Here is a 288,358-nt window from a genome sequence, read left to right as displayed (position 1 = left end):
GATGTAGGTGAGCGGATTGTTATCAGTCCACACCGTGAATGTTTGACCTCTTAACCAATGACTGAACTTCTCACATATACTCCATTTCAAAGCCAAAAATTCAAGCCTGTGAATGGGGTATTTCTTTTGAGAGTTACTCAGCGTCTTGCTGGCAAATGCAATGGGGCGAGCTTTCTCTTCTCCAGCTGGAACTTGAGACAAGACAGCTCCGAGTCCATCCAGTGAAGCATCAATAGACAAAATCAGAGGCTGTGAGAAATCTGGGTGTGCAAGAACAACACAATTCAACAGCTTTTCTTTGAGACTTAAAAAGGCTGTTTCTGTCATGATGTCAGTTCTTTTGGGTTTATTTCTGTATTTTCATTCTATGTTTAGGGGTTTATTCTGTGTTTCTATGTTTATTCTGGTCCTTAGTGTCATTTACCCTCTGTTGATTAGTAATCTCGTTCACCTGTTCCCCTGGTTATTTAAGTCCGCGTGCACCATTGTGTGGCGCTGAGTTGTCGTCGGAATGTTGTCTGATCGTTGTCTGATCGTTGTCTGATTGTACTTGTGTTTAAGAGAGTTGAAGAAATGTACCTCTGAGTTTAGTTTAGTTTTATGAGGAAAACTCCGCTCCAGGAAAGTAATCTGCTGAGTGTGGACCAAGCAAGCTGAACCTTCGAGTTTGACCTCAGATACCTGTGTGTAAGATGAAAAATAAACGCAAAACAACACGCCGTCGCCTGCCTGAGCATTTGTTCCAAGCGGTTTCAACCACCCACCTGACAGTTTCACACTCCTCTGTCCAGTCAGATGGTCTCAGTTTTCTGTAAGAACCAGCAGTTGTTGTTTTGGTTTTGCCCTTCCTCTTCTGTCCAGCAGTTAGAGCAAACAGGGGCTTGGCCACAGACGAACAACTCAGAATGAAATGTTGGTAATAAAACACCATACCAAGGAAGGACTTTATCCTCTTGACTGAAGGAGTGCATCCATCATCCTCCATCAGATCAGCCTTTGTCATCCTTGTAATGACTTCAACTTTTCCAGGGTCGACAGACACTCCATGGCCATCTATGATGTGTCCCAGAAATTTCACTGATGATCTCATAAAGTGACATTTTTTGGGACTCAACTTGAGATTGTGCCGGCGAAGGCATTGGAACACAACCTCCAACCTCTCCAGAGACTCTTTGTCACTCAACGCAAAAATAAGGAGATCGTCCAGATAGCACAACAAACTGCTAAAATTCAGATCTCCAAATATGCTGAGCATCATCCTCATAAAAGAGGCAGGGCTGTTCCACAGGCCTTGGGACATTCTATTAAATTTGTACAACCCCATTGGAGTTGTGAATGCTGTGTATTTCTTGTCCTCCTCCGCCATAGGAATGTTGTAAAATCCTGACGTCAACTCCATAGTGCTGAAGTAAGTGTTGCCTCCAAGAGCGGCTAAGCAGTCGGACTGGTGTGGAAGTGGTTGTGCGTCTTTGAATGTCCTTGCATTTAACCACCTGAAGTCTGTGTATATCCTCAGACTGCCATCCTTCTTCCAGACCATCACAAGAGGAGAAGCATATTCACTCACAGATTTCTTTATTATCTCCTGTTCCTCCATGTCAGATAAAACCTGGCGCAGCTTTTGAGAATGAGCTGGTGGGATTTGCCGTATGGAAGGCGGAATGGTCTATCATCACCAAGCCGGATGCGATGTACAAAGCCTTCTACCTTGCCACAATCTAAAGCATGCTTAGAGAAAACATCATTATATTTCTCAAGCAGCTTGACCAACTTTGTTTTCCCTGCATCATCAGTGTGGCATGAATCAATATCAAGGTCACCAAGCCCAACCTGTTGCAATCACAGTTTCAGATCTGTGAGTCCCTCTTTGACATGTCCCTTCCCTGAAGCAGCAGTTTCAACCTGGCTGATGCCTTGAAAAACTTCAAAATCTTCAACCGCCAGGCAAGGGGACACATCTGCCAACTTGCTGTTTCATTTCAGTGTGATGGACTTGTCTGACAGGTTAGCAACTTTTAAAGGGACCCACCTATCTCCCCATAAAGGAGTGATAATGCAGCAACCATGATGTTACGCGGCATCGACTTAGATGAGGTTGGTTCGGTGATTACAGTACTCCCTGGAGACATGGGGGTGTTATGTGGCAGCTTACCCCACACAAGGTGTTCAGTCCTTGCCAGTAGGGTGACAGATTGTTGTAGTTTGGCTGTGCCAATCTTCTCTGGGAGTTCTTCACCTCTCCACCGAGAAGTACTTGCCATCATATCGAGAAACTGCTCACATTCTGGGAAAAGACTGGACACTAGACGCCAATAATCATTGGTTATTTTCAGCTGATGCATGAGAAATCTTATGACATTTGTGCCAATGATTAAATCGTCCGTTAGGCCTGGTACTACTAACACAGGAACAACACAAGTCTCGCCATACAGTTTAATTTTCACCTCATACATGCAGCGAGGTTTGCTGAGTGTCCCTCCACAACCAATGAGAACAATTTCTTGAGAGAGGGGAACAGGTTCAGAAAGTGAGTTCTGACTCAGCATCATTTGTTCCACCTTCTCACTCAGTGGAACCTGAGTCAAGCATCCCCTGTAGCTGAAACTTGTTATTCAGAGTCACAGGTGTATAAAACAGTTCATCAAATGGCTCAACTTGTTATGTGTTTTGAGCTATCACCCTAGCACCAACTGGTGCTGCTGCACATGCCTTTTCATATTGCTGTTCAATGTCATTATTATTGAGGGTTTTTTCTTTTGAGCCCACACCACCCTTCATCCCATGCAGGCCAGCTAGTTTAAATGCTGGGGGTCTTGTGACTGAAGACCATGTTCACTTCTGATGGATAAGCGGTTGGGACAGTCTCGCTTAATATGATTTGGTTCAAAGCATGCTAAACACATTCGTTTCTGTTTGCAGTGTGAGATGGTAGAAGGATCCCGAGACTGACAAACCCTGCATGCTTTGTGATGCACTTGGCTGGGTGAGTTCTGTCTGCCTGCAATCTGACTGTTTTGTGAGAGTGTACATTCAAAGAGACTGATTAAAGTTTTCATGCAGCTGTCATTACAATGTGGCAAGGCTGCCGCACCAGTTTCTTAAGTGACAGGGTGGTGGTGATAATTGTTCAGGAACAGGAGCTTGAGCATGAACTGTAGCTAGTTTAGGATATCTTGACCTAGAAATTGCCTGCTGTCTGGCTTCAATTTGGTAACGATCAATGTGCTCCTGAATTTCACTGGCCGTCCATTTGTCTGGTGCTTTGAACTTCAAAATGGCAGCAAGTGCCGGGTCTGGGCAATGTTTCACAAACATCATAGTTGCTTCCTGGCAAGGGTTATCTACATGCCATCCTAATCTCTTCAAGCCCTCTTCTGCAGCATCAACTGCCTTGTTCAAGCGTACCCAGTAATCTAGAGGTGTTTCTCTTGCTAGTGGCACAGTGTTATAAAAGTCGGCCATAGGCATACATGAATAGGGCACATCACTGAAATGTTGTCTGAGGATGCTGTAGACAACGTCTGGTTTTTCCTGAGGCTTTAGTGAAGGGATGCTTCGCAGTGTTATCCTCACAATATCCTTAGCTTTTCCCATCAACTTAGAGAGGATCTCAGAGTACTGTTCATTAGTGGGTGTGCCTCGTTTTCTGAAGTAGATTTTCATTAACTCTTCCCACTCGCCAACAGTGTTTTTGTCAGATCCATCTCCCCTGAAGGTGGGGGGTTCTTTGACGTCTGGCTGTAGTACTAGCTTTGCCCCAGTCAAGTTGAGGTAAGTAGGTTCACTCTGTGATTGGCCCACACTGCCCTGAAATTGCAGACCCTGAACACCTCCTTCCCCACATTCACCCTTAAGATGGTTCATTATGGACTGTCCAAGTTGCTGTGCAATGCTTGTTATAAGGTCACTTAATGGTGGGTCAGCACTAACTGCATTGTCCAGGACTGCACCATCATGCACATTACTAGAAGATACATTCTCAACTACATGTGTAGGACAAAAGGTTGGAGAGTCTGCAACATTAGTGTTTCGAACTGGGGTAAAAGGCAAAGCCTCAATCATTCTCCCTCTCCTCACAGAGAAGTTAACACCACTCAACGAACATTTGTCCTCATCTGCCTTATTTTTAACATAAGTCATTTTCAGTTGTTTTTTTTAAAAAAACAGTTCTTTACATAGAAACAAATATATAAAATATATATTATTTTGTTGCTGGACAAAACGCTATTCCACGTTCAACTCTGTAATACTATTCAGTCTGTATAGATGTGTTAATGTGACAAGCAACCTCAGGTGACCAGCTGACGTTGATCCACTCTTTACGAACCACGATGAACTTGTCCGAAGCAGAGTGGATCCGGGTCACGGCACCACTGCAGCCGTGATCTGACTCATCTGTTGCATGTACTCTGCGTTGTGTGTGTGGGTAAAAAAAAGAAACCAGCATTCGAGGACCCTCGGTGTTTTGCAGCGGGAAGGCAGGTTTATACTGTTCAAAACAAAAATGCATTCAGCACAGCAGTTCCCGGGCTCCGGCCTCCCTACACAGACCTTAACAAACCAAAAGAACAAAGATAACCACGTTTGCATGGTAAACTCAATAAATGTCCTTAATGTAGGAATTAAATACCCAATAGTGTGCTGCGCTACACGTAAAACAATTTAACAACAAAATATAGCAAGTTGTGAGCTTAGTGAACATTTCGAATATTTTAACACATAAACAGAAGACAACTTTATACGCTTACCTCTCCCCAGCGCAGCTCGGCGCGAACCGAGGAGAGCAGCATATGGTGGCCGACCGGTGCAAATGCGCAGCAACAGAGAAAACATGCAAACAAAAAAAAGACACGCGCACAAATGAAATGCAGAAAACATAAAAAGAGACGCAAACAAAAAAGTACAACCACAAATTAAATTCAGCAAACAAAAGAAGAGATGCAAACAAATAGTGCTGAAAACCGGAAGTGCTCCAGACCACTAGAGGGAGTCGAACAAAAAACAGCTGTGCACAAATTTAGGGTCTGCATCCCTTAAAACGGGTGTTCAGAAAAGCAGCAATGGCGGCAAAATTATTTTTGCTGTATTACGCTTAAAATTACACAAAATGATTTTTTACAATGTTTTTTGGTGAGAATGTAGATATATAGATCTCAAATATCTGCTTGGTTCATCAATAAATCACTTAATTCCAATATTGCTCCGACATTTTCGGAGATGTCTGCTCCCACTGCATTAACAGCAGCTCCCCTCGCCAGCTGTCATATACACTGCTCAAAAAAATAAAGGGAACACTCAAATAACACATCCTAGATCTGAATGAATGAAATATTCTCATTGAACACTTTGTTCTGTACAAAGTTGAATGTGCTGACAACAAAATCACACAAAAATCATCAATGGAAATCAAATTTATTAACCAATGGAGGCCTGGATTTGGAGCCACACACAAAATTAAAGTGAAAAAACACTACAGGCTGATCCAACTTTAATGTAATGTCCTTAAAACAAGTCAAAATGAGGCTCAATATTGTGTGTGGCCTCCACGTGCCTGTATGACCTCCCTACAACTCCTGGACATGCTCCTGATGAGGTGGCGGATGGTCTCCTGAGGGATCTCCTCCCAGACCTGGACTAAAGCATCCGCCGACTCCTGGACAGTCTGTGGTGCAACGTGACGTTGGTGGATGGAGCGAGACATGATGTCCCAGATGTGTTCAATCGGATTCAGGTCTGGGGAACGGGCGGGCCGGTCCATAGCTTCAATGCCTTCATCTTGCAGGAGCTGCTGACACACTCCAGCCACATGAGGTCTAGCATTGTCCTGCATTAGGAGGAACCCAGGGCCAACCACACCAGCATATGGTCTCACAAGGGGTCTGAGGATCTCATCTCGGTACCTAATGGCAGTCAGGCTACCTCTGGTGAGCACATGGAGGGCTGTGCGGCCCTCCAAAGAAATGCCACCCCACACCATTACTGACCCACTGCCAAACCGGTCATGCTGAAGGATGTTGCAGGCAGCAGACCGCTCTCCATGGCGTCTCCAGACTCTGTCACGTCTGTCACATGTGCTCAGTGTGAACCTGCTTTCATCTGTGAAGAGCACAAGGTGCCAGTGGCGAATTTGCCAATCTTGGTGTTCTCTGGCAAATGCCAAGCGTCCTGCACGGTGTTGGGCTGTGAGCACAACCCCCATCTGTGTACGTCGGGCCCTCATACCATCCTCATGGAGTCGGTTTCTAACCGTTTGTGCAGACACATGCACATTTGTGGCCTGCTGGAGGTCATTTTGCAGGGCTCTGGCAGTGCTCCTCCTGTTCCTTCTTGCACAAAGGCGGAGGCAGCGGTCCTGCTGCTGGGTTGTTGCCCTCTATGGCCTCCTCCACGTCTCCTGGTGTACTGGCCTGTCTCCTGGTAGCACCTCCAGCCTCTGGACACTACGCTGACAGACACAGCAAACCTTCTTGCCACAGCTCGCATTGATGTGCCATCCTGGATGACCTGCACTACCTGAGCCACTTGTGTGGGTTGTAGAGTCCGTCTCATGCTACCACGAGTGTGAAAGCACCACCAACATTCAAAACTGACCAAAACATCAGCCAGACAGCATAGGTACCGAGAAGTGGTCTGTGGTCCCCACCTGCAGAACCACTCCTTTATTTAGTGTCTTGCTAATTGCCAATAATTTCCATCTGTTGTCTATTCCATTTGCACAACAGCAGGAGAAACTGATTGTCAATCAGTGTTGCTTCCTAAGTGGACAGTTTGATTTCACAGAAGTTTGATTTACTTGGAGTTATATTGTGTTGTTTAAGTGTTCCCTTTATTTTTTTGAGGAGTGTATATATATATATATATATAAAAAAAATAAAAAATTCCCTTCTCTCCCTCCGCGGGTGGTCTGTTTCATCCTCTGAGCTCGGGTCCTCTACCAGAGGCCTGGGAGCTTGACGGTTCTCCTCCAGTATCTTGGCTGTGCCTAGAACTGCACATTTCTGGACTGAGATGTCTGATGTTGTTCCTGGGATCTGTTTGAGCCACTGCTCCAGTTTGGGGGTGACTGCCCCGAGGGCCCCGATGACCACAGGCACCACTGTGGTCTTCACCTTCCAGGTCTTTTCCAGTTCCTCCCTGAGGCCCTGGTATTTCTCCAATTTCTCATGCTCCTTTTTCCTGATGTTGTAATCACTTGGTATTGCTACATCCACCACAACGGCTTTCCTCTGTTCTTTATCCACCACCACAATGTCCGGTTGGTTCGCCATCACCATCTTGTCTGTCTGGATCTGGAAGTTCCACAGGATCTTAGCTCGGTCATTCTCCACCACTTTTGGGGGTGTTCCCCACTTTGATCTCGGGGCTTCCAGTCGATATTCTGCACAGATGTTCCTGTACACTATGCCCGCCACTTGGTTATGTCGTTCCATGTACGCTTTTCCTAATATGAAAAGAAAATGTATAAAACTTTATATAAGTCCATGTGATGACATAAATAAATAGATTTATATCAGGCGCGATACCAGCCTCCTTTATACACAGCAAATTCAAAAGTGTTAAATGTTTTAGTGTTAGTAGACTTTGTGCAAAAGCAGAGTTAATTTTACTCTAATAGAGTCACATTCTGTTCATGTAACTCTGGGGTGTATATTATTAGTAGTTAAAATCCAGTGTTAAAACAAAGTGTTTCCGTATCAAATCTAGAGCTGTTAAAATAGAATCAATAACTCTTTACTTCTGAACTCTGAACTCCACCAGCGGCTCTAACACTGAAGGAGTTAATTCACTGACTCCGCCCAGAATCACAGATTCCCACCAAAGCGACAGAAGCCAAGTCATTTCAGGACTATTTACTTTCCACATGTCTGAGTTATTTACTGCACTTGGTAAGTCATTTTTTTCTGAGATGGTTTATAACTATTATTTTGAGTTGAGCTCAACCTGTATGCCTATATGTTCGCCACACGGCTCGGTGTTAGCATATTTAGCTTAGCATGCCGAATGTTAGCAGAGTATAAATGTTGGATAAAATCAAGCCGGTGAACATTTAATCAAATTATTGGTTAACTTGAACAGATCCGTAATAATCTGGAGTATGTTTTTTTATGATGTTGAACGTTTACATGAATATTGGTCAGATTTATCAACCTTTCTGATCGATTTTTTTTCCTTTAAAAAATTGTTAAGAGCATTATTCCCGTTGTTGTGTCTTCTTATATACGTTTTGCAGCATGTTTTAATCCTTTTATTGCCTTTTTGTATATATTAGAACCAGTCTGGTTGAGGATGAATCACCAGTCGTCAGCCTAACCTCTCCCTCCTGATCCCTCCATGGATTCTTGGAAGATTCAAGCTCCAAAAATGATTATAAGTGTTAATATCTCTGAAACGCTACATTTCTGTAATGGAGGCTTGTTGGTAGAGTTGTAGTAATAATATATTCCTTCGTTCCATTCCTCATTGTTATGTTTTTTGTTCGTTATGATCCAGAGACTGACACTGACTGTCCTACTCAGAGACTGAAGACTGTCTGATGCAGTAGAGGAGCATGTTGGTGTCTCTGACCAAACGTCATGAACAGAACAACAACCTGAAGACAATCTGTTAGTGAGTGGACATCTCTCTGGTGGAGTCAGAGAGGAACTGTCTCTTATCAACAGAAACAGAAACTGGATAAGAAATGATGGATCTGAATATCAAGTTGGTCTGTTATGTACTGTACATATCTGGTAATCTACCTGTTAAAAGAAAATGTACTCTATCATATTACATGAACTGCATGCATTGATACAGGCTTTACTTTCTCCACCTTGTACTTTGAACAATTTCATGCATATTGTATTGAAGAGAAATGTATTATGAATACTGAAGTTTGTATTGCACTGCTGATGTCAGACCTTTTAATAAGCAATATGTTAATGAAAGCGACATGTGAAACATGAACATTATTCCACATTGTAATATGTTTTGTAATTATGGTGCATGTTTTGAAATAAATGTATTTGAGAAAATCATTGCCTTTTTATTAAATGTTTATTTTCCCAAAAAAATTTAAAAGTTCAAAATAATAAAATACCTATTTAATATTAATTACAAATAACTCTTATAAAGTAAAAAAAATACTCTGTGAGAGTTAATATTAAGATCTAACACTGAATTAGTGATAGTGTTAAATGATTAACTCCAGCAGATTTGATATCTGACACTTTATAAGAGTTAAGGTACCAACTCTCCAAAAAGAGTTAAATTAACACTTTCTGGTGTGGACCCATATAGACACTTTAAAAGTGTTGAAATCAAATCTGACAGAGTTAATCTGGGCCTCCTGGATTTGCTGTGTACTTGTACTCATAACAACAAGCTGAAATTCTTCTCCTGGATGTTTCAGTTATGCTGCGCTGTGGTGCAACTCAAAGGCTAAAGCACATTTCATACTTGGTGGTTGTAAAACACCAATAAGTTATTTACTGATCCGCCGCAAAAAGAAAGAAAAAAACGAAGAGGGGCCAACAATGTTCGTAGTTTGGAGCAGAGGTTGGGTTGGAGTTTTTTTCATTGTCTGTCAAAGAAAACAATCATTTTATTTCCAATTTGTAGTCATCCAACGAAAGATTTAGTATTTCTCTGCGACAACGTTTTTGAAATCAAGTAACATTTCACGAAATGACGTGATTAGAAGACACAGAACTCTGATCGTTTCCTGATACCGCATCACTTCCCTCAGCGGGAGAAAAACCAGCAGAAGCGGATCAGCTGCTGGACGCTCCAAAGCCTCTGGTCCGTTAAAGCGTTCAGATCAGAGATGATTCTCTGACTGATATTGTTCTTAGTATGATTAATAATGAGCTCCACGATGTTCTCTGTGCGTAAAGTTGAAACTGTCTGCGCACCAAGTGGTCAGCTGTGCTTGATCACAGTCTGGACAGAAACCAGCAAACTGCTCTCTGTTCTTATCAAGACGAGGCTGAGGAGGGAATCTGACATATTAACTCGGTTAAGTTTTTAGTGGTTTTGTTTTTAAAACACCATTAACGTAAGCAGTGTAACTATATATTGTATATTTGACATTTGTCATCTCATGTGTGATTAATTGGAGTAACGGTGGAGCATTTATGCACATTTATTGCCCAGCGCACTGCGATTGTTTCCGTCTAACGAATCTGCACTTTAATTTTTTTCCTTCCTCAACAGTCAGCTGCTACTCCTCTATTTAAACTACAATAAGTAGATCAACACAACTTGATCACACATTCTCTTTAGTTTTTCTCTGTGTGCTCCAAACTCACTAAATGTAAACTCATGAGAAGCCCGAACCACCATCAGGCAAATAATTCTGGTCCGACCAGAACTACTTTTACCTGTCAAGTTACCTGCCAAAAGATACTAACATGGAATATTTAGCCGCATTTTTATGCGGTTTAGTTAATATTCAAATAATTGAACCCAGATCCCATCACACATAAGCAGATAAATGCATTTAACTTTTTCCCCGTAGTGGAACAAACCACTGACTGTGGCTCCAATTAACTTATAACAGATGAAATTAAGCAACTCCACTTAAATTACCAGCACTTCACCTGCTGGTCTGAATGCACAGCTTCACAAATTCTTCCTGGTCGCATCTGCAGAGAAACCTGCGCTGGTCCCTCGACAGTTGGATCTGTCTGAACCAAACCAAACAACTGAACGCTGCGAGATTTTTTTCCCTTTTTTAAAAAAAAAAATGAAATAAGCACAACATGCCTGCACCCATCGCTCTGCTTCTGGGTGCAGGAGGGTAACGTCTTCACCTCCATTTAACTGCAGGGCTAGTTAAGTTTAATTCTTCGCAGCGGCGGAGCCGCGTCCACATTGTTTGTGCAGTGCACTGTGCATGGATGTAATTAACTTCTGCACCTTTATTTATTTCCTCAAAATAAACTGCTGGCTCCTCTGTTTAGACCAGTGGTTTCCAAACTATTTCTGGGCACCCCCTCTGGCTTACAAATAGCTGTCTGGTTGGGGGGTGGATTCTTAGAGACTCCCTGTTCTACTCAGCCCCGGCTCCAGATGAATAAGGGGGGGTCGGAGGGGTAAACTTTTTTGGGGGCAAGATAAATCGTAGCTGAACATAGACAACAACACCAGTAGCCTACAAGCTACTTAAGTTTAAGGGGCTGTATTGATATTAGCTAGTCATCTTTTAGCTAACTTTACCTTCATCCAACAGCTTTACTAATCTCAGTCAGTTAGTTTGGGGGAAAAACTGTGAGAAGTTCTTTGCCTTTTGCTGGTTTGCTACCATGATTCTAACACACCTGAATAGCTCCACACAGCAGCAGCAGGTCTTCTTCACTGCCACACAGCTGTAAACCCAGCGTCGTAGCGCTCATGTTGCGTTTAAAGGCGGCTTGGAAAAACATGTTAACAACGGATTAAACAGTTTTAACTGCTGATTAAAGTGACAGAGGACACAGATATGGGAAGTGTGGAAGCCCCTACTGTATCAAACTGACTGAGGAATAACAGAGAGTTGGCCATTCTAAGGTAAAAACAATCAGTTTGGTTATTATAAAAAAATAAAAAATAAAAAAATTCCCTTCTCACCCTCCGCGGGTGGTCTATTTCATCCTCTGAGCTCGGGTCCTCTACCAGGGGCCTGGGAGCTTGACGGTTCTCCTCCAGTATCTTGGCTGTGCCTAGAACTGTACATTTCTGGACTGAGATGTCTGATGTTGTTCCTGGGATCTGTTTGAGCCACTGCTCCAGTTTGGGGGTGACTGCCCCGAGGGCCCCGATGACCACAGGCACCACTGTGGTCTTCACCTTCCAGGTCTTTTCCAGTTCCTCCCTGAGGCCCTGGTATTTCTCCAATTTCTCATGCTCCTTTTTCCTGATGTTGTAGTCACTTGGTATTGCTACATCCACCACAACGGCTTTCCTCTGTTCTTTATCCACCACCACAATGTCCGGTTGGTTCGCCATTACCATCTTGTCTGTCTGGATCTGGAAGTTCCACAGGATCTTAGCTCAGTCATTCTCCACCACTTTTGGGGGTGTTCCCCACTTTGATCTCGGGGCTTCCAGTCGATATTCTGCACAGATGTTCCTGTACACTATGCCCGCCACTTGGTTATATCGTTCCATGTACGGTTTCCCTGCCAGCATCTTGCACCCTGCTATTATGTGCTGGACTGTCTCAGGGGCCTCCTTGCACAACCTACACCTTGGGTCTTTTCTGGTGTGGTAGATCTGAGCCTCTATTGCTCTGGTATTTAGGGCCTGTTCCTGGGCGGCCAGGATGAGAGCCTCTGTGCTGTCCTTGAGTCCAGCTTTCTCCAGCCATTGGTAGGTTTTCCTGACATCAGCCACTTCAGTTATTTGTCTGTGGTACATCCCATGTAGGGGCTTGTCCTCCCATGACGGTACTTCCAGCACCTTGTCTTCTGTTCCCCATTGCCTGAGACATTCGCTGAGCACATCGTCCGTTGAGGCTTTATCCTTGATGTATTTATGGATCTTGGATGTTTCATCCTGGACAGTGGCTCTCACACTCACTAGTCCTCTGCCTCCTTCCTTACGGCTCGTGTACAGTCTCAGGGTGCTGGATTTGGGGTGGAACCCTCCATGCATGGTTAGTAGCTTCCTAGTCTTAACATCCGTGGCCTTCATCTCTTCCATTGGCCAGCTAATTATTCCGGCAGGGTATCTGATTACTGGTAAGGCATAGCTGTTTATTGCACGGATCTTGTTCTTGCCATTGAGCTGGCTTCTCAGGACTTGCCTTATTCGTTGGAGGTATTTGGCTGTGGCTCCTTTCCTTGTGACCTCATCAAGGTTGCCATTTGCTTGTGGTATTCCCAGGTACTTGTAGCTGTGCTCTATGTCTGCTATTGTTCCTTCTGGGAGTGAGACCCCTTCTGTGTGGGCAACCTTCCCTCTATTTGTAACCATCCGACCACACTTCTCTAGTCCGAATGACATCCCAATGTCAGTGCTGTAGATCCTGGTGGTGTGGATCAGTGAGTCGATGTCTCGCTCGCTCTTGGTCATGTCATCCATGTAGAGGAGGTGACTGATCGTGTCCCCATTCTTGAGTCGGTATCCGTAGCCAGTCTTGTTGATGATTTGGCTGAGAGGGTTCAGGCCTATGCAGAACAGCAGTGGGGACAGAACATCTCCTTGGTATATGCCACATTTGATGGACACTTGTGCAAGTGGTTTGCAGTTGGCTTCAAGGGTGGTTTTCCACAGCCCCATCGAGTTTGCAATGAAGACTCTTAGAGTCCTATTGATGTTGTACATCTCTAAGCATTCAATGATCCAAGTGTGTGGCATTGAGTCATAGGCTTTCTTGTAATCAATCCAAGCGGTACACAGGTTGGTGTGTCGGGTTTTGCAGTCTCGGGCGACTGTGTGGTCTACAAGGAGTTGGTGTTTGGCTCCTCTGCTATTTATGTCTATGCCCTTCTGTGCCTTGCTCAGGTATTTATCCATGTGCCCGCTTATCTTAGCTGCTATGATGCCTGACATGAGCTTCCATGTTGTAGAGAGACAGGTTATTGGCCGATGGTTGGATGGGACTGAACCCTTCGAGGGTTCCTTCTGTATCAGGATTGTGCGCCCTTCAGTTAACCATTCAGGGTGAGTCTGCACTGCCCTCCAGGGTGAGGAGGGCAGTGAGTTTCTTAAGCCAGTAGGCATGGATCATGTCAGGTCCTGGTGCTGTCCAGTTTTTCATACCCGAGACTCTGTCTTGGACATCTGCCACAGTGATGGTTACCGGGGCTTGTTCCAGGAGGTTGCTGTGGTCCTCTCGTAGAGAGGTTAGCAACTGTGCATTGCTGTTGTGGGACGCCTCCCTTTCCCATATGCCTTTCCAGTATTGTTCAGTCTCCAGCCTGGGTGTTATTACCCTGCCATTGAGAGTACACTTTAGCGAAGAGCCGGTTAATCCTCCTGGCTTCAGGTATGGGCATCTTGCTGTATTTCTTGGGTACTGATCTTTTCATTGCACCCCTTTCATTGCGCTTCCCTCCTTTTCCATGGTGGGTATTGGGTCTCATGGTTGCTCTTATAACCAAGCCATCACTCAGGTCAGTTGCTGCCTCGTTCAGCTCAGATGTTCATTACTGGGGCTACATACCCAGTCTCTGGGCGGGGAGTTGTAGTTGACTACAACTCCCTTCTGACCTGGCATCCTGGCTCCTTCCCCTTGCCGTAGCACTTATGTCGTACCTCGTCAATCTCAAGTTGTGACAGCAGTTGCCGTTTGTTGACTGGGGATGTCGAGCTAACCATTCCTCCCACAGTCTTTGCATGTAGCCCCTCTGAATAGGATTACTTGAGTAGTAGCATTCCAACAGATCCATGTATTCAGCTCTCGCAAATTTCCGTCTTGTTCCAGTAGCCCATTTTTCATCAGGGTGCTCTGGTTCCCCAGCACCTGACGCAGTTTGGCCGGGCGACGTCTGAGCCGGCATGTTGTGCTTATTTGTGTCTCTCATGGTATGAGGTAGGCTATATAGCTCCACACTGACAGCTCAATGTCACCGTTGTAATTTTTTGCCCCAGCCCCCAGCCTGGCCTCGAGCCCGGGTCTTCCGGGTGGAAGACTGGTGACTTACCTATTGAGCTATACAGTCAGCTTATATATATATATATATATATATATATATATATATATATATATATATATATATATATATATATATATATATATATATATATATATATATATATATATATATATATATATATAAAAAATTTTAAATGCGCACACACATTTTAAATTTTGCCCCTCAGAGGTTGTCCGGGTCCCCCCTTACTTTAAAAGTCTAGCTCTGCCACTGCAGACTGGCACCCGCCAAGGACCCTACATGGATGTCTTCTTAAATTGTAAACCCTGACTACATAATGTTGAAATAAAATTGACAGTGGTGGGAAGTAACAAAGTACAAGTACTTCGTTACTGTATTTAAGTAAAATTTTCGTGTATCTGTACTTTACTCAAGTAGATTTAATAATGGATACTTTCTACTTTTACTCCACTACATTTTACAGTATCTGTACTTTCTACTTCACTACATTTCTACAAAAGTGTAGTGTTACTCGTTACATCCAAGTCTCATTGCTCTTTTTTTTCAGTTAAAATGTGAAGTTCAGGGACATAGACGCTGTAAAATCCAAGCAGTAACGTGACTTAGTGTCTGTTGTCACCCATCGGCTCCACCTTTACTCTCACGCGGAGCTCCAGACATGCGCAGTGGTTTCCTCTGAGCGGGAGAAGATGTCCGTCTAATTGTCAGTAATATAATAGCTGCATAAATCATACGATATGGTGACATGTAAAATCAGCAGCGTTTCGCTTTCACAGATGGTGGGACTTGTCCAACTTTTAGCGTCAATTGAAGGAAAGCTTAAAGAAAGGTAAGATCTGTGGACGTGATGCTAGCAAAGCTAGCTGTATTGACTGAAACACATGTTGCATCTGTGATGAAAAAAAGTTGTCACTCATGCGCTGAATTATTGTGTGGAGGTGTTGACTGAGGGGTCGCATTTATGGGACAACACTGTGACCAAAGTGCAATATAGTGATATGACATTCAGGAACGATCCGATTCTTCCGGACAAATCTTTACTAAGGTTGATAGGACTGAAGCCTCACTGAGAGCCGTTCTGTGTTCTTGTAATGCTCTGCGTGGACTGCAGAAGCTATTATTATTTTATTTCATTAAAAAATATATATATATAAAATTGGCCAATAAATAACACAAGAACATAAGAACGCAGAGCATGCTCATTGTAATTTGTTTTTGTCACCTGTCATGGTGGCAGATGTTGCAGCAGGAGGGAGGATGAGAACAGTCACCTCCTTCTGCTTGGTTACTTCTTGTTACGCCTTGGACAGTGTTCATAGTTTAGCGTTGTTTACCGTTAATTGCTATGTTTAATGGTGCAGACAATTGTGGTTTCTGACATGGGGAGTATGGGCAACCGCCCAGCGCGTTATTTTTTTTTAGGGATGACAACCCTGCTTGTAACAACCTGGGTTGTTATTCTTCTGTACCTAATTAATTTATTATTGACTTTTGCTCAGTTAAATTTCTTACGTAAACATTGCGAATGGTAATTTTATTATAACTGATTATGTTGTTTTTCAGGTCTCATGTCTTTTGTTCCTCCTATAATTGATGGAGATATATAGAAATTATTTATAATGTATAAAGGTATTGTTTGTCATTTATTTAGCTCTACATACGTAAGAAAATGAAGAAAAAAAAGTTGTTTTATAAGATCATTTATCTTTTACGGTGCCAGTAATGCCGAAAGTAATAGTAAATAATAAATACTTTGTGGTTTTCTGATTTAGTAATGTAATTAGATTAGTTGTGTTACCACCCCCACGCCACTAGAGGCAGTAGCAGGCCCGAAAAGATGCGACTAAGGAGCAGATTTAGAAGTATATCAAAAGCTACAGAATTTGCTAAAAACTGTGAGCTGTGCTGAAGTAAATAAAAGAGAGAAGTTCAAATACATTGTGAGAGTGAAACTCCGTCCTAAAGGTGAAAATATATCACAGATTTCGAAAGAAAATACAAGCGGAAATAGCGCCCCCTTCACTTCCCGAGTGCAATGGTCCCATTTCCAAATAAGGTATGAGACTGACAGTGGTCCGTCCCGCCTCTTCCTGTTTGCTGCAGCGAGGTGGGCTTGTTGTTCTGCGCTGCTGTGGGTAAGTCAGAGAAAAGTTCGCTGCTGCGATATATGTTTTCTCAACGGATGTTGTTGTTTATGTTGAGGTCTTTACCATATGTTATTTATTGTTGTTTGTTAGTGTGTTATTTTGCAGTTTTGACCATCATTGTGGGTTTTTATAACCAGTGTTATTATCATTTTCTTTTTTAAATTTTGGCGCGAACAACCGGTGCTAATCCAGCACACTCCGGTTGAACATTGTTTTTATTTTCACATTTAGGCTGGAGTGCAGGGAGAGAGAGTTGAAGAGGAGGTTGATTTGTTTTTACTCTTCTCCCCCAGGTATGTGTTTTTATTTTAAGTTATACTTTTTATCTCTGTTTATTTAACTCTGTCCCACTGTATTGTGTTATTGTGGCCACCAGGTGGCGTTTTTCTCCTCCTCTTTTTAGTTTATTTTTTTTGTTGTTGTTGACTTTTGTTGAATCTGAGAAAAAAATGTTAGTACTCAGCCTTGTTCTGCGCTGCTGTGGGCTGGAGTCAGGGAGAGAGAGTTGAAGAGGAGGTTCATTTGTTTTTACTCTTCTCCCCCAGAATAAAAGATTTCATTGAAACCTGGCTGAATGACTTCTAGAGACTCATTGATACCACCCGTTACACTGATTATAGCAGGTCCACTGTTAACAAAATATTGGCTTTTTCTTCCATATGATTTACCAAAAGTTCACCAGTGTTATTTTGGTAGCTGTTTACATTATACCCTCATTAAACCCTGTTGCTGATAGTGCATGTGATTCCAGCAGTTACACTGGTGCTAAGAAACAGTTCTTTTGTGGCGATATCTGTTAATTTACCAATGTTTCACTGGTTTGTAAGCTTCTCCACCTGAGAAAACAAAACATTTGATTTGTTTTACACATATATCAAGGATTCATTAGTGTAAATGACATCACAACCTTGTTCTTCTCTGCTCAGAATATAAACCCCTCGTTCAGAGACTATCTGTAAAGAAAAAGGACTTTTAGGAAATTGTCACAGGAAGAAAAAAAAAGCCCTACAGGGTTTCTTTTGAGTTTACAGATTGGACTACTCTCTGCAAGCCACATGGAGATGACATCAGTTCCATGACAGAGTGTGAGACCTCCTGCATAAACTCCTGTGTGAACAGCACCATCCCCACCAGAACAGTGAGATGCTTCCTGAATAACAAACCCTGGATCACCGGTGAACTAAAGAAACTATTAAACATGAAAAAAAGAGCCTGTAGGGAATGAGATACAGAAGCAGCTCAAAGTCAAGATTAGAGACAGCAAGGAGAAGAACAGGAAGAAGCTTGAGAGCAAGCTTTTATAATAATAAAAATGTATAATAATACATTTTTATTATTATAAAACACAGCAAACTAATGGAGGAAGAGGGGCTCACTGGGTTAACTTAGGGAATCTCATCTGTCCGTATATCAATCAACTACAAGCCTCTTTGTTCTGTCACAATTGTCGATTTATAAAATTTTTATTATGCTCCAAACTTTGCGAGGACTGACCACCCCGCTCACCCGCTTCCTCACACACAGAGCCAGCAGCCAGTCACCTTCCCATTCATACTTGATGACGTCACGCCCACATCGACACGCCCACCACCAGGTGTCAAAGCCGCTGCTCCTGTCATATCATTAATTACTTATTTCAGTGTTTCCCAACCCTGTTCCTCGAGGCACTGCCCTGCATGTTTTAGGTGTTACATTGCTTTAGCACAGGTGATTTCAATTGACAAGTGTTTGCTAAACTGCAATCAGCTGAATCAGGCATATTAAAGCAGAGAAATATCTAAACATGCAGGGCGGTGTGCCTCGAGGACCAGGGTTGGGAAACACTGACTTATTACATTCATATGGCTCTTACAGAGCCTCAGTGAAAACGTGTTTATTATTACACTGCTCAAAAAAATAAAGGGAACACTTAAACAACACAATATAACTCCAAGTAAATCAAACTTCTGTGAAATCAAACTGTCCACTTAGGAAGCAACACTGATTGACCACAGGGACCCTCGTCGGGTCAATCAGTGTTGCTCCTAAGTGGACAGTTTGATTTCACAGAAGTTTGATTTACTTGGAGTTATATTGTGTTGTTTAAGTGTTCCCTTTATTTTTTTGAGCAGTATATTAACTCTGGTGCAAAAAACTGACTGAAAATTGATTTATTTACTGCATGTTTATGTCTATTAAGGTTAAGATGGAACGGTGCTGAAAGCAGCCATTTAAACCATCCAGATGAACAACAGAGATACAATCAGATGACTGATTACACCACAATAATAACTCAATAGTCCATGGAAAAACCTTACATAAGCTTGTATTAAAGCAGAAAGTACGGCGGCCACCGTAAGAAAGGCTTTACAGTATTCAATTAGGCCGCATGAACTGATCAGTAGATTATTGCGAGGGAACGCAACAGAAAAAAAAAATCCCCATGTCCCCTGGAGGGCTCTGTAACTATCTACAAAAACTCTTTGAATAATTTGAATTAATGCACTACAACTATTTTCCTTTGTCCTTTTTAAAGCATTTTTGTATCTAATTTTAATGGACTAGTCAAAACTAAAAACTAGATATCTTGAAATTACTTTATGACTAGTAATAATTTAATTATACAGTCAGTACTTTACTGTAAATATCTTGAATTGACGACTCCACACAACTCAGTGGTAAATCTGATGACATTTCCAGTAGTCAGAATGTAATCCGAGATATCTCAAATAGGTATTTTGTCTGGTCAAAATATAATGAAATATTTTAATTTACTAATACGTCTAGTCATAAACCATTTTCCGATATCTGGAATGTAATTGCGGTGAAACCGATTTTATATTAAAACTGCCTGCCAAAGTAGCTAGACAAGTACTCACAATATGGCGGCATCGTTGACGTACTGTTATAATATCCTCATACTTCTCGTCCCCACTTGTAGTCTCTGGTTGGCTAAGAAACAACCAATGGGAGGCTGACAGGACTGAAGCGTTGGAGTGTGGGCAGGCGCCTAGCTGACAGGAGTGTACAAAGTGTAGTAGAATGTTTGGGAAACTTTACAGTACGCTAATTTTTATTCTCTTTTTCTGCCATGAGCCCAGTGACGCTCAAAGGAAGAAAGAGGTAAGAAGTCGTTAATAACATACAGAGAAGAAAGTTCCAAAATTTAGAGTCATGCTTGGCAACTTTTAAAAGACAACCGCCGTTTGTCTTTTTCTTGTTTTGACAGCTAGCTAACGCGTTTCAACATGTGAGTTTAGTTATTTCTCATTTAAACAAACCGCAGTCGTGGTTGTTAACTTCTGGGTTGGACTCTGTGAGAACTTAAACGGCGGTTCCAAGATAATTCTTTACACTGACTGAGCCGACGAAAGGAGGGTTAATGCTTTTATTACAAAATAGTTAGCTTATGTTTGTGTGTGTGTGACGTGCAGACTTTGCTATCAGATAAGGTGACTCAGATGATGGACTGGACCTCGAAGCGTTCAGTCATCAGAATGAATGGAGAGAAATTCCGTCGCTTTGTCAAGGCTCCTCCAAGAAACTACTCCGTGTTCATCATGTTCACAGCACTACAACCGCAGAGGCAATGTGGCGTTTGCAAGTAAGGTTATTATTTATGATGAATTATTACCACCTTCTACTGCTATAGTTATCTACATTGATATAACTGTCATAGTTAAATTGTTTTTAATTTCTTTGTCCCCAGTCGGGAATTAAATAAACGTACACTGCTTACCGTTCATATCACCAGGAATTAAGAGAAATTACATGCTATTTTGAAGGAGAAAAGTGTTAAATAGTCAACATAAAGTTTTTTTCAAAGTAAAGCTAATCCTTAAATACAACGGCAGTTTTTTTCTATCTTGTACGGGTTAAATCATAATTTAGCCTTTAACCAACATTCAGTCTGAAATGGGGGTGATTGGACTGAGTAAGGTGGGGTTAAAATATTTCTAGTAGGCAGTCAAAATTGGACTAAATTTACTTATTTCTATTTTTTGCACATCTAGCTCATGATACAATAGATAGAATTGAACAGCTAGACAACGTCACCACATTCAGTGAACATTTGCAGGCATTGTTTACCAAACATCAGAATTAAACACTCAGTGAACAATTGCAAACAATGTTCACTGAAATAACTCATATTAATATTGGTAGAAGTAATGATAAAAAGAAAAACATACTTTGTTCTACAATACATGCAAGTACAAAAGAGACCTTAACAGTAAAAACTTCATTAGAATAAAGTAAGAACATCAATTTTAATGTAGTGGGTTTTGCAATAAGACATCAACAATAAAACAATTGAAGGGGGAGTCAAAAAGCCTTTTTAAACAGACATTTGAAACACCAGAAATGTTTCAAATGTTCACAACTTCTCCTTGTGTTCACTGATTGGCCCTATAGAAAATCTACTGGAGAAAGTCCAAACGAAGGGGAGAATGTCCAGACTGCTGTAATTTAAGCGAGATTTTATTTGAGTGGAATTTCACAGCAAGGCAATGGTCAGGTTAAGTAATGGTGCTACTTCAGAACAAACCATGAGTTCGGTATGGGCTTTTTATGGCAAAACAGAGAATGACTTTCAGAGGAACAGAAATTATGTTCAAAGAGTGAGAGAAGCCCAGAGCTCCACTTTGGCTTGAGTAGAGACAATGCAGACACCTGATGTAGATGTGAAGTGACTGGAATCTGGTGGTTTAAAAAGCCTGAACAGTCCTGTGATTTTTAACCAACTAAACTTATGTTTAGAACTTTTGTTCTGGTTAAATAGTCAGCTGCATTAAGTTTTAGTGACATTTTGGGGTAGACTGATATTTAGAAATATGCAGTCTATAGAGCCTGTTTTTATGCTTTTTCAGATAATTTCAACTACTTGTGTGTGTTCGGTGCTTTGCAGAGCTATTTTGAACCTCTATTTGAGGTTATGATAAGGAAAGTTAGTAGTTGACTAGGTTAATGTGTTTGCTATGCAAGTGTTACTTTTAGATTTGTTTGTTCTTTATAAGTTCCTTAGAGGGGTTGCGCCTTACTTTGCAGGTTTACCTGCAAGCATTTTGTTTGAAGGGGTGGAATTAGAATGAGTGCATAAAACTGAGATGCAGGTGGACCGGGCAAGCTTATCATTCTACTTGCGCAGTTAGAGCTAGAGGTATGGATATATTATTCAAAAAGGTACACCCTTTACCCAGTGGTGCAAAAAGTGGGTATGCAGGGTATGCAACGCATAGGGGCGCAGCACCAGAGTGGGCGCCAAAACCCCGTCTGGAGGGGGCGGCGTGCTGATGATGTTTTCCCATACACTTCAGCGTGCCTTATGCTCCTTCACCTCGCGCACATAACGACGTAAATGTAGCGAGTTTTACCTTTCACGTATCGTCGCCTCAGGGGATGGGGGGACGCCAATCTCTGTTTTCGCATCCACCTGAATAATGTGTAGTTGCGCCACTACCTTTACCCATAAATATAGATGTATATATCCAATACAGAAGCCATATATCCGACATTAGTTGGGGAATTGTATTCTGTACTCATTAGCTTGATTGTTGCCCCAAAATAGACTCTACTCTTTTTTACAACATATCTTGGCCCAAACCCAGACATTTCACAAACCAGCCTAATCACAGCAAGGGACCTGAACCTTGTATTAGATATATACTTGGACAGCTCATCCTCATGTAGAGCACTGTCTTCTAATGCCAACCTTTTCCTGTATGGAGAGCCATTTCAGCCAAAATTAAATAAATAAATAAATGGATGAAATAAATAAAAAAAGAAGAAAATGAGTGAAATAAATAAAAAATTTGTTAAATAAATTATTTAGCTTTTTCATTAACCCAATTTTTCTTTTATTTATTTTTCATATCTATTTCTCAATTAGCCTTTTTTCATTTACACATTTTTCATTAATCTATTTTTCATTTAACCATTTTTTAATTTAGCTTTTTTATTAACCCAATTTTTCATATCAATTTCTCATTTTCATTTATCTATTTTTCATAGATAAATTAAAAATTTATCCTCATCCTCGTGTTCCTCGTGGAATTTGCGGCCGTATGTCTTGGACACTCGGGTGAAGAGAGGTGCGGAGTTGTCCACTGACCACTACTTGGTGATGTGGTGGGGGAGGAAGCCGGTCAGACCTGGCAGGCCCAAACGTGTAGTGAGGGTCTGCTGGGAACGTTTGGCGGAGTCCCCTGTGAGACGGAGCTTCAACTCTCATCTCCGGCAGAACTTCAAACACGTTCTGGGGGAGGTGGGGGACATTGAGTCTGAGTGGACCATGTTCCGTACCTCTTTTGCCGAGGCGGCCTATCGGAGCTGCGGCCGCAAGGTTGTTGGTGCCTGTCGCGGCGGCAACCCTCGAACCCGTTGGTGGACACCTTCGGTGAGGGATGCTGTCAAGCTGAAGAAGGAGTCCTACCGGGCCTTTTTGGCCTGTGGGACTCCAGAAGCAGCTGATGGGTACCGGCGGGCGAAACGGCATGCGGCTCGGGTTGTCGCTAAGGCAAAAACTCGGGTGTGGGAGGAGTTTGGAGAGGCCATGGAGACAGACTTCCGTACGGCTTCGAGGCGATTCTGGTCCACCATCCGGCGTCTCAGGTGGGGGAAGCAGTGCAGCACCAACACTGTTTATAGTGGGGATGGTGTTCTGCTGACCTCAACTCGGGACGTTGTGGGTCGGTGGGCGGAATACTTCGAAGACCTTCTCAATCCCACCAACATGCCTTCTATTGAGGAAGCTGAGCCTGGGGACTCTGGGTTGGGCTCTCCAATCTCTGGGGACGAGTTCGCCGAGGTGGTCAAAAAGCTCCTCGGTGGCAGGGCCCCGGGGGTGGATGAGATCCGCCCGGAGTTCCTTAAGGCTCTGGATGTTGCAGGGTTGTGTTGCCTTACATGACTCTGCAATATCGCATGGACATCGGGGGCAGTTCCCCTGGATTGGCAGACTGAGGTGGTGGTTCCCCTGTTTAAAAAGGGGGACCGGAGGGTGTGCTCCAATTACAGGGGGATCACACTCTTAAGCCTCCCTGGTAAGGTCTATTTAGGGGTCCTGGAGAGGAGGGTCCATCGGATAGTCAAACCTCGGATTCAGGAAGAGCAGTGTGGTTTTCGTCCTGGTCGTGGAACACTGGACCAGCTCTACACCCTCAGCAGGGTCCTGGAGGGTGCATGGGAGTTCGCCCAACCAGTCTACATGTGCTTTGTGGACTTGGAGAAGGCGTTCGACTGTGTTTTTTCATTTATTTCTTTTTCAGATTATTAATTTCTCAATTTCTTTCATCTATCTATTTTGCATTTGTCCATTTTTCATTTATCCCTTTATCTATTTACCCATTTTTCATTAATCTGTTTTTTAATTCAACCATTTTTCAATTTCCTTTTTCCATTAACCCGATTTTCTATTCCCCAGTTTCATTAATCAATTTCTCATATAAAGAAAAATGGGTAAATAAAAAAGGAATATATGAGAAATTGTTTACTGAAACTGGGAAATAAAAAATCAGGTTAATAAAAAAGCTAAATTAAAAAATGGTTAAATGAAAAATAGATAAATGAAAAAAGGCAAATTGAGATTTGATATGAAAAATAAATAAATGAAAAATTGGATTAATGAAAAAGCAAAATCATTTATTTAACACATTTTTTATTTATTTCACTCATTTTCTTCATTTTTTGATTTCTTCTACTCATTTTTATTTGTTTCTTTATTTAATTTTGGCTGAAATGGCTCTTCATATTCCTGAGGGAATATCTGAAAAAATTATAATTTGTTCGGTAGCTGGAGGATTTTTAACCGACAGCGGTGAGCCTATTCATTTCACTGAAATGTTTACAATGTGTCCACATGAATTGATTATTTAATGGTGGATGCGAAATTATTGCGTTGTACCAGTGAAGTAAAATATCACGATATAGCCACTTCAGACCATGCCATTCTTTCTTTATCTTTACAATTAGGTCATTAGAATCAAGATGAAACAACATGGAAAGTAGATCGATAACTGTTGAAAAGCCAGAATTATGTAAATTTATCAAAGAACAGATTTCTTTTTTATAAAATGAGCGATCGTCCTGAAACATCTCCATCAATACTGTGGGAAACTTTGAAAGCTTATTTGAGGGGAACTATTATATCTTTTCAATCAGCAAGGAAGAAAAGGAATCAAGCAGAGTTGGTGGACTCGGAGCAACAAATTAGATGTGTGGATAAGAATATGCTACATACCCCTGCACAGAAACTCATAAAATATTATCTCTTATATATCTCTCTTATTATACCTTAGCGATATATTTTTATTGCTAAGATACAAATATAATCAATTACTGTCAAATCACATTACCAGGACACACATTTTTACACAACAGAAATATTTGGAATTTGGGGAAGAGCGAAATTAAGTATTGGCAAGGCAATTAAGAAAAATGGAAAGTAACCGTACAATTAACAAGGTGAAATCAGAAAATGGGGAAATTTTAACTTCACAAGAAGACAGCAATCATATATGTAAATAGTTCTATGAATCATTGTATTCTTCCAGAGCTGTAAAAGATGACTCAATCAATTTATTTGTATAGCTAATTTTGGCAACAAAGCAGTTCAAATTTCTTTACATCATAAAAATACATTCACATAGAACACACAGTCATAAACTAAAACATTACATTTTGCCAAGTGCTGTCATTACAGATCAAAATGTTATTTAGTGCCATGGTTCAAAATCATCTCTAAACAGGTGGGTTTTTTAGTCTAGATTTAGAGGTGGTGAAAGCTATAATGCTCATCATGTAGATGTTTTTAAATTACTATTCACTATACCTTAAAGAGACATTTACCTTTGGTTACAATGCAATCAGTGCACAATTATGGAGAAAAGTAAATAAATAAATAAAAAATTTAGACCTAAAACCATTATTTGAATACTGATCTTTGGACACAGTGCACAATTTTTTTATGGACAGAATAAGACTAGGCAAAGGATCCCTTTGGATTGCTTAAGTGCCATATGGAAGTTTTTTTTTAAAGCTAAATAAATGTACAAGTAGATCCAACCACATTGAAATAACATGGGCTAGCTTGTTATTTGAGTCAGCGATGGCATTGTCATCATAGACTACTTGAAATGGCACAATTCACTACTCACCCAGGCAGAAACAAGTCGACAACCATTTAATGCTTCTTTTGATCCTAACCCAACCTGAAATAAAATAATTGTATGCTTGCAGGCTTTTGAAAGCTTTCATCTGGCTCATCGTATAATATAATATCTGCAGCACCAGATAGTTATGTCGATCGCCTCGACGCTGAGTAAATCCTCAAGATTATATGACGAGTCTTATTTTACAGAGACAATATGGATCATATCCTAAGTATACGCATACTTTTTTTCAAAATGCCTCTTCTGGGTCACCTCTTTTAGGGCATTAGTGAACTCGCTGTGATCCATTTTTCTCTGTTTTGAACCGGAGAAATCCACTTCCTGACCCCCATCTGAATTTCCCGCGTCATCCGAGTCACATGTCTGCAACCCAGCATAAAAAGTATCTGAAAGATGTTCAGAGAACATTAGAAATGCACACTTTGTTTTAATAAAACAAACGGAGATTTGGTGAAAAATAATAAATGGCCACAAAGGTTTAATAGATATAAAAACTGATTAAATACATTTGCTGGAAAAACATTTTTTTCAAAGTGGGTGAACATTTGGCTTTCTGGGGACATACACTAAACATTGTCTGAACATATGCTTGCTACCTGGGACATGGTTTCCTGGTTCAGTCAGTGGGGTGGATCACTATTTGCAGAACTTGACGTGTTGGGGAATTAATTTGGGCTTTTTATTCATGTTTGTTGGAGTAGAGGCATATAAAAAAATCCCACACAGTGGCCTTTGAGGATATATTAATGCCACTCTGTCTGAAAAAACTGGTTATAAGAGATTGCTTAAGGTTAAGTAAATCCTAGTTTTTTTTGTGGAGTTTTTGTGAATATTTTTTTCTTCAGATTGAGTTTTTTCATTAAATCATATTGATTCTTTTGACTTGTCCAACCAAAAAATTGTCTTCTCTGTTTTTTCTCCTGCAATATTGAATTGTGACACATACTACTTTAATTTGAATGCAACTTTCCATTTTTTTTTCAGACAAGCTGATGAGGAGTTTCATGTGCTAGCTAACTCCTGGCACTATTCCTCTGCCTTTACTAACAGAATCTTCTTTGCATCAGTGGATTTTGATGAAGGATCTGATGTCTTTCAGATGGTGAGTGTCATATTGTGGAGGTGATAGTGGTGAGGAGAGAACGCAGGTACACCCAGGATGTGATGAAAATAATGAATTTAATGATGAGGCTCACAGTCCAGAACAGGCGGCACAGCCAAGAATATAGCACGCAGCTAATACCGGTAGCACTGATACACAGAAGACTGACAACTAGAGCTGACGCTGACATAGGACTTCCCAGTTCTACTGTGAAGGCTAACTAACATAGACCAGGACGTAAGACGTACGTTTGACAATAGACAAGGACCCGACAAAGAACACAGACAACAGGTGGGACTAAATTCACACAGGGGTAATCAAGGGAACGAGACACACCTGGGAAACAATCAACGGGGAAGCCGCAGAGACAGAGACTCACAGGAAGGAAACTGAACACAAAAAACTCAAAAAATAAACACACAGAAACACGATCATGACAGTACCCCCTCCTCAACGACGGCTACCAGACGCCCAAAAGAAAACAGTCCCAATAAACCAAAAACAAACCACCAGGGTGGGCGGAGGGGCGACGGAAGGAGGGCCAGAGTCAGAACAAAAAAACTACCCAACAGAGTGGGCGGAGAACCAGGAGGCGAACCCCTCGTGGGGTTCCGGTGGTCATCGCCGGCGCAGGAAGCTGAATCCCGCAGGCGGGTCCGGCAGTCTCCGCCGGCGCAGGAAGCTGAATCCCGCAGGCGGGTACGGCTCGTAAAAATGCATCAACACATCGAATCTAATATGGCATAAAAACAATGCTATACCTGACGGAGTTTTGCTACGTCGTCACTGCAGTAAAAAAGACATATTAAAGGATCAGATAGCAGGTGAAGCAGCGCACAGCTACAAACACTCACCTGGATTAGCATGACGGTCAGAAAGCTAAACAAATAACCCGCAAAATTATTTAAATCTTCGAGCTGCGATGTAAGACGCTGGTTCTGTTCTCGCTGTTTAACCGCTGCTACGCGCTACAGGTAGTAATATTTCACAGACGGAGCGCCGCTTCTGCTCCACCTGGTAGTGACTCTCACACCAAACCTCTGTTTAAAGCTGCAGCATCTAACCTAAAAAATTACATTTTACATACGTATTAAAACTTTCGCTGTCCTAACATGAGACAGATAATCTCTAAAAAAATAATTCATCTCCTCCCTGTTCTGCATAATTACTCTGCTCAGTCAGAAACAGCCACTCAGAGCTAGCAGTAATCAACTAGCCGCCATGCTAACAGGAAGTTTTCATTCAGTAACTCAGGATTGTTTATTGTAATGGAACCTGTATTTGCCTTTGAATGTTAAGTTTTATACTTGAATTTTTTGGCAATGTTGAGAGGTTTTATTTTGGCCCTTTGCATTAATTAGCCTCTTCAGAGCCTTCATATGTTATCAGTCTGTTAAAGATAGTATTATTGATTGTAGTACAATTTGCACAATGCCTGTTTTGTTTAGTTTTCTTCTTGGAAAAAGTTATTAAAAACAAGTTTTTGATAACTTTTTTGATAATTAAGGTGAATTCATGGTTCCTTTTTCCACATAATGTAATCGGTAGTGTTTATGATTAAAAAAAAATAATAATGATTGTGATCCGTATCGGTGATCGGCCCTCATGGGTGATCGGTATTGGCAGGAAAAAACCTGATCGGCACATCTCTACAAAAAACTAAAAAAATAAACGCACAGAAACACGATCATGACAGTGAGATAATAATTCATAAACTGGAGTTGATGTATTTGTAATATTTTTCCCATATTTTACCAAGCGGCAGACGCTACTGAACAAAGAAGACTTAATACAATAAATACTTGAATTTTGTACCCCTAGTATATTACATACAAATACTTGTCAATCTAACGCAGTGGTTCTTAACCTTTTTTGAGGTACGGAACCCCCCAGTTGCATATGCGCATTCACCGAACCTTTCTTATTCCAACCTACCTTTACACAAGTGTGTCTTTACCTCCGCGACAGAGGCTCCGTCGAACCCCTGAGACCGACTCACCGAACCCCTGGGGTTCGATCGAACCCAGGTTAAGAACCACTGATCTAACGTAATTTTTCTTTTAACCTTTTTTACTTGTAAATGTGACTAGGGCTGGACCAAGATTTTATGTGAATATAATTTAGGGGGCCCTTTTTCTGCTAAGAACATCACTACCATTAACAGCAGTTCAATACAGATTTGGTGCAATGTGAGAGATTTAAGTGTATTCTGTTTTGGCGAAGCTTTAAAGCAATCAGTGATAATTGGCTATTTGCTCAGATGGATTTGTATACAAACACGACGATTAAACTCATCAGATTGTAGCTATTGTAACAAAGCAATCAAACTATGAAGAGTATTCTTTGCACTTTTACAAAGAAAACTTGTATATTTCTTTAAATCTTAAATTTAAAAGTTAAGCTATTTAAAATCTTTTAATTTATCTTTGTGGAAAACCATTAAATCATATTTAATAGCATTGTCTTTCTCAGTAAACAAGTATTTATATTCTAGATCTATGGTCTGTGTTAAAATTCAAGCATTTGAGGGCTGCTGAGTTCACTCTGAGTGTGACCAGCATTACATAGCTTGTTTTAAGACAAATCCAGTTGCTGATTACTTAAGTAGGATTAACTGAAGAGCAAAGAAAAAATTGTTAGATTTTTGTGTTTGCTGTTTTAAAGACTTTGTAGTTGTGTGCTTAAGCATTGTCAGCATTGTCTTCCAATAATATGTAATTACACAGTCATATTATTACAATTCCTGACAACTTTTAAACGTATTTACACAAAAATATGATTGGTCTATTGGGACTCCCCTAGACCTCCTACCATTGGGCTTAATAAGTTTTCTGGGAGAACCTTGGATGCTGATTTTAAACAGCAGTAAATTTAAGTTAAACTTGTATAAACCCTCACATACACATGCCAAATTTTTTCTGTTTTTCTGCAGCTTAATATGAACTCTGCTCCAACCTTCCTCCACTTCCCACCCAAAGGGAAACCTCGCCAATCAGACACCTATGAGCTGCAGGTCAGAGGGTTTTCTGCTGACCAGTTGGCTAGATGGGTGGCAGACAGGACAGATGTTCAAGTAAGCATTTGGGTCTAGTAATTGCAAATCTGAAGTGAAGTTACTGATTGCAGTGCTTTTGTTATTGAAAAAAATCTAAAGTACAGCCAAATATTGAATACAAGGGTAATATGACTTGTAATTGAAAAAATAATTTGTCATGTTTTTCTGTCTTAGATCCGTGTCATTCGTCCACCCAACTACGCAGGACCTCTCTTGTTGGGCTTTCTCCTGGCTGTGATTGGTGGATTGGCATATCTACGAAGGAATAATTTGGAATTTCTTTTTAACAAGAATGTTTGGGCCTTTTCTGCACTGGTAACAATCACACACCTATACATGTTAGGCCTTTGCATCGGAAGCGCTACAATCCAAAATTGTACCCAACGTGAAACTTTCGGATTTCACTGGAATCTAAAGTGGCGTGACCAAACTGCTCCACAGCAAATCCAGTATTACACACGCAGATATTTTTACACACGCACAGATATTTTGAGACCATTTTCACTCCATAAAAACCTATGTTTAGAATTGCCCTAAATTAATATTGAGACATAAATGTAATTCTGTATTCCAGCTTTTCATTACATTACGTTTTATGTCACTGCAATGTGAGGATATTTATTTTTGTTTCATGCTCTTACAGTGTAAAGTACTTGCAATGTTTCGCTGAAATTTCCTATGCAAACCCAGTTCATGAGGTAAAATTAGTATGCAACATAGGTTTGTTACATAAAATCAAAAGGAATTTGGTGCAGTTTGTCCTTGAAATGTGATGAGATGTGAGTAATTTAAAAATAAAAATAGTCCCAAATGAGATGAGATGAGTCACATCTCATCTGGGACTATTTTTATTTTTTTTATTATTTTATTTTTTTTTTATTACTTCAGTGCTTTGCCTTGATAATGACTTCTGGCCAAATGTGGAACCATATCAGAGGACCACCGTATGCACACAAGAACCCCAACACTGGACAAGTGGTGAGAATAAAAAAACCCCTAAAAAATAACGAAACATATTGTTTAGTAACTGCTCTAAAAATAAGATTAAGAGTGGCATAGTATATTCTTGTACTGGTTAATTGCATTCTTGTTGAATTTTAGTTGCAATGAGATCTTTGTTATGCATTTCACCATTGGCTTGAATGCGTATTCTCCACCCCTATCTTTGGCCTTTGGCATTAGCATCCGTCACACTAGATGGCATAAATACGAGGAAAAAAATAATTCTATCAACATTGTTGATGAAAGCAAGTTCCGCTGCAGGTGAAGTTACAATAATAGAATGACAATTCACAGATTGCTTTATTTGGGTTCAAAGCCCACGGAGTGAGCTGCAAAGTCAACGCAAGGGATGTTGTTTGGCTGCTCCAGCGGAGCAGGGAATCTGCAGATTTTTCATTATTTGTTATTCTGCTTATAATTCTCTTCTAAAACATATTGAGCAAAAGAACCAGAAAATGCTGGAAAAATCTAACATGGTAGTTTAATAGAAAAACACTAGTGCTACTCAGACAAAGAAAATCGTATCCCTCAGTACCTAAGGGGTGCGATTTGGAAGGGCATTGTGTTTTAGCTAGTTACTTCTAAAGAATGACTCTAACATTCAACAACTTTATGATAAATCACTCCTTGGATCAGAGGTCTCGCTAGACTTTTTTGTTATCCGTCATCTTGACCGACAACATTTTTTTTAAAAAATCGATCATGTACTATTTTTACCAGTCAGGGCTTAAAGAGCTCTGGCTGGGGGCCGGATTTCCTGCTTTTGACCAAACGGTCCACCTCAACCAAACTGCAGTCTCCGGGCTTAAAGAGCGCCATCTGGGGGCCAGACTTATGGCTTTTCAAGCAAAGCGAGCATTGGACCAAACGGCCCGCCTCAACTAAACTGTAGATAATAGACAAAGATGTCTGCCAATCAGAATTCTAGCTCCCGTGTTCTTGGCCAATGACTGTAAAACGGTTTGTAGAAAAGAAGCGCATGTGTTCGGTTCGGCGGTTAAATAAAAAGCGATATGAAAGAAGATGGAGGTGGTCTCACCCGGTAAAGAAACACGTTTACTTGAGAAAGGAATTAAAGTAGCCAGCAGCTAACCAAACCTCCCTGCCACATCCGTTAATAGCTGATCCTCTTGGAATTGGGGTGAATTGTTTTAGAAACCTGTAAAGAATAGACTTCAAGAATTTTGTTTACTTTCTTGGTCAAAGCAACCAATAAAACCTCTGATAATTTTGTTGAGCACATCCTTTAACACAGTGCAGAACTGTTAAAGGTGACAATCTCAATAATCAAATTTCTTCAACTTCCAGTAAGATTTTCATTACTTTAATTGGAAGAGCTCATCAAGTACAGCACAGTAAGAAATTCAACAAATCAGAAAAACGTTGATAGGTTGCAAAAGTCATCCAACCATGTTTAACTTTCCCAAAAACTGTGGCTCAGTGAACTTTTTGAATGTAATGCATTCAAAAAGAGAGAGATGGGGAGAGAGAAGTTCATATCATACGGGTTGTTCCATTCTTTACGTGGAAAACATGGTAAAAATCCAATTTTCCCCAATGTGGGCAGATGTAGCCCCAAAAATCTAATTAAAAAATTCTTCAACTTGTTCTTGACAAAACCTGTGAAATTCTTGGATCCAACAAAAAGAAAAAAAACCTAGCATGAAGCAGCAGTCTTGAGAGAACTGTTGCAACAGTTTCTATGCAACTGTTGCAACGGTATGCTACAGAAATGTAAACAATGGAAGGAGGAAAGAGATGTGCATTTTGTTGCTGGAAAAACGGGAACTATTTGGAGTTTCGCCAAGTCCGATTATTATAAGCAGCTTGTTTTTTTTCTAAAGTCGCTTGCAAATGTTATGAGTCGTAGGTTGCGCTTTTTTGAGCTTGTTTTTGAATGTGAAGTTATTTATTTGAGCTTGGAAATAAGCAGGGACACATAATAAATCTCAGAATTTTTCTGACATCCGGTTAGTTTTAGTCAGGCCTTCCAGGCGCATCATTTCCTGGATGATCCGTCCCGCTGTGTCTTTGTTAATGTCAAGGTAATATATTTGCTGTGAATGACGTCGAGCTTCGCATTGCGCTCCAGAAAACTGCAAACATTGAGACTAATATGAAGACGAATGAACGTGTCCGTAATGCCAATATAGTCATTAATATTAAGGTAATATTAATATTAAGGTGTGCAGAGGGCCATCTGAGTTGTGGAGCCGCAGTAGGAGCTCTGTGTGCTGCACTCTGACAACAAACGCAGGGCCGTAACAACACCTGGAGGCTGGGCTAGTTTTGGATGTAACGAGTAGCGTTGCATCCAAATTTTGGAGGTTGTCATCCAAAATTTTGCGACGCATTAAATTGAATTGAATGAGCAATTTTTTGTAAATCTATGTTGTATATAAAGCATAGTGTGAAAAGTAAGATGTTTTGTTCTCGCAGCTATGTCTCAAGCAAAAAAACAAAACAAAAAAAACCTAAAGATGTTTTCGGATAAGATGAATTTATACATGAACTAAAACTTTTAACTATGTTTTCAGAGTTACATCCATGGGAGCACCCAAGCGCAGTTTGTGGCAGAGACGCACATTGTTCTACTCTTCAGTATCCTTTTTTCCCATCTTAACATTTTTGGCTTGCACTGATTGCAAGGTTGATAATATTTTATTTGCCGTTTTCCTTTCTAAAACTGTTTGATCTTCATTCAACAGTGAAATATATTTAGAATAGCAATTAGTTATTAGACAAACAAGGATTTTTTTTTTTTTTTACAAACTTCTACTCTTCCAGCTTTGTTATATCCCACAAAATTGCAAAATATGGTAATCTATGCTCTGGTCAGGAATTTATTAAAGACTGTTTGGTAGACGGGGAGTCTGTAAGTGTGTTGCCGTGCACGAACCCCGCTCCAAACACCCCCACGCACCCTTTCTCTACTTCTTCTGAGAGCGTGCGATGTGCTGCCAGCTCTCCGTCTAACGCAGGGGCCCCCAAACTTTTTCCTGTGAGGGCCACATAACTTTTTCCTTCTCTGCTGGGGGCCGAGTCAGTTTGTAACAGAAAAAGTGAGACGATTGCAGAAGTGCCTAAATGTAAAAATGTATTCTTTTCCAGAAAGCAAAATCAAATAAACCTCTCTGGGTCCTTCGCAGAACAAAAGTCAGGAAATAAATAATAACACTATTAATGAAATAAATAATAACCAAATAAACCTCTCTGGGTTCTTCACAGAAAAAATCCAGGAAATATTATAGTCCGTATTTTCCTTATGAGCTGCATCGCACACCAAAGTTTTTTTTTTTAACCAGTAAACATACACATATAAGCCGCAGATAACTCTTCCGCTCCAGGTTTTCCACAGCGATGCAGCAGCAGCAGAGGGGGGCAGACACCCAACATCTGAGTCATAACAGGTCAACTGAATATCACATTTATTACGTTGAAAAAGAAAAGTTGCCAAGTTTAGATTTAACTGAACTGATTAGTTTCCGAACTGTAACAGTAAAAGTGCTGATCCTTCGTGTTGCTACTAGCATGTGCTAAAAGAAAATGGGCACCTTCTTCTTCTTTAGATTTCAACAGCAGCTTGCATCCATTATTGTTGCACTACTGCCATCTACTGGATCCTAATATCTACACCTCAAATTCTCATAATGATCCCAGTATTATTTTTAAATAGCATTTCCCCTCAATGCTATTTAACTGATCAACATTCTCAAATTTCAATTCCCTATTAAAACCTAATTCCGTTTTAATGGGCGCTTCTTTCTTTTATTTCCAATTTTGACTTCCAATGATTCACTTTGTAATGGTCTCGCTATGGCATCTTGTACCAAAACTAACCATCAGCCAAACTCCTTTCACACGAGTCAGGATTAATTGGTTCTTCCTTTATTTCCATGTAGAATGGAGTGAAACTGTCAAAACACAAACAACTCAGGATGAGCTCAGAGCAGCTTACAGAAGTGTTTTACATTCAGATGCATACATTATAAGTACAACTGATACAACAGCTACCTCAGAATGCTATGAGCGGCAATGCTATGTAACGACCTGAGAAATCTTGGCAGCCTGCTAGTTGGCAATGACGTAGCACATAATCAAATCGCCCGCAGGTATTTCCAAAACTAATTCAATAAACAAGTTACTTATTTTATCATATGTTAACATAAAGGCTCATTTTGAAGTATAAGCTGCTACTTACAGGCATTACTTCGAAGAACTCGACCGGAATGCGGCGTTCATAACAGACGTGTGTTCATCTGCTCTACCGCTACCAACTGTACTGATTACATAACATAAAAGTCGAGCAGTTCCCTAAAAGTCCAACAGATGGCAGCAATGCGCCATGCAAAACAAACACCCACAGTTTACAGGACACACTTTCTGCTAAAGAGCCCCCTGGTGGTTGAAGAAAAATCTACATATAAACCGGAAATTACAATATATGAAAAAAAATCTGAATGCTTTCTGGTATTGTTCAGGGGGCCGGACCAAATGTGGAGGCGGGCCGGATCCGGCCCGCGGGCCGTAGTTTGGGGGCCACTGGTCTAACGGGTAATTTGAGTTCCCGTTAGAACTCAGCGGGAACTGAAGCGAATACAGTTCTGGACTGAGTTCGCTTCAGTCCTGAACTGAAGCGAACTGTTTAAGCTGATCTATCAAGGAAGATTTGCCTGGTTCCTAACAGCCTTCATCTGTGCTTCCCCCTGTGATTTAGCCAAGCTTTGCAGCCTCACAGCCAGTTTCACAGAGCATACCTGTTGACGGCCACTGTCCCTCTTTGTTGAAACATGCTCTTGTTTCTGAACAAGGTCAGTTTAGTGACTCATGGAAGTCTCAAGGGGGTTGTTTTTAATATAGTTTAAAGCAACCTATTAAAACTTTTAATTTTCTAGAACCATGCATTGTAGCTATTAGGGAAGAAATGGTTTCTCAGCCTGGTTTTCTTGCCTTTCATGGTCCTCACCCTCCTGCTTGAGGGAAGGGGCTGGAACAAACTATATGCAGGATGGGTGGAGTCCTTCACAATGCGGATCCCTTTACTCCTGCGTCATGATGGGTAGCAGTCCATGGTGGAGGGAAGGCTACTCCCCACAGTCCTCTGAGCAGCCTTATCCGCCCTCTGCAGCCACTGACTTAATCAGATTTACACATAAAGACACCCTGCATGTTGTTGTTTATGTACTGAAATTTTGCTCATGCGTACAACGCTGGAGGGCAAAAAGAACTGTTCTTGTACATGTCATCCACAGCCGCGTTAATTCAATGAAACTTGGAAATATAGGTATTAATTTCATGGTATTCTCCACAACAAAAGGGAAAAAAGAAGTTCAACTCAAAACCGCTTTTTTTCTCGCCGTTTCAGTCGGCCATGCTACAGACTCGTTGCCATAGCAATTGACAACAATGCCACTATATGTTCTATGTTTTAGGGTTCAACACCAAAAAACAATCAAATATTTTTGCACAAAGAATAGAACATTCTGTTCGTTGCAGTAGTATGTTTTTATGTTTAATGTTTTATTAATAAATAATTGCTGCGGTAGAATAGCTGCCGCTGCTATTAGCTAATCTATCAGTAGTTTGTGGGTCATTTCTTTATTGAATTATTTACACATATAAACTGTAGCTCACAACACAATTTCATTAAAAAACTTAAAAGTTATTGCCGTCTTACCTTTACTTATAGATGAAATCCATTGCCTCTCATTGTGCACAAACATATCCGTTCATCCAAAGCCAAGTCTATCCTCGACATGTCTTTTCTGCTATATCACTTTGTTTGAGAATCATCAAACTGTCTCGAAGAAAACCTTTCAGCTTTGGTGTTGGTCTTCCTTTAGTTATCATCTCCTGCTTCAATTGAAAATCCACTTTAGAAAACTGTTCAAGTGTAGAAATACAGTCATCCATGTTGACGTCGGACAGAGGAGAAAACGATAAATATATTGCTGTACTTTACTTATTTACTGTGTGGCTAGCTCACTCTGCAGATATGGAATCACAAGACCAATGTCTGGGATCATGAGCGCCCCCAGCGGTGAGGCAAGAGAACTGCCTGCCTCACCTCGAATCTGTTCTCTGCCGTTTCTTATCGCTCCTCAGCACACGAAACACTTTACACACACAGTTGGTGACAAAAAACACTGTACATTATATAAATAAAATACATTATGAAAAATCAGTTCATATATTAAATGCTTTTTAACCATTTTATTGGCGACTTACAGACAGGACCAACATGCTCCCATAGAATAGCAGCCAGTGCAGTTAGCGAGAGGTTGCGCAATCCCAGGTGAGGCTCAGCTCACTGCTGCCTCACCGGCTTCACTTCTGAGTATTTGAATGGGAAAATAATAATAATAATAATAATACATTTTATTTCAAAGGCGCCTTTCTGGCACTCAAGGACACCGTACAATAGTAAAAAAAAACTGTGACAGAAACAAATAAAATGTAACAAGTAAAAGTAGATAAAAATAAATAAAACAAAACAATGTATCTATATAAAGACTATGTAAAATCAGGCAAACCAATTGTGTCATGTGGAAAAGGCAGATCTAAAAAGGTGTGTTTTGAGTTCGGTTTTAAAATTTGATAATGACTTTATGTTTCTAAGGTATGGTGGTAATGAGTTCCATAGTTGGGGAGCAGAGCGACTGAAAGCTCTGCTCCCCATGGTGGTGAAACGGGCAGAGGGGACAGTGAAATGGATTGAGGAGTCAGTGAAATGCGAAAATTCAGCGATTTTTGAAGAAAAAATAAGCTAAATTGGTTAAGCTAAATGGAAAATAAATACTTTGTAGTACAAACTACAGGGTGAAAATAGCAATATAAATTATTTTTATCATTATATATTATTTTTCAATGATGACAGCCAATCTCTTATATATAAGTGTGTGTGTGTACTCTAAAAATACACATTTTAGAGAATACTTTTAAAAAGTTCAATGCCGTGTTAGTGTCTAAGTCTGATGTCATGACACAAGCTTCATCAGGGTCAGATCCTGTACCAACCAGGGTGCTGCGGTGGCGCAGGGGTAGACCACTATCCACATGAGGAGACCTTAGTCCTTAACGTGGCCATCGCAGGTTCAATTCTAGCCTGATGATTTTAGCTGCATGTCTTCCCCCTATTATTTATTAAGTTAAACCAACTTAATAAGTTGGATACACTTAATTGAATTATTTGTTACCAATTGAAGCAATTCCGTTAAGTTGGTTCAACTGTTTCTTTTTTCTGTGTATAGAATCTTAGAAAAACTCAACATGTTAAAATGTACATTTTAAATTATTTAAATTCAAGTTGTATTTTAAGTGCAATGTGGGTGATAATGAGCTGGTTGGTAATCTAAAAACCGCAGTATAGATGTTTTCCTCCAAAGGGGGCAGTTGGAATCACAAAATAAAGGCCTAAAAGCACATAGGACATGACATCCTGTATATTCCTGCATATTCAGCAAATTTAGAAAATACTTTCAAACCTTTCTCCAGCTTTGTAAGATGATGAGTTCTGTGCAAACCTAAATCAAGCTTGTTTTAGCCTTGACCTCACTGTAAGATGGAGCAGTTACTGCCGGGATAATTCTGCTATGTGAGGCTGCCACTTCGGACATTGACACTGGAAAGAGGAAGAGTATGTACATGCCATTAATTTAATCATCTTTGCAACACACAGTATAGTTCAGTTTGTAAAGGTTTCATAGTCTTCATGTATAACAATATTTTTAATATGCTCTGAGTTGGTTTCAACTCAAAGCAGTTCTGTCTTATAGACAGTACTCAAATTCAATGAAAAAATATGGTGCTGTATTGGGGCCAAAATTGAGACTATTGTGCACCCAGAGTTTGCTACGTCCTTATTACTGGAAGCTATATCCTTTGCAATTGCCTGGAACCTCTAACTCTGTGGTCAGTGCTGGCAAATGAGCAGGTAGCTACCCACTTGCGTTACCTTTGGAGAGGTTAGTGACTGGCATGCCTGGGCAGGTTACCACTGAACTGCCTACACCAGTGGTCCCCAAACTTTTTCCTGTGAGGGCCACATAACTTCTCCCCTTCTCTGGTGGGGGCCGGAGTCAGTTTGTAACAGAAAAGGTGTGACGATTGCACCTAAATGTAAAAATTTGTTTTCCAGAAAGCACAATAAAAAAAAAATCCAGGAAATAACGCTACTTATGAAATAAATACCGTATTTTCTGGACTATAAGCCACACAGGGCAATAAGTCGCCACCCCAAAGTAAAAAAAAACTGTAAACATACACATATAAGCCGCACCGGATTATAAGCCACAGATATCTCTGCCGCTCCAGGTGTGCTACTAGCATGTGCTAAATGAAAATAGGTACTTTCTTTGTCGTCCTCTTCTTCTGCTGCTGCTTCTTTAGATTTCAACAGCAGCTTGCATCCATTATTGTTGCACTACTGCCATCTACTGGATCCTAATATCTGTGCCTCAAATTCTCATAATGATCCCAGAATTATTTATAAAACACGAAAACTCTTCTTTTTCCCCTCAATGCTATTTAACTGATCAACAACATTCTCAGATTTCAATTCCCTATTAAAATCTAATTCCGTTTTAATGGGCGCTTTCTTCTTTTATTTCCAATTTTGACTTCCAATGATTCACTTCCTGCTAAAGAGCCCCCTAGTTGTTGAAGAAAAATCCACATATAAGCTGCACCGGACTATAAGCCGCATTGCTCAAAGTTTAGGAAAAAAGTAGCAGCTTATAGTCCGGAAAATACGGTATATGAAAAAAAATCTAAATGCTCTCTGGTATTGTTCAGGGGGCCGGACCAAATGTGGAGGCGGGCCGGATCCGACCCGCAGGCCGTAGTTTGGGGTCCACTGGCCTACACATTCTGCTGTCCATTTGAACAAATAGGATGGCATTTGCATTGGAAAGGCTAACTACTACATACTACACTGTATGTAAGATTCAGAATTGTTGAATGGATGAATTTCCACAATTATCTATGAATATTATACAAAAAGTGGAGAATAGTCTTTTTTTGTCTATTTGAGATGTAATATTTTAACAGCTCAATAGCTGTTGGTTTAAATAGGATGCAAGCTATTAACAGGCCAACCGCTTGTAATGCCTGTTTATTTGTACAGATAGATATAGATAGAAACTTTATTAATCCTTTTGGGATTTACCCTCAGGGAAATTGTAGTTCAGTCTCCCACACAGCACCAATACATCAAATCCTTAAACAATTTTGTTTTCTAACATTAACATTTAGCCTGATTCTATAGTTCCTCTGTTTCTATTGTACTCCTGTTAGCCCTCCTTCCAGCCTCCAGTGAGGAGTTGAAGAGTTTTATTGCACGAGGGACAAAGGAGTTCCTTAGTCTGTTGGTCCAGCACTTTGGAAGAAGCAGTCTCCCACTGAATCTGCTTTCCTGGCTGCTGATGACAGTGTGCAGAGGGTGGCTGGTGTTGTCCATAATAGCCTCGAGTTTCTGTAATGTTCTCTCTGCCACTGCTGCCAGAGAGTCCAGCCTTGTGCCAACCACTGAGCCAGCCCTCCTGATTTGCTTCTCCAGCTTGGAAAGGTCTGTCTTAGAGATGCTGAAACCCCAGCACACCACAGGGTATATAACAGGACGCTGGCGACAACAGACTGGTAAAACAACCCCAGCAGCTTCCACAGATGTTAAAGGATCTCAGCCTCCTCAGGTTGTACATCCTGGTCTGAGCCTTTTTATAAAGCTGCTTGGTGTTGCTTGTCCAGTCCAACTTGTTGGTCCAGCCACAAGCCAAGATATTTATAGGTCTGCACGACTTAAACCTTCTTCCCTCCTATCCGAACTGGTCGTGGACTGCCTCTGACCCTCCTGAAGTCAATGACCAGTTCCTTTGTCTTGGAAGTGTTTTGATGTAGGCCGTTTCTATGACACCAGACAACAAAGTCCCTCACCAGGCTCCTGTACTCCTCTTCGTTGTCTTTGATGCACTTCATGATGGCATCATGGCATGATGGCAGTGTCATCAGCGTACTTCTGAATATGACACGTTTCAGTTATAGCAGAAGTCTGAGGTGTACAGACAATAGAGGGAATAGGCAGTCCATTGGGTGGCCAGCTTGAACATGCTAGTTACTAGCCTCTCCAGTGCTAGCACAAATAAGTAGTTTCCTTTATTATTTGCCAATGCCGGTCACTCAGTTAACAGTACTGTCAAAAAAGCATAAACGTGGCATCTGAATCTGTACACAGTTAATTCCTAAAAGTTCCTCATCCCATATCCTGTAGTTATTTTTTGTTTTTCAATTCGGTAACACTTTATTTGAAGGGGGGTGAATAAGACTGTCATGACACTTTCATAAACATGACATAACACATGTCATGAACATGAATAAGCCTTCATAAATATTTATGACTGTTGTCATAAAGCTTCATTCGGTAAAATATGACACTTTTAATACAAAGTTGACATTATTCAAAATGTCTTTGTTATGACAACTTGGCATTAACCAATAAATCATTACTGTTTAAACTTTACCTTTAATAACAGTTACCTAATTTTTTAAAGTGCAATCAGTAATACTTTTATAACAAATTTATAATAGTAATGGTTTCTTGGTTAATGTCAAGTTGTCATAACAAAGACCTTTTGAATAATGTCAACTTTGTATTAAAAGTGTCATAATTTACAGAATGACACTTTATGACAACAGTCATAAATATTCATGAAGGTTTATTCATGTTCATGTGAGTGTCATGCCAGTCTTATTCACCCCCCTTCAAATAAAGTGTTACCTTCAATTCATTGTCTGTTGTTTTGCCTTTGTTTGCCTTGCTTGATCGTTTCTAGTGTGTGTCCTTTTTTTTAATGTTTATCTTTAGATTTAGCTTGACATCAAGACTGCAGTCAAGTGAGCAAACACACGGTCAAGTTAGCTGACGTTGGTGCTCTCTCACACATGTATGTGTGAAGTTTAGCTTCACACATACATGGTGCATTATGGTAATTCAGCAGTAGTTGTGCCCTTGCGTTTATCCCAGGCAACCTTACACTCACAGTAATGATTCATGGCAAAGTTAGGTTTTATGCATTTACATCAGTTTGATTTTATTCAAAAACTCATATTGTATACATATTCTTTTAAATTAATTATCTACATAATCTAATCAATTCTAGAATGTATTGAATATAATTAGTTAATGTATACTAATAAAGTTTAAATAATTAAAGTTCTGGTTTTAAACTTTATATGAATGGTTTCATTGAAGTATATATTCGTATATTTGGATTTGTGTTTGTCTGAATTTTTAGGATTTTCTTTCTCCAAAATAGGTTCGCACCAATTTTCTGACCAAACTTCTCTCAGTGCAGACCAAAAGAGGGAAGTGGTTGATTTTTTTGACCTTTCCAGAGGTAGATAAGATCAGGGGATAAAATCAGCTTCACATGTAAGTATCGGCCGATCGCAGATCTCCCAAAATTAAGAAAATTGTCGCCCATAAATCATACAACCTTGTTCCCAAATCCTGAAAGGTGACAAGAAACCATTATGTTATGTACTAATTATGTTAACCGTTGCACAAAAGACTCTGCTTTATCTGCACTCAACTTGAGCCTGGAATATCTTGAGGAGAAATATGCCAATGTGCAAATTTTGTTTCTGAACTTCAGCTCAGGTTTCTACACAATCATCTCCTAGCAAACTATCTCCCCTTGGTTTCAACCTTTCCCCCCCACCTCCACGTGCTTACTGGGTGCTGAATTTCCTCAGACAGGTCCCCTCTGGTGGACTGGTGTGATGCAAACAATCTAATCCTGGATTTATACAGAGCAAAAGAAATTAAGTTCAGGAAGAATCAGCCAAGTCACACCTCCCTACTCATCAATTATGTCGCAGTAGAGCTGATTAGCAGCATTAACTTCTTTTGGATAGAGATCACAAACAATTTGACCTGGTCCCTCCATTACTGGTGAGAAGAGTGCAGCAGTGTTTGCACTTTTACATTGGATAACAAGAGCAAACCTCCCCCCTTCCATCTTCACCACTGGACTAGAGAGCATACTGACCAGCTGACATGCTGGATTTTAATTTCTTGACCCACATGCAAGTTCATACACAAAACTGGATGATTTGTTCATTGATGAGTTTATTAGAAGTTCTTTCAATGATATTTATCAGAATGTACTTTGGAAATCGGGAAGGGCAGGTCAGCTCAGGTTCTGTTAGGAGAAGGAAAAGGATAGAAGGGACCGGGGTTGAGAGATCTTGACAGGATTATTAAGGGATAGGCTTACTGTCTCTCAAATGGAGGTAGGTGCTGATGGGAGTTTAGATTCTGACCAACAAGTGGGACCATCGAGCGGTGAGTGACTGCTCCGCTTCTTAAAAGTCCAACAGCCGATTACTGGAATCAGAACTCTCCCCCGAAGATCCTCTATAGGAAAGAATACTCAACACCAACCCAAATCCTAACACCAGCAGGATCTCTATCTGGTTTGGGCCAATATCAATTCTGACTGGCAATGTATATGATCACATAATGATCACATCGCTTAAATTGCATTTTCAAATATTTTATTGGACACTTAGAAAGACAAGCAATTATATGTAAGGTAAGATAAATTATTTTTACACTAATGTTAGCACTCATACCAGCTTAGAGCTGACATTGTCATTTCACATTTTACTTTACTATTTTTTAAGTAGTCCAAGCGCAACAGGTGATGTAGATTCCCAAGACTGGCACCTACTGTTAACCTGGGCTGTGAACATTTCTCCACTCTCTCTGGCCACAAATCATGTTTTTAATGGGGTTGCTGTAGATTGCTGCGAATGGTTGACCTACGTTGTAGAAATATAGTATGACACATTAACATACAACTCCAGTATGAATTTTGGTTTACAGAAGCTAAATAAAGTATTTACAGGTAGATCCAAGCACATAGAAATAAAATAGGTTAGCTTGTCGTTTTCATTAGCGATAGCATTGCTATCATAGACTGATTACTTAAAATAGCACAACTCACTGCTCACCTTCTGAGAGCGCACTTAGTTAGGTTGGGTTAACCATTTTGGTCAACCTAAATGGTTGACCCAACCTGAAAAAAATAATTGTATGCTTCAAAGCTTTTGAAAGCTTTCATCTGGCTGGTCATATAATTTGAGGTCTGTAGCACCAGATAGTTAGTTATGTCGATCATCTTGATGCTGGGTAAATCCTCAAGATTATATGACAAGTTGTTTTTACCGAGACAATGTGGACCATACCCATATGTTTTCAAGAAACTTCATCTGTCCCAGCCCATTTAGGACATTAGTCTACTTGCTGTGGTCCATTTTGCTTTGCTTTGAACCGGACAAATCCACTTCCTGACCCTCATCTGAATTTTGTGCATCATCCGGGTCATTTTTCTGCAACCCAGCAATAGCTTCCTAATGAGAACCAACCGCTTTGATATCTTGCAGTCCGGTTCAATGTTGCCAGGTGTACAATAATTATCATATTTTTATGATCATTTTGCCCTCTGTACAATGTATAATCAATAATCCCAAACAGACCAAATATAAGATAATTTGACCATTCTGTGAATGTGTGGTTGTAATTGATTATCAGCTTGTCGCAACCGTCTGTTATGAACAAGGAGTCTTGAAGTCATGAAGTGCCATTCGGTAAATGTTGCTCTAAAAGTTGATTTGAAAGTCCATTAAAAGTCTAACTTGGCATTAAATTGTCATTATTTACAAAATCATGCAAAGTGGGCACTTTTAATACAACTTTTAAAGCAGCTTTGCATTAAAAGTGTCATTATTTACCAAATTACACTTCATGACAACAGTTATAGACCCTAAGGTTAAATCATAAGACTCCTCTTATTGAATATCTATATGCTACCAGTTGCTCATGTTAAAACAGGAAGTAAGATTAGCAAACAAAATGAGCATAATCTAGATGATTATTGTACTCTGCGCCTGGATCTACAAAACTGTACAGTAATATTATGAAATATTCTGGTTTTTGTATATATAAACATTGAACATCATGTTATTAAAGTTTGTTGTGACCTTAAGATTTGGTAAAAATAATAAGTTCCTGAAAATGAGACAAAAGCATATCTTGGAGAACCAAGATGAATATGAAATACTTTGACATGGTATTTTTCCATTAATCTACAGTACAATTGTTTTTATTATTATATATTTATTCTAGTAATAGTATAGGTGATCTTTTAACATAATTCAAAGAGAGTTGTTACTTATCACAAATAGGGAAATACATTTCTGAAAATGACACACACATTGAAGATGAGCATTATGAGGTACTTTGAATCTATTTCTAAGTAGATCTGTCTTTATTGTAAATGTATCTGAGCAAATTCAAAATCAAAAATACTTTTATTGATCCACAAGGGAAATTAAATTTTGTAACTCATTAATTCAAAGGATAGACCTCTTATATTACAGCACATCTGAAGATTCTGCTTTCCTCAGACAGTTTGATGAAGAGTATGGTCAGGGTTGTCTATAATTTTCTTTATTTTATGAAAAATCCTTCTTTGCACTCCAACGTGCTGCTACCCTGAGCAGCCAATTCTAGAATGTATATAGAATAAGTATGTCATAAATATATGTATTTGATGGTTATGCTTATGCTTCAAATTTTTTTTTCACCTTCATGGGCATGCCTACTGGTTTATTATCGTAATACTCCATGAATGTGTGAAGGTAATCTTTAATACGGGGCTAACGTCTGCAAACATGGCCATATATTTAGAAGCGTTGACTCACTTGACAGCAGTACATTAAGGGAACTATAGATTAGTTCAGGACTTTTTAAGTTATTAGTTATTGAAGAGTCTGTCCATCAAATGTGCAAGAGTATGAAATTATTTGTATTTCAGTTATGTGCGTGGCAGGTATATGTCTCGTGATGCTGTGCTTCAGCTGGCTGCTGTCCATTTTCAGAGCAAAGTACCATGGATACCCATACAGGTAGACATCCCTGCAACAAGGCAATTGAATGGGTGAAGCATTTCTAAATATGGTAAAAATCATTTTTGTCTCTGTTGCAGCTTCCTGATGGGTTAAAGATCCCAGTTGTCCTCTGGATATACCTGAATGTGAAACTGAAGACAGGAATATCTAATGTGTCAAATAGTTTATTGCTGGATTTTGTAAAAATGTCACATGTATAAATTGCTATGGCTAATTGCATTATCATTGAGTTATAGCAAAAAGCAAAATTAGCAGCTAAGCTGGGTCCTTTGATCTTGAAACAAATGTGTATATCACAACTTTAACAATATTTAAACAAGATAAAATTACTAAAGAAACATGCCTTGCACTAATAACCTCCCTATACACAATTTAAGTTTAGACATTATTGGTTTTTGGTATTGGTTTGGATTCGAAGACGTAACCGGTAATGAAATGTCGGTTCCCACAGTTCCCACAACATTTTCTGTTTTGTTAATTTTGACATTGATTGAATTTGACATTTTAAACATGACATTTTAGAAACAATAAATATTTTCCCCTTTTATCTTGATGTTGAATTTATTTTTGTACATTTATACATCATACATTTCCTAAATAGAATTTTCTTAGATTTGTGGAACTGTAATGAAGACTGAAGCTGGTTTGTTTATGGATTAACAATCACTCCAGGGTGTCTGGTTAGGACAGCTGGTATATACATACACTCCTGATCAAAATCTTCAGACCAGTCAAAAAATTACAAGAATTTGCATTTTGCTCTATTGGATCTTAAGAAGGTCAAGTAGATCTTCACAATGTTAAAGTAAAAAATCAGTGCAAAGACAAAAACTTTTGAGCAGGGAATTTTCTGAAAACTGCATTTACACTCAAACATGATTTTGTCAGCTGATCAAAAGTTTAAGACCATAGTCTTTAAAAGCCAAAATCTGTGCAAAAATCTGGATTCCATCTCATTTTCTGTCAAGTCTTTACACTGTCAAGACCTCCTGATGGCAAAAGCAAAAAAGCTCACTGACTTTGAACGTGGTAGGATTGTTGAGCTGCATAAGCAAAGCCTCTCACAACGTGCCATTGCTGCTGAGGTTGGACGCAGTAAGACAGTCATTTTGCATTTTTTAAATGATCCTGAGGGTGATGGAGCAAAAAAGTCAAGTGGTAGACCCAAAAATATTTTACCAGCTCTGAGCCGCAGGATCCGATTGGCTGTCCGTCAAGACACGGGATGATCCTCTACCCAAATGAAGGCCATTACTGGTGCTGACCGCAACCCAATAACCATCAGACGGCATCTGGAGAGAGAGAAGGGCTTCAGAAACAAAAAACGTCTTCAAAGGCCACGTCTTCTTCAACGCCACATGTTATTCCAAGAGAATAACATCACTCTTTTGGACCATCCTGCATGTTCCCCGGATCTAAACCCAATTGAGAACATTTGACGATGGATGGCAAGGGAAGTTTAAAAATGGCCCTTCGTGAAGCCATCTTCAACATTTGGAGCAACGTTCCCACTAGCCTCCTGGAAACACTGGCATCAACCCTAAACGATTGTTTGAAGTCATCAACAAGATGGTGGAGCTACTCATTACTGAGTCCCTTTTTTTGACACTTTGAGTTTTGTTTTGTGGGGTTTTCGGATTTTTTTGAGCTATGGTCTTAAACTTTGATCAGCTGAAAAAATCATGTTTGAGTATAAACGCAGTTTTCAATGAATTCCCCACTCAAAAGTTTTTGTCTCTTACGCTGATGTCTTCTTTTAACATTGTGAAGCTCTACTTAGAACCTTCTTACGATCCAATAGTGCAAAATGCAAATTCTTGCAGTTTTTTAACTGGTCTTAAGATTTTGATCAGGAGTGTATGTCTAAGTGAGTTAGTGAAATGAGAGAACATCCAAGTCCAGAGTTGAACTTTACTTGTCTTTAATAAAATCTTGAGATTCCTCCACACACACAAATAAGGGTATGTGCGGTGGTATGGGTGTGCAGTTTTCTATAAGATAAACAAATACAAATTATAAGTACTTGCCTGTAAATACTTTCACAAATAACACCTAATTGTCCACAAAGGGAATAAGCGTGCTTTAAGATTATTATAAACTAGAAGCTGGTTAATATCTGACTATGAGAATGTAAATAATAATTACACATAAATATTAATCAACACTTCTGATAATAGTGGCACACAATAAAACATGCAAGAGAAACAAAGTACCTCAATTGGAAATGATAAACACGGATAACACCTGAAACCGAGCCCAATAACAACGCTCAACGACAACCTTTCATCTCTTCACAATATGAGTAAACATTACCAAACGACCACAATATAACACAAACAAATGCATTTAAGAAACCGAACTAAAACAACAGTATTACTTACATTCAATGGACAAACACAGTTGAAGGTAGTGATGGGTAGATGAGGCGTCATGAGGCGTTCGACTCATAGTAAAACTGTATTGATACTGTGTCATTGAATACTGACACCTGCTGGACATTAAAAATCCCTACAGGCAACGTAGTGATTTGATGATCTAGTCCACATGTGTCAAACTCGAGGCCCGTGGGCCACATGTGGCCCCCCCAGCGTTTTATAGGCCCATGATTGACTTAAAATAGGTTTTGAGCATTAATTGACTACAAACTACATCTCCCATAATGCATTCCGATTGTTACCAGCCAACATTATGGCTTGTCGCCACTAGAGAGCAGCAGAGTCACCTCAAGCTGCTTATTGATTTTACCAGCGATTAAAACGGACATCGACAAGCTAACATCAAAATGTCCAAGAAAAGAAACATCGATTTACAAGTAAGACTGAATGAAGATGTGTGAGTTGGTGTCAGGTGGCGCTAGACTTCTTTTGTTATCCGTCATCTTGACCGACAACATAAAAAAATCGTTCATGTACTATTTTATCCGTGAAATTACAATCATATTAACATCATAAATCTGCGCTAATTCATCAGTCAGTTGGATCTGTCTGATCCAAACAGATCAATTGAACTCTGTGATTGTTTTACCCTGTGTGCGCTTTTACCAGAATTCATTTTTTTTTTTTTTTTTGCGTCGTTTGGCTTCTCCGAAACGGACAGATGTTACGTCTGCAGCTCCTCCAGAGCGCCGCTCTCCTGGGTAACGTGCACTAAGGCTCCATTTGTTAAATCCGCTGGATGAGTTACTTCCAGCGGTTTTTAATTCTAGCATCGTCCGCAGTGGTTGAGCAGCGGACTGCGCATGTTACAGTCTAATTAACTTTTGCGTCGTCATTTATTTCCTCAAGATAAACTGCCGACTCCTCAAATGGATTAACACAACGTTGCATTCTCTTTAGTTTTCTCTGGTCTGTAATGGAGACTTGAATTTAACGCGCCATTTCAACCAAAGATTTTGAATGTGCTTCCTAACCAGACGCTCCAAAGTGTTATTTAACAATATGAGGTTTTGTTTATTTTTAACATTGTATTTTCATACATTCATGCTAGAGCTGCCCAAGTCTAGTTTTCCAGAGCTACCATCTGCAACTTTAGATGTGTTCCTTCTCTAACACACCTGGATCATTGACTCATTATAAGCCTCTGCAGAACTGAGTTGCTGCTGATGAGGGAAGTCAACCTTTTGTCTGGTGTGTTTTAGCAGGGATGCATCTAAAAGTTACAGTCTGGAGGACTGAACCTGGGAACTCCTGATTTGTACCGTCAATGTGGCCCGTTGAGGGTCAATATGCTGAAGTGGCCCTCGGTGAAATTGAGTTTGACGCCCCTGATCTAGTCTATACAATAAGATTTGTCATTGTATTTTATTGTATATTATATATTGTATTATGTCATATCTTCAGTTAAATTTTAAATATATTTGATATTCTTAGATACAGTCAATAAATAAAGTGAACATGTACCATAAAGTGAAAATTTAAGTGAACGTGCTTGGAATAAGAATGCTTATGGATGTTTTTTTTTATATTTTTTTTATGTTTTCCACAAATGAATTAAAAGAAACACAGTTTTTCCAACATTTTGACATTTAGTCTGTTACACTTTTTGGATATAATTTCTCCTGCTGTAGAAAAAAATGAAGTAAACAATACATTTATATGAAATAATTTATAAAAAGCAACTGAGTCATTTATAGAATGGCTGCATATCTGAGTTTATCTTGGTGAATCTGGGACTTTATTCTCATGCCTCATAATGCCTCAGCATCGAAAAGGTGGATTTATTTCAATAAGACAGTTTAGTTAAACATGTGCAACACTTAACCTGCAGAACATAATATGAAAGCAAACTAAAAGTTAATTTCAGCTGAATTTGGATTCAGATGGATCAAGTAGAAACTGAAAAGAACCGGATGAAACAACAACGAAATGAAAACAAATACTTTATTTTCCGATGTCAGATCAAAATGGTCCCACACTGCAGAAACGTTTCGATTGCCTTGAGGCTGCTCCTTAGTTGATGCTGTAATGTAAAAGATCAAGAATTAATTTTGCAAATGCATTTGACAAATTGACTTCCTTCTAAAAACAGTTTGGCGCCTCAGTGTCATTTTTAAACAGTTCCTGTATCGGTCACGTGACTTGCTGAAAGCAAGTCACGTGACCGACACGGGGTTTGGTCTGTGGGCTTGACACCTGAGAACCCCAGAGGAGCTGGCCCAAGTGGCTGGGGAGAGCGGAGTCTGGGCCTCCTTATTTAGGCTGCTACCCCCACAACTCAACTCTGGATAATTGGAAGAAGATGGATGGATGGCCAAATAGAAAAAGATATAGGGGCACAAATTCTCATAACTTAAGTTGAGGTCAAGTTGTAGGTGTTAAAGAGCTGTATTCCATGCTTGCTTTTCATTAATTTTAAGACTCTCAGGTGGTTGTCCATTTTAAGGCTTTTAAAGACTGGAAAGACATGTTTTCCATTTCCCCATTTACAGGAGTGGATGAAGAATTTGGCAAGGATCAGCAGGTTAAGTATAAGGTCAATTATTCTGTCTCTGAGGGTGGTTCCAAATATTATTGTAAGGATTTAGTTTTGTGTTTTATAGTTAATTTAGTTCCTGGGTCGTCTTGTCTGCCCGATTGCTCCCAGTTGTTCCCTGTCGTACGTTGGTTGTGTTGGTTGGTGTTGTGCCATTCCAGTGCTATCGGTGTCTGAGTTCCTGGTCTCATTGCTCACCTGTGCTGCCTGGACTTCTATACACTTTCATTATCATTAAAACCATAATTTTTCACCTCAACCTGGGTCCAGTTGCGACCATCCTCACCAACAACTACCACAATTTATAACAATTATATCCTCTCTTTTTAAGGGATGAAGTAGGAAAAAGGTTTTGTTGAATCCTGAACGTTTTCCCAAAATGTTCAAGTGTGTACACAATAGAAAAAGATATGGTCTGTTTCAATATCGTCACAAAAGGTACAGTTGTTAGTGTCAAAGTTAAATCTTTGTCATAATAGTTCCCTGGATGGAAAAATGGTATTGAGAATTTTAAAATTTACTCCTTTAGCTTTAGAACTTCAGAGATATTTAAGATAAGGAGTTCTCACCTTACTAACCTCTGAAAAGAAAACATATTTAAGTTTCTATGTGGTCGAGCTGGAACTGTAAAATCAGTTAAATGCAGTGTTTCCCAACCCTGGTCCTCAAGGCTCACTGTCCTGCGTGTTTTAGGTATTTTCTTGCTTCAGAGCAGCTGATTTCAATCAATGACTGATTAACAGGCGTTTGCTGAACTGCAATCAGTGGAGTCAGGAACATTAAAGCAGGGAAATCCCTAAAACATGTAGGACAGTGATCCTTGAGGACCAGGGTCGGGAAACACTGCATTAGAGTTACTTCTGTCCAAAAGATTAACTTCATACAGTTAAAGTGCAAGTAATTGAAGGTTAGCTGATTGAATACTTAAATTTTGAACCAGATATTGTCATGATCCGTGTTTCTGTGTTTATTTTGAGATTTTCTGTGTTTAGTCCCGTTTCCCTGTGAGTCTCTGTCCTGTCCTCCCTGTTGATTGATCCCAGCTGTGTCTCGTTCCTGTGATTACCCTCCCAGTGGATTTAGTCTCACCTGTTGTCTGTGTTCCTCGTTGGATCCTTGTCTATTGTCTATGTTGTTTGTATCTGGTCAGTCAGGTTGGCAGAACTGTCAAGTCCTGAGTCGACTAGCTCGCGTTACGCTGAACTGTTGCTACCGGTACTGAGCTCTAGCCTCCCGCTCTGCCAGTCTTTTGATTCGTGTAAGAGCAGAATTCTTTATTAAATCATTTCATCTATAACCTGGGTCCCTGCGTCACTCCTCACCACCACCACACCCCATCCTGACAGATATTTGACTGTAATAGGGATAGAGTTCAATACTGTGTTAAACTGAATAAGTAAGTGGTCCAGATTATACTATAAGCAAAATTCTTCATAGGACAACAACCAATCTCCATTGTCATTAGGAAGTGTCTTATGGACCAAATACCTTTTTCCATCCAGTGATCAGAATACAGACTTATTTTTGTGTAGCACATATCTATTATTCCAGACAGGAGTTTGGTGAGGAGAAAATTGTGGGTTTACATAAATTTCCAACATAACAAATCCTGCTTGTGAAAGGAAGTTGGCTTAACAGGGAGTCTGTCAAACCCAAAGTCACATCTAAGAACAAAATCTATGTATCCAGTTTTTTTAACAAACCTTTGGCAAGACAATTCCATTCATTAAAAAGGATTTCAACTAGTTTACCTTTAAGACCACATTTAAACATTCAAACTCAATGGCTTGTAAACCACCATCTCTAAACTTAACATTGTTAGCTTTCTTTAAGTAGTGGACTCAAATTTTCCAGATTAAATTAACTGATTTATAGCATTAATGTATTTGTTGGGTACAGCCATGGAATATGCTGGGTGGCAGATGATGTAGTACTGATGTCATGCAACGCAGATGTGGGTCAGGAAGTAAATGCAGCCCATTTACTTCTGTTGATCCAGCTTCAAAATGCCTAAAGTCTGTTGTGTACGGTTGCTCCAACTGTTCTAATAGAACGATAAACGTTTTTTGTGTTACAAAGATAATTGGTTACAAGGGAGTTGATTTAAAAAAACATATTGATAAAAGATGAGAGGTGGATCAACAATCTATGGCTAAAAATAGAAAGTGCGGAAACTAACAATGCCAGTTTGCAGCGACCACTTTCTAACACAATCGCATCTTTTAAATTGTATTTTCAAATATTTTATTGGACACTTACTTAGAAAGACAAGCATTCATGTGTAAGGTAAGGTATGTAGGTTACGCTCTAGCTTGGTTGTCCCCAGAAAAGGTTTGAATGCTAATTTTGTTAGCAGCTAGCTTAGTGCTGACATTGGCATTTTACTTTACTATTTTTTAGGTTGTCTAAGCACATCAGGTGCTGTAAATTCCCAAGACTGGGCCCCTACTGTTAACCTGGGCTGTAGTACATGGGCAGAAATCACGGGGGGATCTGTAGGGGTCCAGACCCCTCCCCAATCTTGGAAAAGTAGAATTGTCCCTCCCTAAAGAAATCATAACAGAAACCTTTGTATCTAAACAATATCAATATGAAAAGACAATAGAAAACAAATGACAAAATCAATCTGCCATACATCTAAGGAAAAATAATAAAAATGAATTTTTAGGTCCACTTCTACCATTGTTAGAACAACGGTTCAGTCCAAGGTGTAGGAAGAGCAACAGCAGCGCTGAACGACAGTCTCCGTTAGAGCCGCTGAGGTGAGGAGCTAGCTGTTAGCTGTTAGCTGTGGCTCTGCAGCACAAATAACAAAACCCTCCATTAAGTAAAGGCAACAGACATGTTACACATTTTATTGACTTTCACTGCTCAATAGAGTGAAACACATTAACAATAAAAATCAGACTGCAGTTCATTATTTCATTACTTTGAATTATAATAAACTGCCACGTTATGTCTTGGAAATCAAAATGAGCAAAACTGGCTGCATTGCTTTCATAGACTTAGTACTTTTTTCTGTCGAAGGTAGCCAATAATTCTATTATATTTAGCTCTCCAACTCTTACTTTAATAAGAGTTTGAAATGGGAAATGGATTACCTGTGGCTTGAGTTGGCAATAGCATTGTTATTATAGACTAATTACCATATTTTCTGACCTATAGAGCGCCCATCACTAAGCCGCACCCACAAAGTTGTTTTTTTTCCTTATTGCTTAGTTTATTCATCTTCCTCCTGCGTATTGAAACCACTGACGTCATCTTCAGTGTCGGAGTTGAACAGATTCGTCACATACCTTTTCTGTCTCTATTGCCCCTTTTCCACCAGCTCTACTTCAGCAGCCCGGCTCGGCCCAGCTCAACTCGGCTCTACTTCAGAGTGACGGCGTTTCCACCGGCTGGCTGGCCCTGCTCCGAAGTAGGGACCTAAAATGCAGGGCCAGCCTTGAAAAAAAGCCGGTGGAAACGCTCAGAAAGCAAGTGGAGTAGAGCCGGGGCGAGCTGAGCCGGTGGAAAAGGGGCTTAAGTTAGTGCTGCTCTCAGTGTCGCAGAACATTTTCAAGTTCAAACCACCTGCTTTTATGTCTTCCGAAGGCCTTTCTGGTCTTTTGGCATTCAGTGAGTTCTTCCCACTGCCGTCTCCAACGCCAAACCATGGATTCGTTTATGCCAAGCTTACGTGCAACGACTGACCTGTTAAGACAGAGAAGTTTGCATCTGAAATTTTGATGATAAAAGCGACTAAAGTCAGAATATGACAACGATGGATTTAGAAAGTAGTGACTAGAATAGTGTGGATTGGAGTGAAGAGGAAGAGCTTGGTGGTCAGAATGAAGAGAAGGTGGGGAAAGGTCGTAAGAAGCAGTGAGCTACTGAAAGAGGAAAAAAAGAGAAGTGGGGAAATACAGAAGGAACTGAAGGCATTGAGGAAACAGCAGAAGAATCAAAAATCCATCCATCCATTTTCTTTACACCCTTTTCCCTAGCGGGGTTAGCTGGTGCCCATCTCCAGCTACCGTTCTGGGTGAGAGGCGGGGTCACCCTGGACAGGTCGCCAGTCTGTCGCAGGGCAACACAGAGACACACAACCATGCACACACACACTCACACCTAGGGGCAATTTGGAGAGACCAGTTAACCTGACAGTCATGTTTTTGGACTGTGGGAGGAAACCAGAGTACCTGGAGAAAACCCACCATGCACAGGGAGAACATGCAAACTCCATGCAGAAAGACCGAGGCCGGGAATCGAACCCAGAACCTTCTTGCTGCAAGGCAACAGCTCTACCAACTGCACCACTGTGCAGCCCGAATCAAAAATCCAAATATGAATATAATAGTAAGATTTGATGAAGGAAAAGGGGTAAAGAAAATTGAGTCACTTAAGTTAACAAAAGCACTTAAAACTCATGGAGAAATTAAACATACCAAGATATTGATTCGGGCTGCACAGTGGGACAGTTGGTAGAGCTTTTGCCTTGCAGCAAGAAGGTCCTGGGTTCGATTCCCAGCCTGGGGTCTTTCTGCATGGAGTTTGCATGTTCTCCCTCTGTGCCTGGTGGGTTCTCTCCAGGTACTCTGGCTTCCTCTCACCTAACATGACTGTTGGGTTAATGGTCTCTCTAAATTCTCCTTAGGTGTATGTGTGTGTGTGTGTGTGTGCATGGTTGTTTGTCCTGTTACTACCACCCTGGTGATAGTAACCTTTTCAGCATGTCAATGTTCTTAGACCTTCTAATGAGCCATCATTGAATCCAGGTGCATTAAACCAGTTAGGGAACATGTGGGTCAGAAGGTTAAATCTGAATGTCATAAACCAGTGAGATGTTTGCAAAAATGTGTAAAGAAAAAAGGAGATGTGCCCAATGCTCAGAAGATCATGAATATGGAAAATGTGGAGTTGGAGTAAAACCAAAGTGTTGTAGTTGTGGAGGAGAGCAGTGTTGCTTTTTGGGGATCTGAAGTGATGAAACAGAAAACAAAAGTTATACAGAGGCATGTAAAATGGTTGAAAAAGAGAAACAAAATGGCAAATCTTTGACATGAGAAAAACATGTAATCCAAAAGGTTATGGAAATGGTTGAAAGGAAAATGGAAGAAAAATGAAAATTGTGACTTATTGCACTTTCTGGACTTCAGAGTCTCATGTTGGTGCTCAATTTTCAAACCCACAAACAAGAACACAACCAGAAGAGACGGATAAATGTACAATGATGATTTATTGAAGTCAGGAAAGGGAATGAATACTGGAACGGAGGACCGGGTCGTCTTACCGCCAACAGGAGACAAGATTAGAAACGGCAAGGTGAATGTTTTCCAGGAACAAGGCAGGAAATGCTTACTTGGTAGGAAGGTGAGGAAGACTTGAGTAGAGCGTAGTGTGACCAGCAGGTGGAGATATTTCTAAAAAAGTAACAAGACACACCAGAACACAGATTTAACAGTGTACAATACTTTATTAAACAATTATCTAAAAGTTCTTTTTAAATCCGAGGCATCGGGCTCACTACTTGGTCACCGGAACCAAAGAAAAAGGGAACACACAAGAAGGGACAGACAAGATGAGGTTGTTCCAAGAAAACAAGCAAACCATGCAAATGCAACAAAATAAAGCAAGAAAACAAAAGAACATGCAACACAAAAGAAACACAGCACTCAACAGAAACAAATGAATACTTCAACAAACGGTAAAAGAAAATACTTCAAATGATGGAACAAGTTGTCGTCGTCTCTCCAAGTGCCCTTCTATGGGGGCCAGAGGAGTAATGCCCCGCCCACCAGCCTGCCCAATCCACAACAGGCTCAGCGGAGAGCGGCCAGAACAAACAGTGATAAGACAAAGCAGCAGAGCGTCCAAAGCACTGCAGCTCCCAACACTCAGTTGCCTGAAACAGAAAACCCATTAATGCTAAGTACAAAATAAAATAATCCAGAACTAAATGGCAGGTAGCTTACCCAGGGATGGAGACACAGCCTACACCAGGAGGGAGCAGATCAGCAGACGAGGGCTAGACAGAAGCCACACACCACCACAACCTCCAGCCGCGGCCGGCAACGCCAGCAGAGCCGCACTGCGGAAACGCACGACAGGTGTAGCACCCAAAAACCAACCACAATCCCAGCCCCGGATAGCAGAAAAATGGCACTTACAACATCAGACGAGCTCATCAAACACCGCCAACATGTAGCCGCCAATTGTGCAGACAGTGGAGGAAACAAGGGCACACACACACCTCGCAGCGACTTACCCAGCTTTAAAGGCATCTGCCCCGCCCACCAATCAGTGGCGCGCCTCTCGCCACACCCGACGCAAAGCGTGGGGGAGGGTGAAACACCATCCCACCACACTTACCTCGGTAACTAATCGTTCCAGAGAAAGGCCCTCTGTGCTCTGCTCTACCTCCTCGTTGTTCCTGTGTGTTCAGTCCTTCCCGGGTTCTGAGTGAGTCTGTTTCCCCGCTGCTGTGGATCACCTACCTCCTGTGTCCTCCCTCGACGCTGTCGGTGTTACCGGCCAGACGCCACTCCTCGTGTGTTCACCTACTCCGTTCGTCGATCCTTCTCCGGTGGATTCCCCTTCGGGGCGTTCCGGGTCTGGAGACCCAAGCCCAAACCCAACCGGAGAAAAGAATACTACTGAAGCAAAGTCAAGCCGCTCCTGCAACCGTTCACAACCTGTCCGCTCTCCAAGAATCATACAAACCTACTGTGGTGGGATGGTGTTTCACCCTCCCCCACGCTTTGCGTCGGGTGTGGCGAGAGGCGCGCCACTGATTGGTGGGCGGGGCAGATGCCTTTAAAGCTGGGTAAGTCGCTGCGAGGTGTGTGTGTGCCCTTGTTTCCTCCACTGTCTGCACAATTGGCGGCTACATGTTGGCGGTGTTTGATGAGCTCGTCTGATGTTGTAAGTGCCATTTTTCTGCTATCCGGGGCTGGGATTGTGGTTGGTTTTTGGGTGCTACACCTGTCGTGCGTTTCCGCAGTGCGGCTCTGCTGGCGTTGCCGGCCGCGGCTGGAGGTTGTGGTGGTGTGTGGCTTCTGTCTAGCCCTCGTCTGCTGATCTGCTCCCTCCTGGTGTAGGCTGTGTCTCCATCCCTGGGTAAGCTACCTGCCATTTAGTTCTGGATTATTTTATTTTGTACTTAGCATTAATGGGTTTTCTGTTTCAGGCAACTGAGTGTTGGGAGCTGCAGTGCTTTGGACGCTCTGCTGCTTTGTTTTATCACTGTTTGTTCTGGCCGCTCTCCGCTGAGCCTGTTGTGGATTGGGCAGGCTGGTGGGCGGGGCATTACTCCTCTGGCCCCCATAGAAGGGCACTTGGAGAGACGACGACAACTTGTTCCATCATTTGAAGTATTTTCTTTTACCGTTTGTTGAAGTATTCATTTGTTTCTGTTGAGTGCTGTGTTTCTTTTGTGTTGCATGTTCTTTTGTTTTCTTGCTTTATTTTGTTGCATTTGCATGGTTTGCTTGTTTTCTTGGAACAACCTCATCTTGTCTGTCCCTTCTTGTGTGTTCCCTTTTTCTTTGGTTCCGGTGACCAAGTAGTGAGCCCGATGCCTCGGATTTTAAAAGAAGTGTTTTAAAAAGAACTTTTAGATAATTGTTTAATAAAGTATTGTACACTGTTAAATCTGTGTTCTGGTGTGTCTTGTTACTTTTTTAGAAATATCTCCACCTGCTGGTCACATTTGGCGTTGTTGGCAGGATTCACCATTGAACACAGATTTTTTTTGGGGGGTTTTGTATGTGTGTGTTTCAGGTTTTAAATTTTTGTGGTTTTATTCATGTGTGGTAAGACAAAGCAGCAGTAGCTACCCAAAGGAAAACTTACCTGTGGTTTCAAGATTTATTTTTTTTTCTTTTTGGTAGTCTTCCCCTGCAGGCATGGAGGTGACACGGCGGCCGGTGGATGGAGTGGGTCAGCAGGAGGCGGCGGCTGGGGGTTTGCCGGGCGCCTCTGCTTCCCCGGCTGTGGCCGGTGGTGTCATGCCTGCTGGCGCTGTGGTTGCTGAGCGGTTGGTGGCTATGCCCAGGGACCGACGGAGCCCCGTGTTCGGTGGTAGGACTGGCGCTGGGATCAGTGAGTGGATTGATGAGGCCCAATTGTGTGTTCGGGCCCGCCAATTGTCAGTGGTAGACGAGGCTTTCTTTCTCTTCGATCACTTAGAGGGGGAAGCCAGAGAGGAAATAAGGTACCACACTAGTACAGGGAGGAATGACGAAGCTAATGTTGTTCAAGGGAAAACTAGTACTCACTGAGCTGTTGGGTTACAGCTCAGGTGGGGAAATAGCAGGCTTGCAACTAGCAGCCGCGTCAAAATTGTTGGCATCTCGCAGAGTCTGAGGTTATTATGGGCGGTATCTCTGTGATTTGTCTGGTAGACACTGGGTCCATAGTGTCGACAATCAACGAGAGCTGTTTCTAGGGATATTTTGCATTACTGGGCCGTGATTGCCTTCAGTAATGCCAATGGTTGCGGCTCGGGGCAGCCAATGGTCTTTTCCCCCCATATGTTGGCGAGAGGTGTCAATTTCTGTGGGTGTTCAAGGGAAAATTAGCACTCACTGAGCTGTTGGGTTACAGCTCAGGTGGGGAAATGGCAGGCTCGCAACTGGTAGCCGCGTCAAAATTGTTGGCATCTCGCAGAGTCTGAGGTTATTATGGGCGGTATCTCTGTGATTTGTCTGGTAGACACTGGGTCTATAGTGTCGACAATCAACGAGAGCTGTTTTTTAGGGATATTCTGCATTACTGGGCCGTGATTGCCTTCAGTAATGTCAATGGTTGCGGCTCGGGGCAGTCTTTCCCTCCCATATGTCGGCTAGAGGTGTCAATTTTTGTGACAGTGTTTCCACATTGTGAGATCCTGGTGGTTGAAGGATCCCACCAATGGGGGTTTCTCTGTTCCTGGCATTTGGCGTATGCGCTGAATTATGTTCATTTTAACAGTCTGCCGTCTATAGTCCTTGGGGTTGAAGTGTGCAGGTTCATCGTCGGGGCGACGATGCAACACCAGGGGGTAGAATGTGGTGGGATGGTGTTTCACCCTCCCCCACGCTTTGCGTCGGGTGTGGCGAGAGGCGCGCCACTGATTGGTGGGCGGGGCAGATGCCTTTAAAGCTGGGTAAGTCGCTGCGAGGTGTGTGTGTGCCCTTGTTTCCTCCACTGTCTGCACAATTGGCGGCTACATGTTGGCGGTGTTTGATGAGCTCGTCTGATGTTGTAAGTGCCATTTTTCTGCTATCCGGGGCTGGGATTGTGGTTGGTTTTTGGGTGCTACACCTGTCGTGCGTTTCCGCAGTGCGGCTCTGCTGGCGTTGCCGGCCGCGGCTGGAGGTTGTGGTGGTGTGTGGCTTCTGCCTAGTCTTCGCCTGCTGATCTGCTCCCTCCTGGTGTAGGCTGTGTCTCCATCCCTGGGTAAGCTACCTGCCATTTAGTTCTGGATTATTTTATTTTGTACTTAGCATTAATGGGTTTTCTGTTTCAGGCAACTGAGTGTTGGGAGTTGCAGTGCTTTGGACGCTTTGCTGCTTTGTCTTATCACTGTTTGTTCTGGCCGCTCTTCGCTGAGCCTGTTGTGGATTGGGCAGGCTGGTGGGCGGGGCATTACTCCTCTGGCCCCCATAGAAGGGCACTTGGAGAGACGACGACAACTTGTTCCATCCTTGAAGCATTTTCTTTTAGTTTGTTGAAGTATTCTTTTGTTTCGTTTGAGTGCTGTGTTATTTCTTTTGCGTGCATGTTCTTGTTTTCTTTTACTTTGTTGCATTTGCATGGTTTGCTTGTTTTCTTGGAACAACCTCATCTTGTCTGTCCCTTCTTGTGTGTTCCCTTTTTCTTTGGTTCCGGCGACCAAGTAGTGAGCCCGATGCCTTGGATTTTAAAAGAAGTGTTTTAAAAAGAACTTTTAGATAATTGTTTAATAAAGTATTGTACACTGTTAAATCTGTGTTCTGGTGTGTCTTGTTACTACTTTTTTAGAGACATCTCCACCTGCTGGTCACATAAGCAAACACTCAGGCGATGAGAAGAAGAGGAGCTGCTGCTTATATCCACAATCCACGCCCTCCAAACGAGCTGCAGGTGTGAGCACGGGTTGAACCCAGCAGCTTCCCAGGGGCTCTGCATGTTGGTGACATCTGGTGGACGCCATGAGGAATGACGGTTCCAACAACAATAAAAACTCAAACCCAGAAACAAAGAAAACAAACTAACAAAATAAAAGAGGGAAAAACACAGACCCTGACACAGAGAACATGGGTATATTGCAGAAAGATATGGTATTCTATATAAAATAACTGAAAGGAAATGAGATTTGGAGTATGTAGCAACTGAAATATGGGTAGAAGAGAAGGTAATATTGATTATAAATTTTTGCAACCATTGAAATAAGTAAACCTGAGGAGAGATATGAAAGGAAATATTATTTGGCGTGGAGGTTTTAATGCACACCGTTCATTATGGGGGTGTGAAAAAGTCGATTATAATGATATAATGAGCTTTAGAAGATTTTTTTAGATAATCTTACATGTTTCAATAATGGATGAATTATCCCTTCTCTACTGGACAAGAATTGATATTAATTCTGGTAAGGAATAAGTATAAAGTTTTTCAGCTCCATCATGTGATTGGCAGGTTAAAAATAAGTCTTGGTAGTGATCGTTACATTATGACCAGTAATATAAGGATGTCCTGAAATGTTTAGGAAGAAAGTGGATATTTGGGAAAGCAAATTGGGAAAAATGTAATAACTTAAATGAACATACGGTTTTAAAAGTTCAAAATGATTTGAGTATTGAAAGAATGAGTCAAGAGAGAGAGGGAGAACTAAGTTTTAAGGAAGGAGAGTAATATTGATGATTTGATGAATTATCTCTTCTCTATTGGAGAACAAAAAGAGCTTTGGGTAGAACTAGGAATCATGCTTCAGGTAAAGATGAAATGTGTTATATTATGTTGAGACATGTAAATGATGAAGTGTTAAATACATTATTAATCTCTTATTACATAAGATTAATAATGGAAATGGAATTGTCAAGTTTTTCAGATTTGGTTTGCTGTTCTATTCCCCACTTGAAAGGGATCCTTTCCACTGTGAAGTTTGAACTAGATTTCACTTTAATTTAATTGACTCATCTTTATTTTTTGTATGATGGTCCACATAGCACATAGTCCATAGGTGAAAAACATCAAAAGAAACAGAAACACATATATTACATTCTGAAATTAACAACATAAATACATTGTGAATAATCGGATTTCTACCCCTTTAAACCAGTTATTTCAAGAGTATAATAAATCAATATTTTATAGTAAAATTCAACAGCAATAAATAAATTAGCATTTTTATCAACATTTTGTTAAATATTTTCACAAACATTCTGACCAACATTTCCCTTTTTTCTTTCTACTTTAAGCAATAAACACCAAGTGTATTTTTCATCTTTTTTTTTTCTTTTTAACTTACTAGTAGTAGAGACAACTTTGCTTTTGACTCTACTAATCGAACTGTTGTTTGTTTGCAGCAGTTCCACCGTAGATGGAACAGATAGAGAACAGCACCACATGAGTTTTCACTGCCATCTGAAAAGGTGATTGCAATGGGTTCAGTAGTGACATCTGGAGGAGTAAGGGCTCTTGGAAATGCAATTTTACTTAGCTGTACGTACTCTTCAAATAGATCAACCGAGCTCATCAGGTAAGGCAAGGTCCCATGTGTCTTTGACAATGTTACCCTGTGGTTTTGCTTCCTGGAATGCTCTTCGGACCAAAATGGCCCCTTTTTGCTTTGCTGGTGTTGTCAGGCCGATTGGGTCATATAAACCAGCTATTTGATTCAACAGCTCACGCCGTGTCAATGGACCTTACCAAGCTCCGCCCAGAAAAGCCCCTCGAAAGTCCCACGTGACTTCATGTCTCACATTAACCTTCTCGCAGAGCTTAGGCTCTATGGCATTTTTCATTTCGACTGACTGCAGAGTATATCTGAGTCGATTAGTTTAGCAGTTTAGCATTTCTGCCGGATTTTCACAAAATATCAGCCACGACAATGGACAAGGGAACCAACAAGTTCATGTCATCTTTTTTGAACGACATCAAGGTGTTTTAGCCACGCGATGCCTTTAACATTGTGCGAGTTGCAGCTAAATGCTACCAGTCGATGAGGAAAACAGCAGATCCTCAGACCCTCAGCATAAATATATCTGTGGACAAGATCACTGATGGCTGTTGTTCGTGCAAGGCTGGGTGAGTCGGGCATTCATGGCTTTGAGGGTTCGAATGTGTCTAGGACTTATACACGGTACTCGGTGCTAGTGTGGCTAACACGATTACAGTTTAGTAAAAAGCCTTTTCAGGTGAAATAAAATCTTTAATGTATGTCAGATACGGTACACATTGCATATTGATCTGTTCAGCTAACGTAAGGCTGTAACAGACAGGCTTCAGGATGTAGAAGTTGTATCGGTACTGCCATTATGCTGTACTTGGCTAAAAGGTTTTCATAATGGATGTGTTTATTATTGACTATTTTTTTCATTCACTAAACACAAAGAAAGCAAAGCAATAATACTTACACCAGCAGACACTTTGTTCTTATTGATCCTACGACGGTTGAGCTGCAAATGCTGTCGTGCACAAGCTTTGATCCAAGCAAGGCTTTCCGTTTCAGATTTTGGAAATCTGTGAATTTTAGTTCCACAAACACGATCAGGATACCTGACATCACCTGTACAGATACCCCACTGACGGTGGAGAACCATTCTTTATCGAGTCCTGACGCAAAAACTTTCTGTCGGTCTGCTAGTCCACAATGTACATTAGCATGAGTTTGTGAGCTGGTAACCCACGTGATAGCTGCGCTGTGACGTAAAATGGGCATTAGCCAATGAAAGGCGGACCCTGTGGTAAGGTCCATGGTTCTGGTGTTTTTAGCCGTACCTCTTCTAGCAGCAAATCTTGGCCCAGTCTCATTTTTTCTTTCTCTTGGAGAAGTTGATTCTCACCATGACGTGCAACTTGTCTTCATTTGCGATGTAACCAAGGCCAAGAGCCTTATTGTTTTCCTCCTTCAGTTGATTCAGCAGAACAATCATCTGTGGTGATGTCTCTAGTTTCTCTTCTTTATTTTGGCCAGAGAAGACCCACGGCTTCAGCTCAAAGCCTCCTGCTTTTAGAATCAACTCTTCATTCTTTGTGATGAGCTTAAGTCTTTTGCGGGAGTTGTGGGATGTTAATATGTCGTCAACATAGCTGTGCTCATGTAATACTTATGTAACAGGAATTAATATGAATTCCATTTCCATTATTAATCTTATATAATAAGATTTGGAAATGGAAAGAAGCCCCATTGTTATCCCAATAAAGAAACCTGGGAAGTATCATAGTAATCCTGAAAACAACAGACCGATTGCTTTAACATCTAATATATGTAAACTGATGGAAAGGATGGTGAATGACAAATTAATGCAATATTTGGAGTCACGAAATATAATTGCTCCTTATCAGAGAGGCTTTCATAGAGGGAGAGGAGCAATGGATCCTATTTTATGTTTAGAAGATGATGTTAAGAAAACTCGGATTAATAAGGAAACTGTTGTTGCTGTGTTTCTTATTTGTTTCGAACAGACAAAAGTAAAATCAAAGAATTTAAAGTTAAAACATTATCATGCCCAAGTGACATGCAATTTTATATTACCTGTTCAAAAAGGAGCAGGTAGAAGATACAATGCCTTATAATGTCCTGCCCTTTTCATACTCATCAACTTATAATCAGTTAAATGTCGAAACACCAAAACAACAAATTATTTCCACCTTACATGATATTTAAATCTCACATCTTTATATGCACAATTATTTAAACACATTTTATATCATCAATAGCATTTATGGACTTTAAAACATTCATCTTATAGATCATATTTTTCCAATAAGCTCCTTTTTAAACAGTTTTTTAAGCTGGCTTGTACTTTTTTTTAACTCATCATTCAATCCATTTCAAACATCTACTCCACACACAGATAAACACAAACTCTTCTTGGTTGTTCTAATACATTGTTTTTTAAAATGTCCTTGTCACAAAACGTTTTTGTTTATTGGGTGGAAGTTGATGATTTCTTACCTTAAACATGTACAGTTTTAAATGTTACAAGGTCCCAGAATTTCAGTATATTTGATTTAAAAAATAACAGGTTTGTGTTTCCAATATCCCACTTAGTATTCAGATTTATTTTTTTTGTATGACGTATAATGGCTGTAAATTTGTTTTGTATGTATTCCCCCAAACTGGAGGAAACTAATAAGTAAAATAATATTTTGTAGTGACTCATTATCTGCATTGTTGAATATTGAAAAGGGACGTACAAAAAAAATCATCAAAATATTTTATACGAGATTATGGCTGTTCATCATAGGATATGTGAAGAAAATAAAAATATAATATTATTCTGGACTCCTGCTCATGTAGGTATTATGGGGAATGGAAGAGCAGGTAGGCTGGCTAAGGAGGCAATTAAAACAGAAGATATTGATATGGCAATAAAGTTATCTAAATATGAAGGCAAAAGTATAGTTTGGAGAGAAAGCAAGAAGATGTGGAAAATTAGGTGGGTTAATGAAATAAATGGAAGACATTTATATAGGATACAAAATACAGTTGATGTAGTAAGGATCAGAGGAATAAACAGGAGGGAGGAGATAATTATCATTAAACAGAATAAGAACCGGGGATAGTTTCCTAAATGGAACTCTGTTTAAGATGGGAAACATCTTACTGGTTTATGTAGTTGGTGTGATGCTGAAGAAACAATAGATCATGTTTTTATTAGTTGTAGGAAATATGCAAGCCAAAGAAGATTATTAAAAACGGAATTAGGTTTTAATAGGGAATTGAAATTTGAGAATGTGGTTGATCAGTTAAATAGTACTGAGGGGAAAAAGAAGAGTTTTCGGGTTTTTTAATACCGGGCTTATTTAAGTATTGGGATCCAACAGATGGAAGTAGTGCAACAATAATAGATGCAAGCTGCCGTTAAAATCTAAAGAACAAGAAGAAGTGCTTGGGGTCCATGCTTGGGCCCACAGACATGAAAACGGGGCCAGCCTTGATGACGTTTCACAATTTGCCTCGCTCTGAGAAGAACGCTCTCCACGTTCTACGTTTGCAAGGCGTCATCTCAGGTGATTGTTCTTATTGTGGGGAACCAGGAGTGGAACGGGTTGATTTTTTTTTTAACGATTTAACATGTCTTCAGTTTAATAACCCCATTTGAGCATAAAATGAATTTGTTATGGTTCTGCTCTCTGATTAATGTCGAGACCATCCTTGAGGCATGCCCAGGCCAGGCTCCAGCTTAGAGCAGTTTTCCAGCACCTCTGACGGCTCCTGCTGCTTCACCTGGATTTCATTGCTGTTAAGCTCACAGATGGTGAACATTTCCTCTTTTATCAGCTGACACATCTCTGTCACCTTCTCTGTTAGCTGCTTCTGAAAGCTGCCCATCATTTCCTGGTCTCTGGTTTGCTCATGGTTTATTTTTTCCACCATTTTTTGAGCTCTTTTGCTGATGTCATCAATGTACGAGCTGCTACACTTTTCTTGAATCTCAGTCATGCTCACACTTGATGACTTGTTTCTTGACAAATCACAATCTGTATCTTCCACCATCAGCGAGTCTTCATGTCCTTTTTTAGGAGTGGATAGGGAGCTGGATGTAAGGTCATCAAAGAAGAAATCCATTTTGGTCTCTCTGACCATAAGGCAGTGTCACCCGGAGGTTATGCGATTGTATTTTTTTTAGGGTAACTTTATTGGGAGTCACATGTGTTGATTAATTGTAAGAATAAGAGTGTGTGTGTGTGTTTGTGTGTGTGAGAGAGGGTGTGTGTATCAGTATATCTATGATATAGCTATATTAAGGTTTTGAAGATATAAGAAAGTGAATTTCTGAATTACATGTCCGTCCAGTTGATGGCGGTAATGCACCTAGTTTGTAAACTGCCAGAAAAACGCTATAGAAGAAGACGAAGAAGAAGAAGAAGAAGAAGAAGAAGAAGAAGAAGAAGAAGAAGACGAAGACGTTCCAGCTTTTTGGTAGCGTATGGTAGCAACATCCAGTGTGTCCTCGGAAGGCCTGACGGGATCACTGCGGTTCTCTGTCATGATTGACTGGATCTCTGGCGGCTTTCTGTCAGGGCATTTGGTTGAATTGTGTTCGACGTCCGGAGGCCTTTTTGTTTTGCTTAATGCGTTTGAGGCCTTTGTTTGCTAACTGAGTTTTAAGTACCGTTTGCATTTCTGGGCTGCCAACACAAGAACATTTTAGCGACACCTGAGAAAACAAACAGGGTCAAGAACTCGGACAAATGAACATTTTCTACAGAGCTTATCGTCTCATTGGAGGATGTGTGTTTGAAGCCTGATCAAATTAAATCTGAATGTTGGATCTCCTCTCCGATTTCCTCCACCTACAAAATGTGGTTAAAACTTTTCTTTTTACTCCTGTATTTCATGATGTTGTTTTTGCTTGCTAGATTTTTTGAGACTGTGGTTTGGTATGAGACCGGCATGTTCGCCACGCAGCTCGTAGACCCCGTTACTCTGAGTTACAATAAGTTGAAAACCATCTTGGAGTGCAGAGGACTGGGATTCACCGGCCTGGCTGGGAAAAAGGACGTGAGCGAACTGGTGGAAAAATCAGGTAAAATCACTGGGAATGTATGGGTGGAAGGTGTTTTCCAAAAATATTTATATTGTTATACTTAATTGTTTTTTGTGTAATTTGTTAAATAGTACTTAGTAACTGAACGATTATTGTTAGAAATAATTACATTTCTGTATTATAAAATTAAACTATTATTCTTTATTTCCGGAGTTTTTAAAGTCATTTAAAAGCTACTTGAAGTTAGTTTAAATATTCTAACTCCACAGAGAAGACACATTTCATAAAGTTAAAAATGTCCTCCTCTTTAAGTGAATAGACCAGGGTTGTTCAACTCCAGGCCTTAAATGATGAAATCATAAAAATGTGTATATTGCAGTAACATGACACCTTTTAGGACTTTCAAAGATGCTTTACAAAAAACAGCTGAAAATTGAGGAGGAGTCTATGGTGGATAGACCAGTTTACACAGGTAAATAATCTGAAGGTAGGTAGGGAGTCAAAGTTACTCTCACCCCACCTTCCAGAGAGGTGGGGTGGCAAAGAAAAGGCTCCATCCCCCAGAACCTGCTTGGTTCTGATGGGGGTTGGAGCCACAGGAACAAAGATAACAAGTAGGAGAGTGACGGTGAAAGAGATCAATGAGATATGATGGGGCGAGGTTACTGAGGTATATCCAAAGCTTAGTTTAGCTTTGGATATACTGCAGATGTGTGGAGGGAAGTCCAGGATGCCATTGCTGTAGTTTTGAAGTTACAAAGGGGTAGATAATTATTTGAGCTGTGGAATCAGAGACAAAGAAGGACAGACACGGGTAACGTTGTGTATGTGGAAGATTGATGCCCTGGTGATGGCATTGATATGGTTTTGGAAAGAGGGAGGAGATGGCAATGGCGCCAAAGTTTTCACTATGGGGGAGACTGGCTGTGTGGCCATAGATGAGGGAAATGGTCTGGCTGAGGATAGGAGTTAATTGGGACCAGTAAAGAGTAGTTTTGTTACTGTTGAGTTTTAGAAAGTTGATGTCCATCCCGAGTTTGATATCATAATTAATAATAGTAATAATTAGAGATGTGCCGATCAGATTTTTTCCTTCCGATTCCGATCACCCGTGAGGGCCGATCATGGCCGATCACGTAATTATTTTTTTTTAATCATAAGCACTACCGGTTACATTATGTGGAAAAAGGAACCATGAATTCACCTTAATTTAGACCAAAACTAAACAAAACAGGCATTGTGCAAATTGTACTACAATCAATAATACTATCTTTAACAGACTGATAACATATGGAGGCTCTGAAGAGGCTAAATAATGCAAAGAGCCAAAATAAAACCTCAACATTGCCAAAAAATTCAAGTATAAAACTTAACATTCAAAGGGAAATACGAGATCCATTACAATAAACAATCCTGAGTTACTGAATGAAAACTTCCTGTTAGCATGGCGGCTAGCTGATTACTGCTAGCTCTGAGTGGCTGTTTCTGACTGAGCGGAGTAATTATGCAGAACAGGGAGGAGGCAGAGGAGATTATTTTTTAGAGATTATCTGTCTCATGTTAGGACAGCGAAAGTTTTAATACGTATGTAAAATGTATTTTTTTTAGGTTAGATGCTGCAGCTTCAAACAGAGGTTCGGTGTGAGAGTCACTACCAGGTGGAGCAGAAGCGGCGCTCCGTCTGTGAAATATTACTACCTGTAGCGTAGCAGCGGTTCAACAGCGAGAGCAGAACCAGCGTCTTACATTGCAGCTCCAAGACTTAAATTACTTAGCGGGTTATTTGTTTAGCTTTCTGACCGTCATGCTAATCCTGGTGAGTGTTTGTAGCTGTGCGCTGCTTTACCTGCTATCTGATCCTCCATGTCTTTTTTACTGCAGTGAGCCTCGATGTAGCCAAACTCCGTCAGGTATAGCATTGTTTTTATGTCGTATTAGCTTCGTTGTGTTGATGCATTTTGACCTGCTTCAATTTTCTGCAGCAACACGCAAACGTCCCCATTCACTCAGTGCGTTATAGTTATAGTTCCACATCGCTTAGGATTTGTTGCTGCGCGTTGGCAGAGTGAAGGAAAGAGGAGACCAGCTGCACAGGCAGGCTGAGAAATGAGATGCAGGTGATCGGTTTGTGTGATCAGCGATCACAGTCTCTTTTTGACCGGGTTTTAAAGTCCCTCCTCTGGCTCCCTGTAGCTCAGAGAATAGACTTTAAATACTGTTAGTTTATAAATCACTGAACGGTTTAGCACCACAATACATTAAAGATCTGTTATTACTGTACCAACCGTCTAGACCCCTCAGATCTTCTGGTTCTGGTTCTGCTCTGCATCCCCAGAACCAGAACCAAACGAGGAGAAGCAGCATTCAGTTTCTATGCACCACAGACTTGGAACAAACTACCAGAAAACTGTAAAACAGCTGAAACACTGAGTGCCTTTAAATCTCAACTTAAAACCCACCTGTTTAGAGTTGCTTATGGCTAAATTAGGTTAGAGTGCAGGTTTTGATGTCTTCCACGTTTTTATGTCTTTAATGTTTTAAATGTTTAATTTCTTTTCTACGTTTTAATGATGTAAAGCCCCCCGGAAAACGTCCCAGTTAAACGACGTTTAACTGAAGTCCTAAAAGGGGTGCAGGTTTTAATGTTTTTATCTTTTAAAAAAAATCTATTTCTCTTTCTCACTGTTTATTCAATGTCACATGCTGTTTTTATTTTAATTATGTAAAGCATTTGAAATGCCTTGGTGCTGAAATGTGCTATACAAATAAAATTTTATTGATTGATCATCGATCATACACTTTTTCACAGAAATCGGCAGATTATGATCGGTGGCCGATCGATCGGCACACCTCTAGTAATAATAATTTAATAACTTTTATTTAACCAGGTTTGTCCCATGAGAACAAAATATATTTTACAAGAAAGACCTGGCTAAGACGGGCAGCATTCAGAGAGGGAAAAGGTCAGAATTGTAACAATAAATATAGTAAAACATAAAAAAGGAATAAAGAAAAGTAATAATTTCACTAGACACTATAATTAACAATACTTCAGTAAATATAAATAGAACAGTAAAAAACTCTAAAATGGGGTTTTAGCCTTGATTTTAAAATAACTTTGGTTTTCCAGCAAATAGATCCACAATGATCTGTTCATGTCATTGAGGGAAAATCCTAAGTGTTGGGTTTTATTAGATCTTAGTGCTGCCTTTGACCTGCACAGTGGCGCAGTTGGTAGAGCTGTTGCCTTGCAGCAAGAAGGTCCTGGGTTCGATTCCCGGCCTGGGAGTTTGTATGTGCATGGTGGGTTTTCTCCAGGTACTCTGGTTTCCTCCCACAGTCCAAAAACATGACTGTCAGGTTAATTGGTCTAGGTGTGAGTGTGTGTGCATGGATGTGTGTTGCCCTGCGACAGACTGGCGACCTGTCCAGGTGACCCCGCCTTTCTCCTGGAACGTTAGCTGAAGATGGACACCAGTAACCCTCCTGATACCACTAAAGGACAAGGGTGTAAGAAGATGGATGGATGGATGGATGGATGGATGCTGCCTTTGATATTTCTGATTCAGCTTTGGACTGGCTAACCTCTCACAGGACATTCTGCATTAAGATGTACAGGTTTTCCTCTGACTCCGCCCCCTTAACATGTGGGGTGCCACACGTCCACTTTTGTATTCTTTTTATATTATGCCACTTGCTGGCATTATTCAATCGTTTTTAGATATCTCCTATCACAGACCTCATCAACTGGACAGGTTGGCCATCCTCGTCCAATGTTTGTCCCGTATCAGTGACTGGCCCTCCAGTAACACTCTGGTTTTAAGCACCAGTAAGACAGAAACTATGATTATTGCTCCCAGTCACTTGTGCCAAAATCTAAGCCAGACAACTGCCTCCTCCTGCCTGTTAGTAAAATCAAAGGTAACAAATCTAGGTCACATTTGATTCATCATTAGGCTCCGACTCTCACATTAAGGCTGTTTCCCGTTCTTGTTTCTTTCATTTGAGAAACATTTCTAAAATTAGACAAATGCTCTCCAGAGATCACCTGGAGAAAATCATTCATGCTTTTGTGTCATCTTGTCTGGACTACAGTGATGCCCTTTTTAACCGCCTGGATAAATCCTCAATTTCACGTTTGCAGTCAGTACAGAACTGGACTTATCTCCAAATCTAGTAGATTCTGTCATATCGCGCCTGTTCCATATTCATTACTCTGGTTCCCAAATAATTTTAGAATTTGTTGTAAAGTTCTTGTGCTGGTGTACCCAGCATTACATGGCCAGACTCCTGATTATCTTTGTCAGCTTTTAACTAAACATTCTGCTGCACATGGTCTTTGTTCTCAGTCTGAATCTTGTGGTTGTCCCACCAACATGGTTAAAAACTAAAGTGGACCGGGTGTTTATGTGTGTGTGTTTATGTTGGTTTTATGTTTTGTATGGTTTTAAGGTTGATTTCTATTGTACAGCGCTTTGTGATTTTATGTTTGTGAAAAGTACTTTATAAATAAACTGTCAGCTGGTCCTGGACCAGCTGCAGACCTATGAAGACAATACAGTAATCAGTTCGACCAAAAATAAATCCATGGATGAATTTTTTAAGTATCCTTTTTAAAAAGGCTCTGATAGTGGCTTTCAGGTCCTCTGAATTATTTTTTATTCTGCGCACAGGAGAATTAACGCAAGGGGAGCTGTACTCAGCCATCAAGAAAGCAAGAGAGCAGACAGAGGCTGGAAATTCCAGCACTACTACGGCCTTCAGTGGGGAGATGCACTTCTATGAACTGGTGGAGGACACTAAAGATGGAATTTGGCTGGTTCAGGTAAAACTGGAAATTTGTATGTAGCTATGGATAGAAAATGCAGAACATTATTACTGTCCTTTTAGCTTGGAAAAGCGGAACAATTTAGTTTTTTTAAAAATAGCAAAGGGCCCATAGACCAACATTGGTTTCAGCAAATCACGTGACCGATACAGGAACTGTTTCGAAATGACACTGGATGCCAAACTGTGTTTATAAGGAAGCGAATCTGTCAAAAGCATTTGCCAAACAAATTCTTGATCTTTTACATTGTCATCTATGGAGCAGCTTCAAATGAAATGTTTCCTCTGTGGGACCATTTTGATCTTATATTGGAAAATACATTTGTTTTCATTTTTGTCATTTCATCTGGTTCTCATCAGTTTCTATTTAATCTATCTGAACCCAAATTCAGCTGAAACTGACTTTTAGTTTACTTTCATATTATGTTCTGCAGGTTAAGTGTCGCATATGTTTAACTAAACTGTCTTATTTAAATAAATCCACCTTTTCGATGCTGAGGCATTATGAGGCATGAGAATAAAGTCCCAGATTCACCAAGATAAACTCAGATATGCAGCCATTCTATAAATGACTCAGTTGCTTTTTATAAATTGTTTCATATACAGTGAACCCTCGCTGTAACGCGGTTCATCTTTCACGGTTTCGCTGCTTCGCAGATTTTTTTGTGCAGTTTTTTCCCACAGTGTTCTTCGTCCTGATTGACCATATGATTGGTAAAAACAGTCTCCGCGCTTCTTCTCTACCTGAGTGCCAATAACGTTACGGTGTTGAATACAGATTGGTCACTCAGGAGATGGAAACTGAAACTTTGAATGTCTGCTGGAAAACAAAAACTGTGTCCAGAGGCAGCAGAACCCGACCGGAGGCTCGTTGATGAGATGACATGACTCCGGATCACATTAATGCCCGATTGATGCTCACGCACATCCACTGACCTGAAAACAGGTTTTGTTCTTTGGTTTCAATGTATTTAATTATGCTGTGTAATAACTGTAAAAAATAAAGGTAACTACTTCACGGATTTCGCCTCACGGGTTATTTTCGGAACGCAACCCTTAAGGTTCGCTGTAAATGTAGAGTTTACTTTATTTTTTTCTACAGCAGAAGTTTTGTCAAAAAAGCATAACAGGCTTAATTTTAAAAGGTTGTAAAAACTTTTTTTAAATAAAAATGTGTGAGAAAAAACAGTCCAAGCATCCTCATTCCAAACACATTCACTTAAATTTTCACTTTATGGTTCATGTTCACATTCTTTATTGACTGTATATCAAATATATTTTAAATGTAACTGAAGATATGACATAATACAACATATAATATTCAATAAAATACAAAGACTTAAATCTTATTGTACAGACTTGGTCATCAAATCACTACGTTGCCTGTAGGAATTTTTAATGTCCAGCAGGTGTCAGTATTGAGTGACACAGTATCAATACAGTGTTGCTATGAGCCGAAACGTCTCATGACGCCTCATCTACCCATCACTACAGTGGTCTGATACTCCTCCCATTTCAATATGATCGCTTGCTCAGTGCTCCTTGAGAGCTTGGGAAATCTTTTTGTATCCAAATCCGACTTTAAACTTCTCCACAACAGTATCTTGGACCAGTATCATGATGCTCTCTGCACTTTAAACACAACTCTGAGACCATCACAGAGCAGGTGCATTTATAGGGGACTTGATTACACACAGGTGGATTCTACTTATCATCATCAGTCATTTAGGACAACATTGGATCATTCACTAACTTCTGGAGTCAGTTTGCTGCACTGAAAGTAAAGGGGCCCAATAATATTGCACGCCCCACTTTGCAGTTTTATTTGTTAAAAAAGTTTAAAATATCCAATTAACTTTGTTCCTCCTCACGGTTGTGTCCCACTTGTTGATTCTTCACAAAATAATATATAAATAAAACACATCTTATATATATATAAAATGTTTATTCAAAGTTTGGTTTACTGTACTTACCATAAAAGTGGAGAAAAATATGTATTCAAACTAGTATTACTTTAAATACATAAGGACACTGTTTGTTTTTTCCCCACAAAACAACTGTCTGTCTGTACATATGTTAATTTTCACCTGCAGGTTGTAGCCCAGGACCAGGAAGCTGTGCTCAGTCAAACGAACTGGGGGAAAATGGTGCTGAAGCTGTCTCAGTTTGGAATCAGAACTGGAATCTTCAACTGCTCCACTGACTTTAGGTAGGAATTGGCTAGTTCATCCCAAAATGTGCTTTTTAAACTAACTAGTACAGAACCTAGTTATATGGATTGCTGCACTGTTAAAGTGGTTATAGCTTTGAAGTGTTTTTGAAAAGTTTCTTGTCATGGAAATGATGCAAAGCAACTAAAATGAGTCGGCGCAGTAGGATTTATTGGATGTATAGAATAAATAAATGGTATTTGGCCTGTACTCCTGGTCCACTGGATTTATCAAGTCCAGAGGACCCCAAAGCATGTCACACTGCATTCAGTCCTTCATGCACAGTTTGACAGAGGTGACTGTCATGCACTGGTGGATGAAATGTCTTGCCCAAGGACACAATGACAGAGGTGGTCAAACCAACAACCCACTGATTGCGGGTCAAACTTCTACCACCATAGGAGTATGGTGGTAATAGGCCATTCAACCCTATATACCAGTGTTTCTCCACCCTGGTCCTCACCGCCCTCCTGTCCTGCATGTTTTAGGTGTTTCCCTTCTGCCACACACCTGAACTGTATCTCTGGGTGGTTAACAGGCTTCTGCAGTACTTGATGGTCATGCAATCATTTGAATCAGCTGCTCTGGAAAAGAGGCTCATCTAGAACATGCAGAGCAGGAGGGCGGTGAGGACCAGGGTGGAGAAACACTGATGTATAGCGTAGGGTTGAATGGCCTATGGAGGCATATAGAAAATAGCCATCAACTGATCTGAGTTCTTATCATTATGTTTGGGCCAGCAATGAATTTATATAAGACAAAATGAAATATCTGGGTTTATTTGAGTCCAGAACTACAACCTCGAGGTTCTCCTTTGGTGAGTGCTGCAGATGTCAGGGGAATATTGAACACAGCTGCTGCCCACAACAACGAGGAACAGACAATATAAAAGGAAAATCTCACTACCTGAACTGTGACCAAAGCAGCGTTGACCAATTTTATGATAAGACTATGTACATAACCTAAAGTAGAAGAGGGGTGAGGAACACATTACAAAATGTTCCACTATATGCCAGTGCATGACAGCCTGACCTCTGACAGGTTACCCCAGGTCAGCTGTGGCTACCGTCCAGTAGCTTGCTACCATCAGCATGAATGACTGAATGTTGTGTGAAGGTGTTGAGGGTTTTTTATTCAGGGTACACTTCAGATTTGTAGTTTCTTATTGTAATTTTTAGAGCATAAATAAATGTTTTTCTAGTCCTTCTATCTCAGAATATTTCCTTCTTAACTTAAGTAGAACAAATGATGTTTCTTGGTCCAGTATTTCTTTTAGTTGTGCTCTACACAGGGGCAGACATCCTTTAATTTCCTCGTATGTCCCTTCTGAAGCTTATGTTCATTTTTTTTCATTATGTTGGTTTTTAGCTGTTGTGCAAATGATTATCCATCCCCCCTGCATGTGGCCTTAAAAGCTTACCATATTATTGGATTGATCATATTTAAATAAAAATATTTTTACATTTTTCCCTTTATTAAATTAATAACTATGTTATCACCCAAGACTGAATGATTAAACCTCCATTGTTTGATGTAATTTTCTTAAAAAAGGAGGAAAAAGCAGTGGGCATGATGTACAATAAAAATGATAGATTTAGGAATTTGGGGCTGCACAGTGGCGCAGTTGGTAGAGCTGTTGCCTTGCAGCAAGAAGGTCCTGGGTTCGATTCCCGGCCCCGGTCTTTCTGCATGGAGTCTCCATGTTCTCCCTGTGCATGGTGGGTTTTCTCCAGGTACTCTGGTTTCCTCCCACAGTCCAAAAACATGACTGTCAGGTTAATTGGCCTCTCCAAATTGCCCCTAGGTGTGAGAGTGTGTGTGCATGGTTGTGTGTCCTGTGTGTCTCTGTTGCCCTGCGACAGACTGGTGACCTGTCCAGGGTGACCCCGCCTCTCGCCCGGAACGTTAGCTGGAGAGGCACCAGCACCTCCTGACCCCACTGAGGGACAAGGGTGTTAGAAAATGGATGGATGGATGGAATTTACCACATTTTGATCTGGAAATCAAGCTCCAGCAGATCAGAGCTGTGTGATCATGGGTGAAGATCACAGGCTTTAAAAGGTTTAGATAGATGTGAGTCTGGACTGAACACATTCTTCAATAGGCTCAGCTCTGGAACAAACTGAGCTTCCTCTCCTGCCTCAAGCCACACAGATATCCCAGCCTTCTTTGACTCTTTTTCTTTTCTGTCATACCTCAAATATTTTATGTTCCACCTCAGTCGTGGAATCTTTTATAAATTTATCTTCAACCAAATAAGGTTGCTACTCCCTTTGCCCACCAATTATACTTGATTATCTCCAGAAGTCAGGTGAAGAGGTTATACTATGTATGTGTGTAAATATGTATGTAGGTATCTGTCTGTACATATGTATAGCATCTTGCTGATTGCATGTACAGATGGATGGATGGACCTTCTTGTAGCATTGTAATACAGCTGCCATCCAGAAGAGGGCGTCACTGGCCATCCTTAAGCAGAGCCAGTTGATGAGACAAATAATCTTAATGGAGGCATACCAGAACAGGGTCCAGAGTCCAGTATGTGATGCAAAGTGCACTTTATGCAGTTCTATTTTGAAATATAAATACTTAACAAGGTCCTTAAATTTCACCTTAATACTTGTGATCTGAGCAGAAATAACAGAAATTACTGCTAAGCTATATAGATGAGTGTAATTCCTGGAAAGCAGAGGGCATTATGCAAAAAAACTTGTAACATGATTGAAAAAGACGAGGTATGAATAAACAATGTGGATGGTGAGGGCTTTCACAAATGAATGCATTTCCTGGAGCCAAGTCCTCTGAAACAACCAGCTGCCCGTATAGAGGGGCACTACAACAAGAAGGTAGCTGAACTGATAGCATGACTAACAGCACAAAGTTGGTGCAGCTACTATCACTCTCAACACTGATTGTAGACTGACCTGACCTGACAGCAGCGCCTAAAATCTTTAACCTAAATGTTATGGTGTCTTTAAATTATAGTTTTACATTTCTTTGTTCACGAGGGAACATGGAGGAAGGTGTTTTACTTTTTAATTCTTTGTACCTTTTTGTATTCAGCAACCTAATAGATTACTATTATATAGTTATATGTTATAAATATTTAAGTTCAATAATATTTTTCATGTTTATTCAGTAAGTATTCAATACAGCTGACACTTTTTTAATTTAAGGTTATGGCACAAGAGGTGCCACAGTCACATTTAAAGCAAGGCAAAGAAAAAACAAAGCAGCTGTGCAACAGATGGACTTCATCTTCACTTTCTGCACCTTCACACAGTAACACTTGGGAGTCGGCCTGCTTACTTTGAAGGAAAATGCTGTTGCTTCCAAAACTTGATCCTGAAACACAGCCTGTTTAAGTTCCCCTATGGCAGAAGACTACGGTTCATCCGGACCAGAACTTCCCGCCACCAGAACAGTTTCTTTCCCTTAGCTATTAGACTGTTGAACAGTCTGGCAGAACACAGTCACTTTATCAACCTGCTACTCAGCACATGCATACATATTTTTGTTTCTAATATTCATATTTTATTTTATTATTTATTTTTTACATCAAAACAATTTTCTAGCCTGTGAACTTGTTTACTGGCAGTGGCAATAAAAGTGATTCTGATTATGTTCATCTCCAAAAAGCATTCACTGTCAGGAAAATGGATCTCTGTAAAAATGTATTTGACATCTTTGTTGTCTTCTTTCCACTAGGTCATGTATCAAACGTGGTTGGCAACGCTCAATGGTCATCATGTCTGCTCCTCAAACTTCAGCTTCAAAGGGTCAAGTGATGCTAAAAGAATATGTTGGACAGAACATTGAAACTGAACACATCTTTCGGTGGATGACCTCCCACCTGGCTCGTCGAATCAAAACTGTACATCAGTCTGCACAACTGCTTGAGGAGTGGCACTCCGATCCAGCTCATCCAATCAAGATGTTTCTGTTCACCCATCTGTCCCAACCTCCTGCCTTCTTCTCCTCACTGTCTGTTAAGTTCACTGGCAGAATTGAGTTTATTTTAGTGGATGTACGTCACTGGGACAACCGGAGCACCCTCTTAAATATCGGTGTGACACAGACCCCTTCTTACATACTTAAGATGCCAGAGGGTATCTATCACTATGGTAACAGGTAACAGTAAGCATGGACAAAATTTACTATATTTTGTTAAAGAGACAACTGTAAATTGTCTTTTGTCTTTCATGCTACTTTTTTTATGCTTCTTCCTTTAATGTTGGAACTATACTAATTTTAAACTTTTTTCTCTTCTTTCTTCCTGAAGCACTGGGGAGTTTCTGTCTCTTGCTGCCATGGATACATTCCTGCGTTCGGTCCAGCCTGAAGTCAATGACCTGTTTGTCCTCAGCCTGGTACTCATAAATTTGCTGGCCTGGATGGACTTCTTCATTACACAGGTCACTTATTATGTTTTAATCAGACACTTTGGGGCAAAGAGCAAATCCTGAAGTTGTGTGGTTCTTTTTTTAAGCTGGTTTAAAAATGTTTATTTTACCAGGCTATGTTGTAAACAAGAACCAGTTCTTATTCACAGCATAATCCAGTTAAAATGTTCTCTACAAGTGCTAAAACACAAAAATTTAATCCAATGTATTGATGTAGCCCAGATCATAGCAGGTGTCGTCTCAAGGCACTTCACAAAAAAAGATAGTTTCAATTCAATTACACATATTCTATTGATGCACGTGGCCTGTGTTTGTGCGGGTTTTGTACGACACACACGATGCGTGATGGAGATGTGGTCGTGGTCTTGTGTAATGTGGATGGCCCACTAAGACAGTCTTTTTTTTTTACAAACTACGCTGAATATTGAAGACATGAAAGCAAAGCCTACCTGTGATCCATGGGAAGAAGAGGATGGGGATTCCCAGGTTCAGGTGTCTAAGATGGCTAGATTTTCGATTAGATTTAACTGTTTAACCTTCCTGAAGTCTTAATGTGACGCTCAGGAAGAACATAGTAGATGTCATGGTTGTCCAAACGGGTGACCCATCAGCTCTTCAGTATGTGAAAACTCAAAAAAGCTCATAAACCGGCCAGAACCGCACACACGGTAAAGAGCTCAGGCGTGATCCAAACGACCGCTCTTAGAACTATGGAAGGGTTCAAACTCATCGTTCATTTTTAGCTTACAGAAGAAGAGTCAAGCAGTAAACTGACCAATAACATTTAGGCTCAGGATGGACATGTGCCCACCCCCACAGACTCACACAGATGTGGGCTAAAAGATTTTTTAACGCAAAAGATCTATTTTTCCTCAACAATTTTGTTGCTAGTAAAGAGGGTTAGATAATAAAAACATATTTTCTTTTTTTAGAGAAAAATCCCAAGGTATGCACAGTACATACAGTCATGGCCAAAAGTTTTGAGAATGATTCAAATGTTAATATTTACAAAGTCTACTGCTTCAGTTTTTATAATGGCAATTTTAATAAACTCCAGAATGTTATAAAGAGTGATCAGCTTAACGGCAATTAATTTCTAGGCAAATATTGACTTTGCAAATGAACTTTATCCCCCAAAACACATTTCAACTTCATTGCAGCCTTAAAAGGACCAGCTGACATGGTTTCAGTGATTGCTCCATTAACACATGTGTGGGTGTTGATGAGGACGGCTGGAGATCAATCTGTCATGATTAAGTAAGAATGACACCACTGGACACTTTAAAAAGAGGCTGGTGCTTGGCTTCATTGTTTCTCTTCTGTGAACCATGGTTATCTCTAAAGAAACATCATCATTGCACTGCACAAAAATGGCCTAACAGGGAAGAGCAGCTAGAAAGATTCACCTCAGTCAACAATCTATCACATCATCAAGAACTTCAAGGAGAGAGGCTCCATTGTTGCCCAAAAGGCTCCAAGGCGCCCAACAAAGACCAGCAAGCGCCAGGACCGTCTCTTAAAAGTGTTTCAGTTGCGGGATCAGGCTACCAGCAGTGCAGAGCTTGCTCAGGAATGGCAGCAGGCAGGTGTGAGTGCATCTACACGCACTGTGAGGCGGAGACTCTTGGAGCAAGGCCTGGTCTCAAGGAGGGCAGCAAAGAAGCCACTTCTCTCCAGGAAAAACATCAGGGACAGACTGATACTCTGCAAAAGGTACAGGGAGTGGACTGCTGAGGACTGGGGTAAAGTCATTTTCTCTGATGGATCCTCTTTCCGATTGTTTGGGACATCTAAAAAACAGCTTGTTGGGAGAAGACGAGGTGAGCGCTACCACCAGTCTGGTCTCATGCCAGCTGTAAAACATCCTGAAACCATTCATGTTGCTTCTCAGCCCAGGGAGTCGGCTCTCTCACAGTCTGGCCTAAAAACGCAGCCATGAATAAAGAATGGTACCAGAATGTCCTCAGAGAGCAACTTCTCCCAACTGTCCCAGAGCAGTTTGGTGATGAACAAAGCCTTTTCCAGCATGATGGAGCACCTGGCCATAAAGCAAAGGTGATAACCAACTGGCTCAGGGAACAAAACAGAGATTTTGGGTCCATGGCCTGGAAACTCCCCAGATCTTAATCCCATTGAAAACTTGTGGTCAATCATCAAGAGACGGGTGGACAAACAAAAACCTAGGAATTCTGACAAAATGCAAGCATTGATTGTGCAAGAATGGACTGGTATCAGTCAGGATTTGGTCCAGAAGTTGATTGACAGCATGCCAGGGAGAATTGCAGAGGTCCTGAAGAAGAGGGGTCAACACTGCAAATATTGACTTGCTGCATTAACTCATTCTAACTGTCAATAAAAGCTTTTATTAGTCATAATATGTTTGCAATTGCATTTCTGTATGTGATGAAAACATCTGACATGCACACATGAAAACCAGAGGGCAGCAGATCATGTGAAAATATAATATTTGTCATTCTCAAAACTTTTGGCCATGACTGTACAGCTGGATGCGCTATGGTCTGATCACATAATAATGCAGGGTTTCCCCCAGAAAACTTGCTAAGCTCGGTGATGGGGGCGCCGAGGCGGTCCACCGTGTTTTTGTATTAAAAGATGTTAAGCAGGCAGGAAAAGAAAAAATATTACTGGGTAACTATATGTTATGAGAAAACATCGCCAGTAAAACCTGTCTAAACCCACAGCTAGTCTTAAAAACAACAAATCAAAAAATACAATTAAAATGAATATCAGTTATTTGCTGTTTAATCCAAATTATGCCAGCTCCTCCATCAGGCCCCAGGCCTCCAGGGGCCCATAAATGCTAATGTTTAAACACAGACCACAGATATATAAATGTAACATTTGTTTATTTAGATCAGTGTTTCCCAACCCTGGTCCTCAAGACACACTGACCTGTATGTTCTACATGTTCCTCTGCTTCAACACACCCCATTCAGATGATTGCAATTCAGCAAAACCCTGTTAATCAGACATAAATTGAAATAATGTGTGCTACCACACTGATGTATACTGATAATTAGCACAATATTTACTGCTCATGAATTTAACATCCAACTGTCCACATCCAGTATACAAGTAGGCTGCTTACATTTTTTCGTAGTTTTAGATACTGAAATGTCTCCCCACAAGCAACAGTCAAAAGCAACATGCAGCTACACATAAAGCAATCCAGACTTCTAAGAACTTATGTAGTTGCATTTTATTCAAGCTGCAGTACATAACTTTAATAAAATATGTTTTCTCCATATTTGTTAAAGCTGTCACGATGTCATAGCAGTTTATGAGACAGATAATCTGGAAACAATCAATCTCCTCCACCTCCTTCCTGAATTACTATTACTGGTTAAAGTAATGCACCGTTCTGACCAAAACAACCAATCAGAACCAGGAGGAGGGTCTTAGTGCTGTCAATCATCCTCATTCACTCACTGCTAAATGTGCTAATGGGGGAGAAACAACTCATCATTACAAGAAACTGTTTATCTGCCATCATTGGTAGCTATGCTAACTAGACTGAGCATTCACAGTTTGAATCTGCACAGCTCTGTGCTATGCTAGCTGCAGCATAGAACAAAAGAAGGGGGAGGAAGGATGAGCAGCACCACATGAGATGGTGATTAACAGCACTAAAACTCTCCTGCCACTGACTGGTTGTTTCTAGCACTGGGAGAAAGTAGAGGAAATAGATTTTTCACAGATTACCTCTCATACCATAATGTCACAACATAATGACAGTTCAATCCGGAGAGACTCAGACGGAGAAAGAAAAGCGATTAAAAGAGTTTGACAAAATGAACATAAAAATAAACACAGTCATTTGGCATTCAGGTCCCGGCCGGGGACATCGAGCTGGACTTCGATAAGCTTGATGAACATTCCTGATGCAGCATAGGAATGTAGACCCCCGGGTCCTGTACTGGTGGAGGCGGTCAAAGGAAGATGAGGCCTGAGAGCCGGGAGCAGAAGGTGGAGATGGGGCGGAGGTGGGTTGATCGCAGCTGGTGAGCAGAGGAGGCCATGGGTGAAGGTACTTTTGAACTGGAGCCCGGACAATGATTGGCTGGAGCGAGGCTTGGACCGGCGCTGATAGGTCCAGGTTGCGGAGAGGGAGGCGCTGATTGGAGAGTCAGGTGCGACTAGAGAGTCTTCCAGACAGAACTTTTGTCAAGACTCCATTTTTAAAAATAGGTGAAAAAAATATTTATATAAAAGTGACATACTGCAGCTTTAACTTCACTCGGGAGTGGACGGGTCAGGAGGGACGTGGGTTAGAGCTGCTGCTGACTGACTCATCTGTTAAGTGGTAAAAAGTACAAGGGACAAGTTGAATATATGAATATGTTGATAATTTTTTTCCTTAATTCATTAAATGCTAATGAAAAGGAGGCAAACAGTAATTTGTAGCTAAGCTAATTATGCTAAATGGTTGGTAATCTCACACAGTCTACCCACCTCTCTTGGAGAAAAACTGGGTTATAAATTAACACTCTTGCCTTTTTCTCTCTTTCTCTCTCTCTTTTTTTAAAAATCTGATTTTATACTTAGCAGCATAGTAACTGCCACAATCGTTCGTGTCTTCCACTGACGTCACTCTCAGGCGCTTCAAGCAGGAACGAACGCAGATGGGGGGGGGGAGGTGTTCAGGGCATATAACATATGGATGGGTTTTTTTTTATCTGGGAGTGGGAATATTAAATTTTTACTGCTAAAAACAATTTTTGAAAATAATAATAAATTAACAATATAATTAATTTTGTAATTGACAGGGCTGCAATTTGTAATTTTTTATTTCTATGAACAAAAAATAAATAAATTGTGGAGGGCCCCTAAAATTGTCATCATTTTTCCCCCCTATACCGTGCCCCTTGTCACACATATCCACCTTTTTCACGCCAGATACCTGAATGACCCATTTAAAATTTTTTCACCCCCTCAGTACCTGAAAAAAAAAACTATCTTTGCCACTTCTATATGAGGTACTAATTTGGATACATATCCAGTTTTTTTCAAAATGTCTATATTTTTGTTCAGTGTAAAAGCTGTACAAAATACAAATGCCTCAAAGTACAAAGTTTTATGAATCTTTGGGTTATGCAATATATAGAGAAACTCTTTCAGTAATTACTGACCTTCATATCGACATTGATAACATCGTGGTATGGCCATTTGATGATAGCGGTCAGGTTCAGGAATTTGATTTTGACCAAGTTGGCTTCTCGTAGGCGGTTAAGGACAGTCTGACGTGTGATGCGTCTGTTGTGCAGACCAATAGTCTCATCAGCTGTGAGTGTCGCTGCTCTGAGCCGATCCCGCAGATGGATGAGCTGGATGTGGTGAGCTCGTGCTGGAGTGGTCACACGTCACAGTAGTGCCAGTCTGTTGGAAACAAACTCTTAAATGGCCTATTGTCCAACAATAAACATTGAGCCGTGCAACTACTGCTCTGGTGGACATCCCTGCATTCAACATGCCAATGCCACGCTCCCACATAACTTGCAACAGCTGAGGCTTTATGACTTGTGACAAAATTTGACATTTTGGAGTGGCCTTTTATAGTCCCCAGTGTGTCCAGCGTTTGCTCATTTTCTCTGATCACCCAGTGGACATGCCCCACCCACTGACTAAAAAACAACTCGATGAGTAATGCTCACTAACAGCAAGTTGGATTAAAAATTATACACAAATCAAGAGAAATATTACTTTTGTACAATAAAATGTCAGCAAATGCTCATTTATAGTTAACTCCACATGGCAGGAATATTTGACATGGGCATTAATATTTTTGTTCAGTAAATGTCTGTGATGTGAGATATGCATCATAATTCTGAACTAAAAGCCAGACACAGTAAATCCAGACATAAACAATGGGTGAAATGTATTATTGTGAAATTATGAAAGTTGTCTTTGTCACTTCAGCGCATCACATACCAATCCCACCACTTCTGGCTCTGGCTACATATCCAAAAAGGCTTCTTTACAGAATTTGTAGTCAACGCTCCACAAAAGACTATTGCTATTAGTTTTGCTTTCTATTTATTAACTTCCTTTGTATTATGATCTTGTGACAATCCTGTCGGCTCCCATTGCTGAATAAACTTTAAAATCAAACCATAAACGGCTCTATCTATTATTACTTCTGTAAACAGGGCCCTGCTGTGTGACATAGATGTTCTTGTGCTCATGCGGGTCACTTTGAAGATATAAAACATTCACTGTCAGTCAGGTTTAATTAGTAGTATGAACAACCAGACAAAAAGACAAAAATGATTTCGGTAAAAAAAAAAAAAAAAATTGTATCAAGACTTTTTGTGAACGTAACTTTAATCTTAGAATTTTCCTGATTTGCTCTTTTTAGGATAATCTTAAAACTCAAAAATTAATTCATCATTAATGTCTGCATGATAAATCAAGAGTGAAGCAGTGGCTCCCAACCAAGAGAGTCTGTTTTATGGTCTCAGATGCCACTAGACAGGAACCAACCAACAGGAGCCCCATTGTATGTGGAACATCATTAGGTCATATTGATCTGTGTATTTTGTGAGAATTGGCAGGTTTGGCATAAACCTTTTGTTGTATCTTGCCAGCACATGGATCTACTCACCTCTGTTTTGGTCTTGGGCTGTGGGAAGGATTCAATAGCTGTTCCTCTGTATGTACAGTTTGTCAACCTGAGGCAGCACCTGCCCACAGCCCAGGTGATGTACAGATACTCTACATTCTTGTGCACTGCAGTGCATCGCCACACTTGGCCTCCCCTGTTATTACTGTAGATAAATAATAATGATAAATATTAAGATATGCAACAGTATACATAAAATCCATCAGGTATTAGAAGGCATTTGGTGTGAAGATGTCTCAAGTGGGTGTCTGGGGGCTACATTAGAGAGAGAGTAAGACGTTCTTTCAACTGGGAGGTCTGCTGCTCCTTCACTTTGAGAGGAGCCCGTTCAGGTGACTTAGGCCACCTGAACGGGCTCGAGGACGCCACCTGGATGCCTGATTGTTGAGATGATCCAAATAAACACGCTCGACTTGGCTGGGATGGGTCTGCTTTAGGAGTCTCCTGGAGTAGCTGACCCAAGTTGCTCCTCCACAAAAGTTTGGGCCTCTCTGCTTAGGCCATTGCCTTCGGGTTGTGAAAAAAACCCCAACAAAAAACGTTTGAAGCTTGCTGTAAAAATGAAAATGATTTAATACTTAAAGTGGAACTAAACCCAATGTAAAAGCATAACCTTGCTTGATGAGTATGGCCAAGTGTGGGAATAAGTGGAAGTGGTTAAAGGGGGTGGTCAGGACGAGGACAACACATGGTTTCCAACTTGGCGACTCAGTCAATGCACACAAATCCAACTCCTGACTGAACTTACGTGTTTGAGTCAGATGGTTTTACACCAGAATGCAGGGGTGACATCGACCAAGCTGTACAGTTTATAATCAACACAAAAATTCAACTGCAGCAGCCATCCTTTAACCCAAAGAGGGCAGGATTAAAACAGTTTTAGGCCAAATAATGCAAAATAAACAAGCTTACATGGAAATGTCACAATTTGCTCAGTAACAAGAGATGGCACCCTTAAGACCAAATTTATATAGCTTATCTGCACAAAGTTTATATGGGGCTTACCTATATTTTAAAGAAATATTACTCTACGTAGTGAGTTCACGTCAAGCTATTGTTCTTTATACAAAGGTCACCTTGTTTTGCTGAAACTATATTCATATATTCATAAAATGGAATGTTACCTTTTTTTCTTCCTGCCATTAATTTTTATTTGTTTTTCTTATTTATTTTCATTCACAGGGAGCAACAGTCAAGCGATTTGTTGTTCTGATCAGAACACTTGGAACCTACAACTCCATATTGCTGGTGTCTTGGCTTCCTGTTTTGGTAGGAAACCATCTGAATCATATTTTTACAGCTGTCTTCTATTCAATATTATGTTAATCAATTAATGGGTTGAAACACTAAACTAAAAAATAAGTAAGTAAATATACTGGCTTGCAAAAGTATTCATACCCCTTGAACTTTTCCATATTTTGTCATTACAACCACAAACATCAATATATTATATTGGAATTTAACGTGAAAGACCAACATAGAGAAATATAGAATTGTGAAGTAGAAAGAAAATTATGCTTAATTCAATACAAAGTGTGGTGTACAAAAAGTTTCACACCACTTGGACTACTATCCTTTGTGGAACCACTTTTTCCTGCAATTACAGTTGCAAGTATTTTATGGTACCAGCTTTACACATCAAGACTGAAGTTTTCTTTGCCAAACAGCTCAAGCTCAGTAAGATTAGATGGAGAGAGTTTGTGAACAGCAGTTTTCAGAGCTTGCCACAGATTCTTGATTGGGTTTAGGTTTGTTCTTTGACTGGACCATTCTAACACACAAATATTTTTTGCTTTAAACCATTCCATTGTAGCCCGGGCTTTATGTTTAGGGTCGTTGTCCTGCTGGAAGGAGGGCAGGGCAGAACTATGACAGTTTTGCGACTGCAGAGACTGGGTCTCAAGTCCAACCCAGTCTCAAGACTGTTTCAAAGAAATGAAGACAACAAGAAGATCTTCCAGTTTGTAGAGAGCTACAGGAAGGCTATAGCAAAGGGATGGCTGACACGGTCAGAGCTAAAGAAAGTTAGGACTGTTGAAACAAACTTTTTTTAAGTTAAAGAATAAAACATTCTGTTGTAGTTTTTTAATCAAAAATTCAAAATTACAATATGCGGAATTGGAAGTTGAACCCTCTGAGGAAGAACAAGTAATTTTTAGTTTTATTCCAAAGTACACAGGGTTTGTTCCAAAACTATCCTGCTAGTTATAAATAGTCCAGAGTGTTCCACTTTACTTGAGGTAAGATTTTAATATTAATGACTGTTTTTCTTTAAGTATTTGACAATGTAATAAAGCATATTGATGTATTTATTATTGCGTCTACTTGTGCCACTTGAGGTAAGGGGAAATATTAATGACTGTTGTTAAAGCTTTTGACTGTGAATAACACTTAATGACATCTATAACTATTCCACTGTAAGGGAAAATATTAATGTCACAATTATAATGGTCTCATGACTCTCAGTGAGGGCTAACAAGAAATGACAGGGTAATGTAATAATACACATACGCATAACTTTTTAATGTTTGATAATTTATATCTGTTATGACCTATTCATGACAAATGATTCTTATTTAATGTCGAGTTGTCACAACAAAGACATTTTAAAGATTTTAAATGTGAAAAACCCAGCAACCAAAACGCCCTCTGTTGCTCTAGCAGCTGCTGACCTAACCTTACCGTTTGCCTTGATATCTCCGTCTTAGCACCTCTGAGAGAAATAGAATTGTAACATCAAAAGATTCTGTTGATTTAACCCCTCTGAGCTTTTCCCATTTTAAAAGGCGTCTGCAGCCAAATTGTTATTGTACAGAGCCTGTAAGGGGACATGGAGGGGGGGAAAAATCGCAACTTATTTTCTTGCGATCCCGAGAAACCTTTTTAAAAATTGTGCATTTCTTTGTTTGAGTGAAAAGGTTGTTATGCAGTTTTCGCAATGCGGGTAGTGGTGGTAGAGTCTAAACAAGAGACATAGAGGACAATTTACAAAGCTTTCTAATGTCTAGAGATGTCCCCGATGAGGATGTCATGCAGAGTGTCACAAAGCACCAGCTTCATTATCTTTCATTTACTATAGTTAACATACTATAACATCTAGACTTTTCAAACCAGGGCTAGATTATTCTGATCTAATAGAATATTTAAAACCAAGTTTGTGATTTGTGAAACTTCAATAAAGGCCGATTTCAGCACCGTATTTTCCGCACTATAAGGCACCTAAAAACCTTCAATTTCCTCAAAAGCCGACAGTGCGCCTTATAAACCGGTGCTCCTTATATATGGACCAATATTGAGCCACAACAAGTCTAGCAACTACAGTAAGCAGCCGCTGACTTCATTTTCCCCGTAGAAGAAGAAGCGCGCGGTGCATGCTGGGATAGTTGTCAGAACGCTGGTTTGATAACACATTTAAAGCCAGGAGGGGCGGGGGGAGCGTGTCGGTTGGTCTGTTACCCAGAAAGCAGTTGGGCACAATATCGTAACACCAACACCGTGAGTGAAACAGTGACTGGGACAGCTACTCTATAAAGAACTCGGGGAACACTTCTTTACAAATGTGGATGTCAAGTTCTTTTTAAACTGTGCAACTTCCCCACTTGAGAAGGGATGGACGACCCCATGCAGACTCTTAATGATAAGGATTTTACTCAAAGGAACAAACAGTTTTTCTTGCTTTTATTTCCATTTATTTCAGTGTATGGACACGTTCACTGTTGATCCAGAAGATGCAGGTAAAAACCTTTAAACAAACCCAAAAAATAATAATTACTAATCTGTATAAATTAATTTCACTCAATTACAAAGGAAATGGTAAATTATAAAGATAAAACCAACCAACCCATTACGAATTAAACCCACAAAGTAATCAAAATTAAATACACAAGTAACTAAACTTATGTTAACTTTAAACTTTAAAGTGCATTTCAAATTTATTTATATTTACATTTCTTAACATACAAACATCTGCTTCTCAACATTAATAATAAATATTTATTATACATTTAGCTTTAAATTATTCTTTCAAGTTGATGATAAATTAATTAACAATTGAACTTGGTACCCAAATCCATTTCATCAATACAATAATCAATACGATCATAAAAGTCCATCAATCAATGACAGACAAGCGTCACCGCCACTTCAGTTCAGCTTCACTATTAGGTGTCAATGATCCGGTCGGCCAAACCGGAAGTCTGGCTGGAGGAACGTAGACAACCTTACGGTCCGATCTCATAATAATGCAGCTCCTGTCTGAATGTCTTACCGGCTGCATCTCTGTTCATCCACAAGATCATCCAGTTTTACACAAGTTGACTAAGATCTGTGATTCAAAAAGTCCGCAAACTCCTGTCCTCTTTGTTTGGCGGATTTCTCTTCCGTCTTTTTTTTTTTTTTTTTTTCATTGTCCGTCCCTCTTTTAGGTCCGTGTGGAAGCGCATGACTTTTTTTTTTCTCTCCTTCACCCTTGTTTTCTGATTTGACTTCACAGTGGATGTGTAATAATAGAGTACGGAACAAATTGGCAACCTAAACTGAAGCGTCTATTCCATGCACCTTATTATGCGGTGCGCCTTATACATGAAAAAAGTTTTAAAAAAAGGCCATTCACTGAAGGTGCGCCTTATAATCCGGTGCGCCTTATAGTGAGGAAAATACGGTACTTTATTTGCATCCACATGAGAACTGAACTCCTCCTTTTCCAAATTGCTGTTTGGCACTTTTAGCTTTTTATTTTCTCTCTTTTTTTATATTCAGTGTAGTGAGACTTGATCCTACTTATGAAGCAGTGTAGTAAGCTCAGTTACTCATTTGAAGTAGTTTAAAATGTTTATTTCTAAGGAAACCCAGCAGATTGCATCCAGTCATTGACTTGCAGAATTCAATTTCCTCTTGGACAAGCAGGTAGTGACAGTAGAAAATGGCTTGTTTTCAGGGACAGTTGGAGTAAAGTCAGAACAAATATTCAAAAAGGCAGCTTAGCGGTAAAGTATGTGCACTATATGAGAAGTTTACAGTCAGTCAGTTTTGGATAAAATGTAGGCATCCATAAATGTACTGGAAAACATAAAGCACTAACCCAGGCTGAGGCGATGGATCAAATGGGAGAGGTAAGATTGTGACTGAAGTAATATGAGCATCCAAAAATAATTATGTATAAAACACTGTTAGTTTATGAATCACTGAACAGTTTAGCACCACAATACATTAAAGATCTGCTGTTGTTGTATCAACCTTCCAGACCCCTCAGGTCTTCTGGCTCTGCATCCCCAGAACCAGAACCAAACATGGAGAAGCAGCATTCAGCTTCTACGCACCACAAATCTGGAACAAAGTTCCTGAAAACTGCAAAACAGCTGAAACACCGAGCTTCTTTAAATTCAGACTTAAAACAAACCTATTTAGAGTTGCTTTTGAAACATTACAAATGAAACATTGATGTGCAATAATGCCACAAGACAAAATGTAATGTTTCAATTGTTGTTTGTGCGTTCTGACTTTGTATTTTTGTGTTTTATGATGAAGCACTTTGAACTGCCTTGTGTTTAATGTGCTATACAAATAAACTTGATTAACTGATGTATAAAAAACAGAAAAATAATTCAAGTGATTCATAACTGTCTTTTTGCAGTGAGAGAGAAAAGCTTCTCATGCAACTATGAGCAGAAATATATGGACATTCAAATCTCTAAAAGAAAAGTTGTCAGAAATGTTTATGGTTTTAACTAGGACTATTCATACTAACACAAACTTGCCTATTTTGACTTTTCTTTCCATCCTCAGGATTTCCCCCAGAAAACTTGCTAAGCCTGGTGGGTGGGGTGCTGAGGCCATCCACTGGTGGTCCGCCGTGTTTTTGTATTAAAAGATGTTAAGTTGACAGGAAATGTAAAAATGTTACAGGTTAATTGTATGTTACGGGAAGACATTGCCAGTAAAATTCTATTTAAACCCACAACTATAGAGTCTTAAAAAAACAACAAATCAAAAAATACCATTAAATTAATATTTGCACTTCTCTTTAATCCAAATTAAGCCAGCAGCTCCACAAGGCCCTGCTGGCCTTTAGGGGCCCATAAATGCTAACATTTTACCACAGACCATAAATACACTGCTCAAAAAAATAAAGGGAACACTTAAACAACACAATATAACTCCAAGTAAATCAAACTTCTGTGAAATCAAACTGTCCACTTAGGAAGCAACACTGATTGACAATCAATTTCCCCTGCTGTTGTGCAAATGGAATAGACAACAGATGGAAATTATTGGCAATTAGCAAGACACACTCAATAAAGGAGTGGTTCTGCAGGTGGGGACCACAGACCACTTCTCAGTACCTATGCTGTCTGGCTGATGTTTTGAATGTTGGTGGTGCTTTCACACTCGTGGTAGCATGAGACGGACTCTACAACCCACACAAGTGGCTCAGGTAGTGCAGCTCATCCAGGATGGCACATCAATGCGAGCTGTGGCAAGAAGGTTTGCTGTGTCTGTCAGCGTAGTGTCCAGAGGCTGGAGGCGCTACCAGGAGACAGGCCAGTACACCAGGAGACGTGGAGGAGGTCATAGGAGGGCAACAACCCAGCAGCAGGACCGCTACCTCCGCCTTTGTGCAAGAAGGAACAGGAGGAGCACTGCCAGAGCCCTGCAAAATGACCTCCAGCAGGCCACAAATGTGCATGTGTCTGCACAAACGGTTAGAAACCGACTCCATGAGGATGGTATGAGGGCCCGACGTCCACAGATGGGGGTTGTGCTCACAGCCCAACACCATGCAGGACGCTTGGCATTTGCCAGAGAACACCAGGATTGGCAAATTCGCCACTGGCACCTTGTGCTCTTCACAGATGAAAGCAGGTTCACACTGAGCACATGTGACAGACGTGACAGAGTCTGGAGACGCCGTGGAGAGCGGTCTGCTGCCTGCAACATCCTTCAGCATGAGCGGTTTGGCAGTGGGTCAGTAATGGTGTGGGGTGGCATTTCTTTGGAAGGCCACACAGCCCTCCATGTGCTCACCAGAGGTAGCCTGACTGCCATTTGGTACCGAGATGAGATCCTCAGACCCCTGGTGAGACCATATGCTGGTGCGGTTGGCCCTGGGTTCCTCCTAATGCAGGACAATGCTAGACCTCATGTGGCTGGAGTGTGTCAGCAGTTCCTGCAAGATGAAGGCATTGAAGCTATGGACTGGCCCGCCCGTTCCCCAGACCTGAATCCGATTGAGCACATCTGGGACATCATGTCTCGCTCCATCCACCAACGTCACGTTGCACCACAGACTGTCCAGGAGTTGGCGGATGCTTTAGTCCAGGTCTGGGAGGAGATCCCTCAGGAGACCATCCGCCACCTCATCAGGAGCATGCCCAGGAGTTGTAGGGAGGTCATACAGGCACGTGGAGGCCACACACAATACTGAGCCTCATTTTGACTTGTTTTAAGGACATTACATTAAAGTTGGATCAGCCTGTAGTGTGTTTTTTCACTTTAATTTTGTGTGTGGCTCCAAATCCAGGCCTCCATTGGTTAATAAATTTGATTTCCATTGATGATTTTTGTGTGATTTTGTTGTCAGCACATTCAACTTTGTACAGAACAAAGTATTCAATGAGAATATTTCATTCATTCAGATCTAGGATGTGTTATTTGAGTGTTCCCTTTATTTGCCAATGCTGCTAAGTTTGATTTAATGGTTTCAGCATACATAAATTAAAAGATTTGAAATTGTTTAACATTTAAATGTAATATTTTAAGGAGCTGGTAAGTTCACTTTATAAAAGTTCAAAGAACAATATTCATAGTTAGATTGTTTTGTTATCACAGCTACAACCTGATGTTGTGAGTTTAGTCTGAGTTTGAGCTCTGTTATCTCAGTACACCACAATTATCACTCATTGCCAATTAAACTACCCTCTTCTCCCAGAATTTACTAAACCCATGTTGAAATGCTGTTAGTGGTGCTAATGTGCTTAGCAAGAACAGAGACCCCTAAATCAAATTCCGCTCAAGGCCTCATACAACCAGCCCTGCATGCTGAGCTAAATCCGCTGCACTACGCATCTCTCCTCTGGATACAGAGCGAAAAAAGGCTAATTTAATTTATGTGGCTTTAGTAGCTCTTCAATTTTCTGACTGAGTTTTTAATAAGCGCCACAGAAACTGTTTGGTTGCTTAAGCAACCAAACAGGGACAGGGGACATGTTTTTCTGATGTACGTGTGGCTGCTCAAATTAACTCTGGCTGACTAAGTGGTCAAAGTATTTGATATGGTTTGATGTATTGTGTAGCCAGAATAATAATACAATTAATAATAAAATAAAATAAAACCAGCGTGATGCATGACTACGAGGCGAGTGCGAAAGCTCCTCCAGAGGCTGAGCCGATTAACACTCCGGCCAGCCGGGACCACATACATAAACTTTTATCAGCAGACAGCCTCTCACTGGGCAGCGTGTTGAGATGTAAGCACTGCACATAAATCTTTGTTCAAAAAGATAAATCATTCTCACCGCTCGCTCAACGCGTACCTCTGAAAGCGCAACAAGCCCCAGGCTTATGATACACTGGGGGAATCCTTGATTTTGCTCAAATTATTTTGCCAGTGCGATAGAATAATCTTGTCCATCTTTGAAGTGTCTAGGTCAGGGGTGTCAAACTCATTTTTGTTTTGGGCTAAATCAAGATCATGGATGTTCTTAAAGGGCCGGTGATGCCAAAATGTATTGATAAAACCTGTTCACAAACTGTTAAAATATCATTGAATTCTTAAAATTAAATATTATTGAGCGTATTTTCAGTCCCTCCTGGATTTGATGATTCTTTTTGTGATTTTTTGCAATAAAAATCATAGTGTTTGTGGTACTAATTTGGAAATATTTGCACTTGGCGCAATTTGTTGATTTTTGCGTGAATTTTCATGATAATTCTCAAGAAACTGGAGGGACTGATTGATATAATCTGGCAGTAAACAGATAAAAACTGCATCGATTTGATTGATAACATTAAGCACACTTATCTAGAGCAGTGGTGCCTAAAGTCAGTTCTCGAGGGCCAGCGTCCTGCATGTTTTAGGTCTCTCCTTGCTGGTAACCTTTACATCAGGTCAATGTTCTTCTTTGGCCTTCTAATGAGCCATCATTTGATCCAGGTATGTTAAACCAGGGAGAGAACTCTGGTTTTGAGGACCGACTTTGGGCACCCCTGATTTAGAGGGCCACATAAAAAGCTATGGCGGGCCAGATTTGGCCCATGGGCCTTGAGTTTGACACTTGTGGTCTAGGTGTTGTATTTTTAGAGCTACAGCAGTTGTAGTGTGATCCAAATGCATACAACAGGATGAAATCACGCTTTATTGAAATTTCAAAAATCAGATAAAGGTTTCACAAATCACAATTTTGGTTTTAAATATTCTATTAGAACAAAGTAATTGTAGTTTTTTAACTAGAGTAGATGAAAGATATGAAGCAGGTGAAAAAAATAGGTGGAATCTAGCCATTTCCCGAATCGAAGCTGCAATCAGAAACCAACTTCAGTTTTGCATAATATTTTCATCTGGGACATCTCTAGAAAGTAGGAAACAAGGGCGTAGGAACAAGTTTATCATTGGGGGAGACATATTGGAAACCTGACAGTTCTGAAAATATAGCTTGAGCAAAATGTCAAACAATGGTGTCATCAACGCGTTACTCTAATCTGACCCCTTGTAACGAGTAATCTAATGTGTTACTATTTACAATCCAATAATCAGATTAAAGTTACGTATCCAAGTCACTTTGTGTTACTATATTTGTAATTTTTTTTTTGCAAACACATATTGTTGCTTTTTCCTTGGGGAGATACGTTTCATGTGTAACACCAGCGACACAAGCGTAAACGATGGAGAGAAAAGATGCACATTTTCTAGCTGATACATTTTTCATTCGGTAATCAAATTACTCTTTCAAGGTAACTATGCAATCCCTGGTAATTAACTACACTATATATCATATGTGTGTAGACCTGTCACAATAACAAATTTAGATTTTTGATAAACAATATTATTGTTGTTTTGAGACCATTTTTAAGTAATAAAATGTTAATGGCAAAATATTAATGCAAGAGCACAATCTGAAAGATCAGTAAACTTTAAATTATAATGAACAGTGCAACTGGAAGATATTTCAAATATCCACAATAAATAATCAATTAATAAATAATAATCAATTTAATTTGTACCGCACTTTTCATTAACAAAAATCTCAAAGTGCTACACAGTGCAACTAAAATCGTAGATAAAATCAACATCATAAAAATCATGTGGAGGCAGAATAGGTTTGCTTAAAGTCTTTAAGCATCTTTTGAAGTCATCCAGTGGTTGTGGAGCTCTCAAATAGTCCGGGAGAGTTCCAGAGACGGGGGGCAGCCACAGCGAATGCCCGATCTCCCATGGTCCTTAATCTGGATGGAACAAGGTGGAGGATGTTACAGTCTTGTGATCGTAGAGATCTGGTGGATGAATGTGGAATGAGAAGGTCCTTCAGATAATCCGGAGAAGTTCTGTTTAAACATTGATGGGTAATGAGAGCAATTTTATACTGAATTCTGTAGGTGACAGGAAGCCAGTGAAGGTCATGCAGAATAGGTGTAATATGGTAGATTTATGGGCTCTCAATAAACTCCTGGCTGTGCTGTTTTGAATGTATTGAAGCTTCTGAAGATGCTTTTTATGGATTCCAATGAACAGAGAGTTGCAGTAGTCGAGCCTGGAAGAGACAAAGGCATGACGAGAGTCTCGGCATCAGAGAAAGAGAAAAATGGACGAATTTTGGAGATATTATGAAAATGAAACAGATTTTAAACAGATGCTTAATGTGATTTTCAAATGTAAGATGAGAATCCATTCTAACTCCAAGATTTGTAACTGTGGTGGAAAGAGGGATGTCTTGTCCAGAGAAGAAAATGGTCGTCAAAGTTGAAGACTGAACCTGGTGAGGTGTTCCGATCAACATGGCCTCAGTTTTGGAGCAGTTTAACTGAAGAAACAAAACGACAAATAAAATGAATTTTGAAGTCTTTATAAAAAAAATTGTCCTCCAAAAAAAGGTTTAGTTGAGACCAAAGCACCAACCTGAAAGCTTTTATCGTACAGTTTTTGGAAGAAAGAGAGAGAAATAAAAAGAGAAACAATAAATCATGCCAATGGAAATATTGAATTTGTTTTAATTCATGAGCACGGAGCTCGGTTCATTGTGCGCGTTAAAGCGGACACGCAGCGTGTCGCAGCGCCTCGTGCACCTCTGGATCTTTGCAACTCGGTGCGTGTCGCGCGCGCCGCTCTCCCAGGCGGCTCCAATGTAACTATAAACGCCATTCCGCTGTCTGGGCTCAAAAACGCGCTCAACCCGAACTGTTCGGCTCAAACCGCGACTATAACTCAGCCTTCCAGAGAGAAAAAAGGATATGTGAGCTCGGCGGCTGGGCTGATACAGTTTATAATCAGTATAGTTAAGTCACACTTTGTGAATAACATTAGAGTTGTTCCTGTAACCAGTGGCGCAACTACACATTAGCAACACTTCCTTGCCTACCTGACCTTCTCTGACTCAACACTTGCTGGTCTCTCCATCCTCATGTTCTGATCGTCTCTAACAGCTGGAGGAATCAGTCAGACCTACAAGCCTGTCCTGCTTCAGCTGCACTGTGCTGGTTGTACTAGAATTGGGAATTAGGAGTTCACCAATTTAATATCATAACACAGCAAAAGGCATGTTACATCTAATTCGGAATAAAACTAAGTACAAGACACATACACACCAAATAATAAACAGAGAAATTATGTGAATATCCTCCTTCGGCCTGTGACCTACCAGCTTAGTTTTACATTTTACATCTGGAAGAAAATATATATATTTAAGAGTTACAATGTCTCCCCTTATCGACAACACTGATTATGTGCTTGGTAAATAAATCATCTGCAGTCACTTGGCATGTGGTGCAGATTAACGTGGACATAATAACATTGGTGCAACGATCCGCTGTTACACACACACACACACACACACACACACACACACACACGCACACACACGGAGGATTACACAACAGTTTTTAACACATTTCCTCCAGATATATTTGGTATTTTTCACGCTTAATGCCACTCGACAGAGGTTCGCTGGTTAACGAATTCAACATAAAGACAGGCGAATATCACACAAGCCTAGTTTATGAACTTTACCCAGTGCTAACATTAGCTAGCACAATATGCTACCGGGGATGGCGGCAGACAAAATATGTGACTGTCATCATAAGTTGTGTAAGATTTCTTCTTTGAAACAGGGCGGACACTTTAGTAGCTGCTAAACGGTGTAATTTTGTGAAGATTACTTACTATTCACATTCTGTGTCCCGTCACTGAAGCCCTGCAGTTCGGGACACAGTTCTGAGATCTCAGGGAGTCGGAGTCTCCGCTTCGTCAGCGCTAACCAATCGGAACACGTCTTGCATTACTCGTCCTTAAGCCCCGCCCAGAATGTTCATCTAAGATTCGCAAGCAAATAAAGTTGTTTAATCAAGAATCATTGAGTTCAACCAAAAATCAGGAGCTTCAAAAAAAAAAAAAAAATTAGACTCAACCAAAAACTTAGGCTGTCAATCAAAAAATTCTGATATGCAAAAATAAAAGTTTCAAACAAAAATTAGTGATTTCAATAAAAAAATTTAAAAAAAACTCTTCAAAACATTTTTTGTTTCGTAAAGAAATATTTTTATGATTAAAAAGTTTTTAAGATTTTTTTTTTGATTGAATACTACTTTTTTTTGTTTGACATGATTTTTTTTTTTTTTTTGATTGAATAATTGTGAAACAAATCTAACTTCATAGAGGACTCAGGATTGGGGCAAGGCTGCAAGAGCACCAGGGGAGCCCTCTCTTCCTGATACATTGAACAGTTTTTTCTCTAGATTTGACACCACAAGCAGCAGAAGAAGCAAAGCCCACATCCATTCAGAGGACCAATATCAGCCCCTAATCCTCCAGCTCAACCAGGGGACTTCTTCTCTGAAGATGATTAACCCCAACAAAGCTGCAGGAATGGACAAGTTACACAGCACACAGCCCTGACACACCTTTTGCATCCTGACACTTATGTTAGAATGACTTTAGTTCAGCATTTAGCTAAAGTCAATGATTCAGCCGAGAGAAACTGATAGTGAAGCTCCATGACCTGGGACTTTCAACATCAATATGTCTTTGGAACAGTGACTTTCTCACCAACTGGCCTCCATACTGGCACACCACAGGGCTGTGTGCTTAGTCTGGTTCTTTTTCCTCTGTTCACCCATGAATGTGTAGCTATTCACTCCTCTAACAGGGTTTTAGAGTTTGCAGATACCACCACCGTAGTGAGTCTGATAATAATGATGAGACCCTGTACAGAGGAGATCCAGCACCTGTTTCAGTAGTGTTCACTGAACAACTTGGTGCTTAACACCTGCAAGACCAAGTAGGTCATATTGGATTACAGGAGGTCCAGGAGGACTGCATCCACCTATTACAATTCAAGGGAAAAGGTGGTGGAGTGTGTGTGGACAACAGTGTTGTGGTCAAGACCACCTAAACCAAGACCAAGACCAGAGCGTATCAAGGCCGAGACAAGACCAAGACTTTTAGGGACCGAGACCAAGTCAAGACCAAGACCAGCGCCCCATGCTACATGATACGATAAAATGTGAAAATGATCAAAATTACTTCTCAAATTGATCTGAAAGATCCATATTCCCATAAAAACACCTAGATATTAAATACTTAATAAATTTAAACAATATTAAAAGCAAAACAAATTCTTTGATCTGCTTTGCTTCCATCTCTGTGCTATGATCCGAGGTGGTCTCGTGCCACCCCTAAAAAGATGATGATAATTCAGCTCAGAGAGTGACAACTTTTTTTCATCACAAATGCTTATGTGTCTCTGTACAGCTAGCTCTGCTAACATCACATCAACGGAGCTTGCCTTTCTTTGAGATTCTTTTCTAAGTGATGAAAAAAGTTAGATGTAGTCCCCACCGTCGGTGAAAGTGAAGCGCTGCTGAGTTAGCTGTGGCCATCAGATTTCTTAAGATTTATGCAGCGCTATTCTATTACTGACGATTAGACAGATCTTCTGCCGCTGAGAGGAAACCACTACGCATCTCTCAGAGTGCCGTGTGCGAGTGAAAGGTGGGAAGGAGGGGGATGAGGAACAGAAACACAAGTCACGTAATTGGCAAGTCACGTTATTGGTTGGATTTTAATCGGTACGTTTTGCATCCACTGAAAACAAAGATGTTAACAAATAAACTGGACAGTATTAGTGATACTTTGGTCTTGACCGGTCTTGAAATAAAATGCTGAGTCCTCAGCGCCCGAGACAAGACCGAGACCAAATGCGGTCGAGTCCGAGACGAGACCGAGACCATCAAAAAATGGTCTCGAGACCAAGACCGATCTCGAGTACTACAACACTGGTGGACAACATAAAATTCCTGGGCATCCACATCACCTCAGACCTGACCTGGTTGCTGAACATCTATTTTCTGGCAAGGAATGCCCAACAAAGACTCTTCATCTCAGAAAACTTAAAAGGGCTGGACTGAGCATTGACCAAGATTGAGACTTTAGCAACAGATATTTATATGCTTTATTATTTATTATCATTGAGAGTACCACTGCAATTTTGATATGTTCCTGAAACAACGACAAAATCTTATGTTTTTAGTTATTAGCAGTCATCAGGCAACTTCTGAAAGAATTGCTTGCACTCAGAAAAAAGGGACTGAATACTTTTGCACACTGCATTTCAGTTTTATTTGTAAAATTTTTTTGAAACATCTCTAATTTTCTCTACTTCAAATTGTATACCACGCTGTGTCGACCTTTCACATAAAATTTAATAAAATATATGAATCTGTGGTTGTAATGTGACAAAATATGAATACAAGGGTATGAATAAAATTGCAAGCCACTGTACATTCATAATATATTCCCAGTGTTTCACTAATTCCTAGCTTGGTAAAAATCAGCCCCCTGTTCTACTCTCTTACAGAGGGTCTGGACCCTTGGCTATGAGAAACGATGCTTGCTGAAGGCATGGACTCTGTTGAAGTTTAAACAATCTGATTTACCCAATCACTACTTTTGGCCTATATTTAATGCACCAGCTTAATAAAATTGGTAACACTTTATTTGAAGGGTGTGCATAAGACTAACACTGTCATAAACATGACATAACACCTGTCATGAACATAAAGAAGTCTTTATGAATGTCTATGACGGTTGTCATGAAGTGTCATTCAATAAATAATGACACTTTTAATGCAAAGTTGCCTTAAAAGTTGCATTAAAAGTGCCAACTTTGCATGATTTTGTAAATTCTGACAATTTAATGCAACATTGGCACTTTTAATAGACTTTTAATGCAACTTTTAGAGCAACTTTGCATTAAAAGTGTAATTATTTACCGAATGACACTTCATGACAACTGTCATAAATATTCCATAAATATTTATGTATTTCTAAATATAGTGTGTATTTGATGTCTGAGCACCCAAATGTCTCAGACATTTGTAGTCTTCTCCTGAAGCTACTTCTTCTCTTATTTTATTTATTAGTGTTTGTTTTTTCTGCTTAGTAAAATGCTGCTCATTGTTTTGCTGTGAAATGAGTAGCCAACCTAAACTGAATTCCAGAGTACTTTGAATTAGGTTTTCTTGTAGAGTTTCTCTATATTTGATTACAGTGATGTGTGGTGAGGTGCAAAGCTCGTGAGGCACTGACTTAATCATAATCAGATATACAAATATAGACCACCTGCATGTTATTGTTTACATAAAGAAATGTTACACATGCGGACAACGCTGGAGGGCAAATAGAAATAAATACTAAAATAAAATGTATTATGCTAATAAATGCATGCCATCCACTGACGCGGTATAATCCGTTAACTCAATGAAACTGGAAATTTAGGTATTTATTAATTTCATGCTATGGTCCACAGCAAAGGGAAAACCATTTAAGTGCAACTCAAATGTTGGTTACGTATTGTAACCATAGATTCGATTAGTATAGGCACAGCCTTTAAGGCTATTGCTAGTGGGTTTATTCCTCACAGCAGAACTGAAAAAAGTTTAGTCCACGCCCACCTACTGGGTGGGCCTCACCCCGGTCTGTATAAATAATGTCAGATCGGACAAATGGCTCCCTAACAGCCTTTTTGTTCAGCCATTCATAGGCGCAACTTAAAGGGCTGCGCCTATACTCATAGAATCTGGGGTTACAATATGTAACCAACGTTCTGTTTCGTATAGGCTTCGCCCTTTAAGGCTATCGCTAGTGGGTTAACGGCGAAGCAGGATGTAGTCTATGCCTCACTGGGTCTATCCAGACCACTACCACGAAGCATCTGCTCGCATATAACAAAAACAGTCTCAGCCTAGAGTGCGTAATTACGCACTCCATACAGCAGGAGACCAGAGAGGAGAATAGGCTCTGGCCAGAAAGGTTGAGACAAACAGACCTGCTGCTGTGAATAGGAACAACGAACGTTACAAACTGTAACAGTGTAAAGATGAACAGAACAGGTAACTTATTATACAGCACTTTGGACAACCATGTTGTTCTCAAATGCTTTGTGATTAAAAGTAACAAAAATAATTATTCTGTCAGAACTCTGAGGACAGAATGGGTCATAGAGAACGTGGAAACATCACACAGGTAAAACCGAATAGATGAGCATGGAGATGACCAGGAAGCTGCCGTGAAAATGTCCTCCACAGACATTCCTCCACGCATAGTTGTGGAGGATGAAATCCCTCTGGTGGAGTGAGCTCTAAGATTCTCTGGAGCAGTGTTTCCCAACCCTGGTCCTCAAGGCACACTGCCCTGCATGTTTTAGGTATTTCCTTGCTTCAGTCCAGCTGATTTCAATCGATGACTGATTAACAGGCGTTTGCTGAACTGCAATCAGTTGAATTAGGCACGTTAAAGCAGGGAGACCTCTAAAACACGTAGGACAGTGTGCCTTGAGGACCAGGGTTGGGAAACACTGCCCTGGAGGACCCAATCCAGAAGAAGTGTAAGCCTCTGAGATGGCCTCATACAACCAGTGAGAAAGAAGCTGGGCAGACAGAGGACCCCCCACTGAGTTATCTCTGTAGTGCATGAACAGATGCTGAGAGTGACTCAGCGCAGACGTGCGCGCTACAAAACGAGAGCGTGAGCACGGGGCAGAGAAGATGAGAAGCAGCTTCTGTCTCAGATTTATGACGAGGGGGATAAGAACCCTCCAAAGATATCTCCCTTGATCTGAACGAGCTTGTGATGCTTTGAGGAGTAAAAGTAGGTTTGGGACACAGCACAGCTTAGCTGTTGTCGGCTCGTATTCTGAAACAAGAAGAAGCAACAGAAAGAACAGATAAATTACTCACTCTCTTTGCAGACGTAAGGGCCAACAGCAGAGCAGTTTTAAAAGACAGAAACTTAAGAGGAGCCTGGGCTAAAGGCTCAAATGGAGCTTCAACCAGAGCATGCAGGACCAGGGTTAAATCCCACGGAGGAGCAAGTGGACGTGATACCTGTCTGCTTCTTCGCACACCTCTCAGAAACCGCTTCATCAGCGGGTGGTTGAAGACCGTTCTGTCACCAAAAACCCTCATGGCAGGAGGAAATAGCTGCAGCATGCGTTTTAATGGTGCTGAAAGCTGTTTGTCCATCAGCTGCTGGAGAATTGACAGCACGCAGCCCAAAGGACATGAAATGGGCTCCACGCTCTCTCCCTCGCACCCGCGTTGAAAGGCTGACCATTTTGAAGCATATAACGCTGTGGTAGAAGTGGCTCGTGCGCACTGAATGCTGCGCACCACACCCTGAGGGAAACCAAGCCTCCCCTAGGTGCACCCGTTCAGCCACCAGACCCAGAGACGCTGGCCTATTTCCGGATGGCTCCTGATCAGGTTTACATGCGCCCAGCACAGCAGCTGTCTGGTGCTGTTCAACAGCAGAGCGGAGCGCATGCCTCCCTGGCGATTTACGTAGGCTGCCACCACGCTGTTGTCCGTGTAGATCAGAACATGTTGACTCTTCAGCAGACGAGCAAAGTGCTGAGTCAATCCAGCACCGTGAGGAGCTCCAGCATGTTTATATGAAGAGTCATGTCGTCTGGCCACTGTGCTCCAACCACCTGAGACAGACACGTTCCTCCTCATCCCAACAGGGATGCGTCTGTGAACACCAATAGGTGTGACGTGGTTCGGTTCTGCTGAGGGGAACTCCCTCTGCCAGAATGCTGGGGCTTCCTCATTGAGTCAGATCGGCTCCCACTGAAGGAGGAACAGAGATCATGCACCTCTTCTGGCGCACAGGATCTATGCGCAGGCGAGCGAACCATCCCTAAAGGCGTCTTATGTGCAACAAACCCAGCGGAATCACGTGAGACGCTGACATCATCCCCAGCAGCCACGTGACTGACAGAGCTGCCGCTACGCTGTGAGGCCTGACATGGCGGAGCTGCGCTGACAGAGCCTCGATTCTCGGCTGTGCCAATCGGGCTCTCATCGTGACTGAGTTCAGCTCCACTCCCAGATATACGATAATCTGAGATGGAATAGCCAAACTCTTTTCCCAGTTGATGGAAAATCCCACATCAGCAGATGTGTTGCCAGCTTCTGGGTCTGAATGTCAGCTTCCTCTCTGGACCGAGCCAGTAAAAGCAGGTCATCCAGATAGAAGAGAACTCTCATCCCTGCCATGTGCAGTGGCTGCAGCGCTGTTTCCACACATTTGGAAAACGTGCGCAGGGCAAGAGAATAACTGAACGGCAGACGGTTGTACTGATACTGGGTCCCCTGGAAGAAGAAACGCAGATACTTCCGGTGTTTCAGGATGATGGAGACGTGGAAGTATGCGTCTTTAAAATCTATGGAGGTGAACCAGTCATCATGGTGAACGCTTTCCAGTACTTGTCTGATTGTTAATATGTGGCACCTCTCCATGATCGAGCTGTTGAACAGGGACAGATTGAGAATGAGTCTCATTCCTCCAGTTTCTGGGAACCAGAAAATAGCGGGAAAAAAACTCAGCATTTTCTTCTCCGTGGGGAACCGTGGAAATGGTATCTTCTGCCACCAGTTCCTGCAGCTCTGACATGAGAGCGGCGTTCTGCTCCGGAGGTGGTAGAAGCCTCTAAACGATCCCCTTGAAAGGCAGAGGCCAGCCTCCAAACTGCAGCATGTAACCCCTGCTGATTAGTCGATCCATCCACCTGTCCAAGGAGCATGTGTGCTGCCACTCTGCGTAATGTTCTGAAAGGGGCGTGCATTCATGTGAGGTGCTGTGGTTCACATGAACTCCAGCCCAGTCAGAGCCCCTACCGCCAACCCCTGCCTCAGAGATTGTCCGGGGAGGAACCCATGGGAGGCCAGATAGGGCTGGTTGTTGCCGCCATGCCGTATGACGCAGCCGCGTTCATGTCAGGCCGAGAGACTGAAATTGGCACCTAACTGCGCATCAGGGGTGATGGGGCCATCCAACAGGTCCTTCTGGAGCTTCTCGGACATGGATGGTGAGAGGAGGAGCCAGGTGGTCCTCTGGATCAGTGCAGCCCAGGCAGCTATCTGAAAGGAACAAACCGCTGAGGTGGCACACATATTGAGTATGGCATCAGCCGCCTTGCAGAGAGCACCCTTCAGGTCCTCTGGTAAGGCAGCTTCCTCCACCCTCTTGGAGCTGCCATATGCCAATATAGCGGCATTATTGGTGGCAGCCAATGTCTTATAGGTGCACTGTGGGCCCAGTCAGAAAACCTTGTAATCAGCTGGTCATGCTTAGAACGGGGTACTGGCCGCTGGACTAATCCTGATGTCCTGACCCCAAACACGTCAGCGAGTTCTCGGATCCAGAGGGGTAACAGGGAAAACTCTGCTCTGTGAGCCCCTCCACCCTGTTTTAGGGGTTCACAGAGACAGGCGCCCTCAGCTTTGCGGGCTCAGCCCCTGCCTCAGTTATGTAAGCCATTACAGTGGGAAACTGAGGCCAGATGGGGTCCGGATGGGGACTCGGGGCGGAGCTAAACCATCCCGCCAGATCATTCAAATGTGGCGGGGGAGGTTTGGGGGTGGGAAGCACCTTAATGCTAGCCGCCTCCTCGATCACGCTAGGTAGCTCGAGGAGGAGCGACCCACAGCTAGGAGTGGGGTTGAGTCAGATATACGGAGCCTGGGGTTGACAGAGTATCCGCTCAGCCACTTCTCTTCCATCGCGGTGCTTCCCAACTGGGAAGCAACATCTGAACCGCTGCAGCTACTGCTGTCGTCCTCGTCACTTTCGTCCTCTCTGCCGGTGGAATCATCCGATTCCCGCTCAGCGTAGTTAGCATCTCCCACTAGCAGCGACCGGACTCGGTGGGCCCGAGTCCGGTCATTCAGCGATTCAGCTAATTCAGCGATTTTGGAGAAAAAATGATCAAAATTGGTTAGGCTAAATAAAAAATAAATACGTTACCGTACAAACCACAGGGTGAAAATAGCTATATAAATTATTTCATCATATTTTTCCATTATGACAGGTGAGAGCCTGCCTCACTTGCCTCCCCTGACCGCACGTCATTGTTTGATTACTGCCTAACCTCTATGTTGACTAGTTGCCTGGTTCCTTCTACAGAAAAACATTCCAACACCAAGATTCTTCCCTTGACATCAATCAAATTTTATTTGTATAGCACATTTCAGCAGCAAGGCATTTAAAAGTGCTTTACATAATTAAAATAAAAACAGCATGTGACAGTGAATAAACAGAAAGACGAAGAGAATTTTTTTTAAAAAAAGAAAAAGGTTAAAAAGATAAAAACATTAAAACCCGTATCCCTTGTAGGACTTCAGTCTTACACCTCAGAGCTTTTCACGGAATTTAAGCGCCTGTCCTCACCGGACTCCACAGTCCGTTTAACACGGGTATTATCCAGGCCCCGTCGCCTAACAGGACAAGGTCTCCAGGCTCCGTCTACTTATTACACGAAATTTTTTGCGCTAGGACTTTCGTTGTCCTACACGGATTTTTGTGCACTACCTCAGAGTTTTAGTTAAAATGCCATTTAACAAGGATTATCACACCTCAGAGTTTTAGTTAAGATGTCATTTAACAAGGATTCTCACACCCATAGATATAGATTCGTTTAACTGGGACGTTTTCCGGGGGTCTTTACATAGACAGTGTGAAAGAGAAATAAAAAGAAGTTAATAACTAGATGAAAAGTAAAGTGAAGACATTAAAACTCGCAATTTAGCCATAAGCAACTCTAAACAGGCTAAACATGCTTCACTGTAGGGACGGTTTTAACCAGGTCATGATCAGTTGCCATTTTCCCCTTACATGACGTTTTCAAATCCAGCTAGAAAGTTTTATTTTAGTTTCAGCACCCTGGAAAAGTCCTGTTATAAGAATGTCTACAGTGCGTATCTGCAAAATTCAGATAGGCTGAAATGTCCTATCAACAAATGTTGACATTTTGGGTAGTCCTTCCACCCAAAATGTTACAGGGGAAAATTGGAGTTCTGCAAAAAGCTTTTGCCAAGAATGTTTTCATTAATCCAGAAAGGAAGTTCTTAAGTTATTATTCATTTTCAATAAGCAAGAACTTTCATCTGGCTTTTTTAATTAGCACACATACACTGTAGAGATTTTCAGAACAGGGAACCTTTCTGGGTTTAGGCAATGGCTTCTTCATCACCTTTCTGTGCACAACCCTTCTTCCTTTATTACTCAGCTTGATCAGTGACCAGATCTTGGAAATGTTGTGGTTTATTTGTTTAAAAAAAAAGACACCAGAGTACTTTTGGAGATTTGGTGCCACCAAATGTCTTTTTTTAACCTTCGCCAACTTTTGTATTTTGAATTAGCAATCTCAAAATAGAGATTCTCTAAAGACAATTTCTTTGTTTGGTTCTTCCTCTAAAATAATTGATACTTTATATAGACCAGTGTTTCACATCATATCACATTTAACCAATCAGATTTATCTTAGGTGGATTCTGTTACATTTTAGAAACATCTGAAGGATTTTAATTTGAAACCAGATGCCAGAAATAAACTTAAAAGACAACTGAGAGTACATGAACTAGAACATTAATTTAAAAAATTATCATGAGGGTACTGATTATTACTCAAGCCATGCAATTTTTATTGCACAAAAAGGTCCTCCCTCATGCTTCTTTAGGGCAGTGTTTTTTAAACTTGTTTGAGCCAAGGTACATTGTTTTAATTTAAAAAATCACGAGGCACACCACCAATGGAAGCAAAGATACGCTGTAGCCGCCTATATTACATATATAGTCATTCTTATCAAAGTGTCTTGAATAGGAATCAAATAAACACAAACATTTTTATCATATTTTACATTTCTTATTTCAAATTGCACTTAACATATCCACTTCAAAAATACACCTGAACAGCCACAACACTGTGGTGTTAAATTTAAAGAAGTTGTAGAAAACTTCAAAGTGTTTTACAGACTAATCCACAAGCATCTTATAGCCAGAATACAGAAAATAATTCTTATTCTGAATGAAGCAATAATATATGAGAAACATTTCACTTCATATTCACTGTTACAATATGAAGAGTTGCCTGTACAAAATGTCAACATCTGTTTATTTTACCCACCTGGTGTGAAACCTGAGCATGTTTGGATGAAAACAGCTGATTTCCTGGCAGAAATGGAAGAAAGACAAAGCTCTTCCTCAACATCTCAGTCTCTCTCTGGTTTTAGTTTTTATAGTAACCAGGCTTCAGAAGCTCACTTCTCACAGACATGTTGTGGGAAATGGACTCATGTTCTTTCCAACTACTGCTGAGCTTCACTGTCTTTTCCATCACTGTCGTCAGTCTTGCTAGATTCAATGCTCTCACTGCTACCTGTAGCATTCATGCATCACTAATTCTCTTGTTTTAATGTAAAATGCTCTGTACCTACTGCCATCTAGTGGTAAGAAAATTACATAATTACACAGTTAGTCTCTACTATAGCAGACACTAGAGGAGATGGCATTATTTGCAAATAATTTATTTTCAAAAAATCTTTTAAAACCAATTACCGTATTTTCCGGACTATAGAGCCAACCATACTATAAGCCGCTGGTATCTCTGTTGCTCTCGGTTTTCCATAACCATAATTTCATTGTTACGCTGATGATTGTCAGATTTATTTGCCCCTGAAGCAGAAGGATGTCCATTCCATTCAACATCTCCTGGCATGTCTGGTGATATTAAAGCTTGGTTGGCCTTGAACTTTTTAAATTTTAATGAAAACAGAGGTGATGGTGTTTGGACCCAGTGGCTCCTGTGAGTCCTCCTCTGTTGACCTGGGACCTTTGGAGATACATTTTAAACCTGTTATTACAGATCTTGGTTTTAAGGTTGTTACGACTGACTCAAGGTCATAACAAAACGGGAGACCATGCAGGGGTTAAAGTGTAGAAAAATGGATATTTATTAACAAAAACAACAATGGATTGTGGATATCAGTATCAGTGGTGTAATGCTTGGATGTGTTGTATGAGTGCATATGGAAGTGTTGAAGTGCCAAAACAAAGACAAACGCAAATGTGCAAAAAGGAGGGACGCTGAGGCCTGGCAACAAAACACCACAAGCGACAAGCGGCAGAGTGGACGCCGAAGGCGACCCAGAAGATGGAGACAGCCAGGTTTAAGTACTCTGCACTCCCAATCAACCTGATCAGCAGCACCTGTAAAGGGGAGGAGCACAAGGACAGACAAAAGCAACACCTGCAGCCCAGCCCTTAAGGCCCAGGGTGGCCCAAGGTGGACAGTGATTTCAAATTGGACAGCCAAATCAGAGCCGTGGTTAAGTCCAGGTTTTATCATTTAAGGCGATTGGCGTCAGAGAAATCTTTTTTTTCCAGGCAGCATTTTGAAACAGTGATCCATGCTTTTATTTTGACTCGGTTGGATTACTGTAACTCACTTTACCTGGGAGTCAGTCAGTCGCTGCTCTCACGTCTGCAGCTGGTTCAGATGCTGCTGCACGAATTTTGACCGGAACTGGAAGAGGGAGCATGTGACCCCTGTCCTGGCTCACTTCCACTGGCTGCCTGTATATTTTAGGATTCATTTTAAATCTTATGTTTGTTTTAAATCACTGCATAATCTTGTCCCGGCTTACCTCTCTGAGCTTCTTCACCCCTACGTACCCTATCGGTCACTCAGATCAGCAGCTCTTGGAGGTACCGAGATCCAGAAGGAAACTCAGAGGGGACAGGGCTTCTCTGTCATTGGCCCTAAATTATGGAACGACTTGCCTTTGCAGGTCAGAGAGGCCCCTTCACTGTCCACTTTTAAAGTTTGTCTTAAAACCTATTTATTTTACTTGGCTTTCAACACCAGTGGGATCTAGTTTTAAATTGTATGTTTTTGTTTTTAAACTGTAAGAGTTTTTAGTTCTTTTTTATTGTTATGTTGTGTTTTACTGTACAGCACTTTCCCTATTAAAACCTAATTCCATTTTAATGGGCGCTTTCTTCTTTTATTTCCAATTTTGACTTCGAATGATTCACTTCCTGCTAAAGAGCCCCCTGGTGGTTGAAGGAAAATCCACAGAAAAGCCACATTGGGCTACAATCCGCATGGTTCAAAGCTTAGGAAAAAAGTAGCAGCTTATAGTCCGGAAAATACGGTACCGTAGGTGAATTTCCAAGGCACACTTGATGATCACTCACAGCACACTAGTGTGCCGCGGAACAGTGGTTGAAAAACACTGCTTTAGGGTACACCCACAATATTATAGAAAGAAAATTCATTTTCTCTCATTTGTCATACATTAGCATCATGTATGTGCTAACTGTGCCAACAGTCCATGTTCCACATCATGGCAGAAATGATGTGGAACATCATCATTTCTGATAGCAGGCTAATGCCTTATTTTTTTTTTTTTTTTTTATTTTTTAGTAAATTTATTCATTTCATTTTAAAACAAAACAGATGCTATACATACAAAAAGAATATACAAAACACAAATCAAAAATAAAAATAAAATGAAAGGTAGCAGTAGAAGAATAAAATTCTTATTAATATCTGCCCCTGTTTTCCAATAAACACATTCTAACAATAATAGTTTTCCATTAATAAAGCATTACAAAAAGTGAAGAAAGAAAAAAAATAAACATCAGCTCCTTCTTGTACAACAACTTTTATGATTGCACATTATACATTTGAATATACTTTCAACAACTTAACTTTTATCATTCTCTTAAATATATCTATCGAACCAGCATTTTTATAATCACTTTCCAGATTATTCCACAATCTTATACCTTGTACTGATGTACATCGGTCCTTCAAATTTGTCCGAATCTTAGGCTTTACAAACATTTCTATACCCTTAAGATTGTAGTTACTTGCTCTCTTAACGAAGTATAATTGCATATTAAGAGGTAATAAACTTTTATGAGCTTTATACATAACCTGCAAAATATTGTAATCAACCAACTCATAAAATTTCAAGAATTTCAACTGACAAAATAAAGCATTTGACGGGTGATTATAATGTTTCCTGGTGATACATCTTATTGCTCGTTTCTGTAAAATATAGATGGGATTTGTAATTGTTTTACATGCTTTCCCCCAGACTTCAATACAGTAAGTCAGGTGTGGAGCAATTAGTGCATTATATAACATAAATAAAGCTTTGTCATGAAATAAATCCCTTACTTTGTACAATACTGCCATAGATTTGGCTATTTTTGTTTTTAAGTAATTTACATGGGGTTTCCATGTCAACTTTTCATCAATGATAACACCCAAGAACTTAACCTCATTGACCCTACAGATCTCAACATCATCGACTTCAAAAGGAAGATCGATAACTTTTTTTTTTTTTTTTTACTAATATCATGTAATTCGTCTTATTCAAATTTAATGTTAATTTATTTAATTTAAACCAAGTTTGTATCTTAATGAATTCTGTTTGTATCATCTCCATCAGTTGTTCTATGTCTTTTCCTAAACAGAAAAAGGTAGTATCATCTGCAAATAACACACATTTAAGAAGCCCTGATACATTTACTAAATCATTCAGATATAAAAGAAACAACTTTGGCCCAAGTACAGAACCCTGAGGAACCCCACATGTAATGTTACAGAGTTCAGATCTTGCATCATTCACCTGCACGAACTGCTTCCTATTTTCCAAATAACTAGATACCCACTGTAAAGCTGTACCTCTTATGCCATATCTATTTAACTTTTCCAGAAGAATGGTGTGGTTTATGGTGTCGAAGGCCTTCTTTAAATCAACAAAAACACTAACACAATACTGTTTTTGATCAACAGCTTCTGTTATTTGTTCAATGAAGTCCATAATAGCCATTGATGTAGAATTTCCAGACTGAAAGCCATATTGACTTCTACTTAATAAATTGTGTTTATCAATAAATAAATTTAATCTATTTACAAATAATTTTTCCAAAATCTTTGAAAACTGTGGTAACAAAGAAATTGGTCGATAATTTGCAAACAAACTTTTTTCTCCATTTTTGTAGATAGGGATTACCTTGGCTATCTTCATACCGTCTGGAAATACACCATTTTGAAATGATAAATTACAGATATATGTAAATGGCTCAATGACATAATCCATTATATCCTTCACAACCCTCATATCCATGTTCACCCAGTCTTTTGATCTTTTGCTTGCAAGGTTGTTTACAATATTCTTTATTTCATTTTTGTCAGTTCCACCAAGAGAAATACTGTTAGTACAATCCGTGATTGTATGACTCAAATTTATATCTACTTTTGGTATTGTAGCTGCAAGGCTAGGACCAACATTCACAAAATAATGATTAAATTCATTTACAATGTTGTTCAGATCATATATTTCATTATCTTCCTTTACAAAGTGCTGTGGAATGCCTGCATATCCTTTATGATTTTTCAGAACACCATTCATTAATTTCCATGTTGCCCTCATATCACCAGTACTTCTTTTTAAAGAATCACTATAAAATTTCTTTTTATGCTGCCTTATAATAAGAACTAATTTATTTTTATATTTCTTATATTTATCCTCCGATTCTTTTGTTCTTAATTTCAAGAAACATGAATATAAGTAATTTTTTTACAAGCATTTTTAAGCCTTTTGTCATCCATGGTTTGTTTACAGTATTGTTTTGTGTATAATTGTTTTTTACACAATGTCTTCCATACAAATCTTCTACAATACTCATAAACACATCATAAGCTTTGTTCACATCATCAACATATACGTTCTTCCAGTTCTGTTTTTGTAAATCGTCTTTTAATTTATCCAAAGCTTTTCTGGATGTATCTACTATTTTTTATCCTTAATTATAATATTTTTTGAACTACTTTGAACATCTTATATAGTGTAAAGATCGGTAAGTGATCACTTACATCAGTAATCAAAATACCAGCCATTATCTCTGTATTTGTTATATTTGTAAAAATATTATCAATTACTGTAGCATTGTGGGATGTTATTCTCGTGGGTCTTGATATCATTGGATAAAGATTTATACTGTGCATTAAGTTTATAAATGTAGCAATATGTTTTGAGTCAGTTTTATTGGCCAGGTCAATGTTAAAGTCACCACACAAAACGATTTTTTATTACAACTCCCTTCAAAACGTTTATAATTATATCTGTGAAAAAATCTATATTTGATTCAGGTGATCTATATACACAACTTATAGTAATGTTTTTAGAAGTCTTATTTATTATCTCAATTGTTATTATTTCCATAATATTATCTATAGTCCATGACATATTATTGATGACTTTACATTTATGTCATTATTAACTAATAGAGCAACTCCTCCTCCCCTTTTATTGCTCCTGTTTTTATAATATAACTCATACCCATCAATATGAATATTATCTATATTTGAATCATTAAGCCATGTCTCTGAAAGTGCTATTATTGAGAAAGTTTTGTTTAACTGTTGTAAATAATCTGTTATTTTGATAAATTTGCATTTACACTTCTACAATTAAAGTGGATAATAGAGAAACCATATGTTGTATTTATATTCTGGAATTTGTCAATATCATAATATTCAGAATCTTTAACAACAGGAAAGAAATCTGGATTAATTACATCGTCCAAACTGTAAACATTTGTCTCTACATCTTCGTATAATGCCATATATAAGTATATGTCACATTTCCGATATATTATTAAATTATTAGTACTATTTCAATTTTTGTAAGTTTGTCCTCTATAAATCATTTGAATGTGTCCAAGTCTTTGAGTTCTTGGACCATTTTAGCCTGTGTTCCCTCATTTTTCTTGATCCAGATGTTTCCATTTCGTGTCCATGTTGCAACTATTTTTTTTGTTTTTCAACAACCTTGCCTCCCGTGCAATAGCTCCATTTTTTTTGGTTAAATGTTCATTTATATAGACGTTTGTACCCTTCAGTTTCCTTGCCTGCATAATTAAGTTGTTTCTTGCTTTCCTACTAATGAATCTAATAACTGTTACCGGTTTAAATTTATCTGATTTGGTGGGTAAAGTGTGGCAGAATGAAATATCCTCATGTTTGATTTCAATGTCCTTGTCCTGCAGAAATGTTACAACCTGTTGTTCCAGAGTCCTCAGGTCTTCATGTGGGGAGTCCTCTGTAGTATGTACATTTGCCACTGCTTTTGCATAGGATCTGGGTTTTATTTCCAGTCCTGTGATTACTAAATCATCACGTCTAGAATATTGTTCCAGATCATCCACTCTTTGTTCCAACTTAGCTATTTGTTTATCTCTGTCACTTAAAAGAACTCTTAACTGTTTCACCTCCTCAATCAGACTAATGAGGAGTTCCTGCTGTTTAGATACTTTTGTCATTTCACTCCCCATAAAATTCAGTGATCTTTTAATTTCCTCAAGACTGTCTGGGTTCTCATTACATGAGTCTTTTCTTTGTCCGCGTCTACCTGGCCCCGGCATAACTCACGCACTCCTGAGCCGTCTCAGCGGCAGCTGTCCCAGCCGGGTTCGCGGCCTCCAAACACAACGCCGCGGGGCTCTGCTCACGATGTTCTCCACCACCAACAATCCTCCACACCACCGCAAATATACCAAATTTTGCAATGGACTGTAGGCCCTCAGGTTGATGCAGTTGATACGCCGAACGTAGCGGGATCTGATGAATCCTGGATGAAGTGCGAGGGTCGTGTATAGGCCTCCACCGTTTTCCCGTAACTTCCGGGATCCACTATGGCTAGCTCAGTAGCTAGCTGACTGGCCATGCAGGAAAATCCTGGTTTCTCCCGGTCCTTCCGTCTCCTCCTCCGCTCTGGTGGGCTCCGCCAAACGGAGGTCAGAACTCAGACGTATTAATCCGAAGCGAACCTCACGCAGCGGGAATCGCGGGCAGAGGCAGTTGATTCTTCAGGACGCCGTTGCTTCCGATGTCGACCGAAGTTTCTCGCTAATATATCTTTTTGTTAATCCTCCAGCTCAACCAGTGGACTTCTTCTCTGAAGATAATTAACCCCAACAAAGCTGCAGGAATGGACAAGTTACACAGCACACAGCCCTGACACACCTTTTGCATCCTGACACTTATGTTAGAATGACTTTAGTTCAGCATTTAGCTAAAGTCAATGATTCAGCCGAGAGAAACTGATAGTGAAGCTCCATGACCTGGGACTTTCAACATCAATGTGTCTTTGGAACAGTGACTTTCTCACCAACTGGCCTCCGGTGGTGAGACTAGGAGACCGAACATCATCCATCCCAGTCAATACTGGCACACCACAGGGCTGTGTGCTTAGTCTGGTTCTTTTTCCTCTGTTCACCCATGAATGTGTAGCTATTCACTCCTCTAACAGGGTTTTAGAGTTTGCAGATACCACCACCGTAGTGAGTCTGATAATAATGATGAGACCCTGTACAGAGGAGATCCAGCACCTGTTTCAGTAGTGTTCACTGAACAACTTGGTGCTTAACACCTGCAAGACCAAGTAGGTCATATTGGATTACAGGAGGTCCAGGAGGACTGCATCCACCTATTACAATTCAAGGGAAAAGGTGGTGGAGTGAGTGTGGACAACAGTGTTGTGGTCAAGACCACCTAAACCAAGACCAAGACCAGAGCGTATCAAGGCCGAGACAAGACCAAGACTTTTAGGGACCGAGACCAAGTCAAGACCAAGACCTGCGCCCCATGCTACAATAAAATGTGAAAATAATCAAAATTACTTCTCAAATTGATCTGAAAGATCCATATTCCCATAAAAACACCTAGATATTAAATACTTAATAAATTTAACCAATATTAAAAGCAAAACAAATTCTTTGATCTGCTTTGCTTCCATCTCTGTGCTATGATCCGAGGTGGTCTCGTGCCACCCCTAAAAAGATGATGATTATTCAGCTCAGACACAAATGCTTATGTGTCTCAGTACAGCTAGCTCTGCTAACATCACATCAACGGAGCTTACCTTTCTTTGAGATTCTTTTCTAAGTGATGAAAAAAGTTAGATGTAGTCCCCACCGTCTGTGAAAGTGAAGCGGTGCTGAGTTAGCTGTAGCCATCAGATTTCTTAAGATTTATGCAGCGCTATTCTATTACTGACTATTAGACAGATCTTCTGCCGCTGAGAGGAAACCACTGCGCATCTCTCAGAGTGCCGTGTGCAAGTGAAAGGTGGGAAGGAGGGGGATGAGGAACAGAAACACAAGTCACATAATTGGTTGGATTTTAATCGGTACGTTTTGCATCCACTGAAAACAAAGATGTTAACAAATAAACTGGACAGTATTAGTGATACTTTGGTCTTGACCGGTCTTGAAATAAAATGCTGAGTCCTCAGCGCCCGAAACAAGACCGAGACCAAATGCGGTCGAGTCCGAGACGAGACTGAGACCATCAAAAAATGGTCTCAAGACCAAGACCGATCTCGAGTACTACAACACTGGTGGACAACATAAAATTCCTGGGCATCCACATCACCTCAGACCTGACCTGGTTGCTGAACATCTATTTTCTGGCAAGGAATGCCCAACAAAGACTCTTCATCTCAGAAAACTTAAAAGGGCTGGACTGAGCATTGACCAAGATTGAGACTTTAGCAACAGATATTTATATGCTTTATTATTTTATTTATCATTGAGAGTACCACTGCAATTTTGATATGTTCCTGAAACAACGACAAAATCTTATGTTTTTAGTTATTAGCAGTCATCAGGCAACTTCTGAAAGGAATTGCTTGCACTCAGAAAAAAGGGGACTGAATACTTTTGCACACTGCATTTTCAGTTTTTATTTGTAAAATTTTTTTTGAAGCATCTCTAATTTTCTCTACTTCAAATTTGTATACCACGCTGTGTCGACCTTTCACATAAAATTTTAATAAAATATATGAATCTGTGGTTGTAATGTGACAAAATATGAATACAAGGGGTATGAATAAAATTGCAAGCCACTGTACATTCATAATATATTCCCAGTGTTTCACTAATTCCTAGCTTGGTAAAAATCAGCCCCCTGTTCTACTCTTCTTACAGAGGGTCTGGACCCTTGGCTATGAGAAACGATTGCTTGCTGAAGGCATGGACTCTGTTGAAGTTTTAAACAATCTGATTTTACCCAATCACTACTTTTAGCCTATATTTAATGCACCAGCTTAATAAAATTGGTAACACTTTATTTGAAGGGTGTGCATAAGACTAACACTGTCATAAACATGACATAACACCTGTCATGAACATAAAGAAGTCTTTATGAATGTCTATGACGGTTGTCATGAAGTGTCATTCAGTAAATAATGACACTTTTAATGCAAAGTTGCCTTAAAAGTTGCATTAAAAGTGCCAACTTTGCATGATTTTGTAAATTCTGACAATTTAATGCAAGATTGGCACTTTTAATAGACTTTTAATGCAACTTTTAGAGCAACTTTGCATTAAAAGTGTAATTATTTACCGAATGACACTTCATGACAACTGTCATAAATATTCCTAAAGACTCCTTCATGTTCATGACAGGCGTTAAGTGAATAATATCATTATCTTCTGGCTCGTTATATTCTCTTGTGCTCCCGGATTCAATGATTCCATGCGTGGAAACAAAAGCCACACAGAGATGACAGTCAATGCTCAACGTCATACATTTTCAGAGTTTATTCTAACATTTAAAAGTATAAAATCACATTGACAACACAGACACTTCAAACACACTAAAACATTCATTTACCTGAGACAAATAGAAAAGAAGAAAGAAAGAAAAGCAAAGACATCTTTGGAGAGTTGCAACAGCAAATCTGATTTGTTACTCCTGTGTACAAACTTTTATAGTAAAGGCGTATTCTTGTCTTTAATTTATTCAAATAAGGCATATCTTTGATCATCCAACCAGCAGCTGTCTCTGACCCTCTTTAAAGTTAGAAACTCCCTGCAATTTGTTTTCAAGATCAAACACCAGTTTTCTCCTTCATCTAAACAAAGTGGAAGCAGAGCTTCTCCTCCACTGGCCTGAACTCAGGATGTTTTATGGCTTTTCACAGATCAGTGTGAAGCTGGAACTTCTACTGATTCTTTACACACAGACAAAGGGCAGATCAAATATCTTAGCAAACAATCTCAATGTCATTATTTACAACTCCTGCTGTTCACTGATTGGCCCAGTTGAAATTCGGCCGGAGACATCGAGCTTAATGAGAAAATTGTCCTATGCAGAACTGCATAGGAAGGCAATGGCCCAGCTAACTTTTTCCACATTTATTTATGTTACAGCCCTTTTCAAAACCATTTTTTTTTATTTCAGAAAACAGTGAAACCCATATTGACATAGAGAAAAAGTTTGTTGAATTTTTTTTCCCAACTGTACTGAAAATAAATAGTACAATGAATCACATATGCATAAGTAACTTCACATTTTTGCTCTATAAACTTTGGCTGGAATAACAAGAGTCTATTTTTGGCACATTTTTGGGTATTTTTACCCATTCTTTGAATAATCCACAATCAAAATCAGTGGACAGTGTTTATGTATTTCTAAACATAGTGTGTATTTGATGTCTGAGCACCCAAATGTCTCAGACATTTGTAGTCTTCTCCTGAAGCTACTTCTTCTCTTATTTTATTTATTAGTGTTTGTTTTTTCTGCTTAGTAAAATGCTGCTCATTGTTTTGCTGTGAAATGAGTAGCCAACCTAAACTGAATTCCAGAGTACTTTGAATTAGGTTTTCTTGTAGTTTCTCTATATTTGATTACAGTGATGTGTGGTGAGGTGCAAAGCTCGTGAGGCACTGACTTAATCATAATCAGATATACAAATATAGACCACCTGCATGTTATTGTTTACATAAAGAAATGTTACACATGCGGACAACGCTGGAGGGCAAATAGAAATAAATACTAAAATAAAATGTATTATGCTAATAAATGCATGCCATCCACTGACGCGGTATAATTCCGTTAACTCAATGAAACTTGGAAATTTAGGTATTTATTAATTTCATGCTATGCTCCACAGCAAAGGGAAAACCCATTTAAGTGCAACTCAAAATGTTGGTTACGTATTGTAACCATAGATTCGATTAGTATAGGCACAGCCTTTAAGGCTATTGCTAGTGGGTTTATTCCTCACAACAGCACTGAAAAAAGTTTAGTCCACGCCCACCTACTGGGTGGGCCTCACCCCGGTCTGTATAAATAATGTCAGATCGGACAAACGGCCCCCTAACAGCCTTTTTGTTCAGCCATTCATAGGCGCAACTTAAAGGGCTGCGCCTATACTCATAGAATCTGGGGTTACAATATGTAACCAACATTCTATTTCGTATAGGCTTCGCCTTTTAAGGCTATCGCTAGTGGGTTAACGGCGAAGCAGGATGTAGTCTATGCCTCACTGGGTCTATCCAGACCACTACCACGAAGCATCTGCTCGCATATAACAAAAACAGTCTCAGCCTAGAGTGCGTAATTACGCACTCCCATACAGCAGAAGACCAGAGAGGAGAATAGGCTCTGATCAGAAAGGTTGAGACAAACAGACCTGCTGCTGTGAATAGGAACAACGAACGTTACAAACTGTAACAGTGTAATGATGAACAGAACAGGTAACTTATTATACAGCACTTTGGACAACCATGTTGTTCTCAAATGCTTTGTGATTAAAAGTAACAAAAATAATTATTCTGTCAGAACTCTGAGGACAGAATGGGTCATAGAGAACGTGGAAACATCACACAGGTAAAACCAAATAGATGAGCATGGAGATGACCAGGAAGCTGCTGTGGAAATGTCCTCCACAGACATTCCTCCACGCATAGTTGTGGAGGATGAAATCCCTCTGGTGGAGTGAGCTCTAAGATTCTCTGGAGCAGTGTTTCCCAACCCTGGTCCTCAAGGCACACTGCCCTGCATGTTTTAGGTATTTTCTTGCTTCAGTCCAGCTAATTTCAATCGATGACTGATTAACAGGCGTTTGCTGAACTGCAATCAGTTGAATTAGGCACGTTAAAGCAGGGAGACCTCTAAAACACGTAGGACAGTGTGCCTTGAGGACCAGGGTTGGGAAACACTGCTCTGGAGGACCCAATCCAGAAGAAGTGTAAGCCTCTGAGATGGCCTCATACAACCAGTGAGAAAGAAGCTGGGCAGACAGAGGACCCCCCACTGAGTTATCTCTGTAGTGCATGAACAGATGCTGAGAGTGACTCAGCACAGACGTGCGTGCTACAAAACGAGAGCAGAGAAGATGAGAAGCAGCTTCTGTCTCAGATTTATGACGAGGGGGATAAGAACCCTCCAACGATATCTCCCTTGATCTGAACGAGCTTGTGATGCTTTGAGGAGTAAAAGCAGGTTTGGGACACAGCACAGCTTAGCTGTTGTCGGCTCGTATTCTGAAACAAGAAGAAGCAACAGAAAGAACAGATAAATTACTCACTCTCTTTGCAGACGTAAGGGCCAACAGCAGAGCAGTTTTAAAAGACAGAAACTTAAGAGGAGCCTGGGCTAAAGGCTCAAATGGAGCTTCAACCAGAGCATGCAGGACCAGGGTTAAATCCCACGGAGGAGCAAGTGGACGTGATACCTGTCTGCTTCTGCGCACACCTCTCAGAAACCGCTTCATCAGCGGGTGGTTGAAGACCGTTCTGTCACCAAAAACCCTCATGGCAGGAGGAAATAGCTGCAGCATGCGTTTTAATGGTGCTGAAAGCTGTTTGTCCATCAGCTGCTGGAGAATTGACAGCACGCAGTCCAAAGGACATGAATTGGGCTCCACGCTCTCTCCCTCGCACCCGCGTTGAAAGGCTGACCATTTCGAAGCATATAACGCTGTGGTAGAAGTGGCTCGTGCGCACTGAATGCTGCGCACCACACCCTGAGGGAAACCAAGCCTCCCCTAGGTGCACCCGTTCAGCCGCCAGACCCAGAGACGCTGGCCTATTTCCGGATGGCTCCTGATCAGGTTTACATGCGCCCAGTACAGCAGCTGTCTGGCGCTGTTCAACAGCAGAGCGGAGCGCACGCCTCCCTGGCGATTTACGTAGGTTGCCACCACGCTGTTGTCTGTGTAGATCAGAACATGTCGACCCTTCAGCAGATGAGCAAAGTGCTGAGTCAATCCAGCACCGTGAGGAGCTCCAGCATGTTTATATGAAGAGTCATGTCGTCTGGCCACTGTGCTCCAACCACCTGAGACAGACACGTTCCTCCTCATCCCAACAGGGATGAACACCAATAGGTGTGACGTGGTTCGGTTCTGCTGAGGGGAACTCCCTCTGCCAGAATGCTGGGGCTTCCCCATTGAGTCAGATCGGCTCCCACTGAAGGAGGAACAGAGATCATGCACCTCTTCTGGGGCACAGGATCTATGCGCAGGCGAGCGAACCATCCCTAAAGGCGTCTTATGTGCAACAAACCCAGCGGAATCACGTGAGACGCTGACATCATCCCCAGCAGCCACGTGACTGACAGAGCTGCCGCTACGGTGTGAGGCCTGACATGGCGGAGCTGTGCTGACAGAGCCTCGATTCTCGGCTGTGCCAATCGGGCTCTCATCGTGACTGAGTTCAGCTCCACTCCCAGATATACGATAATCTGAGATGGAATAGCCAAACTCTTTTCCCAGTTGATGGAAAATCCCACATCAGCAGATGTGTTGCCAGCTTCTGGGTCTGAATGTCAGCTTCCTCTCTGGACCGAGCCAGTAAAAGCAGGTCATCCAGATAGAAGAGAACTCTCATCCCTGCCATGTGCAGTGGCTGCAGCGCTGTTTCCACACATTTGGAAAACGTGCGCAGGGCAAGAGAATAACCGAACGGCAGACGGTTGTACTGATACTGGGTCCCCTGGAAGAAGAAACGCAGATACTTCCGGTGTTTCAGGATGATGGAGACGTGGAAGTATGCGTCTTTAAAATCTATGGAGGTGAACCAGTCATCATGGTGAACGCTTTCCAGTACTTGTCTGATTGTTAATATGTGGCACCTCTCCATGATCGAGCTGTTGAACAGGGACAGATTGAGAATGAGTCTCATTCCTCCAGTTTCTGGGAACCAGAAAATAGCGGGAAAAAAACTCAGCATTTTCTTCTCCGTGGGGAACCGTGGAAATGGTATCTTCTGCCACCAGTTCCTGCAGCTCTGACATGAGAGCGGCGTTCTGCTCCGGAGGTGGTAGAAGCCTCTCCACGATCCCCTTGAAAGGCAGAGGCCTGCCTCCAAACTGCAACATGTAACCCCTGCTGATTAGTCGATCCATCCACCTGTCCAAGGAGCATGTGTGCTGCCACTCTGCATAATGTTCTGAAAGCGGGCGTGCATTCATGTGAGGTGCTGTGGTTCACCTGAACTCCAGCCCAGTCAGAGCCCCTACCGCCAACCCCTGCCTCAGAGATTGTCCGGGGAGGAACCCATGGGAGGCCAGATAGGGCTGGTTGTTGCCGCCATGCCGTATGATGCAGCCGCGTTCATGTCAGGCCAAGAGACTGAAATTGGCACCTAACTGCGCATCAGGGGTGATGGGGCCATCCAACAGGTCCTTCTGGAGCTTCTGGGACATAGATGGTGAGAGGAGGAGCCAGGTGGTCCTCTGGATCAGTGCAGCCCAGGCAGCTATCTGAAAGGAACAAACCGCTGAGGTGGCACACATATTGAGTATGGCATCAGCCGCCTTTCAGAGAGCACCCTTCAGGTCCTCTGGTAAGGCAGCTTCCTCCTCCCTCTTGGAGCTGCCATATGCCAACATAGCGGCATTATTGGTGGCAGCCAATGTCTTATAGGTGCACTGTGGGCCCAGTCAGAAAACCTTGTAATCAGCTGATTATGCTTAGAACGGGGTACAGGCCGCTGGACTAATCCTGATGTCCTGGCCCCAAACACGTCAGCGAGTTCTCGGATCCAGAGGGGTAACAGGGAAAACTCTGCTCTGTGAACCCCTCCACCCTGTTTTAGGGGTTCACAGAGACAGGCGCCCTCAGCTTTGCGGGCTCAGCCCCTGCCTCAGTTATGCAAGCCATTACCGTGGGAAAATGAGGCCAGATGGGGTCCGGATGGGGACTCGGGGCGGAGCTAAACCATCCCGCCAGATCATTCAAATGTGGCGGGGGAGGTTTGGGGGTGGGAAGCACCTTAATGCTAGCCGCCTCCTCGATCACACTAGGTAGCTCGAGGAGGAGCGACCCACAGCTAGGAGTGGGGTTGAGTTAGATATACGGAGCCTGGGGTTGACAGAGTATCCGCTCAGCCACTTCTCTCCCATTGCGGTGCTTCCCAACTGGGAAGCAACATCTGAACCGCTGCAGCTACTGCTGTCGTCCTCGTCACTTTCGTCCTCTCTGCCGGTGGAATCATCCGATTCCCGCTCAGCGTAGTTAGCATCTCCCACTAGCAGCGACCGGACTCGGTGGGCCCGAGTCCAGTCATTCAGCGATTCAGCTAATTCAGCGATTTAGGAGAAAAAATGATCAAAATTGGTTAGGCTAAATAAAAAAAAAAAAACGTTACCGTACAAGCCACAGGGTGAAAATAGCAATATAAATTATTTCATCATATTTTTCCATTATGACAGGTGAGAGCCTGCCTCACTTGCCTCCCCTGACCGCACGTCATTGTTTGATTACTGCCTAACCTCTATGTTGACTAGTTGCCTGGTTCCTTCTACAGAAAAACATTCCAACACCAAGATTCTTCCCTTGACATCAATCAAATTTTATTTGTATAGCACATTTCAGCAGCAAGGCATTTAAAAGTGCTTTACATAATTAAAATAAAAACAGCATGTGACAGTGAATAAACAGAAAGACGAAGAGAATTTTTTTTAAAAAAAAAAGAAAAAAGGTTAAAAAGATAAAAACATTAAAACCCGTATCCCTTGTAGGACTTCAGTCTTACACCTCAGAGCTTTTCACGGAATTTAAGCGCCTGTCCTCACCGGACTCCACAGTCCGTTTAACACGGGTATTATCCAGGCCCCGTCGCCTAACAGGACAAGGTCTCCAGGCTCCGTCTACCTATTACACGAAATTTTTTGCGCTAGGACTTTTGTTGTCCTACACGGATTTTTGTGCACTACCTCAGAGTTTTAGTTAAAACGCCATTTAACAAGGATTATCACACCTCAGAGTTTTAGTTAAGATGTCATTTAACAAGGATTCTCACAACCATAGATATAGATTCGTTTAACTGGGACGTTTTCCGGGGGTCTTTACATAGACAGTGTGAAAGAGAAATAAAAAGAAGTTAATAACTAGATGAAAAGTAAAGTGAAGACATCAAAACTCGCAATTTAGCCATAAGCAACTCTAAACAGGCTAAACATGCTTCACTGTAGGGACGGTTTTAACCAGATCATGATCAGTTGCCATTTTCCCCTTACATGACGTTTTCAAATCCAGCTAAAAAATTTAATTTTAGGTTCAGCACCCTGGAAAAGTCCTGTTATAAGAATGTCTACAGTGCATATCTGCAAAATTCAGATAGGCTGAAATGTCCTATCAACAAATGTTGACATTTTGGGTAGTCCTTCCACCCAAAATGTTACAGGGGAAAATTGGAGTTCTGCAAAAAGCTTTTGCCAAGAATGTTTTCATTAATCCAGAAAGGAAGTTCTTAAGTTATTATTCATTTTCAATAAGCAAGAACTTTCATCTGGCTTTTTTTAATTTAGCACACATACACTGTAGAGATTTTCAGAACAGGGGAAACCTTTCTGGGTTTATGCAATGGCTTCTTCATCACCTTTCTGTGCACAACCCTTCTTCCTTTATTACTCAGCTTGATCAGTGACCAGATCTTGGAAATGTTGTGGTTTGTTTGTTTAAAAAAAAAGACACCAGAGTACTTTTGGAGATTTGGTGCCACCAAATGTCTTTTTTTAACCTTCGCCAACTTTTGTATTTTGAATTAGCAATCTCAAAATAGAGATTCTCTAAAGACAATTTCTTTGATTTTGTTTGGTTCTTACTCTAAAATAGGTGATACTTTATATAGACCAGTGTTTCACATCATATCACATTTAACCAATCAGATTTATCTTAGGTGGATTCTGTTACATTTTAGAAACATCTGAAGGATTTTAATTTGAAACCAGATGCCAGAAATAAACTTAAAAGACAACTGAGAGTACATGAACTAGAACATTAATTAAAAAAAATCATCATGAGGGTACTGATTATTACTCAAGCCATGCAATTTTTATTGCACAAAAAGGTCCTCCCATGCTTCTTTAGGGCAGTGTTCTTTAAACTTGTTTGAGCCAAGGTACATTGTTTTAATTTAAAAAATCACGAGGCACACCACCAATGGAAGCAAAGATACGCTGTAGCCGCCTATATTATATATATAGTCATTCTTATCAAAGTGTCTTGAATAGGAATAAAATAAACACAAAAATGTATTTTTATCATATTTTACATTTCTTTTTTCAAATTGCACTTAACATATTCACTTCAAAAATACACCTGAACAGCCACAACACTGTGGTGTTAAATTTAAAGAAGTTGTAGAAAACTTCAAAGTGTTTTACAGACTAATCCACAAGCATCTTATAGCCGGAATACAGAAAATAATTCTTATTCTGAATGAAGCAATAATATTTGGGAAACATTTCACTTCATATTCACTGTTACAATATGAAGAGTTGCATGTACAAAATGTCAATATCTGTATATTTTACCCACCTGGTGTGAAACCTGTGCATGTTTGGATGAAAACAGCTGATTTCCTGGCAGAAATGGAAGAAAGACAAAGCTCTTCCTCAACATCTCAGTCTCTCTCTGGTTTTAGTTTTTATAGTAACCAGGCTTCAGAAGCTCACTTCACACAGACATGTTGTGGGAAATGGACTCATGTTCTTTCCAACTACTGCTGAGCTTCACTGTCTTTTCCATCACTGTCGTCAGTCTTGCTAGATTCAATGCTCTCACCGCTACCTGTAGCATTCATGCATCACTAATTCTCTTGTTTTAATGTCAAATGCTCTGTACCTACTGCCATCTAGTGGTAAGAAAACTACATGATTACACAGCTAGTCTCTACCACAGCAGACACTCGAAGATGGCATGATTTGCAGATAATTCATTCATTTTCAAAAAAAATCTTTTAAGACCAATTACCGTATTTTCCGGACTATAGAGCGCACCATACTATAAGCCGCTGGTATCTCTGTTGCTCTCGGTATTCCATAACCATAATTTCATTGTTACGCTGATGATTGTCAGATTTATTTGCCCGTGAAGCAGAAGGATGTCCATTCCATTAAACATCTCCTGGCATGTCTTGGTGATATTAAAGCTTGGTTGGCCTTGAACTTTTTTAATTTTAATGAAAACAGAGGTGATGGTGTTTGGACCCAGTGGCTCCTGTGAGTCCTCCTCTGTTGACCTGGGACCTTTGGAGATACATTTTAAACCTGTTATTACAGATCTTGGTTTTAAGGTTGTTACGACTGACTCAAGGTCATAACAAAACAGGAGACCATACAGGGGTTAAAGTGTAGAAAAATGGATATTTATTAACAAAAACAACAATGGATTGTGGATATCAGTATCAGTGGGTGGTGTAATGCTTGGATGTGTTGTATGAGTACATATGGAAGTGTTGAAGTGCCAAAACAAAGACAAACGCAAATGTGCAAAAAGGAGGGACGCTGAGGCCTGGCAACAAAACACCACAAGCGACAAGCGGCAGAGTGGACGCCAAAGGCGACCCAGAAGATGGAGACAGCCAGGTTTAAGTACTCTACGTTCCCAATCAACCTGATCAGCAGCACCTGTAAAGGGGAGGAGCACAAGGACAGACAAAAGCAACACCTGCAGCCCAGCCCTTAAGGCCCAGGGCCGTAACAAGGTGGACAGTGATTTCAAATTGGACAGCCAAATCAGAGCCGTGGTTAAGTCCAGGTTTTATCATTTAAGGCGATTGGCGTCAGAGAAATCTTTTCTTTCCAGGCAGCATTTTGAAACAGTGATCCATGCTTTTATTTCAACTCGATTGGATTACTGTAACTCAATTTACCTGGGAGTCAGTCAGTCACTGCTCTCACGTCTGCAGCTGGTTCAGATGCTGCTGCACGACTTTTGACAGGAACTGGAAAGAGGGAGCATGTGACCCCTGTCCTGGCCTCACTTCACTGGCTGCCTGTATATTTTAGGATTCATTTTAAAATTCTTATGTTTGTTTTTAAATCACTGCATAGTCTTGTCCCGGCTGACCTCTCTGAGCTTCTTCACCCCTACGTACCGTATCGGTCACTCAGATCAGCTGCTCTTGGAGGTACCGAGATCCAGAAGGAAGCTCAGAGGGGACAGGGCTTCTCTGTCATGGGCCCTAAATTATGGAACGACTTGCCTTTGCAGGTCAGAGAGGCCCCTCCACTGTCCACTTTTAAAGTTTGTCTTAAAACCTATTTATTTTACTTGGCTTTCAACACCAGTGGGATCTAGTTTTAAATTGTATGTTTTTGTTTTTAAACTGTAAGAGTTTTTTTTAGTTCTTTTTTATTGTTATGTTGTGTTTTACTGTACAGCACTTTCCCTATTAAAACCGCTTTCTTCTTTTATTTCCAATTTTGACTTCGAATGATTCACTTCCTGCTAAAGAGCCCCCTGGTGGTTGAAGGAAAATCCACAGAAAAGCCGCATCGGGCTACAATCCGCATGGTTCAAAGCTTAGGAAAAAAGTAGCAGCTTATAGTCCGGAAAATACGGTACCGTAGGTGAAATTGGATAATTTCCAAGGCACACTTGATGATCACTCACAGCACACTAGTGTGCCACGGAACAGTGGTTGAAAAACACTGCTTTAGGGTACACCCACAATATTATAGAAAGAAAATTCATTTTCTCTCATTTGTCATACATTAGCATCATGTATGTGCTAACTGTGCCAACAGTCCATGTTCCACATCATGGCAGAAATGATGTGGAACATCATCATTTCTGATGATGATGTAGTAAGGCATTAGCAGGCTAATGCCTTACTAATGACCAAGTAAGGCATTAGCTCACAGTACCATGGTTTTTTTTAAAAAGTTAGGAATATTCACCCCAAAATAAAAAAAACAACAAAACAACAGTTAAGTGAAGTCACAAGGCCTTTTAAAAAAGGTCAAAATCACCCAAGGTTCAGCTTCAGTGACAATTTAACACAACTGGTTTAAAGGAAAAAAAACAGACCTATGTTACAAGATAGAAGGAAATTAAATACTGACTGATCCAACCAGTTTGATATAAAGGGGAAATAAAGAGTTAGAAATTACTTTTAAAAATAGGCCAAACCACACTAACAACTAGTTCACTATTCATTTAAGTTACTAATTATTCATCATTACTTCAAGTAAAATAACACTACTACATTAAAGAAAAAACATTACGGCAGTTGAGTATTTTTTTCTCACATTGATTGAAAGGGGCAGTACTAATGCCCAATCACCGCGTCCTGCCTGAAGTGATGCTGCGCACCCACAGTCCAGAGCAACCCCTTGGCATGCCACCAAAAGACTAAGTACTATACTTAGTACTTCTGTACAAAAGGCTCTTATTTCAGGAAAAAGGCTGTGCCACAAATTTTGGCCAGTAAAAGTCTGTGGTTTTTGCAGCAGAAATACACATCCTGGTATATGCAATTGTATTACATTTTAATGTCATAAACCTTAAATTGAAGTGATAAGTGAAATTACCACATTATCAGAAAACTGTTTAGTTTATTGTTGACATGGCTTCAGAGAATAAGGAGGCTGTTTATTCTGTTGATGAGAAAAGTAAACATTCAATGTGGTGACAAACAAAAGATAGTAAAATATAGTTGATAGGAAAATAAAACACTGTTCCAACAGATATTGTATACACAATACTAGGAAGTTATAAATATGCAAATGCAATAAAACTGCTTCTAATTTCCATAGCACATAAGCGCAGGTTAATGGTGGGTAATATGAACTACATTCCCACTAAAGTGGCTTGCATTTACTGCACCTAATACAGTGAATTCAGTTACAGACTGGCTACTTAGGTACCATATTTTTCGGACTATAAGCCGCTACTTTTTCCCCACGCCTTGAACCATGAGGCTTATAGCCCGGTGCGGCTTTTCTGTGGATTTTTCTTCAACCACCAGGGGGCTCTTTAGCAGGAAGTGAATCATTGGAAGTCAAAATTGGAAATCAAAGAAGAAAGTGCTGATTTTCAGAACAAACACATGCTAGCAGCAGGCACGAAGAGAAATTTATTCAAACTCATATCCCTTCATCATGGAAACCACACAAAGAAGTTCATAGTATGCAGCTTTTAAGTTGAGGAGCATTGATCTGGCAGTATAGGAGGGAAATGGAGCCACTGCACATAAGCTTGGCGTGAACAGATCCGTGGTTCGGCATTGAAGACGCAGGGCTGCGTTCGTCTCCGTCGCTAGAGGACCCAAAGTTGGGTCCTCGGCGCAGCAACAAGATCAATTAAAAACACATGCTATACATTTATCAATATAGGCATATTGCATATCCACGTAAAGGGAAAAAGCTCTTCTAAATGATAGGTTCGATATTTTCTTCCTCAACAACACCCAGATTGAACACTAAGCAGATTAATAAAAAGAAACGCAATTAGACGCTAACGAGGCACACCCGGTAAAAAACGCAATAGTAAAAGAGCAAGGAGGCCCGATATACAAAAACTATTAATCAGAGTAAAGCCGAAGCTCTGCGGTTTCCAACAATACTAGAGTCACCACGCTACGTGCAAAACTCAGTGAACCAGCAGCTAAAGAAGAAAAACAGAAATGGCTCATTTCACGAAGCTAAAATCAAAAATCCAGTCCTACCTTTGCCGTTTCGTGGTCATAATCCATATTAGAGTAAATATTTCCACTTGGTCCGATAATCCCTTTTCCCTGAGTACATCTCTCATGGTTTTTGGTTCGGCACAGACGCATTTCCGTGTTTTATGTGGATTCACATTATGCCGGGTCAAATTTGGTCAATTTACGTCACATGCCTTTTTTTCGCTGTAATTGGTGAATGACTTTAGTTTCCGTATTAATGTCAACGCCCTCAGATTCTATTGGCTCTGACGGTTCGAACGACATGTCAATCGTCAAAATTGACCAATGGGTTCCCGAGAAACTGCCCCGCGTAGTTTTGAAAAAATGAATGGGGAATTGGGAGGTTTTACGCAGAGAGCGCAGAGCGCAGCTATTGTAATGTAATTATGAGATATATTAGTTTTTCCTTTGATCATATCATTTTGACAACTTAGTTTTCATTGCTATTTGCATTTTCATTGTTATATAATTCTATTTGAAGTGTTATTGTGAGTTAATCTGTTCCATTTTCAGTCTATTACAATTTGTCTATTTTTTTTCTCTTTTTATGAATGAATGCAATGTGGATTTTTCAAAAGAACCCCCAAAAACAATTATTAGATGTAATTACTTATTTATGACAAATAATAATTTATTATATGAAAAGAATAAATGATTAAAACAGACCCTACAGAAATAAAAACTAAGAAAGTTCAAATGGCACAAATTGTGCCAAAATGGCTCATTTGGGAGGTCCGCCTAGATTTTTATCTAGTAGCATCTCTCTAAATCTCATATGATTAACTTTTTTTTCATGAAACTTGGCACAGTAAAAGGTCAGATTGTGTACTGTTGTTGCTACTTTTTTTGGCTTTCACTGCATGTTTTGAAAGGAGCATTCATAGATTGAAGTGTTTTTTTTTAGGCGGAAATTGATTTTTTTCTTAATTTCTGCTGTTTATCATATTAATACACTTTCCTCAGTAACAGGCAGGGTGGTTTTTAGAGCTGTAACATGTTCTCTAGGGTCTTGCCTTTGTTTTGATACCAAAACAATTAAAATAAACTCTGTAGTTCTTGAGATGCATTCAATTCATTTTGGGCATGTTATTTTCAGCCATATTGCTCAAAAGGAGGCCATGTTCCGAAGAGGTTAATAGATCCAGCAGATTTGCGTCCTTTGAAAAACCGAGAGCAGCGGAGAAATCAGCAGCTTATAGCCCGGTGCAGCTTATATATGTACGTTTTCAGTTAAAAAAAAACTTTGTAGGTGCAGCTTATAGTAAGGTGGGCTCTATAGTCCGGAAAATACGGTAATTTTTGCTAAACAGACGGGTACATTTAAAAACTCTCCTGATAACTGTTGTTTTTGTATCTCCCCACAGGCTCTCATTCAGCTCCCCTATCTGGACACACTGTATGGTTACAGTCTGAAGTTGATTCGTTATGTAGACACCACCACATTCGCAAGTTTAGTTAGGGCTGACTGGACCTTTTACTCATCCCATCCAGCTCTCTTTCTGTCCACCTATCTGGCTCATGGCCTGTTGATTGACTACTTTGAGAGGAAACGCCATTGTGGTACAAGGAACCAAGAGAACTCAACAACCAACCTCCAGTGGCTAGCCAATCTGTGGGACTGGTACACCTCCTATCTGCTTCACCCTATTACATTAGTGCAACAGTTCCCATCTGATCTTTCAGAATGGGAAGATGATCCCAGCTTTTTATTTGAACGTTTAGCTTTCCCAGATCTCTGGCTTCACCCATTAGTAAATGTAGACTACTTAAAATCTCTTCCAACCTGGAAGGTTAAAACTGTTCTCCAGCAATGCCAGTCTGTGTCTTGTGTACATCAAGATGAACAGGATAGACTGCCATCAAACATAAACTGCCAAGAGCTGACAGATTCCTCTCCTCCAAGCCTCAACAGACTTCCATACAGTAGTTTAAGGCCAATGGGATCTTTGTGTAATCAGGACAACAGGCTCAATATTTTGTGCAGGGATCAAGATACCAGCAGTAGTCAGTTTGTAAAGACTGTTTCTCTTGGTCCATCTTGCTGTTGCTACAGAAATAAAACCTTCCAAAAAGTTGACAGATTTCTTGAGGATGGTAGCATCATTCCTGTAGGAGTTCCTGTTACTCAGGTAAATTGGTCTGGGTGGCCCAATGACATGCTTCCTTGTTCAGAGTGTGTGGTGTGTCTTGAGGACTTTGTGAATGAGGAGCTGCTCATGGGCCTGCCCTGTGGCCATGCCTTCCACCAGCAGTGCATTGTGGTATGGTTAGCAGGAGGAAAGCACTGGTGCCCACTATGTCGCTGGCCCAGCTACAAGAAGAAAAACATTATAGTTGCACTAAGCACCATCACTGAAAACACATTGCAGAACTGATTCATTATTGTTATAATTAAACTCTGCATCTTCTTTGAAGCTTATTTGACAATTGCCATGTTTTATGGTCACAATTAATCAGATTCAAGGTAGACTGGTGAAGCAATGAAAATGCATTAACAGTCCATAATCTTGGTTGGTTTCATTCCTAGTATTATACAGTGCAACAATCATAATAGTCGATACAAGCAAGACCCAGGGACAGTGTTTTATGTATAAAGGGTCTATTCTGCATCACAAAGAGAGGAAAAGTGGAAAGACATTGGTGTATCTGTTTAAGATTTCAATGTATGTTCTGTATATTTATAAAGAAATCTGCTTCTGGCTAAAATAAAGGAAAATAATCTTCCAGATGAAATTGGTCAATAGAATTGACTGCAGTCCTTTTTTTCTTACATACCTACTTAGTACTTGTGGGTTTGTAGAGGGGCTGGTGGTGATTTCCAGACCAAGGAGCTTATTGTGCCATGTTTAGAGTGGCTGTCCATGGGGCCAATAGGACAATAAAGAGACATTGTACACGAACAGCTAGGGGTGTGATAAACACAAAAATCTCAGTTCTGTATGTACTACAATTTTAAAGTCATTTTTAGTTTACTTTAAGCTAGAAAGGCAAAAAAGTGACCAACATAGAACTGACTGGAGATTTGGTTGATTTATTTAAAAGGCACATGTTATAATGCTATTCTCTCATCAAAAGAATAGCATTATTTTGACAAGAATCAAAAGAAACCAGTCTGGATATTAATCAGTGTCCGTCTTCCTGACTGCAGTCGGTGTCTGCCCTCAGGATGTCCATAGACATGCTGAAGGTAGACATTATGGAGCAGGGATCACTTGTGCCCAATGTGCTGGTAAAACATTTGCTAATTAAAAAATAGAAAACGTGGCTTTTGTTCTGACAGAAGTGCACGATCAATCTATCCGTTTTTAACTTCAATACGTTTAATTATGATTCATCTGATGCTCCTAAGCGGCCAAGCAAAGCTTTCCATTCTCTCCTACTTTGACAAAAACGATTCATTCCTCCATCAAGCTGCCGCTGAATACTGAAATCCGATGCAAAGAAAAGCCAGCATCTCATAATAGTTGACCGCTTATGGCAGGCCATTTTAACAAATTCGGTTTTGTGACTATCCATAATTACATTCCAGATATCTAAAAATGCATTTTGACTAGACAAAACTACATTTTGACTATCCGGAATGGTAATTTAAGATATCTGCATTTACATTCTGACAAGAATAATAATAATTCAAGATATCTTCAATTACATTTTGACTTGTCAAAATTCCTTTCAAGATATCTCAAATTACGTCACTGGATCTGTCATTTGACGGGACACATCCATAATTACGATTTAAGATATCTTCAACACAATTATGACTAGTCAAAATTACAATTTTAGATATTTGAATTAAGAATGACGTGGAAGCCCCTTTGAGGTGTCCAGACAGTTGCCTGCAGAATTGTATGTTTCCTGCACAAAACTGTCAGTAAATGCTACAAATTAGAAAGAGCTCGACAATGTTGGAAATGCAGAGATAGCAAAACTTCATAAACTATAAGACTGCTTCTGATATCTGCAAAGAATTTCCTTTTTATTCATTTCCGACGAACTTAAAAACAGCTTTGAAAAGCTAAAATTGCTTTTGTCAATCCATTTTCAAGATGAAAGTGGTGCATTTTAAGTATCTTTTTTGTTTTCTCTATTTCTCTAAGCCAACAGGACCACATCATCCGCAAAAAGCAGAGATGTGATCCTAAGGCCACCAAAACGGATCCCCTCAACACCTCGGCTGCGCCTAGAAATTCTGTCCATAAAAGTAATGAACAGAATCGGTGACAAAGGGCAGCCTTGGCGGAGTCCAACTCTCACCGGAAACGAGCCTGACTTACTGCCGGCAATGCGGACCAGACTCTGACACCGGTCATACAGGGACCTGACAGCCCGTATCAAAGGGCCCGGTACCCCATACTCCCGGAAAGCCCCCCACAAGGCCCCCCTAGGTACACGGTCGAATGCCCTCTCCAAGTCCACAAAACACATGTAGACTGGTTGGGCGAACTCCCATGCACCCTCCAGGACCCTGCTGAGGGTGTAGAGCTGGTCCAGTGTTCCACAACCAGGACGAAAACCACACTGCTCTTCCTGAATCCGAGGTTCGACTATCCGACGGACCCTCCTCTCCAGGACCCCTGAATAGTCCTTACTAGGGAGGCTTAAGATTGTGACCCCCCTGTAATTGGAGCACACCCTCCGGTCCCCCTTTTTGAACAGGTGGACCACCACCCCAGTCTGCCAATCCAGGGGAACTGCCCCTGATGTCCATGCGATATTGCAGAGTCGCGTAAGCCAACACAACCCTACAACATCCAGAGCCCTAAGGAACTCCGGGCGGATCTCATCCACCCCCGGGGCCCTGCCACCAAGGAGCTTTTTGACCACCTCGGCGACCTCGTCCCCAGAAATTGGAGAGCCCAACCCAGAGTCCCCAGGCTCAGCTTCCTCAATAGAAGGCATGTTGGTGGGATTGAAGAGGTCTTCGAAATATTCTGCCCACCGGCCCACAACGTCCCGAGTCGAGGTCAGCAGCACTCCATCCCCACTATAAACAGTGTTGGTGCTGCTCTGCTTCCCGCTCCTGAGACTCCGGATGGTGGACCAGAATCGCCTCAAAGACGTACGGAAGTCTTTCTCCATGGCCTCTCCAAACTCCTCCCACGCCCGAGTTTTTGCCTCAGCGACAACCCGAGCCCCTTGCCGCATGCCTCCCAACCACGCCCCTCCAGGTCTCACTGTCATTGCCCACTCCCGCCCGGCGCCTCTCACCGTGGGCAACTCCAGAGTGGAAGTACGTCCAGCCCCTCTCAAGGAGACTGGTTCCAGAACCAGAGCCATGTGTTGAGGTGAGGCCAACTATTTCTAGCCAGAACCTCTCAGCCTCGCACACTAGCTCCGGTTCCTTCCCCACCAGAGAGGTGACGTTCCACGTCCCAAGAGCTTCTGCAGCCGAGGATCAGACCGCCAGGGTCCCCTCCCTCGGCTGCCGCCTGTAACACAATGCACCCGACCCCTTTCACCCCTCATACAGGTGGTGAGCCCATTGGAAGGGGGACCCATGTCTCCTCTTCGGGCTGAGCCCAGCCGGGGTAAAAGCCCACCAAGCGCTCGCCATCATGCCCCACCTCCAGGCCTGGCTCCAGAGTGGGGCCCCGGTGACCCGCATCTGGGCGAGAGAAAACCAAGTCCAATGTTATTACTCATCATAGGGGTCTTCAGGCTTCACTTTGTCTGGTTCCTCACCTAGGACCTGTCTGCCTTGGGTGACCCTACCAGGGGCATAAAGCCCCAGACAGCATAGCTCCTAGGATCATTGGGACAGTCAAACCCCTCCACCACGATAAGGTGGCAGCCCAAGGAGGGGACTTTGTAAATAAAATCTTAAAAATATAAAACTAAATTCAGGTCTTAATAATAAAACAGGAGAAAAGTTTACAAAGATACTTTTGTTGGAAAATAAAATTAATTATAAAATAAAATGTTTACCTACCTTAGAGGAAAGTTTTTTATAATGGAAAGTCTTTAATATAATGTCAGCCATTGAAAGGAATGTAAAATTATTATTATATAAAAAGGTGAATGATTTGTGTTTACAATGACTCACACCATGAAGTACAGATTTTTAGAGTTTTGCTATTTTTTGAGACTTGTAACACAAGCGTGTTGCCTCCTGTTGGTGCAGGTCATCTTATTGTTGTTGCATTAACACTACAATAACATACCTTCTGGATTTTGTGGTGTTATCTTTGACAAATTGTATTTTTATCAGAAATTTTACAGAGTGGTTGATCATTTCACTAACAAATTTGTTTGGTTATTTTCTGGTCTTTTGCCTCTAAGCCTAGTTCAAGATCAAGAAGTCGTCATCCCCACGTGAAGTACATCTGTGACCTGAGTTCATTGACACAGTATGACATCAATACCAAGAACAATGAAGTCACCATCCTCTACATCTGGTGTCATGAATGCTGTGGACAAGCTTTTCAGACTCTACTTGGTGTGTCCTGTCCACCACAACTACCCCAGTCTTTACGTTACATATTTACCATCAGCTGTTCTCCATACAAAGAAAATCACACCTACTGGAACTGATTGGACAACTTGAAGCTGGCAAGTAAAATGATCAATTGTCCAAGAGGGACTGCTTTCATAGAGGTGTGGGGCATCAAGTTACAATATCTTGTACTTTGGTTGACGACTACTGGACTGTGAATGCATGTTGCCATTTGACTGCAGAACAGATGGATGTTATTTTTCATTATCTTTTATGATTTTTGCAGCCATGTGTTTTTCGTACCTGTTCACGGAATGTTACAAAATATATTTTATTATACATTCAGTATGGATTTGAAAATCTGTGAATAACTTTAGAAAATTGGTATATTTTGTTAGCTTGACTTTGAAGAAAAAAACATGTTGACTGGTGAATTAATTGGTGATTTGAATTTTACTATGAAATTCAAATCAAATTAATACTATGATATTGCATCTGTCGCAAAATGTATTGTTGTAACATATATTTAATTTGAATAAAAGTATGCATCTTTATATTCTCATATGAAAATGTCCATTTTTATTTGACTTAATCTATAAAAACACATTTTACACGTGTGTGTCAAAATGACACATTTTAACACGTTTGTGTTGATTTAAATGACACAATAATTGTGTTCAAACGACAAAACGTGTTATTTTTGACACATTTGGTTTAAGAGTGTTCTACTAATTGCAATGGATATACATATCTTTTTTATTTAGCCTGGTGGAAATCCTTACACGTCAATGACCCAAATACTCATTTTAAAAAGCAGACAATCAGGATGTCCAGCCCTGTTCCTCTGGCCGGTCTTCATTATTTCAACTTCTGTAGGTTATTTTCTCTTCCGTTCAACTCTCGATGTGTTTTCCTGTCTGGGAGCGAATCCAGCCAGTCAGACGCCAGAGGAGCTGCAGTGGGAGGAGAGAGGAGGCAGCTTTCCAACATTAGCGGTGGGATTCTCCTCCAGGGCTCATTTGGTGGACACTATGCGCGTTCAATTCCTGGATCCACAACGAATCAAGTTCCGGATGGACTGATGCTTTAAGGACATCGCTTAATCAAGTCAGTGTGGAAACCTAATTTAGGTCCGATCAGAGTGCGTGGCTTGTGGTGAACTAGTTTGTAGCGAGGCGAACAGAACTTCATCGCTCGGAACTGTTGATACGTCTCAAAGAAACCTCGTAGATTTTTATATTTCCCTCCTATAACCGTGTGCGTGAGACATGACGGTGATTGTTCCCTTTTAGAAAACGCGTTCATTTCTACAACTCGCAGGTTAAAACCCAGTTTTCGTTTGGCTGCTTGAAAACATTTTCTTTTTAATGAGAAGTAATGTTTCTGGACAATCTATAAATATACAACTAACAGATGTTGGCTTATATGATTGTGTTGTAAAATCCGTGGTAGAAGCTTTTTCAGCTGTTCTGGTATGTTTTGTCCAACAGTTGCAGTACTGCATATCTTCATTCTCAGTGTGTGTGTGTGTGTGTGTGTGTGTGTGTGTGTGTGTGTGGGTTATTCACAGTGTTGCTATGCAGACAGACTGGAGCCACACTTAGACAGCTTTACTTGAACCCCAGTCTGAGGGTTAGGCCTGGGCTGCTCACAGTGAAAGAAATCTTTGAAGCACAGGAAAACCTCTGCATGTTCTAGTCCAAGTTGCGTGGAATAGCATATGTTACACAGCTTGGTGCATTAGTGTTGATTTTTCAGGATGCTGTTATGCAGACAGAGAGGAGCCATATAAAACCTGCTGGTAACAGCCATGACATCCTGTTATGTTGCTAAACAGAATGTGTGAGACAACTTTTGAATCTTCTGGTTGTAGATTGCTATGTGCTGTCGACTACTTAAATTAAGTGTACACCAACATTACCATCCATATTTCCTAAACTAAAGAAGCACATGCTTTAATGAGAAAATGTATTGAATGCCAACCCTTCTATGGTGAAACTTGTCTAGAAATTAAATGTCTTTTATTTTAATTTAAATTTGCAAGTTTATTGTTTTAATGGAATTGTGTCCGAAATTAACTTTGCTTTAACTTGTTAGATATACAAATTGTTGCAAAATGAAAAAATCTCTTTTACTGAATAATTATTTGAACAACACAGACAACAAAGAGTCAGTTGTGATCTCTGTCCCAGGTACGAACAAGAAATTCAAGAGAAAGTCCCGTGAGCCTAAAAGACTTTGTACTGGTATTGAAACTGAAAACATGAACAGATTCCCAATGGACATGTCAGAAATAGACTTTGTAGATGACCAAATGGTTAACTTCAGCAAACTGGCTCCTCTCCAGAGACCACTGATGAGGTCACATGATATTATAGCCAATAGCAGTGACATTCTGTCAGCAAGACAAGAAGACAGTACAGCACCAGGCCAGAGTGGTGCCATAGATATGAGAGTTGGCATTAACATACCATCAGTGTCTACTAAAGTGTCCCAGTCACCTGCCTCTCCCCTGTCCTATCATGAAATATCCCACTGGCCAATTTCCATCTCTCAGCCCTTGAACAACAGACTGAAGCTTGGTCTACACTCCACCTTACCTGTGCCAGCACCAACCAGTGGCACCATTTCTCCTAGCCATCAGGCGTTCTGTTGGGAGTCCTCACTGCCTGGCCAGCCTGCAACAGCACCCAGAGTCTCCCAGTGCTTCGACCATGTGAAATCTCAAGTCTCTGAACAGAAGGTAATTATACCCAGTCCTCTAAACACAATAGTCCATAAGAAATGCTTACTTTGTGTGATGTTTAGATTGCAATGATGCACTGTTTTTTTAATACCATATTCCTAAGAATATTCTGTTGTCTTTTAGACAAAATAATTACTGAATCAAACAAACATGTTATTATGTTGTTGGGTGTGAAAATTATTTTATATTATTTAATGATTTGCAAAGGCAATAATACCCCTTGAATTTTCACGTTTTGTCACCTTACAACTCCTTTGTATTTTAATGGAATTTTATGTAATAAAAAATATAAAAATGTAATAAAAATTTTAAAAAATAACCAATACAGAGGGCAGAACAAGGTATTCAACTCCAGTCAAGGGTGCCTTTTAGATATCCCTTTACTTCAACACACCTGAGTCAAATAATGTCATTAGCATTAGACGCTGAAGAACTTGACTGAGGAAATGACTTTGATCATTTGGCCATTTGATCCAGCGAGTTACTTTGGTTTTGAAATTTTTACATAGCAAATCTAAAAGAGGTGGCAAAACCTTAGTGCCTCTTATTGCTTTTATTAGTTACTTATTCAGCAACTTCTCGACGGCTGCCTGCAGGAGTGAAAGTAGGCGGGTACAGTCGGGGTACGCAGTACCTGCAAGAGAGGGGAGCGGCTGTCTGCTGTAAAAAATCAACGGGTTCACTGTGCATTAGTTTTTTAAGAACAATCTAAAACACGACTTAATCAGTTCATAAATATCTTTTTTCCCCATTTCATATTGTTTCTGAACTGTTCGTGTTTTACTAGGGCAGCGGTGCAACATGTCGATCTCAGCAGTACGTGACAAACTGAACGTCGCCAGGAGGCTGAGACCAACACGTCCTCCTCTGGCTCCTTCTCAAAACGTTCATAACTTTATTTTAAAAAAAAAATCAACCAGGTGTTCATATGTACGGAGGCCTCCAGGGGACATGGAAATGTTTTTTTTTTCCCTCGCAATAATCTACTGATCAGTTCATGCGGCATAATTGATACTGTAAAGCCTTTCTTACGGTGGCCGCCGTACTTTCTGCTTTAATACAAGGTTATGTCAAGTTTTTCCATGAATGTTAATATCTTCCAAAGTAAAAAAAAGTATACTTTAGTGTGTTAAAATTTAACATACTTCAGCATACTTTGATTGATGTATTTAACTGTTCTATTTTGGAAGAACTAATTTTGTGCTTAGTATACTTTAGTAGTATTTGAATAGTATTAAATTACAACTTTAGTATACTTAAACGTGCTTTTTTGGAACAACTTCAAGTAATACTTAGTGTATTTAAAGTGTACTTTTTAAATGTAATATTTAAGAGCTTGATTATTATATTTTGAGTGTACTAATTCTGTCATAGAATTATATTAAAAATATATATTTTAATATACTTCAAATATATGTTAAATATCCTACTAATATATTAGTAATGGGGCTGCACAGTGGCGCAGTTGGTAGAGCTGTTGCCTTGCAGCAAGAAGGTTCTGGGTTCGATTCCCAGCCCCGGTCTTTCTGCATGGAGTCTCCATGTTCTCCCTGTGCATGGTGGGTTTTCTCCAGGTACTCTGGTTTCCTCCCACAGTCCAAAAACATGACTGTCAGGTTAATTGGCCTCTCCAAATTGCCCCTAGGTGTGAGTGTGTGTGTGTGTGTGCATGGTTGTGTGTCCTGTGTGTCTCTGTGTTGCCCTGCGACAGACTTGCGACCTGTCCAGGGTGACCCCGCCTCTCGCCCAGAACACCAGCTGGAGAGGCACCAGCAACCCTCCCCAACCCCACTGAGGGACAAGGGTGCAGAAAAATGGATGGATGGATGGATATTAGTAATGTGTTTAAATTACACTTAATTTTTATTTTTGATTTACTGCTAATAAAGTACAATTTTAATAAAAGTCTTTATTCCTACTTTTTACTACTTGTAAATGACATTTATAACTACACTACAGTACTTACATTGTTCTAGGCTACAATGACACAGAAAGATTAATTACACAAGATGTTCAAGGTAATTCAAATATTTTGTTTTATTACCGACATTTTAAAATTGTCCAATTTTACTCAACTTTCTGAACTTTAACATCAAAATTGAACACCATGAACATGAAAATGTAAGTGTGACAAAAAACTTGAATGTTATTATTTTAAAGAACAAAAATTATAATTACATTGTGCTTTCAATATATTACCATTTTGGTAACACTTTATTTGATGGGGTGTGCATAAGACTGACATGACACTGTCATAAACATAACATAAAACATTTCATCCAACTTTTAAAGCAAATTCTCATTAAAATTGTCATTATTTACTGAATGACTCTTCATGACACTGTTGGTATGTTCCTAACATGAATGAGGATCAACGACAGAACATTCCCATTCACTGTACCACTGCACCTTACAGAAACCTACCAAAAAGAACAATAGAGCAATTAAATGTGAAAGCATTTGTATTTAAAGAGAACAGAAAAATGGCAAATAAAAAAATACTTGCAATTTTAAGACGTTGTGGACTCGCCATGTATGTGGCATCATCAGAACTGATGATGATTGGGACCAGATGCCTGGGGTGGAAAAACATTTCTGGGTTTCTTCTTTGCCTGTTTATGTTAGAAGAAGCAAAAAATAGTCAGCAATATGATAGAATCAGTTGATGTTGGCATTAACTATGAAGCTGTTTTAAGTGTGGACTTAAGGAGACAAACTACCTTAAAATCTTTCCATCCATGATCTGAACACACTGATCCTTGCAGGGTGGTGAGGGGGGCTGGTGGTGCCCATCTCCAGCAGCCATCAGTTGAGAGGCAGGGTTCACCCTGGACAGGTCACCAGTCCATCACAGGGCCCTGAAGGCCAACAACAAATTTTAAAAATGAAAGATAAATGTTAGATTAACAAGGAGAACAAATTCTGTCCAGTTACCTTTAAATCAAATCATGTTTATTAAGCACTTGGTGTTGGTAACACAGCAGTTTTTGTTGTTGAAAATGTAGCTAGCTGCTCAGTAAAAAACAAACTTACATCATGAAGACGATGTGAAGGTTCATCCTCAGAGCTGGTTGGTGATCTGGTGGAGTCAGAGCTTCTTCTGAGACAGAAAGTCTTTAGGTTTTCTAACACCTGATTTCTCTGGCTTCCTCTTTCATCTTCATTTGCTTAGACTGCAAACATATGTTGAAGATAAAAACATTGATGAACGAGTTAGAACAACAACCTCACAATATCAAAGTCTCTCTGTCTTATGGAGCTTAATTAAAACCAGGTTAGTTTATGAATTATCGCAACAAACAACCTCCATGCAGTTATAACATGAAGCTGAATTATTCCTATTGTAATCATACAAGTCACAATAAAATTGATGAAATAATTATTTAAGAAACCAACGTAAGTTATATATCTTTACGCAACTGTTTATAATTAAATGAAGATAATTAATAAGCAAACTTACCACCAGGTAGCAACACTTAGCAGCCTTCGTCCCTTCAGGCTCCTTTTGTGACACACATTTCATTTCCATCGTTTTGTCCGTTGTTGTGTCTAACTTGGACTAGACGTCACCAGCTTGAATTAACCAAATACTAACTATGTCAAGGCCTCTCTACTTTGAAGGCAATTATGCGAGTAAAATGCGAATTGAACAGCGTCTGTTATCTCCCTGCTTCAAGTTTTTTCTCTTATGCGTTTTTAAATAAATGAAAGTGTGCAATACCGCACATCTGGTCTGGAGTATGAACTGGAACTAATACAGTTATAGATCTTACCATATCTGAAATGGATTGGTACTTTCTAAACATTACATCATGATATCATTTGTTTATCTTGCAATTTTAACAAAAATAGTAAAAGATTATTAAGGCACCTAAAAAGACATACTTTATAGATGCCTAAAAGACATACTTCTGCATTTGTATCAATTAGTTTTATTTTGTAACCAGGTCTCTGCGTGATGCAGACTTTCTGTCCAGGTCCCTCTTGAAAATGAGATCTGGATCTCAACGGGTTCACCTGGTTAAATAAAGAAAATTAAAAAAGGGTTAGGGTGCAAAAACACTGATTGAAAATTGACTTATTTACTGCATGTTTATGTCTGTTAAGGTTAAGATGGAACGGTGCTGAAAGCAGCCATTTAAACCATCCAGACGAACAACAGATACAATCAGATGACTGATTACCCCACAATAATAACTCAATAGTCCAAATATTTGTATTTTTTTACGGAAAGTTTCTGTTTATATTATAGGTTTGTGGTGCCTTTCTATATTAAAGAAAAAGATATAAAACGTCAGATATTTCACAACAAGATACATTTATGGAAAAACTTTACATAACCTTGTATTAAAGCAGAAAGTACGGCGGCCACCGTAAGAAAGGCTTTACAGTATCAATTAGGCCGCATGAACTGATCAGTAGATTATTGCGAGGGGAAAAAAAAACATTTCCATGTCCCCTGGAGGCCTCCGTACATATTAATGACCCAACAAAAATAATAATCTCAGTAATTATTGTTTCAACAAGGTGTTGCGCAATTCTGTGCGTTTCGGTTCCATAACCAAAATAACTAGCAGAGGAGTTTAAAATTAACTCATCTACCACCGCTGTGTTCATGAGAGGCTTATTAATAATCGCAAAATAAATATAATGCCTGCAAACCTAATATCATAACCGACTGGTCGGCTTGTGGAGCGCAGGAGGTTGCCATGGCAACGGCTGTGCTTAAATGACAAAGAGAGACGGAGAGTAAAAAGGTGCGACTGGTTTAGAGTTGATCACCTGTTCAGGTTGTTTCACCTTAGTTTACCTTTCTGTGGCTCTTCACAGCCGCTGTAATTTCTGACCGTTCAATAAACGACAAAACTTGGACAAAATAAAAGATGAAAAAAGTAAAAAGATGGAAAACTATTTTCCTGCCTGGAAACAACGCGAGGAGGCTAAGCTAACGGAGCTAACGAGAAGAAGACGAATGTCCTGGTATCAGCGGTGAGACGCTGGTGTTACGTTCTCCAACATCCCCAGATACCTACAGGTTTGCTCCAGACATTTCATTCTGGTGAGTGTCTACATTTGCTTTGTTAGTGTGTCATAATTTATTTTGCTATGATTTTGTCAGGGTGTACGCATGTTCACTTTCTGTTGAGTTCATTTAGGTCGGGCTAATATTGTTTATGTAGCATAGTCCGAGTTTTGTCAGTGGACATTGAGGTTATTACATTATTGTGAAGTAAACTATTTTACTAGTGTTATCAAATTTACAGCTTTAATACTGATGTGTTCTGATATGTCCTCTTAAAGGCAAACCGACGTCTCAATCCTGACTGGGGTCCAGCGCTGAATATGGGTCACTGCTAGGTCAACCCCACAACATCGGACAGACATTGGCGTCAATTAAAGAGGCGATACAGCAAAACCATGATGGATCAACAAGTTACTGACTAAATAATGAAAACACAGTAGAGGCAACAGAAGAGGAGCAAGTTGGAGAGGCTGAGGAGGAAGAAACCCAGGAGAGGAGGTCAGCAAGGCTGCAGACTCTGAACAGGAACCATTTGTGTTGAAATACAGTAGGAAGTGGCTGTTTTCTCTCATTTAATAATTTAATGTATTAAACATTCATGAATCGTTTGATTCAAGCACTTCAAGTTGCATGTAAACAGGTGAAGAAATGAATCACATTTTAATTCAAAATTTGATATTTAAATGTTTCAGGTAATAAACATACATGTAATGAAAGATTATATTTTTAAATAAATATTCTATGTGATTAAAATAAACCATTATATAATCAGACATCTGTCAGGTCACTGGGTTTTTGGGTTTGTTTTGCTTTTCATTTTATTTAGCTTCATGTTTTAATTCACTTTAGTTTAGCCCTTCATGGTCCTTTTGATATTATTAGAGGTATTTAGTGTAGTTATTAGAATTATATTATTGCTTTTCCTTGTTTGTCTGAGTCCATGTCAAGCCATTTTAATGACTATAATTTAATTCTATTTTATCCTTCTAGTTAATATTTCAGCCTCCCTGCAGGGTTTCTAGTAATGTTTATTTCTTAATTTGATCATAGGTTCAGTTATTCTTCCATGTCTGAGTCTGTGTCTTTCTTTAGTAATTCTAGTTGGGTTATTTCTTTGTTTAGATCATCTAGCTTCTCTAGCTCTGTGTTCCTTCGTTCTTATTGTTAGATCAGCCTTGTTTCTGGGTTCTGTTCTGGTTTCCCTCATATCTTTCTCTCCTAGTTCATCAGGTTTTCTTTACTCTTAGTGTCTTTTGTATTACAAGTATTTTTCAGTTCCCTGTTTCCTCCTGTTTCTGTTCCCAGCAGATCTTAGTTTCAGGTAAGTGAACATGTAATGAAATAGATCCTGTCCTAGAATTTTATGCAATTGGACATTATGGGTAACAAGTGATGATCATCTAAGGCAGGGGTGGGCAACTCCAGGCCTGGAGGGCCGGTCTCCTGCAACTTTTAGATGTGTCTCTACTTCAACACACCTGAGTCAAATAATACGGTCGTTAGCAGGACTCTGGAGAACCTGCCTGAACAGAGGAGATGATTCAGCTATTGGATCCAGGTGTGTTCTACCAGGGAGACATCTAAGAGTTGCAGGACACCGGCCCTCGAGGACGAGGATTGCCCACCCCTGATCTAAGGTAATACATTTTATAAATTTTTAAAAATATAATTTTGGTTAAAAAATAAAAAAGGGGTCAAAATGGAATAAAAATATGCCTAATCTATATAGTTTAGTAGAATAATTTCACACAGATTTGAGTTAATAGGTCACATGACCAACAAGCTATTTAAGAAAAATACAAAGTTTTGACTACAGAAAGAGCTAAAAAATATAAAAACTGTTAAAATGTAATAAAGGTGAGTGTGCCTCATTTACATATACAGTCTAGATCAGTGTTTCTCAACCTTTTTTGGCCCAGCGCCCCCACAGCCTTCATCCAGGTCCCTCACCCCCCCACCAAAGAGTTTGCAGGCTACTTTGCACTGACTATTATTGTATCACTAATATTACTATCACTATTGTAGATGTTTTGATTTTTATGCTTGTTTCTGTATTTATCATCAAAAATAATTTCCCAGAGAACAAAAAAGTCACGGGAATAGAAATTATTTTCACAGGCGTCTATGAAAAATGCAATGAAGATTCAAGTTAAAATCTGTAGGTCTAACAGCAGCCAATCAGAGTGGAAAAAATATTTTTTGCCATTTTCTAGTTGTTAAATATTCCACAAAATGACCAGATAAAAGATGTTCAACATGCCAGTTTAGACTTTGAACTATTTGCAAAACGACTGAGCTGCAGCATTAAAACATGGATAGAACTGTAACTACATTAATCATAACTCTTCTTCTCTTCAGTGTTTCTGTCAGTTTCTGGTGGTGCAGCTCTGTGCTGCCTTCAGGAGAATGGGACATCAGAGTATCATCCATAAAACTTCACCCACATGGCATTTATTGTGCAAACCAGAGCTTTCAGTGGAAAAACAAATGTTCCAGGTCCTTTTAATGCCACACAAATATGAGACAGAAACATGGATTATATCTTTATATAGATCTATTGATTTATAGATTAATAGTTTTACTGGACAGAAATGACAAAGAACAAATCTGGTTCTTAATCAAATCCTAATGAGTCAAATTGAAAGTGTCATGGAGTCATCAGCCTCATGACATTAACACTGACATGAAAAATGATATTGAAGAAATAAATATATCAAATCTAATTTACAACATAAATAAGTGATCAGTTCTTTACTGTTATGGTCTGTAAGATATATTTATCCTCAGTACTAGATGTGGTCTCAACAAACCCATGACACTTCAACAATATTATTTTACCTTTTATCTGGAAATAGTGTCTGTTTATTCTTGCCATACAGTCTCTGTATTAATTATTGCTCTAAAGGTCTTGCCATACCAGCTTATTCCTCTGTATTTACTTTAGTTTCTTAATTTATTCTTGCATTTGGTTCTTCATTCATTTCCATTTAGTTTCATTTGATTCGTTTTATCCTCTCTTGGTTTATTGCTATGTCCACTTTAGTTTCTTCCTGTTGCTACATTTATTTTATAATTTATTAACCATCAGTAATCTTCATTCATCACCTGCTGCGCCGCCTAATCGTCATGTTTCACATCATGTGTTGATTTTTCACTGTTTAGCGTCAGATTCTCTGTTTTTCTGCCATAATTCACATCTATTTCGTTGCTCCGTTTTATGTTCCGCTTCTCCTGTTTCAGAGTTTTGCGTCTTTATTTTTTTTAACCCCCTAAGGTGCAGGGCGGTCGGGAAGCGTATCAATGGGGAAAAGGCAGACTGACATAAACCTTTTAAAACAACGGAAACAATTTCGGTATTCTGATTATTTAAATTTGTGGTACCGTTGTTCTATCACCTCGTTTCATACCGGACCACTTACAGCACCGTGTTAACGCTATAAAATGAACGCTCTCTATCGAGGTATCACCCATGGAGGGATTTCTTTATTTAAATAGGTTAATTTTTTCAGAGGGAATCAAAGTGAGGGTATTGTGATTTTAGTAATCACATGTTTACAAGAGAGATTTTCTGTTCTTCCATGGAAGCGTGCAGCTTTCAAACAGAAATAAAACACTTTTTAATATAAGTTGCTGCTTAACATGATCACAGAACTGGCAAAAATACCAGACAAAGTGAATCTCAGCAACGTCATCAGTCGGTGTAACGTTGAACTGATGCGCCGGTGAAGCTACTAGCAGGAGCAGAGCTGCGCTAATCAATCAATCAATCAATCAAATTTTATTTGTATAGCACATTTCAGCAGCAAGGCATTTCAAAGTGCTTTACATAATTAAAATAAAAACAGAAATAAACAGTGAGAAAGAGAGAAAATTAAAAAATAAATAAAAATTAAAAAAAAACAAACTCCCTTACCAGAGGACGCCGCCGTCCACACAGAATTTAACTAACTTATAGTTAGAGGAGTCTGCCCTCCGCGGACTTTAACTGGTTCCATTCCATTTCCATTCAACTTTAATTTCATCGTTTCCACCTCATTTTCACTTTCTTCCCATACATAAAGAAAAAAAAAAAAATTAAAAACATTAAAGACATAAAACATGGAAGACATCAAAACCCGCACTCTAACCCTAAATTTAGCCATAAGCAACTCTAAACAGGTGGGTTTTAAGTTGAGATTTAAAGGCACCCAGTGTTTCAGCTGTTTTACAGTTTTCTGGAAGTTTGTTCCAAATCTGTGGTGCTAATAAGCTACAAACACTGAATAGAAGAGCTGCCATCTATATCGTTGCAGCCAAGCATGATTTAATGTTACACAATACAGTTTTACCAAGTTGCTCAAAGTCTAAACTGATGTTGTTGTGGATTTAAGGTGTAAAGTTTACCTTCGACCAAACAGCCCCAGAGGAATCTCAGCGCCCCCCTTTTGTAAAAATGTCCGCCAGCGCCCCATGCCGTCCTCTGAACGCCCCCTGGGGGGCGGTACCGCCCACGTTGAGAACCGCTAGTCTAGTAGAACAATTTCACACATTTTGAGTTAATGGGACACGATTTGGAAGCTACTGAAGAAAACATTTAATATTAAAATTATTTAAATGATTGAATATGACTTAAAATTTTAATAGAGGATAGTGTGTCTCGTGTAATAGCATGAATTACCACTTTTTTGTATCAGTTGGTCACAAGACAAGGCATTTATTTACAGGAGTGTTCAGAAATTGCCGGTCCCGATGTGAAACTCCGAGCGCTTGAGGAGGGACCAGTAAAGAACAGCTGGCCGAAATTAACGTTTATAAATCGGATCAACCTTGAGCTGAACGTCCCTTACTCCTCGGAGCGCGAACATCCAGTATCCAACTTGAAAACAACTTCACTGAGGTCGGTAACACAATGAAAACACCGGAGTTCTGACTAGCTTGTTTTGGTCTGTGGACACCAAAAATGGCGGCGAGTGACGTAAACGTCATGCGCTGTGACGTCAGCTCCAAAGCTCTATAGAAAATGGATGGATGGGTAGTTTGGGCATCTTGCTTTGAGCTGAGAGGAGTTTCCTCTATCAAACTATTTTTTTTGCCTCTTATTTAGTGGAAATATTGATGTTGATGAGACTTCCTCCAAAATAATAACCTTTTTCAACCTTTATAGCTCCACTGTTGAAAATGAGGCTCTAACATTCACAAATGACATTGAAATAAAATCCAGTCCAACATCTGGTTTGATTCCTCTGGAACCTGTTGGAGGAAAAATATCCCAACTTCAGAAGATGAGCTTTAACCTAACAGAGCTCTGTGGTTCCTCCTGTCAGTATGAGAGTCAGGGTGAGGAGGCGCCATGTTAGGAAGAGAAGTGGAAGCTGCAGGATCTTCAGAACAAACAGGTCATGATGCTGGGGTACTGATTATCCCTCTGTCTGGACACAGGATCAATAGAACCAGTTTAAAAGCTAAAATGAATGGTTATATGCCAGACATGGAAAACTGGGATGCACTCCATGCCGTGATGTTCAGAATTTAGGTCTCATGGCATCTCAAGGTGTCAACATTGCAGCCAGTGGGCTGAGGGAAATACAGCTTTATTTTGTAACAGTTCAAGAGCTACCAGCTTTTATCGCTTCGCAAAAAAAAAAAATCACAGAAACTCCAAAACACACAAAGAAGCAATATATATATACTTTTGTTATAGTACCCCCAAGAATTTAAAACTACTTTCACCCCTGCCTGCCTGTAATTTGATTCCAGTACAAATCCAGCTGTTTTGTTATGGCTTCAGAAGTTTTAAGGTTTTTCTTCACAAATAAGTGCTACTTTGTGTTGATCTTTCACATAAAAAATCTGATAGACTATATAAACATTGTTTTCATTTTTGATGTGTGTTTTTACTGTTTGATTTGTTTGCAACCTACAGAGAGTTTTAGTTTTCTGGTTTGGAAATGGACACTAAAATTATTATGATGGTTTAAAAACAGACTTCTGACCTGAGTGAAAGTTCTGTCCTTGGTTATATCACCCTTTATGATCATCTGTCCTTAGGAATCTCCAAGGAAGAGGGTTGGAGTTGATGCTGATACACGGGCACGTCTTCCAGAGGTCAAAGCTATACAACAAACTAGAAGGCTACTGGCCAATGCCAGGGAGAGGACTCGTGTTCACACCATCAGTGCTGCATTTGAGGCACTAAGGAAACAGGTTAGACTCTATTTTTATTTAATTTAAAAATATGCACAAATTATACCCATTTATACCTATATCTCATTTAAATAAATTTAATGTAAAATAACAGAAATATATTTATCTGGTTTCAAAGTGCATGCCCAAATATGGAAACACATGTGGATATACTGTAAGTTGTATAAGATTTGATAATTATACATATTTTTGCATGTTAATCTTTTTTGTGTACGTTGTCTATTTTAATAAAAACATGAAACAATATACGATTATTACATATCGTGATCTATATATTTGCGTGTTTCTGGTACGCCCGTAAAGCTGACACCCGCAAACAAAACAACTTCGATGGACGACAAAAGCGCTCTTGTCCCTCTAAGGATTCATTATTGCTTCATAGAAATGATCAGATGCTGTACTGGAAGTTTTGCAAGTTGTGCAAACATGAGTTAGTCTACTACTGAAGCTATTCAGGCCTGAAATAACATCTCAATACAACTAGCAATCAAATAAACAGCATCAGGCACAGATGTCCCCTATATACAGTCCACATAAAAAAAAAAAATTCAAAGAAGTTACATGGATGATCAGGGTGGCTGCAATAGCACTTTTCACTTGTCTGATTGTTAAATATAATAAATAACAGATTAAAAACAATAAATATCATTGTTGTTGATCTCACGTATCTATAAATTTAGAAGCAAAAATAATTTTAAATTGAGAATGCTGCTCACTTTGTCAATATATAGCCATTGGTTAAAATGTAGTTAATTGCAATTAACTCAAATAAAAAACAAAAGAGCCCCATCTCTAGACATGGTCCTCGTCAATCTAAGAATTATATTGAGCAGCAAAATTAATGAAGGCTTGAAGGTGTTCAACAACAAATTTGCTGTTAAACACAACAAAGCACACAATACATTTTGACACCCTGATAAGGATTATTACACAGAGGTAAGGTCAACTTAAATGATTTCTGTTACCATCCAAGCAGTAAAGAATTAAAACTTTGTGTACAGACAAGTGATACCAGAACCTGACTGGGTTGGTCCTCTCTGCCGCTGCTGGTCGAAACTTGAGGGGCTTAAGAAACATCTGAATACATTAAAATAAATAATACACTTGAAATGGATGGTGTTTTTGTCTGATTACAGACGCAGAGACTTTATGCATATTTATTTTTCTTTAAAAGAACTTAAAAAAATAAAATAATTATATATATATATATATATATATATATATATATATATATATATATATATATATATATATATTTATTTATTTATTATAGGGATTTGAGGTATGTTTATGGTCATCTGCTTACAGAAACTACTCAACATTAACTCTTGTCTCTGGTTTTCTGTAGGTGCCATGCTACTCCTATGGACAGAAACTTTCCAAGCTTGCTATATTACGTATTGCTTGCAACTACATTCTGTCTTTGGCTCACTTAGCTGAGCTTGACTACAGTCCAGATCACAGCAGTGTGAGCTTCTCTCAGTGTGTGGAACAGTGTACCAGGACCCTACAGGCTGAAGGGAGGAGCAAAAAACGGAAGGTGAGGCAGCTCTCATTTCCAGCTAACCATCCATCATTAAAAAGGATCATATAATCAAACTTTTGTTTCATCTCTGAATTACCAGGTTTTTATTATTGTCTTATAAGGGGCCAGAGTGGGACTCATTTTTAGACTGAGAGTTTTATGTCTAAGATAAGGTGACCAGATTTCCAAGACTAAATCTGGGGACATTTCTTGCTCAGCGATAAAAGAAGTAAATTTATAAAAATCAAATGAAGAAACTGGGACAGTTACAGTTTACATATTTATTAATATTTAAACTTTCAAAATCCAGTATAAAAGCAAGAATGTGTCTCTCCACACTGTTGTTTTCCAACAGTAATAATAATAGCTGTTAGAAATAGAGAACTAAAATTGGAAATATGGGGGGGGGAATTGTGTACATACTCTGTAAGTGAGCATATATACATACAAATAACATAGTTGGTGCCTCTGTTAATGAACAAAAAGCCCACAATGGAAATTGAAGTAACTTAAAACTGACAAAAATTGTTTACTGACAAATTGATGAAAGTCAGACTGCTTTTAAATTGTGGTTCAATTAAAATGATGATACCTGAAAACTTATTAGCATTTTTGTGTCTGTGATCATAGAGCTGATGTACCTTTTGTCTCATCTGTTCCAAGGTCATTTCCCCCAGAACCTTTGTGATAAATTCCAGCCTCACTTTTTTATGACTTTCTTTCCTCCTTGGTCATCTCAAATGAGGTCCTCCTTGACGATGGAGTTCACCTTTACTTTCCGTGGAGGTTGTTCTAGACTTTTTGGTAACCATTCAGATCATAGTTCTCTTGAATTTGTCATCAATTTTCTTCCTGCGGCCACAGCCAGGGAGATTGGGTCCAGTGCTGTGGACCTTAAGTTTCAGAATAATCTGTGCAACTGTAGTTGAAGGTGAATCAAGCTGCTTCAACATCCTGGTCTGTCATTTTCTTATTGTGTTGTAACGCAATTCAAAACATTGACTGAGTTTTACAGGTTAATTTTCAATAAATTTTCGTTTATTACATTTATCAATTTCCAATTGTTTCAGTGACCACTGTGGGTTTTTCAGTCATTAACAGGTGGTACCAACACCTTTGACCACATGTGAATGTTGTGCATGAATGAACACAAGGGTGTCCTGAAATACAGGAGGTGCATGTGTAAAGTCATGTAGTATATATGTAAAGACATTGTGTGTGTTTGTGGTGAACTTTGGTCAGGAAGTCCGCTCACTCGAGCTCATCCCTGGATCTGAAGAGCCATCAGCCACATGATCAGAAATACAAAATATTTAAAGGAAAGAGGACCAGATATTTTAAAAGGGGAGGGGGGTGGTCACTTGATCTAAAATCCCCAGTAACTGGTCCCCCACGTATTACACAAATGTAGTAGAAAATCTTCTGACAACTCTTAAAAGGTAATTTGCAATTTTTTCATTTGTACTGTTTTGTATTTTTTATTTTAGGAGTGATGACCTTGAAGGCAAGTTGAAGAACAACCATTGAGTCTGAAGTGGAAGAAGTGGATGAATACAGAAAAGTTTGACTTATGCATTTCATAAATTGTCTGTTTACACCCAAATGTGAAACTGAGTCTGTGTCACATAGTTTAGGGTACAACGTTAACCATGGGAAGTACCAATAGAATCAAACAGCTATAGTATTGGTAATGATTATTGTAGATTTTGACTATTGTAATATATTAATTTGTCTTTTTTTCCCAAATGAGAAATTTAAAGACACACAACAAATAATGACCAAACTTCTGACCAGCACATTAATGTACACAATAAAAATGTATTCACCCACTTGGAGATTTCTTCATGAAATAGCTGATTTACCTCAATTTTTAGAAAGCTGATTTGAGTTTGGATATTACCAAGTTTGATAATTGTGAAACCTGCACCATCAGGAAATCAGTCAAATAAAATGTCTGGCATATTGTCAGACATGTGATCTAGCATACCAAAGCATATTAAAAGATCAGGTGCTTTTCCACTATACCTTCTCTAACCGGTCCGCCCCAGCAAGATTCATTTTCCATTGGCAGATTTGGTGCTGTTCTGCCTGGCTGTTCTCAAATTTTTGTACCTACATCAGGGGTAGTACCAGGCGCACCGAACCAGATACGGCACCAGAACGATTTGATTGACAGCCAGTGATGGCATAATTACTTTGAAAAAGTCACTTTAATTGGATTACTGACTACTCCCTGAAAAAGTAACTTAGTTAGATTACTAACTACTTGATTTGGAAAGTAAGTTACATTAAAAGTAACTTTTTGAGTTACTTTCAGCAGCTGCTAACAACAACGCTCTGCCACCTGTGAAAATGATATTGAGCTTTGCCAAAACTTAATTGCAAGTTATTTTATAACATCAACAATGTGTCCCCACTTATAAGGTTGAACTGAAGGAGAGATTATTTAATGGTTACAACAGTGCAAAACAGACGTTAGTAATTTTTGTGTGTTCCACTATTGTCTGGAAAACTCTAAGAATGATTTTAAAGCCCCCATCACTGTTGACAGCTGCCAGCATTTGTTGATTTGCTTGTGATTTATGTCACTGAAAACTCCAAAATAATATTATAATTTAGCTGTGGAGAGCTGCTCAGAAGAATGTAATTATGAGTTTAATCACCGGCAGTGCCAGAAACACACGCGGTAAGTTTTGCAGTGGAATGACAGATTTAGCAGCTGGTATCTCTGAAGAACAACTGCAGTTTTGTGCCAACAGTATGAAACATAGTCTAATATTTATGAAAAGGAGAGTGGGCTGAAATTCCTCTAAAGCCAGCTAGGCCTGTCACTATGACCAATTTTGCTGAGCAATTAATTACATAAAAAAATAATTGTGATAAACGATAATATTGTTTGAAGACCATTATAAACTGATCGAATTGGTAATGACATAATAATGCAAGCAACATCCTGCCAAAAATAGATACACTTTTTTTTAAAGAACACTAAACACTGGAACTGGTAAACAAAATTAACAAAACAACCAAAAAAATAAACTAAAATGAACTCTCTGGACCAAAGTGGAAATAAAAACTACATTGAACCAAAAGAGTACAGATTATGAAATCTGTAAACTATATTGCCCCTCAATAATCATTAGATTTAGATAGAGTAGATGGGCATATCCCACTACCTGATCCAGTTCACACTACACAATTTTTTGCCCCGATTTTTCCCCTTACGACAACCTTAGAACGTCCAATGATCGTAACCGATCATCCTGTAGTGTGTGGTGTGTTCCGCCTGATTGGCTCCAGTCGGTAGAACGTCGTGACCGCTCCGGTCTAAATCAGCCATATTCAACATGTTGAGTTGTTTTGGATAGAAAACCTCACACGCGACAACGCAAATGTGACCCTGAACCCTGTCAAATGTGACTGGTAGCCAATCAGAACGCACGGATTCCCCTTCGTGCTTTCTGAGGGGAAAGCACGAAGGGGAATCCCTAACAGCTGACATGGCGCAACCTAAAGTCCAGCAGACATCGGAGATGATATGTGGAAACAACATTAGTGCTTATTCAACATTTCGTGCTAAGAATATCCACAGTAATTACAAGGAGAGGAGTTGGAGCGAAATTGGTACCGGTAACTTTTCGGCTGTTCATCATTAACATGACATAAATAGGTTATAATAAGTAGGGCTGAAATGATTCCTCAAATGATTCGAGTACCTTCATTATTAAAATTTCTTGAGGAAAATGTACCTGCCTTAATTTGTTTTAGTATTTAGCTCACCGTGTTCCGGCCGGAACATTATTTGCGTTGCGCGGAGCTCTGACTTCCGCCTCTGAGCTGTTGATGAAAGCTAAGTGTTGGCGGCATAACGTCCAATTTTCAAGTTTGCCCCGTGGGGATTTTATTGATTGATGATAATTACCGGGTTTTCATTGTTTTTGGGGGACCAATAAGCATCTTTAAAATGACTGGCGCAATGTCTGAGTACTGCGGCCTTCCTCCTCCGGGAGCTGCTGGTTGAAAGCAAACTGCGGGAAGAGAGCTGCGGGAGTATTTCTACAGGTGAGCGGCTAGACTGAACACGGCGGGCGACTGAGTAGTTGATGGTTACAGTATAAGTGTAGCTTTACGGACGAACCGCACAATAAATTTCATATCACCCCTTAACAAACGAGTGGTGGCGGAAATCATATTAGTGGTGCATGGCTGGTAGATGAGTTTCTGAGTGGGACGAACGAAGGTGCTGTAAATATCCCGTATTGGTCCCCCGTTCTTACGTTGGTCCCGTGGTCTACCGGTACCCGGACTTATGTTTGTCTGTCCCCTGGTCTATTTCCTCCCCTCTGCCCCCCATCTTACATATGTTTGCTCGCCTGCAGTCAGTAACACAATAAAACCACAGGGATAAAGTTTGTTTTGGACTGTGGCCTGCAAAGATGGCACCGAGCGACTGCGTGACACGTAAACGCCCCACAACGTCTGACGCAGTGACGTTGGTTCCAAAGCTCTATTGGCCAATAGCAGACATAGAAGGCAGCTCCTCATTAACATAACGATGCAGCAGAAAATCAGCAAAGGGAAAAACAGCAAGCAGAAATACAGCGGACAGAAAAGGGAGAAGCAAAAAAAGACTAAGAAAAATATCTATTTTTGTTGACAAAAACACATGTTTATATTATATTGACGAAAACTTGTGTAAGGAAAAGGAAAAACTAAATATATATTTATGCTTTTATTTCTTATTATGTCGGTTTTGGTCTTCCATAAAAAAGGAGGTTGAAAAATGATTTAACTCTTTCCACTTGCATTATGTTTAATGTCAAATGTATTCATAACATTTGCTCTCTAAGACAATGACAACACTCAAACAGTGCAAATTTGACATTGTGATGTGCAGTAGGCATCAGTCACCACTACGTCATATTGTTAGAAAGCCCACAATGTTTATACTTAGTCTGTGTATTATAGCATTATGTTTTGCCGTTCTATCATTGCAAGTTCTAATTTCCTATGTTATTGAACTCATCGCAGTTGTACAGACACCCTTTGAATACACCACAGATATGCGAAGTTCAGCAGCAGCGACACTTTTCTGCATTTTTTCCTGGGTGCGGCGGTAGAGAGGAGATTTTGCCTTTATGTCTTGGTTCTGCCGGTGTGTGAACCCCAGAAGGTCAGCTTGATTACTTTGTCGACTGGGTTTGGTACAGCCGAGCGTATTGGTTTAATTCTGAATGCTCCGTCTAGTTCGCTATGCTGATTTGTTGTTCGGCTTTTGGGACAGTTTGACTGAATCAATATTTTGCGTGTAACTTTTGTGTTATGTTTCGTTTATAGTACTATACTGATTATTATTTGTATGTTGTTGTTTCAGACTACCTACTTGACAAATTCCTACATAAGTGCATCTGAAATTGTTGAATACGATGCTTGCCACTATTGTACTTGTATTGGCACTACTTTGTGAAGCGGAAGGTTACGTGCTTATAAAGACAATAAAGGCGGAGCCTCCCTGCTTCTTTTCGTTCTCTGTGTTCGGCCGCAGAGCAGAGCAGCGTGGCTACCAGTTAAATTGATAATGTCTCCTGTCTCCTATTTATTTTCATAAGTAAGTTAATACTTCTGCAAAGATGTATTCACGAGGTACAGATGATGACGAAGAGTCCGGAGACTCCCGTGGAAATAATAGAAGATCCGCTGAAGAAGTATCAACAGAAATAAACAATTCAAGCTGGAATCCCCTATTCTTTAACTTAAACCAACCCCCATATCTTGCTGCTCAAAATCAGAAATTTACATTAAAAAAAACGCCTTTTATGTCCAATGGCTGATGTCTGATATTAAATTTTACAGCTAATATCTGCCAATACCAAAACCATGCAGTTCACTGAGGGACTGTCAACAAATTACCAAACTAAACATTCCTGTCAAACAAATGTTAATAAATGCCTTGAATTGTAACCAACTAACTAATTGTCAGTGCTAATTCATGCTTTTACATGAGACAAAATATAGTCTATTAAATTTTAAAGTCATATACAATATTTTCAATAATTTTAATATTAAAAAATATGTTTTCTTCAATAGCTTCCAGGTCATGTGACCTATTGACTCTGAACCAGTCTGAAATAGTTCTGCAAATCAGTAGAGACTAGGCACAGTCATTTGTTTTCCATTTTAACTAATTTTTTAATTTTTAGCAATTTGTTTTGTCAATATTTAGTATTTTTCTTCAATAGCTTCCAGTACTTATGACCCATTGACCCAGAACCAGTGTGAAATTGTTCTAGTATCCTGTATAGATGAGGCACGGTCATTTGTTTTCCATTTTAATGATTTTTTTTCCCAGGCCAGCTGAGAAACATAGTCCCTCCAGCGTGTCCTGGGTCTTCCTGTGGGCCTCCTCCAGGTAGGACGTGCCCAAAAGACCTCACTAGGGAGGCATCCTAATCTGATGCCTGACCCACCTCAGCTGGCTCCTCTCAAAGTGAAAAATCAGCGGCTTTACTCTGAGTCCCTCCTGGATGACTGAGCTTCTCATCCTATCACTAAGGGAGAGCCCAGACACCTTATAAAAAAAAATAATTTTGGCCGCTTGTGTTTGTGATTTTGTTCTTTCAGTGAAGACCCTTAAACCTATGCCATAGATGAAGGTAGGGACGTAGATCGACTAGCAGATCGAGACCTTTGCTTTTTGATCCAGCTGTCTCTTCACCATGACAGACTGGTCCAGCTCCCACTTTACTGCAGACGCTGCGCCAATCCGTCTATTGATCTCCTGTTCCATTTTGCCCTCATTCTTAATGTTATGGATTCTGTATTTTCCTCCATCACTTTAGCCTCTTTCATCTGCTTAACATGCTGCAGCATACATAACCATGTTTATATGTGACTGCTGGCAGTCATATGTGAACAGACTGAAACTGATTAGAGTACCGTTTAGGGAGGGTCCAGATTGCAGAGATGAATAAAAAGCTAAACTTGCTACAATCTTTGCCTCACTTGGCTTCTTGTCACTTGGCCCCAGAGCTGGACGGTGAATGTAACCTAAGAAGCATGATGTTCCATTTGGATTGTATAGATTGTGAAATTTGATAATTTTTTAGCATTAAAGCTTGTTTTTATATATAACCAAATCTCATTATTTCTCAAGGTCATTTACAATGAGTGGTTCTGGTCGGGTCCTGAAACTGGTTAACAAACATGGGTGGTGAACAGAGACAGAAATGAATGAACTCCAACAATGAACAAGATCCTAAGATACTTAAACTCCTCCACCTGGGTCAGGACAATCTTCCCTGACCCAAATAAGGCACTCGATCCGTTTTCAGCTCAAGACCATGGCTTTGGATCTGGAGGTACTGATCCTCCTCCAGGCCGCTTCACACTCATCTGCCTACTGCTCCAGTAAAGCTGTAGATCACGACCTGATGAAGCCAGTAGGGCCACATCATCTGCCAAACGCAGAGCCGTGATCCCAAGGCCACCAAAATGGATCCCTTCAAAACCCTGGTTGTGCAGAACGTGACCTCAGACAGAAAACCCCCAATCAAAAAATCTAATCAAATTGTATTTATATATCACATTTCAACAACAAGGCATTTCAAAGAGCTTTACACCATAAAAACATGAAAATACAAAGTCATAGAAACAGCCAACAACTGAAACGTGACATTTTCTCACTACATATCAGATTATTAATTAATGTTCCATTAATTAACGCACGGCTGGCCTGACTCCATGTGTTTTGGCACCAGATGCCAAGGAGCCTCAACTCCAGGCCCGGCTCCAGGGTGGTGCCCTGGTGACGTGCGTCCAGGTGAAGGGACACTGTATCCATTGATTGTGCTCTTCATAAAGGGTCTTTGCTCTGTCTGGTTCATCACCTCTAGCATTGGGTGACCCTACAGGGGGTATGAAGCCCCTGACAGCATAACTCCTAGAGTCACTTCCACACTCAAACCCTTTCATCACGATAAGGTGGCAGCCTATGGAGAGGTGAAGAGAAAATAGGAAATATATTTTTTAAATATAAAATTGCCAAAAAATAAAAAAATGGGTCAAAATGAATTAAAAATGAGCGTACCTCATTTCTCCTGTCTACTTAAACAATCTTACACTGATTTTGAGTAATTGGGTCACAGTTTAGTGAGAACTGCTGCTGCTGCTGTTCTCACTAAAACCAGGAACGTAGAGACATAACACCAGTTTTAAAGTCCCTGTAGCTCAAAGAATAGAATAGAAAAATACTGATGTTAGTTTATAAATCACTGAACAGTTTAGCACCACAATACGTCTCTGTCGCTAGAGGACCCAAATTTGGGTCCTCGGCGCCGCAACAAGATCAATTAAAAACACATGCTATACATTTATCAATATAGGCATATTGCATATCCACGTAAAGGCAAAAAGGTCTTCGAAATGATAGGAACAATATTTTCTTCCTCAACAACACCCAGATTGAACACTAAGCAGATTAATAAAAAGAAACGCAATTAGACGCTAACGAGGCTAACGAGGCACACCCGGTAAAAAACGCAATAGTAAAGAGAAACGAGGCCCGACACACAAAAACTGTTAATCAGAGTAAAGCCGAAGCTCTGCGGTTTCCAACAATACTAGAGTCACCAGGCTACATGCAAAACTCACTGAACCAGCAGCTAAAGAAGAAAAACAGAAATGGCTCATTTCACGAAGCTAAAATCAAAAATCCAGTCCTACCTTTGCCGTTTCGTGGTCATAATCCATATTAGAGTAAATATTTCCACTTGGTCCGATAATCCCTGTTCCCTGAGTACATCTCACATGGTTTTTGGTTCGGCACAGAGGCATTTCCGTGTTTTATGTGCATTCACATTATGCCGGGTCAAATTTGGTCAATTTACGTCACATGCCTTTTTTTCGCTGTAATTGGTGAATGACTTTAGTTTCCGTATTAATGTCAACGCCCTCAGATTCTATTGGCTCTGACGGTTCGAACGACATGTCAATCGTCAAAATTGACCAATGGGTTCCCGAGAAACTGCCCCGCGTAGTTTTGAAAACCTGAATGGAGAATTGGATGATTTTACGCTCAGAGCGCAGTTATTGTAATGTAATTATGAGATATATTAGTTTTTCCTTTGATCATATCATTTTGACAACTTAGTTTTCATTGCTATTTGCATTTTCATTGTTGTATAATTCTATTTGAAGTGTTATTGTGAGTTAATCTGGTCCATTTTCAGTCTATTACAATTTGTCTATTTTTTTTCTCTTTTTATGAATGAATGCAATGTGGATTTTTCAAAAGAACCCCCAAAACAATTATTAGATGTAATTACTTATTTATGATATATAATAATTTATTATATGAAAAGAATAAATGATTAAAACAGAACCTACAGAAATAAAAACTAAGAAAGTTCAAATGGCACAAATTGTGCCAAAATGGCTCATTTGGAAGGGCCGCCTAGATTTTTATCTAGAAGCACCTCTCTAAAACTCATATGATTAACTTTTTTCATGAAACTTGGCACAGTAAAGGTCAGATTGTGTACTGTTGTTACTACTTTTTTGGTTTTCACTGCATGTTTTGAAAGGAGCATTCATAGATTGAAGTGGTTTTTTTTAGGCAGAAATTGATTTTTTTCTTAATTTCTGCTGTTTATCATATTAATACACTTTCCTCAGTAACAGGCAGGGTGGTTTTTAGAGCTGTAACATGTTCTCTAGGGTCTTGCCTTTGTTTTGATACCAAAACAATTAAAATAAACTCTGTAGTTCTTGAGATGCATTCAATTCATTTTGGGCATGTTATTTTCAGCCATATTGCTCAAAAGGAGGCCATGTTCCGAAGAGGTTCTGCTGTTCTATCAACCTTCCAGACCCCTCAAGTCTTCTAGTTCTGCTCTGCATCCAGAACCAGAACCAAACGAGGAGAAGCAGCATTCAGTTTCTATGCACCACAAATTTGGAACAAACTTCCAGAAAACTGTAAAACAGCTGAAACACTGATGTCTTTTAAATCTCGACTAAAAACCACCTGGTTAGAGTATTTGAAACGTAATCAATTACGAATTTAATGATAGTTCTTGACTTAATGTAATGTTTTGATTGTTGAGTCTATGTTGCATGACTCTGTGTTTTTGTGTTTTTATTATGTAAAGCACTTTGAAATGCCTTGCTGCTGAAATGTGCTGTACAAACAAAATTGGACTGATTGATTGATGACCTAGAAGCTAATATAAAAATACCTACAAATTACAAAAAGGACTCAAATCGAATAGAAATGAGTATGCCTCATTTAAACAGACTGGTAGAACAACTTCACACTGATTTTGAATCAATAGGTCACATGACCTGGAAGCTATTGAAGAGAAAGACTACATTTTTACCAAAAAAAATTGTTAAAAAAAGGAAAATGACTTAAAATTGAAAACAAATGTCTGTGCCTCATCTATCAAGACTAGTAGAATTATTTCAAAGTGATTCTGAGTCAACAGGTCACATGACCTGGAAGCTATTAAAAGTTTTTTAAAATACTTAAGTATTAAAAGTAAAAGTACTTGCTGAATATATAACCTAATCGCTAATATCATTAAGTGTGCTGATCGTATTTAATTTTAATACATCAGAAATGTGCCATTTTAATGAACAATGCCACAGATAAAACATGTTCTCATTGTGTTTATTCTCTGGGGTCCCCAAACTTTTTCCTGTGAGGGCCACATAACTTTTCCCTTCTCTGCTGGGGGCCGAGTCAGTTTGTAACAGAAAAAGTGAGACGATTGCAGGAGTGCCTAAATGTAAAAATGTATTGTTTTCAGTGGTGGGAAGTAACGAAGTACAAGTACTTCGTTACTGTACTTAAGTACAGTTTCAGTGTATCTGTACTTTACTTAAGTAGATTTAATAATGGATACTTTCTACTTTTACTCCACTACATTTTACAGTAAGTATCTGTACTTTCTACTTCACTACATTTCTACAAAAGTGTCTCGTTACTCGTTACATCCACGTCTCGTTGCTCTTTTTGTCCGTTAAAATGTGAAGTTCAGGGATTTAAGGTGGCGCCGTAAAATCCCAGCAATAACGTGACTTAGTGTCTGTTGTCACCCATCGGCTCCACCTTTACTCGCACTCGGAGCTCCAGACATGCGCAGTGGTTTCCTCTGAGCGGGAGAAGATGTCTGTTTAATCGATAATAGCTGCATAAATCATAATATATGGCGACATGTAAAATCAGCAGCGCTTCGCTTTCAGACGGTGGGACTTCATCCAACTTTTAGCGTCACTTGGAAGGAAAGCTTAAAGAAAGGTAAGATACGTGGACGTGATGCTAGCAAAGCATCACGTCCACAGAGTCATATGTTGCATCTGCGATGAAAATAAGTTGTCACTCATGCGCTGAATTATTGTGTTGACTGAGGTGTCGCATATATGGGACAACGCTGTGGCCAAAGTCTGCAATATAGTGATATGACATTCAGGAACGATCTGATTCTTCTGGACGGATCTTTACTAAGTCCTAAGGACTGAAGCTTCACTTAGAGCCGTTCTTTGTTCTTGTGTACACTGCAGTAGCTATATATATATATATATATATATATATATATAAGTATATATATAAGTATATATATATATATTTAATCGCTGAATAAGTAAAAGTTGAACGTATGAACGCAGAGCATGCTCATTGTTTGATTGATTTCGTCACCTGTCATGGTGGCAAACATCGCAGTGGGAGGGAGGATGAAAACAGTCACGGTGCTCATTCTGCTTAGTTACTTGTTGCGCCGTTGGACAGTGTTCATAGTTGAACGTTATTTACCGTTAATTGCAGAATCGCTTCAGCACGTCTTTTTTTAACAATGGGACGTTGTGGGGCTTTTTGCTGGGAGCTTGGCTTCACATAAATATCGTCTGATTGTTGCAGTACTCACATGCAATCGCAGATCTTGTTTGATTTTCCTGGAGCTGATCACTGGCTGAGGCTTTGCCATTTTGATTATTTTGCAACCCATTTGAATAGTTTTTCTTTTTCTTCCTCAACTTTCTGGGTTTGACTGCCATTTTAAAGCATTTGATACCATTGTAGCTGAACAGCTTATCATTTTCTACACTTCTTTATAGGTTTTCCCTTCTTTTATTAATTTTTGATCAAAGAACGCTTTTCTTCTGAACAATGTCTTGAACGACCCATGTTACTCTGTTTTTCCAAGAACAAATACATATCCAGCTTATGTAGCGTCTGTTGCCTTGATCCGGGCTTCACAGTTGGTAGAGCTGTTGCCTTGCAGCAAGAAGGTTCTGGGTTCGATTCCCGGTCCCGGTCTTTCTGCATGGAGTCTCCATGTTCTCCCTGTGCATGGTGGGTTCTCTCTGGTACTCTGGTTTCCTCCCACAGTCCAAAAACATGACTGTCAGGTTAATTGGCCTCTCCAAATTGCCCCTAGGTGTGAGTGTGAGTGTGTGTGCATGGTTGTTTGTCCTGTGTGTCTCTGTGTTGCCCTGCGACAGACTGGTGACCTGTCCAGGGTGACCCCGCCTCTCACCCAGAACGGTAGCTGGAGAGGAACCAGCACCCCTACCGACCCCACTGAGGGACAAGGGTGTTAGAAAATGGATGAATGTTGCCTCGATCCTTGACCCTTAAGGGCCCCTTGTTTTAACACCTGTTTGTTTTCACATAATCAATGACCTCACTAATTGAACTCAGCACTGCTACTTTTTGAACACGCCCCTTTCAGTAAATGATTCAGTTTCACAGAATCAGCAACTTGCATATCATGCCTGTTGGGTCTGTTTGTTTTCTATACCTTAACTTCCTAGAGACTTACTTGCAGTGTAGAAGTTGTAATTAAACAAAAACAGTGATTGGGGCCTGCAGTGACTGACTTGCTGTCCCTATGCTTTGCACCTATTGTTCTACACCCAATAGAATGTCTCTTTATTCTTTATTTTTCTTCCGTCACCATTAATGCGGCCTGAACTGCTGCATGCAACCCCACAAATGTGGTATCAAATCGTTCAGCTTGATGCCGAGAAGGGAGCTATTATTTTTAGTGGGATTCTGAGTTAAAATTACGACATAAATTACAAAAAACTAGAAAATTTGAGGCTGAGTGTCTCACAGAATCAGTAATCTTTCTCTCTGAAACACACACACAGGACTGTGGATTTCTGACTCCAAAACTCTTTTTAACTCCCCCTCACAGGCACAAATATCACCTTATTGGTCTAAAAGTCGGTCATGACATAGATACACATGCCTGTTCCCGTGAAATGTTTTCAAAAATTTGCTAGGGCTTATGGTTTTTTGTCAGGGTCCTTGAGACTGACGCTGGGTGTCTCCCAAGTATAGAAACTCTGTCTCCAGAGCCAGCCCAGGTGCAGATAATTAATTACCATAGCAACGGGTCCCAGCCAGAGGCAGTGAGTAGTCTCACAGTCGCAGAGAAAGATCTCACAATGCATTGTGGGAAGAATACATATTTCCTGTGACTATTCATATTTTGTTTAGATAAAAATATTATTCTCTGAATTTTTGAGTGTGAATTAAAATCCTTAGTATGAAGGCTGAAAGATTTTGAGAAGTAAACAATTATCGACTGTCTTTATTTTTTATTATTTTGTACCGTGAGTGAGAACCACATGTGCGAAGCTTATAGTCGTCAGTCTACAGTTCTACTGGTTTCTGTAGCAGCAGAACCAGATCAGCCACAGAAATAAGGTGATGAATCTGGTAAGGGTATCAATCTTTGGACATTGTTGAACAAAGTAAATTCTATAAGTATTGTATGTTTGTGCTCCGTCTTCATTTCAGGTGTAAAGAGCAGTCCGTTTGTGCAAACTACAGCTAAAATGTTTAATTAAAGCCGACAGTCACACTTTGGCAGGCCCTGTAAAATTTCTGCAGGAATGTTTTAGTTTATCTTGCTAGTGATGTGGGACTGCTATTATTTTGAACCCAACTGTGTATGTATCAGAGGTCGCGTTAACAGAATATTTTCCGTATTTGACCGGTTATTTTTTTAAACGACAGGAAAAATTAAAGCCCGTCCGTCATTTGACAGTTTATAATTAACACCCTCATGTGAGGACTTGACAGACTTTATGCAAAGAGTTCATCGCAGAGGCAACTAAAATCAATCAATAAAAAAATCCTTTCTGAATATCATCTCATGGACTCTGAACTAAATGCGTCTTTCTGACCGGGAGCTGACAGCATGTTGAATATGGACCGGAGACTTTGGATCGTCTGGTTAGGAAGCCCATTCAAAAACTTTGGTATAAATGGCGTGTTTAATTTCAGTCTCCATTACATACAGAACAGAGAAAACTAAAGAGAATGCAATGTTGAAAACATTTAGAGTCTAAACAGAGGAGCCTGCAGTTTATCTTATATAATAAATAAAGGTGCAGAAGTTAATTAGATCGTAACATGCGCAGTGCACTGCGGCTGCACAACCAATGCGGACGCGGCTCCGCCGCTGCGAAGAATTAAACTTAACTCACCCTGTGGTTTTAACAAATGGAGCTGAAGACGTTACTGTCCCGAGCCCAGAACGAGAGCAGCGCTCAGAAGCGCGGCAGAGTAACATCTGTCCGTTTCGGGGAAGAGAAACCAAGCAAAAAAAAACAACAAAAAAAAACAATCCTCATAAAAGCGCCGCACAGGGTAAAACAAAAAAAAGTACAATGGATCGGTTTGGTTCAGGCAGATCCAACTGTCCGATGAACCAGCGCAGATTTCTCTGCAGATGCGAACCAGGAGGAATTTGTGAAGCTGTGTGTTCAGACCAGCAGGTTAAGTGCTGGTAATTTAAGTGGAGTCGTTTAAACCCCAGCCACTGGTTTTTGTCACTACGCAGAAAAGTTGGATTCATTTATCTGCTTTATGTGTGATGGGATCTGGATTCACAGTTCAACTGGTTGAATATTAACTAAACCGCATAAAAATGCGGCTAAATAGACGATGTTAATGTGATTATAATTTGACGGGTAAAAATAGAACATGACCAATTTTTTAAATCCTGTCGGTCAAGATGACAGAGAACAAAAAAGACTTGAGATGTGCCGATCAGGTTTTCTCCTGCCGATACCGATCACATAATTTTATTTTATTTTTTATCATAAACACTACCGGTTACATTATATGAAAAAAGGAAACATAAATTCACCTTAATTTAGACAAAAACGTGTTTTTAATAACTGTTTCCAAGAAAAAAACAAAACAGGCATTGTGTAAATTGTACTACAATCAATAATACTATCTTTAACAGACTGATAACATATGGAGGCTCTGAAGAGGCTAAATAATGCAAAGAGCCAAAATAAAACCTCAACATTGCCAAAAAATTCAAGTATAAAACTTAACATTCAAAGGGAAATACAGGTTCCATTACAATAAACAATCCAGAGTTACTAAATGAAAACTTCCTGATAGCATGGCGGCTAGCTGATTACTGCTAGTTCTGATTGGCTGTTTCTGACTGAGCGGAGTAATTATGCAGAACAGGGAGGAGACCGATTATTTTTTTAGAGATCATCTGTCTCATGTTAGGACAGCGAAAGTTTTAATACGTATGTAAAATGTATTTTTTTTTTAATTATACGCTGCAGCTTCAAACAGAGGTTCGGTGTGAGAGTCACTACCAGATGGAGCAGAAGCGGCGCTCCGTCTGTGAAATATTACTACCTGTAGCGTAGCAGCGGTTCAACAGCGAGAACAGAACCAGCGTCTTACATTGCAGCTCCAAGACTTAAATTACTTAGCGGGTTATTTGTTTAGCTTTCTGACCGTCATGCTAATCCGGGTGTTTGTAGCTGTGCTGCTTTACCTGCTATCTGATCCTCCGTATGTCTTTTTTACTGCAGTGAGCCTCCATGTAGCCAAACTTCGTCAAGTATAGCATTGTTTTTATGCCATATCAGATTCGTTGTGTTGATGCATTTTGACGAGCTTCAATTTTCCGCAGCAACACACAAACGTCCCCATTCACTCAGTGCGTTACACCAGTGTTTTTCAACCACTGTTCCGCGGCACACTAGTGTGCTGTGAGTGATCGTCAGGTGTGCCGTGGAAATTATTCAATTTCACTACGGTACGTATTTTCCGGACTATAAGCTGCTACTTTTTTTTTAAAACTTTGAACCATGCGGATTGTAGCCCAATGTGGCTTTTCTGTGTATTTTTCTTCAACCACCAGGGGGCTCTTTAGCAGGAAGTGAATCATTAGAAGTCAAAATTGTAAATCAAAAGAAGAACGTGCTAATTTTCAACCACATGCTAGCAGCAGGCACGACAGAGAAATGTTTTCAAACTCGTATCATGCAGCTTTCAGGTTGAGGCCTGTCGATCTGGCACTACAGGAGGGAAATAGAGCCGCTGCACTTAAGCTCGGTGTGAACGAAACCATGGTTTGGCTTTGAAGACGGAGGGCTGCGTCCTTAATGTATCCAGCAGATTTATTAGGACGCATCCCTCTGCTGGGTCCTTATGGAAAACCGACAGCAGCTTCCAGTTTTTTTGTTGTTTTTTTTTCAAATTTCTTTTTGAAGGCGCTAGTATGGTGCGCTCTATAGTCCGAAAAATACGGTAATTGGTTTTAAAAGATTTTTTGAAAATGAATTATCTGCAAATAATGCCATCTCCTCTAGTGTCTGCTGTGGTAGAGACTAGCTGTGTAATTATGTAATGTTCTTACCACTAGATGGCAGTAGGTACAGAGCATTTTACATTAAAACAAGAGAATTAGTGATGCATGAATGCTACAGGTAGCGGTGAGAGCATTGAATCTAGCAAGACTGACGACAGTGATGGAAAAGACAGTGAAGCTCAGCAGTAGTTGGAAAGAACATGAGTCCATTTCCCACAACATGTCTGTGTGAAGTGAGCTTCTGAAGCCTGGTTACTATAAAAACTAAAACCAGAGAGAGCCTGAGATGTTGAGGAAGAGCTTTGTCTTTCTTCCATTTCTGCCAGGAAATCAGCTGTTTTCATCCAAACATGCTCAGGTTTCACACCAGGTGGGTAAAATATACAGATATTGACATTTTGTACATGCAACTCTTCATATTGTAACAGTGAATATGAAGTGAAATGTTTCCCAAATATTATTGCTTCATTCAGAATAAGAATTATTTTCTGTATTCTGGCTATAAGATGCTTGTGGATTAGTCTGTAAAACACTTTGAAGTTTTCTACAACTTCTTTAAATTTAACACCACAGTGTTGTGGCTGTTCAGGTGTATTTTTGAAGTGGACATGTTAAGTGCAATTTGAAATAAGAAATGTAAAATATGATAAAAATAAATGTTTGTGTTTATTTTATTCCTATTCAAGACACTTTGATAAGAATGACTATATTGCATTTTTGGTTGGTGGTGTGCCTCGTGATTTTTTCAATTAAAACGATGTACCTTGGCTCAAAAAAGGTTGAAAAACACTGTGTTATAGTTCCACATCGCTTAGGATTTGTTGCTGCGCGTTGGCAGTGTGAAGGAAAGAGGAGACCAGCTGCACAGGCAGGCTGAGGAATGAGAAGCAGGTGATCAGTTTGTGTGATCGGCAGGGCACTGCGTACCCCTAAAAGATTTAGTGGAGGTATCAGTACCTGCAAGAGAGAGCAGCGACTGTCTGCTGTAAAAAATCAACGGGTTCACTCTGCAGTCGTGACTGATTAGTTTTTCAAGAACGATCTAAAACACGACTTAATCAGTTAATAAATAACTTTTTTCCCATTTCATATTGTTTCTGAACTGTTCGTGCTTTGCTAGAGCAGCGGTGCAACACGACGATCTCGGAAGGTTTTGAGTCGATCTCAGCATCAGGTGACAAACTGAACGCAGCCAGGAGGCTGAGAGCAGCACGACCTCCTCTGATTGGCTTAAAACGTTCAGAACTTTATTAAAGAACAACAACAAATAAACACGACATGTTCAAATTAATGACCCAACAACAATAATAGTCTCAGTATTTATTGTTTCAACAAGGTGTTGCGCAATTCTGTGCGTTTCGGTTCCATAACCAAAATAACTAGCAGAGCAGTTTAAAATTAACTCATCAACCACCGATGTGTTCAGGGAGCTTATTAATGATCGCAAAATAAATATCAAGCCTGAAAACCTAATATCGTAACGGACTGAATGTTGTTTTTAACGTAATCTCTGGTTGGCTTGGAGAGCGCAGGATGTTGCTATGGCAACGTGTGTGCTTAAATGACAAAGAGAGACGGAGAGTAAAAAGGTGCGACTGGTTTAGAGTTGATCACCTGTTCAGGTTGTTTCACCTTAGTTTACCTTTCTGTGGCTCTTCACAGCCGCTGTAATTTCTGACCGTTCAATAAACGACAAACTTGGACAAATTACCTCGATCTGTGTGAGAACAAGTCATTTACAACAAACATCAAACACGTTAAATATGTTTCATTAAGTATTTAACAAACAAATGGCTTCTACCGCGATAATTATGTGAAATTAAATTGTCTAATAGTGTTTCTCAACCTTTTTTGGCCCAGCGCCCCCACAGCCTTCATCCAGGTCCCTCACCCCCCCACCAAAGAGTTTGCAGGCTACTTTGCACTGACTATTATTTTATCACTAATATTACTATCACTATTGTAGATGTTTTGATTTTTATGCTTGTTTCCGTATTTATTATCAAAAATAATTTCCCAGAGAACAAAAAAGTCACGGGAATAGAAATTATTTTCACAGGCGTCTATGAAAAATGTAATGAAGATTCAAGTTAAAATCTGTAGGTCTAACAGCAGCCAGTCAGAGTGGAAAAAATATTATTTTTGCCATTTTCTAGTTGTTAAATATTCCACAAAATGAGCAGATAAAAGATGTTCAACATGCCAGTTTAAACTTTGAACTATTTGCAAAATGACTGAGCTGCAGCATTAAAACATGGATAGAACTGTAACTACATTAATCATAACTCTTCTTCTCTTCAGTGTTTGTCAGTTTCTGGTGGTGCAGCTCTGTGTTGCCTTCAGGAGAATGGGACATCAGAGTATCATCCATAAAACTTCACCCACATGGCATTTATTGTGCAAACCAGAGCTTTCAGTGGAAAAACTAAAGTTCCAGGTCCTTTTAATGCCATACAAATATGAGACAGAAACATGGATTATATCTTTATATAGATCTGTCTATTGATTATAGATTAATAGTTTTACTGGACAGAAATGACAAAGAACAAATCTGGTTCTTAATCAAATCCTAATGAGTCAAATTGAAAGTGTCATGGAGTCATCAGCCTCATGACATTAACACTGACATGAAAAATAATATTGAAGAAATAAATATATCAAATCTAATTAAAAACATAAATAAGTGATCAGTTCTTTACTGTTATGGTCTGTAAGATATATTTATTCTCAGTACTAGATGTGGTCTCAACAAACCCATGACACTTCAACAATATTATTTGACCTTTTATCTGGAAATAGTGTCTGTTTATTCTTGCCATACAGTCTCTGTATTAATTATTGCTCTAAAGGTCTTGCCATACCAGCTTATTTCTCTGTTTACTTTAGTTTTTTAGTTTATTCTTGCATTTTGTTCTTCATTCATTTCCATTTAGTTTCATTTGATTCGTTTTATCCTCTCTTGGTTTATTGCTATGTCCACTTTAGTTTCTTCCTGTTGCTACATTTATTTTATAATTTATTAACCATCAGTAATCTTCATTCATCACCTGCTGCGCCGCCTAATCGTCATGTTTCACATCATGTGTTGATTTTTCACTGTTTAGCGTCGGATTCTCTGTTTTTATGCCATAATTCACATCTAGTTCGTTGCTCCGTTTTATGTTCCGCTTCTCCTGTTTCAGAGTTTTGCGTCTTTTTTTGAACCCCCTAAGGTGCAGGGCGGTCGGGAAGCGTATCGATGGGGAAAAGGCAGACTGACATAAACCTTTTAAAACAACGGAAACAATTTCGGTATTCTGATTATTGAAATTTAAATTTGTGGTACCATTGTTCCATCACCTCGTTTCATACCGGACCACTTACAGCACCGTGTTAACGCTATAAAATGAACGCTCTCTATCGAGGTATCACCCATGGAGGGATTTCTTTATTTAAATAGGTTAATTTTTTCAGAGGGAATCAAAGTGAGGGTATTGTGATTTTAGTAATCACATGTTTACAAGAGAGATTTTCTGTTCTTCCATGGAAGCGTGCAGCTTTCAAACAGAAATAAAACACTTTTTAATATAAGTTGCTGCTTAACATGATCACAGAACTGGCAAAAATACCAGACAAAGTGAATCTCAGCAACGTCATCAGTCGGTGTAACGTTGAACTGATGCGCCGGTGAAGCTACTAGCAGGAGCAGAGCTGCGCTAATAAGCTACAAACACTGAATAGAAGAAGAGCTGCCATCTATATCGTTGCAGCCAAGCATGATTTAATGTTACACAATACAGTTTTACCAAGTTGCTCAAAGTCTAAACTGATGTTGTGGATTTAAGGTGTAAAGTTTACCTTCGACCCCCCGGGGGGCGGTACCGCCCACGTTGAGAATCGCTAGTCTAATATAAAAAAATAGTTTGGTGCTGTCGGGCTCAGAGTCTGAGAGGCTTTTCCTTTATCAAACAATTTTGATTTTTGCCCCTTATTTAGTGGAAATATTGATGTTGATGAGACTTTCTCCAAAATGATAACCTTTATAGCTCCACTGTTGAAAATGAGAAGCTAACATTCACAAATTACATTGATATAAAATCCAGTCCAACATCTGGTTTGATTCCTCTAGAACCTGTTGGAGGAAAAATATCCCAACTTCAGAAGATGAGCTTTAACCTAACATAGCTCTGTGGTTCCTCAGTATGGGAGTCAGGGTGAGGAGGCGCCATGTTAGGAAGAGAAGTGGAAGCTGCAGGATCTTCAGAACAAACAGGTCATGATGCTGGGCTACTGATTATCCCTCTGTCTGGACACAGGATCAATAGAACCAGTTTAAAAGCTAAAATGAATGGTTATATGCCAGACATGGAAAACTGGGATGCACTCCATGCCATGATGTTCAGGATTTAGGTCTCATGGCATCTCAAGGTGTCAACATTGCAGCCAGTGGGCTGTAGGAGGAAATACAGCTTTATTTTGTAGCAGTTTGCACAAAAAATTAATTAGCACAGAAACTCCAATGTTTTCTGTTTCCAATATATATATATGTGTGTGTGTGTGTATACATACTTCCGACTGTTTATATGACAGGTTATAAACCAGTCAACAGCAATTACCTTATGTGAAAAAAAAATATGAAGGTTTTTATTTTGTAGATTATGTGACTGAGACAGTGGAATACATTTGTAGTTCATGAGTAAGGCCACATAATCAAGGCAGTGTCCCGTTCGGTGCTGCTATATGGCTTCTTTGCTTGACACAGATGTGGGTTTATCTGAGTATATGTCATTTTAATATTGTGGGTCAGTGGACCATACAAACATCTAGTATGCAGAATTTGGCTCTGCATGTAGGGCAGGGAACCTTGCTGGATAACCAAGTCTGAGGTCTTTGTTGGTCCTGGCGACTGGCAAACCATCGACCCAAACAAAAGAGGCACCACATGGGTCTGCAGAAACACTGCTGGCACTCTGATTCATTGTCTATTCCTGTATTCAAGATACAAACAGCGATGTTGGTTATTACAGATCCAAATATGAACACAGTCTTCTCATTACTTTGCCAAAATGTCACAATTTTTTTGTGTCTTGCATTGAAGATATACTATAAACTAATAAGCCTTAATTTAAAAAGTGATTTCTTATGTCTTTCTAAGGAAAAAAAAACATGTCATTGTTTCTGACATAAGCATAAACAATGTCAGAAGCTCACTTATGTAAGCTCTCACCTGCTGATTGGCAGAGTCTAACCAACTTGGTACTTGCTGGAACTTGCATGCAGCCGATACAGGGTTCCACTTCCTGTAGACATAGGAAGATTAAGCAAAATGCATTTGCTTACATTTCTTTGTGGTTGTTGAACAAAATCTCTGATTTGCAAGAGATTCAGAGTACTACCTGCCCACTGGGGCATGTGTATCGTTGATTGAGCTCCACCTGAGCTCTGAAGGTTTCCAGAAAGAGTTCACTCATTGTTTGGTGGATCACAACATTGGGCGAAGTTCTGATGGGAGCTCTGAGCTTTCCCCTCAAATCTGTATAATCTGTCGAGTTAAGACTAAAAACAGAAGCAAAAAAATAACCAATTAGTCACTTAACCATTTATACAGAATTATTGAATGAGTTGTGTACAAGCACATACACACACCTAATATTGAATGGTCTGACTTTAGGGTTAATGCTCTCCACCCTCAAGCTCAGGATCTCTATGGGGGAAGGTGAATCTGGGCTCAACTGATGCTGCCTGGAATCTGTCACGGTCACATGACAATCGCTTTGTAAGGCCATGTCAATGTGATATGTGGTCACCTATAAACAGAAAAAGAGTGCCAGCGTTTTTGAATAACTGCTCTTTCTAACAGACAAGAGTCAAATGATCTTAAAATGCAATTAAAATTCCTCTATAAGACAAAAGAACCTATGCATTTGAGGTAAAAGCATCATCAGCATTTGTTGTAGAGATAGAAGTTTCAAACATAATCATGGAGATCCAGGTCTTCGTTTCTTACGGATTAATAAGCAAAGCAAAGAAAAAAGTAGCGGATGGACACACTACAGAGGATCGATGAGAGAAACAGAGGAATAACAGGAAAACTAGAACATTTCTGAAGAAATTTAAACGGGTCCTGCCAAAGTGTGTCCATCTGTTGGAACCCAGCATTCTGATGCTAAAAATTAGCATCAATGCTTAGCTTAGCTAGCATGTAAGAAATAGCATGTGAAGTATCATTCGTATGTTGACCTGAATACCTTCAGTATGCAAACATAAGTGTGTAAGCTAAAATTATCCATAATGCTAATTTTATCCTAGGGGCTGTCACTGGCATGAGGGGTATGAATGGCATGTTGTTTTACTTTAACATGCTCCAATCAGTATACTAAACACAGCTAATAAATAATGTTAAATGCTTAAATGCTTATTTATGGGAAAAGCCTAATGCCCTTGCAAAGCAGTGCAATAGTGAGACGCGTTGCACAGCTAATGTTAGTACTAATGTTAGCACTAACAACACGCTAGCTTCCCACCAGAGAGGTTAGCATAGCAGTTCTCAACAAGGAAGATACCGCCCACTGTGGGGCGTTCAGAGGACGGCAGGGGGCGCTGGCGTAAATCTTTAAAAAAGGGGGGCGCTGGGATTTCTTTGGGGGGCGTTTGGTCGAAGGTAAACTTTACACCTTAAATGCACAACAATACCAGATTAGACTTTGAGCAACTTGGTAAAACTGTATTGTGTAACATTAAATCATGCTTGGCTACAAAGATGGCAGCTCTCCTTCCCCTCAGTGTTTGTTAGCTTCTTGGCGCAGCTCCGCGGTCCTGCTTCTGGTAGCTTCACCGCATCAGTTCAGTGTTACACCGTCTGATGATGTTGCTGTGACTCACTTTGTCAGGTGTCTGATTTTCAAATATTTTATGTTTTATTGAGGATTTGTATATGTTTTGGCAGTTCTGTGATCATGTCAAAGCAGCAACTTATATTAAAAAGTGTTTTATTTCCGTCTGGATGCTGCCCGCTTCCATGGAAGGACAACAGAAAATCGCTCTTATAAACATGTAATTACTAAAATCACGATACCCTCACTGTGTATCCCTCTGAAAAATGAACCCATTTAAATAAATAAAAACCTCCATGGGTGATACCACGATAGAGAGCGTTCATTTTATAGCGTTAAAATGTGAAACCCCCAACCCCTTTATTATGTTGTACAAAAAAACAACAACAAAAAAACAATTTTAATACATATTATCATAGTCGTAGGAAGCGGGGGGGACATGTCCCCCCCAATATTGGAGACAGTCACATTCGTCCCCCCCCAATAATTTAACAGCATTTGCGAAGAATTTTAAAATCTTCCACTCGCATGCTTTTATTTTGAAGGCGCACAACAGCGCATTCAGCAGAGCGCTTCGTCCCCCTGCCCCTTCTGAACGGCTCAGAGTAAAGGCAGCAGCAGACGGATTCAGAGAAACTGTTAGAACTGAACTGTCTGTCATGAATGTTGCCATGAATATCACTCAGTTATAACATCTTGTTGTCTTTTACATGTAGAACTAGAACTAGCAGTGCTAGAATGATGTTGAAAGGTGAAGAAGCTCTGGTGAGATCTTCATTTAGTTTATTGAAATATGTATTAACTGTTTTTAATTTTTAAATAAACTAAACTATTTTATTATGAGAGGAGCAGGTCAGGGAAGACATAGGAGAGTCAGAGGGAGTTTCAGAGTGTGAAGATATAAAAATTATATTAATTTCAATAAAACCAGAAAGGAGAACAGGTGAAGACTGATGTCAGGTTGATTTATTTCAACGTTTCAATATTTTTTTCATTATTTCCACACTATAAGGTTAATGGTTAGGAGGCAATAAGAAAAGTGCTGGAGGAGAGGTTTAAAAATAAATGAGTGAAAATTTTTGCTACACAGAAAATAAAGTTGAGATGTATAATAATGTATACATCTGAAAATTAAGTTGTTTAAATTCTCATTCTGTATGATGAAAACATAGTTTTTATCTTTAGTTCACATTCTGACATTACTGTACATCACTGTAGTGTCTGTTGTAAATCCATGAATCCCTGCAGGAACATCAGGCTGCAGAGAGTCAGAGGGAGGCAGAGACAGAAACACATATCTGTAGATATTCTAGTTAAATGTTTGAGGCTGAAAATGACAGGAATAAAACATTTAGTCTTTTTGCTTCAGTGTTTTTATGGCTCATGTTTGGTAAGTTACTGAATGCAGAGCTGGAAGTGAGACTGAGTTAACAGTGAGGAGCTAAAGGTCTGTTAGACGTGAAAAGTATCATTTTTATTTATTTTGTAGATCAAACTGTTGCACTGATGTAGAGAGATGTTCAAGAAGAACAAAACTTGTTTTTTAGATTTTAGTTTTGTTGGTCAAACTGCTGTATTGAGTTTAAAACTGCTGAGTCCTATTTTATGAGCTGCTTTCTACTTCGGTTTTAGAAACGGGTAGAACCAGTTCAATTACCAGTCAATTTATATCAATGCATTTTGACCAATAAGATATATCAGAATCTGGTAGCCTGTCTGTACTGTGCATAACTTTAACCTGATTATTGGATTGTAAATAGTAACATGTTAGAAATTATTGAAACAAAGGTCAGATTAGAGTAACGCATTACTGATGTGTTGATGGTTTAATAGTTTATGACATTTCTGCTGAAGCTATTTACTGATCTGTCAGGTTTCCAATATGCGTCCCCCCCAATGACAGACTCGTTCCTACGCCATTGCATATTACTATGTGTCAGAAGAGGGCTTAGGAAATAACACACAAAAAAAAAATTGGCTAAAAAGGGCACTTGGGGGCAAAGACCAAAAGGGGCAGGTGCTCAAGCCTCCCTAGACCCCCCCTCTGCACGTGCCTGATTAGGCGACGCAGCAGGTGATGAGTGAAGATTACTGATGGTCAATAAACAATCAAATAAATCTAGCAACAGGAAAGAAAAACTAAAGTGGACATCGCAATAAACCAAGAGAGGATAAAACTAATCAAATGAAACTAAATGGAAATGAATGAAGAACAAAATGCAAGAATAAACTAAGAAACTAAAGTAAATACAGAGGAATAAGCTGGTATGGCAAGACATTTCGAGCAATAATTAATACAGAGACTGTATGGCAATAACAAACAGACACGGTTTTGAGGTAAAATGTAAAATAATATTGTTGAAGTGCTGTGAGTTTGTTGAGACCATATCTAATACTCGATCCATCCATCCATTTTCTTCCGCTTATCCGGGGTCAGGTCGCGGGGGCAGCAGTTTCAGAAGGGAGGCCCAGACTTTCCTCTCCCCAGCCACTTCTTCCAGCTCCTCCAGGGGAATCCCAAGGCGTTCCCAGGCCAGCCGAGAGACATAGTCCCTCCAGCGTGTCCTGGGTCTTCCCCGAGGCCTCCTCCCGGTGGGACGTGCCCGGAACACCTCACCAGGGAGGCGTCCAGGAGGCATCCTGACCAGATGCCCGAGCCTCAACTGGCTCCTCTCGACGTGGAGGAGCAGTGGCTCTACTCTGAGTCCCTCCCGGATGACCGAGCTTCTCACCCTATCTCTAAGGGAGAGCCCAGCCACCCTGCGGAGGAAACCCATTTCGGCCGCTTGTACCCGTGATCTCGTTCTTTCGGTCATGACCCAAAGCTCATGACCATAGATGAGGGTGGGAACGTAGATCGACCGGTAAATCGAGAGCTTCGCTTTTTGACTCGACTCTCTCTTCACCACGACGGACCGGTACAGCGCCCGCTTCACGGCAGACGCTGCCCCAATCCGCCTGTCGATCTCCCGCTCCCTTCTTCCCTCATTCGTGAACAAGATCCCCAGATACGTAAACTCCTCCACTTGAGGCAGGACGACCCCCCTGACCGGGAGAAGGCACTCTATCCTTTTCCGGCTCAAGACCATGGCCTCAGATTTGGAGGCACTGAGCCTCATCCCGGCTGCTTCACACTCGGCTGCGAACCGCTCCAGTAAGAGCTGCAGATCACGTTCCGATGAAGCCAACAGAACCACATCCTCTGCAAAAAGCAGAGATGTGATCCTAAGGCCACCAAAACGGATCCACTCAACACCTCGGCTGGTAAGAAATTCTGTCCATAAAAGTAATGAACAGAATCGGTGACAAAGGGCAGCCTTGGAGGAGTCCAACTCTCACCGGAAACGAGCCCGACTTACTGCCGGCAATGCGGACCAGACTCTGACACCGGTCATACAGGGACCTGACAGCCCGTATCAAAGGGCCCGGTACCCCATACTCCCGAAGTACCCCCCACAGGGCCTCCCGAGGGACACGGTCGAACGCCTTCTCCAAGTCCACAAAACACATGTAGACTGGTTGGGCGAACTCCCAGAACCCTCCAGGACCCTGCTGAGGGTGTAGAGCTGGTCCAGTGTTCCACGACCAGGACGAAAACCACACTGCTCTTCCTGAATCCGAGGTTCAACTATCCGACGGACCCTCCTCTCCAGGACCCCTAAATAGACCTTACCAGGGAGGCTTAAGAGTGTGACCCCCCTGTAATTGGAGCACACCCTCCGGTCCCCCTTTCTCAACAGGGGGACCACCACCCCAGTCTGCCAATCCAGGGCAACTGCCCCCGATGTCCATGCGATATTGCAGAGTCGTGTAAGCCAACACAACCCTACAACATCCAGAGCCTTAAGGAACTCCGGGCGGATCTCATCCACCCCCGGGGCCCTGCCACCGAGGAGCTTTTTGACCACCTTGGCGACCTCGTCCCCAGAGATTGGAGAGCCCAACCCAGAGTCCCCAGGCTCAGCTTCCTCAACAGAAGGCATGTTGGTGGGATTGAAGAGGTCTTCGAAGTATTCTGCCCACCGGCCCACAACGTCCCGAGTTGAGGTCAGCAGCACACCATCCCCACTATAAACAGTGTTGGTGCTGCACTGCTTCCCCCACCTGAGACACCGGATGGTGGACCAGAATCGCCTCGAAGCCGTACGGAAGTCTGTCTCGATGGCCTCTCCAAACTCCTCCCACGCCCGAGTTTTTGCCTCAGCGACAACCCGAGCCGCATGCCGCTTCGTCCGGCGGTACCCATCAACTGCTTCTGGAGTCCCAAAGCCCAAAAAGGCACGATAGGACTCCTTCTTCAGCTTGACAGCATCCCTCACTGAAGGTGTCCACCAACGGGTTCGAGGGTTGCCACCGCAACAGGCACCAACAACCTTGCGGCCGCAGCTCTGATAGGCCGCCTCGGCAATGGAGGTACGGAACATGGTCCACTCAGACTCAATGTCCCCCACCACCCCCGGAACGTGTTCGAACCGGAGATGAGAGTTGAAACTCCGTCTCACAGGGGACTCCGCTAGATGTTCCCAGCAGACCCTCACTACACGTTTGGGCCTGCCAGGTCTGACCGGCTTCCTCCCCCACCACCGGAGCCAACTCACCACCAGGTAGTGGTCAGTGGACAGCTCGTCACCTCTCTTCACCCGAGTGTCCAAGACATATGGTCGCAAATCCGATGAGACGATGACAAAGTCAATCATCAAACTGCGGCCTAGGGCGTCCTGGTGCCAAGTGCACATATGGACACCCTTATGCTTGAACATGGTGTTGGTGATGGACAATCCGTGACGAGTACAGAAGTCCAACAACAGAACACCACTCGAGTTCAGATCGGGGAGGCCGTTCCTCCCAACCACGCCTCTCCAGGTCTCACTGTCATTGCCCACGTGAGCGTTGAAGTCCCCCAGTAAAACAAGGGAGTCCCCAGGAGGGGCACTCTCCATTACCCCCTCTAAGGACTCCAAGAAGGGTGGGTAATCCGAACTGCTGTTTGGCCCGTAAGCACAAACAACAGTCAGAACCCGTCCCCCCACCCGTAGGCGGAGGGAGGCTACCCTCTCGTTCACAGGGGTGAACCCCAATGTACAGGCGCCCAGGTGGGGGGCAACAAGTATGCCCACTCCAGCCCGGCGCCTCTCACCGTGGGCAAGTCCAGAGTGGAAGTACGTCCAGTCCCTCTCAAGGAGACTGGTTCCAGAACCAGAGCCATGTGTCGAGGTGAGGCTGACTATTTCTAGCCGGAACCTCTCAGCCTCGCACACTAGCTCCGGTTCCTTCCCCACCAGAGAGGTGACGTTCCACGTCCCAAGAGCTTCTGCAGCCGAGGATCAGACCGCCAGGGTTCCCTCCCTCGGCTGCCGCCCATAGCACAATGCACCCGACCTCTTTGGCCCCTCCGACAGGTGGTCAGCCCATCGGAAGGGGAACCCACGTCTCCTCTTCGGGCTGAGCCCGGCGGGGCTCCGTGGGTAAAAGCCCGGCCACCAGGCACTCGCCATCGTGCCCCACCTCCAGGCCTGGCTCCAGAGTGGGGCCCCGGTGACCTGCGTCCGGGCGTGGGAAAACGAAGTCCAAAGTTTGTGTTCATCATAGGGGTCTTCAGGCTGCGCTTTGTCTGGTTCCTCACCTAGGACCTGTCTGCCTTGGGTGACCCTACCAGGGGCATAAAGCCCCAGACAGCATAGCTCCTAGGATCATTGGGACAGTCAAACCCCTCCACCACGATAAGGTGGCAGCCCAAGGAGAGGCATATCTAATACTGAGAAGAAATATATTTTACAGACCATGTCAGTGCTGTTTGATGTTTTGAAATAAAAGTAGATTACATACTGCAACTGGTGCTGGTGTTTTTGTAGCATCTAATGTGGCATCTTAAAATGCATTTGGGGATTATTGATGACCAGTAGTTTCTGGAAAAAAATTTTTTTAATTGCTCTAGTGGCTTTTATTTGGTAGTAAATTGACAAAAAAAGTGGGTAATGAGAGAAGGGGAAGACCGGGAAGCAAACTCACGACAGCCGTATTGAAAACTAGAGCCTCCATATGTGGGTTGTGCTTAACCCCTGCGCCACCACAGCACCCCATACCAATAGTATTTTAAAACTCAGATTTCTATCTTAATATATACTTTACACCGTTCTGTGTTAGATTAACACGTTCATAGTGTTAACTTTTGACAAAATACAATAGTGTTGAGTAAGTCAACATTGATGTGTGTTTAATTTCAACTACTGTGAGTGTTGATTAACTATATCACAAATAACACTTTCAAAAGTGTAATTTCTACACCATCCAGAGTGGACAAATATAGACACTTTCAAAGTGTTGAATACAACTCTGTAGGAGTTGATGGAACACTTCCAAATTTGCTGTGCAGTAAAGCTATTAATCTATAAATCAACAGACAGATCTTTATAAAGATATAATCCATGTTTCCGACTCATATTTGTATGGCATTAGAAGGATCTGGAACTTTAGTTTTTCCACTGAAAGCTCTGGTTTGCATTGTAATGCCATGTCGGTGAAATGTTGTGGGTGAAACTCTGATGTCCCATTCTCCTGAAGGCAGCACAGAGCTGCACCACCAGAAACCGACAGAAACACTGAAGAGAAGAAGAGTTATGATTAATGTAGTTACAGTTCTATCCATGTTTTAATGCTGCAGCTCAGTCGTTTTGCAAATAGTTCAAAGTTTAAACTGGCATGTTGAACATCTTTTATCTGGTCATTTGTGGAATATTTAACAACTAGAAAATGGCAAAGAATAAGAATATTGTTTTTCCACTCTAGGCCTAGTAATTTTAAGTTGAATGTTCATTCATTGCATTTTTAAATTATAATTTACATAATTTTAAATTATTTTTACGCCTGTGAAAATAATTTCTATTCCCGTGACTTTTTTGTTCTCTGGGAAATTATTTTTGATGATAAATACAGAAACAAGCATAAAAATCAAAACATCTACAATAGTGATAGTAATATTAATAATAAAATAATAGTCAGTGCAAAGTAGCCTGCAAACTCTTTGGTGGGGGGGTGAGGGACCTGGATGAAGGCTGTGGGGGCGCTGGGCCAAAAAAAGTTGAGAAACACTGGGCTAGCATGTTGACGCTGCCATGAGAATGTGTTCTGTCACCATCATGGAAGTCTTTGTTATAAGCAATATCCCATTATAGTCAATTTTCAGGTTAATATGTATAGAGTATGTATGATGAGGCTTCTATTTTGAAATTTTCAGTAAGCTAAATTTTAAAAGACCACACTAATCCCATAAGTAACATTGTTTCATTTAAACCAGTCATATAAAGTCCAAAACAGCAATTACTTGATGTAAAAAATATGAAGGTTTTTATTTTGTAGGGTATGTGATGCTCTTATTTTGACAGTCCAATGTGGTTGTCAGATTAGAGGCATGCTTTAATTCCCCACCCGTTATTTGCATACTGACCAAAAGTCAAGCCGACAGCTCAAAATATCTAGGAGTTCATTAACCCTCTGATGCGTGAGTGACTATACAGTCTTCTGTGAGTGGGTCTTTTTGGACCCGTGTTTAAATCAGTGTGTTTTTTTGCTACTTTTGACATTTTGACCTGATTAACATCATCATCTGAATCAACAAAGTAACTCTAAACACCTGCAAAAGATTCCTGAGGCTTTTAAAAACTCCCAGCCTGGTTCATTACTCAAAACCTCAATCATGGGTCAGACTGCTGACCAGACTGCTGTCCAGAAGGCCATCATTGACGCCCTCATGCAAGAGGGTAAGACACAGAAAGACATTTCTGAACCAATAGGCTGTTCCCAGAGTGCTGCATCAAGGCACCTCAGTGGGAAGGAAAAAGTGTCAGGAAACGCTGCACAACAAGAAGAGGTGACCGGACCCTGAGGAAGATGGTGGAGAAGGACCGATTCCAGACCTTGAGGGACCTGAGGAAGCAGTGGACTGAATCTGGAGTAGAAACATCCAGAGCCACCGTGCACAGGCGTGTGCAGGAAATGGGCTACAGGTGCTGCATTCCCCAGGTCAAAGGTCAAGCCACTGTTGAACCAGAAACAGCGGCAGAAGCGCCTGACCTGGGCTACAGAGAAGCAGCACTGGACTGTTGCTCAGTGGCCCAAAGTACTTTTTTCGGATGAAAGCAAATTTTGCATGTCATTCAGAAATCAAGGTGCCAGAGTCTGGAGGAAGACTGGAGAGAAGGAAATGCCGAAAGGCCAGAAGTCCAGTGTCAAGTACCCACAGTCAGAGATGGTCTGGGAGCTGCTGGTGTTGGTCCACTGGGTTTTATCAAGGGCAGGTCAATGCAGCAGCTATCAGGAGGTTTTGGAGCACTTCATGCTTCCATCTGCTGAAAAGCTTTATGGAGATGAAGATTTCATTTTTCAGCACCACCTGGAACCTGCTCACAGTTCCAAAACCACTGGTTTACTGACCATGGTATTACTGAGCTCAGTTGGCCTGCCAACTCTCCTGACCTGAAGCCCATAGAGAATCTGTGGGATATTGTGAAGAGAAAGTTGAGAGACCAAGACCCAAAACTCTGGATGAGCTTAAGGCCATCGAAGCATCCTGGGCTCCATGACACCTCAGCAGAGCCACAGGCTGATGGCCTCCATGCTGCATTGAAGGCTGCAAAAGGATTCCTGACCAATTATTGATGCATAACTGAACATAATTATTTTAAGGTTGACTTTTTTGGTATTAAAACACTTTTCTTTTAGTGGTCGGATGAAATATGCTAATTTTTTGAGATATTAATTTTGGGTTTTCATGAGCTGTATGCCAAAATCATCAGTATTAAAACAATAAAAGACCTGAAATGTTTCAGTTGGTGTGCAATGAATCTAAAATATATTTTATCATTACATTATGGAAAATAATGAACTTTATCACAATATGCAAATTTTTTTTAGGAAAACCTGTAGTACAAGAACATGTTTATTAATAGTCTAGGGGGGCTAAGGAAGTACAGTATACATCAAATATAGTAAGGGTTAAGATCATTTTAATATCAGACTCTCACTCCAGGTCAGATAAAATAAAAAGGGCTTATCCTTCAACAGTGTAGAGAACACTTCATATAGGATAATATCAGCTAGTCTGCTTCCACTGGTTGAGGCTTTATTACTGATTCATATGGACAGGATGCATTTCCAGGCACAATGATGTCAGAAGAACATCATTGTGCTCAGTCAGTCCCAACAAACGTTCTTATACTCAGAAGCATATTGCGCTTAAAATGATAAACTGTTGAGCTATTATGCCCAAAAACTGTGGAATATAGGGCAAGTCCACAAGCAGTGAGTTAAATGAATCAACAGCAAATTGACGTTTGATACCGAGTTCTGACAACGTTGGATTCATCCAATGTCTGGCCTCTGGAGCCTATACAAGATACGCTATAGATTACTCCTAACACTTTTCCTCTCTCCAAAAGGAGTTTGACACCAGAACCTTTGAGGGGTGGTTGCTCAAGGCCTCTCAGTCCTTAATCTCTATTATACCCACATCAGTTTCTAATTTGCCTTTTACTCTATCAGAATTGTAGAGTAAAAGATGCAATGTAGATCATCTAGATCTACATTGAGATCATTGAGGGCTTTATACACTTTCTGAGTGAAAGATTTAGGCTGAGTATTATTCTCTTGGGAAGATGGGCATACCACCAGAAAACTCTTTCAGCTGACACTAAATACAATTTCTCACTTACAGAAATTGAATAAAACAAAGTCATATTTACTTTGTTTGTTGAAATGTGAGAATTGGGCCTCCCTTGAATCATGTCTCCCACAATTTTTATACTTCTGTGCTCTCAGTCAGCGAGACCAGATCAAAATCCAGGTTGAAAGTTGGAATTCTCATAAATAGGAGTTAGCAAGGAGAGACAACTATCATATCCTTTGCATTTTCCTGAATTTACACCAGATGTTTAACATATTCTTTAAAAGCATGTTTACCAGCACCACAGCTCCAGCATAAGAGACGTATAACAGATTTTGTAAAGACGCCCTAAAGCAGCTGATTCGCCACTGAGCCACATTGAGTCAAGGTCGTGTTTACCCCATTCCAAAAGAAACCTACACTGTGCAGCCCATAGGTAAACAGGAAATGAAGGTGCAGCTAATCCTCCCCTTTAAACAGAGAAAACTAAACTATATATTAACCTGTTCTTTCTCTGATGCCAAATAAAAGATAAATTGGAACTATTTAAAATTACACTAATCTTCCTTGACAACTATATTGGCAACATCTGAAAGCAATACAAAAGGCGGGGAGAATGTTCATCTCGATCAGATGGATACAACTCAGAAGGGCTGCATCCAAAAAGGCAGCTGCATCTTTGGGATGTTTAAAGACTTTTTTCCTGTCCGTTATGTTTGATCCTGAACACAGCCATCCGGCTGCATTGCAAACACAATCCCTCTTTCCTTAAGCTGTTGCTTCACCTAGTAAAACGCCTGCTGATTCATTTCAACAGCAGCAGAAAAATTCTCAAACATCATGATCTGGGCACTTTTGTAGACCAGAGACTGAGCCCTCCTCACCTCCTGCATAATCTAAGCTTTGACTTGAAAGTCATGGAGCTTCAACACTGACGGGGTTTCTGGTTGGGGCCCAGACATCATGCAAGCGGTGACAGCAGTCCAGCTACACTCGTCCTCCTTTGAAGCTAATCTGCAGTAGCTCCAGCAGCCAGGCCTTGAAGAAGGCAACCTTGTTAGTATCTTTGCAGCCCTCAGGAAGCCCAGTGACACAAATGTTGCACCGCCAGTCGGGCCGGTCGGGCACACCGCCGGTCGGGCACACCGCTGGTCGGGCACACCGCCGGTCGGGCCGGTCGGGCACACCGCCGGTCGGGCACACCGCCGGTCGGGCCGGTCGGGCACACCGCCGGTCGGGCACACCGCCGGTGTTTCTTTCTGTGCCCAACCACAATCCATGGAGATCCTGTTTGTCTTGATATCTCCTCCGGACAGAATAAGTCTGGTGTGAGTCATTCACCATGTCAACATGACATCTGTGTCCTATTTTCACCAACTTTCTATAATAATGTATAGCTTGTCTAGTTGTTAAGAGAGCTAAAAACTGTTCCGTCCATTGCATAGGTGTGCGCTGCCTATGCGCTATCTATATAGCCATTAAATAATTAATGGCTATATAGATAAATATGATTCAATAATTAGTTAAATTAGATTTAAGCAGTCATATTCTCATCAAATTTACAACAAATCCAACCGTCAACATGCATTTTCTCGACTGTTGGCAACATGACAGGCGCCCCTAGAATTAGGAGATCCTTCACAGAAGAGAGGCTTTTAGGAAAACAGTAGTTGGATTAATCTGCGTTAGTTAGAATTTAACACATTATGTTCAAGTAATGTGTTACATTTTCAGATTAATTGCATGTATAACATGTAAATGTTTGACAGCCTGTATGAGTTAAAACTTTTTTTCTAGGTAGATTTTGTGGATGTTACTTGTATGTAATGTTTGTTGTTTTATGTTCCTGTTCATCATTACTTGGTCTCCCTTAAAATTAGATTGTTAATCTTAATGGTGACTACCTGGTTAAATCAAGGTTTGTAGTAGTATTTATTATATCCAGATATCAATTATTCACACCTTATTATTTATGTCTCGCCAAAAAAAGGTTGTCACCAAAATAAAGGTCACATACAAATATTTCATTAGATTGCCTCTAGCTTTGATCACAGCAAGGCCTTATAAACAAAACCCACTCAGACAAAAGCAAAAAAAATACTCTGAAAAGGGTCATATAAAGGAATGAAATTAACTGTGCTAAAGGTTGAAGACAAAGGAGTTTTGACAGACCTTTAGTGAATTCAATGAACTGTTAATGTGCAAGTTGTCAGAAACACATTTGTTTGAGGAACAAGGCAGTTTTTTCCTTGCAGAAATTGTCTACCTAGTTTTGAAGAGATCACTGTTACACTCACCTTCAGTATCCAGCTGTCTGTAACAATAACTCGGGCTCCAGGCACTCCTGTCACAACTTTGTCTATTCGTCTGAACTCTCTGTTGATGCTGGCTGCCACATGGCCAGATGTGGAATAAGGAAGCTGTGCGTGAGCTTTAAGTGTCCTGCTGATGGGATGGTTGTGCCAGTGGCAGCAGTACCAGTAAATGACAAGCAGCCAGCTGGTCAATTGAAGGCTCACAGAGAGAAAGAGAAAAACTCTCCAGCTGTCACTAATCTGGTGAAAAACAATACAATAGGGCTCAGATTAGATAGAAAACTTATCAACTTGAATAAATAAACTGAGCTTGATGTTTATCTTATTTTTGATAGCCACAGTAGTGGCGTGAAAAATAAAAGGAACACACCACCACGGTCAGTTCAGGAGACGACGGAACGCTCCATATTTGAGTGCAGATAGGAGTGAGCAGTACTGAATGCTCCTCTTCTGCACTCTGGAGGCTTGGAAAGGGGGTTATGGGTCAGCACCTGATATTGTAGTCACCGTCACCTGCTGGTTATATCCCTCAAGTACATCAGGCCCAAATAATTCAAATTTCTTTCTTGTGCTACTTGTTTGATTGTGCAGAATTATGCACTAGTGTCACCACTCTATCAACATGTTTACAGTCCGTTTGCCTCAGACCTCGTCACATTTATGTGTTAATCTGTGGTACATATGACCTCAGTGATCATCCACATTTGAATAGTATCTCAGAGAAATGGGAGAAAACTGACGAATTGTGAGACTTTAAGTTGGCCCAAAACCCCTTTTTAATTTGAAAGGTTCTTATGGCTCACCAGCGGAAGCATAAATATTACTGTTGTTCTGAATACTTATGACAAGTATGATATGGAGTGAATTTAAATGACAAAGGAATCATGATGGAATGTGGTAGTTCTCCAATCCAAAATCTGCAACGCCTCCTCGTTTTCCTTATGCAGCTTAGTTGGGTGGAATTTTTCAAAATGTGTTAATTTGTGGGTTCAATTTATGAATTAAACCCACAAATTAAAAATTTTATATTTTAATACGAATTACTTCAAATCTGTAACTTATACATTACTAATCCTTCTACACTTGAATATCGACCAACAGCATAAATATCCAAGGATCCACAAGGTGCCCATTTAAGTACATATTTATATATCTTGGAGGTTTAGTGTTCTGACTATTCATTTATCTAAATATTTATTGGCCCACTTTAACACTCGTTCAGAGCAGTTAAATCTTAGCTGTTCATTTCAGAGCACTTTAATTTAAGTGATCTGAAATGACCCAAGATTATGCAAAAACAACTATTTAAAACTAATCTAATGTACTCTGATGTGTCTGGTGACCCTCCAGTCACTTGATTGTTGAAAGCTTAGGGTGTCAGTCTGGAACATATCGCTCCACTTGTTTCCAAGCAGTTGTAGCTCTTATAATTCTTGCATGACAGGTCGACCAACTATGAATATTAGAGGATGAATATGATCATATACTGTGTCTGATTTGAATCCCAAATATTGATTAGAACGGCACCTACCTGGTGAACATATATCAGGTTCTTTTCTGGGGCAGCAACACACATTCCCATGAAGTAACCTGAGGAGAACAACAGCGTGGGTATGCTTTCCAGTAAATATCTAATATTCCAGTAAATATTATATAATATAATATATTATATAATATTTAGATAATATATACTGGAAAGAATACCCATGCTGTATGCATGAAAGCATACCAGCTCTTGGCAATTTAGATTTTAAATTAACAAGATTACCGGATCAACGCTCTGTAATCTGAAAGTCTGTGACCAAGAGTCAGCTAACAGCTAACAGCTAACAGCTAACCTAGAGGAAGACAACTGTGGATCAGTACAGTGAGGCTGGTCCTCCTCAAATGGTGCCCGATGAAGTCAATATCCTCACTGCCCAGCCAGGGAGAAAACGCATTTTGGATGGTTAAACCTGCTGCGCGGAATTCATTCGGTGTAAAGATAAGACAAACAGCAAACACGGTATAAGCCAAAGTGAAAGATAACTCCGGATTCTCCATATTTCCTGGACTTTACTTCCGTTTTATTGTTCTTCTGCGTCTTTAGCTTGAATGCGTGCTGTCTTCTTCTTCTTCTTCTTCTTCTTCTTCTTCTTGAAATTTATTGGCGGTTGGCAAGAAACGTTAGGTGAGCATTACCGCCACCAACTGGTAAGGAAGGAGTGTGGACCACAAGACAAAAAAACGATATCATATATATATATATATATATATATATATATATATATATTTTATATAGTGTTGTGACTAACCTTCACCAAATTTAACTAACTAACTAACTATATATTTGTTTTTTTTTATAAAGATATTTTCACTCTGTGGTTTATACTATAAAGTACCTATTTAATTTAACCAAATCAGATTTTTTTTCAAAATCGCTGAATTTTCGCATTTTCCAATTCAAAAGCTCAGAAGTGAAGCCGGTGAGGCAGCAGCGAGCTCAGCCTCACCTGGGATTGCGCAACCTCTCGCTTACTGCACTGGCTGCCATTATATGAGAGCATGTTCATCCTGTCTGTACGTCGCCAATAAAATTGTTAAAAATATTTAATGTATGAACTGATTTTCCATAATTTAGCTTATGTATTTAATGTACTGTGTTTTATTGTCACCAACTGTGTGTGTAACGCATGGCCGTGCAGAGAGCACTAAAAAAAGGGCACATCCAACAGTATTTTAAGACAGAATATTAACAGCTTTCAAAGTTTAATAAACAATGATAAATTACAAAATTGTGACATATACAATCAAAGCTAACAAACATCTCCATATAGAGCATAACACTATGCATATGTAAGATATTTTATTAGTAATTTATTTCTGCAGGTCTATTTTGTTATAGGAAAGTTTTGCAATATTCAAACCCGCAATTTAGTAAGATATGTAAATCAGAGCTGGACCACCAGACATATTTGTCTTTACTGAATTACACTATTAAAATATAAACAAGGGCACAATGCAACCTTTTAGTGACTGTAATCTATAAAAGATCTGCCTGTTTGCTGCAGTGGAGATGAAGACGGTCCATTCAGGACAGCAGAGCTGCATCAAACTTTAAGGTGGAACTGCAGAAAAACGAAAAAAACAAAAGCAAATATTTTATTGTTAATGAATGAGTTTTGCTTAAGAAACTTTTTTAAACATTTAAATCACACATTTGTCTCATGAAGTGATTTTTTTTGCAAAATAAACTTATTTGTTCATGTCAGAAATCTTTTAATATTCTAAGTTTTTGTTTGTGACTCAAAGTTTTGCTTGTGATTCTCACATGAGTCGTGGGCAGGACCTAAAATCACAATAAAAGATTTTGATGTGTGCAAATATAAGTTTATGTTTGGCAAATAACTTTTTATGTTCACAAGACAAAAATTACTTATTTAATTAAAATTTTTTTAAACAAAACGATTTGGTTTTTTTTTTTAAAAAGGAATCATTACAATTCCAAAAGTTTGATTGCAATTTTATTTTACTTAACTGAGGTTAGTTTTTTTCCCCCATTGAATAATTGGGGTTGCCCTACGACAGACTGGCGACCTGTCCAGGGTGTACCCCGCCTCTCGCCCGAAACGTTAGCTGGAGATTGGCACCAGCACCCCTCTTGACCCCATTAAGGGACAAGGGTGCAAGAAAATGGATGGATGGATGGATGGATGAATAATTGGGAAAAAAAAATTAACTTCATACTCTGTGAACCAGAAACTAAACTTAAAGTCTGGGTTGAGTTTTTTCCCCTTCATTAATGTCACTTTTATTACATTCATTATATCTATCATGGTAATTCAGGGTGAGTTATTTTTAATTCTAAATGAATATCCTTGTTGGACTTTTATTTAAGTGTTATTGTCCTTCAAGATACATTTACCTAACGCCAGAATAAATGAAATGTACATTATGCAGCAAAGGAAATTAGAAGATTGGACATATATTCATTATGGAGATGATCGGATTTGGACAGGCGATGTGCCCTTATTGCATAATAAATACTAAAGAATGACTGATATCATTAACGATACAGAGAAGAAGCTTTTAGTTATCTTGGTTTGCTAGCAAAGTCGTTAGCTATCAGCTAGCTAATAGCACAACAACAGCCTAATGTCTGTATGATAAAAATAGTGAATCGATAGATAAGAACAGTTTCTCCTCACCTGGCTGTCTCCTCCCCTCAGTAGTTCTTCAGAGAAAGGCAGACGCAGAGGCCTGTCAGTGTCTGTTGTATTTCATTACCTCTCTGCTTAAACCGCGACTCCGAGCTGAAGCAGAAACGATACTTCAACGTTTTCCATAATCTGACAAGCAGCAAGTCTCCACTTTATTCACCAAAAACGTTTTTATTTATTCACCAAACACTGATCTGTAATCTGGAACGTTCGCTACGTAGATCTCCAGTTAGCCGCCTCATCTCACTGTGTGAGAGGCAACTGCATCATGCATCACAGCCTAAAGGTCAAAGGTAACAAGGTGACCGGGGGGCTTATTATGTTGTACAAAAAAATAAAAATAAAATAATAATAATGATAATAACAATAATTTTAGTACATGTTATGTGTCACAAGAGGGCTTAGAAAATAATACAAAAAATAAAAATAAATAAAAATTGACCAAAAGGGCACTTGGGGGCAAGGAGCAAAAAGGGCAGGTGCTCAAGCCCCCCCCCTCTGCACGTGCCTGGTGTAACATGTGTCGTGTGCTGAGGAGCGATCAGAAACGGCAGAGAACAGATTCGAGGTGAGGCAGGCAGTTCTCTGCCTAATGGCAGGGGCGCTCATGATCCCAGACATTGTGACTCCACAACTACAGAGTAAGAGACAGTAAAGCCATATAGCCACACAGTAGCTGCGCTGATGCAGAGAGCGAGAAGGACGTGGTTTTGAGTTGTACTTTAACGGTTTCTCCCTTTGCTGTTAAGTACAGCACGAAATTAATATCTACATGTCTAAGTTTGATTGAGATAACGGAATTATTCTGCGGCGGCGGCGAGGCTATGGATGTCATGTAAAGGAATAGCCTTTTACCCTCCAGCATTGTACGCATGCGCGAAATTTCCTTATGCAAACATGCAGGGGTCTAGATTTGTAAATCCGATTATAATTAAGTCGGTGCCTCACCAGCAATGAACCTCACTGCACGTCACTGATATATATATATATATAGGGAAAGCGTACATGGAACGACATAACCAAGTGGCGGGCATAGTGTACAGGAACATCTGTGCAGAATATGGACTGGAAGCCCCGAGATCAAAGTGGGGAAAAACCCCAAAAGTGGTGGAGAATGACCGAGCTAAGATCCTGTGGGACTTCCAGATCCAGACAGAGAAGATGGTAATGGCGAACCAACAGGACATTGTGGTGGTGGATAAAGAACAGAGGAAAGCCGTTGTGGATGTAGCAATACCAAGTGATGACATCAGGAAAAAGGAGCATGAGAAATTGGAGAAATACCAGGGCCTCAGGGAGGAACTGGAAAAGACCTGGAAGGTGAAGACCACAGTGGTGCCTGTGGTCATCGGGGCCCTCGGGCAGTCACCCCCAAACTGGAGCAGTGGCTCAAACAGATCCCAGGAACAACATCAGACATCTCAGTCCATAAATGTGCAGTTCTAGGCACAGCCAAGATACTGGAGGAGAACCTCAAGCTCCCAGGCCTCTGGTAGAGGACCTGAGCTCAGAGGATGAAACAGACCACCCGCGGAGGGTGAGAAGGGAATTGTTTGTTTTTTTATGATATAAATGATTGATTTTAATGGTCTGACCTCTTCCACCCATTGAACTGCTAAAAACAAAGCAAGCATTTTCCCTGTATACACAGAGACTCCATCACTAATCCTTTTCCCTACTTTAATTTGAAACTGTTACTACCCTATTAGCTGTATTTTTTGATGCATCTGTGTATATTTGTATTTAGTTATAATATTTATTTAACTATTCCTTGTCCTATTCATAATGTGAAATGTATCTTTATTCTTTTCTAAAAATGAAAATCAACTTCAGCATCAGGAACTATCCAAGGTGGTACTGCAGGTAATGGAACTGCCTGACATATATCTAGTTGATTTAAATGAATTTCATTAACTTTAGACCAGTGGTTCCCAAACTACAGCCCTCCTCCACATTTGGTCCGGCCCCTGAACAATACCAGAGAGCATTCAGATTTTTTCATATACCGTATTTTCCGGACCATAAGCTGTTTATATGTGGATTTTTCTTCAACCACTAGGGGCTCTTTAGCAGGAAGTGAATCATTGGAAGTCAAAATTGGAAATAAAAGAAGAAAGCGCCCATTAAAACGGAATTAGATTTTAATAGGGAATTGAAATCTGAGAATGTTGTTGATCAGTTAAATAGCATTGAGGGGAAAAAGAAGATTTTTCGTTTTTTTTAAATTTTTTTATAATACTGGGATCATTATGAGAATTTGAGGTGTAGATATTAGGATCCAGTAGATGGCAGTAGAGCAACAATAATGGATGCAAGCTGCTGTTGAAATCTAAAGAAGAAGAAGAAGAAGAAGGTGCCCATTTTCTTTTAGCACATGCTAGTAGCAACACGAAGGATCAGAACTTTTACTGTTACTGTTACCGTCCGGAAACTAATCAGTTCAGTTAAATCTAAACTTGTGTGGCGATAGCGGTGTCTGCTATTAAATTTTTAAATATTGCAACCAACAACGCCACCTGATGTCTTAGAACCAGGACTAATCAGCTTCAAATATCTACAAAAAGGCCACGCCAGGTCGGGACAACAAAGAGAGGTGGATCATAATGTTTTTTAAAAAATGAATGATTTATTTTCTACCAAAAATTTAAAATAGGCCTCCAATGGAATAGATACTTTAAAAGAGACAGTTTACAAACTTCACAAAAAACCTATTGTACGTTAGCTCTTCAGCGGCAAGTTGTTTTCCAACCCAATTAATAACTAAACAAGAAATTAATCCAGAAAACAAAGAAAAACATGCAAAGCAGATGAACAGCAAAACAAAACGAGCAAAGCAACGAACAGGCTAAACAACAACACAACTCATGCAAACAATTGACAAATTAAACCTACATGCAAACAAAACAAACAAAAAATACAATTATAAATAAACGTACTGAAAATAATAGAGGGACTCACCAGAAACGGTTGAACCCTGGCCAAAATAAAGAATAAATCAATTGGGTTAATGACACCCAGCTGAAAAGACGAAACAAAAGCATGGACAAAACAACGGCGTTGGCGTGGCTGCGCTCCCCTTGCGCCACGGACAATTAGGCCAGGTGCGCGCCAGGAAGCGGCAGGAGGAGGAAGCGGGGAAACCACACAATCCACCGCCAAGTCCCGAACACCTCAGGATCTAAAAATAAAATTTAAGGTGAACTATGGCACCGAGCCCAACAAGCTGACAATGAACCCACCTACCTCGGTTAAGAACTCCACGCCCACGACGCGTGCCTGACCACACGCACTCCCAGAGAGCAAAACGGGACCATCAACACAACCACAATCCTAAACCCAAAGGAAGCACAATCACCACAAAGTAATCTAAAATCCAACAGAAGGAAAATCACAAAACTAACCTGGAGACCATTATTTGATGCTTGTGGAAGGACAGGATCACGGGAGCTCACACAACGCCATCTCCACAGCCCAGAACAATTGCATGTGAGACACACCTGGCTTTAAAGGCTACATTGGTGCCGCCCACCACTCACCTTAAAGGTGAATCTGCACCAACATACCACATTCGGAAACTTTTTCTTTTTCAACATAATAAATGTGACATTCAATTGACCTGTTATGACTCAGATGTTGGGTGTCTGCCCCCCTCTGCTGCTGCTGCATCGCTGTGGAAAACCTGGAGCGGAAGAGTTATCTGCGGCTTATATGTGTATGTTTACTGGGTTTTTTTTTTTTTTTTACTTTGGGGTTGTGGTTTATAGTCCAGTACGGCTCATAGTTTGGAAAATACGGACTATAATACTTCCTGGATTTATTCTGTGAAGAACCCAGAGAGGTTTATTTGATTGTGCTTTCTGGAAAAGAATACATTTTTACATTTAGGCACTTCTGCAATCGTCTCACTTTTTCTGTTACAAACTGACTCGGCCCCCAGCAGAGAAGGGAAAAGTTATGTGGCCCTCACAGGAAAAAGTTTGGGGGCCCCCCGTTCAGAGTTTATTATCCATCCAAAGCTCTTTGATTGTTTCCTTTCCTTTTCCCAGTCAGGTTTAAGCACCTCTAATGTTGGATGACCATTTCTTTGTCCCTATAAATTTGACCAATAGTTTAAAGATAATTGATTCATTCTAACTTTAAGAGGCATTTCTCCCATTTCAACCTGTAATGCTGCTGTTGAGGTTTTAAAAGTGCCAGTATATTTTAATGACTTTCTATCAGCTCCCCGCTCTGTTCCAACTAAACACCTCATTACATTTAATACTTTCCTCCATTTATCTATTATTTTCTTAATAGCCACTCCCCATGTCATTCTTTCATCAAACCACATCCCAAGAAATTTTAATTGTTTAACTCTTTCTAAATTAATTAATTAATAATTAATTAATAACCCTTCCCTCCACATCATATCATACGCTCTCTCTCAATATAAAAAAATATTGCCACAACACTCTTTGTTCACTTGAGCCTTTCTAATTTCATGCTCTAAACATAAAACTGGATCCATTGTACTTCTCCCTCTCCTGAAACCACTCTGATAAGACGACATAAGTCCCTTCTTTATAATATATTAATCTTTCATTTATCATTCTCTCCATTATCTTACATAAGTTGGATGTTAACGCTATCGGCCGATAATTTTCTGGTTTTGACTCATCAATCCAAGCAGTGATTGGAATAATCACTGCTTCCTCCAACTTTTTGGTAGTTCCCCATCCTCCCATATCTGGTTACACATGTCTAATAAAATATTTTTTAGAAGATTCACTTAAATTACTAAGCATAACATAACAAATTTGGTCTTTTCCTGGAGCTGATAGCTTAAATTTTTAAGTGCCCTATTCAGTTCTGTTATTGTAAATGAAATTTTCAATGGATAATTTGTATCTCCCATTTGCTGTAATAAATCCTTGTTTTGTAAAATTGTCTTTTCCTTTTTTTCCTCCTTCACTACTATTTTCAGAACTATGAATTTTAACAGAAGTATTTACCAACATTCTGCACACCTCTCTGGTGGGGAAGGAACCGGAGCCAGTGTGCGAGGCTGAGAGGTTCTGGCTAGAAATAGTCAGCCTCACCTCGATGCATGGCTCTGGTTCTGGAACCAGTCTCCTTGAGAGGGACTGGACGTACTTCCACTCTGGACTTGCCCACGGTGAGAGGCGCCGGGCTGGAGTGGGCATACTTGTTGCCCCCCATTTCGGCACCTGCACGTTGGGGTTCACCCCGGTGAACGAGAGGGTAGCCTCCCTCCGCCTACAGGTGGGGGATGGGTTCTGACTGTTGTCTGTGCTTACGGGCCGAACAGCAGTTCAGATTACCCACCCTTCTTGGAGTCCTTAGAGGGGGTACTGGAGAGTGCCCCTCCTGGGGACTCCCTTGTTCTACTGGGGGACTTCAACGCTCACGTGGGCAATGACAGTGAGACCTGGAGAGGCGTGGTTGGGAGGAACGGCCCCCCGATCTGAACTCGAGTGGTGTTCTGTTGTTGGACTTCTGTGCTCGTCACGGATTGTCCATCATGAACACCATGTTCAAGCATAAGGGTGTCCATATGGGCACTTGGCACCAGGACACCGTAGGCCGCAGATCGATGATCGATTTTGTCGTCGTTTCATCGGATCTGTTGCCGTTTGTCTTGGACACTCGGGTGATGAGAGATGCAGAGCTGTCCACTGACCACTACCTGGTGGTGAGTTGACTCCGGTGGTGGGGGAGGAAGCCGATCAGACCAGGCAGGCCCAAACGTGTAGTGAGGGTCTGCTGGGAACGTCTGGCGGAGTCCCCTGTGAGACGGAGCTTTAACTCCCATCTCCGGCAGAACTTCAAACACGTTTCGGAGGGGTGGGGGACATTGAGTCTGAGTGGACCATGTTCCATGCCTCCATTGCCGAGGCGGCTTATTGGAGCTGCAGCCGCAAGGTTGTTGGTGCCTGTCACGGCGGCAACCCTCAAACCCGTTGGTGGACACCTTCGGTGAGGGATGCTGTCAAGCTGAAGAAGGAGTCCTGTCGGGCCTTTTTGGCCTGTGGGACTCCAGAAGCAGTTGATGGGTATCGGCGGGCGAAGCGGCATGCGGCTCAGGTGGTCGCTGAGGCAAAAACTCAGGCGTGGGAGGAGTTTGGAGAGGCCATCGAGACAGACTTCCGTATGACCCAACAGCTTCCACCCAGAAATTGGGTTATGAAAATAACCCAGCATTTTTTACTGTGTATCTTCCGACGGGGAAAAAAAATCTATAAATATTGTAGAATCTATATAAATATACAGCCCTAGTCCTAATACAAACCTCCCAAAATGTGAGGAGCTTTAGACAGAGTGAAAATAACATATTATATAAATATTTCATTGACACTTAACATCAGTGCTCCCCAAACTACGGCCCGCGGGCCGGATCCGGCCCGCCTCCACATTTGGTCCGGCCCCCTGAACAATACCAGACAGCATTCAGATTTTTTTTCATATGTTGTATTTTCCGGATTTTTCTTCAACCACCAGGGGGCTCTTTAGCAGGAAGTGTGTCCTGTAAACTGTGGGTGTTTTGCATGGCGCATTGCTGCCATCTGTTGGACTTTTAGGGAACTGCTTGACTTTTATGTTATTTAATCAGTACGGTTGTTTGCTAGCAGTAGAGCAGATGAACACACGTGTTTGTTATGAACAGTCGAATTCTTCGAAGCAATGCCTGTAAGTAGCAGCTTATACTTCAAAACGAGCCTTTATGTTAACATATGAGGAATTAATATGTTAAAGTTACTTTCCCTCAATGGAATATATACTAGTCAGTCCCAGTGACCGTTTCACTAACAGTTTTTGCCCATGTGCTTTCTGGGTAAAAATCAATCGAGAAACGCGCTGCTCCCCCCCTGAACAGTTTCAACCTTCAACCCCCCTCCCCTCCCTCAACAATCTCCGGCAGCCCAGGTGATAAACTTGTAACACATGTTCTGTTACAAACTGACTCGGCCCCCAACAGAGAAGGGAAAAGTTATGTGGCCCTCACAGGAAAAAGTTTGGGGACCCCTGCTTAACATTATAGATTAGCAATGAAGGTATCCAAAAGTGAATACATTATTCAGCAAACCAAACATTTTGACATTAATTATTAGGGTTGCTATTAACAAGAACCCAAAATACAAATCATTTATGTTAATTTCTAATTTATACATCATCATTCTATCCACTCACTGTTTATCTGTCTTCCTGGGGAATCTTCAGTGTAAGAAAGTGAGAAAACATGTCCAAAACTTGTAACCTTAATTAGTGATAAAAAAGACTGAATTTAAAGTTTTAAACGCCGATCAATTAGTGACCAAAATGTGAAAACATGGAAGGTTTGATTAAAACTAGAACTAGTCAGATTAGAAGGAATAAAGCTTTATTTGTACTCAGTATAACTTGAACATCAGATGAATCATATTTAAACGTATTGAGAAGTTAAAAACAACAGATTGTTAATGCACTTCAACTCTGTACACTGTAAAAATTATTAGGGTGGTTAAACTTAAATACTTGAGTTCAATTTCTCCACTAATAATGCCAAGTTCAGTTTCCTAAAAAATAATTACACCGGACTTCTGGTGTCATGGCGATTAGTATGGCAGCATAGAAAAGAGGTCCTGCATCGCTAGATATAAAACCCACCTAATTCAAAGTATCAACGCGCTAAAAGTTTATTTTTCTCAATAAGAATGAGTGGGGATAAAAATAAGAAGGTTCGAGTCCAGTCTCGGAGCTCAGAAATGCGACACGAAAGCAAAGCTCGCGGAGCACACCCGGTCGAGGAAGGAGAGAAGATGGCGGATGAGGCCTTGCCTGCTACAACTAGCTCACTGAGAAAGGTGGTCGGTGAAGTAATGGCGGAGGGCACCCGGGACCTCAAATCAGAGATGAAGGAGTTAGCGCAAGTGAGAATGAGCTTAAAGGAGGAAATTAAAGTCCTATTGAACGAGCTGACAACCGAAATAAATCAACAGGTTAACGCCGCTATCAACAGGACCGAGGAGATGGGTAAGCGCCTTGGAGAAATGGAGAAGAGCATGGCAGAGAAAGAGAGATGGGACATTGGAGTGAGAGAGGCTATCGTCCAGCTGCTAAATGACCAGAAATTATTTGGGGGAAAATCACGGATTTGGAAGGACGCTCACGCCGGAATAACTTGCGGATATATGGCATCCCTGAAAATGCGGAAGGTACCTCAATGCAGAGGTACGTGGAAAACATGCTTAAAACTGAACTCAGTGACAGTTTGGACTTAGACAGTGAGAAGAATCTGGGGATAGAGAGAGCCCACAGAGCGCTGGGTGCGCAGCCTCCAGCAGGTGCTCCACCTCGGTCCACGGTGGTACGCTTCCTGAAATATAACGTTAAAAAACAAATCCTCCGCGCGGCGTGGAAGAAGCCTATATATACACAAGAAAAACGCATATTCTTCGACCACGACTATGCTGAAATAATACAACAGAAGAGGAAAGAGTACGCTCCGGTTAAGAAAGTGCTCAAAGAGAAAGCTATTCGGTTCCAAACCCCGCTGGCCAAAATGTGTGTGCACTTTGACTCCGGCGTGATCACCTACAACAGTGCGGAGGAGGCTGCGTTGGACCTGAGATTCACGGTGGGGCCGGTGTCTGCAAACAGATCCAAAGCCATCACAGCGGGGACAATCAACAATCTTCTGCAAATGGATATAGTGGGATGGCGACGCGCTGGGAGCACACCTGGCCTGCGAGAGAGCGTACGGGAAAAGCTGAAGGCGTTTCAGCGACCAGGCAGAGAGGACGTCGTTATGGATGAATAACCTTCCTCAACTCCACCGAAGACACGTTTGAGCACCTCACAGCGAGAGTTCAGGTCAGGTACCATTCAGAGCGTCAAGGGGTGGCCGTCTCTGCACAGGAGTATGGTGAGGACTGTGACTCCCCTTCATATCGGGAGTGATGAAGAACCGATGCAGGTGACTCTTAAATTAACCTTTTCAGTTTCCTTTCTTCAAGTAGGCAACTAAGCAGGGGCCCCACTAGTGGCAGTTACCCCCTACATTAAGAGGAATAAAGGATCCTCTTATTTGGAAGACCTGTTAATTGTTATGTCAAGGTCTGTTATGTATTTCTGTTTTTTGTGTGTTCTGAGGGCTAGGAGTGTTGTTATGCAGGTAGGAAAAAACATGTTCGTGTTTAGAGGATATGCAGTATTATAATATACAGATTTTGAATGTGAATGGTATAAAAAATCCAATTAAAAGGAGCAAGAACATTTCAAAGTTTAAACGAGATCAGGTTGGCATTGGTTTCTTGCAGGAAACACATTTGTCGAATGAAGAACGAGAAAATTAAGAAAATGGGTTATAGAAAAAAACATATTATGTTTCTCACAGATCTGGGAAAAAAAGAGGGGTAGCCATTCTTATACCAAACAGTATCAGGTTTGATTTAATTGCAGAACATAAAGATAAAGAATGCAGATATGTGTTATTAATGGGGAAGCTGGAACAGGAAGAGGTCACCCTATGCAATATCTATGCTCCCCCTGGTAGTAGCATTGACTTTCTTGTGGCCGCAGAAGCAAGTGGCACATGTATATGTGCAGGTGATTTGAATTTACTCTTAAACCCAAAAATGGACACGACTAGCAGTGAAGGAGGAAGGACTCGCTTAGAAAAGCAATTCAAAAAAATCCTGCAAGAACTGGGTCTTGTGGATGTATAGAGATCTTTCCATAAATATGACCGTGAATTTACTTTTTACTCAACGAGACATAACATACATACTAGAATTGATTATTTTTTTATGTTCAATAAGGATCTTCACAGAGTAAAAGATTGTAAAATAGGACAAAGAGACATCTCCGACCACTCTGGTTTAACTATGAAAATTAATTCAGCTAGAAGCACTAAAAACACGTTATGGAGGCTTAACACAAGTTTATTAAATAGTATGAAATTCACAACAGAAATGGCAAAAGAGCTTAAAACTTACTTAGAATTTAACGATAATGGTACAGTTAGCCCTACAATTCTGTGGGATGCAGCCAAGGCATATATTAGGGGTAAAATAATTGCAAAATGTGCTAACTTAAAGAAGGTCAGAGCGAAAAAACTAACAGACTTACAAGAAAATTTAAAAAGATTGGAGCAGCTGCATTCGATTAACAAAAGCCCTTCCTTACTGGAACAAATGAGGCCGGTTAAGCAGGAGAGTCACAAAAATTTAAATGAGGAAATTGAAAAAAAACTTCTAAGGTGCTTTCATGGAGGCTCGGGAAACAACAGGTGGAAAACACAATCTATAAAAATCGGAATCCAAAAACTAACAAGATGATTAATAAACTTGAAGAAATTCAGAGATCATTTGAAGGATATTATGCAGCTCTGTACACACAGCCAGACAAAATGGATAATCAAACAATTCAAAAATTTCTTAACTCCTTGGATCTTCCATCTATAGGAAAAAACCAAAATGACAAGTTAATGGCAGAAATATCAGCTGAGGAAGTTGACCGAGGGAAATCCAATCTTAAGACCAATAAATCACCAGGCTGTGATGGTTTCCCTCCGGAGTGGTATAAGGCCATGAGGGAATCTGTTCTCCCACTACTGAAGGCCTCCTTCAACTACACCCTGGGAGGGGGCGCTCTTCCACCATCATGGCGAGAGGCGTTTATATCGGTCATACTAAAGGTGGGGAAGGACAAAGCGGATCCTAAAGGGTATAGACCAATTAGTGTATTAAATATAGACTACAAACTATATGCAGCAATATTAGCCAAGAGATTAAGTACCCTGATGCCTTTCCTGATAGATGAGGACCAGACAGGTTTCATTGGTAATAGACAAACGCATGATAGTATAAGAAGGGCCGTTCATATAACTAAAGAAAAATCAAGCACAGTCCTTCTCAGCTTAATGCCGAGAAGGCATATGATACTGTAGGGTGGGAGTTTTTGTTTCAAGTAATGAAGAGATTTGGGTTCTGTGATAGATTTATCCAATGTATAAAAAATGTGTATTCTTCACCAAAAGCAAGAATTAAAATCAATGGAAGCCTCTCGAATCAAACATTACAACGAGGATGTGGGCAGGGCTGCCCTTTAAGCCCACTACTCTTTAATCTTTTTATCGAACCACTGGCTCAGGTTCTTAGGGAGGAGGCTGAGTTGGAGGGGTGACTATAGGGAATGTGGAAAACAAAATATGCTTGTACGCAGATGATGTTTTAGTAGTAATTAAAAACCCTGAATCTGGTATTCCATTGCTTATGAGCATCCTGGAAACATATGGCAGACTCTCAGGCTATAAACTCAACATACAAAAAACCCAAATTCTGACCCTTCATTTTGTTCCGTCAAAAGTTAATAAATAGTTATCAATTTAATTGGCACCAATTACAAATAGAATACTTGGGGGTTATACTAACAAAAAACTTGGCTCAATTATATGAGGTTAATTACAAACAAATAAGAAAATATATGAGGACCCGGAGAGGTGGAGCCTGCTTCCCCTTGACCTTGGCAGCAGAATCCGAACAATAAAGATAAATGTTCTTCCAAGACTATTGTACATATTTACAGCTCTTCCAGTAGAGGTTCCAGCAAAACAATTTAGGGAGTGGGATATGCATTTTTCAAGGTTTATATGGAGCAATAAAAGGCCAAGAGTAAGATACTTGACCCTGCAGCTGCCTGGGGATTGGGGGTCGGGGGGTGTATGGGTCTACCTTGCCTGGTGGATTATTACTTGTCTGCCCAGATTAGACCTCTGGTGTGCTGGTGTCTATGAGGCTAAATGGAAGGATATAGAGCTTTCCTTGTTGGACGTCCCTATACAGTCTGTTCTGGGGTGCCTGGATGGGCTGCCCCAGGTATACCAATTACAAAATCTGTGTTTGAGTTTCTCTTTGAAAAGGTGGGCAGAGGTAGTTAAAAAGTTCAACCTCCATAAACAGATAGGAGTATTGAGTTGGCCGGCGTACCACCCACGTTTCCTCCCAGCATTGATAGACCACAAATATAGAAGATGGGCGAAACAGGGAATCACTGCATTCTGTAATATAATTAAAAACGGGGAGTTGGTCAAATTTGAGGATTTGTGCCGGACTTATGACGTGGGCAGAGGAGATTTCTACCGTTATTTGCAGGCCCGGAGTTTCTTCAGGAAAGAAATCAAAACTTATGACTTGGATAGTGCAAATATTTATGGATTCATACACTGGTAAAAATACAAAAGGCACTATAGGCAAACTTTATAGAAATTTATCATCTATGAATAAGAAATCAACTGATTATGTCAGACAACGATGGGAAAAGGAAGCAAATGTAATAATTTTACCGGAGGTCTGGTTGCGGATTTGGAGGAATATTCTGTCCACCACAAATTCTTTAACATGGCGCGATTTCTGTTGGAAGAATCTAATCAGATTTTTTATTACACCAAAGCAGAAATCGAAGCTGGGTGATTCTCAGTCCTCTTGCTGGAGGGAGTGTGGTGTGGCTTCTGCAGACTGTTTTCATATCTTTTGGGACTGTCCATAGTTGAAAACATTCTGGAAGGATGTTAATCGAGTAATCTATGAAATTCTGGGTATATCTTTAGCCCTCTCATTTTCTGCTATGTACCTTGGAATACCCCCTGAAGGACTAGATAATAAGGACACTTACATGTTGAAGATATTTTTGATTGCAAGCAAGAAGGCGATTACTAAATGCTGGCTCCAGCCTAGACCTCCTACTCTGAAGCTTCTTGTGAATATCATAAACTTGATATACAATATGGAAATGTTGACATTTACAATACGTCTCCAGAAGGAGAAAGGAGAGAGACTTTGGGAAAAATGGGATTATTTTATAACCAAAAGTGTGTAACAGTTGATGGTTGTGATTCTACATCACTCAGACAGACACCTGGAGCTCTCTTTGTATTTATTCTGTGTAATTTTATACTGTGAAATGTCTGCATTGTGATGGTCATCAGTATGACTGGCTGCTACCTGTCCTAGCCCTCATGTTCTAAGTGTATGTGTTATATAAAAACAAATAAAAATAAAGTTTAAAAAAAATATATATATATATATATAATTACACCAAATATGCTTCCATTTCAAATATCAAACATTTATTTTTATCTTTCTCTATCAAATACAGATGAGACAAGCCTTAAATCAAGTGTAAAAGAAAACATTTGTCCAAGAAGCAAAAGTGTTGACATTTATTGGAGGACTGACTAATAAAAACAGAAATACTTTTTTTGACAAATAACAGAAATAATTTTTGATATACATCTCAATAAATAAATGAACTTAAAAGGCACCAATTAATATCCTTACCTAATGTTTTATGAATTTAATTTACCATATTCATTTTCCCACCTTGGTTTCAACAAATTATAGATTTCAGCACAATTTAGTTTGTTTTAAAAATTTTGTTTTCCCCTTTACTTGTAGATTCATTTATGACTCTTAAATATTTATTTTTTATAATTTTTCCCCCCAAACTTTTTTCCAGGTGTTGCTTTTTCTCATGTTTTTACTTTACCTTATGCATTTCTGCTTTATTGTGCAAATAAGGTGGGAGGTGACATTATTCTAACGTCCGCTGGCTGTGGGGGCTGTCCTTCATGGTTAAGTCCAACTATTGGTCAACAGATCTGCACATGGATTCTGCTCCTTCCTGTCTGTTGACCAATAGTGGAGGAGCTGACCCAAGAAAGACAGCACACTTTATTTGCAAAATGAGACATAACACAAGACAGATATGTAAAAATAAAATGAAACTAAAAAGACTTGGGGCAAGGGGACACACACACACACACACACACACACACACACACACACACACACACACACACACACACACACACACGCACTTAAGACACGAATGCATCTACAAGTAAAGGACAAACACACATATATATTAAATTATGTGCTAAAAAATATAGTTTGTAAGCTGGAAAAATATGAAGGTAAATTATAAAAAGAGGTTGAAGTTCTTATATTTAATTAATTGGTGCCTTTAAAGTGTACTTATTTATTGGTCAGTTTTAGTCCTCCATAGAAATTAGACCATTATTGTAAAAATATTCTAACCACGTTCAACAGTGGCAGTGATACAACCAGCTACCATCTCTCAAAAACAGTCCAAAAAGTGCTAAACGATCAATCAGTGTTTTAAACTCAGGACAACCCTGAGAGGTTTTCCACAATTCAGCACAATGCTAAATGTTTTAGTACATAACCATTAGTATTAACACTTAGTGTATAGAATAAACCAAACAGGAACTCTTATGCAAGAAAATAAAACTGAAAACATACCAGATGTTACAGTTTGTACCTCAGGATTTGTTTCTCAAACCATGTAGTGGAGCTGAGGCCTGGTCTGGTTTGATCTTCATCACCACTCTCTGAAGAAACTCAAACGAGTACTTCATGTCATCTGGATACTTGAGATTGACACAGTAGATGACACCCATAAGCGTAGCAAATCCAAGTGTCACATCTTTAATGTTGTGAAGCACAATGGTCTCCTCCACCACAACTGCCATATCGAAGACCTCGTGTGGGATGGGCTCCCTGTTCACCAGCTTCACAGGCAATCAGGAGACCAACCTGCATCCCCTTCATGGCATCATCCAGAAAATCAGCATGGGCCTTAAAAGAAGAAATAATTGACATTTGTGTGCAAGTAAAGAATGCAAACACTGTGGTATCTTTATACTGCAAGTTTTTATGCTATTGTGAGGTTTAACAATCTGCACGTTTTGACACTTGTGGGTTTGTATGATGCACTTCTGTTCAGTCAGTGAATAACCTGACACACACTCCCAGTTTGTCAAAGCATAGAGCATAATGGCAATGAAACAGGCCACTGTTGTGGATGAGGCCAACATCAAGAAGCATTAGACATTGAAAATAAGCCAGTTTTGTGTACACCATATTCAAAGTATTTTCAGCACTTTGTCAGCTAGTCCTTCTTTTTGACAAATGTTTTTCATCCACAGAACTTGTATTTTCATGCACATGAACACAGTGTGTGGCAGATTAAAAACCACTATGGTGAAGCACTGAAATTATTCTAAAAATGTAGAACACTAGCAGTGTTTCCATTTTAATGAATTTTTTTAATCAAATTTTTAACATGTCAAAAGAAATTTAAAAAGAAAATGCAAATCAGGCATGTTTCCATCAACTGGCTTTGAGCAAAATCAATTAGGATACACAAAGTAATTACATCAGAATTTGATGTTATGTATGGCTGTAGTAAACAGGAAGTAATGTCTTTACAAGGACTAAAAATAAGTTTTTGCAAATACAAATGCTACAAAAACTTTTAAAAAATGATAACAAGAAAGAGGAATAGGCAAATATGTAAAGAGTTTTTGTAATATTTGTTAGACTTACATCACACATCCTGATGACAGTTGATGGATCTTCGCCAGCAGCTCTTCTCCTTTCATTTGTGTCCTGCAAGAGATGAGACATTCAGTAAGATGAATATATTTTAACAAAAATAACAAATATGCCTTGTTTTCTAGCCATCTTCAGTTCTGCTTACATCTTTTGCAAGGCAGTCCAAAATGTCTTTGAGTGGCTGCTTCTTTCCAGATTTGGTTGCTGCTTTGTAGACCTCCAGCAGTCTCGGAACCAGGCCATCAAGTCCGTCAAGAAAAGATTCCAGAAGGTCTTTGGTGACGATTCTTGTAAATTCAGCCCTAATCTGAGGTGACAGAATATAAAACTTGTCTCAATAGGACACAGTTAACTCAGTCTTAAATCACTAAATCTCTTGGTGGAACCAATTCAGTTGTGCGATTACCTGTCTCTCATGGAACAGAGCTGGCCATCGGGAAATGAGCTCTGTGATGTGTGGTTGATCTCCTACGATCTCAAAACAAAAAAGTATTTTAACATTTAAGATAATCAGTAACACCAGTGTGGGGCAAGGATACATGAAACAAAGGACACGGCTAATTACTGACGCACAGCCTTTCCCGAAGCTGCTGACCTGGAGTCAGCATGTCGATGCAAAACTTTGACCAAGCTCCACATATGTGCTTCTGAGAAAGGGTACAATACAAAAATTGTGGTAGCTGCTTGTATTTTCTCTTAAGAAAAGTCCTATAAGCGCAACCGAGTAGCATACTGCGTTTAGCTAGCTGCATTAACTAACTCCTGCCCTCGACAGTTAGCAAGATGTTGTTTTATGTCCCGTGTTTAAACATGTAACAGAGACACGAACTTTTAGCTCTTAATAACATAATTTAAAAGAGGATGGTATTACCAAAAAACGACAAATGCAGCTTACCTTACCTCTAGGGCTCCAGCTCGCTTCGTATTTAGAAAAAATACCCCGCCAAATTTAAACAGCCTTTGGACGGATCCAGGTCTTAGAAAAAATAGTATTCATCCGCGACTTTGCTTTCGACGTCCCTAATCTGATCAGGTGGTGTTCCTCTTCTCCATTTAATAAGCACTTCTAACTGGGATGAAGAACTTTATAAAGTCTTACTAAATCTTACATCATATTTAGTCCCTTATCAGATAAAGAGCGAATTTCCGGCACTATTTGGATCTCGCATTAATATTGCCAGTGGTGATCAGTTTTTACAAGATCTGGCTACCATTTTATGTTCACACATTTACATTTATGTTTAATTGAACTGACTCACATTCTTGAGTTGAAATGCCAAAAACAATTGAAATTATGTTGAAATTACATAACTCATTATGTTAATTGGAAGTAACTTATAGAAAAACGTTATGTTAACTAATGGAGGGGATGACTTTTAACAGTGTAAGAACATCAGCCACATTTTTTAAATTAGAAATGTTTCATCAGCACACTGAGCTCATGTGATTCCTGCTTCGGAAAGGTGAAGGTCTCTGGACATCCCGAAGGTAAACACCGACCACAGGCAGGAAGACGGACACTGATGAGACCCTACAACTCAGAGGCTGCAGGAAGAACCACGATGGTCTGCAGCGACAGTTTACCAACATCTGAAAACACATTGGAATATATTATGAATGTGCGGCGCCAACACACAATTCTGACACTATTAAGTTATTTCTGACACCCCGACTAACATTAGCGCATGTATATTCAGCAATGTATTACAAGGTTTATAGTAGTTTAATACAAAAATCATCGTTAGCTCACCTGCACCGTCACAGTCACCTGCTTTCCTCCCGCTGCAAGGTGGAGATCAGCTGTATTCCTGTATGTGTGGCATTCCTCCCACCGCACATTGTCTTGAAGTGTCAGAAAAATCAAAATCACAGGCTATAAAAAATAGCTCTGCTCTCTCTTCTTCTTTTGTATCAGAAAACAACAACTTGCGTTATGTCGCATAGTAATGAAGCACAGCACATAGCGCCTGGAGGCAATACCCTCCCCCCACCGCCAGGAGGCGGCACCCTGCTACATCGCTGAGCCGGGCCGGTGGAAACGCGGTCACTCCGAGGAGCCGAGCCGAGCCGAGCCGAGCCGAGCCGGGCTGCTGACGTAGAGCTGGTGGAAAAGGGGCATTTGATGCCATAAATTAAGGCGTTTTTTGGTTTTATCAACCAATATTTGATTAACACCTTTTAAAATAATTCTTAGAGATAATTATGCCTAATAAGTAACACTTTCTTTGACAGGAATATTACAAACAGACTCTAAATCACAATCTAACCGGTAGAAGTTCACATTTGTTCATATTCAAGTGAAGCCCTGAAACATCAGAGAAAGTTTGGATTAAATTTAAAGCAGGAGAAACTTGACTGCTATCTCTTAAAACAGAGTCGAATCAACAGCCAACTGACTAATTTGTATTTCTTTACCAAAAACAGAAATACCTTTCAGTTGATTTATAGAAATGTGGTCAGAAAGAATCAGAGCAGCTAAAAGGAAGAGATGAGGGGAAATTGGGCAGCCCTGCCTAATTCCTTGATATAGGTTAAATCTAGGTGAAATGCCATTTTTTTTATTTGACAGAGCAATTAGCATTACTATATAATGTTTTCATTGTATTGCAGGAAAAAAAAAGACCAAATCCAAATTTATGAAGACAGCTAAAGATAAAGTTGTGATCAATGGAATTATATGCCCTAAAAAGTCTAAAAAGTATGAAGCTGTTATCAGTAATTAATTCTGAATAGTCCAGAATAAGTCTGGTTCTTTCTTTGAAATAAAAAGTTGTTTAAACAACCATTTCAAAATCCTCTGGCTGATAACTTGATTCTGATGTGTTAAAACACTAAATATTTCCTTATTTGTTAAACCAATACCAACTGTAACTTTACAACACCCTCAGTATTCCTCATTTTAGCACAGTGTGAAAAGTTGTCATAAAATTATGATTCGTGTCCAACTTTACTCATATTTAAAACACAAAATAAAAAAATCTTAGTATGGCCCTCCTGCTTCATAAGCAAGTAACTGTAGTTCACAGAGAAAGGTCAGGAAATAGACAAAACCTATCTTTTTAATGTTAATGCATGACAGAAAATAATTGAGAAACACTGCTTTAAGGTTAAGAAGAATGAAGCTAATGTATGTATTGGGTAAACCTCCAGGGACATAATTATGGTCATCCATCAAAGACTGTGCTACAGGACTGGGGACATAAATATAATAGCTTTGGATGGATTGGGGACATAGAAGCTCAAAATTTAGGTTTGACACAGTTCCAGTATAGTTTTATGGTTCCACAATCATCAGTTCCACCATGGTTATTCATCACGCCAGTAGTTGATTTGCAATTAGGGGAATTTCTTAAAAAGGGAAAGATTCCAGAATAGGTTATAGTTAAAATGATCTTGAAAGATTTAAAGATAGCATAGTTATACAGATGGGTCTAAAGATCCAACTAGTGACAGAACAGATACAACTGTGAATATCCCACATCATAAAGTTGTGATTAAAAGGAGAACAACAATCATCTAGAAGTTTATGCAGCTGAATTAACTGCCATTATATTAGCTTTGAAATAGTTGCTTGATGATAATGTTAAAAAAGCAAATACATCTATAATTGCATCAGATAGTCAAGCTGCATTATTAAGTAGAAAATCTGGCAAATCTTATAGATTTGATTTATTATTAGTACATATCACTTCTTAGTTCAGCTATGAACTGTGCAGTGGAGCAGCTGGTAGCACTGTTGCCTTGCAGCAAGAAGGTCCTGGGTTCAACTCCAGGCCAGTTCTCACTGTGCATGTGTGGGTTCTCTCCATGTACCCTGGCTTGGCTCCCTCCCACAGTCCCACCCTCAAGTTTTTCAAAAATGACTATCAGGTTAAATTCACTGTGTGTGCATGGTTGTTTGTCCTGTCTGTCTCTGTGTTGCCTTGTGACACACTGGCAACTTATCCAGGGTGACCCTTGCCTCTTGCCTGAAGTGTTAGCTGGAGATAGGCACCAGCACCCCTCCTGACCCTACTAGGGACAAGGGTGTACAGAAAATGGATGGATGGATAGTTCAGCTACATAAGAAATGTCTTGTTTTGTCTGGATTCTTGCACATGTAGGTATTGAAAGAAATGAAGAAGTAGATATATTAGCTAAACATCCCCTGAAATTGGATTAACTTAAGAATTCCTAAAAGCAAAAGTGAGGAGAAATCTATTATTCAAAACAAAATCCTTAAGGTATCATGAGTGTATGCATGTGCATACACACATATACGTGTGTATGTGTGTGAATTTGCACACTTATATACACCATTGAGGTGTGTATTATAAAATCCCTCTGAATATAATTGATGATCACACTCCAGTCCAGTAGGTGGCGGTAAATGCACCTTAAGTTGATTGCCATCCGCCAATAAAACAAAAAAAAAGGAAGGAAGAAGAAGAAGCAAAAGAAGAAGAAGAAGAAGAAGAAGAAGAAGAATCTTTTACGGACGGGAAAGAAGGACCACCAACAGAAACAGAAGAAGCTATACTGGTAGGTTTGTTAGGTCATACGAGTTTGTTTTTCACTTTTGCTGGAGTTACCAGACGCTTTCAGAGACTAGAGCTGGAACTCGCCACCAGGACTTTCTTAGAGACCCAGTTTAAGAGCGAGTTTAGAACGAAAGGCTCTTTCTGTTCATCAATAACTCTTCTGTTTGATACTGTTTTAAGCACTGCTTTTAGTTTCTTTGTCCTAAAAACGGGATTTTAGAACTGAATTCTTAATGGTTTGCTAAATACTTCTCGGGGTTTACGTTTGAGCTGATTCAGATCGAAAGGAGGTAGTGACTCCTGGGCCCCATTTCAGAAAACGAGTTTGGTAGAAAACTCAAAGCAAGTTCAGGGGCAAGTATGTGCATATATGTCCATATATGTGCATATATGTGCATATGCGGGTGCAGAAAACTATGTAGCCGTTTTCCTTCATCAAATTGCTATTGCAACATATCCGTAACTGCTCAGTTCCCTGGTTGTTTGAACAAACTCTGAGCTTTTCCTACTCTTTAGTTGAGACCTGGCATAAGGCAGGCATCGTAGAAGGTGTTTCCTTTTCTGTAGGGGCCTGTAGATGTTGGAGAGCAAATATTCTGTAGAAATATCCGGCAGGTGTGAGGATTAATATACCCTTATACATGCATTGGTTGTGGCCATATTGTTGTGTGTCATGAAAATGTTTAAGAAAATAAGAATTAAAAAAAAGTCTAGCTGCCACAGGAAGTCTGACAGAATTTGTTCACGGCTATTCTGATTTAAATTTTGTTGTATTGGTCCAGAAAAGAAAATCCTGTTACTTCATCACACAATGTACAATATAGTTATAGGGTTTTTAGGGTTGTTGGTACAAAGTAACATGTATTCTCCATGAGTGGAGTCGTCGGGTCAGAAACCACTTGATGTGAAAACAAAAACATCCACAAGACCCTAATGAAGTTCTTGCTTCATGTCCAACAAAATAATAATCTTCATACATCTACTACATTTCTAGCAATTGCTGTAAGGCAATAAAGTGACTATATTAATGTTAAGGTAGGACTTAACATTCTGTTTGACAATATGTGGTGCCTATCAGACAGCATGTAGTGGTAAGCTAATTATTTTGTCTTGTTTTCTCTTTCCGTACTGGTTACTTGTTTTCCTTGGTTTTAAAAACCTTTTTAAAGAGATATTATTTTTCTTCTCCTTCTGGCATATCATTGGCCCAATATCATGAGCCATCCCTAAATAAATAAATATATATTTTCTTCCTATATATATTTACATACACTGATTGGGGAAAGTGTTTAGGTTGGAGTAGATGGACTGACATTTGTAACTGTTCAGCCAACATCGACTCGTCGCAGAGAAATGAAAGAATCAATGAAAATACTAAATCAATTTATTAAAGGGGTCAGTGATCACAATACGTTTGAATGTACTTATAATTCTTTATTTTTCATAGGTCTGAGGCTCATTTATGTGAAAAGGCAATTAAGAGCGCAGGGACAAGTGCTCATTTCAGTGTGTGCTTGGTGGTGACACTGAAGCCATGGGACCAAGGAAGAAGACTACTAAACTTCAGTCCTCAGGAGGGAGTAATGTGGACGAACAAGCCCTGACATCCTTTGAACGCAAGGACTACATCAATGAGCTGTCCCATGAAGTTCTCTGTCATATTTTCAGGTACACAGCAGAGACTTTATTTATTTATTTATTTTTAATTTTTAGACTTTTTTTGTTGACTGTCATTTGACTGACTGTCAAAAACTGATGTTTGCTATTTTTACCCGTCAATTTTTAAATGATAATTATGACATAGGCTATTCAGTTGCATTTAATTTCTACCGAGTTTAATTAATATTCAACAAGTTGAACAGAGAATACAGGACTTTATTCATCTGTTTTATATGTGAGCAGATCGCACGTCAAGTAGATGAACCTTTTATCTGTAATGACAGAAACCACTGACTGGGGCCCAATAATAACATCTGTACAATGAAATTAAATGACTCCCAGGGCTTCCCCCAGGGTATTATAAGCCTGGCACCCCGCCACCAGACTAAGCAGGGAAAAAAAAAATCACTTTTTTTTAGTTATTTTTAGTTATTATTTAACAGAGAAGCCGGATTGCAAGCTTCTCTGTTGCTCTGAACATTTCACTGGCGGAGCTGATTTATTCCTAAAAGATAAGTTTATAGAAGATATGTTCATACTTTATGCTAGGGATGCTCTGATCAGGTTTTTGCTGCCAATTCCGATGCTGATCTCCCATGAGGCCGATCTCTGCCAATCACCGATCTTTGCCGATTGCCTGGATTGACTAGTTTTAAAAACCCTAGTTTTTAAAACAACTAGTTTTACCCTAGTTTTCGCTTTAGGTAGAAATGATACTAAGTGATCTGGCAAAATTAAAAAATTATCTGGCAATAAATTCACCTAATTTAAGCATAAAACATGCAAAATACTTGCAGGTACAATACAGCAGCTATTCAGTCAAAAGAACAAATGAAAAACCTGCAATCAGTAAAATAATATTTAACAGTAAGGCTCTCAGTTCCATAAATTATTAGTCAAATAAATCTGCTTATATCAAATAATGTCAGGTAACAAAGGAGACATTCATTCAAAGTCAAATGCAGGTTGCATTAAAATAAACAATCCTGAGTTACTAAATCATAACTTTCTGATAGCATGGCTAGCTGATTAATGCTGGTTCTGATTGGTTGTTTCTGACTGAGCTGAGTAATTCTGCAGAAATACGGAGCAGGTTAAAGAGATCGATTTTTTTTCAGAGATTATCTGTCTTATGTTAGGACAGCGAAAGTTTTAATGCATATCTAAAATATATATTTGTATTTTTTTTAAGTTACATGCTGCAGCTTTAAGCTGACGTTCGGTGTGAGAGTTCACTGCTGGGTGGAGCAGAAACGGCGCCGTCTGTGAAATATTTCCACCAGTAGAGCTTAGAGCGAGCGCAGAACCAGCGTCTTGCACCGCCAGCTCGAAAACTAATTATTTTTCGGTTTATTCATTTAGCTTTCTTACCGTGATGCTAATCCGGGTGAGTCTTGGTAGTTAAGTGCTGCTTTACCTGCCGCTCCGGATGTCCTTTTGTTCTTGCTTTGAGCCTCGGTATAGCTGAACTCCGTCAAGTGCTTATTTTTTAAATGCCATATTATATTCATTGTGTTAATGCATTTTGACGTGCTTCACTCCCGAGGTAATTTTCCGCCGCAACACGCAAACTTCCCCATTCACTCTGAGCGTTACAGCTCCACACCACAGGGTTTGTTGCGCAGTGTGAAGAAAAGGGGATGAGCTGCACATGCAGGCTGCAAAGTGAAATAAATGTGATCGTTTTGGTGATCGATAACAAGAGGCCGTGATCGGCGATCACCGATCATACACTTTTTCACGAAAATCGGCCGATTATGATCGGTGGCCGATCGATCGGCACACCTCTACTTTATGCATTTAAAGCCAGAGAGCGGACCAATCACACAGCTGGCGTCTCTGCGCGTTGCCTCGCGCGCTGCAGCAGCTTGACCTCAGCGCAGATCACGCATGTCTCCTTTCAGTCAAACTGGATGTATATGGATATTTACATTAACCCTATGTGAGGAATTATGTCTCTTTGGAGAACTCTATTTCAAGGTAAGAACTTAAATCAATCTGTGTTAGATCTAGTTGTGCAGCTGTATGATCCGCAGGAATAACTCGAAGTCGCGCTTTCAGAGGTGCAGGTTGAGCGAGCGGTGAGAATGATTTCTAATTGTGAACAAAGAATTAAATGCAGCGTTTACATCTCAACACGCTGCCCAGCATGTGACTCTGTCTTCCCTGTAAAGTTCATGAATGTGTTCCCGGTTGGCCGGTGCGTTAATGGTTAACGAACCACCGCTAACCTCATCATGCAGGTTCAGCCCAGTGAGGAGCTTTCGTTCTCACCTCATAGTCACGCTTCATGCTGGTTTTATATTATTATTTTTTCGTTTACACGATGCACCAAACCCTATTAAATGCTTTGTCCACTTAGTCAGCCAGAGCTGGTGCCCACGGCCGCGTGGAGATCAGAGAAACTCGTCCCTTAAAGCTCGGACAACTAAAACAGTTTCTGTGACTCTTATTAAAACTTAACAGACAAGAAATGGAAAAATACTGAAGTCACATTAGTAGCGTTAAATTTGTTGAGCATCTCTGCGCGCAGTGCAGCATGTCACTAGATGTGACAGTTAGGCTTCCGTAGCCGTGTGTAGACTGGTGAGCATGCGCTGTACATCCAGTAGGTGTATAGGTGCATTAAGAAAAATAAAGCTGAGTTCTACAAGCTGCACAACGGGTCCACGTTGAGTTCTTCGTAAAGATAGCCGTCTATGACATGGTGTCCGAAGTGGCCGACAGGACGCCTACTGAGTGAGATATGGCACAGTTCGGACCACCAGAACCCTTCGACTTCTCCCGCCCGGCGGACTGGTGCATGTGGCGCCGTCGCTTCGGCCGCTTCAGAGTAACATCAAAGCTGGACAGAGAGAGCGGGGAAGTCCAAGTTAACACGCTTCTCTATGCCGTGGGAAGAGAGGCAGAGGCTATTTATGACTCTTTTGTGTATGAGGGAAAACGACGAAGGAGAGGCAGATGAAGAAACCGTAGAGATTCATCCCGAGCTGGACTAAACGACGGTAATGGCGAAATTTAGCGACCATTTTGTGCCTAAAAAGAACATTATTCACGACAGAGCTTGCTTTCATAAGAGAGTGCAGAAAGCCGGAGAGCCAGTCGAAACATTCGTTACAAGCTTATACGAGCTAGCACAATACTGTGAGTTAGGGGGCACCAGAGATGAACAAATTCGAGACAGGATTGTGATAGGCATATTGGACCGTGATGTTTCCCAAAAATTGCAGCTGGAGACCGACCTCACACTTGAACGAGCTATTCAGATAGCACGCCAAAGCGAACAATTCAAACAGCAGAGCGCGAGTTTGCGTGTGGAACATGCTGTGGACGGAATGAACCAAGGAAGACGGCATTTTCACACTAAAAAGAGCAACAACGATGCACAATGGCGGAGAAAACCGGATCTGGGTGAGTCCAAATATCTCCTTACATGCTCTCGCTGTAATAGACTCTTTTCACATGACGTCAGACAACATCCGTTTTGACTCGATGCAGTGTATCTTTAGTTCCGGTGTGTGGCGTTAAAACTGTTTCTGGACTCTAAAGCTGCTGCCACAAATATGATTTGAAGATATATCACTATTTGCAAACAATTTTTCTTAAACAACATAATCTAAACTGGACAAATTCCTCGCTGAATGATACCAGTTTGACTACGAAGGTACGTAGCTTTTTCTAGCTGTTAGTTGATATGCTAGGATAGCAATAGTAATTTGTTAGCTGGCTAACATTACGTAGCCTTTCTGTTTTGGAAATAGAACGTATTTAGGCTCTAATCTTAATCACATTTTTATAGTATAGACTGGGGTTGTCACCCGTCATGTAAAATGTGTGATCGTATTAAAGCCTCCTCACTTACGCTAGTTTCACCTCCCGCTGCTCCACCACGTCCTGAGAAGTTAACTCTTGCTACGATCAAGACATGAGGAGGAAGACGCTGTTTTAGATAGATGGATATTAAAGTTACATTGGAGAAATGTGATGAGCTATATATGTGTGTGTGTGTGTGTGTGTATTAGCTTAACTTCACATTTCTCCAATGAATATTTCTCAAAGGTTATGATTAGAAGGTTAAGTTTCTTTTACTTTGTCTACCTGCAGTTGTAGACTTGGCAGTAGAAAATTGATAACATATGAATAACTTTATATCCCTTTTAACAGGTTTCACTTGATTCTGCTGTGGTGCCTGTGGAAACGAAGTGCATGAAGTTTGTGCTCAGCTGGGAAAACCCTGTGGATCACATGGTGGGACTTCTGCTTCAAACTGCTCACTACAGTATCTGTACCTCTCTGTCATCCACCAGTTCACTGCAGACTGGCTCACGCCAAGGACCCAACATGGATGTCTTCTTAAGTTGTAAACCCTGAGTACATACTGTTGAAATAAAATTGATATGCCTTTTCTAAATACATTTTCTCTATCAATGATTTAAATTAAGTGTGATAATTATGTGTAATGTAGTGTGTGTGTGTGTATGTATATATATATATACATATATACATAATATATATATAATAAATGTAACCATCTGCAGTGTTTTAATATAATTAAATAGATGTTTTAAAGAAACAGCCACAAACCTTATATCTTTTCCACAATAGCAGCTTTAATTTTAGCATTTCCTCTCCTCCATATACTTTGTTGCCAGATGTGTAAAACTTACAAAAAGAAGCAATTTAAATGTAAAAGTTGCATATATGTAGATTACAAGAGAAGCTATTTACAATAGTTTTTTATAGAACTCTACACATCAGTTCATTTATTAATAGATACATATAGATATTAATTACAGAATAGATGCACAAAGATTTCATTTCTAACAGCTGCTTGCAGTAGTGAATGTTCATCCAAGAAGTGTGACTTGCAGGAGCAGAGAGGCTCTGTACTGGTTTGTCCTTTTAAATCAAGAGGCCCATGATACTTTGACTAGGCAGAAGATGTCCCACAGCTGATTGACTGAACCTCCCAAGGACAGAGGAAGAAGAATATCCCAGATATGGTAGGGTGTTAGGTCGGCTACTGTTGAGAATAATGGACAACAAAACAAATGGAGAAATTTTAAATCACATCAGAATATGGAAATTATTTGGCAGATGGCGCTTAAATTAATATTTAAAATGCTTTTCTAAACAACAGTGTTGGAAGATGTCACTGATTTTAGTTAAACTTTTAGCAATACAGCACTGACGGACAGCGGTGTATATATTTTTCCAACTGTGTTTCCCAAGCTGCTGCTAGCTGGTTTACTCTCCGATCGGAGTGTTTATTTTATACATAGTTAGAGAATGGTGGATTGACATTGACTAATAACGGCTAACACAAATGCTGTTGTTATTAACCTTACCTTTTATTACATCCTTAAGTTAATGAGTATCCGTGAATTTTTCAGTCAGGTTTCCCGAGGCAAAATCACACCGGAAGTAAAGATGCACCTGTGGCAGGTCTCAGGTGGAGGGACAGGCAAACAGATGCAACCAACCTGTTTTAAACCTGGCTTGAGAACCAGACAGCTGGAATAGATTCTTTTTGATGTCCCAGATCAGTTCCTTGTGTGTTACTGACATGGTGTGCGTTGACGTGCAGCCCCAGGTGCCAGTTTGGTTCCCTTGAAGATCAAGACCCTTTTCCTCTGGTCTTCTTTCCTGGACACCAAATGGCCAACTCCTTAGCAGCTATCGCGTCGCCTTGCTTCTGTGGTCACACACTGGACGGCACCTCACTACAGCAGCAGGTAGTTATCCTGGTCCCGGTGTTCATGCATCACTGGATCAGCAGCCGGTACATCTAAAGCAGTGGCGCCGATCCCGGACGAGCCCCCATGAATCTGTGGCAGGTGGAGGGACAGGCAAGCAGATGCATCTAACCTGTTTTAACAGGAAAAGACGAGTGAGCCACAGGAGACGGTGTTGCTGTGCCGGTAGATCTCATCCGAATTTTATTCCAGGTTATAATAATAAAGTCGTCATACAACTTTGAAAAATTGTGACTATACACTCACACTTCTATTTCTTCTATAACACAACATCAGCTTATTACTATATCAGGAATTGTAAATTAATGCACATTACAGACGGCTATATAAAACATATGCATTCTTCGCGCACCATCTGAGGAAATCCTCCGAGCAGCTAACCGAGAGCTTATTAGCTAACTATAATGACAACATAAAATAACACAAACCAAATACACCGGGGACCAATGTCACAACGCTTAACAGAACAATCATGTTTATCACATATCAGTTTTCAGTTTAGACCCGAACCAACCTGTTTTAACAGGAAAAAACGAGTCAGCCACAGGAGACGGTGTTGCTGTGCCGGTAGATCTCATCCGAATGAAGGGGAGCTTCCTCGACACCGCAATGTTGTACCGTAAGGGCTCGCTTCTGCCATCTAGCGGCACATTTATGGACATTGCTCCAAAATTTCAAAACAAGGTCAAATCCTAAACTAAAATCACAATTTAATCTAACAAATGTGACCACACTTTGTGGGGGTCACACACCTCTTCGAGTTATGGCAGCCATTGTCTGACGTCACTGTGAAAAAGGTCTATAGACAACATGGGAAAACGCAGCCATGCCCAGCTAAGAACAAGAGATGCCGGAAATGCAATAAAACTGGACATTTTGAAGTTGTTTGCAAAACAAAAATGCTGAAAAAGGTGTGATAGTGGTGTCTGACGACCCAGCCAAGGGACGACATGTTAACTAATACTCAGCCAGCTATAATTAAGCAGCCAGTTTGAGAAAATGAGTGACTTGTAGAGTTACCTGTAAATGGCTAATCTATCAGATTTAAAATCGACACAGGTGCAGACATTACGGTGATGTCACTGACTGCATTTAACGGACTGCCAAAGAGCCCAAGATTGATCACAGCCAGTGAAATGCCACTGGTCACCAGCCCTGGAGGCGAAGTTTATTGTGTGGGCAAGTTTCTGGCCACAAGTCAGTTTAAAGGACAGAAATACCGGTTCGGGGTCACTGTCATAAAGGGACCCTATTCACACAACCTGTTGGGAGGTAGTGTTGCTAGGAGGATGGGTTTGGTCAGAAGGATCATCAACATAAACACAGACCTCCTAGGGGACATCTTTGGAGAAATTGGCCTGCTTAAGTGCGACCCTGACAAAATGGAACTGAAATCCTTCTTAGAGTTTTCCAGACAATAGTGGAACACACAAAAATTGCAAACTTTTTTTGCACTGTTGTAACCATTAAATAATCTCTCCTTCAGTTCAACCTTATAAGTGGAGACACATTGTTGATGTTATAAAATAACTTGCAATTAAGTTTTGGCTAAGCTCAATATCATTTTCACAGGTGGCAGAGCGTTGTTGTTAGCAGCTGCTGAAAGTAACTAAAAAAGTTACTTTTAATGTAACTTACTTTCCAAATCAAGTAGTTAGTAATCTAACTAAGTTACTTTTTCAGGGAGTAGTCAGTAATCAGATTAAAGTTACTTTTTCAAAGTAACTGTCATCACTGTCTGTATATAGGGTACATATGTGTATACACACACACACACACACATATGTGTGTGTGATTGGTCCGCACGCTGCCAGCTTTGAATGCATTAACTATAAACCTATCTTTTAGCAATAAATCTGCTCCGGCAATGAAACAGAGCAACAGAGACAATTACAATATGACTTTAAAGGGGAAAAAAATTTATATATATATTATTTTCCTAAAAACATTAAACAAGCAACGCTTAGCCTGGTAGAGGGGCTAGTAAAGAATGGAAGGCCACCAGGTACTGGGGGAAACCCTGAAGTAAGAAATCTATTCACATTTTTGACATTTTATTTTTGGGACTCCAAAACTGGCAAAATGGTTGAGAAGAAACAAAATAAACATCAAATGGATGACATTTATGTTTTATTTCAGAGACTGGTAATTGCTCAAATTTGTGTGCAATTTGAGTTTTTTAAGTTGATAAAGAATATTGATGACTTTTTAAGCAAGTGGGATATTGATGTTTTGTGTTGGATGAAGCATCTTTATTTTTTTCCATTTTGATTTATTTTTTTTGTTGACACTTGTTTTTGGTTGTCTGACACTGAGTGTGAAATAAAGGCAATTTTAAACTCAACTCTATCTCTGTCTCTCTGTCTCTCTCTCTGTCTCTATATATACAGAAAGTAGAATCAATTCCAAATGCAAGTAATTTACCTGGAAGATGTCTGTATATGTTGTAGTTTGTGAATTGGTGTTATGTAAATAAAAGGTTAGACTGTTTTTTAATTGATCCAACTCTACCATATATGTGATCTAACATAGAATTGCAAATATTTTAAGAACCTTCTCTTTTTATTTTAGGTACCTTCCCATGAAGGATATCGTGTGTATGGAGTGTTTGTCTAGAAAGCTTCGAGAAGCTGTAAGTTTGTACCTGAGAGTAATCAAAATAGTGGATCTTTGTGCTGGTTGCTGGTGGGAGTACATGCCTTCAGGTAAGAGCCCTTTTGACGAAACATTCAGTTTTATTCATAACAAATAATTTAAACCATTTAAAATTTTCCAGCTTTGTAGATTTTCTTTATTACCCATGTCAAGCCACAAAGTGGTGACAAAAATAATTGAAAGAATAACCTGAATTATTATTTTCAAGTGAGAATAGCGAAAATATTTTCTATTATATATTCAAGTTATTGAAAGTATTCAATAACTTGCTATGTAATAACTGCTGTTACACAGGATTAAATTCGATGCATAAAATTTAAACCCATTATTTTCTTAAGTTCTTTAACTCATTTGCATGGGTTATATTTTAACTGAATGCATTTTGCTGCGAGTTATAACAATTTATTGTGCTCAAAATAAGGAGTGTACTATCCCCACTCCAGGTAAGAATCGTATAACTACAAATATTTTAAGACATTTCTACACTTCAGAAGCAAGTGGTTTAAGGACCAGTTTCTTCATAATCGTATGCCTTTAAATAATGACTGTGGATGATGTTCCGATCAGTTGTATATTTTTTTTGTACATTTTGTGTTGGGTGGTAATGGTGCCCAAGTGTGTGGGCATTGTTTTAGGAGAGTGAGCAAAGGCACAAACTATGATGTCTTTGCTGAAATTGTAGTAGAAGATGTTTTTTCTTAAAAAAAGAAAATGTGTTCGTCTCGCGAATGTGTCAACAATGCGTCTTGGGATATTATTTTGGATATTGATTCTATCATGCTGATAGGGTTGGTGTTGTAAAGGTTTAGGTGTGATGGGTGATGGGTGGGAACGAGTTATTTGAATTCCCTTTATGTTCCAAGGGATACATTGTTTTGCCTCAATCAAACTGCCTGTTTGTACACTTATTCCAATGATTAAAAGAATAAATCATTGCAAAAGGATTTTTCATTCTACGGGATTTCATGTGTGAATCACCAGTCTTTGTGGTACAAATTTAATCTGAAACACAGTCAGTTCATGTTTGAATAGTCTAGAGCCAAAATCAAAAATTGTGATTTGTGGTCTGCCCTATTGCAAGAAATCTAAAGTTTCACTGGAACATGTTGTAGTGCTTTATTGAGCCCTCATAGTCTTCATAAACAATTCACTAGTTGATTATATTTTAATGCTTAGGTTTTACAGATAGAAGCTTTTTGATTCTTTTGAAGAAGATGCCTGACTTGGAACAGTTATATGGTCTCCACCCTCGGTACCTGGAAAGGAGACGTGTCAGAGGTTATGAAGCTTTCAGTATTCCTGGAGTACTGGAGGCACTACAAGCATGTCCTAATCTGCTGGTAAGTGTGGGCAATATATCTTCATAAACATTCACCTTGGTGATTTATTTTTACGGGTTTATTGCTTGACCTTGTGACATTAAAATAAAAAAGAGCGCTTGTCACTGCTCTGGCAATTCTTGCAATTACAAAAGGCTATTGCAGCAATTTCACTGTTGGACCTACAGAGCTACAGCCAGAATTAAAATTAACATTGATCTCACTAAACGGTACTGACTAACGGAGCCCTGAGCTTGTTTCTCTGCAACCAGACGGTCCCATCAGGGAGTGATGAGAGACAATAACACCCGAAGTGTTGCTTATATCCACAGCCTGCTTGGTCTCTACATGGTGAAACAGCTTAAAGCTTCATTACCTCATTATCAGCCGGTCACCGCATGTTACGCAGAGCGGCTTGTAATGTGGGACTCACCTACCGGTCCGGGATAAATCCATTCTCCTGTCTCTTCTCTGGGCCTTTTCCCCTTTGCAAAGAAACTTTCCAAAGACATCTGATCTGTTTCTTACTCATTTTGCTGTTTGTGGCCTCAGTGTTGGCGCGCAAGTAACCGAGAGAATCCGGTTAAAGGATTTTCAAAATAAAAGATCCTCCAGACTCAAATAATACATAAAACGGAAATATTTCACTATTTCTTGCGCGGCCCGGTACCAATTGGTCCACGGACCGGGGGTTGGGGACCACTGCCCTAAAAGATACTAGAAACTGCAAGGAAATTTAAATGTTGAAGGATGAAGGTGTTGCCCTATGCTCAGCCAATTTACTCAGCAGGATGGAAAAGTATGGAAGGCAACCAGATGATTAAACTTTTTCATATTTCAGTGATGGATTTCATAACATCACTCTTCAATTTTTCAGTTGCATTATTGTTATAAAGCAACCATCCATCCATTTTCTTGACACCCTTGTCCCTCAGTGGGGTCGGGAGGGTTGCTGGTGCCTCTCCAGCTAACGTTCCGGGCGAGAGGCGGGGTCACCCTGGACAGGTAGCCAGTCTGTCGCAGCAACCAATAATTCATAATTCTCTTAATAATTCAGCCACTAACTTTTTTTGAAAATTCTGCTCCTCTTCAAACAGCTCAACACTCATTGATGTGGGACTTGCAGTTTTCTGGGAAATCAATGCCGGTGTCAGAAAATTGGAAATGGGACGCTATATATTGTGAGAGAGGAAAAAAATCAACACACAGCTTTGATCTGACATGTTTTTGTAACGTCATTTCTGCTGTAAACTAATATTTTAGTAATCAAGTAATCTATCGATTATTCTTGCGCTTAATTGAGTAATCGGATAAAAAAATAAAATAAACATTGGTAAAACTAACATAACAGCAGAATTACTATCGGATATCAACATCAGTCCAATTTTTCCACATTTGAGCTTCCCTAACTATAACATTTCTGTAGTTTAGAAAATTAACTCGTAACAATAATAGCTCACTTTCTAAGTTAACCTGAAGAAAAGTTATGTAAGAATCTGAAATGATATTCAATTTAATAATAAAAAAGCAGGCTCACAAATACGCTTATAAAAATGTCTATACTCCAGTTTTCCTTTGTCGTTTATGTATTCATCTTCAGTCAGTTTAATAGATGAACTCTCACCTTTCCCAGACATTTTCTGGGGACATGTTTAGCTTTTGTGTTCATGTTTGGATTTGACACCTTCGTTCATCACACACGGAAACGCATCTACCAGCTACAACGTGCATCGTACCCATTAGTGGCCACGGGGTTATATGAAATGTATTTTCCGGTTTGTCCGTAAAGCTACACTTGTGTTAATCAGATAATGCGCAGCCGCCCGCTGTCTTCAGTCTATCCGCTCACCTGTATAAATACATCTTGAGCACTCGTCCCCGCCATTCGCTCTGAACCGGCCACTAGGCAGCAGCTCCGGGAGGAGAAGAGCTGCTGTACGCCAAACGTCATGCCAGTCATTTTAAGGTGCTTATTGGCCCCCCGAAAAACGACAAAGACTTAGACATTATCATCAATCAATAAAATCCTCTCAGGCCGAACTTGGAAACTGGACGTTATGCTGCAAACACTTAACTTTGGTCAACAACTCAGGTGGTAGTGAGAGCACTACGCAATGAAGCCTCGAGGCAGATACATTTTCCTCGAGGAATTTTTAATAATTGAGGTACTCGAATTGTTTCAGCCCTAGTCATTTCCTAAATGATGCCACATAGACCCATACGGCTGAAAGGAGTTTCTCTTGAGGCCTTCATGGGGCTCCTGATACAGTTATTTTGATACCTGTTCAAGTTTTTTCATAAAATTGTATCTGTTCCAGTACACTAAATCAGCATTTTACTGAAAGAGCTCAAATTATAAAATTCTAAAATTATACATATTTTTACATAGTCACAGTTCCTATATAAATTGTGATACACACATGAAACAAGGCATGATTATTCATTGATCCTTTCTGATTCTTACGGTGAAAGTATATCAATGGCCCTTTATATTTTCCGAGTTAGAGAGCATAGTTTGCAACCTACTAAAGAATTTTTAGCGTTTGTCCATTTTATCAATGCTTTTGACACAGTTTTATGCCTTCAATATAATATTTTGAAAAATATTGAATAGGACAGGAACATTCCCTAATTCGTTTAGGAAAAAAATGATAGATTAATAGATTAAAGCCTTTGTGGTCCCTGAGATATCAGCAGGCGTTCAGCATTATCGGTGGCTGCTTTAAAGTTCTTTATTGAACTGGTGGACTGGTGTCTTCCCCTCCTGCAGCTCTCCAACACGTGCCAGTATATGTATAACCCTTGTGAGGACACTGCCTCTTTAACATGCTGTCTTTTAAGGTAAAAGTTAATCTAATTAATGCTACTATCTTCAAAGAGCTATTTGAAACTTCTTATGATTAATGGAAGTGAAGCACTACTTGAATAACATCGGTACCAGATAAAAAAAGAAAAAACAGCCATTTTGTGACTTGCCTCTACCAGGACAACAGTGATTTCTTTTAATACTGTTGTTTCATAGACTTCATTATGTAGGGTTTTGTTAGCATGATACATGGACATGGAGCAGGCAGATTAGATTTTTACAATGACATGCTGATATTGCAGGTCAACATGTTAGTTGTTGCTGTCATGAGTATTTTAGGTAGCTTTAACTTTTTAGCTACTTTTTAGCTTTTACTTGGATTTTTTCCACATTATATAGAATATGTTACAGTAGGTCAACATGCTAGTGCTAGCCTAGATGATATCAATAGTATTTTGTTAGCTTTAGCTATTTAGCTCATTTTACGCTATAAATTGCTGTACCTGTACAGCAATTTATTCTTTGAAAGCAGTGTTCTGCACCAATGTCAAATAATCTGAGTGGGACTTTTGGATTGACTGAGTTTTATCTCCCCTTTAATAGGTTTTGTTTATGTGTTTAGGTTTCTTCTGCTTCTTCTGCCCATTTTGTACATTTCTGAAAATCTTCAACGGTTAAATTCAATTTTCACCCAAAAATTTAGTTAACAGCTGATTTTATTTATTTATTTTTTAATATTTCTTTTGAAATGCATTTTTCTGTGAAAATCCACATTTTGTAGTTTTATTTTTGATTCCAGAAATATATTGTATTTTATGGCAGGGATTCTCAAATCCAGGCTTTGAGGAGAACATTGAGAACTTGATTGCATACTGAGTAGGTAATTTAACCATTTAATTCAGGTGTGTTGGACCAAGGACACAGGCCCTCAAGGCCTGGATTTGAGGATTCCTGTTATTCCTGTTCCTACTGTTGTAACAGTAGTATTAGGTGTTACTCCCTAATTTGCCCACTGTGGGACAATAAAGCATATTTCTGTTCTATTAATTCATTGTTGCCTTATGTGTTTATTTAGTAACAATGACACAATAAAGTGTTTTGGTAATTGTCCTTCTTTCTGTTTTTAACCTGTCTAAAGCACTTCGTGTTACACCCAACTGTTTGACAAGTGCTATAAATAAACATTGATTATTGTTTTGTTTTAGGGCCTTGAGACTTCTCATCTAGAGCTAGTGGAAGCTATTTGGAACTACATGCCTCAGGTTCACATTCTGGGAAAGTTTCGCAACCGAAATGGGGCTTTTCCAATTCCTGCTGAGAATAAACTTACCATCCCTGTAACTGCAAAACTCCAGACATTACACCTTGTGGGTGAGTGGGGTACAATACCCAAAAGAGACATGACATTTTTTTAATATGAATTATATACATTAGTGGTGCAGTTGGTAGCACTGTTACCTTGCAACATGCGTGAGTTGTCTCCTAGTACTCCTCCCACAGTCCAGGACAGGGGTCGGCAACCAAAAATGTTGAAAGAGCCATATTGGACAAAAAAAAAAAAAAAAACAAATCTGTCAGGAGCTGCAAAAAATTAAAAACCTTAGATAAGGCTTATAATGAAAGCAAAACAGGCTTTAAGTGTATACATACATAGCATTCATGATCAACTGTTTATTTTCCCTCCAGTGCATCCTGCAAGGAATGATGCACCACATGACTACTCTGTTGTACGATGTACATTTTTATTATGAAGATCGACAGGGAAAAGGTCTTTTTTTTTTTTTCCTTTTGGAACTCGGAAAATTTGCTCCCAAATGCAGTTTTCATAACGACCGCTCTTTGTAAATAATCACCAAAGTGTGTGATCGAAAAATCAACAAAACAGAATGTGCATAATGTGCCCCTGATCTGGGCAACAAGCGGAGTACAATAAAACACAACCTGCAGTTATAAAAATAAAGCAGTAGCCTTTTGAAAAGATAAAGTATATAAAATTAAACTTTAAGTTTGATTTCTGTGCAAATGCCAAGAAAGTCAGTGCAATGGTAAAACATAGCATCATCTTCTCTGTTGATGCGCAACCATCCCCAGACCTGAGCAACAAAACACAATAATACCGCTAAGTGTCATTCTAAATATATACTGACAAAAATCACTAATCAATTTATAAAAAAAACACTTTGTGACTAAATATATGTGCCTAACACAGGATTGTGTTCTTACATGTTTAATGTGACTTCTGTTGACGGACATCACTGGACAGGCTCTCAACATCGAGCATGTAAGATGCAAATTTAATCTCGACGCGGCAGCTAATGTACCGCCTTCCCTGGAAATGTCTTTCCGTATTTTTTGGACTATAAACCGCTATTTTTTCCCCAAACTTTGAACCATGCAGCTTATAGCCCGGTGCGGTTTATATATGTATGTTTCCAGGTTTTTTTTGTAGGTGCAGCTTATAGTAAGGTGTGCTCTATAGTCTGAAAAGTACGGTACTCTTTTCGTTATTTGACAACTTCTCTCTGCAGAGCAAGCGTTCAGGTAATCCTTCCGCGTTGGCAATGAATGCAAATGATTCGGTCCAAGAATTGTAGAATCTCTCCTCGGCTATTTTTCTCTTTTCCCCATTGCTATCCATGGCCCACCACACACCCGTTGGTTTGTTTACAGCCACCTGCCTCGCACCCCGCCCTGTTAAAAGAAACGTGTCACAGGCTTTTTCGCAAATTTTCGTTGACAGAAATGTTAAAATGTAATATTTATTCTACACATTTTTATAGCATTGGAAAACGTTAAGAATGATTGTGTCATGTTTGTCAGAAACCATATTGAAACAAAAATTATATTTCCCACATCATCTTTTTCCATTTTCAAACATTTTTGAAAAAGCTCTAGAGAGCCACTAGGGCGGCGCTAAAGAACCGCACGTGGCTCTGGAGCCGCGGGTTGCCGACCCCTGGTCCAGGACATGACTGACAGGGTCTCGGTAATGTTGATGATTTTTTTTGTCTGTCTCTGAAATGAATATGCAATTCTATTTTTTCACAAGACATTTTCAGCTCCCATTTTAAAATGCTACAGCTGCATTTAATTCAAATGACTTTTGCAGGTGTGAATGTCCCAGAGATTCCATGTGTGTCTATGCTACGACACCTTTACCTGAAGTGGGTCCGTCTCACTAAACCACAACCATTTAAGGACTTTTTGTGTGTGAACCTGAGATCTTTTGTGATGAGGAATTGTGCAGGGCCAACCAATTCCTTGAAATATGTTCCACTGGTTACGGGCTTAGCATCAGCCCGGAACTTGGAGCAACTGGAGCTAGTGAGGGTTCCTTTCCTGGGAGGCCTTATCCAACATGTGGTGGAGGATAGCTGGAGGTCAGGTAAGACATTATAATAGTCAAACGATTGTCTATTGTACAGACAGGCATTCAATTCCCATTCAATTAAGTACATTCTAAATTGATCCATGTTAAAGGATCAATTTAACATGGTGCCGTTTCTGTGAGTGAACTCACACCAAAAGTCTTAAAAGTGCAGCATGTGACTAAAGCAACAAAAAGAGACTTTATATATGTATTTACATTTGCTATGTCCTAGCATAAGGCAGATAATCTCTGAAAAAAATCGATCAATCTCCTGCCTCCTCCCTGTGTTTTGCAGAATTGCTCAGCTCAGTCAGAAACAGGTAAATCTGAACCAGCATTAATCATCTGACAAAATGACACTTTGATACAATGAAAAGTAATCTGCATGCAGCTTGAATAACAGTGTAAATGTATTCTTCCCTCAAAATAACTACATATGCAACCATTAATTTGTAAACCACTGGCAGCAAAAGTGAGTACACCCCTAAGAGACTACTCCCCTAAATGTCCAAATTGAGCACTGCTTGTCATTTTTCCTCCAAAATGTCAAATCAATCAAATTTTATTTGTATAGCACATTTCAGCAACAAGGCATTTCAAAGTGCTTTATATAATAAAAAAACAAACAGTAAATAAATAAACAGTAAGAGAGAGATTTTGAGGAAAAAATAGAGATAAAAACATTAAAATCCACACCCCTTTTCAACCGGGGAGACGACACCCGCGCCCCTGTCCTTATCTGGGACTAACCCTCTGGGACTTTAGTCAAAAACGCCGTTTGACAAGGCCTCCAATCTCTAGGTTTTTAGTTGAAATGCTGTCAACTGGGACTCTAAACCCCGTAGGACTTTAGTTAAATGTCATTTAACTGGGACTCTAACCCATGTTTTACTCAAGGGACTCTAACCCAAATAGGACTATGAGTGGGGACAGTACCTCTCCGGGGAGGTTTACATCATTAAAAACTAAACACAGTGTAAACACTGAGAAAAAGAAATTAATAAAAAGTAAAGATAAAAACATTATAAACATCGAAGACATCAAAACCCACACTCTAACACCCTAAAACTGAGCTGCACCTTTCTAAAAGAGTAGGGTAAACTCAGAACAGACGTCGCGTTAGTCATCCAAAGAAGCTCGGTGCACGTACTCGGTGTCGCATCAAAATTCTGTCTTTGAAAGACAGGCACAGGAGTGCTGTCAGCATTGCTGCAAAGATTGAAGAGGTGGGGGGCCAGCCTATCAGTGCTCAGACAATTCGCAGCACTCTACATCAGATTGGACTACCTGGCTATCACCCCAGAAGGAAGCCTCTTCTTAAGTCTGCACACAAGAAAGCCCGCAAACAGTTTGCTGAAGACATGACAACAAAGGACATGAATTACTGGAACCATGTTCTACGGTCTTAATTGGTTTGGTTCAGATGGTCCTAGGCATGTGTGGCCGCAATCAAGTGAGGAGTACAAAGATAAGTGTGTGATGCCTACAGTCAAGCATGGTGGTGGGAATGCCCTGGTCTGGGGCTGCATTAGTGCAGCAGGTGTTGGGGAGTCACATTTCATGAACTCCAATACGTACTGTGAAATACTGAAGCAGAGCCTGATCCCCTCCCTCTGGAAACTGGATCACAGGGCAGCGTTCCAGCATGATAATGACCCCAAACACACCTCTAAGATGACCACTGCTTTATTGAAGAGGCTGAGGGAAAGGGTGATGGACTGGTCAAAAAATGTCTCCAGACCTAAACCCATTAGAGTATCTTTGGGACGTCCTCAAGAGGAAGATGGAGAAGCGCCAAGTCCTGAATAACCGCCAGGTCCGTGATGTCATCACGGAGGAGTGGAAAAGCATTTCAATGGCAATCTGTGAACTGGTAAACGCCATGCCCAGGAGAGTTGAGACAGTTTTGGTAAATAATGGTGGCCACACAAAATATTGACACTTACTTTCACTAAGGGGTTTACTCACTTTTGTTGCCAGTGGGTTAGTCATTAATGGCTGTATATAGATTTATTTTTGAGGGAAGAATAAAATTACACTGTTATATAAGCTGCATAAAGACTGCTTTTCATTGTGTCAGTGTCATTGTCCCATGAAAAGATTTAGTTAAATATCTACAGAAACGTGAGAGGTGTACTCACTTTTGTGATACACTGTATGTGTGTATACATAATTTTTTTTTCATTATTTTATGAAGAATCAACAAGGGGGGACCCAATGGTGAGGTGGAATGAAATTTATTGGATATTATAAACTTTTTTTAACAAAAAACTATAAAGTGTGGCATGCAATATTCGGCCCCTTGTGTTAATACTTTGTAGCTCTACCGTTTGCTGCGATTACAGCTGCAAGTCGCTTGGGGTACGTATCAGTTTTGTGGGAGTAGTGGGAGAATGGGGATAGTTGGCTGAGTCTTCGCAGCCCGACAGGCGCTGCCTTGCAGAGGAAATAGGAAAAATAAGAAAAACATCAGATAAGGAGAGGAAAAAATAACAGTCTGTCTCACACTCAGCTCTTTGCAGGGCAGAGTTTGAGGTGAAGAAAAAAAAACCCAGCACATAAGCACATATAGACAAAACAAGCCGGGTACGAGGAGGAGGTGTGACGTGCATACGGGTCTCATGTGAGTTTTGTGTGTGTCAGACCATGAACCCCAACTGAAGCACGTGATTGTGAGTATGATGTCGGAGTTCATCACTAGCTTATCAGTTCAGGACCACAGATGTCCTCAGGGAGGGGTGGGCACCAGAATAGAGCATTCTTTAGACATAACAACCAGGGGAGGACAGCTGGCCAGCCCGAGGAGCCAGATTCCGATAGCAGAAATTTGTTTAGGTCAGGCTGACATCAGTCAGACCAGCGAGACTGGTCCTTCTCAATGGCAAATCCAAACAGCCAAATTTAGGATCTCCCGCCTGATCTGAGTGAGCAACATTCTCCAAGGTCACACCATATCCATTCTGAGTCCGAGATCTGCTGCCTGGCCACGGTCCTGTTCCAGGATCGCACCCAGTCTGTGGCTCAGCTCCTGTATCATCTCAATCTGAGTGTTGATCGCTCTGTCCCTGCTGAAGAAAAGCAGGCCCAAACCATGATGCTGTCACCACCATGTTTGACAGTATGGATGGTGTGTTAGGGTAATGAGCTGTGTTGCTTTTATGCCAAACATATCATTTTGCATTGTGGCCAAAAAGTTTGATTTTGGTTTCATCTGACCACAGCTCCTTCTTCCACATGTTTGCTGTGTCTCCCAAGTGGCTTGTGGCAAAACTTTAAACAAAACTTTTTATGGATATCTTTGAGAAATGGCTTTCTTCTTGCCACTCTTCCATAAAGGCCAGATTTATGTACCACTGATTGTTGTCCCATGGACAGACTCTCCCACCTCAGCTGTAGATCTCTGCAGTTCATCCAGAGTGATCATGGGCCTCTTGGTTGTATCTCTGATCAGTCTTCTTCTTGTTCGAGGTGAAAGTTTAGAGGGACGGCCAGGTCTTGGTAGATTTGCAGTGGTCTGATACTCCTCCCATTTCAATATGAGTCAAACAAAACCAGTGACTGATCTGGCAGCTGAAGGAGGAACAGCTTATCCTGCTCTCTCCCGTCCTTACTGATAACTTTGCTTGTGAATTATTTTTAAAGTCACAATTTTTATCGTTTTATTCACATTATCGACACCATAACTGGATTACTTCAAACCTAAAGACCAGGAGATTTTCTCACTTTTATTTTTACCTCACTTTTCTTCACCTCCAAGTTGAACTAGGGCAAAATGCCCCCGTCCGATCCCAAGGACGTTAGCAGTATTCTACAATGACTTCAGTTTTTAGAAACAAAGATTCAACATCTGGAGGTGAACTTTGAGATCAACGCTACCTGTGGATATGAAACAACTCTTCCTCAAATCAGCGGAGAGGTCGTACACCCCGCACCAAGCAGCTCACCCTGGATCGTTCAGGGCGCCAAGCCGAAACAAAAGTCTCACACTGCAGATCCCGTGAGACGACTAACGGGGAGAACCCCTCACCTGGATGAATCGGCGTGGCCGGCTCTGAGCCGAAACCCACCTTCAACCTCAACACCTGCTCTGCCAAAGAATAGCAAACAAGCAGCTGGAGCCAAAACGACTTCACCGCTCCCAAGGACAAAGCGACCAGCCCCAGCCTCAAAACGTCCTGACTCCGTGGGAATCCCACTGAAAAACAGATTTTCTGCACTTCAGCCTGAGCCTCTGAGTGAAAACCCACCTTCAAACATCAGCAATGAGGCTAAACCAACGCATCCACCGCACAAAGCTCCGAAGGACAAAGTGACCACCAGGAAAACGAAAGGTATGCCAAGAGTGCTTATTGTTGGAGATGAGGCAGTAAATGGAATCAGTCATGTTTGCAATCCCAAGAAAACGAGAGTGGTTTCTTTTCTTGGTGACACTGTATCTGATTTGACTTGCAAAGTGCTCTCTCTAACCACTGATCAGCCAAACATGGAGACCTTAGTTGTGCATGTTGGAGCCAACGATCTGGCAAAGCAAAAATTCGAGATTCTGAAAAAGGACTTTAATATTCTTCTGGACACTATGGGAAAATTAAAAACGAAGTTATATCTCAGTGGTCCAATTCCGTCGCCTCAATGGGGAGACAAAAAACACTCCAGGCTGCTTATGATAAACAAATGGCTGATTAAAACCTGCTCTGCCAGCTCAGTGACCTTCATCAATAACCTCTGGATCTACTGGCAGCGCTTTCACCTCTTTGGAAGAGGAGGACGCAATCTTAACAAACACGGAATAAGGCTGCTCACTGCAAACATTTTTCATTTTATCAACAAGAACAACAATGTGACCATCGCTTCAGAATAACAGGCTCAAGGATGTCTGACTAGGATGGAGCCCTCCGCATATCAAGAACAAACTATTCCAAAACAAATTGATAAAACATCGGCTGTGAACAGAATGACTGGTTCCCCTCCTCCTTCCCCCATCCCACATCTTTCCCCCCTCCCTTTCTGCTTCTACACTCACAAGATCAGAGTTTCCCAGGAAGTCAATACTAAAGAGAGTCACGCTGCACCTGAGCCGCCTGAAAATGCTTTAAATCTCAACTTAAAACCCACCTGTTTAGAGTTGCTTATGGCTAAATTAGGTTAGAGTGCGGGTTTTGATGTCTTCCATGTTTTTATGTCTTTAATGTTTAATTTTTTTTTCTTTTCTACGTTTAATGATGTAAAGCCCCCCGGAAAACGTCCCAGTTAACGACGTTTAAAGTTCTACAGGGTTTAGAGTCCCAGTTGATGGCGTTCAACTAAAAACCTAGAGGTTGGAGTCCTTGTCAAACTGTGTTTTTGACTAAAGTCCCTGAGGGTTAGAATCCCAGTTAAAAGACTTTTAACTGAAGTCCTAAAAGGGGTGCGGGTTTTAATGTTTTTGTCTTTCAAAAAAAAATTTCTTTCTCACTGTTTATTCAATGTCACATGCTGTTTTTATTTTAATTATGTAAATCACTTTGAAATGCCTTGCTGCTGAAATGTGCTATACAAATAAAATTTGATTGATTGATTGATGATCGCTTGCTCAGTGCTCCTTGAGAGCTTGGGAAATCTTTTTGTATCCAAATCCGACTTTAAACTTCTCCACAACAGTATCTTGGACCAGTATCATGATGCTCTCTGCACTTTAAACACAACTCTGAGACCATCACAGAGCAGGTGCATTTATAGGGGACTTGATTACACACAGGTGGATTCTACTTATCATCATCAGTCATTTAGGACAACATTGGATCATTCACTAACTTCTGGAGTCAGTTTGCTGCACTGAAAGTAAAGGGGCCCAATAATATTGCACGCCCCACTTTGCAGTTTTATTTGTTAAAAAAGTTTAAAATATCCAATTAACTTTGTTCCTCCTCACGGTTGTGTCCCACTTGTTGATTCTTCACAAAATAAAAATTTTAGATCTTTGTTTAAAACCTGAAAAGCGGAAAAAGGTTGAAAAGTTCAAAGGGGCTGAATACTTTCACAAGGCACTGTGATATAATTTTGACATTGCAGCAATTCCTCATACAGTACATAGATGTATCAAGATTGAAAAGAAAAACTTTTATCAGGAAGAGCAGAACCTGGCTCAGTGTGACCAGCCATCGCTTCAGATTTAAGAAGACAAATAATGGAGAACAAAACCTCATTTCTCAAGTCTGTAAGTTAAAAGAACATATAACGTTTGTCCCAGCAGAAGCTATCTTCTCGGAGAGCCAAAGGGTTAATCACTGAAAGACAGGGGATTATCATCAATAAAAGGAAAACATCTTTGGAGAGAAAAACAGACACAGAATATAAAGTTAAAAGCTGGATTAACCTCAAATAATAAAATTAGAGAGCAACAAAGTGAAGAAAGTAGTCATTATGTCCGCTAGCATCCAAAACTTATAGCAGCATAATGCAGATAACACATGACTTTGGAGGATCTATCTGGCCATAGTTAAAAATAAATACAGAAATAATAACCATGTGACTAAATTTACAAAAAGTATAGTTATTAAAAGACTGTGTAACTGTTGTCAGTAATTAAATTATACTGTGAGACATGTATACATCTCTTTTAATTGACTTCTTTATTAAATTACCTATGGAATAACTACCTGATTTATTCATTATGTGTTATGATTTTCAGTTTTATTTATTAGTCACTTATTTTTTTATGTATTTAAATGTATCTTTTAATATTTTTGTTTTTTAAACTTCCTTGGTATTTTTTACACAATTTATTTCTTCAAGTATAAAATGGTCACGTTGTCTTTAAGTCCTTTTATGTGTTTACTTAGGAGGATTTAGAAACCTTCACACCATTGTGTTTGGAGCTTGCAAGAATGCCTTGGAAGTGGACTTGGGCTACCTCATTATCACTGCTGCCCGCAGGTGCTCAGCCGTTTATGTTAATACTTTTTATATATTCATTCAGCTAATCATTATGGAGTTTAATTCTTGGAGAGAATATCTGTTGAACTGTTATGTTTTTGTTTAGATCGACAGTCTCACATACACTCTCAAACTACGCATGTTCTGTGAGCTACACAGCATTTGTGTGCCCTCTTGAGAATTGAAATTTAATTCTCAAGAGTACTGATTTCCTGCGTTTCTCCTGACAAATTCCTTCATTTTCCACAAAATGTCTTGGGAAAGTCAGATATTTCATGTGCAGCAACACAAATGTAAACAATGGAAGGAGGAGAGAGATGCACATTTTAGCTGGAAATAAAAGTACTAAAATGAGTTTATGTCAGCTAAAGATGATGGTATCAAGGTTTGTTGTATCCTCTCTACTGGCGACTTTTCTCCAGCAGACTTTTCAAGAGGTTACACACTTGAAAATAGGAAAGACATAAAATCAAGAGCAATTTTCAGTGCGTTTCTCATTCAGAAGTTTAATGCAATAAGGCACAGCTCTAAAAGCCCCCTGGTTTCTGGGAAGGTGGTGATTCAGGCAGGCAGCTTCCTTTAAGCAGTAATGCACTAATCCCTATATACAGTTTGAACCTTTGTTTTTGAGAACTAGAAACATTACTAATATTGCCTATAAATCTGTTAAAATAAAAATCCTTCTTTGAACTTTTGTTTTTCCAACTTTCAAACAACACAAGATATGAAACAGGAAAAAGCTGATACTCTAGAGGCTACTGCTAGCTTGGCTAAAGCCGTGCACTCCAGTTGACCAAGGATATGCTGTAGAGGCTTCATTGCCATCAATCAAAAGAAAATCTCCAACGCCCATCAAAACACACACACCACCCGGCAAAGTAATTGTGTCCCAGAATGAGGTTATCGGCAACCTGATTGTGGAAGCCATTAACAAGCTGACAAACAAGATGGTGACATGATAATGGTGGGCAACATCTCTAAGCTAGCCAAAATGAATGCAGCTCATATAAATGACTGTAAAACTAAACTATCCGGCCTGGGAAAAGATGTGGTCGCGCTCATTAAAGAAAGAGTGGCGCTGAAGGAAAGAGTGTTGGAACCAAATGCTTTAAATGCAGTTGGAATTTGAAAATCCAGGGCTTGAAGAAAATTCATAAAGAAGATACCCGCAAAGAAGTTGTTGATATTTTAGCCAAGATCACGCCACACTGTGCCTCACCAATTAGTAGTGCAGTGGACACAAATTTTGCGCTGTTGTGGAAAAAAGAAGGAAGACACTGCCAAATACCGATTCAGTTCAGCATGAGGCACCACTGAGATACTTTCTGGAAACTCACCAAAGATTCCAAGACATGCAAGAAGTTGGGCAACCACTACAAACAAAATTTCTGCAAATTGGACCTGGAGAAAAGAGCTGCAGTCTGGCCCAAAATGGAGTTAGCCAGGAGTGAGGGCAAGAAAGTCTACTAACAAGTTCACGTCAGCTACATCAGCAGGGTTTGGGTATTCCCTGATTGACTGAAGAACCAATTATAGTGTCTAGTAATCACACACTGCAGTAGGAGCAACACAAGGACTTAGCTTATGGCTCAGAATGAGTTATATTCTTTTATCTATTTTTAAAATGCCTTTTGATTAAGGAGGCTAAATAAACAAATGAGGCTGTTTAAATAGGCAAATTTGAAGTTCACATGTTTGATCAACTTTTTTGATAAATGTGTCCTAATCACGTTCTTTGGTTAGAGGTCAATTGCTCTGTTCTGAATTCAGTTTAAGTGAGCTGGTGTTTCATTCTCATTAACAAGCACATCAGGTTCAGTTACCTTCTCTGTTATTTATTCTGGTGCTTCCCTTTTATATCCATTTTTCTTTCTAATTTTAATTGTGTGTCTTTTTAAATACTAGGGTTTTAAATCAAATTACATTTTAGGACATGTATTCAAGAATTAAATTTTTTTGCTTTGGAAGGGATTTACCTATATGCCAAGTTTCAGATCTCTATAATGTAGGGTTTGGCCCGTCTCAGATAGGTGCTCTAGAGCAGTGTTTCTCCACCCTTGGCGTCAAAGTACACTGCCCTGCATGTTTGAGGTGTTGCCTTGCCCAGCTGATTTTATTTCATGGATGACTAACATAACATATGCAGGGGAGTTTGCCTTGAGGACCAAGAATCTGAAACACTAGAGCAATTTGGCCACATCCACTTTTGGATGCTATTGAAGACACATTTCTGTAAAGTTTGAGTTTTTTAATATGTTAAGGCCTCCAAAAAGCCACAAAGTGCTGGAAAAAGGGGAGGGGGAACAAAAAAACATGGCAAATAAAATAGGCCTTCACACCACTATTGCTGCTCGGGCCTCATAATAGTCCTCAACATTTTAGATTGTTGATTTACTGAGAATATTATTTTAACATTTTAATAAGTTGATGTTTAATTCTATCCCATTTGTATTTTACAGGCTTCATGAACTGCGAATCCAGCCTTCACTTACTAAAGATGGAGTTTTCTCAGCTCTCAAAATGGCCGAACTTGAGTTCCCCCAGTTTGAGACGCTCCATTTGGGATATGTGGATGATTTTCTTCTACAATGTTTGTATTTCTCATAAAGCTTAGAAAAGAATGTGGTTAAGTCAGCATGCCTAAAAGAAATTTTCTTTTGTGGTGGCTATTGTAAGTATGCTGCATTCAACCTGTTTTTGTTTCATTTTTTACTCTGACTGATACTAATCAGTATATTTATATTATATCAGTATATTTGAGGAGTCAAAAAATACTCCGGGTGATATTGCTGTTAACCCTTACATGGAACATATCTCCTCCCACTCTGATTGGCTTGTAGCCGTCTAAACATACTTCTACATAGTTTTTAATCAGTAAAAAGGCCAGTGTCTATCTGTTAGCGAAAATGCACTCTAATGTTAACATTTTTCAAATTCAAATATACTTTATTGATCCCAAAGTGAAATTAAATGTTATTTTAACTCATTGAGTGGAAACAAAAGTTCTTTGAATGCGCTATTAAAAAACATAGATGAGGTTTTTATATACACTCTTCAGAGCCGTTTTAATTTCGGCTCTCAGACACTAACAAAGACGACTTTTCCCTAGATTTGTGCTAAGTAGGAAATTAGTTGGCTAGTCTGTTTTGTTTTTTTTTCCTCACCTTTTAATATGGGTAAATATTAAGTTTTGAAGTCTCATTTTCAAGAGCAACCTATTTCGATAGCAACTGTATAATTAGTGTATGTGCCATAAAATCCAAATTTATTTATGATTATCTTATATATAATAAACTTGCTGAAAACAGGTAAATGTTCTGCTGTTTTGCTAATGCAGGTAAGATGAGTCACTTGGAGCTGGTGAAATATGGCCTAGCTGATGTCATTGAGAACCCTGGCATCATCACGGATATCGGTATCAAGGTGGTAAATGAGGTGTTCACTAATATTAAATATCTGCTTATCTACAACTGTCCTCACCTTCATAACCCTCATCAGTGGATCACAGGTAAACCTCTTCTTTTTTATGCTGACATGTTAAAGTCTACTGTTTAGTCTCTATGTGGAACTGCAGATGTGTTTTCTGCTACCTTCATCCTCAGATCACTCCAGATGGAGCCGTCTTGTTGACCTTACCTTAGTTCGTTGTCATGCTATCAGATTGGAATCTTTCTGCCACTTTGTAGAGTTACTTCCCTGTTTGGAGTTCATCTGCTTGGACCAAATGTTCAGAGAGCCTCCTAAGGTATTTTAGACACTCTCCCTCACATCATCCATTTCTTTAAGCATTGGGGTTTTCTAGTTATGTAAAAAAGAAAAGTAAGCAAATTACTCAGATTTTTAGGGTGAGGAATGCTTTATTAGAGACACCAAAGTTTTCGTTCATGTTTGTTATCAATATATCCGATGGTAAAGTCAACTGCCGGTGTTTTTTCCTATTGCTTCCATGCCGTCAATTTCATGTTACTATGCACCAGTGATTCTCAATACATGGTGTCCTGATGCTAGTTTTATTCAGACCAAGTAAGAGTATTTCAATTTAGGTACTTGCTGATATCAGTACCAGAGTTTACTGGAGAAAATGTACTAAATCTGATGGTTGGGGAGCCGTGGTAGTCCAGGGTTTCCCCCAGTGTATTATAAGCCTGGCAGCCCACCATACTTCACTAGCCCCCAGCCAGGCTAAGCATTGCTTGTTTTTGTTTTTTGGAAAAATACAAAAATAAAGATAAATAACACAAAAATTGTTTTAAAAATCGCTTAATTTTCTTAAAAGCCAGGATACAAGTGTCTCTGTTGGTGGGGCAGATTTATTCCTAAAAGAGAGGTTTATAGTTTATGCATTTAAAGCTAGAAGAGCTGAAGTTTACCTCAGCGCTGATCACACGCCTCCTTTCACTCAAACTAGTCACAGGGGTCTAAAACCCTTGCGTTAGCTCTGGTTGCGCAGCTCTATGTGATTGCAGGAATAACTTTCAGAGGTGCAGGTTGAGCGAGCGGTGAGAATGATTTCTAATTGTGAACAAAGAATTAAATGCAGCGTTTACATCTCAACACGCTGCCCAGCATGTGACTCTGTCTTCCCTGTAAAGTTCATGAATGTGTTCCCGGTTGGCCGGTGCGTTAATGGTTAACGAACCACCGCTAACCTCATCATGCAGGTTCAGCCCAGTGAGGAGCTTTCGTTCTCGCCTCATAGTCACGCTTCATGCTGGTTTTATATTATTTATTTTTTATTTTTCCTGATTATATGATGCATCAAACCAAATGCTTTGTTCACTCCTCCCATAAAGCTCGAGCAACTAAAACAGTTTCTGTGAGGCTTATTGAAAACTGAGACACAAAATGGAAAGATACTAAAGCCGCATTAACACCAGTTAATTAAATCTCCCGTTTGTTGTGCATCTCTGTTTTTAAATTTATTTCAGATTTTTAACAAAACAATGAGCACTATATATAGACATTCAAGTCATACTTGAGTGCTTGGGAGAATAAACACAAACTAATAAATGACAAAACAAGAATCAAAAATAAAACAAGGCACACAAACAAAAACCCAGCAATTATTTTCATAAGTACATGGATAAAAAGTAGATGACTAAAAATTAGGGACGCTCTGATCAGGTTTTTTGCTGTCGATTCCGATAGCGATCACCCATGAGGCCGATCTCTGCCGATCACCGATCTTTGTTGATCGCCTGGATTGGTTGTTGATTTTTCGGTTTAGGTAGAAATGATACTATGTTATCTGGCAAAATGGAAAAATTATCTGGCAATAAATTCAACTACGCTAGACATAACAGACATATTTTAAAACATATCTCAAATTTTTTTTTTTATTTTAGTTAAATGCTGCTTTAAGCAGACGTTCAGTGTGAGAGTTCACTGTCGGAGTTTGAGCGATTGGCACACCTCTACTAAAAAGTAAACGGAGGTTACAGAAGGTAAATAAAATATAAATGAGACAGAAAACACCTAAAATGGGTTACCTGAAGGGCTTAATGTATTCCGTGCTACTAAAATTCTTATAAGACTTGGATAAAGTGTGTATATCGTTACAACAGGGAAGTAAGGGGAGCACCACTCGTGGGGTCACATCGAGCGTCAAAGACAAACCATTGGTCCAAAAACGGCAACCAGATTCTTAAAGATGTGATTTCAGAACCATTGAGAGTTTGCCTAGTTTTGTCCAGTTTCATGAACAAAAGGGCATCTTTTATCCAGTGAGAAATTGAGGGTGGGAGAGGATTCTTCCAATGCATCAGAATAATACATCTAGCCAGTAGTGTGAGGAAGGCCACAAGGTCAACATGATGGAGTGACAGTAATTGGTCTTTGGAGAGAAAGTTCCAAATAAAGCAGTCAGTGGAGAAAGCTGTAGTGTGGTCAAGGTGATTACAGAATGGGAGTCAAAAACAGATTTCAAAAATTGGAATAGAGCGGAACAGGTCCAAAGCATATGTCAGAGAGTGGCTGGGCCCAAACCACACTTCACACAGCTTGAATCCACATCCAGAAAGATTCGAGGCATTTTACTTTTGGATCAGTGTACTCTATGGACAACTTTACACTGAACAATTCTAGAACAATGCAGGCACATATTGATGAGGAATGAATGCATTCTAGAATAGTTTTTTACTTTTATTTTATTTTTTTTTAAATTTCCTTTATTTAACCAGGTAAACCCTGTTGAGATCTTCATCTCATTTTCAAGAGGGACCTGAGCAGAAGTCTGCAATACACAGCAAAAACGCCACATTTTCCACATTTCATTATAAATCTCTATGTTAAGATCATCAGACCAAGTAGCTTGAAGCTGGTTAAGCCCAGGAGTAAAATTGGAAAACAATGCGCACTATATATAGACATTCAAGTCACCTCCAAAGGGTGGGAAATTGTTCCCACCCTTTGGAGTGGGAACAATTTCTACCAGTTGATCAACTATTTTGGAGGCAGGAATTTTTTTAAAAACCCGGGAAATGATGACAAATAAATTCTCTAACTTGTAGAAATCTAAAAAAAGTGGACAGCCGGCAAGTTATAATTTAAAGATAATTGAGGAGATGAGGCAAAAGTGTAGGTCTTTAACAGAAAAAAGCCCATGGCTTTTCTACACTGAAAAACTCCCGTTAATGAGTAAAGATTGAAATAGAGGATTAGAATTTAGTGACGATAAAAGAGCTATTCTCTGGATCCCAAAATTTTGCTTAATCTGAGTCCATATTCTATGGACTCAGATTATGAGTCCATAGAATATGGACTCATAGAATATGGAATATCATAGAATATGCAACATCAGATGTTGCATATGTTCCTCTGCAACATCTAATATAGGAGATGTTGCAGATGAAAGTACAAGGAGAATACAAGGAAGCAAAGCTACATGAGGCCTCTTCTATTGGTAACCATTTGAAAATCTCACAGTTCACATTACATCAAAATAACATTGTACGAATATTAACAGACCAATAATAGAATAAGAAATTTGGTGTGGCAAGCCCTCCCATTTCCTTATTTTTTGGTAGGACACACTTTCTTATTCTAGGAGGTTTCTTGTTCCATATAAACTGAAAAACTGAAGCATCGAGTGTCTTAAAAAATGTTTTGGGATAAATACTGGTAAACACTGAAAAAGGCACAAGAATTTCAGCAGAACATTCATCTTGATGCAGCTGATCCTGCCTGCTGAAAAAAGTGGCAGCATGAACCAGCGCTGTAAGTCAGCTGGTCAAGTAAGGGAGTAGAATTGATTTTAAAAAGTTGTGAGTGATTCTTAGTTACACGGATTCCCAGGTACTTAAATCCTTGCAGAGAGATCTTGAATGGCAAACTAGTGAGTTGGTATGCTGTAGCTGCATCATTAATTGGAAATAATTCAGTTACTAAAGTTCAGTTTATAGCCAGGTATTTGTACAAACTTTTCAAGCAGGTCTAATACCCTTTAATATTACTCTGGTTTTCCGGTTGAGTGGACACTGGCGCGCTTTTGCTGCTGCTGCTCGTCTGCAAACGTTCATTATTTTTGATCTTTTTTTTAATTGTTTTGCGATTGTCAACTGTTTCCGTTTCTTTTTTGCACCCACTGTGTGCTAAGTCTCCTATTAGCTTATCTGTCAGTGATGCACGGTGGTCAGTATTGGCTTACCTGTCAACCGCCAATTGGTTTCATATCCTTCGCTGACTTTTCCATTCCACAATGTGTGTCAATAATTTTTATATCTGGATTTTGCTCCTTTGGACTCTCTTGTCACTCCTCGTTGAACCTGTGCCAGGCATCGTACGATACTCACCCAATGAGCTTTTTCGACTCTGTTGGCATCTGCCCAATCATCTGCCGGTGATGCTGTGCCTCCATCCGGATGTCGTTTTTCTCTCCCGCTGGAGATGCATCCACTGTGAGTCTCAACAGAATTTCCAGCTCGACAGGTCAAAACCCATCCATTCCATCTGGACCAACAACTGTCGACCTGCCAGTAAAGGTCTTAACATGATAGCTAGCCTAGCCCTGCCAACTCCACCTTCGTCAACTTCGGTCTGCTCATCCAGGATCTCACCGCCTCCTTGGCCTAGAGTGTCAGCCTTTTTTTATCAACAACCTTATAAGGTCTGGAGCAGGGGACTCTGCACATTTTGTTTGCAGGTCAGATATAGCACTAGATAGGGCAAGACTTTTTTTGTGTGGTTGTTTTTCTTAGATATGCTGAGTAAGCTATTATCTCCCCAGTAAATGTGCCTTACATGTCTGCCAAATTGTTGCTGCAGATACATCTGGAGTAACATTAGAGGAGACAAACGATTCTAAACGGTCATTCACAGTCTTGACAAAAACAAGATCATTAAGTAAAATTGAGTTAAAACACCACGGAGACTGTGAAGTGGTGTTGTAGTACTCAAGACCGGTCTTGAGACCACTTTTTGATGGTCTCAGTCCCGTCTCAGACTCGACCGCATTTGGTCTCAGTCTTGTCTCGGCTCGGGCATTGAGGACTCTGAATTTTATTTCAATACCACAACTGCAGAAATGTCACTAAATATACACCATACTGTCCAGTTTATTTGTTAACATCTTTGTTTTCACTGGATGCAGAACATACTTATTTAATTAGCGAATAAATAAAACACAAGAACGGAAAAGCAAGCAGAGAATGCTCATTGCTCTTAGTTGTTTTTGTCACCCGTCATGTGGCAGACATTACAGCACTGTGTGTCGCCTGGCTTCATGCGGCGGGAGAGAAAGAACAATCACCTTGTGCTTGGTTACGTCCTGCTTGTTGCTCCTTGGTCAGTGTTCATAGTTGAGTGTTGTTTACAGTTAGTGCATTGCTTTAATTGATATGTTTAATGGTGCAGACAGATACAGAGGTGGTTTCTGACATGAGTGATGGGGAACAAAGAGTTTGTTGTGCTTTTAATATTGGTTAAAATTATTTCAGCTCTAAGTATTTAATATCTAGGTGTTTTTAAGGGAATGTGAATCTTTCAGATCAATTTGAGAAGCAATTTTGATCATATTTCACATTTTATTGTGTCATGTAGCGCAGGGCGCTGGTCTTGGTTTTGACTTGGTCTCGGGTTAGGTGGTCTTGACTACAACACCACCGTGAAGTAGGTCTGACCGGGAGAGAGAGATCCAAAATGATGGGAGAATAGCCTGAGATTACGATGGGATTATAGCAACATGACCTAACTGAGGAGAGCAGTTTGTTACCCAGAAGAAAGAAACACTGGGGAGAAAAAGGAAAATGTTCTGGTATTAGGGTTGAAATAATACTGATTACATAATATACTTTTTTACACTTCCTATGAGAGTTCACCCCTTTAACATTCCAACTGACGCATCTTAAAGCGCCCCCTGGTGCCAATGGGGCGTCAGTACTTGACATAATACCTGAAGTGTGATAAATATGAAAACGACAGTGAGGTATGAATTGTAGCGCATATGTAATAAGTATCACCAATACAAGAAAAAGGGACCCGTAAAACACGCACACAGACGGGGAAGAAAAGAATATTAAAAACAGAGAGGAAAAGGCAGGCACCAGAAGTCTGCTAAACTTATCAGTGTGGTTTAATGCTTCCTTTTGCCTAAATCCCAGCTCCTTGCAACTGCATTATGGAAAAACAGATAAATTAGAACCCCACTGTTTATAGCTTAGAATGATGAAGCTGTGTATATTTAATGTAAATACAGTATTATTCACTAAGGCCAAACAAAAAGAAAAAGAAACCAATGTTGGCTTTCCAAGTCAACAAAGAATGTTACACAAATTTTTTTTTCTTTTTAATCCTGACCGATATCCATCCAGGATTTCGGTCAGGATTCCATTCGGGAATGTGATGCAGAATTTCGCAGGAAATATCAACACTGGCTTTTATCCCTGCTTGTACAGTTCAGTCATGGCACTACTGTATTCACCCCACTGCTTCACAACCTCTGGACTGCAGTCATCATAGAATATCCAATTCATATTTGATTCAAATGCAACCTAGCATCCAGGTCGCATTCATCTGACCTGAACGTCACTGATACTCGACAAATGTCACTATTCTGCGTCCTGACACATGCAAGCGGGGAGAAAAACAACCATGAGGACTATAATGAGGGTTATAGTCCGCTTTTTAACCCTGGATTCAGCATCATGTTGCATTTCATCAGACTCATGTTAATCTCTGTTTGAGTCAAAGCGTAAAAGGAAGACAACTAGCAGCAAAACGTGACTTTCCTAATGTCTAATGTCACCAACTGTCTATGTCAGTGTTTCTCAACCTTTTTTGGCCCAGCGCCCCCACAGCCTTCATCCAGGTCCCTCACCCCCCCACCAAAGAGTTTGCAGGCTACTTTGCACTGACTATTATTGTATCACTAATATTACTATCACTATTGTAGATGTTTTGATTTTTATGCTTGTTTCTGTATTTATCATCAAAAATAATTTCCCAGAGAACAAAAAAGTCACGGGAATAGAAATTATTTCCACAGGCGTCTATGAAAAATGCAATAAACATTCAAGTTAAAATCTGTAGGTCTAACAGCAGCCAGTCAGAGTGGAAAAAATATTATTTTTTGCCATTTTCTGGTTGTTAAATATTCCACAAAATGACCAGATAAAAGATGTTCAACATGCCAGTTTAGACTTTGAACTATTTGCAAAACGACTGAGCTGCAGCATTAAAACATGGATAGAACTGTAACTACATTAATCATAACTCTTCTTCTCTTCAGTGTTTCTGTCAGTTTCTGGTGGTGCAGCTCTGTGCTGCCTTCAGGAGAATGGGACATCAGAGTATCATCCATAAAACTTCACCCACATGGCATTTATTGTGCAAACCAGAGCTTTCAGTGGAAAAACTAAAGTTCCAGGTCCTTTTAATGCCATACAAATATGAGACAGAAACATGGATTATATCTTTATATAGATCTGTCTATTGATTATAGATTAATAGTTTTACTGGACAGAAATGACAAAGAACAAATCTGGTTCTTAATCAGTAGCAGGAGAACGGAGCTGCGCCAAGAAGCTAACAGAAGCTAACAAACACTGAATAGAAGAAGAGCTGCCATCGATACAGCTGCAGCCAAGCATGATTTAATGTTACACAATACAGTTTTACCAAGTTGCTCAAAGTCTAAACTGTTCATTTAAGGTGTAAAGTTTACCTTCGACCAAACGCCCCCCAAAGACATCCCAGCGCCCTCCTTTTGTAAAAATGTCCGCCATCGCCCCCTGCCGTTCTTTGAACGCCCCCTGGGGGGCGGTACCGCCCACGTTGAGAACCGCTAGTCTATGTGAATGTGATAAGTGGTAGTCTGATATGACAATGATATTGTGATGCAACTCGGTGCTTGTTTGTGGAAGTTATCCCACCTTGATGTTTTATGGCAAATGGTTAGATTTTGAGGCTTGGCCATGCCCACATGCTTTGATGCATCTAAAAGTTGATAACTTTAGATCTTCAATGCCTCAAGACTGCTGAGTGATTGTGAAGTCTGCATGTCAAAAGCTTTGGAAAGCATTTGCTCAGATCCAGTGTTACACTCACGAAACAGACAGGAGTCCTTCAGTTTCGGTAACTTTATTTGCCCCACGCTGTGTGTATTTTCTTTTGGAATTGTTCTCCTCAGAAGCAGCCGGGCACAGACGGACAGAAAATCGTTACAATGTTTCTTCTTTTTCAGAGCTACAGTGTTAAAACTGACCAACTGACACCACTTCCGCTTCCCAACAAAACAGTGACGTAGCACGCTGCTCAGATTCTGTATTGCTTCTGTGGCTGAACAAAAATAACTGGGCAAATAAAGTATGTTAAATAAATGGAGTGTTTTATCTATAAATTAAAAAAATGGGAATAATTTAGATAAACTACTTCTACGATGCAACACCAGCATGCGCAGAAGAGAAAAAATGATGACCTTGACGGAGTTCATGTTGGGTATGGATCATAGCTTCTAACACTTTTTTGTAGGTCTTGATTCAAACATGGGTACCTAAATTCATGATGGTCTGTCAATCCATGGCTTGGGGCTACTTCTGTCTATGTAACAAGTTCCAGTTCTCTATGATGTATGGTTTGACCTAGCTCACATTATGGGGCATTTTAGAGCAGCTTGGGCATGCCCACATTAATTTCATAATCTTTGATTAAGTTTGATGAGTTTTTGAACATGTTAAGACTGCCAAAAAGTCACTTAAAGTAGTGGAAGAATTCCTGTGCTTACAATAGGCCTTTGCAGCACTTTTACTTCTCAGGCCTAATAATTGGCCACGTCTCTGACTCCTTTGAGAATGATCTGAAACAGTTTTGGCTGTCAGTCATAGGCTTTATCATTTTAAGGGTGTTTTCACACCCGTTAGTTAGTTGCCCGTTATATTTAGTTCGACTGGGGAGCAAAATTGCAAGATTTGTTAAATTTTTAACTGGTGCAATTTGCTTTCACACTGCATCCATCCAAATTTATTGAAAAAAGCTGCTGCCCCCCTTACCTTTGCAGCACTGCACCAAGAACTACAGAAGGAATCAACACAAAACCTTTGAAGAAGACCAATGCAACTTTCTTCTTCACAAAATGTAAACAAAAATGGAGTGGCATCAGATTTTAGCTGTTGAAGTATTTCTCCATTGATACACATACATAACAGGATTGGACATCATTGCTGCGCCTCACTGGAGGTAGTGATGTGCTCCTGAAGGCACCATTACTATGAGTCATGTCCACAAAACCATAATGTTCAAATGTGGGATGAACAGGAATCTGTCACAATTTTTCAATAATTCAATTTTGCATAATTGCCACTATTAAAATTAGTGGATGGTCTGCTTGAGTTCACACTGCATTCAAACCACTCCAGAGTTCATTTCAACCAAACGGTGACCAAAGTTTTTAAGGTGGACCAGAGTTCACTTTTTTGGTCCGCATTAGAGTTCAATTGTTCATTCAGACCTCCCCAAACAAACCGGACCTTCTAAACAAACGGACTAGAGTTTGGTTCAAGTGGACTATAAAGGGCTAGAGTGAAGTGCACCCTAAATGTCGATTTTGTGTGTCTGACAGGGCTGTGCCAGAGTGGGTCTGAGCGCAGGAACTGGTATTGGTGTGTCATCTGCACTTGTGAGCAACCAGAATGCCAGCAATGACAATAATCAGCACCATCACCCCAATGAGGCCAACATGCCTCCTGCTCCTCCACCTGTCAACAATATCAATAACAACCAAAGGCAGCAGGAACATGATGGTAAGTTCTACAAAAATTTTACTTAAGCATTCATGTCTTCTGGAATATTTTTCACAGACTTGGTACTTTTTTTTTTTTTAGAAAGGATCAAGTTATGGGTAAAGATTCTAAAAAATATCCCATTTTATTTTTTTCTTCAATTTCTGAAAATAAGATTTTTACAATTTTCTGAAGCTATACAACAGACTGGAGATTTTCTTGGATTTTGTTTTAATGAATGAAGTAGTAAAAGTGGGCACAGCCAGGTCTTGAATAAGGCTGTGCCCACTTTTACTACTGATTGAATGCTACAGGCAGACATGTGGAAAGTCACCTTGTTTTTTTTTTTTTGTTTTTTTTTTTACCAGTATCTGTGATATTTACATTCAGCTTGGCATTGTCTCAGGGGAATAATTAATCAAAGTGCAGAGAGAGGTTCTATATACTTTATTGCTCAACATAATGTTTTGGTTGGGTGTCTGCTTTGTTTTAGCATTTTTTTCTATATTTCATTGCACACTAAGTTCTGCATATAATATTCTGTGCATATATTCAGGTATTTTTTGTTGTACATGTTGCTTTTAATTAACAGGTTTATCATATTTTCGGTACAAATAGGTTGCGCTCTAAGTAACCAACTATTCTGCGTACCTACCTTATTTCTTTACTTGTTTTTCACAAATCTGTCTAAATCTGGGTTTATGGACACTTGTTACTCGCCAAGATAATCCATCCACATCACAGGTGTGGCAAATCACCATGCTGATTAAACAGAATCATTATTTCACAGATGTCTCACTGTGGCTACAATAAAAAGCTACTCTAAAATATGTAGTTTTACTATATTGATGGAGTCTGAAAACCAGCCAGTATCTGGTGTGGCCACCATTTGCCTGATGCACTGCAACACATCTCTCTTGCATGCAGTTAGTTGATAATATTGTCGATTGTGGCCTGTGGACTGTTGGTCCACTCCACTTCAATGGTTGTCTGCATGTGCTAGATATTGTTAGAACCAGAAACACATTGTCATATACAGTGTTTCAGAGCTTCCCAAATATACTCATTGGGTGACATGTCATGGAAGTATGTAGGTCTGTCGCAATAAACGATAAATCAATTAATCGCATGATAAATTAAACCTATCGACCTCTTTTAAGTTTTATCATCTCTTACTGCCTTTTTTTTTTTCCTTTCTCTTGATGACACTGAATGAAAAAAGGCTCAACTCCGGTGCTCTCCACTGACCCTCCCTTCCTCATTTCTTTAGTCTAATGTCCAGCACACACTATTGTCGGACGATTGTCAAAACCTGACAGACACATTAGCCGACAGAAATCCTAGGTATAACGGTTCGATCGTGCCGTGTGATGTCCAGCAACACAGCCATTATTTTGGACTTGTAGCCCAAAATAATGGCTATAAGTCCAGTTAACTAGTTTTAAAACCAGGCATTAATCAATGCTTTACTAGAATCTACCTGTGATGCATGTGGCTAGAGTCAGCTTAAAGTCCTGACTGAATGAAAATCATTATAACCTATTTATGTCACATTAATGAAGAACAGCTGAAAACTTACCGGGTTTATTAACTACGGTAGCAATTTGGCTCCAACTCCTGTCCTTGTCATTTCTATATTTTTTGCACGAAATGTTAAATATTAATGTTGTTTCCACATATCATCTCCAATGTCCGCTGGATTTCGGGTTGCATCGTGTCAGCTGTTTGGGATTCCCCTCCGTAATTTCCCCTCAAAGCGCGGAGGAGAATCCAAGCTTTCTGATTGGCTACCTGTAGCATTCAGCGTTAAGCTCCCAGACGGGGAAAACCCCTGATTTAGATCAGAGCGGCCACGACAATCTAAATCACTACAGGATGATCGGTTACGAAATCACCAGCGACAATCTTAGATCAGCCAACAATCTAAGATTGTTGTGAAAATAGGGGCAAAAAATGGTGTAGTGTGAACTATTACATAAGGTAGTGTGATGTGCCCATCTTCTCCATTTAAATCTAGTGATTACTGAAGGGGGGGCTGCACAGTGGTGCAGTTGGTAGAGCTGTTGCCTTGCAGCAAGAAGGTTCTGGGCTTGATTCCCAGCCTCGGTCTTTCTGCATGGATTTAGCATGTTCTCCCTGTGCATGGTGGGTTTTCTCCGGGTACTCCGGTTTCCTCCCACAGTCCAAAAACATGACTGTCAGGTCAATTGGTTTCTCTAAATTGCCCCTAGGTGTGTGTGTGTGTGTGCATGGTTGTTTGTCCTGTGTGTCTCTGTGTTGCCCTGCGACAGACTGGCGACCTGTCCAGGGTGACCCCGCCTCTCACCTGGAACATCAGCTGGAGAGGCACCAGCACCCCCACCGACCCCGCCAAGGGACAAAGGTGTAAGAAAATGGATGGATGGATGGATTACTGAAGGACAATATAGTATACAGACTTCATAATCTGCACTCTTTTGGTTGAATGCTGTATTTACTTCCACTTTGGCTTTATGCATTACTGGCATGCATTAATAGTCATTTCCATTAAATCAGTGTCAAAAGGTCTTGAAACAATATTATCATTTATCGCAATAATTTTTTAGACAATCGCTCAGCAAAATTTATTATCGTGACAGGCCTAGAAGTATGCCATCAGTGCAAGTACGGTGATGTTTTCAGCTTTCAGAAATTGTGTATAGATCCATGCAATATGGGTCCGTTCATTATCATGAGGTGATGGTCATGGATGAAAACTTAAGAAAATTTTGTAAACTGCCTGTCCTGAAAAATGTAAGTATAACTATTAGTCTTATGTTTTGTTTAACATTTACCAACCTGTTCTTAACCTAGCTACATCATTACCCAGTTATATTTACACAGTACAGTATACTTGGAAAACTCTTGGAAACTTATTGACTTAAATAGAATAGAATCCAACTTTATTGTCACGACACATCACAAGTACAAAGCAACAAAGTGCAGTTTCCATCCATCCAGAAATGCATTTCCTAGCCAAAAGCAATAATTTGTCACAGAGTTTGAAGTCACCATAAATCTCTGGTTTAAGAAGAGCCCACTAGTTCTCAATGGGGTTTTTATATCTAGTGAGGAAGGAGGCCAATTCACTATTCCTTCATTTTTAAGGCTTTTACTGGCTAGCCTCATAGTGGGGTACTTTGATGCATGTAATGGAGCATTATTCTGTATGAATATCATGGTATTCTTTAAAAATGTAGGCTTTTCCTGTACCACCGCTTGAAGAAAGTGTCTTCTAAAAACTAGGAGTTGGTTTCACGGTTGATTTTGAGTCCATCTTCAACCCAAAAAGGTTTAACTAGCTCATCTTTAATAAAACCAGCCCATACCCATGTCAGTAGAAAGAACTATGTATTTTACAATTTAGGCCAAATATGTCGAGCACAACAGCAGAAAAAGACAAAAACCAAAAAAATAGGGAAGTTTTCTGAGTCCAAAATAATAAAACACTCCTTTCAACGATGACATAAAATACCGCTGACTAGGAGTAAATGTAAAGGTACAAAGGCTGAGCTCTTTGGCTAGCCACAAACCAGGAGCAAAAGGTTTGGAACAAAAATGGTGGAAAACACTTACCAGTTTCCACTGTGAACACAGCACACTCTTATGCCCCTTTTCCACCAGCTTGGCTCTATTTCAGAGTGACCGCTTTTCTACGCCGACTCGGCTCTGTAGTAGGGTGCCGCCTCATGGTGGTGGGGGGAATAGCACTCTGCCTCCAGAAGCCATGTGCTGTGCTTCCTAACGCGAGTTGTTTTTCTGATACAAAAGAAGAAGAGAGAGCAGAGCTATTTTTTATAGCCTGTGATTTTGATTTTTCTGACACTTCAAGACAATGTGCAGTGGGAGGAATGCCACACATACAGGAATACAGCTGATCTCCACCTTGCAGCTGGAGGAAAGCAGGTGACTGTGACGGTGCAGGTGAGCTAACGATGATTTTTGTATTAAACTACTATAAACCTTGTAATACATTGCTGAATATACATGCGCTAATGTTAGTCAGGGTGTTGTTTCACTCAGGGTGTGAGTGAAACAATAACGGGCAGACTACTATATAAAGAACTCGGGGACCACTTCTTTACAAATGTGATGTGTAATAATAGAATACGGAACAAATTGGCAACCCAAACTGAAGCTCTATTCTATGCACCTTATAATCTGGCACGCCTTATAGTGCGGAAAATACAGTAAATTAAAGACAAAACGTAATTACTTGTAAGTTTTAGACCTATACAGACATGGATAAAATACCACTATCGTTTCCAATTAATAGTTCCTAACCATTTAATTAGAGAACTGATATGTAGCCATTTTACAATAATAGAATATCATATAACATGTTTTATTATCTCACAGTGGAAGGAAAGCATAGAGATAAACCATAAAGAAATCAAGGCAGCATGCTGTACAATACTGACAGTTATAACTAATGTGCAGCTGAGTATCTTCAGAAAATGCGCATGTTGTGTTTGAGCAATAAAAATACAGCAGACTTTGTTTCAAATCTCTTCCATGACTATATGTAGTCAAACTTAAATATAGCAAAATCCAAACAAATATATCTCCAAACTGCTCACCTGGCCGGAGAGCAGCAGCGGCGTTGGTTGCGTCTGAGTCGGTGTTCACCGTGGGGCTGTCAGGCTCCCAGCGGCTAACGAGGTTTTCCATTCTCTCCACTACAGTGACAAAAACGACTCATTCCTCACGGCTCCATCGAGCTGCTGCTGAATATTGAAATCCAATGCAAAGAAAAGCAGATATTTTTGTTCACCGCTTGTTTTATCTTCCATCACTTCCTTGTTGCAGCAAGTTTGAAACTTGCGGCTTCATTTTTCTTCTGTCCTTGCTGCTGAACAGTCTGTCCACGCCCTCAGCCAATCAGTGAACAGGATCGAAGCTTGCGTCATCCACCAAACCAGGGCCGGCCCGGCTGGGGCCGGTGGAAAAGCTCTGAAAGCGAGCTGAGTCGAGCCGGTGGAAAGGGGTCATTAGTTATTCACTTACAATTTCACACAGTACTGCTCACAGTAAGTTACCAACAGTATACACCTCACAGATGAGAGTTATCACACAGATATATCAACTGCTGATCAAGGCCCGGGGAAAAAGTGGCCCGTCGCGTCTGGCATGGAGATCTTTATGGATTAGATGACGAGTCGCAACACGTCACCTGTGGTATCCAGGTAGATCTGAAATATAAGAGAGAGCTCTCTTATGGAGAGAGACCCTAGAGGTCAGTGACCATAACGGTGACAAAAGCTTTCATAAAGACAGATGTGTTTTAGTTGTGCCCTTCATTTACTGTAGTATTCAGCTGCAGTTGACTGAAGGCATTTATTCATCTTTTACATTTTTACACACTCATTTGGATTTTTGGATAAGGAATGAACTTTATTCTGCCCACTAACTACTCTGGGTAAAGATTGTCTGTAGTGTGTGATCCCCGTTTTCTATCAAGATCTCTATGATCACAGCACATTTGGAATAATGAACCCCACAACTTCATCAGAGGTTAGATCCTCCATGTAAGAGGCGTTTACTTCGGGACAAATTGCAACCGCTGATTGGTCAGTTACTGACAAACCCACTGAACAGGTGACGTCATGTCAATTAGATGCTCCCTCACTACTTATGACATTGGTGGCATTGTTCTGTGTGATCAAACTGCACTTTTTGTTTTGTGGTCAGCCTAAGGCTAATTAGCAAACATGTGATCTCACAGGTGTGGCATGTCAACATGCTAATAATTATTTAATTATATGAATTATCTTGGCAAATGAGAAGTGCTCACTAACCCAGATGGAAGCCTTTTGTGTGTGCATAGAATAAGTTTTTATCTCTAAATAAACCCCCACTATTTCTATCTAACCCACAAATCAGTGGACTTAAGGAATAATATTTGCACGTGTTTTTCTCCAAGAGCCACTAGAAATAAATGGATTGCAGGAAGAAGATGAAGATGAAGTGGACGAGGTTGCATATGAGGAAGAGAAAATGGAGCTAGAGCCTCATATAGACATAAAAGAAGCAGAAGATGGAATAGGGATAGAAAATATGGCAGGCCCCATTTGTCAAGCTGGAACGTCACAACCTCCTGATGAGGAACAAGCAGGTTTTGAACAATTCTTTTCTTTGGATATGAAAACTATGATATTGTACTTAAATATTATCCTATTTTTGTTGTTAAGAAAAGCTAAATTAATCATTTTATTTGGTAACACTTTATTTGAAGGGGTGTGCATAAGGCTGACATAACATCTGTCATGAACATGAATGTTTATGACAGTTGTCATGAAGTGTCATTCGCTAAATAATGACACTTAATGCAAAGTGGCATTAAAAGTCCATTAACTTTGCATTAAATTGTATTGACAAAATTATGCAAAGTTGGCACTTTTAATGTATCTTTTAGAGCAACTTTGCATTAAAAGTGTCATTATTTAGCGAATGACACTTCATGACAACTGTCATAAACATAAAGACTTCCTTATGTTTATGACAGTGTCATGTCAGTCTTATGCTCACCCCTTCAAATAAAGTGTTACCTTTTATTCTTTTTTTAACAATAATTTTTCCCTTCCACCTCTAGGTCCCAGTGGTGTGAACCATCAGTGTAGAACTGCTAGTGCTGTTGCTCCTAAGCTTCCATCGGCTGTCTCGGACTCTGATAGTGATGAAGAGGAAGGTCTCGTTTCCAGGCTGATACCACCTGCCTGTTTGCAGGAGCCAGCATCCTGTGCAAAAGGTGCGAGCTCAACTCAGGACACACATCTAAGTGCTCTCTTACCCTGTAGATTTAAGAGTCTTGCTCTTTTCTGTTGGGCCAACTTTTAGTGTAATCTTTGATTAGTTTCTCCAAAGTAAAGATTCAATCAATTTTTAACTGAGGCATTGCTTTCTTTGATTGTTTTTGGGACTGTGTAGCTGAAGGAGGCACAGAAGCAAAGAGCACAGCAGCTCTGCATCGTCAGCCGTCAAAATTAGAACCTTATCCAATTTTTCCTTGACACCACAGCAAATTTGGAATCGATTTACAAGAATCACACTGGACCAAATAAGAAAATGCATGAAGCACCAGATCCATATTTTCATAAGTCACCAAGACGGACTACATTTGTCCAAAATACTACCTGCAATTATATATTTATGGGCATATTTATACATATAGGCTGTCAATGTATCACTTATGGCTATGCATACATGCAAAACATGTGGATTTAATTCTGAAACCTATAGTGCTAAATTGGGGCTGACAAAATCTGGTTCCATTGATTCATAATTACACTTCTAATATGGGAGACAGCAGCAGATTACCAGGCTGTCAGGTCATTTCTCTAGACTGCTCAAGTATCAATAGTGAATGTATCTGTTTTCTTTCTCATTTTCCCTGTGAGATAAAATGACAACCAGCCTTTATGTAATTAGGTTGGCTTCCTCTTCTAATGCTAGAAGTGGAGCTTTGACATAGAAGCAACCTCAGTGGCCGTCTTGCAGTTCTCTTTCACTTTACTTTGAGAGCATGGGAAATGTTAAACACAGACTGAAAATGCTATGTAAATTTGTCAATATCATATTTTATCCACTGATATTTGTGTGGTGTGTTGACATAAGGAGGTAATATCAGTAAAGCTTGTTTTTCAAAATCAGACACCTACACGTAGAACATCAATTGTGTTTAAAGACATATCCAGTTCCACACTGTCATCCATGTCAAAACAGGATAAAAATTTTGAAACTTGGGGGGGAAAAAAATCTGAAACTGAAAATAAAAACCTTGAGCTTCAAAAGTAGCTTTGAACATTTTTCTTTTTTAGTTTCAATTTAATTTTTCTTTTGAAGAAGCTGTATTCCTCCAAGTCGGCTCCATAGAAACTGTTTAAGTCAAGTTCTCTCGCTCAAGTCGCCATAGCGACGTCGGTCAAGGCAGATGAAGTGAGAGAGCAAAGGACAGAAAGAAAAGTAATTTTGGAAGTTGAGAAGTACAGTATTTTACACACCCATTCAATAAATTAATGATGGAAAAGTCCATTTATTTTAGGACTTTTCAGTTATATATGATGAAACATATTACATATAAATGCATGCAGATGGATGTTTGAAAGCCTTTATTTCTGTTGATCACAATGATTTTCTACTTATTAAAAACATGACATTTAAAGTAGAATATTATATGAGAACAATTAAAAAAATATTTCTAAAATCAGAAATATGAGCTTAATGAAAAGTGTATTTCATACTTGCTAAGATTTTTATTTTTGAAAGATACTTTTAACAAAACTCATCAGGATGTTTTTATTGAATATGAATGTATGCAACACCACACAGCCTTTATCGCATGATCCCGCATTTCCTGAGTGAAGGTGCATGTAGTTTTACTAGTATGAGTGAAAGGTGGCACAGGAGATCAGTGACGAGTTCAGTGTCTCAGTCTTTGCTGACATATATATATATATGTGTGTGTGTGTGTGTGTGTGTGTGTGTGTTTTTGTTTCATTTAACATATCTTAAATCGTCTGCTGTGTTCTTGTATAATCAATTGAAAAGGCAATAAAGTAAAAAGAACAAATCTTTTAGTATTGAAAGCATGTTGGCATAGCAGCAGTGACAAATGTTAGGCTATTTTTTCCTCGTCTTTTTGGGATCCGTCATTCGACCACAGATATCCTTTGGCTTTTAAGTTAGAACTCTGTAGTCAGTGAAGTTCACTCTCAGAATCAGTGTTTAACTTATGTTTACTCATGTTATCCTACTTTGTTTGATTACATAACCTGGTCATTAAATGGCCGCTGCCTTATTCATTTGCTTCCCAACACAGGCCAACCGCATGAGGGAGTGCGAGTACTTCATAGCTCATGGAGCTGATAAAGAGAAAGAATGTATATTTTTATGGACTTACAATTTCTTTGGGAGTCTTTTCACTTCCCAGCACATGATGCGTTGCTTTTGATTTCCCAGCATGTTCTCCAAGGTCTGGAATATCTTTCATATTTTCAATGATGATTTACTATGGTCACTGAAACTTGAAAACATTTTAAGATATCTCCTTGAAGCTGTTGTAGCTTCCCATCACTGAGAGGCTAATGCCTTTGTGGAGCACCTGCCTCTCCCAACTTACTTCTTCCTATGAGAGGGTTAACACCTAAACATGTACACCTCCGGTACTTAGATCCCTAGACTGTAGAGTAGTGGTTCTTAACCTTTTTTGAGGTACCGAACCCCCCAGTTGCATATGCGCATTCACCGAACCCTTCTTATTCACCCCACCCCCTCGACACACAAAATACTTCGTGGTATTCTGATTTAGTAATATAATTATATTAGCTGTGTTACCACCCCCACACCACTAGAGGCAGTAGCAACCCCGAAAAGATGCGACTAAGGAGCAGATTTAGACTATAGAATTTGGTACAAACTGTGAGCTTTGCTGAAGTAATTAAAGACACAAGTTCAAATCCATGCTGAGAGTGGAGCTCCTTCAATCAGGGCTCCTCTGCAGCTCTGATTGGCTAAGCAATGTAACGTGATCCTCTGATTGGCTAAGCAATGTAACGTGATCCTCTGATTGGCTAAGCAATGTAACGTGATCCTCTGATTGGCTAAGCAATGTATCCTCTGCAGCAAGTGATGGCAAAGCGGGGCGTCATCACGACTTCACACAAGTGTGTCTTTACCTTCGCAGCAGAGGCTCCAACGAACCCCTGAGACCGACTCATCGAACCTCTGGGGTTCGATCGGACCCAGGTTAAGAACCACTGCTGTAGAGTATAACTCACCTCAGAATTCAAAGAGAATCTATCTAGCTGGTTTATTGGAGAAGATTTGCCTAGGTTCTAACAGCCTACATCTGAATGTCTCATGCTGCTTCTTTCCATGGATTAACCAACCGGTAACATGAGTCAGCTCGGTCCCACAGAACACATTCATCACGGTTGCTCTTCTCATTTCACAACTGGCTCTTGGAACTGATCCAGGTATGGTTCAGTGACTTTGGCAAATCCCAGGGATGGTGTTTAATTTGGGCTAAGGTAACCTATAAATGCTTACCATAACTTTGCAAACCATGCACTAAGACAGTTTTATTACTATTGAAAAATAAAATAAAAATAATTATAATAAGAATATATATCGATCACCAACAAAAGAAGAACTGGATAAAGATGAGAGGGCCAACGGACAGTTTAATTTGCTTCTGTATGAGGGAGCAAAGTGATGGTGCCAACTAAAAATAGAAAAGGTCTCAAGGTCTCCATAAATTTGCTGTTGATTTGCTTAGGTGAAAATCTGAGTTTTTCCAGCTTCAGATTGTAAAGAACGTCTCTAACCCAGTGGCCATGAGACGGGGGGATGCTTAGTTTCCACTTTAGTAGAATAAGTCTGCGAGCCAAAAGGGTAGTGAAGGATAGAACCTGTAACAGAGAATGTGAAAAGCCCCCATCTGGAGGGATGCCAAATATAGCTGACAATGGATTGGGAACAATTGTCTGATTATATGCTTGAGTAAGTGTTTTGAGAATGTTACCCCAAAACCCGCTTTACAATTTAGACAAGCCCAAAACGTGAATACGGTTAGCTGGCGACTGTCTACAGCTATTGTAAGCATCACTGACTGATGAGTAAATTTTTGCTAATTTTGCATTTGTGTAATGCACTTTATAGAATATATTGCACTGGATTAGAGTGCAATATAGGGCACAATAATAGGGCACAAATTGAGGATTTATGAATGAAATTCTTGGCAGCCTCCCACTGTTCCTCCTCCACATCCGCACCAAGCTCCTCGTCCCATACTGTTTTAATAAAAGCTGAAAAACTTTGAGGTGTTACTAAGAAGGTTTCATAAAATGAAATATATTTTTTTCTGCTGTGGGTCTAATTAAAAAATCAATCATTTCAATCTAACCTTTCTTTCCCTAACGCTGACACTGATGGAATCTAGGTGGAGACTTTGGAAGATGGTTCTCACACCCCGAGTCGATCTTTTGGGGACGGAGTAGACAGCAGACAATGTTCTTTTTGCTTTGAGCTGATGGATGTCCTCTTGTTGGAAAAGGTATTTGTCTACCTTTGGCTTTGTAGTCTGAACTCAGCTGATGAGAGAAGTCCAATTTGGTGCCACAGGTTGCGGGGCTGAGGGGTTGAATCCCTTTTGCAGGACAGTCTTTGGTCCATCTGTGGCGACGGCTCTTCTTCAGCTGCAGAGTTCTTTGTCCATCTCAATCTTGGCTCAAAGCTGCCTGGAGGAAACAACTGAAGGTTCCTCTTTTGCATTTGCCTTTTGTAGAGTTTTTCCCACCCTGTGGAAGTGCTTGCATTGGCTAGCACTGCTGCCATTCTTGTTTCATTGGCTGTCTGCTTAGGTGGATTAAATCAAATCCACCTTTGCCTTGGAGACATTATGTTATGGTGTCCGTGTTCTTGTCCCAGGGCCTTGACCTTCTCCCCCCGGAATCGGTTCCCCCTTCTCAACTCTATTCCTATCTATATTCTGTTGCAACACTTGACGTCTCAAAGGCATAGCTTCACCATTCTGTTACATTGGTACACATTTTACACCATTTCAACGTCATTGTCAAAATCACATCTATAACCTCTTTAGTTTCTCTGTTTTAACATTAATTTAAAATATTATAATAACCACAACTTATCAGTTATACTTGTCATAATTTGATTTATTACAGGCGTTCATCTGAAAAGAAAACTGAAATCATCCATTATTCTAACTATTTGAAACCAAAATTTTAATTGTTCATTCTTACCAGAAAAAAAACATCAATAAAAGTCTTTTGCATTGGGTCTTATTCAATTACTCAAAGTGTTTAGACTTCATTCTTTAAAACTTTCATGCTTGGAAATAAGGAATCATGGCTTTGCAACACTCTCTATTTGACTATGGTTTCTTATGATTAAATAAAAAATTAAATGGGATTCAAGTAAAGCTTGCATGAGACAAAACATAAAAGCACGACCTCATTGATCTTATTGAAATTTGATTCTACTGTTGGTTCCAGATCAGTGTTTCTCAACCTTTTTTGGCCCAGCGCCCCCACAGCCTTCATCCAGGTCCCTCACTGCCCCCCACCAAAGAGTTTGCAGGCTACTTTGCACTGACTATTATTTTATCACTAATATTACTATCACTATTGTAGATGTTTTGATTTTTATGCTTGTTTCTGTATTTATCATCAAAAATAATTTCCCAGAGAACAAAAAAGTCACGGGAATAGAAATTATTTTCACAGGCGTCTATGAAAAATGCAATGAAGATTCAAGTTAAAATCTGTAGGTCTAACAGCAGCCAGTCAGAGTGGAAAAAATATTATTTTTTGCCATTTTCTGGTTGTTAAATATTCCACAAAATGACCAGATAAAAGATGTTCAACATGCCAGTTTAAACTTTGAACTATTTGCAAAACGACTGAGCTGCAGCATTAAAACATGGATAGAACTGTAACTACATTAATCATAACTCTTCTTCTCTTCAGTGTTTCTGTCAGTTTCTGGTGGTGCAGCTCTGTGCTGCCTTCAGGAGAATGGGACATCAGAGTATCATCCATAAAACTTCACCCACATGGCATTTATTGTGCAAACCAGAGCTTTCAGTGGAAAAACTAAAGTTCCAGATCCTTTTAATGCCATACAAATATGAGACAGAAACATGGATTATATCTTTATATAGATCTGTCTATTGATTATAGATTAATAGTTTTACTGGACAGAAATGACAAAGAACAAATCTGGTTCTTAATCAAATCCTAATGAGTCAAAGTGTCATGGAGTCATCAGCCTCATGACATTAACACTGACATGAAAAATAATATTGAAGAAATAAATATATCAAATCTAATTAACAACATAAATAAGTGATCAGTTCTTTACTGTTATGGTCTGTAAGATATATTTATCCTCAGTACTAGATGTGGTCTCAACAAACCCATGGCACTTCAACAATATTATTTTACCTTTTATCTGGAAATAGTGTCTATTTATTCTTGCCATACAGTCTCTGTATTAATTATTGCTCTAAAGGTCTTGCCATACCAGCTTATTCCTCTGTATTTACTTTAGTTTCTTAGTTTATTCTTGCATTTTGTTCTTCATTCATTTCCATTTAGTTTCCTTTGATTAGTTTTATCCTCTCTTGGTTTATTGCTATGTCCACTTTAGTTTCTTCCTGTTGCTACATTTATTTTATCGTTTATTGACCATCAGTAATCTTCACTCATCACCTGCTGCGCCGCCTAATCGTCATGTTTCACATCATGTGTTGATTTTTCACTGTTCAGCGTTGGATTCTCTGTTTTTATGCCATAAAACAACAGAAACAATTTCTGCATTCTGATTATTGAAATGTAAAAGTGCTGTGTTGTTCTATCACCCCGTTTCATACCGGACCACTTACAGCACCAGTATTAACGCTATAAAATGAACGCTCTCTATCGAGGTATCACCCATGGAGGGATTTCTTTATTTAAATGGGTTCATTTTTCAGAGGGATACACTGTGAGGGTATCGTGATTTTAGCTACCAGTAGCAGGAGAACGGAGCTGCGCCAAGAAGCTAACAGAAGCTAACAAACACTGAATAGAAGAAGAGCTGCCATCAATACAGCTGCAGCCAAGCATGTTTTAATGTTACACAATACAGTTTTACCAAGTAGCTCAAAGTCTAAACTGGTATTGTTGAGCATTTAAGGTGTAAAGTTTACCTTTGACCAAACGCCCCCCAAAGGCAACCCAGCGCCCCCCTTTTGTAAAAATGTCCGCCAGCGCCCCCTGCCGTCCTCTGAACGCCCCCTGGGGGAGAACCGCTATTCTAGATGTTACTTTGTTACTTAATGTATTGTTACTGCAAAACTAAAATCTCCAGCAGGGGAATGCTGGGATGACCTGGGATTAATTTGACAAAACCCTTTCCTGAGTTGTAAGCAGTCAGAATGCACAGCTACATGTTGTCCTGTTGCTGCAGAAAACAAGGGGGCTTGTGTAAAACAGAGCTTTTGTTTTACACAAGCCAACTGCAAAGAGTTGCTGGTTTTCACCTGTTGAATCGATGGAAACAGCTTTTCAGAATTAATCGGGATAAGAGTGCTGTAAAACAGCATTAACTATTCAGAATGTTGTAAAATCTTTGATTATATAAAGCTCACTCATATTGTAATGGGTATGAACTATTATCCATTCAAATGTAATGGGTGCATTTGATTATAATGTAATCAGTTGTAATTGATTACATTATAATTGATTATATTGTAAATCTGACATTGGCTTTTTTCAGAAATCTGTTGAACATTTTAAATTTCTATTTTGACATACCTCTATCTTTCTACTCTAACATACAATAAATTTATGTACATATATACTTCTTTTTATTCAGGTAAAGGAAAGACTCCTCTGCGACGATGCAAAAGCGTTCCTGTCTCTGATCAGGGAAAGGCTCAGGTGACACAGAGCACCTGTGAGAAGAGCTGTCAGGTGACCAGTGAACAGATCAAGGCAGACATAAAGGCTGCTACAGAGAACTGCAGGAGATCTGGAAATAAAGAAAAGACCTCTGAGATTGTTGGGGGCACCGTGAGACAAAGGGCTGACAGTGGGCAAATTCAAATCACTGGCAGTACTGGGGCAGCATCAAGCAGCAGAACAAGACCTATAACTGGATCTTTGAGCAGGGTTGAAGCTGACACAGCTCCCTCCGGACATGTGGATGGATTTGGGCGTATAACTAACCAGAACACCTGCAGACCAACCACTTACAGATCTACTTCATGCAGTAGGACTGAATGTGCCAAGTCTGACATGGAGACCGAGGACAGTTTCACAAGTGAGAAAGGGGAGATTGCTGGTCCTGTCAGTGTGGGATGCATGACATCAGGCTGTTCTTCTACTGGGACATCAGCACAGCAGGAAAGACACGGAGGCAGACAGCCAACCAGTGCTGGGATACCGTCTGATATTTGTTCCCAGCATAATAAGGGCGGTCAGGACTTTGTTCCAAGGCGGCCTTTAACAAGATCTTGCACCCACACATCTTTGGAGTCTTTGGAACCTACATCAGGTCATACCAAGTTTAAAATTTGACTTCAGTGGAGCTCTGCTAAGTAGAGTTTTGTTGGGAGTTTCCCCCCACCAAACTGATTACATAGTATAACAGAGGCTAGTATTGGAGTGTGGTTCTGTAGAAAAATCTGTTTGACTTTGTACACCAAGAGATCCAGTTCTAAGCCACATGATTACACCACATTATGTGGCCCCTATATTTCAGTAAATATTTGCTCCTGCTTCTGATTTTTTGAAGATTTTTTTCTAGGAGACATCCCCACAAATCATGCAGTTTATTCCTGTATTCCTTCAAACAAATTACATGATATCTGACTGAATTTTTAAATTCCATTTTAAACATTTATCAGGGTACGCCTCTAAGTCTTGGCTGACCAATAAAAGGTAAATGGAGTTACACAGTGTGTAATGAGTGCGGCTAACCACTCAAAGCACTTTTACTCTAAAGCCCCATTCACCCAACTACACTTTCAACACACACAGTCTAAAAGTCACCCAATAGCTCAAGGATAGACTCCTTTGCTATTCCATAGCTATTTTGGGAGCAGGAAGATTTATCATAATCATTTGTAACAAACAAAATTCTGTCAGACAGATTTTAACTAGCCCACCCTACTGTGTTTTTGATCATTACAGCATATTCAAACATCTGTAAATTAATAAAAGGTATCCAACCTTATCCAATAATACAGCTATAGACAATATATAGTTTTCTGAGGCTGTACAGTGTCATTCCAGAGCTATGAGGAACATGGTGATAAGCAACATTGTTCTAAAAGGTTTCAATAAAAAGGAGATTGGATGTAGCTATTTTTAGACAATTTGGCTAAAATCCTAGCTGAATTCTCTGTAGTGGGTGATTCCTTCAACAGTGAGGATTCAGTAATGCTTAAGATTTTGTGACTACCACACACACACACACACACACACACTTACAAATATCCAAATAAGTCCCTCTTTAATATCTATCAATTGTCTAATTTAGCATTTTACTAGTTTTGTTTAAGCAAATGAAAAAGATTAAAGAAACTGGTTAAAATAGAGAATTAAAAGAAAACTATGGTGTATTAAATTGAAAAACATTCCTCTGACATGCAATGCAAACTGAATTGCAAAGAACAGTTGGTAACACTTTATTTGACGGGGTGTGGATAAGACTGACATGATACTGTCATAAACATAAAAAAGTCTTTATGAATGTTTGACAGTTGTCATGAAGTGTCATTTGGTAAATAATGGCACTTTTAATGCAAAGTTGCTCTAAAATTTGCATTAAAAGTGCCAACTTTGCATAATTTTGTAAATAATGACAATTTAATGCGAAGTTGGCATTTTTAATGGACTTTCAGTGCAACTTTTAAAGCAACTTTGCATTAAAAGTGCCATTTTTCACCGAATGACACTTCATGACAACTGTCATAAACATTCATAAAGACTTCTCCATGTTCATCAGTGGTGGAGAAAGTACTTAAAAAATTTACTTAAGTAAAAGTACAAATACACAGTCAAAAATGTACTTAAGTAAAAGTCAAAGTACCACATTAACATTTTACTTAAGTAAAAGTAAAAAAGTACTGGCTTTTAAAAATACTTAAGTATTAAAAGTAAAAGTACTCGCTGAATGCATTACCTAATCGCTAATATCATTAAGTGTGCCGATCGTATTTAATTTTAATACATCAGAAATGTGCCATTTTAATTAACACTACCACAGATTAAACATGTTCTTATTGTGTTTATTCTCTGTAACAGTTTAGACTTTGATATGTGATTCTATGAATCATAATTTCAGGGATGGAAACATTTTGTCTCCTGTCCTAACATAGCATGAACTTCATTAGTCACATTTATTTAGAAAGAAATCTAACTGAAAGGGGATGTAAAGAAGGTGCGGGCGGGGTGGAGGACATGCAACCAAGGAGCCATGTAGCAGAGTTGTAGTCAAGACCACCGAACCCGAGACCAAGACCAGCGCCCCGCACTAAATGACACAATAACATTAAGTTTACCTATCAAAATTGGTTTTCAGATTGATCTGAAAGATCCACATTCCCATAAAAACACCTAGATATTAAATACTTAGAGCTGAAATATATTTAACCAGTATCAATTAAAACTCACTTCATTCTGTTTTGCTTTCATCGCTGTGCTACAATCCGCAGATGTCTCCTGCTATCCCTAGAAAAATAACGCCCTGGGCGGTTGCCCATATTGCCCATGTCAGAAACCACAACTGAAACATCGCAATTAACGGTAAATAACGTTCAACTATGAACACTGTCCAACGGCGCAACAAGTAACTAAGCAGAATGAGCACCGTGACTGTTTTCATCCTCCCTCCCACTGCGATGTTTGCCACCATGACAGGAGACGAAATCAATCAATGAGCAATGAGCATGCTCTGTGTTCATACGTTCAACTTTTACTTATTCAGCGATTAAATGAATGTCTATATATATATATATATATATATATATATATATATATATATATATATATATATATAGCTACCGCAGTGTACACAAGAACAAAGAACGGCTCTCAGTGAGGCTTCAGTCCTTAGGACTTAGTAAAGATCCGTCCAGAAGAATCGGATCGTTCCTGAATGTCATATCACTATATTGCAGACTTTGGTCACAGCGTTGTCCCATATCTGCGACACCTCAGTCAACACCTCCACACAATAATTCAGCGCATGAGTGACAACTTTTTTTCATCAGATGCAACATGTGTCTCAGTACAGCTAACTTTGCTAGCACAGATCTTACCTTTCTTTAAGCTTTCCTTCCAAGTGACGCTAAAAGTTGGACGAAGTCCCACCGTCTGAAAGCGAAGCGCTGCTGATTTTACATGTCGCCATATCAATTTATGCAGCGCTATTATATTATAGACAAACATCTCCTCCCGCTCAGAGGAAACCACTGCGCATGTCTGGAGCTCCGCGTGCGAGTAAAGGGGGAGCCGATGGGTGACAACAGACACTAAGTCACGTTATTGCTCGGATTTTACGGCGCCACCTTAAATCCCTGAACTTCACATTTTAACGGAAGAAAAGAGCAACGAGACTTGGATGTAACGAGTAACGAGACAGTTTGTAGAAATGTAGTGAAGTAGAAAGTACAGATACTTACTGTAAAATGTAGTGGAGTAAAAGTAGAAAGTCCCCATTATTAAATCTACTTAAGTAAAGTACAGATACACGAAAACTGTACTTAAGTACAGTAACGAAGTACTTGTACTTCGTTACTTACCACCACTGATGTTCATGACAGGTGTTATGTCATGTTTTAGACGGTGTCATGTCACCCCTTTAAATAAAGTGTTACCAAACAGTTTTTTTCTTGAGTTTGGTGTCTTTATTCTCAGTTAGTGGTGAACCTTTGGCTAATGTATATACTATGTTTCCCTTTTGTAGATCTTTCAAAAGCCAGGCCTCGAGTAGCAGTAAGGAGGAAACGGATGGCTGACAAATCAACCAGCACCTCTGACCCAGTCACTGAGGATGATCATATACAAGTGAATACACACAAAGGAAGCTTCACTGATTTGCTGTTTTTAGTTGAATAAATCACTATGGGTGAGAACTCAAATGGCCTATCCATTTGAGTTGATAGACCTATTATTTAACTAGTTCACAATGCCTAATGTATACCTGATGGAAATTTCATAAGCAAAACGTTTAGACATGGGTTATTAATTTGAATTTATATTGATTATTTTTATGTTGTTCTCAAAGCATTCCACCATGTAACAAAGATTTTTGAATATCCCACTCATTTGGATCTAGGATGTGTAATTGTAGTGTCCCTTCTGTTTTTGAGCAGTGTATTGTTTTCTGTCTAATTTGAGTTTCTACTTAGAATAATGTGTATTTGAGGAATAATTAGCGTGGATATGAATTTTATTCATTTTTGACATATTTTTTACTTGGACAGGTTTTGTCTCTGAAGAGTAAGAATCTGGTGGGCATCACTCTGACCAACTGTGGAATCACGGACCTGGTCCTCAAAGACTGTCCCAAAATGATGTTCATTCATGGTAATTAAGACGACACTGATGCTTATGTCTCAAATTGATTATCATTTGGCAATCTTAAATAAAAACGTAATTAGTCTTAACTCTTGGCAACAAATTACTTTACTTTTTATCAATGTTAAATTAAATTTCCTCAGCTGGTTCAGTGTTCAGCTATCTGACAGACCCTCCGCTCAACAACCTTACCAGGGGGGTTTAGGAGTGTGAGCCCTCTGTAGTTGGAATACACTCCACCATGTTGAATAAGAAAACACAACTCTGCTGCTTTTTATTCTGATGCTGCTGTGATGCTTTCAGTACAAGGAATATTCAGATTCAGGCTCTTTATTTTCATTCAACGTAGCATCAAATGTGTACTGCAGAACAAAATAGTGATGCATAGAGAAACCAACTAAATAAACTATAAAAGAATATGAAAGAAGAATAAAGGAATAATACAGAATAAAATAGAATAAGAACCAGATCAAAAAAGAGGAGGCTGTATAAATAGTGCAAACGTTGCAATTTATGTAAGAGATGTATCAGGAACAATATGTACAAAACAATCAAAAATCGATCAAATAATAATATAGTCTTGGATTATTTGGAGTGATTCAAAAATCTGACAACAGTTGGGTAGAACCTGTCTGCATGTCAGGCTGCGGTATCTTCTGCCTGACGGCAGGACAGAGAACGGTTCATGACGGGTGAGAGGCATACTTGGTGATCCTTGTTGCCAAGTATGCCTCTACCTGTTTCAACAGGTAGCGTTGCTTTGCTAGGTCCCCAATGGGTGGCAGCGTGATCCCAATCATTCTTCCAGCTGACCTCACCACTCTCCCCGCTGCTGTCATGCCACAGAGAGATACTGCTGCTAAGCACACTCTCAACGGTGTCTCTATAAAGCTCAAAAATAGGACATTTTGCATAATGCCTCATCAGATGGAAGGAGAATTTTCAATTCTATTCTACTTTTAAGAGGAAGTAAATGAAAGGAAGCTAGAATAGAAGAAATATTACCTCTTGGATCAGCTGAAGGCTTTTAACTGCATTTTATAGACTTTGATAGTAAAATTAATGTCATCTAGATCAAGTGATAGACTGAGCTGTATCTGTCTCAGACTAAAGAAGCACTGTTGTAAACTTATCCACTTTATTGATTTGTCAAACTCTAGTGACTTTTTTGGAGATGTTTATGCAACAACGCTCTGCAGCAGGCAGTCTGAGCAGCCTTTAGCCACCATTAGCTTCTCCGTCATCTTGCTTTCTAAGCACTGCAGTCAGTCTCACACAGTCATAGGTTCAACACCATACTTTCACCAATAGCCAGAGCATAGCAGACCCATTCTACTCTGTGTACACATTGCAAATAAATCATACATGTAAAGCTGAGTAACGCTATAACTGTTTGACCCAGGAGGCCAGCAGTGAGACGGTTTTTGGTAGGGGTGTACCGATTTATCGGCCAGCCGATTTCCTTAATTTTGGCATGATCGGCCGATTTTTACACGTGAAGCCAATCTTATCCACCGATGTTATCATCATCAGCAAAGGTCTAAAAATCAACCACTGTGCTTTTCTTTTCTCCTGTGAGAGATGTTTGACTGACAAACCGGCCGACCAGGTCATGTCTGCACATTTACAGTTAACAATAATCACCCTGTTGTTGCCAATTCAGCAACTTTATTGATAAAAAGCAACATTTCAGACAAAAAAACAGCCAAAATTGGAATCGGTATGTTAGGCTTTTTAAAAGATTGTAATCGCCGATCAGCCAGAAAAGTGCAATCGGTGCACCCCTAGTTTTATGCAGAATATCCATCCATTCATCTTACACGCTTATCCCTATAGTGGGGCTGCAGCTGGTGGCATCTCTAACTGTCAACGGGCAAGAGGCAGGGCACACCCTGGACAGGTTACCAGTCTTTTGCAGTTAAGCAAAATAATGCCAAACTAAAAGAATTACATGAAAATGTCATTTGTGCAAAAACATAAATAACCTATTTACACAGTTTATCAGCAATAAAAAAGGTTGATTTGAGGGTAAGTTTCACTTTAAATACCATTTATTGCAGTCTAAGAAGGCTGTTGTGATATGCAAATTGCATATATTACAGAGATATTTTACACCCCTAACCTAATTATTTTGTAAATTATTTTGCATCTGTGTGTGAAAAATGGTGATCTTTTTTAATTATGAAAGAGCTTAAATGTCTGTTTATTAACCACATAATGCAATCTTTGTATCTTTGATGAACTTTTTCATGTTTATATTTGTATAGAAATGAGTCCATTGATGTCTTCTTATGTACATATGATCTCTCGTGTGCTTTCCTCTCTTTGCAGCCACTAGATGTCGTGTTTTGAAGCAGTTGAAAATAGAAAGGGCCCCCATAGTCAATAGATTTGACTTTGCTCAATGTAAGAAGCTTGACATGGACCAGGTTCTGGATCAGATACTAAGAATGCCACCTGAGAGAAACCGTATTATCTACATGCGTCCTATGCATCAGGTTGGTGATGAATTACCTCCAATTCTTTGAAGACTTAAATTACATATCCATATGATTAGTGTCCATTTTTAGGACAACAGCTGCTGTACTAGATGATCTCTATTAATTAATGATCACTAATAGACATCATTAATATGCAGGCTAAGTTGTAAAGGACCTAACAATGATTCTTGTGGGTTCCCCATATGTCACACCAAATTACTTGGCCACAAATCACAAACCTACACATTTGCAAATAGGAGACACTTACAAACATTCATGTATTCATATACTGATACTGGTAAGCAACCTAACCTGCCTTATTCAGGAGCACATTGAGATGTGATTACTCATCCCAAGATTACTACTTTAGAGGCGTGTTTAAATGTTCTGCAGCAAGGTTCAACATGATTTTTCTTCATTGGTGGAGTCTATGCATAGAGGCCATTCTGACAAAGTGCATTGCTTCATTTTTTCATGGGCATAAAATGTATCAGCTTTTTCCAGGTCTTTCTGAAGCTCTCTCTGCTTCCTGACTCTCAAGCAATGTTTTGATTTTTGTTTGGACTTGATTCTTTCGTCAGAAGTGTTCTGAGGGGTGGCTGGCTGTGTCTTAATAATGCTCAAATGATGTTGTGTTTATGGCTCCAATAGCACTCACTGGGGTTTTAGTTAGAAATGCACCAGCAACCACTGCTTCAGTATGACTTGAAACAGTAAGAGTTTCTTTTAAGGTGTCTTTACTTTTACCAGTTGTACAACTCTGTTTAGTAGTTTGGTTCAAGGAAACATAGTTCATTTTAAACAATTTGTTATTGATTTACACATATCTGTGAGAATGTTTTATTCCTGCAATAATGGCAAATTCAGCTGAATTCTTTTCCTCCTTATTACTTATTCTCCTTGTCATTTCAGTCTTTAACCATAACATGTAGTTTTGATTCTTTTGTGTGTGGATTGCTTTTATTGTTGCTGACATCTGATGTCAATTTGAAGTCAGTGGCCCCATTATAAATATTTAAATTAAGAAAATCTGTGATGTGTTCAAAAGTTTTACACACTTTTCATGTGTAAAACTGCATCTAGTATAGATTGCATCTACTGGGTACAATGGTAGTATTTGCAGACCTATACGGCTCCCAAAAGGCTCTTAATTTCGTGTCATATGTAGCATCGTATTTTAGCCTAACTTGACAGATATGAGTGTTTTATATGTTAATAAATCCTTTAACATTTTATGGTTTTATGAGAGGCCTTATAATTGCCTAATTTTACGTAGGCAATTATACGTATTTTCTTACTTTTGTGTAATATTCTAATCAAACTTTTAATTTTTATTTAACACTGAAACAAATGAACAAAACACTTTAAATACAGAACCATACTACTAATAATAACAATAATAATATGTAATCTTTAATTCACAGCCTGATGCTGCTTCATTTACAGTTGTAAGTTATACTTAAGGGTTTTTGCGATGCACTCTCCTCCTCACCATTGTCTACTGACAGACAGGATGTCTGTCACCCTCTTTTTTCACCACTCCCACATGTGATTGGCCACAAGGCCACTATTTTGCCAATCAAAACAATGCTCCTGCACAAAGCAGGCGGAAACATTAAATACATTTTTTAGGGAGCCAGCTCTCACTTGATTGGACTGTGCTCTTCTTACTCTCTATAAAACATTAACTCTTAGAATCGATGCTTTTGTGCATGACCAGTCGGTAAACTGGTTCTTTAAAGGGCTAAGAGCTCCATTTGAATTGAGAAGACAGTGAAATATCACTTTGAGTTAAGTTCACTCTTCAATTACTTTATTATAGGTTTGCAAAAAAAAAAGTGAATTAAACTAGGCTAAAACTAACTGAACTATGCTGGAACAACCAAGCTGATCTCAGCACTTAGGAAAAAGCTGGTCTTTATGTACTTCTACCATACAAACAGACAGCAGTGTGGGTAGGATCAGCACATATTTAGTCCAGGTCTGATAGTTGACCCCTTACAATCCACTGGGCCATTTTCACCATCCAGGCCACGTCCTATTTGTCCTGGCCTGTGCAGTTGCCATACCACACAGTCATATTGACGGAGAATACCCTTAATCACAGCTCTATAGACATTCTTGAGCAACAGAGCAAGAAGAGTCTTGTTGGGCCTTTCTCGTCAGAACAGAGTTAAGTGACCAGGTCAGGTTCATGGTGACGTTGATGCCCAGTAATTTGATATTGTCCACACAGTCCACCACTTCCATTTATGTGTACTGTCCTCCTGAACCTTCTGTAGTCCTTGGTTTTGTTCAGTGAACACCTCTGGGGAAGGTTCTGCATCATTGTTTCAGACCCACTACAGTCTGCAAACTTTAAAGATCCCTGATTGAGGAGAGGTGGATGGATGGATGGATGGATGGATGGATGGATGGATGGATGGATGGATGCACAGACGGTGTAAAAAGAACTGGACTCGGCACGCAGCCCTGCGGTGTGCCTGTATTCAGGACCAGGGATGATGATCAGTCATCCACCCTCGATTACTAATATATTCTTTCTGTCATTATTGTGGTATTTAGCACAAATAAATACTTTTTGTACTTTAGACCAAAAACAACAGAAGTTGTTGAAGTGTTATTTAACTTCAGACAGTGAGGAAAAAAAGCTTCTTTATATGTAAACTTCTGGATGGATTCAAACTAAGATTCTGTTTTATACAAGTTTTTTAAATGATTATCTGTAATGTGGTTGTTGTGCCTTTCTCTTTCCTCTTGACAGATTGACTCGATAGCACTGGAGCGTCAGCTTTTCCAGGGACCATATCCCTATCATATTGCTGTTGTGCATGAATTCAGCAACCCACCAAATATACACAACAAAGTTCGCATTCGGAGCTGGATGGACACAATAGCTAATATTTGCCAGTAAGCATTTGAGAGCAAGAGAGAGGTTTTAAATCATACACTGAAAACTTACTGAATACTCCTTTCCTTTTATGTGATCAATGTTGACGCTCTGTTTTCTGATGGTAATTCATATGCATTCATAAGATGTTTTTAACTTCTGCAAAAACGACTCTACTTGTACTACTGACTGAGCAAACTGCACTAAATAATAGTTACTCTAGTAATAAGTTACTTTAGTAACTAAAGTAATAATTTACTTATTACTTAGTTACTAAACTAAACTTACAAGTTACTAAACTTAGTAACTTGGTTATAAGTGACTTATTACTTTAGTAATAAGTCATTAAACTCCTTACTTTAGTAACCATTTATTCATGGTGTAAACTTCAGTAACTTATTACCTTAGTGATAAATTACTAAGGTAATAAGTTACTTTAGTAATAAATGACTATTACTTTAGTAACGTAACATATGACTAAAGTAACTTATTACTTACATCCAAGTTGTTGTTCTCTTGCATTTTCTATTATTCCTTTGCAAATATTGGGCTAAATTTGAGTTCAACTGGACTGCTGACTGAACTATTAATTGTCTTTTTTATTTTTATTTTTCTCAGAGAGTTGATAAAGTATGAGTTTTTCCCAGAAACCACAAGAAAAGATGATGTGAATATGTATCCCAAATACCCATGGGGCCGGGACATCTACACACTGGAGGGTAATTTCATGAAGCCAGCATTTAAGACTTGACAATTTCACATTTTCATCATTCATATGCAATGACTGTGACACTCTTAAAGAGCACAATGTGAGATTGGGAATCTAACCTCAAAGCTGAAACTGTTAAATGTGGCAAAAAAACAACAACTGAAGACTTAAAATATTCAATGAGTGACTTCCATGTCTTGACTTCGTGGTTTTTTGGTCCCACCCTGTTTTCAGTCAAATTGTAGTCAACAAATTTCTGAAGTCATTGGTGTAACTATCATTTTGTGTAACCCATCAGGTTTTAGCTCTTTGCCCTTCTAAATCAGATGAGTTGTCGGGTCTAAATAGCAGGCAGGCCACCGGGCTGCAGGCCGCTGGTTTCTCTGCTGCTCTCGGTTTCCCATATGGACCCAGCAGAGGGCAGCAGAGAGCTGCAGATCTCCGTCTCCTAATCCGGTTTTGTTCACGCTGAGTTCACGTGCAGCGGCTCCATTTCCCTCCTGTCCTGCTAGATCGATATTCCTCAACTTAGAAGCTGCAACATATGACTTTGAAAACATTTCTCTGCCGTGCCTGCTGCTAGCATGTGGTTGTTCTAAATGAAAATTAGCGCGTTCTTCTTTGACTTCCAATGATTGACTTCCTGATAGAGAGCCCCCTGGTGGTTGAAGAAAAATCCACAGAAACGCCGCATGTTCAAAGTGTAGGAAAGACGTAGCAGCTTATAGTCCAGAAAATATGGTACTGAAGGTGAAATTGGATCACACCTGATGATCACTTATGGTACACTAGTGTGCCGCGGCACAGTGGTTGAAAAACACTGATCTAAACGTCTATTTCTCTTTCACATTTTTTCTTTATGTAAAATTGTGTCAGTAGATTTACCTTCTGGAAGTCATTGGTATAGCCTCGTTATGTAATTACCAAGATGATACTAACTGATTAAACCAGGACATTTATTAGGATCATAGACCTGTTATGCATTTTGTGTTTAAGTTGTTGTGCAAAATTTACTGAAACATTGAATAGCTCCACATATACATTCAAAAGTTTAGAAAAGGTTGCATTAAGTTCACCTAACGTTGCCCTAGAAGAAGTGCATTTTTAATTCATCCTGAAATTTCACCCAAAAGCTAAATATCCCTGACTTTTAGTGGTCAGTATAATTTTGTTTACTTTGAGGTGTAATTGGGTCAATTAAAGTCCTAATAAGGTGGTTTAAGTCGGATGAAAAGCCATTGATTGTCACAAACAAAAGGAATCTCACTATATTTAAGCAGTTTATCCTTAACATAATGCATTTATGCTCTTCAATTAGCTTAATATGAGTTTTTTATGATTTGAACTGTATTGATTTCTGCAAAACAAAACTAAACTAAACAGAATGAGCATGTAGGATACACTAAGGAGCAGGCAAAAGAGCAATAGCAATTGAGTAAAACAAAAATAGTATCTTAAAATAAGAAAAATAGCAGCATGATGATAATAAAAAAGAAATGACAATAAATAAAATCACACCCAGTAAATGTGAATCTTTAAAACCTTAAAACTTAACATCAATAAAAGTTTTAGCATCAGAAACCAGTACATGTTTTCTGATGTGACCATTTTATTGATGTCAAGTGATTGACACCAATTTTATTAGATTTGAAGAAAATGGGGAAGTTCTCACTGAAATTCTTGTATGATATTTTTCAGGAATTGTTGACGGAGCTCCGTACAGCATGATAACAGATTTTCCCTGGCTAAGGACACTGAGAGCAGCTGATCCCAACAGCTACGCCCGCTGTGACTTTGAGGATGATGAAAGCAGTAAGTCTAGTCAGTAGTAACTGAATGACCAGTGGTCAGTCATGTAATGTCCTGCTTAAAGTGCCCAACCCACAGTTTATAATCTGAAATTAAAATGAGTTTTTTTAACAATGAACCAACATTTACATGTTTGCATCTTCATCTTGATTTGATCAAATACATAAATTGCTCAATTTCAGGCCTGCTGCACATGACCAAAACTTAGAATATAGAGCCTAATTTAAACAACCAAACTAGTTTAGAGACATTCTGTAAACTGCTGATTTTAAAAAGGTTTGTTATCTTGTCTATACAACTTTAGCATATCATAAATATGATATATTAAGACTATTTAACAAAATGGACAAAAGATCTTCAGCCTTTATGCCATTAAAAGTAATTACTTGGTACTCGTCAGTTTTAACACTATGTGCAGTTGCCCTAAAAGAAATGTTTCACTATGAAACCTCTTGTAATTTTTTTTCCTGTTCTGTTAGCCACCATCTATGCTCCGCGGCGCAAAGGGCAACTGTCGGCTGACATCTGCATGGAAACGATTGGTGAGGAGATCTCAGAGAGCAGGCAAAGCAAGAAAGGAGTTTTCCAAAGAGTGGTAGTTCTCTTCCTTCATCACTGTGATATGCCCGGAGAGCCTGTGGATGATGACTATATCTAGATGTTGAAGAATTCTCACCTTCAGGGTTCTGACCTAAAGACGTCTCAAATATAATTGTAACTTTGGAAAACAACAGGTCTGGCCTTTGTCTCTCCTCATAAAATTGAATAAGATGGCTGAATGACTTTATGTAAAAAAAGATGCACCAGCCAGCAGATGTTATGGGGGAAAGTAGTTTGTGTTGAACAACTGAAGTACTGAACTTACAACTTTGTTTACATCCAGATAAAATTTAAGGTTAAAACTGAATGTTTTCAATGCTGATTATGTTTTTAGTTATTCATCCTAGCTTACTGAAGACGCTGCAGTAAAACAATAAAGCTAAAGCTGCTGGTAGTAAAAAAGTGATCCTCTGGTATAAAATGACATGCAGCAAAGGATGATACTTAAGTTGCTCTGATCTTACTTCCTACTTGAAAATTAGTCTTTGATCTATAATCTATATTTTTGTTCGGAGGGGGGGGGGCGGGGGGGATGTCCCTCTTTAAGATTTTTGATATTTTAAAATGCTGAGGCCATGATTCAAAGTTGAATCATGGGGAAGTTGGAAACCTGAATATAAATTGACTTTGTAGATTTGTTTGTTTGTGTATGTTTGGACTCATAATTAAGGTCATTCTTGGTTACAGAAAATGATTACAGTGGTGATTCAACCCTCTTCTCATCGAAACCCTTAACTTGGAACAATAGTTTTTTTTTTTAAGGTTTCTAGAGTTTCTCAGTTTTTCTATTGAATCTGGCTTTTGACTCATTTTCCATTGGATGTTTTTACTCTCAAATTATTAGTTATTTATTAATAGAAAACACTCTTAATTTCAAGAGATGAACCTGAGTTGACCCCCCCCCTTCCCCCCCCCACTAGATTCAAGATTTTTCATTCTCATTGCTGTGTTGAGATTTAATGGCCTTTTGAAATAAATCATGTTAAAAGCCATATAAACAGTTTTTTTCCTGAACATATTTTTTTGCGTGTTTTTGTAAACATTTAATCAGAATATTTGCAGCATGAATATTAATCTGAATTGAAGAGCTAGGTCAACTTTAATGTGGGTATGGAAACTATTCAGACCCCTTTAAATTTTTCACTTTGTTTCATTGCAGTCATTTGTTAAATTAAAAAAGGTTTGTTATTTCTCATTAATGTACTTAACATCCCATCTTGATGAAAAAAAAAAGAGGAAAAAAAAAAGTTTTTTTTGGCTCACCTGCCTTGACTTGCATATGATCTTCAGTAAAACCGCATTCCTAATCAATAGGGTTCAATATGATGTCTGTCCACTAGAACAGCTTCAACTCTTCTGTGAAGGATGTCCACAAGGTTTAGGAGTGTTTATGGGGATTTTTGACCATTTTTCCAGAAGCGCATTTGTGATGTCATAGTGACGTTGGATGAGAACGTCTGGCTCTCAGTCTCCACTCTAATTCATCCCAAAGGGTTGAGGTCAGACCCTGACATCCATGACTTTATGGACCTGCTTTGTGCTCTGGTCCAGAATTGGCCCCTTGGAAGAGGAAGGAACCAGCTCCAAACCTATGCATAGAAAATGAATACAGAGATTTAAACTGCAGAAATATAAATGTTTCTTTAAGCATTATCTTTGTACCAAAGTTACACAACAGATTAGTTCTGAGTCTGACAGAAAACAGACAGAAGCAAGTGGTTTATGGCAGCTTCCTGCACCAGAAGTCGCTGTGCACTTCATCCTCATTCCTCTAACACTCCACTTTGGTCTTCCTGCTTTGACAAAATGGAGTGTAGCCAGACAGTCAAACTCTCTTATTTTTAAACCCAGGAGACACAGTGTTCCAGTTCATAACTTTAAACAGAGAAAAACTGTACACATCCCCCTGTCAGCCTGCATAATCTCTCTGTAACATGCTACAACTTATACTACATCTTCAGATAATTCCTGGCCCTGTTCAAAATGCATAGGTCATGACATTACACAGGATGGGAGCCATTAATCTGTCATTAATGTAGTCGTGGTGTTGGGGATTAAGCATTTATCTAGAGATAGATGGATAGATAGATATGTCTCTGTTGAAATTCATTTTTGTGCTAAATAATAAGCACATGATTCCAAACATTAGTGACTCCATGTCTGCAGAGTGACGGTGAGATACCCATACAGTAAATATGCAGTGATGACAGTTACTTTGAAAAAGTAACTTTAATCTGATTACTAACTACTTGATTTGGAAAGTAACTAAGTTACATTGAAAGTAACTTTTTGAGTTACTTTCAGCAGCTGCTAACAACAACGCTCTGCCACTTGGCCTGTCGCAATAAATTTTGCTGAACAATTGTCTAAAAAATTATTGCAATAAAGGATAATATTGTTTCAAGACCTTTGAACACTGATTTAATGGAAATGATTATTAATGCATGTGATTTCCTGCCATAGACAGATACACTTTATTTTCAAAAGAACACTTAACACTGGAACTGATATAAATCACATGGATTCTCAGTCTCCATGAACAAAAAATGTACTTGAATAAAAAGTAAACAACATAAAGCCAAAGTGGAAATAAATATTGCATTCAACCCAAAGAGTGCAGATATGAAGTCTGTATACTATATTGCCTTCAGTAATCACTAGATTTAAATGGAGAAGATGCTCACATCCCACTACCTGATGCAGTAGTTCACACTTCACCATTTTTTGCCCCTATTTTCACAACAACGCTGGTCATTTCGTAACCGATCATCCTGTAGTGTGATTTAGATCTAAATCGGGTTTTCCCCGACGAGCTTGTTGTCAGAGCGCAGCTCCTGCTGCCGCTCCACAAATCAGATATCCTTCTGTACAGATTTGTGACACTTATCTTAATATTAATTATTATAATGGCGTTTAGTTGAACAACTTTACGGTCATGTCCATCCTCTGTTTTCACGTTTTTTATGCTGTTCATATTAGTTTCGATGTTTGCAGTTTTCTTGAGCTCAACGTCATTCATAGCAAATATATGAACTGGACTTTAACAAAGACACAGCAGGACGGATCATCTGGAAATGATGGACAGGAAGAGCCTGACTAAAACTACCTGGATGACGGACAAATTCTGGGGTTTATTACGCGTCTCTGCTTATTTCCACGCCCAAATGAGTAACTTGACGTTCAAAAACGAGCCCCAAAAAGCGCGACCTGCGATTTTTTAAATTTGCAAACGACTTTAAAAACAGAACAAGCACAAAGCCGCTTATAATAATAGGACTTGGCGACAGAAACTCAAAATAATTCCTGTTTTTCTAGCAGCAAATTGCGCATCTCCTTCCATTGTTTTCATTTCTGTCGCTGCTGATAATCAGTGGCGGAGCCAGAGGGGGAGCCAAGGGGGCCAGTGCCCCCCTTGGCTCCCCCTCTGGCTCCGCCACTGCTGATAATGTCCCATAGAAACGGCGATCACTCGACAAGACGCATAGAGGAAATAACACAAATTTACAAAAGAACATAGTAACGCACAGTTATGTCAATAAGTAACTAGTCTGACTACTGGATGGGAACTGAAAAAAGTGGTCAGTAACACGTTGCTGACGTCACTTTAAATAAGTCAAGTCATTTATTGTTTTCTCTTCTCTTTCGACATCAACATGGATGACGACATTTCTATTTTCAATCAAAGCAGTAAATAACTAAAGGATGACCAACACGGAGCTGAAAGGTTTGCTCCAAACTACGAGACAGAAGATATCCGTTTCAAACCGAGTGGTACGAGACCCGCTTCGTGATGCCCTGCTACAAACTGCCGCCTTTTCTGCTTTCATTGACGTCTTTTCTCAATTTGTGGCACTGTGTGGACTCGGAGTGATTTTGTGACTTAAATAATTAGCTAAGAAGCCTCCCTCACCAAACCACTCATACTCAAAACTAGGTCACATCGGCTTTGAATATGATAGATTTAGCTCTTTTTTTTTTTGTGCCTTGTTTTTAAATGAAATGTGCGTGTTGTGGGCTACAGTTTTTGTGTTTTTAAAGAATGCATAAAAGAAACATAACCCAGAAACTGCTGTCAGATTAGCTAATAGCAGTGTTAGCGGTACCACAGCGATCACTAATTGATCATCGCTAAATAAACATTAAGCCTAAATCCATGCTACTGCAAGACTGACTGAATCTTCTGTTCTTTGTGTGGGAAATATTTCAGGGGTTTTTTGGGTGTTGAATCCTGAAACAAAGCGGCATTGTTGTCAGTTACTATGGCAACTGACAACTGTGTAGCTTGGTCAACACAGAGAAAGAAGTTGCTTTGAGTTGTATTTCAACAGGTTTTCTCTTTGCTGTGGAGCATAGGGAAATTGATAATACCTACATTTCCAAGTTTCATTGAGTTAATGGAACTATTCTGCTGTGGCAGCGTGGATGACATGTTAGAAATAGTCTTTTTGCCCTCCAGCGTTGTGTGCAGGGTGTCCCCCAGAAAACTTCCTAACCCAGGTGGTCGGGGCGGGTTGGTGTTTTTGTATTAAAAGATGTTAAATTGACAGGAAATTTAAAAATATTAGTGGGTAATTATATGTCCACATAGCCTGTGAAATACCCTTTAAACTCAACTAGTTTTAAAAACAACAAATCCAAAAAATACAATTAAAATGAATACCAATTATTTGCACTTCTGTTCAATCCAAATTGTCTGCGCCTCCATAAGGCCCCAGGCCTTCAGGGGCCACAGAAATGCTAATATTTTAACATAGACACAGATATAAATGTGTTTGTTTATTGAGATTATCAATGCTGCTAAATGGTTAATTTAATGGTTTCAGCCAGGGGCGCCGCCAGGAATCTTGGGCCCCCTGACAAAAAATTAGTTTGGGCCCCTCGTGCAGCTGCTGTTACAATTTTTTGAGTCTATTTGATCCATAAAAAGCATCACAATTTTAAAGGCTGCATCTGCCTTGCTTTCTTTGGTTCAATACTGATAATTAGCACAATATTTACTGCTCATGAATTTAACATCCAACTGTCCACATCCAGTATACAAGTAGGCTGCTTACATTTTTTCGTAGTTTTAGATACTGAAATGTCTCCCCACAAGCAACAGTCAAAAGCAACATGCAGCTACACATAAAGCAATCCAGACTTCTAAAAACTTATGTAGTTGCATTTTATTCAAGCTGCAGTACATAACTTTAATAAAATATGTTTTCTCCATATTTGTTAAAGTTGTCACGATGTCATAGCAGTTTGTTATGAGACAGATAATCTGGAAACAATCAATCTCCTCCACCTCCTTCCTGAATTACTATTACTGGTTAAAGTGATGCACCGTTCTGACCAAAACAACCAATCAGAACCAGGAGGAGGGTCTTAGTGCTGTCAATCATCCTCATTCACTCACTGCTAAATGTGCTAATGGGGGAGAAACAACTCATCATTACAAGAAACTGTTTATCTGCCATCATTGGTAGCTATGCTAACTAGACTGAGCATTCACAGTTTGAATCTGCACAGCTCTGTGCTACGCTAGCTGCAGCATAGAACAAAAGAAGGGGGAGGAAGGATGAGCAGCACCACATGAGATGGTGATTAACAGCACTAAAACTCTCCTGCCACTGACTGGTTGTTTCTAGCACTGGGAGAAAGTAGAGGAAATAGATTTTTCACAGATTACCTCTCATACCATAATGTCACAACATAATGACAGTTTTAAAAAATATGTGAAAAAAATATGCATGTGTGTTTTTTGATCTGGGAGTGGGAACATAAAATTTTTACTGCTAAAAACAATCTTTGAAAATACAATACGATTAATTTTGTAATTGCCAGGCCCCAATATTTTTATTTATTTCTATGAACAAAAAGTAAATAATTAAATTGTGTACTGTCTCTTTAAGATACTCTGGTATCACTAATGATGTCACAAGTATGCGCCACTTCTCTGTAGAGAAACGTGCTACTGATGGACACATGGACTGAGACGGACATGTTGGCTCCCTAACTTCAGTAACGTTCCGGGTTGTTTGGACTCATTTCCATGTTAGATAATATAGCAGCTTCACTTCATAAGGTTGAAGAGTTTATTAAAGGACAACACTGGAAATCCCAGTACCAGTGTGGTTGTGAGTTTATGATGTTTCTAGCAGCCAGAGGGGCCCCCACCTCAAGGACTCATACAGCCTTGGACCAACCCTGCATGGTTAGTTAAGTCCATGCAGAGATGGGAGATTTAATTTAATGCTGCCAAGTATTAAATTAATTAGTATCTTTCCATTTCATGTTTTAGCTTTCAATAAGCCTCAGAAACTGTTTTGGTTGCTCGAACTTTATGGGATGAGATTTTCAGATCTCTGCGCACCAAAGCAGAGAAAGCATTTGATATGGTTTGATGCATCATGTAATATAAAAATGATCAAATAAAAACGGGGTGATGTGTGACTAGGAGGTGAGTGTGAAGCTCCTCGTTGGGTTGAACCTGCATGATGAGAGGTTAGAGCTGGTTCCACTAACCCACCGGCCAACATGCATCAGGATCGCTGGGCGTGTTGAGATGTAAATGCCGCATATAATTCTTTGTTCACAGAGGTAAGTGATTCTCACCACTGCCTCAGCGCGCAGATTTGAAAGTGCAACTACAATTTATTCCTGCGGTTCACATAGTTCACTGTTTTAAATGCATCAACTATGACCACCATGCCTGGCCGTGGTGGTCAGAGCCCCGGTGGTGCCAGTGTGTGCCTCACCTGGCTTCTGTCAGTCTGTGCCAGGGAAGCTGTAGCTACAATAAAGTAGCTTACTGCCATCAGTGTGTGAATGAAATATACAAATGTGTACTTTACAGTGCAAATGTTGCACTACAGTAAGCAAGCAAATACTAAAATAAAGAAACTATTTTCACATGGTGCAGGGGTTAAGCACAACCCATCTATGGAGGCCTTAGTCCTCAATGCGGCTGTCGCAGGTTCGATTCCCGGCTTGGCGACCTTTGCTACATGTCTTCTCTTCTCTCATTACCAACTTTCCTGTCAATTAACTATCAAAGGCCACTAGAGTCAATAAAAACCTTTAAAAAATAAATGTTCACATATTATGATCTTTTCTATTTAAAGCACTTTTAGCTCATCTTAGTGAGAACACCACATTAATCCACCAGTCAAAAGGTGGATTTTATGATTATAAAACACTTTTTCATACATTTTTTAACAATTATTTCCCCTTGATTAGTTCAAAGGGCTATCAATGACATTTGATTTTAATATTTTCATGACTGGAGAAAAATTTGGCATTAAATGGGTAAAAAAAAATGAAGTGATTTAAAAAATATATAATGTTTTTAATTACTATTATTTTCCTAAAAACAAAAACAAGCAACACTTAGTCTGGGGAGGGGAGGCTAGTAAAGCATGGCAGGCCGCCAGGCTTATAATACACAGAAACCTCTATATTTGTAAATCTGATTATGATTAAGTCGTTGCCTCACCGTTTCCAAGATGAAGGGAATCCCTGAGTAACGATCATTTTTAGCCTTCATCGGTTTTTATCAATATGTTTGACATAAGCTTGTGCAAAGATGAAAGTTGAATGGAACAGGAACGTTCTTCTACTTGTCCCGATAAAAACGTGGGTCAATGAGATCCAAAGCTTTTATGGTTCCTGAGATACTGAGTTATTTTCCCCTCATGCTCACACACAAGCACCGTTCTATTTACTAGCCTTGTTAGGACTTTGGGTGTTTTACAGCCATTTGCTGCCTTTTAAGGTCATTTGAGATTACTCATTTTGAGATTGGGTATTTATTTAAACAGCTTTTCTGCTGTCTAAAACAGGGAAAATTAATTAGTTTTTAAGAACTGTTTAATAGAACTTTGCATACAGGCTGTTTAAGCATTTTTTGTGGACTAAAATTAGCATTGTAAGGCATCATGCTAGCAAAAAACAGCATGATGATACTTTTTAAAAATGCGTTAAAATATAATTTAAACTAATTTAAGCTTCTACATGTTTTTTTTGTACTGTATGTAGTATGTTTTGGTAGTCATCATGCTACCAATAAAGACTATGTGCTATATTTTGGTTGAAGAATTTTAACTAATTTATATTTTAGGTTGGGGTTTTTTTCGCACACTGCATGGCCATATGTTACTGTAGATCAACATGTTATTGCTTATTTGCTATCATTAGTTTAAAAACACAATCTAGCTTTAGCTTTTTATCTAACTTGAGCTTTTAATTGAGTTTTCTCACACTGCATGGAATCTGTAGGTAGTGATAGCCTAGATGCTAGCATTATTATTTTAGCAAGTTTTAGCTTTTTAACTAATTTAGCTTTAACGTGGGTTTTCTCACTCTGAATGGTTAATGTGGCAATTAACCATTCAGAGTAACTTTTCAACATGCTAGTGTTAGCCTAAGTGCTATCATTATTTTTTTAGCTAGTTTTAGCTCTTTAGTTTATTTTACCTTAAAAACTGTTGTGATGTTGGAGTTGAACTTTGTAAGCTTAATACTTTTTGGGTGAGATGTTTTTCATTGTTTCAAAGTTTTTCTATAGGTGTTTTGCAGGATTATGATTTGTTCTGCTTCTTCTGCCCATGTCTTCTGCAGTTTTGACCAAAAACATTCACCATACGGCCGTCTTTGTTTCTCAAACTGTGGCCTCTGGACCACTGCTGGCCCTAGAGGTCCATGAGGTACTGCATGTAAATGACTGTTTATTTACCATGACATGAGCTCAAAGTGCGACGCTACAGCTACCAAAGGATTGTGTTAAAATAATAATGGAAAACTGGCTTTAAACCAGGTTACTTGAAAGAAAAGCTGCAGATACTGGAAAGAAAACAACTCCTGGAATGTTATATGATCAGAGGAAGCTAAGTTAAATCTTCTGAGTGTTGATGTGTCGTTCACTAGCGATTGGATTCCTTTGAACGGTTACCGCAGTGCTTCTCCACCCTGGTCCTCACCGCCCTCCTGCTCTGCATGTTCTAGATGAGCCTCTTTTCCAGAGCAGCTGATTCAAATGACTGCATGACCATCAAGTACTGCAGAAGCCTGTTAACCACCCAGAGATACAATCTAAGTGTGGCAGAAGGAAAACTCCTAAAAAATGCAGGACATTTGGAGAAACACTGGGTTAGTGGTAGGAATCGCTCCACTTAGTGAGAACTGTTCTTTGTTTTTATGACTTTGCTTGGCAATGAATGATGCTCTGCTTTCAGATTAACACCTATTGTTATTTTTATTTAATTAAAATTTTAATTAAATAAATGCAATAAATAAACACAATTGATAACAATTGGTTAATTATTTTTCTATTTAATGGTGGAGAAAATGATTTTTTTGTTTCTGCCAGAGTGACTCAAGTCTACTTTTCTTTAATTGTGCTTCTAAATCACAAATAGCCCTAAATGTTATTAATACACACAAGATTTGGTTGTAAAGAACAACTTTACATGACTTTGTCATGGCCAGTCATTTACCAAACTCTTCTCATGAGGATGAAGAAAGAAAACAGTACATGAGATAAGAGATTAATATTTTCATTTCAGGTTGCATCATATATTAAGATGCAGAGGCAATTTCAGGTTAGGTGGTCTGTGAGGATATGTTAATGGGTTTAGTGCTCCTCAACATGAAAAAGTTTGAGAAACTGCCCTGCAGCATTCAGGGTGAATGCCTTGAAAATCAAGCCAGTTAGCGAGATGCTAACATGTAAACAAATGGCGGTTCTGGTTTGTGGTGGAAATTGCTGCCATAAATCACGGATATCCTCATGGGGGCTAGGAATAAAGTGGATATGGAACCTGCTACTCAGAAACAACCCGGGTGATTTATAGCCTGAAGCTAGTGAAAATCACTTGTCCAGTCATTTTCAGCTGATACGCTGTAATAACTTGAGCACAAGTCCTTCTCCTGTCTCAGATTGGTTGGTCAAAGCGTTAAAAGCCTCTGCATGACTGCTATTTAAAATTGCTTGTTTAGAATCAGTTAACACAAAAATAAGGTGACCCATACGTCTACTATGACAGTTTAGAGCAAATATTTAAATGAGCTAATCAACCACTGCTATGGTTCAAGTGATCACTTCTTAATAATTGCAAAATGAACAAGCCTGAAAATTTAAAAAACTAAACTGTAATTAACTGAATGTTCTGTTTGGTGTTTTTATGTATTTTTTGTGTGGAAAATGTTTTTGTGCTTTTAAATTTGAATGATGATACATTGCAAACTGTTTTCTCTGAGGCCGAAGCCATTTTGAATGACAGATTCACACATTGGTCTCTGACGATCCAGATCATTTAGAACCCTAACCCTTACCCTAACCCACTAACCCTAACCCACTAACCCTAACCCACTAACTAACCCTAACTCTCACACCAAATCACATCCTGATGTTAAAGAACAAACCTTTCATTAAGACCTGAGGCCAACATGGAAACACGTTTTGCTCTGAACTATTTTGGAAAACATGGATTTCTTAGTATTTGCCTTTAATGCTGAAAAAACAAAAGTAGATGAGACAAAGAAGATTTCTCCTGGAGATATTGTCCTAATTGCAGATGTGACTGTACCCAGAGGATGTTGGTAGATGGATGGATCCCTGGCAGTCAAAGCATCATTTTCAAATTAATTTTTGTGGAAATGGAAAAGAAAAATATTTGTTTCTTTTTTTTTTTTAGGGATTAAACAAATGTTCAAAAATTATTAGGTAGCAGGGAATAAAATTGGCATATAAGTGTTACTTATGAATTTATTATTGTGTTTTTGCCTAAAGTCGCAGCCATTTTATAGTCAGAGATGATTCTTTTGGAATAACAGCTGAACGTGCATTTGAAGGAAACGAGGCGGAACGAGGACAGAAGTTCAGTATTGGGATGGATGAGTGATGCAGAGCAGACCGACCTCGTCACCATCAGCACCGGAGAAGAGACTCCTGACCTGAACATCACCACCACTTCAACCCCTTCACCTGTGGTCACTGCATATCCATGAAGCCATAAGTCATCAGTGTCGACATGTATGTGTTCTGACACTGGATGTCTGCCGAGGTGGTTCACAGTTCAGTGAAGCTCTGATATGTTCATCTCTTGGTCCTTGATTTTTTATTTGGTGACATTCTAGTTCTTTTTCAGTGGACTGTTATTTAAACTGCATTGCTAATGTTATAATGGGTTTTTAAATGTTATTGAAACTGTTTGGTTGAGTCGCATTATTTTTGGCACAAATTTTGTTATATTAACATTTTTTGCTTGGCATTAAAGATGGAGCAGAATACAATTAGAACGTTTATTTAGTATATCTGAACATTTGTTTCCTTGTATACTGTAAATTTACTCACTAAAACATCAAGATTCAAAGTGTACGTTTCAGTCCCAATAAAGTACATTTGCTAGTACACTTTGGGAAATATACTTTTCTATATAATGACCTGAGTGATGCTTCTTTCTGATAAGGGATTGTGAGCAGGAAAGCAGGAACAAGAAACAGGAAGGAAGATCATTTGTTTTGTTCATTTATAGAAAAAAAATTGACCGTTCAGTTTGAGGAGTAAAACTCAGCAAAACTGATCCAACCAAACCAAACTCCAGAACACTCGAGCAA

At 39.9% G+C, this 288,358-nt stretch overlaps 5 protein-coding genes and 7 long non-coding RNA genes across 25 annotated transcripts in view; 6 read left to right on the top strand and 6 right to left on the bottom strand.

Moving 5' to 3' along the window:
• Nucleotides 1-57,766, bottom strand: part of LOC145553040 (uncharacterized) — a 462,758-nt gene extending 404,992 nt beyond the window's left edge. The window contains exon 1 of the long non-coding RNA XR_014089218.1: nt 57,679-57,766. This is a non-coding gene — a long non-coding RNA (uncharacterized LOC145553040). The remainder of the gene's footprint in view (nt 1-57,678) is intronic.
• LOC145553041 (uncharacterized) lies at nt 16,064-18,611 on the top strand. 2 transcript variants are annotated; one of them, XR_014089220.1, is made up of 4 exons: nt 16,672-16,714; nt 16,958-17,019; nt 17,758-17,864; nt 18,251-18,611. It is a non-coding gene; the product is annotated as an uncharacterized LOC145553041 (long non-coding RNA). The 2 variants fall into 2 exon arrangements; XR_014089221.1 differs by lacking the exon at nt 17,758-17,864 and having other exon boundaries at nt 16,064-16,714.
• LOC103460889 (dolichyl-diphosphooligosaccharide--protein glycosyltransferase subunit MAGT1-like) lies at nt 19,661-46,548 on the top strand. 2 transcript variants are annotated; one of them, XM_081611375.1, is made up of 10 exons: nt 19,661-19,828; nt 20,140-20,309; nt 26,857-26,974; nt 29,907-30,047; nt 30,204-30,344; nt 30,918-31,007; nt 33,569-33,632; nt 38,593-38,667; nt 45,908-45,998; nt 46,079-46,548. In XM_081611375.1, exons 1-10 carry the CDS (start codon nt 19,748-19,750, stop codon nt 46,092-46,094), a joined length of 987 nt encoding a protein of 328 aa, XP_081467501.1. In that variant the 5' UTR covers nt 19,661-19,747; the 3' UTR covers nt 46,095-46,548. The 2 variants fall into 2 exon arrangements, with proteins under 2 accessions (XP_081467501.1, XP_081467502.1); XM_081611376.1 differs by having other exon boundaries at nt 19,679-19,828; nt 20,153-20,309.
• LOC145553039 (uncharacterized) lies at nt 57,681-60,920 on the top strand. The gene is made up of 2 exons (XR_014089216.1): nt 57,681-57,875; nt 57,955-60,920. It is a non-coding gene; the product is annotated as an uncharacterized LOC145553039 (long non-coding RNA).
• A 5,953-nt stretch (nt 60,921-66,873) lies between these two features.
• rnf103 (ring finger protein 103) lies at nt 66,874-137,013 on the top strand. Of its 4 annotated transcripts, none has more exons than XM_081611360.1 (7): nt 66,883-67,672; nt 72,307-72,458; nt 74,554-74,669; nt 78,379-78,801; nt 78,953-79,085; nt 86,896-86,982; nt 136,306-137,013. In XM_081611360.1, the coding sequence occupies exons 1-7, from the start codon at nt 67,447-67,449 to the stop codon at nt 136,555-136,557; spliced, it is 1,389 nt and encodes a 462-aa protein (XP_081467486.1). In that variant the 5' UTR covers nt 66,883-67,446; the 3' UTR covers nt 136,558-137,013. The 4 variants fall into 4 exon arrangements, with proteins under 4 accessions (XP_081467487.1, XP_081467486.1, XP_081467484.1 ...); XM_081611358.1 differs by lacking the exon at nt 136,306-137,013 and adding an exon at nt 131,391-132,772 and having other exon boundaries at nt 66,970-67,672; XM_081611359.1 differs by lacking the exons at nt 72,307-72,458; nt 136,306-137,013 and adding an exon at nt 131,391-132,772 and having other exon boundaries at nt 67,584-67,672.
• Nucleotides 137,014-137,405: 392 nt separating this feature from the next.
• Nucleotides 137,406-157,515, top strand: atoh8 (atonal bHLH transcription factor 8). 3 transcript variants are annotated; one of them, XR_014089212.1, is made up of 5 exons: nt 137,406-139,202; nt 150,256-150,411; nt 151,760-151,951; nt 153,424-157,109; nt 157,311-157,515. XR_014089212.1 is itself a non-coding variant. In XM_081611364.1 (5 exons), the coding sequence occupies exons 2-5, from the start codon at nt 138,723-138,725 to the stop codon at nt 153,427-153,429; spliced, it is 834 nt and encodes a 277-aa protein (XP_081467490.1). In that variant the 5' UTR covers nt 137,407-137,566; nt 138,652-138,722; the 3' UTR covers nt 153,430-157,515. The 3 variants fall into 3 exon arrangements, 2 of the variants coding, with proteins under 2 accessions (XP_081467489.1, XP_081467490.1); XM_081611364.1 differs by having other exon boundaries at nt 137,407-137,566; nt 138,652-139,202; nt 153,424-157,515; XM_081611363.1 differs by having other exon boundaries at nt 153,424-157,515.
• Nucleotides 141,729-142,739, bottom strand: LOC145553118 (uncharacterized). 2 transcript variants are annotated; one of them, XR_014089334.1, is made up of 4 exons: nt 142,666-142,739; nt 142,239-142,378; nt 141,926-142,063; nt 141,729-141,817 (listed from the first exon to the last, which is right to left on the bottom strand). It is a non-coding gene; the product is annotated as an uncharacterized LOC145553118 (long non-coding RNA). The 2 variants fall into 2 exon arrangements; XR_014089333.1 differs by lacking the exon at nt 142,666-142,739 and having other exon boundaries at nt 142,239-142,639.
• Nucleotides 157,516-173,010: 15,495 nt separating the features above from the next.
• Nucleotides 173,011-189,502, bottom strand: tmem129 (transmembrane protein 129, E3 ubiquitin protein ligase). Of its 2 annotated transcripts, none has more exons than XM_008402778.2 (7): nt 189,203-189,502; nt 188,896-188,954; nt 187,347-187,604; nt 174,205-174,365; nt 173,955-174,114; nt 173,786-173,858; nt 173,011-173,546 (listed from the first exon to the last, which is right to left on the bottom strand). In XM_008402778.2, the coding sequence occupies exons 1-7, from the start codon at nt 189,405-189,407 to the stop codon at nt 173,362-173,364; spliced, it is 1,101 nt and encodes a 366-aa protein (XP_008401000.2). In that variant the 5' UTR covers nt 189,408-189,502; the 3' UTR covers nt 173,011-173,361. The 2 variants fall into 2 exon arrangements, with proteins under 2 accessions (XP_008401000.2, XP_081467488.1); XM_081611362.1 differs by having other exon boundaries at nt 189,424-189,442.
• Nucleotides 189,503-205,043: 15,541 nt separating this feature from the next.
• Nucleotides 205,044-208,287, bottom strand: LOC145553193 (uncharacterized). 2 transcript variants are annotated; one of them, XR_014089465.1, is made up of 5 exons: nt 207,854-208,287; nt 207,365-207,426; nt 207,104-207,265; nt 206,950-207,012; nt 205,044-206,199 (listed from the first exon to the last, which is right to left on the bottom strand). It is a non-coding gene; the product is annotated as an uncharacterized LOC145553193 (long non-coding RNA). The 2 variants fall into 2 exon arrangements; XR_014089464.1 differs by lacking the exon at nt 207,854-208,287 and having other exon boundaries at nt 207,365-207,445.
• Nucleotides 208,288-211,353: 3,066 nt separating this feature from the next.
• On the top strand, nt 211,354-277,774 carry fbxo38 (F-box protein 38). 4 transcript variants are annotated; one of them, XM_081611912.1, is made up of 21 exons: nt 211,354-211,479; nt 212,926-213,146; nt 221,465-221,598; nt 222,725-222,888; nt 226,879-227,044; nt 228,783-229,058; nt 235,862-235,955; nt 238,415-238,545; nt 239,293-239,463; nt 239,558-239,700; nt 249,007-249,187; nt 255,108-255,299; nt 255,777-255,932; nt 263,561-264,007; nt 267,659-267,759; nt 268,179-268,281; nt 270,604-270,770; nt 273,517-273,662; nt 274,261-274,361; nt 276,050-276,163; nt 276,640-277,774. In XM_081611912.1, exons 2-21 carry the CDS (start codon nt 213,013-213,015, stop codon nt 276,816-276,818), a joined length of 3,300 nt encoding a protein of 1,099 aa, XP_081468038.1. In that variant the 5' UTR covers nt 211,354-211,479; nt 212,926-213,012; the 3' UTR covers nt 276,819-277,774. The 4 variants fall into 4 exon arrangements, with proteins under 4 accessions (XP_081468038.1, XP_081468037.1, XP_081468041.1 ...); XM_081611911.1 differs by having other exon boundaries at nt 263,561-264,241; XM_081611915.1 differs by lacking the exon at nt 263,561-264,007.
• Nucleotides 218,027-228,783, bottom strand: LOC145553194 (uncharacterized). The gene is made up of 3 exons (XR_014089466.1): nt 227,132-228,783; nt 218,486-218,965; nt 218,027-218,160 (listed from the first exon to the last, which is right to left on the bottom strand). It is a non-coding gene; the product is annotated as an uncharacterized LOC145553194 (long non-coding RNA).
• LOC145553195 (uncharacterized) lies at nt 248,408-255,136 on the bottom strand. The gene is made up of 2 exons (XR_014089467.1): nt 253,765-255,136; nt 248,408-252,943 (listed from the first exon to the last, which is right to left on the bottom strand). It is a non-coding gene; the product is annotated as an uncharacterized LOC145553195 (long non-coding RNA).
• Nucleotides 277,775-288,358: the final 10,584 nt, after the last annotated feature.

This window comes from Poecilia reticulata, chromosome 10, assembly GCF_904066995.2.
Source record: "Poecilia reticulata chromosome 10, P_reticulata-male-v2, whole genome shotgun sequence".
Lineage (NCBI taxonomy): Eukaryota > Metazoa > Chordata > Actinopteri > Cyprinodontiformes > Poeciliidae > Poecilia > Poecilia reticulata.
Note: the sequence above shows the minus strand (reverse complement) of the source record. Positions and strands in the feature narration are given on the sequence as shown.

Bases quoted from the DNA above. Each gene is read 5' to 3' on its own strand.
- LOC103460889 (XM_081611375.1), top strand. From the start codon at position 19,748: ATGTTTGGGAAACTTTACAGTACGCTAATTTTTATTCTCTTTTTCTGC. The intron at 30,345-30,917 runs GTAACAATCACA...TTATTACTTCAG, and splicing joins TTTGGGCCTTTTCTGCACTG to TGCTTTGCCTTGATAATGAC. The intron at 31,008-33,568 runs GTGAGAATAAAA...CTATGTTTTCAG, and splicing joins ACCCCAACACTGGACAAGTG to AGTTACATCCATGGGAGCAC.
- rnf103 (XM_081611358.1), top strand. From the start codon at position 67,447: ATGTGGTTAAAACTTTTCTTTTTACTCCTGTATTTCATGATGTTGTTT. The intron at 74,670-78,378 runs GTAGGAATTGGC...TCTTTCCACTAG, and splicing joins AACTGCTCCACTGACTTTAG to GTCATGTATCAAACGTGGTT. The intron at 78,802-78,952 runs GTAACAGTAAGC...TTCTTCCTGAAG, and splicing joins ATCTATCACTATGGTAACAG to CACTGGGGAGTTTCTGTCTC.
- atoh8 (XM_081611363.1), top strand. From the start codon at position 138,576: ATGAAAAAATCTCTTTTACTGAATAATTATTTGAACAACACAGACAAC. The intron at 139,203-150,255 runs GTAATTATACCC...ATCTGTCCTTAG, and splicing joins CTCAAGTCTCTGAACAGAAG to GAATCTCCAAGGAAGAGGGT. The intron at 150,412-151,759 runs GTTAGACTCTAT...GGTTTTCTGTAG, and splicing joins TTGAGGCACTAAGGAAACAG to GTGCCATGCTACTCCTATGG.
- tmem129 (XM_008402778.2), bottom strand. From the start codon at position 189,407: ATGGAGAATCCGGAGTTATCTTTCACTTTGGCTTATACCGTGTTTGCT. The intron at 188,955-189,202 runs GTTAGCTGTTAG...TGTTCTCCTCAG, and splicing joins CCACAGTTGTCTTCCTCTAG to GTTACTTCATGGGAATGTGT. The intron at 173,859-173,954 runs GTAGTACTCTGA...CTATGTCTACAG, and splicing joins ACACATGCCCCAGTGGGCAG to GAAGTGGAACCCTGTATCGG.
- fbxo38 (XM_081611911.1), top strand. From the start codon at position 213,013: ATGGGACCAAGGAAGAAGACTACTAAACTTCAGTCCTCAGGAGGGAGT. The intron at 249,188-255,107 runs GTAAGTTCTACA...TTTTTCTCCAAG, and splicing joins AAGGCAGCAGGAACATGATG to AGCCACTAGAAATAAATGGA. The intron at 276,164-276,639 runs GTAAGTCTAGTC...CTGTTCTGTTAG, and splicing joins CTTTGAGGATGATGAAAGCA to CCACCATCTATGCTCCGCGG.